General features: G+C 44.3%; 7 protein-coding genes across 9 annotated transcripts; 3 read left to right on the plus strand and 4 right to left on the minus strand.

The window, feature by feature from the left end:
* Positions 1-919: 919 nt before the first annotated feature.
* On the plus strand, positions 920-109,277 carry LOC119449682 (probable phospholipid-transporting ATPase IA). Its single transcript, XM_049665398.1, has 42 exons — positions 920-1,045; positions 19,026-19,119; positions 39,281-39,389; positions 41,810-41,909; positions 42,937-43,035; positions 44,602-44,647; positions 46,731-46,845; positions 47,189-47,251; positions 47,354-47,488; positions 48,130-48,209; positions 50,051-50,091; positions 50,187-50,243; positions 52,184-52,292; positions 54,412-54,542; positions 55,943-56,109; positions 57,974-58,031; positions 59,328-59,439; positions 61,055-61,137; positions 62,697-62,746; positions 62,903-62,972; positions 63,759-63,846; positions 64,050-64,102; positions 66,156-66,242; positions 66,370-66,417; positions 67,277-67,367; positions 68,725-68,789; positions 68,892-68,981; positions 73,474-73,556; positions 73,680-73,785; positions 75,227-75,304; positions 76,704-76,814; positions 76,907-76,981; positions 78,348-78,470; positions 80,337-80,415; positions 82,613-82,674; positions 82,802-82,858; positions 84,753-84,860; positions 85,417-85,505; positions 88,460-88,561; positions 100,920-101,005; positions 104,528-104,571; positions 105,826-109,277. Exons 1-42 carry the CDS (start codon positions 1,007-1,009, stop codon positions 105,877-105,879), a joined length of 3,537 nt encoding a protein of 1,178 aa, XP_049521355.1. The 5' UTR covers positions 920-1,006; the 3' UTR covers positions 105,880-109,277.
* Positions 109,278-113,168: 3,891 nt separating this feature from the next.
* On the minus strand, positions 113,169-121,714 carry LOC119449683 (cyclin-A1). Its single transcript, XM_037712917.2, has 8 exons — positions 121,195-121,714; positions 120,060-120,321; positions 119,788-119,921; positions 118,922-119,145; positions 117,582-117,786; positions 116,733-116,846; positions 114,213-114,346; positions 113,169-113,668 (listed from the first exon to the last, which is right to left on the minus strand). Exons 1-8 carry the CDS (start codon positions 121,675-121,677, stop codon positions 113,620-113,622), a joined length of 1,605 nt encoding a protein of 534 aa, XP_037568845.2. The 5' UTR covers positions 121,678-121,714; the 3' UTR covers positions 113,169-113,619.
* A 1,279-nt stretch (positions 121,715-122,993) lies between these two features.
* On the minus strand, positions 122,994-123,972 carry LOC119449684 (vesicle transport through interaction with t-SNAREs homolog 1B). Its single transcript, XM_037712918.2, has one exon. The coding sequence runs from the start codon at positions 123,836-123,838 to the stop codon at positions 123,155-123,157; it is 684 nt and encodes a 227-aa protein (XP_037568846.1). The 5' UTR covers positions 123,839-123,972; the 3' UTR covers positions 122,994-123,154.
* Positions 123,973-124,277: 305 nt separating this feature from the next.
* Positions 124,278-139,866, plus strand: LOC119449686 (cysteine-rich hydrophobic domain-containing protein 2-like). The gene is made up of 6 exons (XM_037712919.2): positions 124,278-124,698; positions 125,512-125,566; positions 127,228-127,383; positions 130,101-130,157; positions 134,145-134,204; positions 136,204-139,866. The coding sequence occupies exons 1-6, from the start codon at positions 124,556-124,558 to the stop codon at positions 136,252-136,254; spliced, it is 522 nt and encodes a 173-aa protein (XP_037568847.1). The 5' UTR covers positions 124,278-124,555; the 3' UTR covers positions 136,255-139,866.
* Positions 139,867-141,334: 1,468 nt separating this feature from the next.
* LOC119449688 (sister chromatid cohesion protein PDS5 homolog B) lies at positions 141,335-178,452 on the minus strand. 3 transcript variants are annotated; one of them, XM_049665386.1, is made up of 17 exons: positions 178,364-178,452; positions 175,701-175,796; positions 173,742-173,948; positions 171,663-171,749; positions 169,966-170,066; positions 167,391-167,508; positions 166,612-166,692; positions 165,028-165,174; positions 162,858-162,973; positions 160,934-161,025; positions 159,297-159,442; positions 155,560-155,702; positions 154,590-154,816; positions 150,866-150,966; positions 145,603-145,788; positions 144,012-144,156; positions 141,335-142,688 (listed from the first exon to the last, which is right to left on the minus strand). In XM_049665386.1, exons 1-16 carry the CDS (start codon positions 178,367-178,369, stop codon positions 144,055-144,057), a joined length of 1,956 nt encoding a protein of 651 aa, XP_049521343.1. In that variant the 5' UTR covers positions 178,370-178,452; the 3' UTR covers positions 141,335-142,688; positions 144,012-144,054. The 3 variants fall into 3 exon arrangements, with proteins under 3 accessions (XP_049521343.1, XP_037568848.1, XP_049521344.1); XM_037712920.2 differs by lacking the exon at positions 178,364-178,452 and adding an exon at positions 178,069-178,339; XM_049665387.1 differs by lacking the exons at positions 175,701-175,796; positions 178,364-178,452 and adding an exon at positions 178,069-178,338.
* Positions 178,453-190,376: 11,924 nt separating this feature from the next.
* LOC125939662 (serine/threonine-protein phosphatase 2A regulatory subunit B'' subunit beta-like) lies at positions 190,377-209,368 on the minus strand. Its single transcript, XM_037712923.2, has 6 exons — positions 209,253-209,368; positions 205,700-205,790; positions 199,575-199,891; positions 198,079-198,333; positions 191,900-192,127; positions 190,377-191,086 (listed from the first exon to the last, which is right to left on the minus strand). The coding sequence occupies exons 3-6, from the start codon at positions 199,832-199,834 to the stop codon at positions 190,738-190,740; spliced, it is 1,092 nt and encodes a 363-aa protein (XP_037568851.1). The 5' UTR covers positions 199,835-199,891; positions 205,700-205,790; positions 209,253-209,368; the 3' UTR covers positions 190,377-190,737.
* Positions 209,369-238,994: 29,626 nt separating this feature from the next.
* LOC119448453 (uncharacterized) lies at positions 238,995-272,757 on the plus strand. The gene is made up of 14 exons (XM_049665165.1): positions 238,995-239,085; positions 240,665-240,750; positions 241,477-241,723; positions 242,518-242,603; positions 242,891-243,022; positions 243,653-243,749; positions 245,822-246,068; positions 252,675-252,900; positions 254,964-255,150; positions 259,790-260,064; positions 261,000-262,571; positions 263,430-265,811; positions 267,918-268,082; positions 272,565-272,757. The coding sequence occupies exons 1-13, from the start codon at positions 239,003-239,005 to the stop codon at positions 268,070-268,072; spliced, it is 5,775 nt and encodes a 1,924-aa protein (XP_049521122.1). The 5' UTR covers positions 238,995-239,002; the 3' UTR covers positions 268,073-268,082; positions 272,565-272,757.
* Positions 272,758-288,358: the final 15,601 nt, after the last annotated feature.

A 288,358-nucleotide genomic window follows, 5' to 3' on the forward strand; every position in this document is an offset into this window, starting at 1 on the left:
ATTACTATTTTCTTTTATTTCTTTTCACTTGTGATCTTGGTGGATGATGACTCATAGCGGTACCATCAGCTTTGAGCACATTTATACTGATAATTGAGTTTCCGGCCTCGCTTTGCCTATACAGTTAGTTGTTCTTCTCGCGTGCATTCTATTCGCTACAGCAGATGCTGGCACACAGTGTGTGTGTGTGTGTGTGTGTGTGTGTGTGTGTGTGTGTGTGTGTGTGTGTGTGTGTGTGTGTGTGTGTGTGTGTGTGTGTGTGTGTGTGTGTGTGTGTGTGTGTGTGTGTGTGTGTGTGTGTGTGTGTTTTGTTCAGCACAGCTGCGCATTTGCGATTTGCTAAGTCCGCCGCAGGAGACCCCATTTCAAAATGGGCGCATACCTTGTCACCGACGCGACATCTCTTTTTACTTTTTTTTTTCTTCTATGCTTTCGTCGCGAAGCAGTTGGAGCACAGCTGCTGCTCATGCATAGAGGCAGGCATATACGTCGATATTGACTTGCTGAGCGCAGGCAGACATAACAATGAGGCCTTGCATCGCCCTTATTGTTTTCCTTGTTAAGTGAGACTACATGCAGAAACAAAGGTGCTCGCAAAACCAGGCACCGCGTGATCTCACCCCCCCCCGACACTAATATAGCACACCCCGACCAGAACACACGGGGTTTCCTGCCAACACAGCGTAAAGTCTAACGAGATAAGGATACGTCGCGCGTAGACAAACGATAGCTTATCGCTACACGCAAGGCGACGAGGGGGCGGGGTTTGTCAGATTCGCCTCTGCGAAGCCGGGCGACAGGCTGTGTCGCCACTTCGTCAAGACAGGATCCCCGCTGTCGCGAAACCGAACCGCTCGACGCAATACCGCGGTATAGATGTTGCGGGGTGGGGGAGGAGGGTGCGAGCACGCTGTACCCGTTGAGGTAATCACGTGAGCAGCAGCGTTTCTCTTAGCTCAGCGCGCGGCGAGTGTTTGCTTTTCCCGCGGCACACCCGAGCTGCGCGATGGCGCGCGACGTCACAGAGAATGCCGGACTGAATCAGGTGAGAGTTTTATCTGTCGCGATTGAAGGTCAATATGTTTTTTGGCTGTCAGCAGCGCGCTGCATGGCTCGTGGCAATCGTCCACTGGACGACCATTTCGCTTTCGGTCGATGTTGGAAGCGCTGATTAACTCGGAACTACGCTCGAAATTTTTTGGGGAACATTTGGCGAAGTCAACAGCGGCTTCGCGAGCGTCACACCGGGCGCATCTGTGCAACTACCGTATATGACCGCTCTGCCTCGCGCCCTATATTCCTCTGCTTTTGAGACGGAGTACACCGAAAACGAAATTTGTATAGGAAATTGTAACAACCCTCCGCGTATTGGGAGGTTGGCTGCTGCGACGTTATATTTGATGAAGTAGGGCTAACGAAGTGGAGTTTTGGTGGTGATGGCTTTGGTGGTGATACTATCGGAAGTACCCACCGTCGTGGCCTATGGCGTTGTACTGCCTGAGCGTGAGGTTGCGGGTTTGACGACCGCCCGCGGTGGTCGCATTCCGATGTGGGCAGAGCCTTAAAAAAAAAAAAGTACGCTCTTGAGCCGTGCTTTGGGTGCTCGTTAAAAAATACCCAGTTTTTTAATATTAATGTGGAGCACTACACTACGCCGTTCCTTGTAATCCTCTGTGTAGTTTTGGGACGTTAAACTTCAATTTTTGTTTTAAGTGGCAGAAATAGGCGGAGACGAGCATGGATGTCGTCGTTATGTCTTCTTTCATTCGCGTATATATATATATATATATATATATATGCGTTTAGAACGAGGTGACGTCGTAAACAGGCTCTGTGTAACTTACAAGTTATTATGATGGGACATATACGAACGGCAGCAGCAGCGTTAATAAGCGACATCCCGGAGTGCTCTTAAAGGTTGGCAATATAGTGGAGGGCATAGAGTTTCACACTATAAAACCTAGAGGGAAATGTAGCGCTGCTGCTCCGTGGTATGCAAGGGAATGCCGGTATATTGTGGATTCGGATTGGCATCGTTCTTGGAGAGGCAGAACGCCTTGAAGACGCGCCTGGCTAGCACCGTTCCGTCTGTCACAATGATTCTTTTCCTGATAAAACAGGACGTAAAACACTATATACTTTAGCTTTATTATTACACAAAAAAACATGTTTAATTTTGAGGACATACTATTGGATGCACACTTCTATGAAACGTAAAAAGTATCAGCTGGCCGCTAAAGTTGGAGGGCAGACGACAAGATTCTCGCTCGCTTTGGAACAACTTGTCGTCTGTTCTTGCTTTTCTTCGCTTGGTGCTTCATTGTAGGTAAGTAAACTTTATTGAGAGATGTAATATAGGTGAATGAAAGTCTTTTATATAGATTTTATTTTAAGAACGCGTTATTTGTGTAGCCATATCCACGTTTTAGACGAATCCTCGTTCAACACCAGCCAACACAAGCCTCGCAGACACATATCCCGTCATTCCCATGAGGGCACGGCAGCCCTTTAAGAAACTGGCATAGACGGTGGCGCCAGTTTACCCTCTAGGTGTTATAGTGAGAAACTCTATGGTGGAGGGCATAAATGAGGGTGACGGTGGGCAGTAATTTACTTTGCCCTCCGTAATTTTCTCTTGCTTTAGAAGTGACAGTGGATTATTTGATTTTGTGTTTTGCCGTCGAAAAGATGTGTCGTTCCGGCTCCTCTCTCTGTATCAAATCCGAACATGCATCTACCCTCGCAGTTTTGGTACCAAGTCGCAATCTATGAATTTTTCAGATTGCAGAATGACCGCCATGCCGCGCCTTGAGAAGCGCTATCACAAAGCTTCAATTACATCTGGGGATGGAAGCGCCCAAATGAATCGTGAAATTAAAATATTGCTTTCAAGCTTATTTTACAATCACCTTTATTATTTGCTTTTGATGTAGTCAGCCACTCGCTGCTTCTGATAGATTAACTTGGATATTGACTCGTCAGTTGTGAACCTCTTGCGCAGTTATCTTCAGTGGATGGTCAAACGTCTTCTTCTTACATTTTCAAGGGTCGGTATTAGGACCACTCCTTTTTTTAATTATTTGACGTTCTTTTGTGTTTTGCCGTCGAAAGATGTGTCGTTCCGGCTCCTCTCTCTGTATCATTCTGTGCCGTTGTGTAATCCGAACATGCATCTACCCTCGCAGTTTTGGTACCAAGTCGTCTTCCTCAATCTATGCGTCGGTCGTCTGAATGGCTCTTTAGATCCAACAGTCAGATTCCAGAAAAAGCAGCATATATAATCACCGCTTTGCAAACCTGGACATTGCACCCTGTATGCCTGTTGGATTGTTGGCGTTGCCCTCCCTTCGCGACCGAGTAATCGCGCTGACCTCCTGTTTCTCTTCAAACTCATTCACGTAACCTATCACGTGTCCCAACTTCTCAGCTGTGCATGTTCCGCATCCCACGCAAGATCACCAGAGAACATACCTTTCCATGTTCCTCTGTCATCACGAACACTCAACCGTCCACACGATGGTCTTTACAAGCGCTTGATATCCATAACTCCTTGATCGTTCTTTTCCGATCGTGAAATCATAATTGTTCAAGTGCCCTTCTCCTCCTTTTCTTTTGTATTTGCTTTGCGCTTTGTTTCGGTACTCTCTTCTTTTCACAATTTTATTTTTTCATTTATTTTTAAAGAATTCCCCTGCAGTGTTTTGTTTTGTTTTGTAATTTATGTTGCGCCAGCATTTTACAACCTTCGGGTTGTTCCTCACGTTAAATAAACTTTATTATTATTATTATTATTATTATTATTATTATTATTATTATTATTATTATTATTATTATTATTATTATTATTATTATTATTATTATTATTATTATTATTATTATTTCTCGCGTATATTTGTGGGACCAGCGGTCTGGGTATTTTCCTTGCGTGACATATTTTTCTCGACTGCAGCCTTCTCAATTTTGAGGGAAAGGATTTTGCGTTGATATCCCACATTCCAGTTCCGTTGTCCACGCGATTTCGAAAGTTTTCCATGGTTTAAGTTGCAGTATATACGAGTACGCGAACGTTAGCAGCGAGTAGCTCGACTGCTGGCGTGCTATAATGCATCCCATCGCAGCGTCACGTGACGCCTCTTGCGTCATCTGGCGCTCAACGAAACAACAGCGTCTTATTTTTCTGGTGGACTATTCATATTGCAAAGACAATTGAGCATCCGCCAGAGCACAAGTGCGGCAATACGCAACAATTACTTTCTTTTGTAACAAAACGCGAGAGCGCGGATTCTATCGTACAAAACATTTCATTTTTCTTTATTTCACTTTAGTGGCAAAGTATAGGAGGCCCAGAAAAATAGTGGAATGCATCCGAGACACTTAAGATGTATCGACTATTGTTGCAAATCATATGTAGTAAAAATAGAAAAAAAATGGCATCAAATGAACGCGTATACAGCCCTGTGTGATGCACCGGGTCCCTTTCACTACAAGGCGAACTCCAAGCGCATAAGGCACACTGCATGTTTCGAAATTTAAATGTCTTGGCGTGCATTCGTGCTAGGTGTCAACCGCACAAATACCAAATCTAAAATTCACAAAAAAAAGAGAAAAATGAAATACAATCACGGACAGAGATCCGTATCCAAATTGTGCATCATGTACGGACAAGGTTCCTGAGAAGGCATACAGAATGCCTTCGGCTATGCGGACAAACATGAAACTATTCGTAAATATAAAAATAATAAAAAATACAGAATTGCCAGCATTTCACGTTTATCGCTTTAATCAAAAGAATTATCATCAGTGTAGCGAGCATAATGCCGAAGTTGTCATATGTGTGCGTCCTCTATAGTTGTTAAAATAGAAAAGTATGCGCAACATTATTTCAGAACCAGTCCCAACATTTGCCACTTTTTTATCATTTATATAGGCAGTTTAGCAGTTAAGGAACGTGTGACTATTCATTCGATAAGTTATCTGTATTCTTTTTGCGAGTACTAGAGAGACAGAGAAAAACAGAAAAATTCTGCAGACATTTAAGACTGCTTACATGTGGAAATGCGAAAGCATTATACTGTCTGTATATATCTCGGATCGTCATGAAACTCGCTCATTTTATACACTCATGACCTGGCGCCACCCATGTCTGCGCCGTCACGTGCCCAATGCCGCACGCACTAGGCCATACCTTTACTCAGTCAGGTGGCTGCGACGTGACGTGTGCAACCAACCACGCACGCACTAGGCACACCTTTAGTAAGCCATAGAGTAACTGTAGTAAGCCGGAACCGTGGCGCCGCCCTGGCGTCGAGGAAGCGTACTCGTCCCGCACCCCGGAGTTCGATTCCAACCCAGTCCGAATGTACCAAATTTTCTTCTCAAAGCCATTAATTTACTTTGCTTAGAGGAAACTACCTGAGAAATGTGACGTCTTTCCGAGCATCTTTTGACGTGTTTTTACTCTTTGCGGTGTCGGCCATTTTTGCCACCATCTCTCGGTCACGCCGACGCCGACGGAGTTTCGCGTAATGGGGCGTATAATGCTTTCGCAATAATAGATACAGCTTTTTAATTAAATGCACTGAACATTACCGGCGTGTTTAACATGTAGCCGCCATGCTACGCAGCATGGGGAGAGGGATCGGGGACACAAAGGCACTAGGAAGAGGAGGGGGGGAGGGAAAGAAAAAAGAAAGAAGGGCAAGAAAATATATCGTCACGGTATGTACAAGTGAGACAAAGGGGATGGTGTTGATGTAAACAGAATGGAGATTGTCAATTAGGTCAATGTCTTGAAGGAAGGAGTAAAGAAAATTTAAAGCTTGACGTTGCTTTGAAGAAGAAGTCATATGACCTAGTATGCTTCCTAGCTCTAGTGGTTCTTGAAAGCCCGAGCCCATTCTACTGAAATAACGAGTCATAATTCGTCTCCCTAAGCTGGCAATTCCAACAAATTTTTTTTCCAACAAAGTTTCTAACCCACCACAGTTATCATAGTAAGAATTGATTATCAGTCGAAGACGGAACATGTGTCTATGTATTGATGAATGCTGCGTTTAGACGACGTCTCAAGAAGACGAGAAAGCTGGTGTTGTATTCTTGGAAACCTTCCTTAAACGTGCCATAAATTCATTGTTGAATCTAACCGATTTCATTGTTAATCGTATCAATCATTTCATTCTTCCTGATTGCCTCATTTATAAATATGCCTCATTTATACATATATATGTTTTTTCTTTCTTTTTCTGTGTTATATTAGAATGACTGTTTGCTGAATCGTCATGGATTTTACTCGCTTTATTTATTCATCAAAATTATGGATTTCAAAATTGATTCGCTTAGCACATAAGTGATGATGATTATGATTATAAAATGTATTTATTGTAGGATGGCTCGAAGGCATATTATGTGGAATACAAAGGGGAGAGGGGAGGAGAAATTAGAGCCGTCCTAGAAGCTGCGTGTCCATTGCAAAATCCAAGAGCGAGTCCAGAATGGCCCTGTCGGAATCCGCTAATCCAGTTGCCGGCCTAATCCACTCATCGTAGGACGTATGTAAAATTTGCACGACTTTAGCCAATTCCCGTGAGTGGGTATGTTGTTGCCTGACAAAAATGTTAAGGTCTTCATCATCATCATCAGCGCCTGCCCCCCTGTGCCCAATTTGTGGAGAAGATAAGACGACCTATAGCACTTTTTCTTATTCTATCGCAGTTTTACATCCATAAGGGGGAAAAATTTTAGAAGCGTGGTTGAGCCAACTTGGTATAAATTTTTCCATTCCCGACATTCTTTCTCTCGAAGCCTCCTCTCTTGGACACTGTCATAGGAATGCTTGCTCAATTGTGGAGGAAATTTATTTGCTTCAAGACGATTTTCTTGACAAATTCTTCAGTATTTTTCATTCATTTGTTATAGAATATTTCTCTGTTTGTAGTAATAATACAACTTAATAATACGCCATCAGTGAAGGAATGTGAAACGAAACAAAACGGATTTCATACGCTGTCGGTCGAGTGAAGAAAGTCATCCTGACGAAGCGACATGCTGGATTCCTTTTCGCGTGGGCGAATTTCTTCGCCATTTCCGATGGGACAGAGTTCGTGGAGTACATTCACTTACATTTCTTCCTTTCTTTCTTTCTTTCTTTCTTTCTTGCTTTCTTTCTTTCTTTCTTTCTTTCTTTCTTTCTTTCTTTCTTTCTTTCTTTCTTTCTTTCTTTCTTTCTTTCTTTTTATTTATTTATTTATTTAATTTCCTTTGTGCGCGTGTGGGTGTAGACATCTGCGGGCAGCTAGATCTGCTTTCAAAGCGAAGCTTTCTTCGTAAACCCTCCCAGACAAACTTTGCTGACCATGGCTGCTGATGGCTGCTGTCTCTCCTAATGGCTAACTCGCACAAAAATAAAACAACTGCGTGCACGATGGCGGGATCGAACCTCCGTCACACAACACAACAGCCGAATGATTTAACCATTACGCTACAGTCTCCATTTTTCTTTTTTTTTTTTTTTACTGACGCAGCATAACAACATTAAAGAAGCCTTAATGTGTCGTCAGCCGAGGCAAGGCTGGCGAACTTCCGCGATCAAGATAAAACTTTTCTCATACATTCGCATAGTTTTGTTATTCTGTGCAAATCTTTAAGTATGTGTTGTTGGTGCACGTAAACTCCATGCGAGTTCTCTAGTGTTACACTGTACGATCAGGCCGCAATTGTCCAATAGTTGTCTCGTGCCATCGCCATAGTTGTTTGCCGATGAGTGGCGTGTACGCCGTCGCGCAGCACGTGCCAGAGCGCGTGCACGCGAGAGCACGTGAGCGCGCGGCCAGCTGCCATTATACAACAGACGCAGGAGAAATTGACGAATGATAGTCAACCTTCCGCATAGTCTTCCGCATCGTACTTGTCTGTGGTTACACCTATCCTCGCCATCCTTCCCTTTGACAAACACGTACCAAACATCGCCGTATTCCTTGAGGCATCACTCCTATATACGACGTCTCACAGTGTGCATTCGTATGAACTGCATTCCGGCATAGCTTAAGTTATGAACGGTGTAGTACATAAACATGACATTAAAGTTGTGACCTTTGCGGTGCATAAACATATAAATTGCACGAGATTGCACGTTGCATAGAATGACAATAAACACAATCGTGCGCATCGTGTCAGTTAGTTTTGTAGCATTTAATTGACCGCCACAGGATAGCCTCGCCTCATATAGATTCCAACCTGTGCTTTGGATCTGCATAATTTCTCATATTCTCCAGGAATCCACTAGAACATGACAGTGTGTACTGTGACAGTGTCTATATATCATGAATGCAACCAATATGTCGCATCACTGGATGTCGGTTACGAGCCCTGTTCATATCCCCTTCAGGGATGGTGCACATGTTTGTGTACACGAATTGTTTTTGTTATTTCTGTCAGTTTGGTAACAAGGAAGAAATCATCGACGTTGAACTTCGGGTAAACTTAGCCGTCTGTGTACCCACCGTGGCTACATTTCGCTTCGGTATGCTGGGAATTGTATGAAACGACCGCTTTGCTGAAGGCTCTGTTTGACGCGCCTCGTTCCGTCAGCAATGACACACGGATAGCTTTACTGCGGCAGCAGTTAGGTGCTCGAAACTTGGTTCGCCTTGTCCGTCCATTCCGTTACGCTGACCGTTGTCGTCATCGACGTTATGTGCTCGTCGTCAGGCTACCTCGTCACCTCTAGCTTCACCATCGTCATAAGGTGAAGAAAAATAAAACTTCACCCACACTGCCACCACTGAGATTCGAACTCAATTCATAGCATCAATGAACATTTGTGAATCGGGCGCCCGAACCACAGCGCCATCGTGCGGCTTTTTCATCTTTATTGCATGGAAGTGACAGCAACTCTGCTCGATTAGTGCAAAGTGTTTGCGTTCCACAAGTACTCTGAGAGCGGTGGCGTCTGTGCATGTGTTTCGGAGGCCAGAACAAGCAGTACTGTAGGATGATATTATGTGCATAACATAAAAGTTGTTCTTGACAAGATGACGGTGTGCTGGAGGGCAATTATTCGTCGTCGTGCTCGTGAAAACAGCGTCGGCGGCACAAAAGAGGTGTACATGACAATGATAATCATCAACCTCAGACATGGCGCATACGCATAATAGAGGATACGCCAATAATCAGGTGGTTGGTGAAAAAACGACGTCGAAAATATAGACAGCGTCAAGGCAAACAGCCACGTCGCAAAGACAACGCCACATAGCTTTTTACATAGTATAGTAAGACTCATAAGATTCGCAGCCACCACGTGTCCGATTTAACAGTGCTGCCAATGTACAGGGCAAAAAAAAAAAAAAGAGTATGCCGAATCAACGCACACGTCGAAATCTATGTGAAGCGAAGATTTAGTAAAGCGGGTAATTCAATGCTTTAGAAGTAACGGTGATGCGTACAATTTTGTTCACTTCCATCCTATGCAACTTGTAATCTCATGGAATGTTTATCTTTATCCATGACAAAGGTCACAACCTTATTGTCATGGAATTTTCATGTTTATGCACTGCATCGTTCGCAAGCTATGCGAAATGCAAGCTACAAATCAAGTGGATTCACAGTGTGAGACGTATACGCAGTCACAGTGATGTCAGAAGGACGAAGACAATGTATGAAGCTCGTCGAGAGAATGGTGATGACAGGTGTGTGTGCACAGACAAGTACAACACCTATATCAAGCAACAGTTGGGGATTCTGTACCTCTTGTGTCACAGTGAGACATACCCATTCTGAAGGATTGGCCAAGATTGGGCACACCCCCAGTGGCACATACCGAATGGCTAAATCATAGACAGCAAAGTAAATCAAAGATTGTGTGAAATATATTGCACCATTCGATTAACAGATCGGTGTGCTTTAGAGATGCCTATGAGTCGACATTATATGTCTAGGTTTTATGTAGGAAGTTATCTGTTAGCTCTTCGGCGCCCGTTCCTGCGTTGAGCGTCGGCGTGCCTCGGCGTAACCGAGCGAGCGAGCACAGCGAAGGATGAAAGAGGGAACGTGGAGACCAGCGGGGGAGGAGGGGGGGGGAGTGAAAGACGACTACATCAAAGAGCACGAAGAGGAACGCATCATTGGACTTCAACGGCGAAGCGGTGGCGGCGGCTGCGCTGACTCGAACCGGAAACAGCTAACAGACGGCGCATCCCAGAATCCCTCGCTATTTTACGGGTCACTTATTCTATAGGATTCCGCGAGCGGCCAAAATGCATCCGACTCTTATCTCCCTTCAGTGGATTTTTACATTAGAGTTTGGATTTAACTAAATCGCCGCCCGCCACATCCGGACTTCAGTAGTCTTCGCGTAACACACTATCGCGACAGCGACGTTGAATACTGGTCGTTGTGCCATGTGCCCGCAAACCGATCGCTATACGCTAATAACCCTAAACGCCTGCAGGCCCGCGGGCCCAGGGGCTGCTAGGGTTAGCGTATAGCGATCGGTATATCGATGACCATTCCACAGCGCTAATGACGTGCGACACTTGTGCGTGAAAACAAAATAACTAAATGCACTTTTGTGCGTCCCACACTTTGTTTCGCTCAGGACTCTGTTTTTGGCGCGCGGTTACATGCATGGTATTGTATGTATTGCCGGCGCGCGCTGCATCACGGATGCGGAAAAAAAGAATTTATGTGTTTATGTACTATCACGAGTTAGTCGGTCAAGGACGATGGTCTTAGAGATTAAGGATAACACACTGAACTGTAAACATCGGAGACTCCAAGCTCACGTGGCAGCGGCGTTGCTTTGTTTGTTCTTGTCTCGCTCCCGTGGCACTGTGTCTAGATAGCTTGTTCCTGTTAACTGACGCCTCAGTTTCAGTTGGACTGATTTAAACATGATCATACACGATATGGTAGCCAGCGAGATGGTTACGAGAGCATGTAGGATTATTTTCATTTTTCTTTCATTTTACAAAAATACAACTTCATGCACTTTCCAAGTTGCAGGTGTACGATGACTGCACAGCAAGCAACCTCAGGCTGAAGAGGCACTGAGCGACACATTGATTATATTGTTTAAATGCTTCAGTAATTTGTGCGCTTCTTTTGTTCTCATTTCTCAGCCGTTCAGTTCCGTCGCAACATTCATCGGACGGCCGTGAATAAGCTCATCAATGTGTAAAAAGGAAAGAAAAAAGTGTGTGTGTGTGTGTGTGTGTGTGTGTGTGTGTGTGTGTGTGTGTGTGTGTGTGTGTGTGTGTGTGTGTGTGTGTGTGTGTGTGTGTGTGTGTGTGTGTGTGTGTGTGTGTGTGTGTGTGTGTGTGTGTGTGTTTGTGTGCGTGTGCGTGCGTGCGTGCGTGCGTGCGTGCGTGCGTGTGTGCGTGTGTGTGTGTGTGTGTGTGTGTGTGTGTGTGTGTGTGTGTGTGTGTGTGTGTGTGTGTGTGTGTGTGTGTGTGTGTGTGTGTGTAAAAGGGGGGGGGGGTGAACAGCAACACTATGAGAAAGCATGTGGGGTCCCCCAGGGCCAGAAATGTTGTGAATCCCTGCCATATAGTTATAGAATATTGTATCCGTGACTGTCTTCTTTGTTGGTTGTCGTTGAAACTTCTGCTTGTACACGTGGTTATTTTCTTTCTTGACTGTCACTCAAAAGTCCGTTTGTGTGCAGTATGGACGTTTTGTGGCATGTTCATTTCTGTTTGTAGCTTTTGAGGACTGTGTTTTCGCGTATCCTTTAACTTCATTGTCAAGACTTGTTGATATCTGTTATTTTGATATGTTCTCTTAACGGTTTATTGAACTTCTCTTTATCCCCGAACACATTACGAGAAAATTACCAACACCAAACCCAGTGGAAGGGGCAAAGAAAGCTTCGCTTTAAATTTAAAGCAGCTTGTTGTCAAATCTCGCAGGCATCACTACGTCATCTCGTTCGTTGTGTTTTTTGCCTCAAAGTTAATTAATTCCTGCCCCGGGACCTTTCAAGCCACTCACGGAGACTGAAAGGCAAGAAGTTTTTAGCGCAACAACTGCCTCATCACCGACGACTTCAACATTGATTTGCACTAACGCCGAACTTTTAAAATGGCATAAGTAAACTTTATGCTTAAAGGTCATCTCAAATGTCACGTTTCCAACACGTCGAGCATTCATACTGAATTATGGAAACCTAAAGTATGACCGTCTTACAGAACTTCTCGAAGCTTATTACACTGACCACAAGGCAACCTCACCATGATAACACACAAAAGAAACGAAAATAAACATGATGCAGCAAGAGTGTCTGAATCAAATACTGCCTCAAAAAAAAAAAAAAATGCGTAAGCTTCTGGGCAAACAGCAGCGAACATTAAGTTCCATTATAAGCTATACAGAGCATTATACCGAATAAGGAAGCTATACAAAACATGAACGTGATGTACCCAAAGGTATCTTAATCAAATACTTTGAAATGATACAAAGTTGCACCGCCTTGAACAACAAAAAATATATATAGAAAAGCCTTCGGACAGACAGCGGGGAAACATACGTTTTTATTTGAATTGAGTAAATGTAGTCAACATGGAAATCAAGACTCTGAGAGTAATAAATAGTCTGTCCATGTATTTCGAATTTTACAACATGCATTGTTTAACTATACAGAAAGGAAATTGCGCACATCACGGATGATATAAAGTCGCAACGTATTATATTTATCTAAATAACACTATTCATTCTCTAACATCGCATAATTTATAATTATCATTTAGATATATAACATTTTTTTTCAAATTCTTACGTTAAGTTAGCACGTTATTCTTCCACGGCACACCTCCTCCTTCTCCTCCTCCTTCCCACCAACAACCCTTTAAGCGCTGGCTTGTCGGCCATTCCCAAGCGCAGTTATTTGAGGAAAAAGTAAACAAGTGAAAAGGAAGACAGTGAAGCAACCGCTGAACTCTTCTGTCTATCTTTCTCGTAATGCCTGCAACTAGCATTTAAACTAGTGCATGTACCTCGAGCGGGTAATAGATTTTTTATATTATATTTTTTTTAACTCTACGTGTCTGACTGTACCATAAACATATATCTAATTATTCTGTAATTGTGAAGACTCATTAGAATTAATGCACAAACCTATTGTCACCTTTGCGAATCAGCCAAAATATCGTTGTGAATTCGCCCACGTGTCTTCAAGACGTGATGTATATACGTGGCCTCTCGCACTGCAGTTGTGCATCAGGGGGTTGACAATTCAGGAAGTTCTTCGTTCGTAAGTTCTCTTTTCCATGGGCCGGCCTCCTTGGCTAATGATGCGGCCAAACAACATCAGGATTGGCTGAAACTTTCTTTTACGAACAAGTGTGACGGAAGAGATTTTTGTGAAGACCGGACTTCACATGCATTTACGAGGAAAAAAAAGAAGAAAAGCTTCGCATAGTGTGTGTTGAAGCGCTTTACCTGAGGACAGACTCGCGTGATCCATTGCTAAAGCCCAAATGTTTGTTTGTTTGTTTGTTTGTTTGTTTGTTTGTTTGTTTGTTTGTTTGTTTGTTTGTTTGTTTGTTTGTTTGTTTGTTTGTTGTTTGTTTGTTTGTTCCTTCTTTTTTGAATATGGGCCCAAAATGTCACGCCAGACATACGCCGCACCCTGACTTTCCATTATTTTTATTACTTGTTCATTTTTATGACGAGGCCAGGCGACGCATATCACGACACCACTGTCAGCCGCAGAACTGCTACAATATTTCAATATTTCCTTTCCTTTCTCTGACATCCGTCGAACGTTCAGTGCTTGCAAACGTGTTCGTCGACAAAGGGCCAAACGACCGATTTCACCACAAAAGCTCTGAAACGCGTCCCCTGACGCTTCGTCGATGCAGAGCTGCTTTGGGTTTTGGCGCTCAGACGAAAAGCCACTGCAGTAATGTTTGAAAGCGCAGATGGCGCGGAGTTTCTCGCACTTTCAATTTTCTCTTTGCGTGCTTCACTGGCTTGAAAGAAGAACCGACGCTAGCGGTTGTTCGCCCCCAATCAGCGCCCGCAGCTGCCGCAATTGTGTCGAAATGCGGTTCTGTCCAAAAAAAGAAAAGCGAAAAGAAACTTGGTCTTTGATTCGAGCGCTGTCTGCGCAGCTATGCTATTAGGCTTTTTTTTTTAATTTTCATGAGAGAGGCATTCCAACATTCAGAGTTCTCGAAACGGCTGGCGCTGTATAAAACACAAGAGTACTCCGCTTACACATCGAAACGTAGCGTCTCCACAACGGCGTCGCTGTTGTGGGATATTTCATGAATGCAAATGCATTCTCTTCGTTGTATATTTCATGAATTCCAATGTATTCTTCTTCTGATATATATACTTCATGAATGCCGACGCATGATATATAATGCTGTAACTATGACCAATTATTATTTTTTATTTATTTATTTTTCTACGAATGACATTGGAGTCGAGAAGCGCATTTGTCACCATCTGCCAAGTCGTGAACGGCAACTTTGCGATACCCTTGAAAAAATAAAGTATATATATATATATATATATATATATATATATATTTCCCCATCACGTTGTACACATTTGTGTGCGAGACTTGGTTTCGCCAATCCTCTGCACAGGTGGTTAAGAAAAAAAGTCAAACAGGCACATTTAGCTCCTGTAAAACCGAACCCCTTGCATACTCAGTAAGTCTCCATTTCACTTCAAACGTGCTTCGTATTGTTACAGACGACGACTTTGTTGGAGGCGTCGTCTGACGCGACGTTGATGACCGAGTTCCGCCAATGGTAGCGAAAGAACAATTTTTTTTTCTTTCTCCTAATCCTTGCAGTCAATAATTCGCTTGTTGGTATGCTTCGAGCTGGTGATTCATTTTTTAATGAAAAAGAAAAAAAAATTCATGAATGCACATTAAATAGGTATTTCGTTAATCTGCGATTATGATGACCCATTAGAATGCGCACATGGCATCATCCTATACCGCCTTGACTTCCTTGCGATTGAGTCTCCAATTTCGTGAAGTAAACTTAAGTAACTTGGACACATTTATCTACAGTTCGTCATAATTCGTGACTGAACGGATATACGAGTATTAGCTGTATTTTGCCGGTATTAATCAATGAAGCCTAAAGTTGGAGGACAGTAAGCTTGAAGCAAGGAGGTCACGGTTTCGATTCCCGGCCACGGCGGAAGCATTCCGATGCGAGTGGGAAGCAAAAAAAAAAAAAAAGAATGCTTGTGCACCGCGCTCGTGTAACGTACCGCACGTTAAAAAACCCCGGGCTGTCGAAATTAATCTGAAACCCTTCGCTATGAAAGTTAAACCCAATAATTTAATTTAATGTATAGAGTAAGCAGGAGTGGTGGGGAGGGGTGTTCTGTAAGTCTCCACCTAATGGATTGTCCATTTCTACTGCTGCTGAAGTGTTGTTTGGTTGGGCTGGAGTACCAGCGAGAAAGAGACAGACACCCGCAGCCAGTATTCTCCTCTCTGGTACAGCTCCAACCAATCAGCGGCGGCCGAAATGGACAGTCCACTATAGGTGAACACTCACAAAAAAACGTGACTCGGTCATTACTCGAAATTTTTACTGATACAGTCGACACCCGATGTCACGAACCGGACGGATGGCACATCTTGCCAAAGTTTATACCCGATCATTTTACGTCACGTGCTTCGTACCTAAACTGACGACGTCCATATATACTGCATTGGGAACAAGGATCCCGTATGAGTTCAGAAACGCCAATTAACTTTTGACTTGGTCAGTGACTTGGCCTCTATGTTTCTTTTCTAATACGGTTCCCGCCATATTACCGTCCTTAGCATGAGACGTAGCTTAGAACCCAGAGAAATACGGCGTGCGCCCTGACGTGAGCTAAAAAGAGGAACGCGACGTCACCATCCTCCTCAAGCCATTTTTGTAGCTATTGCTTATCTATAATTCACCGTTCATTTTTTTTTTCTATCTCCTGTAATAACTGTTCCTTCTCTGAGCACTAAACGACGCGACGCATTTGATAGATTGGAAAGCCTTAGCCGCAGTCAAGTGCCGCGCCTTCCTTTACACGTACGGTCCTGTCTTGGACGAGTGGCGAGACCCCTTAAGCGATGCAATGTTAATGCATGCCACGCCCCTCGGTTTGTTGTAGACCTTGAACCCTTCCGAGCCGGAAAGGTGAAGGGCGTCGTGCCGACGCCGGGCGCGGGCGAATGGTGACAGCTAAGTTCGCCCCACCTAGCTCGGAGTCGAAGCCAAGCTGGCCAGACAAAGGCGGCGGCGGCGGCGGCGGCGGCGGCGGCGGCGGCGGCGGCAGCAGCAGCAGCAGCAGCAGCAGCAGCAGCATCAGCAACAACAACAACAACAACAACAACAACAACAACAACAACAACAACAAGAGCGCAAATTTCGCCCTTTCGTGCGACTCACCACTTCGTGATATCTTGTGACTAAGGCAGCGAGAGTATGTCGTAGATAGCTTACACGCACGAGGAAACGCAGGCCGTGAGGTCGGTTTGCTATCGTTACAGTGGCTAGAACTGTACTATCGTCTTTCCTTATCATGATTGCTCAGTACGTGCGCAGGCCAATCACGATGCTGTCACGTGATCTTGACGTCACCGCTCCGCGCGAAGCGCGACTATAGGGTGTCCGGGTGCATGACGCAATAAGACAGGTGCCTCTTTTGTTTTGGTATTCCGCGCTGTCTGTTCTGTGACCAGCTCCTCTGTCGAGTGGTTCATGGTATACAAGGTCAGGCTAGACGTCTCTCTACCCTGGCTTTGAGAGGCCGGTGGGGCCTAAAGTCTACCGACCCGTCCGCTCTGTCGTCTGCTACTGGGTGAATGCATGGATGAAAGCTGGAATGCAGCACTGACTAACTAGCTTTGCTACACTGAGCCGGCAATTGCTCCCAGTGACCGAGCAGTCACTTAAAGACAGACTAATTACACTTCCTACAGACCAAATGTCTGCCGCTGCTGCTACTGTGCGCCCCACCGGATCGCTCAGGCTTCGATCGGGAATTGTGCGCACGTTATTATCACGTGAGATTTCTTTCCCTTGCGGATGCATGCGCCACGCGTTCGTGCTTCTACTCGTCCCGTATAAGCTTTAACGTATGTACGAACAGCTCTGCGGATTCGGTACGCGCGGCTCAAACGCCTCGCTCTATATTTTCCGCAGTTCTGCACAGTATACATTAGCGAGGAAGAGCATGTAGCTGCAGGGGCAGCTGCCTCGTCGCGTGCCGCCTAATAATTCGTCGAGTGACCCTTTTCTTTACCGGCGACGCTCGTTCGCCATATATACGCGAGCACTGACACGCCTCATCGCGCCCGGCTGTGTCGTCTCGGCCGGCGCCACTTCCTCCTTCCTGCCTTCAGAACTTGAAGGCGCTGGCTCTGCCCCTCGAACCGAGCCAACCGCGTTGCAATGTGTATAGGACCTCCGCCCTTGGAGGGATATCAAGCGACAAAACGTGTCCTCGGCGCCTGTGCAGTTTCCTGTTTTTGGTTTATTCTGCATTCGCGGAACGGTCACGCGTGTTGCAGATGTGCTCTACAGTCGCGTTTTCTGCATGCCGTAATTCAGTGAGGTCAGTTACACACGTTGGTTATGTAAGTGTGTGCGCGGTTGTTCTCTGTTAATGTGCTCTTTATAATGCTAACTGCGTCGGAACGCTGGAAGTTCACCTATCAATTCACCATCCATATAGAGAGTAATTAGCCTGACAAGTGCAGTTCTCAGATTACCGTGATACCGCGGGACGTAGCTTGTGCCACCATGCAGCACTGCAGGTGGCTGCAACTTGGCACTGTCTGTGTTCAGTCAGAATCTCATCAAAATTTTCTTGTGTTGCATTGCTTTTCTCGGCGGAAAAAAAAAAAGCAAGGAAATGTCTCACGAATATGATGATGATTTCGTAAATCTTCAAGCAAGCACAATAGCAGAGCGCGCTTTTAAATTGTATTAGGAGTTCTATGTAGTTTGGTTCAACATGACGTAACGAGGCGCAGTGACGTAGCCAGGAATTTTTTCTGGAGAGGGGGGGGGGGGGGGGGGGGCTTTCCCTCCTGCTGCGCCGTCCCAATTTGTCCAAAATAAGCAAATCACGGTATTCAACAAAGTAAACGCACATGTCAAAATTAAAATAAATATATCAGTCGGAGCTTTTTCTTTGAATGGAAGAAGAGCGTAAATCCGCTTTCTGGTGGTACTGCGAGTTTCATAGTACAAAGCTTACTTGCTGTCCATTAAAAAAAGCGCTTAACTTCCAGGTCGGTAAGTCGGTTCAAAATTCTGAAGTCAAAGGAAATATTCGTGCCCCAGTGTGCCGTGCCACGAAAGCAAGAATAATTACTGGTGAATCACTTCGTAGGTTTAACAAAAGTAAGGCAAGTACGATTACTGATTTATCTTAATTACATTTAGAACGCTTTCACACCGGGAACAAGTTGGCCAACGATGCCCTCAAGCAACCGGTTATCGACGCCTGTGTAATGATGAGAACATGCATTCCAACAAATGTTGTTAATTATGTCTTGAATTGAATTGAATTTTGTTGTTTTACGTGCCAAAACCACGATTTGATTATGAGGTACGCCGTAGTTGGGGACTCCGGATTAATTTTGACCACCAGGGAATCTTTAACGTGCCTCCAATGCACGGGACACGGGCGTTTTTGAATTTCGCCCCCATCGAAATGAGGCCGCGCCGCGGCCTGGATTTGAACCCCCGACCTCGTGCTCAGCAACGCAACACCATATAGCCGCTAGCCACTGCGGCGGTTGATTCAGTGTGATAATGTCGCCGAAAAACGCGTTGCTCGTGAGCAATGTTGCCCAATTTGTTGCCCAGGGTGATAGCGCTTTTGTAATGATGTCCGCCTTTGTTCGCTATCTCATATAGTTTGTGCTAAAATCTTATTCGGAGTAGTTAACCACTCTAACGTTAATTAGTGCCGTAGCATTGTGGTTCCGTAGATGCATTGCGCCCCCTGGTGTATACAGTGTGCCATATTGTTATCCATGCACGTGACGCACTTCATCCCAGCGCGGCGCGTTCCGGCCTTTGTTCTACGGTGCGGCGGATCGCGAGCCCCTGTGCAAAAGCCGCAATGATCGCCTGTCTTACGATTCCAAAGCAGGTGAGTGATATGCGTGCACGTCAGACCTGCGAAGCGTGGAAGAAGCCATTTCTTATCTCGTCGCACAACGTGTTCTGTATAGACTAAACGGATAACTCCTGAACCCATGCTGCAACCTATACCGGATCGCCAATAGTTCATGAGTCTATTCCACGTTGCGCTATGCCACTAACACGCTGCCTATCCAGCTCGTTGACACTACATTAAGATATTCATCAACGGCATGGTCCCTCGTGTCGCAGGCTTACGAAGCGACGCGGGAATTACTACAGTTTTATATTTTAAATCGACTGGCCTCAGTGACCGACTGTAGGCGGCATGGACAGCCACGCGTGTTCCCACTGCTAATGCCTCCCTCCCTTTCTCTTCTTATTTCTTTCCCTCCCTAGGGGGTGTAGGGTAGCAAACCGGGCACGCATCTGGTTGGCGTATAGATCCCAACCTTTCCTTAATCCCCTTCTCCTTCATGAACGCCTTGCCTTACCGCCTCAATACTCTCGCCGTGTATACTCTCGCCTCCCCGCTGCATTAGGTTAGGCATGCCTTCACAAATTAATTTAACGTCTCGTCAAAATAGTGTCTAAGATAACATTAGGAACCCGCGTGAGACCTTTATGACAGGCGCGGTTGGGTCGCGTAAGAACGAAATAATTTTGGACACCTCCTCGATTAGCAACACATTATATAACACACATCCCCCTAGCACCCACTCTGTGCTCTGATTCTCCACAAAGAGACACGTGGCAGCCAAAGTAAGATTTTCCTATAGAGCGCGCATGCAAACTCCGGTGAGCCAGAGTACGTCGTAACCACGCTTACACAGATTTGTCTGAAATCTTGCTAAAGTTTTTAGAGTAGTTCGAAAGAACGCACGAATAGCATTTGAAATCGTCTCTTTAGCCAGCTAGTAATGCATTTTGACAATTGTGCGTACGTGCGTGCGTGCGTGCGTGCGTGTGTGTGTGTGTGTGTGTGTGTGTGTGTGTGTGTGTGTGTGTGTGTGTGTGTGTGTGTGTGTGTGTGTGTGTGTGTGTGCGTGCGTGCGTGCGTGCGTGCGTGCGTGCGCGTGCGTGCGTGCGTGCGTGCGTGCGTGCGTGCGTGTGTGTGTGTGTGTGTGTGTGTGTGTGTGTGTGTGTGTGTGTGTGTGTGTGTGTGTGTGTGTGTGTGTGTGTGTGTGTGTGTGTGTGTGTGTGTGTGTGTGTGTGTGTTATTTCTTTTTTTCGGAGGCACAAATGCACTGTTGCCAAGTCAGTGCACACAGCGTCACCACATCGCACACACAAGGCACACACACACCACTGTAAACATTGGAGCTTCGTGAAGGCGCAATGGGACGAAATCAATTTCTAAGGTACTACACAGCTGCATGGTGCAGATACCTGTGGCCAGAAGCTCCCCAGAAGTAAATTTCTGCTGTTAAAGTTGGCGATGAGCAGCAGGTATCATTTTGTCACACTTTGCGAAACAAAACAAAAACTACCCTCCCCCCCCCCTCCTAGTTGGTATAATGTACCAACTAGCCCATGAACGAATTCTTTCGATAACCCCCCCCCCCCCCTCCCTAGATATCCTAAAGGTAAAAGAAATAGAAATGGCCAAACGACTACCAAACGAGGCAAGCGGATGGCCCTCTATGAACAGGCCAAAATAAGTGGCGCGAATATGTTGCAGACAAAGCGAATGTTTAATACAGATAATTTATTTTAGGCTATATATGGTTCGTCTGAATTGAATGTACCGTCAACCCAAAAAGTTTACGGACCACGGCATCAGAAAACGTCAAATTTCCGAGCAGCCTGCAATAGTAGTCAGTAAAACCGAACATCACAATGTTGTTCACATATATACTGGTAGAAGCTGTAAATGCGAATACTAGGCTGTGTTGTGAGGCTGCTCGGAAATTGGACGTTTTCTGAGATCCCGTGGTCCGTAAACTTTTTTTGGTTGACTGTACACCTGCTACATTATATTTTCATGCATGCTCTAGGGCACGCCATTGCTCCAAATACTGTTGCTCCAAATACGCCTGAACGCTCGTATATAGATAACCTATGCCGCGCGCCGGAGCGGCCGGAGTGTCAAGCACTCATGTCACTTGAGCACTCGAATCTTTGCCGTCCTCCGTAAACAGTAAAGGAAGACGAAAATTGCCCCTGGCTCTTCACCTTTTATGTACAAGGAACTAATGGCGGTATGACGCTTGGGTGATTCGGCGGCACTATTTGGTCGGTGCCGCTATTGTGACGTCAACTGCAGTGATAGCATACTGTGAGTCGTAAAACCTATTCGCTAAAGTTTGCGGAGATATTCTGGCCCCTATAGAGTTTCTCTCGGCTGTTAAACCCTTGTTGTCATATATATATATAGCGAATTAAGTTACAAAAATGCAATCAAACGATTGGTATTTAATTGTTTCCACAACAATTTACGGAAGAAAAATAGGAGATGCAAATGTGACGGGGAAGATATCCGTTCTTACATTACTCACCTGCACGATCACGTAGCCTGCATACAGGACTTTTAGCGTGATTCACCGCAACCTTTTGAAGCTTGTAGACTGCTATCTTATCTATAGTACAATAGTGTACTTCTTGCTATTTTACAATGGAGGTTTGAAAACATTGGGCTACTAGAGCTGCCGTGTGCACCAACTATTAAGTGTCGTTTGTGGCCTAACCGACAGATAAAATTTTATTATTTTGACGTCTTGTCACACGTATAACTAACGGGGCCAGTATAGGGACAGTAGCAAACGGAGGGCGTCAGAACGCACGACTTATACACTTCATTGTTTTCAGAAGTCGCTGTTAACAAACGGAGCCATTTGAAAACTCTCTCGGAGGTCTTCCTTGCGCTCACTTGACAACTCGCAACGTCAAAGAGCCCGCCAAGTGTCCTCTGACGGACCCTCCATGATCTAGTCTATATACGGTCCCTAAAAAGCAACGACAGAAGCACCTGTGAGACACTGTATACCTCCGAACCACCAACCACTGCCTCTTAATTGGTACCACGCGCCGGCCAAGTGCATCCGCTTCGACTTCGGTCTACAATGCCAGGCGTGCTAGAAAAGTGGTGCACCAACGCGAGACGTCGCGCCGACGGCAAGTCAGCAAGATGTACTATCGCGCTCAGTGTGAGCTACAACGCGCGACCCCTTTCCCGCGTGGTTTCACGTTGTAGCTTATGCAAAAGCGCCATATTGCACTGACGGTGACACGACCACGCCTGCCTCGACCGCAAGAAACCGAAAAGATCCACGGCCAAACGCCGGATGTGGAACTGTCGAGCGCACGGAGCGGCGCGCGGAACGACATTCGCCAGGAAGTTGTACGTGGCATATATGCTACGAGGAATGGATCAGGTGGGCGGCCTAGAGGACCGTTGCGTGGCCCTGGCCCTGGCTTTGCCAGGAAATCCGGGCTCTTATATATATACGGATCCTGCTCCTCGCAGCGCATCTCTCCCGCTTCGAAGACACTATCTTTTTTTTTTTTTTTCCTCTTTATCCTTCCTCGTACAAGGCCCGAAAAGCCATCCCTTGCAAAATAAAAACACCTCTTTGATCGATCAGTTTACAAAGTGCTCTCTGTCCTTGTTATCGCGGAGAAAATCTACCATAAAGTTCTCCTTCGTTGGCTTGGCCTGGAGCTGTCAGTAACTTCCTGTTCTCCTTTCTTTCGCGGAGCCTCGACTGTGCGAATCAAGCACAGGGATGTTTACTCCACCCTCCATAATTTTTTTCATCGATTACAGCGTTTACCTTATCGTTATTATTACTTTTTTATTACCTTTCATTTCACACTCTCCGACTGATTTTCTTTTCGTCGTTGTTGTTTGTCAGTGCTTTTTCATTTAGCCTAGCTTTCTCATAAACGCTTACTTTTCATCAGTGCTGGAATATTTTGTTTTCTTTTTTATTTCATTTCTACTGTCATTTTGCATTCTACATTGGGTTCTTGGCCAATCGCCCAGAGTGGGTACATGAGCCATTGGTCGCAAGGATAACAACGCAGTAACAACAACGACTACAACAATCCAGACGTCGCTGCGCGCGCTTTCTCGCCGAGAACACCGAAAGACATAAACACAGCGAGGCATCTGTGCGTTGTTCACAGTTCGTGCGCAGATATACATCTGGGAAATCAAGAAAGTTGTTGAGAATGTCGTGCAACATTAATGCGCACAGTTTCGAAGAATGTGCGCTGCTCCGCGCGGGGCGAACGGCCACGCGTTTTCCAATGATGAGTTGGAAAAGACGAAGTTGACGAAGTGGTGAATGATGGAAGAGGGACGCCAAGAGGGTCAGAAGCGTGAGTAACGATATTGTGTTCGGTTCTCGTGGGACGTGATCGTTGTATGTGTCCTTCTTAGCGTACATGGGTGCGCGTACTTTCAACACAAACGCTAGACACCTACCTATCTGATATACTCTCAATTGTCGGCGCGTAACTGGTGGACCCACAACGGTAGCCCATTGAATATATGGCGTTGCGCTTCTGAGCTCGTGCTCGCGGCTTCGATTACGGCCGCCATGCACGGTAGCATTTCGATGGGGACGAAATGAAAAAAAAAAAAAAAAAAAAAAATAAAAAAAACCTTGCTCGTGTACTTAGATTTAGGTGCACATTCAAGGACCCTAAGTGGTCAAAATTAATCCGGAGTCCCCCGCTGTATGACGTGCCTCATAATCAGCTAGAACGTGATTTTGGCACCTAATACCCCAGAATTTAATTAATTTTATTGCCACATGACTCGAACGTCTAATTGTCATCGCGCGTATACGGGTTTAGGTGTAAGTTCAGACTTGGGCTTAAGAACTTTGTGCGTTTCTTTGTAGATACAGTTGCATTTTTTAATGAGCTACAAACATCACTAGTATTACACAGAATGCACGCTTCCGCATGTTATGAGGAGTTTAAAGAAAGGCAGGGAGTGGGGGAATGAGATATTTCTTTAATGTTCGTAACGTTTCCGCTAATAAGCATCCTTTGCCCCTGCGATAAAGTATGTTCGAGCTGCAGTACGTGGGTAGTGCTGTGATAAAGGCTTGAATAAGAGTCATCCGCTTTCTTTCCAGTTACCCGTGCTCAGCTACTTCTGCTTTTATCGGGTCGCCTGTTTCCCTTATCTGTAGTCAGTCATATTATCTCGCATATCTTTCTTTTGATACATGTTTCAGTGCGCAACTGCTGAGCTTTGAGTGCTGAATATTTTCCTTCAACTGAGCATTGGCTGCTTCGGCCGCGTGAATTAACAGCGAAAGACGGAAGAAGCAAGTACAGGAACGGCAATGTTACTGCATATATACACGTGGTATTCGATGGCTGAAATAGCCAGTCGGTGTTGGGCGTACTTATTTAAGAACGTGGCCGGTGTTATGGCATGATCGGTCGCTCTATTTGGTCACGCAATTGTGTCGCTATTTAGAAGGAGAAAAAAAAATACACAAAGAAAGAAGAATGAACGTGTATAGAATTCGTCCCGTAGAAAACAATTATTTTTTAAAAAATGGCCGCGGCAGAACACGCTCGGAAATACGCCAGATGTTTAATTTTGCTGCCGGGGAAATTAATTATCTATGACACTGAAAAGGCGGCGAAAGCAGAAAAATATGTTGTTATTTATATTAGGAAGTGTATGCAAGAAGTATGCAGATACTTGGTTTAAAGCATTCCAGATGTTCTCTATATTTGTGTAGAATATACTCTGTATAACGAGAATCGGTTGGCAGTGCACAAATGAGCTCCTCCATTAAATGCTTCGGATCCCTTTAGCCGAGTGCTTTTACTGCTGTTGGCATTTTAGTTTGAACTGGTTGATTTGGTTCATCATGATAATGTAGAGATGGCTGCACGATGAACGCGGACTAACAACGTGCTACAGACTTTCTAAACACTCGTACGTATGCCATACGTTCTCACCCAGTGTTTATCATGTAGCCCTGTATTTGTCGTGCGTATATGTCACGCGTATATCGTGAATTATCTCTGTACATACTGTCTTGAGACTGTCTGGTGAGGCGGCAAATTAACGCTGTCTGAAAAAAGCATACAGATGGATTGCAGCTGTATATGTTAACAGCGGTGGAGCGCATTCGCAATGATGGAACCCTTTCTCTCTGTTCCATTTTCTCCCGTGGGTGCAATTTTTATGTATAGTATAAGATCAGCGAAAGATCAGCGTCCTTCCTGTCCTGCCTTTCTTTTCTTTTTTTTTTTTTTCCCCTCAAGGACTTCCTTTTTGTATACGAGCGCTGGAAATGACACGAATTAATTAAGTTCTGGGGTGCTGCGTGCCAAGACCACGATATGATTACGAGGCACGCCGTAGTGGGGGACACCGGATTAATTTTTACCGGCCGATATTCTTTAACGTACACCCAATGCACGGTACACGCGCGTTTTTGCGTTTCGCCCCCATCGAAATTCGGCCGCCGCGTCCGGGATTTGTTTCCACGCCCTTGGGCTTAGCAATGCAACGCCGTGTCCACCATGCCACCACGGCGGGTGGAAATGACACGAATGTCTAGCTTCCAAGTAGCCCAGCTTTCAGCTTTAAAACGCTTGCCGGCACTGAAGTTGCTGCGCCCGCCGTATATTGGAGCACCAGATTAAACCGGTGGAAAACGGCGCCCCTCAAGGGGAAACACATGAAGCGTATTTCCGACGTATTTTCTGCGTACTTTCTGCGTCGCTTGTGTCGCTCGGCGTCGTCAAAATCTATTCTACGCGACACGTTGACTGCGCGTTGACCAGTCATAATGTGCTTCGTGCAGCGACTATCCTTAAAGAAACACCGAAGAGCAGCACTAGATAAATTTATTCTGGGAAAGTATTCTTTCCAAACCATATATTCATTAGCTTGGGCGGAAAAAAGGCTGATTTACTAAAGAAAATTAGGTGCAAACTTTCCTTCTTAAATTTCTTGCCGTAACACACACACACACACACACACACACACACACACACACACACACACACACACACACACACACACACACACACACACACACACACACACACACACACACACACACACACACACACACACACACACACACACACACACACACACACACACACACACACACACACACACACCACACACACACACACACACACACACACACACACACACACACACACACACACACACCACACACACACACACACACACACCACACACACACACACACACACACACACACACACACACACACACACACACACACACACACACACACACACACACACACACACACACACACACACACACACACACACACACACACACACACACACACACACACACACACACACACACACACACACACACACACACACACACACACACACACACACACACACACACACACACACACACACACACACACACACACACACACACACACACACACACACACACACACACACACACACACACACACACACACACACACACACACACACACACACACACACACACACACACACACACACACACACACACACACACACACACACACACACACACACACACACACACACACACACACACACATACACACACACATTGGAGTCTCATAAATAGCAACTGATATATAGTTGCTTTGCTGGAAATTTTTCAACAACTATTCAAAATTTTGGAAATTTACCTGATAACTTTCCTTGTGCGCGTTTTTCAATTGTATTGCAATTGTTTTTTCTTGTAATTTCATAGTCAATATAAGTGAACTGTCTTCCACCTATTTTGTTGCGGACCTAAATAACTTGATCTTAAACTTTAAAAGAGGGACACGTACTACAAACACGCCATGTTTGTTGCACATGTATTATTTGCTTGATAGTGTGCATTTCGATAGTTTACGCGATGCTTCAACTTCTTCGACATATTTTTTTATTTTGTCAATATTTGTATGTGTGAGGGCTTAAGTAAATAATCATAATATACAATTGCTAGGGTCCATATTCGCAATCCTTCCGTATTGCAAGAGCAGTTAGAACAGGTTCCGGCCGATCACGGCAGCGTCTCTTGCATTTGAAATCCGAAGAAGACCCGAGCTACAGCTTCGACTTGATCGCATCTCCAATATCTGGACGTTCTATTACTCTTTCAACTTTGTTGGAGCAGTAATTTGTTTCCGATCTGCTTCTCACTTGCGCTCTATGGAGCCCATATGGCATGGCGGTGTCACTTCTACAGAGCTCCGTCGCATGCGTACCGCTGACTTATGACGGATTATATGTCCATTGGGCACACTAAAGCAATAAGATATCTCACTCCTACATTGCGCTATAATATGCGAAAACAATATTTTAATTACAGCTTGTGAACATGTTACACCCTTTTTAGTATGGCCTCAAACCAGATGCACTAGTACGGACAAACAAAAAGAAAGAAAAAAAAAATACGGAAATGTACATGTGAAGACTGTTAGGCCACATTCAAAAGTCAGTTCTTTTTTTTTTTTTTTTTGCACGAGACTAGTTTTTTTTTTTTTTTTTCATTTTATGTGTGCCCAAACATTTAGCAACATGTTGCAAAAGAAATTCCTATAGTAAGTTTTCCAACCCATGCCCTCGTATTGCGAAACGGAAGATCAGTACTAGTATTTCTTTTCTATAAATATTATTCCAGACACGTTTTTTTTTATTTTATGTTGTTCCTGAGCAGCCACACGAATAAAAGGAGACTATAGTGCATCTCGTGAGGGCTCCAGCTATTAATCTGGTGTAGTTTAGGCCTCTGCGTTTTTGAAATCTTTCACATGGTTTGAAGATTTGTTTACGTTTTTCTCAAAACAAGATTTTGCTCCACCGTGTTATGCAAACTTTGAGAACTTTCTTTTAATGAATATTTTGATATAAAATTTTGCACACTCATTCCTCACATAGAGATGTGTGCAGCGAACTAAAACAAAAGAAATTGATGCATTAGTTTTGCATTTATAGCTCATTGTGCAAATACATTTGGTCCAAATTGGCAATTTTCTCACTTCGCTTAGTTTTTCGAACATTGCATCCTTAATATTTATCACATTGCACGTATTCTAGTTCATTGCATTGGTCCCACACTTAGCAACATAAACGCAAAAGCTTTACTTAATTCAGCAATTCATTAGTTGCTTATAACTGCTGGCGCAACTAGCACTTTTACCACATTTTAAGACAAAGATTACCTGCGAAAAACTAATGAGCCATTTTCCGTACTTTAAATAGTTGAATAAGTTAAATAAGACATGCTTATTCAGGAAAAAAAAGTAAATCCTGGCTTCCGAATTAAATAATTTGTGTGTGTGTGTGTGTGGCCTACCACCTTAAGAGGTCTCTTTTTATGTTTCCTAAATTTTTTAGACAGTCACAGCTGTTACTTTTGGTCGGCCTTGTTCGCGAAATCGCTGTTTCCTGACACGTCCCGTTCATTTCTATGCGTGGTCCGCGCGGTTCGGCTTTGCCGCAGAGCCAAGCAACGCCGTCGTCATGACGACCAAGGCGAGACAACCAGGCGGCGTTCACATCGTTTTTTCTACTCTCGGCGCAGGCGTTGAGCTAGAGGGAGGCGGAAAAAAGGGAACACAAAAGAAGGCGCATCGCGCATTCTCGACTGCAGGCGCCACGCGTCGCCTGTTGCCGGCAGTGCGCTCCCCTGCGTGTGTTTTGTTTTTGGCGGACAGAGCCGGCGGGGGGTTATCGCGCTCCAGCCTTTTCCCGCAAGCTCAAGGCGGCCGCCTTTTTGGCACTGCATAAGAGGAGCGAAGTCGGGACGCGATCCAGAAACAAGAAGCAAAAAAACACGGGCAAACTGCTCGAAGCGAAACGACATCCACGACCAACTACTTGTGCGGCTGGGGAGCAGCAACCGCGATCGAAGATGGTTGTCGCTGCTTCGATGTCGCGGCACGCCGACGTGCAGCAGCGAATCCAGATGCGCGTCGGACTTCCTTGAAAGCAGCCGCCGTTCGGGCGTCGTTTGTGAAGGGCTCGAAGGGCTCGCAGTGAGCGACCGCAGTCATTGGGCTTGCGCGACCCGGCAATGCGTCCGGCTTACGACGACTTGGGTCGTGCTCAAGGTAGGCGGTGGTTCTGTTTAAACACAACCTCCCCTCGATTCTTCCCCTTGCTTCGCTTTTGCATGTAGCCCGACGTCCGTATTAGTTGCTTCGCCTCGGAGAGAAAGCTTGAACGCCCTAAAAATACGCTGAACGTTGCAAAATCGGATCGCTCCCTTTCCAATCTGCAGAGCAGCTGTTAGCGCGTTGGGAGCGATTCAAATTTTCGCAATGATACCATAGTGGGCGGACGCGTACCTGTGGATTGTTTCTTCCGACATTAAAATTTTATGCAAGAACTACATTAAATTTTAGTGTATCTCTGTATCGAGGCGATGTGTTTCAACATAGTGCTAATTGCTCGGTGCGGCTCGATCGATTTTTCGTTTCGCGCCGTATGACATACGGTTGACAGAGAAGGCACTTCACTGCGGAATAGTTTACACCTCAATTAAATGTACGTCATTCACGCTTCGTAACTCCTTCATTCCGAGCTCTAAACGTGCTACTCGAACGTTGAACATGCACACCATACCTCAACAAATGCACGGATGCTTCCGCTGACATGAAGAAAAGAAAGCAAAACTGAAGAATCAAAGGCTCCTCGTTCATTTTACAGCCTTCGTTGCTTCTTAAAAGGAGTATATATACCCAAGAAGCGGTCGGTGACGCACATATATGTCAGCTTTTTCAAACGTGAAACGTTTTGAGCTCGTCTTCACGGAGGAGCGGCGCGGCTCTATCGACGTGCCTGTTAAAACAAACACTCTTGTTTTAAAGATATATAACAAAATGAAAGACCTCTTTCTTGCACAACCCTTGTTTGCTAAAGGGCGGCCGCTTTCGCTTAGAGCTGCAGATGTCTGCTAAGTTTAGTATGTTTATGTTCTCCTAGCAATCAGCTCTAGCTTGCATCGCCTTTCGTTCGCAGTTTGCTCGCGACCTGTTTAGGAAACATCGCTTTTACTTGGAAGATGTAGGCAATGCCAATCTAGTGAAGCCCTTTCTGTGCAGACTACTAAATCAGTCTTGCTGTTTTATGACGTGATCCTGACTCGTTATTCATGTCGAATTCCGGTGAGTGAGAGTAATGCCTTATCGTGTGCTCATGCGTGTATAATTTAGCACAATGCAATCAATTTTGCACACAATATTGAACTCGGAGAAACCGGTCATCATTCATCGTACCATGAATCGAGGGTTACAGGTCCATTGATCAGTTTCTCGGTTCCTTATCACCTCTGATAGCCAGTTGCCACCAACGTTCGAGTGTAATCAAGCTACTTGTGAGATAAGTGCAACAGTGATAAGGTGCAAGAGCTTGCCATGCACTTAAGGGAAGACCTCTTCATCCTGTGTAGGGCATTCAGCTTGTTTGTTCCTTACCTCGACGTGGAAAGTGCAGTTGCATGCTGTGTTCTTGTGCCATGACTTCAGTTGAACTGTTAAAGAACAGTGGGCTTTGCTTGCCGCCGGTCATCTTCAGTGACATAACCCAGTCTGCATAATTCCACTGACTCATCATTCTTTTCTTGTCTCTCCCGGTGTTTGTCTGTGTGTGTGTAAAAAAAAAGACCGTCCATCATGCAAGCCCCCGAGCATGTTCCGATGCTAGGCTTTGCCTCCGGTTCTGCTGGTAAGACAGCACTCTCTTACGCTGTGGGCTGCAGTTCGTGTTCTGTCTGCCTGCTCGTGATTCCTTTTGTGTGCGTGTTGCTTGCTGTCTGCTGTTTCCTGAAGGATGCTTCTGTGTTAGATCAACTACTACTTGCACTTTCGTTCTTGAAACGTCTGTTTGAAAGCACGCCAAGTGGCCTCTCCCATAAGCCCCGTCTTCATGTGATTCTCTCACGTTTTTCTGTCGGCAGTGATTTCACATGTGTTGCAACAGGCTCGGCAGCACTCTGTTGTGATGTGAACTGCCACTGTCAGTGTCTTGTCTGCCATCTCTTCACTATTTTTTGTTCAACGCTCATTGTTAGCCGTTTCCTAATAGTTGTGCAGTTGGCTAAGATCTAGAGATGAGTTCCTGCATTCACCTGTTGAAACTCTGATTTGAAAGCATGCGAATTTGCCTCTTTATGAAAAATTGGTTTTGTGTGGCTGTGTCACACATTTTTATTGGAGTTTATTTTATGCATACCATGGCGCTTTCCAGTGAGTCAGAAGAGCTCCTCTCCTCTGCTGCTTGCCTCCACCCAAAATTCTCATTTTGTGAGGCATGATGCATCAGAGACCCTTGCTCACATAAGACAGGCCAACATGTTAATGACTAATGCATCTCTGGCTTGGCAGGCCAAGTTGTGTTTGGTGTTTTAGCATTTCACTGTTTGCCTTTAAACCATCTGTGGCTATTAGCATATCGTGGCGAATGTCTTCTGTGTATCCATTGTACCTGTCTGCTTGCTTCCCATACGTGCTCCTATATGCATTATCTGAGGCTTCCTACTCGTGTGTTCTCTTGCACTCTTGTGTTACCGTTACGCCACCTTCTGCATATGCTGTGCCTTGTATGTGACTAGTCCGGGCTGTATAGTGCTACTATTACAGTGCTTTGCTGAAGACTAATTGCTTTTTGTGAACTAGCGTACATTGCTTGCAGAGCCGCTGCACTTGTAGCCATATCTGTTTGACAAATGAGAATTATCATTTTAAATGTCACTTTCCTTGACATTTGATAAGTATATGTATTCTAGCATCTGGCGCTTAAGGAAGTATAAATGCAATGACCTCATTTTTAAATGTGTAAGACCTTGTTTACGTCCAAGGATATGGTGCGACCTGTTCAAACGTTCGTGGAGTGAAGAATGTTGTGGGATTTTCTGTCCATTTGCTTACACTGAAGTTGGGGTACTTCACCTAGTATGGAGGGAGGGGGCACTGCAGTTTTTGTGTAACTATAATTATCTGTTAGTGAACACTTAATTTGATAATTATATACAGTTTCTCAACCTAAATGTTTTGCATCATAAAACATTAGTTTCACTAATGAAAAGCTGAGGTTAGGGCATTGTAACTTAAATTACTAGCTTCCAGATTTGGTTAATGTGACTATATTCAAAGCAATCATTCATTTAAATCAAAATTGTATTGTTGCTGCATTTGTTGCGTCCCTGTTGTTTCATGAGTCAAACTTGCACATTTCATCTAGTATGGAATACATTACAATGTTTTGTGTAGCGTGCATCAATGAGCATTGGGACATAAATGAATGAACATTCCATCAGCAATGTCATAATAACCATGATTACAACTTCACAATATGTGATGCAGTGAACATCGGCCTCTTGGCTAATGGGAACAATGGCCTTGAAAGCACAGAGAACATTATATCTGTTGGATAAAGGGGACCCCATTGAGTGGTCCTTATCGGAAAGCACGGTATTTTAACGACTACGCTGTGGCATTTGACAAACATGACGACCCCAGCCATTCTGCATAGCTTATGCCTGCAAGCCGAAAGCCATTCTCTATGCAGGAAGGGCGCCAATGCTCTTAAAGTACACCCCATTCAAAGGAAGCGTGCCCATGTCCAGTGTCAGCAGCAGGATTTATGTTGCGCGACGTACGTTATGTATGTCGTAGACAGCTGTTAGTGCCTTTGTGTGATTCCTTCATGCCCCGCAGCTGTAAGTGCGACGTTCGTGAGGCACTTGCTGCTCATCACACAGCTGTGCCTTGCGCCTGTGGCTTGCTTAAACGGTGTTCTTATCTCGGAGATTTAACTGATGAAAGTTAATAGCCTCTAGCTCAAACCTCTTTTTATTTTCGGTGCACCCGTGAGCAAAGAATTATGTTGACATTTTACTGTTGCTCTGAGACAAAGCATGGTTTCCTGAGTGATGGTTTTGTGTATAACAGGCATATCTATGTTGTGCATGCATATGAATTGAAATATCAGTGGTATGGCCCTAAAATCATAACATTCATGGAAAGGCCTCATCGCATAGTTGGGTTGATCTTTAGTTGTCATTATATGCTACCAAAGAAAATGCGAATCTATTCACTACCCCTTCATTTACCTGCTTACAAGGAACTAGAGTGGTTTGAATATTCGTGATTTCGAATACGAATAAAATAGTATTCTTGCTTTAAGTTTAAGTGTTCAATTGCATATTCAAATATTTAACCCTGTTAATGCCCAAACACATTTCCATATAGAGAAAAATTAGAACTTAATTATCTCTATTTCTGGTCTTGGAGAAGAGTACAACCGTAAAAAAAAAGAAATATTAGTAGAGTAATTTAAATTACTGTAATTAATTAATTAGTAATTAGATTACTGAACTATCCACAACTGAAAACTCGTTCCAGCATGTCAAAAGTGCTACAATAGGCTATGAATGAAGTTTCCAAAACGTTTTCCTGGAAACTAAGAAACAAAATTTTTGTTTACTTCTAAGAGGGTTTGTATGTGGTGTGCTCATTGAAAAAATCTTAAATATATGCCCATTGCTTGCACTTAATGAAGACATTGAATAACAAACTGTGTTTTGAGAAAGACTGTTTTTCTCACAATACATAAAAGTCATCAATAATAATCCCTCTGTGCTTGACAGCAGAACAAAGGTCCACTACACAATAATATACATGAAGCCGCAAACTCTGCAGTAGGCTGTGGGATGAGCAGACGCATGTGACTTGTTCACAGCAATTAATGCATTGGAAATGGCAGTGTGGACAAGTAGGACTTGTCCTTAGCGATTTTGGTACAAATTGATAGGACAAGTCCAGCTTGAGCTTGGGGTTAAAGGTTTAAAAGAAATTTCTGAGATATCAAACTCAGCACAGTGTAAATGATACGCTGGGCATTACAGGGTTAGTTATCACCGAATATAAGGCCTTACTATAGTTATTATAGCATCATATTCAATTCAATATTTATATATTTGGTTATGGCTTAATATATGGTCTTGCTATGGTTATTGGAGTTTTCCTAGATAAAACAAAGGCCATGCATGTGGTGTCTGTCTACTGACTGCTTCAGGTGTGCTGCAGAAAGTAGCCGTACCTAGCCAAATGTAATTCACTGTCCTGACAACCTCTTTCCTGAGTAAGGCCTCATTCACACAGCCGTCAAACGCTCCGTCACATCACCGTCACGGCATCCGTTTTCGTCAGGGGAGAGGGTTTCCGAGTCGTTTTCCCCTCAAAAACGGCTCGCCGGCGACGCAGAGCGGTGCTCTACGTTTCCGTCGCCAGCACGGTGACGGAAACCCTCTCGGAAACCCTCTCCCCTGACGAAAACGGATGCCGTGACGGTGACGTGACGGAGCATTTGACGGCTGTGTGAATGAGGCCTAAAGAGTGATGTATCACAGGAGAAAGAAGATTGTTTGTTTCAAGAGCTTGTGAAGCAATCAATTCATTTTTGATTGTCACCGAGTTTCTTGCCTTTAATTATGCAAAGCTTTGTTCTCTCAGTGGAGCTCACAACATTTAGTACATCATTTATGTGAGGTATTATGTTGGTCAATTCCTTATACCTTTAAAACTACTTAAAGCACGAGCTGCACTCATAGCTGTTCATGCCAATATTCACTCCTTCTGGTCACAGCTTCTTCTGCATTGCTTGTCAGAGACAAGCCGCATTCGTTAACTCATGTATCGCCGTACATTTGAGTTTGTGTACTCAAAAATATTTTTGATGCTTTCGATTCATTTTGCTATCATCTGTTCAGATAATTACACTCAAGCCTTACACGTGTGCTGAGGGAAAGTATCTTTTCCTGAGCAGATGCCTTTTGTTTATATTTTAGGTGAATATAAGAGGTAAACCTTACATGTAACATACTTTGGTAATCTGGGTATAATGTGCAAGAATTTGTTGGAACAAAAAAAAGCTAATGTATTTTTTAATTAAAAACTTGGGAGGTATAGAGCTATTAAGGAAAACTCACTTAGGTCCGCAGAGTGTACGCGGAGTACACTCCGCGGAGTTTCATTTGTGCATGTTTTATATTTTATTTTAGCTTTCTATTTCTTTGTTTACTTTTATATTATTTTTAATATATTTTGCTTTTTATTTTTAATTGTCATGAACCCAAAAATTTTGGCCACCTCTCACTTCCTTATTTACAAGTTAAAGTGTAGAATGAACTTGCAGAAATGTGTGTTGCACACTTCTAAGCCCTTAGGGGCCCTGAAACACGTTTTCGACGTAGTAACAAAATGTTGCCGATCTTTCGACATGTGATCTGAATAATACTGCACTGCATGCAACAGTAAATTTACCATCTAGCGTCAAAAGCAGCAAAAAATTGTTTGCTCTTGCTTTCGCAATGCCGTCATCGAAAGCAGCTAGGCCATCACTGCTATTGGCTGATTTCGTGATTGCGAGAGCATTCTCAGTAACACATAATTGCTAACTTTAAGTTACATAAATGAAAAAATACATGTCTGCGATCTCAAGCAGACAGAAAAATCATGTCATCTTTGCGTATATCTATGTCAGCTATGCGTGGTCTCCGAGATGGCAGTGGCATGCTACATAGTGTAGTCCACCGCAGCTTCCATGGGGTGCCGCGAGGAGCCCTTTTGCCGCCACAGCACTCAGCTTTTAGTCGGGGCTTTGCTCTCTTGGCTTCCTTGCTGTGTAGCTTCCAGGGTGCTAGCGGAAGTGAAAAGAGGGAGAAAACAGGGTATCGATGCGATAACTTCACTTATAGTTGAAGTATTTGAAGAACTTTTATGGCATGGAGGATTCATGAGACGACGTCCCTTAACAGTGAGGCCATTCTATGATTAGTTAAAAAAGTGTTCCAGAGCCCGTTAAAAGTTATTGCTTGTTTTTTTGGAAAGCCATACTAATCTAGCTCAACTGCGCAGCAGGGTGGCGCTGCAACACTTTGCCCAGTGCATGTCACCGTGGCGCGCATTTTAATTTTCAATTCGGAAATTCACATGAAACCCTCTGTTGCCACTATTTACGGTTTTTGCGCACATTACTTGCTATCATTCCATCTATGGCTTTCAAACATGTTTAAAGAAACAAAGCGTAGGCTCTTCTCTGTTACCGACTTACGTAGTGTGCCGTGCCAGTCGCCGTGCGTGCTCGGACTTCTTGTCTATGCGATGATGGATCCCGGTTTGCGACGACGGCTGAGAAGAGCTTCAACACGAATGCCGACACACCACTGCGCAAAGTAACGCGAAGAAGCGATGCTGCTCAGCCACCACCGCCACAGAGCAAGAAGAGGTGGCGACGCTGCTGGAACGCTGGCAGTCCGTTGCACTCAAAGCAGACTTGCCGAACCTGCAGGTCTTGGGGTAATTGATGCAGTGAATTTGTATCGCTGTCATCATCCTTGCAGCCAGCATCTGCTCAGCACTGCTGCAGTTTCCTGTTCATTCAGAGAAACTCGGCTTATGGCGCTCGTTCTGCACAACTTCAAGAACTGCCAACATGACATGCACAGCACTTGCACTGCATATCTTAGAACGACAAAAGTAAAGGAACAAACGTTGACAGTTCTTAGGCTCACGTGATTCTAGAAGTGCACAAATTTTATGCATGAAGGCAAGGATGCAGTGCGGCACGCAAATGCACACTGATGTAGAGTCTAGTCAGCAAAAGATCAGCAATGGCACAGTCTTCTGCTGCAGAGGTTACAGCACAACTCGAGTAGACAATGGCCACCAAATACTGGAAGTGAAAAACATAATTTTTATGTCATGACTATAGATGCAGTGTAATTCTGTTATTTTTACAGATGTGAATATGAGCATTGCTATAATTGTGGATGCTTTTCTGGCTTTCGATAAAGTAATAATTGTGACATTTTCACAAATTCAGCCAACAGTCGTGTGAGGGTGCCATTACGTCTTTTGGCTCACATGCTTACTGCAGCCTCTATGACCGATCAACATTTTTTTTGCTATGCTCAAAAAGTGTTTTAGGGCACCTTTAAGAGGTTAAGAAAAAAAGTCATGTCCTTTTGCCCCCTTTTTTTTTTGTCTTCATCTTCAGCCTCCTAGAAATTGCGCGTAAAATTCTGTTAGACGTTTGAAGTCAATATTTCTTGGGCATTCACATTCAGATTAATCAGCTACTGTCAGGCTCTAAATGTTATTGCTCCATGTTGAAATGAGGTTTTGAACAGAGATATGGTACATACATAGGGCTTGGTGAAATACAATTGAGGGTAGCTTTCACACCACTATTGGAATTGTGGCAGTAGTAGTAGTTATTCAGCACAGGAGAGTCATTGCAGCTATGAAGAAGTGTTACACGCATGCCAGGGGACTGCATTTTCAGTCGCACCACTCGAGAAAAGAATAGCATTTCTTACTGTTCTGATGCTGCGGGGCTTCCAGTGTATGCAACTAACAACTGTAAACAGGGCCGGTATTTTGTAGCGATGCCTTTAAAGTAATAATGCCTTTTCGCGCTTATCGCACTTTGTCAGTGGTCGGAGCGACGGTCCGCTCGCGTTATCAACGGGATCCGCTGGCCGTGAGCGGTGGATGATAAGACTCGAGTAGAATGAGTCATAATGCCTCGCTACAAAATCGCGGCCCAGGCATACTCTGCAGAGCCAACCAGGACGTAAAATAGTATTCAGTCAACAAAGCAAACATGCCGTCTAATCACTTCAGCTTCCTCTCTATCAAAGTTTCCTAAATTTTTTTAAGGACGAAAGAACATTTTACACCAGGATGGTAGACATTGTCTTTATACTAATAAAGCCTGGTTTTAGGAACATGTAATCATCAACCATGCATCCCAGTGACTCCTTCTCCTGCGGTGCGCAGAAGTTTCTCTTACGTAGACTGTGAAAGGCTGTCAACACTTCCTCTGGCTTTATTCTAAACAGTCCATCCTGACATTGTTTCATGGAATATCCATGAAATATGCAGGAATATTAATAGGTGCATTTTCTCTTAGTAGGGGTAAAGAGATGCTGAAGAGAATCATTCAGACAGTTTAAGTTGGTAGATAACTCTTCCAAAACTCTGTTTGCACTTCATCTGCAGAACAAGATTCATTATAATACCAGATAAGATGAATATCAAACTTCTCCTCGAAAGTCGCACTCAGGCCACGGCACTGGCAATGCCTTGGCGACGTCACAGACTTCACTGCATTTTTCTTGTGCTTGAGGCCTCTTTGGTACCATGAAAAGGAACGAACACTATGAGGTTGAAAATACTTCTTGTTTGCAGATACTGTGTAATTATTCATTAATAAGCAGTTGACTAACCCCTAGCAGATAATGCTGAAATCCGTAACGTCGCAGGAACCGGCGCAGGTACTCAAGGTAGCATTACTACTCCATTCATATTTGCATGCCAAGCCTCTGCATACAACATGGTTGATCTATCCAGTGTATAAGAATCATAATCTGTTAATTTACTTTAACTTAATGTTTCTCTCAAGGGCTCATATATATAGAAACTTTATTTGACTGGAAAACATTTTAAGGAGTGGTGGTCGGAGCCCCTCAGTCCAGGGCCCCACTGGCCTCTGCCGCCTGCCTGACCTGGCTTATTTAAGGACTTTTGTCCTGCCAAGTTGGAATGGGCGAGCTGTGCCTCCCAGTGCTCCATTGTGATATTGTTAGTTAGCCTATGAGGTTGCTTAGTGCACTCCCAGGTTACATGTATTAGGGTGGGTATGCCACCTCACCAAGGGCACTTGGTCCTATAGTGAGTGGGATACATGGCGTTTAGCATTTTTAGATGGGGGAATACCCCGGTCTTTATTTTGCGCCAATCGGCGGTTGTGGGTGAGGCGGCGGGTATTTTCTGCAGACTCTGCGCTGATGAGTTTTCATCATGCCTCATCTGTAGTTTTGATTGCTCGTCAAACTATGCAGAATAGGGAAACATGAATTTGGAAGCAGGCAAAAACAGCATAGTGCAATCGAGCATTCCAAAAATATATGTCACCATACATATAATTGGGTAAAATGTACTATAACAGCTTTGGGACCTATGCAGATGGTCATAATCATAACACATTCTGGTATTACTCGAAAAAGAATAGCCTACACATTGCAGTCAGTCAACTGCTTAGCACAGCCAGTAAAACCAATGAACTATGTGGGTAGTTTACGGAATGGTGGCTGTGTGACACGCATTTCTGCACTTTTGCCCTGTGACCAGCAGAAGAGGATGACAAGGCATCAGGAGCGAGTGACCACCACGAGACGGGTGAACATCGCACAATATACATCAACGGACTGCAGAAGCACAAGTTCTGCTCCAACGCCATCTCGTGAGTACTTGTAGCACAGCAGTCATGTTACTGCTCGTACTTTTCTGGATTATTTTTACCTGTGTTACCTGTGTTGCATGAAGTACCGTATAGACACTTTAAACCAGCTATTCTGCTCACTGGAAACAAGATGGCACTTCCGGCGTTCCCAGTCATTTCTTGCCTCAAGACCTGTCATGGTGCTTCAGTGGTGGTTCGAAGCTCGGTCGTGGCACTCATGTTTTAATAGGTGTGGAATGCAAAAGTGCTCCTGCACGTATGTTTTCCATTAGTCGATGTAGAATGGTTTTGGAACATTTATTGCAATAATTTTTTTTTAAGGCAATGTTCCTGGGAAAATGTTCCTGATAGCTCGGCTGAATCAATGGGCACTCATTCACACTCATAATTTTTTTTATGGGGCATTTGTAGTGCATTTTTAGTAGATTTGCAAGAATATTGGGTAGATTCTAGGAAATGTTGAATTTTGTTATAGTGTAATCTTTCACATTAGTGAAATAGCTGAGATTTGCTGTCCCCATTCTTGATAATATGCTATGAAATGACTGTACTTGCAAATATTCAAGTGCATTATGTATTGTAATGCCTGGAGCATCTTTAAAAAGGTATACATTAAGCATTTCACCATCAATGTAAACAAGTATCTTAGGTTTGTACAGTAATTTTGTATTATGGGGGGGTACTGTTAGGCATCATAATTATTGATGCTTTCAGGTCTTGAATTATTGTTTGCTATCATTGATCTTTTTTCTCATTGAACTTTTACACAGTAGACGTTTCTTAAAGGCTTCACAAATCTTTTGCCAGACTTTAAACCTTACTTTAGCAAGAAAAAATGGTGCCACATTGGAATCATGAGAAAAAAAGCGGCAACACTTTAGATCTGGTGCCATGGCAATCACAGCTTCCCAGGGTTTGCTCATTTCTTCACTGGGAGACTGCTACTTTGACCTACAAATATAGTTGGAGGCGTAGATTAAATGCAGATAATATTTATATATATTTTTTTTTCTGAAGATTTTTGTTGGATGTTTAGGGTAGCCTTGTCACATGAGTCTATACCAGCTTTCTTGAAATCGGTAAGTTCATCAATGTCTTTGTCGATACTTAGCAATATCTGCAGCACATAACAAAACAATTCGGTTCAAAATGTTCAGGTGCATATGACTTAAAATTAAAATTAAATTATGTAGTTTTACATGCCAAAACCATAATACGATTATGAGGTGCACCATGGTGAGAGGCTCCGGAATAATTTTGACCACCAGGGGTTTTTTATTGTGTACCAAATTCACGGGACACAGGCGTTTTTACATTTTGCCCCCATCGAAATGTGGCCACCATCTCCGCAATTTGATGCTGTGCCCTCGGGCTTAGCAATGCAACACCAAAGCCACTACGCCACCACGGTGGCTTGCATATGGCTTCTTTGCCATACTGCTTCATTTACTGTCAAGTTCCAGTAAAAGTCTTGCAAATGAGAATGACACTGAATCAGTTTTGGAATCCTACCTTAAGCTAGTTCGTGCAAGGTTCTGACTGGCAGTATTCATGTTTTAGCATGTCAAATTTTGTGTTCTGAGTTGACATTTTGCAGTTTACCATTAATTCATGCATGCCAGTAATATTAGCTGCACCTTACTTACCAGCATTCAAACAAATAAATAGATTCAGTCAGATTAAACATCTCCAGTGCTGATGTTTCTTGATTTCACTTCAGTGGTCTTTGTCTTTGCAACAGCTGAATGGCCACAGCTGAATGGCCAGCCTGGTTATGGTGTGGTGCTGGCTGCTTTTTTTGTTACTACCTTGTGCTGTTTCCTTTTAAATGAAAACCATTCTTTGCCTCTAGCCAGGCACTTACCGCCGTATTCAAGAACTCAACTTAAGTTGAAGCCCATGCTTGACTTGATCTGAGTGACGCCTGGCGTGAAAGTGCCCAGGACGCTCATTGCGTTTCCTCCGGCCCGTTCACCACAGGTGCCATTTCAATCAAGTCAAGCATGGGCTTCAACTGAAGTTGCATTCTTGAATACGAGGGTTAGTGGTAGGCAGCTAGGTACCTGTCTTACATTTGGAGCTGGGAAAGTATCCCCAAAAGTGATCAGCCATGAATCCTGCTCCTGGTTGTGATGGAATAGGTTGTAATGTTTCTTTATCAGAGTACAGTAAATCGGTTATCATTCAGTCATCATCACGCCATCATCGTCAAGCCATTGTCAACATTATTGTTCTTGGCTTGCCATTGTTGTCACTCACAATCGCTCACCTTACATGGAAATGTTATGCCGTCTGGTAACACTTTGCAGCATCTCAAATGAGGCTAAATAGCCAGCTCCCAGCAAAACGCTTTGCGTAACATTGATTTTCATAGTGCGTGGGATCCACACAATTTCTTTTTCTTCTTTTACACTTTTCAGGACTGCAAAATACAACATCCTCTCCTTTCTCCCCAAGTTCCTATTTGAACAGTTTAGGCGATACGCCAACGTGTTCTTTCTTTTCATTGCACTATTACAGGTGAGTCATCTTTTGTGCCTATCGCTGGTGAGATTGGACTAGTATTTCAGTTGTTTTGTGATGAGGTATCACGTTTAAAAATTTATTCTTTAGTGGCAGTGTGAAACCTTTGAAAGCAGTGTAAATGCTTACATTTGATATAGAAAAATGTGATCCTAACAGCTGATGCAAACACTATGCTGGGATAAGTTTCACTAAAAGATCATCCTGAATGCTGTTTGTTTTGCTTATACTGCAAGAGGCAGTGGCATATGTAAACAGTAATATTGCACCCTTTGCACACTATTGCACTCTTAAAGGGAACATCTAGCAGGTAATAAATGCATTATAACTGCAATATTTATTAGACTATATTGACATGCATACATTGTTTATCAATTGTTTATGCTTTTTTTCGGTGACTGCTTTTCACCCGCCAACAACTTCAAGGTTATCGCTCAGTGTAAGACACGCCTGCATAGATAGGAAATTTCTTCAATGTTATCTTTGATTCTTTGTGTTAACTATGTTGCCACTGAACCTTGTATAATCAGATTGCATGAGTGACGTGAATAGTGTTGTACTTTCTGGAAGGCACACAGGCACCAGTCATTACGTTAGAACTTTCGAGGAGACATATAAATAGCCGACGCATTTGACCCACAGATCAGATTTCGATGATCGCCAAGTGTGTGCTCATGTACTTAGTTGTGCTTTGAGTGCCACTTGTTTTTCTGGGCAAAGGTTCACCCAATAAAAAAATCACGCTTTGGCTGTGTCTTATGTTGTGTTATCGCAACAATGTGACATCATGGAAAAGTGACTGACAGGATTCATTAAGCAGACATCCATGCACAAGAAAATAATGTACTGTCATTCATAGCATATCTCGACTGTAATTGATGATAGAATGCTAATTAGGTATTCTCCTTTAAGATTGAACCATACTGCACAAGCCCTGCATTTACTTGTTGCACAGTTATGTGCTTCTTCATATTCTGTTTATTTAATAATTTTTCTTACTTTAATTTCCTGCCTTTCCTTGCAGCAAATCCCCAATGTGTCACCCACAGGCCGCTACACAACGGCTGTTCCCCTCGTCTTTATCCTCGTTGTCTCGGCACTCAAAGAAATTGTGGAGGACTTTGTGAGTTCTCTGCATGTCTCTCTGTTTTCTGTCTAGTGATTGCCAATGTAGTTATAAAGGAGCGTCTGGGGTGGAGATGATGGCCTGATAGTGAAGCCAGAGAATTCATCTTACTATCGGCATCTAAGCATTGATGTCCAGTTGACCACGAGAAGCATTCAGTGCCTACCTTTTTACAGTAACCAAATAAGTTTGTGAAAGTTCACAAGGGGGAGAAACACTCACAGAAGGAAAGATTGCCATCTACGTGATGTAGGATTCAGACTGTAGCAGAAGGCTACGAAGGAATTCATCTTGGTTTCGTAAAAAAGCAAACTTATGGTACATTATACTGGTCCCTGCCAGGCTGTGGCTCGGATTGCAGCGATGCAATGTTTGTTTGAAACCGGATCCAGAAATAGCCTGCCAGAGCTGAATGTTCAGCCGATGACTAAAGCAGTTGAAGATTGTAAGCAGAAATTTGTCAGCATTGCCTATATTGTAAATAAGCAAGCCTGGCAGACAAAATAACATGCGCACATGAAAATCTGCTGCTGTGGCAGATGCGGTGAACCAACAACAATATTGCTGAAACCATGTGACCAGAACTCTGGTGGACCTCAGGCGTGATCCCAGTATGAATTTTCGTAGTGAAGAAGTGCACTATTGAGACACAAGAATGAATGACAAAAAGGACACATAACACATGGAGATTGCTTGCCCGAATGTCATGTGTGTCCTTTCTGTCGTTGGTTCTTGTGGCTCATTCACTTCAACAAACGCAACCAACTAGCCCACCCTTAGCCCTTCTCCCAGGACGAAGGTGAGAATGCCTCCAAGTGCCCTGAGCTGGAGCGCAATGCTCTGAAAAAACCAGGCAAATGTGCCTGAATGTTTTGTTTGGACCAGTTGAATGTAACATTCACCTGAGAGTTCCCAGAAGCGACCAGATGAATGTACCATTAGTATAGTACCTTATTTATTCGAATATAAGGTGAGGTTTTTTTTTCCCAGAATCTTTAGCATCGGAGTCACCCCTTGCCTTATATGCAAGGCTGGTGGATTCAGTTACAATTTCAATATGGCGGCAGCAGCACCACATTTCTGGTGATCCAAATTTTAGACGACAGTGCAAGTTGTAGCTGGTGAGGCAGCACTGTAATTCTGCACGCATAACCCGCATTGAGGATTTAAAAAATTAACAGTATTGCAGGGTGCGGGTCATATGCGAATATTGCCTTGAGGTGTGACTTTACTGCAGCGTGAATTTCACCTTATAGCGCGGCTCCATGGCAGCACAGCACGCGCTGCCGTGCCATGCTGTGTGCCATTGTATATGTTACAACTGTCCTGTTTTCATTTTCCTGTTCTCTCTGTTGCCTGTTAGTCTGGTAAGAAAGGTATTTGCTGGAAAGTGTTCCTAAGATTGTAGCAGATACGTCGTCAGTTGTGTGTGGCTGAAAGCTTGACAGTGCTCGGATATTTTGACAAAGTAACCTTGTTTCAATGTACGTGGTCCTTCCTCTCCCTCATGTCCTTCTTCACACTTGGCGGTCACTGACATTTTTTTTTTTTTTCTGTTTTCAGAAAAGGCACCTAGCAGATGATGCCGTGAACAATAGCATAGTCTTAGGTAAGCTTTAAGTAAAATTTTGTCCCTTGAGTGCAAAGGTTGGTCGTGCGTGAGTGGCAGACAGCAAGGATGTGATGTCAGTTAATATTGCCGTCATCAATCTAACCCCACTGCCGGACTAAGGTCTCTCCCAGTAATCTCGAGCTCTCCTGTCCTGTATCTTAGCCCAAATTTTTTAATATCCACTCCGTCTCATCCTTTGCGGCCCTCGACTGTATTCTCCTTCCCGTTGCGCCTAACCTGTTATCTAACAGACCACTGGGTTTACACATTACATGAGCTGTTGATCTGTGGGTGCTGGGCCAAATTCATGGCATGTGGCTCCCCTCGTGTTATGTTGTGGCATTTTGGGGAAGTGGGAGAGGGTTGCTTAATGCTCCTTCATCTTGTAAGAAGTGGGGAAGGAGGCTTGAAAACTGAAGCAGGCCTTATAGGCTGCATGCAAAGGCACGGCCAGCCACATGCTGCAGGCTGCATGTTTGACACCCCCAGTTTCGATGATAATGAGAGGCATTTATGATAAATTTTATTCTGGTAGCAAAAATTGAGTGCCAGGTGAATACGGTAAGAGAGAGATAAAAGAAAAACAGGGAACTTAGCCAGAGGATATCTTCCGTTGGCTACCCTGCACTGGGGAAGTGAAAGAAGGGCTATGAAAGAATGAAAGAGGTGAGACATGAAAGAAAAAGAAGGAAAGCATGAACAATTTAGAACTGTGTGCAAGCACTGTCACACAGTCTGTGAAAGGCGTCACATAGTCATAAACAATGTCTGCGTCCCACTGAAGCATATAACGCTACACAGTGCAGTCACAATTTGTCACACGATCCGGTGACAAATTGTGCAGCACAGCACAGCAGTGCCTTTATGGCGGCTGATGTGATGTCTGTGTAGACCAATGCACAAGAATTTTGTTTTCTGTGAGTATGCGTTTGTCCAACTGGTCTAGCATTAATGAGAGTGCTGCTCTTTGTTGGTTGAAGCAAGGGCACTTGCAAAGAAGGTGCACAATTGTTTCGCTGCGCCCATAAAGTTTGTGAAGTGGGCTATTGGCCATTCCAATGATAAAGGAGCGTGCATTTGAAAATGCTACTCCAAGCCGTAGATGAGCTAGAAGATTGGAGTCACGTCGTGAGAGGTCGGACGGAGTACGAAGCTGTAAATTAGGTTCCAAGGTATGAACGTGTGCGCTTGTAAATTCAGATGAATTCAACTGATCTAATGTTAGCTGATACGCAAGTGAACAAATAAATATGGTAAAGGACACAATATTGGCATAGGCCGGAATGGTGAAGCTGTTGAGTTTGTTGCACAGAAAGCATCAAACATATATAGTTGGTTGTGCACTGAACTAAGTTCTTTTTTAAAATTTTTTTCTGGCTTTCCACCTTGCTTTATTATGTTGTTGATGGTCATGAGGTTCTGAGTCATTTCAGTACTTTTATATTATTTAACATGGCTGAATGAAAAACTAAATCCTAAATTTGAATTCTGCCAACCAGTGGTGTACCCAGCAATTTTCTTTGGGGAATGGGTGGGGGCAGAACCCCTAAGCCTACAATGACCGTCTTGGAAAGTCATTCAATAGGATTTTTTCATGTTTGAATTAGAAACAACACTGACAAATAATTAATTTATAAGACAGAACATTTACTTGAATCCCCAGAAATGTGCCCAGCAAAGAGCCGTTATGCTAGTGCAGGGAAAATTTTGGGTTACAGGTGGGGGTGTGTCAGGGAGTGCTAAGCCCGAATTGTAGTGACTACCTGCTGAGATAAAAATAAATACTAAGGTTTTCCTTTGAGACTAATTGTCTAGCACGAAATAGTAGAGACCACTCTTGGCTTTGAGCCTGTGACCACCCTAAGGAACCTCTTAATACTATCATGTCTGCATGCGCAGGTTGTTAGATTTCAAACTTTCATGGCCACCAAATAACTTGCCAACTTTTTCAGGCAGTGGTACACGAGGCATGGTTTCAACCAACATGAGCATGTGCTTGGGAACCTTGGAACCTGCATTTACAGTGGCCTCACCTTTTACATCTTCTGTGCATTGTTAATTTCTTCAATTTTCTTTTCAGCCCTGCGGGACGGGGAATGGAAGGGAATCAGGTGGAACCAGGTCATGGTGGGTGACTTTCTGAAGATTACCAGCGGCCAGTTTTTTCCTGCTGACCTGGTCTTGTTGTCTTCAAGGTACGAGCAGCACTGTGCATGTCTTCTTGATCTGCGTTTCTGTGGAAAGATTTGCCTCCATGTTCCAAGTTTCTGTAGCAGGTTGAGCGTAAAAGTGTTTGCAAAATTCAAAAGCTGCATTTTAACTATCAATTCAAAACACAAACTTATTATATATATATATATATATATATATATATAAAATGATGAGCTCACAGCAAAAGAAAACTGGTACTTGTATTAGCGTAAACATTATTTCTGTCTTCATTGTTTAACTGAATTAGCTGCATTGCTCACATGCTCATGTCATTCATGTATATTTACGTATAATGTAAATTAATGAGCGGTCTCTTATTGTATTCAGCGAACCACAAGGAATGTGCTACATCGAAACTGCGAACCTCGATGGTGAAACAAACCTCAAATAAGGCAGGTAAGGGATGCATAGTTAGTTTTGCACATGGTATAATCATACATCAGTCAGCTTGGTGCTGCTGAAATCCAAGGCCGGTGACACTTTTCTCTGCTCTCCCCAGGGTCTGACCCAGACAGCAGGGATGCTGACTACCAAAAGCCTCGCTGAAATGCAGGGTCTTGTGGAATGCGAATTGCCAAATCGCCACCTGTACGAGTTTACAGGCAACATCCATATCAATAATCCCAAGTGAGTTTATTTGCCTGATAAGGTTCAGCCTTTTCAGTATTTACTTTGGGCTGACAGCCTCTTAGCTTTCTGTACGTACTATGTGTATGGCCGATATTGCCGAGTAGATGCAGAAAGCCAAGTATGATGAGCAAAGCTTTTACCTGTGTAGTGAGTCTACATAGCTTGTAGTGTGCGTGCCATTTACGAGCTAGCTAGTTCACTATCTAGATTTAAATATTTGCAGAAACAAGGCCTTTGTGTTGATATTTGTGACTTACGGGGCTTTCTTCACTTACATTCCTCACTTTTTTGCATAGCTAAAAACTTTCTGCACTATGATTGCCAAGTGTTATTGCACCAGGATTGGGCTGCCTCCTTGGCTGCTAGTTCCATATGTTTATTTGATGCCAAACGTATACTATAAAAGCCCAGTTGTCATTGCTTCCTCCCTGTCAAGATGCAAAATGTTGTCCCTTAATAAAGCTTGTGCACTCAGCTTTAAGAGGGCATTTGAGAAAGCCCCACATAGTCAAAGCTAATCCAGAGCCCTACACTATGGCATCTCCAATCTTTCAAAAATCAATCAATCAATCAAAACTCAAAGAAAGTGGGCTGTCAGGCACTGTGCACTTTCAACAGCCTTCTGTAATTTTTCCAAGGCCTGCAAAGACATGCCCCCTGGGTCCTGATCAGATTCTACTTCGTGGTGCCATGTTGAAGAACACAACGTGGGCATTTGGTGAGTTTGTGCATTTTGCCTTTGCTCACAACTTGTCGTAGGTGCAGCAGGCTCCCTTTAAGTGTAACTTCAATGGGTTAGACAGGGCTGTTCTATTTTTGCCGTGAGGAAAATTTGTGCTGAAGCACTACACCTGTTGAGTATGCATACGAGGTGTGTTCAAAAAGAAACCGAACTTTTGCTATAACACCTTTACTGCCTATGGCACAACATTTTAAGTGCTGTCCCCTTCAAAGTAGTCCCCTCTACTGGCAATGCACTCTTCCCATCTTTTCTTCCATTTTTGGAAAGCCTCCTGGAATGCACTTTCTGGAATGGCGCGCAGGTCTCTTCTCGCATTGTCCTTGATCTCCCCTACGGTTTAGAAATGACGTCCTTTCAAGGTGGTTTTCAGCTTGGGGAATAGAAAAAAGTCTGCTGGGGCTAGATCCGGAGAGTATGGTGGGTGGGGCACAACAGGAGTGTGGTGTTTCGCTAAGTAGCTGCGGACAAGGAGCGACGCATGAGCCGAGGAATTGTCATGATGCAACATCCGAGCCTGATTTTCCCACAATTCAGGCCTCTTACTGCGCACAGAAACTCTCAAACGTGCTAGGATCCCTGGTAAACTTCTTTGTTTACTGTCTGACCATGTGGCACAAATTCTTGATGGACAATGCCTTTGCAGTCAAAAAACACAACCAACATCACCTTCATTTTTGACCAATTCATGCATGCTTTTTTTGGATGAGGAGAACCTTTGGCCACCCACTGCGATGACTGCACTTTCGTTTCAACATCATAGCCATAAACCCATGTCTCATCGCCTGTTATGATGTTCTTAAGAAAGTTTTCATCATTGGCAGCGGCGAACAGTTCCTGGCTGATTTCAACACGGGTCTGCTTCTGTTCGTCAGTCAACAAATGCGGCCCAAATTTTGCACTGACACGACGCATCCCAAGTTTGTCATTCAAAATTTCATGACCATGATCCTACGCTGATACCCACTTCGTCAGCGACTTCTCGAACAGTCAAATGACGATTTCTATGAATCACATTTCGAACTCTCTTGATGTGGTCATCATCTGTGGATGTGGAAGGTCGTCCAGGCTTGGGATCGTCACCGGCCGACATTCTTCCATCTTAAAACGTTTGAACCAATCATAGCACTGCATGCGACTTATACAGGCTTCCCCGTATGCTTGGCTAAGCAACTGAAATGTCTCTATGAAAGTTTTCCCAAGTTAGTAGCAGAACTTCACACACACACGCTACTCTTCCAATTCCTTCATTGTCACTTTGGCACCAATCCAAAGAACAGCTTGTTCATGTGCTCACTTCAGCGGCTGTAGCTCGCCAACTAACGGTCGGAGCGAAACGCAGCAAATGGCAGTTTGTTGTCTAAACCTGCCGCTACATGCGCTCAGTAGCCGCAGCGCGTTCCCTCTGCCAGTTGGCGTGCTATTTCAAAAGTTCGGTTTCTTTTTGAACACACCTCGTATTTGTCAAAACTTGTGCTAGGCACAGGATTTCTAGCAAATGCTAGGTGTGCTACGCACACTAACTGGCTTTCAGCTTTGTGATTTTTTACTTGTTCCCTAAAGTTCTTTTAAAATGTTAACTGGTAGATTTTAGCTCACTAATCTATAATTAGTGATTCTCGTACAAATCCAAACTTCCATTGCAGCGAATGATGGGTTGCCAGAAAACTTGTCTTAATATGTTTAATAATTCCCTATTAAAGCTTTAACTGGAACACTCAGTATATAGGAGACCAGCCAGCTCTGAGGGCATTGTATCATTTTATGCAGCAGTTTCACTGAAGCATCACGAATCTTTTTTCTTTCTCTTTTCTTCACAGGTGTTGTCATTTACACGGGCCATGAAACAAAGCTCATGATGGTCAGTGTGCTTGTTAGGACATGAACAACATGTCCGAGGAAAGTCTAGAGCACTGCAGCATGACAAAATGTCTTTCTTGTTGTCTCCTTGTACAGAACTCCACTGCTGCTCCGTTGAAGCGGTCTACTGTTGATAAAGTCACCAACACCCAGGTACCTGCTGGCTGCTGTTTTTGAGTGAAGCAACGCTTTTTGAAGGACATAATTGCGGCTAACAAGATGCACATAAGAACAGAGAGACAAAACTTTGTCTATGACAACACTGGCAGCCTACACTTAAACCTCGATTTAACGAAACCTAATTCAATTAAATTTGTTATTTAATGTAGTGCTTTGGTTCCCCTGCACATATTCACAGAGACTGATTTGTTAAAAACTACCAAAGCAAAGCAAAATTCAGCATCTCGCCTGATTTAACAAATTTTGGGGGGAAAGTGAGCAAAAATATGCAATGGAAGAATGAAATGTGCAGTGCAGACAAGAACAAGAGGTCAAGGAACACTGACTAGTGCTGGTTCATGTACCTTGATATTTCATCCTTATCTGCATTGTGCATTTTATTCTTGCTAAGCATTATCAACCAACTCGCCCAGCAACAAGCTTTATTGTATATGCCAGGTTTTAGTTCAGGTGATGGACGTAATTGACCTGTAATGAAGGCTTGCCATTTCCACGAAGAAACACATGATGTGCCCGATGGGCTCGCTATCTATGAGAAGCAAGATAAGTGCATACGCAAGCGAAGACTAACACATCTTTTGATGCTGTCAAATAAGTATAATGTTAATTGCATAAGTGCTTTAAGCATCTTCAATTCAATTTCGTTGAATCAAGGTTTTTGTCCTTCAGGAATATCATCTGTGTATTTCTGTCTGTTCATTTCTTTGTGTGTTCTTTTAACGGCAGTTACGTCCTTCAGCAAGCGAGTACAAAGTAGGATAACAACATAACCTTTTCAAGAGGCATTTATCGCTGCACTGCGCAAACATGTGAAGCCCTCCTGGATTTCTTTTCACAAGTTACCTGCACTTCTTTTGAAGTTGACTTCCGAATGAAACTCAGAAACACCTAAATTGATTAACTGACTCTGCTTTGAGTGGGTTAGGTGCAGTAATGTACGTTAACTACTCCTTCATGCTCTTAGAGCTTAGCTTCAGGAAGATAAGCATTTTTCTTTATTATTATTATTATTATTGCATATGTGGGGGAGATGTTCTGTGTATTCACGAGTGCTTAGCATACTCCACAAATCGTGCATTCCGTCTCCATGCTGTGTCGCAGACCGTGCCACATGTTATCTGTGTTGATTGCAGCAAACATACCTAGTGGCCTCTCGCATTTCCTCATGTTGGTTTTGTCTTGCTACACTGTACTCGCCGCGGTAATTCAGTGGCTATGGCATTGCACTGCTGAGCTCGAGGCCACACTTTGATGAAAGAGGAATGCAAAAACGCTCGTGTACCATGCGTTGAGTGCACTTTAAAGAACCGCAGGTGTTCAACATTATTCGAGAGTCCCCCATTGCAGCATACCTCATAATCATATTGTGGTTTTGACACGTAAAACCACAGAATTGAATTCTTGGTTGGTTAAAAAGGACGGAGTTGCTTGTGTGGTTCTCGTGTGTCTCTGTGCAAAAATTTTAGTAACATGCCCAGCCCAGTTCCATTGTAGGCTTGTGCAAAGCCAAGCACACCACTATTTGCACTATTCTTAAAGCTCATTCACAAAGTTGAGGGCATAATTCCTTGCCAGTGTATCTGTGTTTCTATACGGGCAGAATGAAAAAATGCTTGATTTAAGGGGCCTAAATTAATCTTGAGCACCCCCCCCCCCCACTCTTTTCTCAGGCATTCTCACAACCCATGAGTTGCTTTTAGGCTTCAAACCCCATAATTTGATTTAAAGTGATTTTGAAGCTCTTGTTAATATTTTTAGTGGAGGCTAGCATTCCACTTAGTTGCTTGAAGTAGATGAGATGCCAGATGTCCAATATGTGTGTGGCGTTGCTTCTCCACTGTGTCAAATCTGGTAATGACCTTTCTTTGTTGTCATTGTATCATAACCACAAAACTATGTGGTTTCTTGTCTAGATCATCATGTTGTTTCTGCTGCTTATCGTCCTGGCACTGATCAGCTCGGTGGCAAGTGAGATTTGGACTGCAAAGCACGCTGCCACCGACTGGTATCTAGGGTTGGATGGTACGTGTCCTCATGACTTCCTTATCACATTTGCTGCTTTATTGTAATTCTACAAATATAATGCTACTGCCGCTATTAAGGCAAGCCGACTTTTTGATGCCTTATAAAGAAATGCAACACAGTAAAAATACTCAAGGGGCTGTAAAAAGGGTTGCAATGTGTAGAGTCAATGTTCAATCGTACAGATGAACGACAAATACTTGTCTTGCCGTACTTGTGCAAATGCTGGTATCACCTGAGAATTCCGTTCGCAAGCACCGCTTGACCATTCAGGTTTGAGCAGTGAAGCTTTGACTTTTACAGGCCTTTCTAAGTATGAGCTCCCTGTCTTGCCTTATTGGTGTACTCTCGCATGCAAAAGTAATAGACACACCCATTCTTATTCAAACCATGATTGGACATCGCTTAATGGAACCATTACCGTTAATGCTTGTTTAAGGTGTAGTTGTAAGCCTGAAGAATATCATTAAGTTAGCTGATGCAAAAAGTGGTCACAACGGAGTGGCAGTCTGTTAATTTTGCTTAGGAGGGTATATTTCAGGCATTTTTACATTCACATTAAAAAGTCTAACAAATGATTGACTTAGTACACTGTTTTTTGAAGCTAATGGACAACAGACTTCATATGGCTGTTGTAAATATTTTTAACTCCTCGGTACCTCCTATTCTTATTGTTATGTATTCTGTGAGGTTTGTTGGAACTTGGTTTTCTTATTATGCCCCTGTTAGGTGTGTTAACATGCTTTTCCTGCTTTTTCCTTGCTAGGAGCATGTAAGTAGATGCAGCACTGTGTTGTTGCAGATAGTTTACTGATTCATGAGTTGAGCTTGCAAACTGTTCACTTGGAACATAGGTTGTGTTTTTTGTGCTTCTTCATAATGCCTTAGGCACCACTTCATCTGGGAGAGAACTAAATTTACCGAAATTTCAGTAAAACAAGGAATCGGCATGGTTTTGGCAACAGAACTGCAATATGAGTTTTCTATGCAGATTTAAATTATGTCGTCAGTTTTTTGTGTAGCTGTTGATAGGTTTTGAGTTATGTGATGCACAATGGCAAAATATAGTCATCTTTCCAGGCACTTTTTTATGTACTAAATTTACACAAAAAGCATTGTGCTGTAGCTTGTTTAATTTTGAGGCGTGTCTCCCCTTAATGTGTTAATTTTCTCTGTTAATTGAGGTCACGTTAGGCTGATAGCCATGCTAAATAAAAATGCTGACAGGATAGTTGAAGAAAAAAGAAAACAAAGTTTCAATTGAGTGAGAACTGATTTAAGGAAGTTTTCTGTAATGACAGCTTACACATACCGCCCCTCAAAGTCATGTGCCCTAAGTTTCTTCACTTTGTTTCCCTAGACGTGAAGGACGTGTCACAACTTCACTCCTCTAAAACATTAATTGCTAGTTGTGTAAATTAGTAATGTGTTGTATAAACATTGCACGAGGCATTTGAGCAAAGCAGCACTGTCACCATCTTAGTTTGCAAGGCTACTTTTAGCTTACCTAACCACTCACCCACCCACAACCTGCCAACACATGTACCTCGTATTAGCTCGCTTACTTGCTTGCTCACCTCTGCATTAGCTTGCTGTCATTCAAATGCACCGCTCAATAAATGCCTCACTGACTGACTAAATAACCAAAGTTATTACTAACTGAATGGCTTACTAACTATCCAACCAACTACAGTTCTGTATTTTATGTGTTAAGCCAAGCACAAAATTTGATAGTGGTCTAGACATTGTATGCATGCCTTCGCTGCTGCAGAATACTGCAGCTACATACTTTTGCGAACAGTGTGAGAATGGGACTAAGATTAAGAGAACACACGACACAGGCACTACAGCTGCTTGTACTACGGCTACTTTTTTGGCAGTAAACATTGATGATGGGTGATTTAGGGTGGATATAGGAACTAATGTCTTTACAGAAATTAAACTATTGCAAGGACATAGCTTAGAATGTATCAAGCTGTTAATTGTGTGTTTTGTCTTTTTGCTCTTGTATATTGCTGTGGCAGTGCTTCACCTGCACCGTTACCCAGCTGGTTTTTTCACGACCTCAGTCTGACCATGCGTCTCTCACTCCCTCTTTGGCCCCCATTCCCCCTTGCAGACCTGAGCAGCAACAGCAACTTTTGCTACAACTTCCTCACCTTCATCATCCTGTACAACAATCTGATTCCCATCAGCTTACAGGTGACTCTGGAAATGGTGCGATTCATACAGGCCAGTTTCATCAACATGGTATGTGCATACCCTCAACTCATTTTCAGAAGGCACTTTGGGCATTGTTGCAGCAAGGGAGCCAATTTTACCACCTTGTCGGGACAGTATCCTGTCAGCTTTTGCCATCCTATCAGTATGCTGCGTTAACTGATAGCATTCTACCCACCTCTACTACATGATACCTGTTGCTGTAATTATGTAGCTATACCATTCTACATACTGCTCAACGGTGTCGATATCCAGTCACGTCAGCGGCACTCCAGTGTTGATAAAATGCACATAAACACCTGCAAATGTAGGTGCATATTAAAAAAATGCTGGCTCAAATTAATCCTGAACAAGCCACTACAGCATCCCTCATATCACCGGGTGCAGCTTTCAAGCATTGAACCTCATCAGTTATTATAAGTATTATTGCAATAATATGATCCTGTTCCGTTAGTTATAGGATTTCTGCCAATTTTTGGTCTTACATCTGCAACTACTTGCTTGCTTGAAAACATAAATGACCTTTGGCTTCTTGCATTTAGGCACTTGTTCCTTTCTGAACGTTAAATTTTAGGGGTACACGATTGTGTAGTGTTTTCATTTGGATATTGACTCAGTTCTTTGACCTTACTGTCTCATCATGAGCAGCAACTTGCTGTGGTAGGTCTGTGGCAATGGCGTTCTGCTGATGAGCACGAGGTCACAGATCTGATTTCTGGGCACGGTAGCCGCATTTCGATGGGTCCGAAATGCAAAAACGCTCGTGTGCTTAGATTTAGGTGTACGTTAAAGAACTTCATAGGCTCAAACTTAATCTACAACACTTCTCGTGGCTCATGAGTTGCTTTTAAATGTTAAGCCCTGTAATACATGTACTGTACATATAATCATCAGTAACGACGCCATCGCTACGTTGTAGGGCTTTGTTCTCTCGGGCTCATTTGAACTTGCCAAATGAGCATTGTGAAATAGTACAAAGCTTTGCTGAAGCTGATAGCAAGTCCGAAATATAAATTTTCAAAATTGATAAGGGTTCATGAATAAGATAGCAAGTCCAAAATATCCAGTCCTCTGAATTGGTGAAGGTTGAATAACAAGCTTTAGTGTTTTTGAAGATTCAAATTCGAGCGTTAGAATAGTGAGCTTTTGCATCTTCAAAAACTCAAGTGTCCTTGGTGCACCAAAACGCTTTTCAGTCAGACTTCCTCAACATTGCTAGTGCTTTGCGTGATTGGTCATTGGTACTCCTGCTGCATAAATTCGCAATCGCGCACCGGCATACGATTCATCAATAGCCTATGCCACATTAATCTGAACAAATTATTGTTTTTGTCAGGCCACTGGCTGGCATGCCAACTCTTCCCACCAAAAACTGCATGTGTCGACAGTTTCTGGGCTCATGTGCCTCCATCTTGTCCCTGTCCTGTCAGGATTCGGAGATGTACCACGAAGATACGGATACACCCGCCATGGCCAGGACTTCCAACCTGAATGAGGAACTCGGCCAGGTCAAGTACATCTTCTCCGACAAGACTGGCACCTTGACCTGCAACATCATGGAATTCAAGCGCTGCAGCATCGCTGGCCGGATGTATGGGTAGGTGACATGCCAGTGTTTGTTCATTTTACAGTGATGAATTCTGTTTTAATTATTGTTTAAAGCAACACCAAAAGCAAACATTGAATACATCCAGAATGTTGCTTACTCTAGATATAAATTTTCTTACAATTGTATTACCTAAAGTCAAATGTGGTGCCACCGTCAATGCGAGTTTCCTAATGAATGCTGTATTGCCACGGGGAATGCCGAGGTATAGGAATGTGAGGCTCGTCTTGAATGAGGCTTGGTTGAAGACATTTCTGCATTAATAACGCTTATTGTTTACTCGCATTTATTATAACTAGTAGTAGCAGTAAGCAAAGAAAACAAAAACAGACAATTGAAACTGTCGCACTTTGAGTGCACACCTTACAGTTTTTCCTGCAGCTTTAATGGCTCGCTGATACTTGTTCATATTTGATATAGTTGTACAACCCAGTTCGAGTTCTCATGGTTTAACAAACAGTATTTTTGCATAATAATAAAAAAAAATGCAGATCCCATGCACTGTGGAAATTCGTGTAAGCGAAGCTTTGATGAGCTGGCAAGACAAAATGGCACATCGCAATAAGAAACACCCAACAGATTTCGGTGACAAACTTGTCCCACAACCTGCCCATAACAGTAATCTGTTGCAGTGGAGTACTGTTGCAGAGCAAAAGGAAGTTTTATTCAGGAGTATATATATATTTCTCAGGCAATCATTTTTAGTGATAGCTTTGCGAAATTTTGTGTGATTCGGCACCGGATATTCTGAAGTAGACAATCGATAGTGTTCATGGCACTGTGCAAAAATACCGAACTTGGCACAACGCCAGAAACACTGTATGCCGTATACACCAACGTGTCTGGTGCTGAGCAATGCGAATCCTCACCAAAGTTATTCTATTGCCAACAATGACAGTAAGGTGGCTAGAGTAGCTACAGCTTCTACTCAACGAGACAGGCGACGACACGCCCAATTGCAGAATGGTAAGCAAAGAAAATGTTGCTTTAAAAGCAGCATATTCAGGACACATCTTCAAGGTGTGTTTGCTTTCCAAGAAAGGTGACAATCCACAGCCACCACTTCCCCGCATTCCCATGCATGCAACAGCACTGCAGCATCAGTTTTCTCTCTAGGTAACTGTAAGAAACTGTGCTTCTAGAATTATTGCAACATTAATTTTATGCTAAGATCACACTTAGTTGCAGTGAAATTTGTGTCACTGAAGGGTGCATGCAGGTCTACCACAACTCAAATTGCCCGGAACAAATGCGGTCGCTTACATAGCTATGCCAGTGATATTGGAGGTTATGCCCTGTTGGGCATTACTGCCTGCTTTCAATCAGGGGCCCACACAGGGAGGGTGCCACGCACTGACAGTGTTGTTAAAAAAAAAATAATAACACCAGTGAGAGAATGGCCTACACTGCCCTACAGTATATTTAAATAATCAAATAAGTAAACTTTCATGTTGAAATGCAGAAGTCATATCATTTTACTATCAGTGGTTGATGTAAACTTACCAATTATAAATGGGATGCTATACATCAAGGGGTTGTGTGACATGTTTACAGCAGTAAAGACTGAACACAGCATGACACAAACAGCCCAGGTGCACTCTGTCTTCTCTATTTTATGTTCGATTTTTGTGTCTAGTGCTCTAGGATGTGTCACTCAATCAATCAGCCAAGTAGCCCTGTTTTTTGTCTAACTACACTGTGGTCCTGATATACTGTATTTTCACAGTGGTGTGGCAGCAGTCTTGCGCTACATTTATGTCATTTATCTCAGCTAATATGCACAACTATATGGTAATCTTTTCTTCCACAATTTACTTTTCTTACAAGAACACTTGTCTTATCGTCTTACTTGCAGCACTATGGAAGAAGGGCTTGACGCCAAGGAGATACATGATATTCTTCGCAAGAACACGGTGAGCCATCAGCTATGGCAACTTTTGATGCGCGCTTCCACTGAAAGCTGTTGGAGTAAATTTTTGTCCACTCTCTTTCTCCTTAAATTAAGCGTCTTTTTGTTCTGTGAAAATTCTGTGAAGCCAGACATTCCCGTTTTGTTCAATTTTCCTCCGAGGGTTTCTTACGGAAACAGCACACAGTTTTTGTCCAACAACAAGTCTATGCATTAGCTAACGATACAGGTTTTATTTTTGTAATCTTGATGCCAGCATACTGCCACGAGTCGTTTTTGTCGCAGAAGTTAGCATGTGACAGGTTTTGCAAACACTTTCTGTAGTAATGCAGCCCGTCTCTTATTCTTGTTTATTGATGTTCTTTCCCCTGTGACTTTTTTTGCCTTTGTCAGTCTACATTGATATTATGGAGTACAGTTGACGTCCAATTTTTCGGACTTTGTAGGGGCCACGAGAACATCCTAAAAATCAGGCAGTTCGAAAAAAATGAATGCATGCCTTTTACTGCTTCCAAGGGCTCAAATCGCCACAGGCATGTCTGAAATAGCTCTGAAAGCCTGCCATTTCATTTATTTGGTGTGTCAGTGCTCGTACTGTGACAGGAGATTGCAGGTGCACGCGTGGATAATTAAAGAATACATATTGTGTCCCGTGACAGTGGCCCCTTTCCTCTCTTGGTAAGCTTCACCGCAGTGCATTCGTATGTTTCACCGCAGTAACATTGCTGCACTGCTGCGAAGCTCACTTTCAGGAACCGGCATTATGCAATGTTTGACCATTGGCAGACTTTCCGCACTTCGAAGTGATCGACGAGGATGACAAAGGCAGTGTCGGTGCCATTGCTGACATCGACAAATTCTTTCATTCAAAAGCAAGGCACCGAACAGCAGGAAGCTTGGTAGCGATCGTTAAAGCATACTGTTGCCACTGTGGCTACGGCTGTGAATGGATCGGCGTGCAAGAGCGCTGCTCCAGTGCTGCGAGATAATCAAAATGGCGGTGGAGGTAGCTTCGGTTATTGCCATTTAGGGCCTGCGGTTACGGCAAAAAGTCCAGAAAATCGGATGGCAAGGGTTTCAGTGTCTGAAATTTCTGATGTCATTATACATTGGCTCTGTAGGGTACGTGGTGGTGCCGCGAAGGCGTCCGAATTATCGGGCTTGTCCCGAAAAGTCGGTCGTTGACTGTATTAGCAGTACACAACAATTTTGTGTAGTATCCCAGAGCTTGGAAGGTGGCTTTGAAATGTGTGGCTGTATTTACATGTATCTCTTTTTCTTTTCTAAATTTTGTCTTCAGGCTGCCACACCCTATGTTCGGGAGTTCTTCACGCTGATGGCTGTTTGCCACACAGTGGTACCAGAGATTGACAATGAAACAAATTACATCAAGTACCAGGCTGCATCACCCGGTAATGAACCGTGCTGGCTAGCATCACTCTTGTTACGTTTTGTTTGCTTTGACTTTATTTAGCTTCTTAATTGTGTTACTGTGTGTGGCATGGATGACTTTAGAACTTGTTGTCCTGAATGCTAATGCATTAAGTATGTGCACACATTCTTGCGCTACCCGTTGCAGTGGCTTTTGCATTATGCTGTGGGAACAGATACAAAATACAGTAAACCCTCGTTACAACGAAGTCTCTTTATTTGAATTAATGCTTTAGTTTAGTTGTCACACGGTCCAGACCCAAGCGCATGCATTTTAGCCTGGAATAATTGAACCCTGCAGGCAGCAGGCTCCGCTTAGTGCAAAGAGCAAATCAACAAAACTTCGGAATCTTGAGGTGCCCAAGCAGCGGCCTTGACCTGCACGCCCTCCCTGCCCCGCCATCTACCCAGTGAGAGTGGTGTGCACCTGCCAGTCGGAGATTTTCTTCTTCCTTTTCCTTAAACGCAACATGGAGAAACGGAGAATCTGCGTTCTGGGCGGCGGTAGAGCTTTGACTCGCAGCTTTGGCTAAAGATGGTGTGTGGTGGCTGCCCCCTACGTAAGCCATAGCCTTTCAGATTGTCAGATAGTGTGCACCCTCAGTCTTGAAATTCATGGGAGTCGTGCCCCGCTTTCATAGTGCTGCGCCCATTTGCCACGGTAGTCACTGTGTCAGCGCGGGTATGCTGCGCTTGGTATCGAGACTTTAGTCTTGTTCAGTTTTGGCAGCTTTGGTGAGTGTTTCTAGTGTTGCGCTTTCATCGTTGCCCATGCACCACACCCATGCGCCACAATACTCATTGCTCCATTGCGGGTGTGCAGCGCAAGATATCGAGACTTTAGGCCTGTTCAGCTTCGGCAGCTCTGGCAAGTGTCTGGTGCATAGCATGTGCGTGCTGTTGTTTCAACTTGTGTGGCTCTTCTGCCAAGAAAGTTTTTTGCCATCCCATTCACTTGGTTATAACAAGGGTTTACTGTACCTTTGAAATAATGACATAGCTGCCAACACATGCGTGCCCACAGATGAGCACAATACAGTTGGTAAATTTCAATATGTGTTCTGCATATTAAGGTTAAATACAGTGGCACAAGGTATGGCCATCAGTGTTTCTGTTAGCACCTTACTTTTTTCGTATTCTGATAGTACTATATGCCAGCACATGTCGAACATGCACTTGCCATTCTAGAACAGAAATAAAAATGCATTCAAATTTCACGATCTTAACGTCCTCATATTCATCTGGAGTCTCACATGTTACATTTTGCATAAGAGTTGTCATTTTTTGTAGCATTGGCACTAATTTTCATCCATGAGTTCTAGTGGAACTGGGGCTCATTAACAATGTTGCTGGATCACCTTGATAACAAAATAAGTGCCCAGGTTGCAGAGGTAGCTGCAGTTCATTGAACATGGTGCACCATCCGGATGCAAATCTGGCATTTTCTTTTCTCTCCCTCTCTCTCTCTCTTTTTGGTGCAGTGTACTTCATTTGTGTTCGAAATGAACAGTGTTTCTTTTGACATGTTCAACATGTGTGATGTGATTGTGTACAGATTTATACAACTATGTGCAAAGCCCTTTGTTTATTTTTCAGATGAAGGCGCTCTTGTAAAAGGGGCACGAGAGGTTGGTTTTGTCTTCACTACCAGGACGCCAACACACGTGACAGTCAACATTGTAAGGCGCCCCCTTTTTTTTTTCTTTTTTTGAAAAAAAGATAGTATGGACCCTTCTTGTTGCTGCTTTAAAAGCACACTAAATAAAATGTAAACCTGAAGCTAGATTGGTAGATAACACTTCTTGCATACAAATAGGCCATTCTTATAGAATGTGTGGTAAGGGTGCTATAGAGAGACTTGTGGCAACACTGCCTTTGAATTCCATCGCTAGCTTTGCCACAGTGTCATAAAAGTTTTGCAGCGTCTGCTGGAGTCTAGTCAATTGTTCGGTCATCTATAAAAATGGTTTCATTGCATTAGGAAATAAGCAATACTTGACCTGACAACTTCTCATGCAGTAAAGGGCTAAGGTGTGCAGAAATACCCAGCAACTTGTGATGATGTGCCAGTGATGCTGTCAGTGTAGTGGTTTGGGCTTGAAATTTCCTGAGGGAATATTTTGGCTTTATTTTATTCATCTTTTCCCACCAAGGAGTGCAGATAATTATGAGAAAGTAATCTACCTGTCTAGACAAAGTGTTTCTGTTCAGTATCTGTTTAAGTATGCAGTCTTTATACGCCTTTATAACAAACTTGTCGGGACCTCCAGAAACTTTTGTTATACAGCTCACTTTGTTTTAAAGGTCCCAGCCCATACCGCTCACAATAGAGCAGGCTAAACACGTTTAACAGAAGAAAGCCTTTATTAACATGAATTCAAGAGAAACTCGGTAAAATAAGTCGCACTTTTTTGTGCACACATTGGGTGATAATGTGCAACTGCGGCCAACCTTATTGCACCTAGGTTAACAGCGTGCTTTGTAGCAAAACGCAGCAACTATGCAAAGTAAAGCTGCAAATCGCCAAGTACTGCTATCACTTCCCTTGCTCTCAGATATCTTGGTTTGTTCACAGAATCGTCATCACTGCATCCTTCCGTGACATTCATGTCCTTTTTGCCCTAGATGGTTTGAAGACGTTGTCGGTCGTCAGTTACAATTACATCATCGTGGCTTCATCAACTGCAACATAATTGTTAGCTGTCACACCCACTGCTGCGTTAAAACAAGCAGCGTAAAGTTTAGCAATTCCTGCAGCAATACGTCAGGACTACCTCTGATATCGGCACGCTGGTCAAGTTTGTCGCTAGCACTGCCGTTGGCACTATCGCAGAGCATACCTTGGTGATGTATGCAGAGGGCAGGACACCGCTATATAGTGTTGGTTGTAAAGCAAGAAATCAGCCATCCAGGATGCTGAAATTCATTAGTTGTACAGGCAGGTTCATTGTAGTGGTCTTTGTTGTAAAGGCGGTCACAATACAATAAAGGTAGGAATTCGGCCAGGACATAATCCTTCATTATACAGGTCATTTCGCTATAGGTGCGTTCATTGTAGAGGCATTGAACTGTTTATTGTTCAAAAGATTTAGTGCCATTACCTGCATTATATGCATTCATTTATTCAACAAAAATATGTTTTGAATTTCCATTTCTTGCCTTTATATAAATGCCGCTTTGGTATTGTTTGAAAGCATAATTGAGAAGCGATCTCAGTACATTTTGTCTCTGTTTTCAGTTTGGCTCAAACGAGAAGTATGAGATCTTGAACGTCATAGAGTTTACGAGGTAAGCCTTTCATTTAAGCATGTTTGCTGTTGCAATAAAACTGTATTCAGACATGCTTTATGAATTTGGCATTTAATGAACGTAGCTTGATTTTCTAGGTAAGCTGAGTTCTTCCTTGCAGTTTATTCATTCATGCATCCTTTCATTTCTGCGCAGTACCCGAAAACGAATGTCTGTCTTGGTCAGGACGCCTCAGGGCAAGATTAAGCTATTCTGCAAAGGAGCGGTATGTACTTCTTCATCACACCACCACGCGTTTTCTTCGTTCGGAAACCATGACCCCTGCAGAGCCTGTTTATGATATAGCAAAATGTCAAGAGTACAGCTAACCCTAACTTAGAAACTTGCCATCCTAACTCCCAACAGTATTTCATTGTGCTAGAATTTCCAGCGTCCTTCACGTCACTGCACATTGCACCAACTGCCTCTCTTACTTCTTGCCACATGCTATGCCCTCGTATTGCCACTAGGGGTGTCCTGCACTCTCTGTGCCTCAACATGGCAGTGGGCGTCACCTCATAAAGCTTATTTGGATATCACAGAGAGGCGAATAATGAGAAATAAGAAATGACTCCAGTGTAGAAAACAAACAGTGAGCATGTAACGTTGTGTGCATAAAACTGGCGCAAGCCTTTTTATGCAAGCAAAGAGTGTAAAGGAATTAAAAAGTGCGGCATGGTGGCTTGTTACTATGCAGGCTGTCACCCTAGCCTCTGCCAAGCCATGGCGCTTATCATGCTGAGAATGACAGCAATGACAATTGTGGCTTGCAATTTTCAGTTTTTCACAGTTTCTTTGGTATGAAACGCATTGTAAAACAGTACTTTCACAACCGAGAGAGCTTGAAGCTTGCCTTAAGACTTGTTGCAAGGCCCCTTTTATTGCAAGTTACTTGTATTCTGCGAAACACTTTGTCAAAATATTAGTGTCACGGAACACTATTCTTTACTGAGCGTACGAGCCTGTTAATGGTGGCGTGTGCTGTTTAAGGCTGACATTTGTTGCGTTTCAGGACACTGTCATATATGAAAGGCTCGGAGCTGAGAGCCAGAGTTTCAAAGACATCAACCTCAAGCATCTTGAAGAATTTGCCTCCCAAGGTTAGTGCATCAAGATCTGTTGGCTGAATTCATTTGCATGACATTTCACTTTCTAGGAGGGCATGCATGCACCAACACTTTTTTGTCAGGTGTTCATATTTTGTACATAGCTGATTTTGCTTGCTTCGGTTGCAAGAAAGTTCAAATCGTGGCTTTTTTTTTTGTGGGGTTACCCTAGACGTGGTTTTCTTGTCTTCTTGCAGGTTTGCGAACTCTGTGTCTTGCTGAAGCAGACATTTCTCCAGAATACTATGAGGTAAGAAAGCTGCCATCTCTCTTTATTTCGCTAATTGACACAAGCCTTTTGTGAAAAGGTTTTCTTGTTTCATTATTCGGGCTTTGTTATTAGCCATACAGTGACCTCTTTATTAACCCTGAAGAAATGATTTCACTCCAACTGCTGCTTTGCCCTATTTGTTTAGTGTAACACTTGATGTTGCTACCTGCCTGTTGGTTTGTTAGACCACCATTGTATGTGCACTTCACCGTTGGAAAACCAAGCTGCTGCAAAGACTTGGACCGGTATTGCCACCTGTTGGCAACTAAAGAAAAGAGCATGAATAATAGAGGCAGGTGAATGCTTTCACAGGCTAAAAACTTTGTAATCGCAGTTGAAGTGGTGAAACCGAATTTTCAAATCAACTGCCAAGTCTAGGAAGCCATGCTTCCACCACATCTGTGTGTTTCTTTTGGGTGGCCAGAAGGCGGCCGCATTTCGATGGAGGCGAAATGCAAAAATGCCTGTGTGCTTGCGTTGTAGTGCACATTAAAGAACCCCAGGTGGTCAAAATTAATTCGGAGCCCTCCACTACGGCTGTGCCTCATAATCAGAACTGGTTTTGGCACTTTAAACCCCAGAAAAAGAAGACATCATGAATGTGAAAACTGACTGTCTAGTATGATTTGGTATTTTTCTTTAATGGCTGCTTTCTTTCTTTTGGTGTATATTATGCTCCCATATTTTAGCAGTGTACAGTGGAACCTTGTTGATACGACCTTCGCGGGAACCAAAAAATAAAATGCATCATCCAAAAATTTTATCAACCAAAGCAAGCCCCAAAACGTAAGAAAACAGGCTTACTTGGTGACAAACTCGCTAGCAAAGCTTCTGTGGCATCTAGTCATACTGCTCCGCTTAACATGCTAGTTAGGCGGAGCAGCATCATTCGACATCATATGAACCGCAGACAACACACTTTTATTGAGCAATTCTAACATAGCTCATCAGTTTTTGCTGAACTTCCTTTTCTTTCTAAGTCCGTAAACAAGTTCTTTTGAAAGATAAAAATACGAAGCCGCCGTTTCCTCACTCAACTGTGCATTTGCGATGAAGCCCTGAAGAGTGTCTAATGCTGCGAATGCATCTCCAGCAGTTGAGCACCGGTCGCCGCAGCTGTCACCACCTCCTTCGGTGCCTATGATATCGAGTTTTTATTTCAAAGTCAGCGCCTTGTGTTTGCTTTACATAGCCACTGAGCTCACGGCACCACGAGGCCAAGAATTCCGAAACAGAGGAACACCGTAGAGCAGCGTGACACAGCGAGCGATACAACTAGCGGACGAGGGCAGGCGCTTCATTCAACCACGTGACCGCATGAAGATCTCGCCTGAAAAGCCAACCAAAACAAGCGTGAGCAAAAGCTGATGCAAGCAGACGATACTACGAGTGCGAAAATAGCACTCGGGCAAATTCACATGACACCAATTCCCAGCGCGTACCTCACAGAAATGGCAGCTCTCATTGGTCTGCTTCGCTCGCAGCTCGTTTGCCGGCGGCGGCAATTTAAATCGGTCCAGGACCGATCCCTCCACGGCACGAAAAACCTGCTTCGCCGCAGCTTTTGTGGCGCGCGTTTTGCCTCCACTGGCACGCAGCGCACGTTTTTCTGCTAGCGTCGCCGGCCCTTAACTCGATGTTCGGGGGTTGTTGGAATGTAATTTAATCTAGTTTACTTGAATATAAAGCTACGAGTTTCATAAAGATCAGTTTGCAGTCGTATCATCCAATTTCAGGTGAAAACGCGATCGTATCAACCGCATCAAAATACATTGATCCTATGGGGCATTAGCCAGGAAAAGAAAACGTATCCCGAAAAATGTATTACGCAGAATCGTATCAGCGAGGTTCCACTGTATAAGCCTCTTCGTAATAAATTTCTGTACTGTGGCCACAGCATACTGGAAAATGTGCAGCTAGCTTTGTTTCTTCTTGTGTCATCTTACTCCCAAAAAACGTCTTCATGGTGGTGTCTCAGTATTGTGTGTTTTGCAGAGGCTCATGTTAGTGCACCACCTTTGAACTCTTTCAGGAGTGGAAGAACACGTACCACAAGGCGACCACATCCCTGCAAATGAGAGAACGCAAGATCGAAGATGCTGCACAGCTCATTGAGACGGTAATAACAGGTTGTGCCGCTAGAGTACAGCAGACTTTGAGTGCAACCAATGTGAAATATGAAGTCTAATGTGTTGCTGTTTTTTTTTTTTCTAATCATTTCATCCCATTGTTTGTCCTGCTTGCAGAATCTGTCTCTCTTGGGCTCTACTGCCATTGAGGACAGGTTACAAGATGTAAGTATGGATGGTATTCAGAGCAGCTTGAATTATGCAGCAGTTGCTGTTATGACCTCCCCCACTTCAGATAATGATGTATTTCACATTACATAACCATTGTCATAAAATGCTCACATACAAAAAAAAAATAAAAGAAAAAGAGGAAACTCGCAGAAACTCTGAAGGTTTCCTTGCGAGTTGATTTGAGGACTCTTGGAGGTATACAAGCCATGAAGCCACGACAGGTGCTTCTAGGTTACCATGTAAATCCCTGTTGTGGTTCATACTGAGCCCCATCAATCTTCAACTGCTCAACACACATGAGTACTCCTTCAGTTACAACCCACAAGTGTGGTGAGTGGGTAAACATTAGCCAAAGACATGAGAGTGGCTCTACTAATGTGAGCGTGGCTTCTACCAATGTGCTACTCTGTGCATTTCGTTTAGCTTGAAGCCACTATTTTTCGACAAAGTGTGCATGGAATTGGAAATCTGTCTGTGTGGATCTCATAACATATAGAACACATGCTACAGATATCGCAAGAAACCACTGCTGCATTGTACAAGATGTGTGGTCTGCACAACTGCGCAGCTTTTTTTTTTTTTTTTTTGTTAAGGCTACCTTTTCAGTGAAGTCATGTAAAGGCCTTTCAGTTTTCTGTAGTACCATTCATGCAACTTCTAAAGTTCATTAGATATTAGTTTAGTGTGGGTTAATGTATGGAAAGACGGAGACATGAAAACGGGGTCAAACAAATGGTTTTCCTGTCCCAGTCTTTTCGTACATAGCGCAAGAAGGAAGTATGAACAGCCACCAACTAGCCCCTTTCATCACCCTTTCAAAATATGAACAGGTTTCCTTTTTTTTTTTTAACAGGGTGTTCCAGAAACAGTGGCTGACTTGCTGAAAGCTGACATCAAAGTATGGGTGTTGACTGGCGACAAGCAAGAAACTGCCATCAACATAGGTATGCCATACAATCTCCTCTAGTGACTGCGGAATTGGTGCAGTAGTGGGTTGAAATGCATCTCAACGTAAGCGATTGAAGCATAAGAGTGCAGATTTAGTGCAGCTGTGACAGTGCTCGAGAAAACAAGAGGATTGTGATGGGCACACCCACTGACCAACCTAAGTTGGAAGAAAGCAAACTGTGTTGAAACAAAATGTAAGCTTTGTGGCATTGACACAGTCATAAACAAGGCTGTTGTATTTCTCATGCATTAGAACTGCAAGAGACGTAATGCATGCATTACTGCTTTTGTCTAATTAAATCTTGTAATATTTCATATGCATCTTTTCGCTTTCCCTCATAGTCAGAGGAATGCTTTTGCAGTGATCTTAGTGAAGCCTGAACATGTTTGCCCCAGCTTTCCAAATTTTGCTGCTAAGAATTGGAAATAAGGAACTGGTTGGAACAATTAATTGTATTAATTGGCACTGCACATTATGAACAATGTAATGATCATTCTCACTGCATGATGTACTACGGATATGGGATTTATTTGACATTGTTGTCAGACCATTTGTCATTTTACCATCTCTTCCTCATACACTTATTATCATGGACTGGAGATAAGGTTGGTTGGTTTTAATAGCACTGAAACATTGCTAACTGCAGTTTTTAATATCATTAGCAGTTTGCAAATGCTCAAAATTTTCAATTAGCAAACCAGATATTCTGCTATTCCGTTCAGTCCTCAGCTCAAATAACTTCTGTTCATTAAGCTATTGAATGAAATAATTGCTGTGTTGACATTTTAAACTTACTTGAATAATGTTCAAGTAATCTGCACCAACAGGGTGATCAAGTTGCAAGCTGATTTGAAACATGGGCACTCTCTCCCTGCTGAATCAAGAATTGGTGGGCAAGAAATAGAAATCCAGCCAGCATAACTTTAAAGCTGTGTGAAATATCCACATTATACTTAAAAACTCACAAAATTTCTTGATTTGTATTTTCCAATGGTATCACTATGTAATTTCTGTTCACCATTTTCAAAAATCACTATTTGAATCACTAAATGTTTATGGTTAAGGGATTCTAAGCATGACACATTGTGATTTTGGGGAAGGAAAACTGTGTTAAAATTTATAACATAGGGGCTTTGAGTGTGCTTTCGATAAATTAACATGATTTTATTTTTTATTTTCGAGTGCATCGGGTTGCTTACCAGCATAAAATAATCTTCTGCTGCTAGGCCATTTCGTTCGGCTGATCACGGCTGTATAGTGCCAACCACACTTTCATGTTGCCTGCATAAATATGTCACTTTTTGAGTATGTCTGTTGGAAAATATGTTATTGTTGTGTCCTTCCTATTTCAGGATACTCAACAAGGCTGATCTCTCAGTCAATGCCACTTCTAGTCATTAATGAAGAAAGCTTGGATGTAAGCCTTTATCTTCTTTTTTTTTTTTTTTCATCATGATATAATTGATTTCTCTGTAGCATAAACAGTGCACATTTTTTCCTTCTCATTTTTCATCTTCAGGGCACACGAGAAGCCGTTCATAAGCATGCCCACGACTTTGGTGACCTCCTGAGGAAAGAAAATGAGCTTGCCCTTGTGGTTGATGGAAAGGTACGAGCTCTTCAGGTTGTCTTCTGTGTTACCATACTTACGTGAACTTCTAACACTCCCCTTGTTTTTATTCTGCTCATGATGACCAATGCGTTAAAGAGGGTGCTTATATTAAAAGCAGGCAGTATTACAATGAACAAGCAAGCAATACAGTAAAAGCTCGTTAATTCGAATTTCGCGGGGACGCCCAATGAGTTCGAATGAAACCGAAGTTCGAACTAACGAAATTCATTGAAAAAACAGCAGGAATTGAGACCCGGTTGTTGGAAAATCACTCAAAATATTTACTTGCGAAAATAATCCGTGATCACTGTCTGTTTCTCTTCTTTGAATGCAATCGCTATAGCCTTGTTTTCCAACGGGCGAACGTGGCAGAAAGCATCCTCTGCGTCTTCCTCGAAGCTGAAGAATAGACGCGCGACACGCATAGCCTCCATTAGTTCCAAAGCTGAGGGCCGCGTGGGTGCATCATCCTCTTCGTCATCCGCACCTACATCGACGATGCGCGCTTCTCCACCAGTCACCTGCGCGATGATATCATCGTCGGTGATTGTGCCGTAGACCGCTGCACAGCGATCTGCATCGACGTAGTCGTCGAAGGTCACGTCCTCCAGCGCATCCCGCAATCCGGCAGGAATGACCACGGCCTCGCGCTCGTCGGGCTCGCAAGCTGTGCCCTCATTGGTCACACAAAAGCCACTGTGGCGGAAGCAATTGGCAACAGTTGTTGCCGTGACCTGATCCCAGGAACGCACCAACATATGCAAGGCCGTGAGCAGCGTCACATCGTAGCGACACGGCACCGAACGACTTCGTAGCTCTGACGTACACGAGGCCTAGCGACTGAATGTGCGGCACACAAAGGACACGGAGACTACGCAGACACGTCCGGCACGAACCGCCACACGATGCGAAGTATAGAATAAAGAACCAACTTTGCGAAGAGCGAAGAGCGAGCGCAATGACGACAGTGACGCCGCTGCGCTCGCGCCATCTATCGTTGAGCCTTGAAAGCTTGCGGCGGCAGTATAAAATACCACCACGCAGCGGCGCGCAGTTCGAATTATCGATAGAAGAGCCGATGCGCGCGTTAACTAACGAGTTGGTTAACCCATAGACGCCTATATATTGTGGCCGGACCATGACCATAAGTTCGAATTAACCCAAAAGTTCAAATTAATGAGGTGCGAATTAACGAGCTTTCACTGTATTAATTTCTTGCAGCAAACTCAATACAGAAACATTTCAGTCATTTCCGACAGGAAAAACCTGGTCAGCCTCGCAAATTATCATACAGTTTATTCACAACAAATATAAACGTATGGATTCCTCTACTAACCTATTGGTTTTCTCTGGCCTTCAGACATTAGAAGCTAGAGCAAGACAGGCCCGATTAATATTTCTTTTTCAAGTTCTCTATAATACTTATAAAATTGACCAGTCCAAATATGTCGCTTATTCACAGTCACGTGAAAGCCGACATAAGCATCTGCATACATTGGTAGAATATTCTCACAAGGTCGGCGCATTTAAACACTAATTTTTTCCATCTGCATTACGGAGATGGAACCAATTAGATCGCAATATAGCAAGCACTAACACTCTGTCTGATTTCCACACGAAAATAGAGGCACTAACTTAAAATTGACAACCAGCAGGTTTATGCAATTTAACAAGCTGACTGTCTCATCGTGAAGGATATACAGTAAAACCCCGGTGATACGATCCCGGCTGGTACGAATTTTGGTGTGATACGAATTCGTAACATTCCCCGGCGAAATACATTGCTCACAATACGAAAAGAATCGGCTGTTCCGAACGCGTTGCCGCGCCGCTGCGGATCATACGAACGCATGAGCAACAGCGGCGGCGGTCGAGCCAGCGGGGCGACCGACACAGACAAGCCGGCACAGCGGGATCTGGGCAATATCCATAGTTGGCCAAGCAACCGGCTACGTCACGCGGCTGCGCAATCTCTCATTGATCCCCACGTCGAGCGGACCGGACCAGATCACAGCCTAGCCGATGCTTAGCGAGAAAGTAGACGAGGACCGCTGCTGCAACAACGACTGCGGCGCAGCCCCGATGGCCAAAACGCTCTCTGCACTCGACGTGCTCAGGCGTTCAGTGGCGTTGTGGGTTCTTGGTGTCTCACAGGACACCAACCACCGCGAGTTTGAGCTTAGCGAGCCACAGGGCCGCGTCAGTCGTCGCCTCCAGCACCGCTCGCGCACGCGCTCAGGCCGCAAGGGGCTACCAAGCGACGCACGCAAAAACACAGTAATGCCCTGAAATAACGGAAACTGTTTATTGAATCAGCACCAGCACTGCACTAACGCCTGCGCGGCGGGGAACCAAAGGGGTCTCGCACCAGGGCGAAAATACAGAAACGGGCGCCTATAGCACGTCACTGTGAGAGCACAGGCTCAAGCTGGGACACGCCGCTAGGAAAAGTCCCGGCGGCTATGCTACTTGCTCTGGCGATAACCAATGTGTCAACTCGCGAGAGCTCGGGCAATCTCCTTTGGCTTGAGCTTTCGGCAAGTGCGGTTCGGCGTGGTATGACCTCGCGCGAGCACTAGGCACCGCTCGTCGGCTTATCATCAGGAAAGGATCAGCACGAAGTATGCGCTCTCCCCGCACGGGCAAAGGCAGCGTGCGCGAGCTCAAGTCCTAGTCACAAAGGTGTCGGCGGACGTGAGGAAAGCATGTATGTACCTTGCGCCGGTCCCGGAGATAAGAGAGCCACGCTCAGTAACTATCAGCCGACGCGGCCGCATAGTGATGTCAGCGCCCCGCCCTCACTGCTAACCACCGCGTGTGGAGCAACACCGCTGGAATCGGTTGGGTGCGGGTGGGGTTGGCGAGGGACGGCAGAACAGGTGAAGCCCACGCAATGGCACGGGCGCCTCCTTCAATCCCCACAGCGTGTGAAAACATTCCCGAGATCATGTGCGCACACTTATATGCCTTTCAGAATGTGATTGTTGACGATTTGGGCAAGAAGAAAATGTACACGGTTAGTAGAACCCCGTTGCTACGTTTTTCAAGGGACCGAGAAAAAAAAAAGTCGCAGTTCCACCCAAAAGGTGAAGCAACGATAGCAATAGCAAATAATAGGCAGCTGTACGAAGTAAGGACAGTAGTTGTACCAGCCGTATAAACTTGTAAACGTTAACACATCTCGCTCAATGACCGCGGACACTCGCTATCGAAATGCTGGCATGGGAAGCGCAGCTGCAGCAGCGAGCGAGTTGGCCTTTGCGCTGGCTCTCTCTTCAACGCGAACTAAACGTCGAAGGCACAGCGCATACGAAGCTACCGGCACTAGGTGCACTTTGTCAACATCGCAGATCGTTTTGACGATGAGGTTTGTGTGGGCGCGCACTTTGCGCACGTCGCAGATCGTTTCAAGATACGACACCCGCGCGGCTGCGTCGTATCTGCAACGTGCCGGTCGCTTGCTGCAATGCATCGGTCGCTTGTTGCAACGTACAAGCTGGCTTCACCGCTAAATTTATGTGACTGCCACATTCAAACGCAACTTAAGATGCAGGAACATTGCAGATTGGCGACGTATCACAGGGAACTTAATAGATCGAAGTCAATGGGATTTAGGTCAGGACCGCGAAAACCCGACGTAGCAGCCGGGAAAATGCAGCAGTGAGGAAGCTATCAATGGGGTTCCACAGTTACAAATCTTTTCCGGTAAAAATAAATTCATTTTTTCTTGATATTGTGTATGTTTTGATGACATGAATTTTGGTTGACACGAATATTTCACTTGACCCCGCGTGATTCGTATCACCGAGATTTTACTGTATATATATATTTTTAATCACTTGATTGCCTTTCTTATCTTGTGTTTTCTTTTGCGTGTTCAATTTTATTGTACGCTTTCTTGTTTTATGTTCAAATTAAGTGTATGTGTACTAATCAGTGAACTTTTTTTCTGTCGTATATGTTACTTTATAAAGTTTTACAAATCACACGCGTAAATATGTGTGGAATATGTATGTTGCAATTGCATATTCCCATACATATATATATATATATATTCTTTCTTCTCATTTTTATTGTACAATGTACCCTCAATATGCCCACCTGTTATGCTCTCGACCGAGAGTGGCAGTATTGTGAATAAATAAAATAAATAAATAAATAAATAAATATGCAATATCTGCAGAAGTTGACCAATCTACTGCCATTGTGCCCTTTTCAGTTTTTTATCATTTTTTAATAGTGCTTTTGTGTATGCTCTAAATCTTTTTTCGAGAAAACCTGCTAGTCATCCCCTTTATCTGCAGATCTACTTTTGTTTGTCATTATGCAATAATTATGATTACAAAGAACTGAAACAGCAGTCATGAACAAAGCTTTTGAAGAGCCCTGTAATACTTTACAAAGCTCCGGTATCCTCTGAAAATGTTTGCCACTCAGTGTTTGCATAACCAAACAAAAGAAGTTGCAAAACCAAGTGCTGTCTGCGCAGACGCTGAAATACGCACTGTCTTCTGATGTTCGGCGAGATTTTGTTGACATCGCACTTTCCTGCAAGGTCTGCATCTGCTGCCGGTAAGTTGTGCTCTTGAATTAATAAGGATGGTACACAAATGCCTGCAAGAGCATTTTGTGCATGTCTTGTGCATGCATTAACCATTTGGGTGAGTACTACGATGGTTTTATTGTTCCCTCCAGGGTGTCCCCAATGCAGAAAGCAGAAATAGTGGACATGGTTAAGAGTGCCACTCACTGCGTGACTTTGGCCATTGGTGATGGTGCCAATGATGTCGCCATGATCCAGGTGAGTTTTTATTTAAAGAACATCTTTTGATTACTGGTAGTTTTTGGTTACTAATGCATCTTGTAGCTCCCGTTTGTTAATCTTTTCATTACTGGCAGTTGTTTGTTGCTAATGCATCTTGTAGCTCCTGTTTGTTAATCTCTGTCCCTGTCTTAAATGCGCACCCCACCACGGCAAACTTTTCTCTTCCCTGTTATTGGCAGTAACTCAGAAAGTAAGCAGTTACGCTGTACATTCGAACCCACTTATATTGTACCGGTTTCACAATATAATAATGAACAGCCAATGCACTGTCAACTTTTGTATGTGTTCTATAGTAAAATAAACCGCTGCTTATAACAATGCTCCCATACCCCACCACGTTATCGGTTATAACAATGCAATCCGGCTACAGGGCGTGCGTGCCAAAAAAGAAAAAGACCGCGACATCCTCGTAAAAAAGAGGAGCGGGGGGGGGGCTTTGTGCCGTGCTCCGTGGCATGCCTTCGTCGCATTGCCTCGGGTAAAAAATTTCACGGTCCTTTTATTTTCACTGCAGACAATCAGTTGCCAGATTTAATTGTTATAGTTAATAATGCAGTATGGGAACATTGTAGTAAGTGATTTACCATAGAACACATAAAAGTTCACAGTGCAGCAGGAAATTGTTACATCCGAGAATTGACAGTAATGCTACAAGTGGGTTCGACTACTTCCTTCTAACTAAATTTTTGAATGTCTGTCCCCTCTGCTTTTGTCGTGCAACCCGGTTATAACAATGGGGTTTTCTTGGCACTTAAATATTGTTCTAAGTGGATTCGACTGTAATGTGTTTGTCAGCACTTGGAGTAAAGTTAGTAGTCATTCATTCATTGTTCATTCATTCATTCATTCATTCATTCATTCATTCATTCACTTAACTTATTTTATGCTCAAACATATGACATTACAGAGGGCAGTGCAGTATGTAAATAACGCAGCCAAACTTTCTTAAAACCGAGTCCACTTATGTTTGGAATTTCCCTTGATTTATTCACTGTGAAAAACCTTTTCCCTGCCCGGTGGCTTGCCATTGAACTCTGAAGTTTACGATATTGAGTGGTATTAGATAAAGAGGCCATTCTGCTAAAAACGGTAATAGGAACTTTGTGATCATAGTCTGTGTGGGATAAGTGATAATGCAAGGTGATCAGTTCAAGTTGTAATTCTGTGCTACTAACTTATTGATGCGGAACAGCCGCCGCCACAGTGTGGCTACACTGAGGAGAAGGACGACGAAGGGTTCCCGTTTGCTATAGCGTCACCATTTTGGCCTCCGTTATCTTCCGTGTAAAAAAAAGTGTAAATAGCCTTGGGCATCAGTTACATGTAATAATATTGTGGTGTCCACCAGAGTTTTGTTTCATTGCAGTGAACTAAATCTCGAAACTCAACAGGATGATTGCTTACTCTTCATTTGCAGGCAGCACATGTAGGAATTGGTATCAGTGGCATGGAAGGCTTGCAAGCTGCCTGTGCCTCCGACTATTCAATCGCACAGGTGAGTGGTACTGTCTTTGCGAAGTTGTGTTCTATTTTGTCGTGCTGTGAAGCATAAATAAACAGCGCAAAGCTAGTCCAAGCAGTGCACATTTAGGGCTTGTGGAAACTGCTTAAACTATTCAGTGCACCTTTTTATCACATACAGTCAACATCTGATTTTTCGGACTCCCTAGGGGCCTTGAAAACGTAAAAAAAAAACAAAAACAAATGCATGCCTTTCTGCCCCCAAGGGCTCAGATTGCCACAGGCACGTCCGGAATAGCTATGAAGGCCTGCCAGTACATTATTAGGTGTAACGTAGCTCGTGCTGTGCTAGGAGGCGGCGGGTGCACGCGCGTATAATTCAGGAATACATACCGTGTATTGCCCCTTCCCACTTATAATATGCTTCACCGCAATACTTTGCATATGCTTCACCACGTAACATTGCTCTATTGAAGCGAAGCTGACTTTCGGGAACTGGCAACGCTCCGTGCTTTCCGAGTTTCCAGGACATTGGAGAGGATTACATAAGCGGAGTCCACGCCCTTTTTAACAGCGGCGAATTGTTTCAAGGTAAAACACAGCACCGAACAGAAAGAAGCTTGGTAGTGAATGTCTTGGTAGCTAGGACTAGCGTTGCCGCGGTAGTGGCTACGGCTGCCAGCAGATACGCGTGCGAGAGCGCCGGTTCGAGGAGGCGAGGTAATCAAAATGGCGGCGGTGGAGGCTTCGATTAATGTTGTTTCGGACCTGCTGTCATGGCAAAATGTCTGGAAAATCAGACGGCGAAGGTTTTTTGCGTACGAAATTTCAGATGTTTTTATACATTGACTCTATGGCGGTGCCGCGAAGGTGTCCAAATTATCGCGCATGTCCGAAACAGCGGGCGTCCGGAAAATCAGTCGTTGACTGTATTCACTGGAGCATGGATCACTGGGTTATGGTGATTATTCCTCTCCTGTGTGGCTGTCAATATACAGACCTTTTCTGTCATGTGGATGTAATGTCTTTTGAAAATTCAACACTGGCAAGAAATGTTTGTTGCCTCTAATTTCAAGCACAGTGGTGCTATCTCTCTGGAGCTCAAGAAAGATGCCAAAGTATGCAAATTGCCAGCAGGTCGCAATGCTTTTGAGGGGTATGACATGCGGCCCATCAATGGGTCCTGAGGCATAGGAACATGGAGCACGAAAAGTTCTGCCGCAGAGAACATGTTTAAGCTCAAGATATGTTACGCTAGCCTGATAAAAGGCTGAGGAAGCGTGCAATGAGTGAGGAAGCATGCAATGGTTGCAAGGCTATCATTGCGTAGTCTGCTAAAGTGGTGGCTAGATTTACTTGACAATTTTCTGAGCTTTGATGTCGGGAAATCTTGAATCAGATTTAATCTCCCATGTGTTCAACGCCTTGTGCAGTTCCGATTTCTGCGTCGTCTGCTCTTCGTGCATGGAGCCTGGAACCACAACCGAATGTGTCGACTCATTCTCTACTCATTTCACAAGAACATATGTCTCTATGTCATTGAGGTGAGACTACTTTGCCTTTACATTCTACTGAAGCCTTGCTCAGTTTTTGACCGCTGTGTATCTAACTGATATGCGTTTGCTCGGATCTGCAGTTGTGGTTCGCGGCTGTGAGTGGATGGTCTGGACAAACTTTGTTCGAGAGATGGTCTATCGGCATGTACAACGTGGTGAGTTAAGTTTGCAATGTAATCCAGTGAAACGCTGGGTACAGGAAATGCTGGGATTCAATGAAATGTGTTCAGAAAATGAAATTAATGCCTGTGTCCTTGAACATCTTAGTTATTAAACTACAGGGTGCGCAAGGTATTTGAGAACATAATGACAACTTCAAGAATGGCAATAAAATTTTAGTCAAGAATTAAGATATTCGTTCTAAATATTTTACATTGTTTCTTTTGGTGCTGTTTGCTAAGGATGTTGATTAAAACCCTCTTCGGGTTTTATTACCTCTTCATTACTTAGTAATGCAACATAATGACATCGGGCGCAGAAAGCTTGGCTGTTGACTCTGCCTCTTTAATCTGCTCGGCAATGGCCTTTCAGGGTTTTCACTCATCATGGCCTCCATATGCTGGAGAAACTCGAAATGCCTGAATGGCATCCGACCTCTGGCAGTGCTTCTTTAGCTTTGTTTCAAATAATTTGGCCATAAACTGTTGTTTCACACCAAAAAGAAAGGATTTAGCGAGATTCAAGAAGGTGGTGGTCTCCAAGCCACTGTGGTCTTCGTGTAAGATGACTAGGACAGCGTGTGGATTCATCTCCTGTGTCATACTGGAAGCTGACACCCTAGAATAAATGTGCTAGACAGGTGATGGAGCCTAGACAGATGGAATGAGAACTTGATGTAGTATATGGTGATTTGAAGCCGTGTTCTCAAATACCTTGTGCAGCCAGTAGTTCTTTTGTTAAAGTGGTTCTGCAGTGCAAATTTATAGTGATATTATGCAGCTACTCTGAAGCCACATGTTGTGGTACACAATGTCATGCAAAGTTGTTACAGCCTTATCGAGCTAGCCCAGGAGGATGTGGGGTGGCCATTGTTATAATCATCATAATCATCATTATCAGTCTATATATGCAAGGACCAAGGCATATTTCAGAGGCCTCCAGTTACCCCTGTCCTGTATTGACTGCTTCCACACTATGCCTAAAAAATTTCTAATCTCATTACTTCACCTATTCCCCTTCCGTCCTCAACCACATTTCCCTTTTTTTGTTGTGTATCGTGTTACCTAAACAGATCTCTGGTTATCAGTTGTATGCATTACATGACCTACCCATCTGTACTGATTCCCTGTAACCACACCTATAATATGTCCTCATACTTGATATTTTATCTGTACTGCTATCTTTCTAACATTACAGCTATCATTTTCCTTTCCACTGCTCAGTCTACAGTCATTAGATTTATTTCAGCTTTTTTGCTAGCCTCCTCTTTTCAGCATCAGAAGCTAGCGCTAGCAATATGCAGTGGAGCACTTTTAAAAGGATATTGGTAAACTACTGTACGGACACATTTTTTTTTTGCAGATGTTCACCGCAGCTCCTCCCCTCGCCATCGGCCTCTTTGATCGCACCTGCAGTGCAGAGGTGATGATGAAGTACCCTGCACTATACAAGTCATCTCAGAATGCTGAAGGCTTCAATGCCAAGGTAAAAAACATGACTGATGGTTATGCTGCATTTTGCCACAAAACAGCAGTGAAACAATTATAGTAATATGTGTGAACCTGTTTGATGCCATGTATGAAGAAGACAATTGTGTGCCTAAATTTGCTTTCAGCTTTGAACTCTGTGCTGCTGGTGTTGTGGCCAGCTGCTGACGAGAAAGAGAAATTCTATTGACAGGAAAGGCGGAGAGGTCAACCTGAGCTTGTGCGCTCTTGTCTGCCACTGTGCACTGGTCTGCCGACAAGCTCTGCAAAACAAGCCTAACGTAATTTTCGTTTCAAGGAGATCTCTGCATCAGATGCCTTTCAGTTCAGGCATACTAGTCACTTAATTCAGTTTGATAACGAAAAAGGAGAAGAAAGATGCATAAATCACAAGTTCTTTGAAATGCCAAGCATTTCTTCGCGAACATTTGTTACTTTGACAGTATTTATTTATCTATCTAGCCGCCTACGACTTTGTGCTCTCATGGTCGTATCGTTAACTTGGTATGTACCAAAATTGTCATACTATGACAAGAGTATATGACGAACATTAATGATATGTCATGACATGCGTGTCATGTAGGTCATGAAACAGCCGCCTATGTCTTGGTGCTCCCATGGTCGTTTCGTTAGCTTGGTAGGTACCAAAATTGGCATAGTATGAGAGGAGGGTATGGCAAACATAAGTGATAGGTCATGACATAAATGTCATGACATGCGTGTCATGTAGGTCATGACAATGACCCAGGAAAAAAGATTAACCCTCAAAAACCACTGAAGTGAGTTCGGATGTGGGTAATAAGTGAAGGAAACACTATAGGATGCTGGTAGAAGTCATAGTCATGAGCATGACTCCGCAAAAATGACAATGACTCAGCAAAAAAAAAAAGATTAACACTCAAAAACCACTGAAGTGGGTTTGGACGTGTGTACTAAGTGAAGGAAACACTAAAGGATGCTGGTAGAAGTCATTGTCATGAGCATGACTTAGCAAAAATGACAATGACTCAGCGAAAAAAACTCAAAAACCACTGAAATTGGTTCGGACGTGGGTACTAAGGGAAGGAAACACTAAAGAATGATGGTTGAAGTCATAGTCACGACCGTGACTGAACAAAAATTACAATAACTCAGCGAAAAAAAGACACTCAAAAACCACTGAAATGGGTTAGGATGTCGCTACTAAGTGAAGGAAACACTAAAGTCATGACATTAAATGTACGACTAATGTCATGACATGCATTTCATGTAGGTCATGAAAGAGCCGCCTACGTCTTGGTGTTCTCTCGTGGTCGTTTCGTTAACTTGGGAGGCTCCCTCCCCACACACTGCTTCGCATAACATCGACTCCCACAGGGTGTGGGATCTGCCGGCTTTTTTCTGTCATTCTTGTTTGGCTGTTTCATACTCCAATTTTTTTTTCTCGTGTTATGACTTGTAGGTTGAAAATAGCAATGTACCATACCGTATCCATTCATGTAGGCCTACCAATTTGTAAGGCTCTCTTTGGAGCTAAGAAAAAAAAAATATTTCATTGTAAGGTACCTGCATCAACACACTTACCAGCGCAGGTTAAATTTAGTGATGGCAGCAGCAAAGGTAGCAAGTAATATTAAATAAAAGCTTTCCTACTGGGTCATCAGATGTTGAATATGTGTTTTGGGAGCCTTGGCACAGTGCACAGCACCTGGAGGCAACCGCAAGGCTAACTCTTATAAAGCCTGTTCCCCGTCATGATTTCTAATAGATCTTACACTTACCAAATAGCAGCAATTGTGAGAAAACACTGTTTCTGTCAGTTTTGGCCTGCCCGCTGTCTTTTAATCATCTGTGCCTTATTTTTTACATGACTGTCAACTTGCAGGTGTTCTGGGTGTGGATCATCGACGCCATCTACCACTCAATAGTCCTCTTTTGGCTGACCATGCTAGGAGTAAAGCAGGGCAAGTCGTGCTTCTAACCATTTTGCATTGATAGCCATGACTAGAGTGCACAGCCTGTAGCTGGTACCGCAGCTCATAGTTGACATCGATTGCTTGAACAGTGCTTCTCAATCTTCGCTACCTTACGATTGTGTCGTGACGCCCCTCGCCTCCTGGCTTTTCACTCCAATGATACAAACTTTTCATTCATTTTAGCTCATATTCATTTAGCTCATTGGATGCTAAAAATTTATTTAGTAGCATAATTCTTACCTGCCAACTTTTATGAATTTATCATAAAATGCCTGTTTTTCAGTTTTTTTACAATTGTCGTATTGACATCAATAACTTTAAGGTTTTTCATTTGTGGTGCCAGTCTAGGGCAAAACTCATTTTAAAACAATACAAATTCGGTCGCCCCCTGATTGTTCAGAGGCTAATTTTCAAGTGTGCTAATTTATTCTGACCTACCAGCAGCACTGCAATTCTTTCAGAACCAGTGCATAACAGCAGCTGAAATTGCAGCCTTCATTCTGTGAATATTTCATGAAAAAGTTCATTGACATCTCCGTTTGTCTAAGGCACGGATCATTCTTCCTTTGATTATATAGCAGTTTGCTTGTTCAGAATGTTCCTAGATAACAAAGTTTGTGATGTGATTTTTATAGTACGTAGTTAATATTTTGACTATTAAAACAAATTTAGTATCTTTCACCAACATTTAGTATTTTTGTGCTTCGACTGCAGTATTTCTCAACTGGTAAGGTTAGCAGGTCTGAGAATTGGACTGACCTTTGCTAACTGATACACACTTATAGCTGGGTACAACTTTAGAAGGCAGCGGCATTTGCTTTTCAAAGGCAGATGCACACGAGCCTCGACCAATGGGCGCACACTCTAGACTGACGTCGTGAGCCGGACGGCCGGTCACCCCATCGACGGAGAGCACACTGCACACGCTTCGAGCTGGGCCGAGTCGCGTTAGCGGGACTATTTCTTTAGTTGCGGAGGTAATCAACTGCCGCGCTTCAGTCATCTGGGCTGGGCCTCTCCTGTCTTTAAGTTGTACCGACTATAGTATCTTAAAGTGTCAATGTGAGTGGCACAATTATTGGAAACATTCTGTACTCCATTTCATACATAGCCGGCAATGCTACGACGGCTTGAGAGATTTCTCTCACCGTTCGTATTCGCAGCCAAAATTTAGTGAGTCATATGAAAGAAAGGTAGTGGTGCACTTCATGTAATTTGATGCAACATTGCCTGATACTTTGTCACTAAATATGATTTAAATATTACATGGAAGTCCTCGTATATTTGAACCTATTTACTACAGAACCAGCAGAGTGGTAAGTATCTACGACTGTACTGTTCGCACAGTGACTACAGCGCATCACCTGCGCTTGCAACAAAACATAGGATGTCGCAAACTGGAAGTACAAAGGTGCACAGATATGTGATTTGACGTAACCCTACGTTCACAAGTTTGTAACATATATAGTAGTTCTTTCATAGAAATTATTGCAGATAAAGAAAAAAAAAGCTGCACAGTGAAACATGCGAAGTGAGATATCTCTGTGAGTGTGCTACATGTGTAGCTTTGCTGCAGCATTGCTTGCTAAGTATAAAACGGAGTATAGGAGTTTCAGATGTGGCTGGCTCAGAAAGCAATGTTTAGCATCCAGCATTGCAACGTCTTGCGCCTGCACTGGGGTCTGATACATTTGCACTTCTTTGAGCAGATTTTGTTTGCTGGCTCTGCTGCATGAACTTAGCTTTTACTTGCAGTCATTTCTATTTGTGCAGAGTACATCAAAGAGCCTGGTATATCACAGAGTGTTATCTGGGACATATGGTGTTTGTGTGTAATGGACAAAACATGCTAATAACACACCCCTCACTTGACTTAAATGTAGGAGAATGGGATCTACCTGAAACCACCGAATAGGTGGTTTCCGGTATATCACATTCAGGTAGGTTTTTTTCGGGTAGTTTGTTCTTTTTTTTTTTTTAAGGGCATAGCTGTATGATGTCATGAGGATTTCTTCATGGGAACATGTTTTCGTCACTGAAGCACTTTATCTGAATGAAGAAAATGAACCATATGTGTTAGTTATCATTGAAATCGTCAAAATGTACTTTTAGGTTGTAATATGCTCGTCATTCAAATATTTAAATGGCTATGCAGTTTTTACTTACGCTGGCATTGATTACGCAGATGTTGCCTGGGCGAATGGAAGAGACGGTGGATACCTCATGTTTGGAAACATGGTGTACACTGTGAGTCTTCTTTATTTTTTCCCCCCGCTTAGCCACTTGAGTAATTCAGCAAAATCTGTATCGGAATAAGAAAGTGCTTACCAATTGTATTTTCTTTTGGTACATTGTGCATGCACTACTCTTCCAGTACGTCGTGGTGACTGTGTGCCTCAAGGCTGGCCTGGAGATGAACTCGTGGACTTGGGTAAGGCTAACCTGGCTGCTTTATGCGCTTTACTAAAGGGGCCCTTGAAATACTTCTTGAACATAGTAAAAGAATGTTGCTGATCTGTTAACGAGACCCCTGTGAACACGTGAGCCAAATATCATAGCACTGCGTGCAGCAGGGAGTCTACAATCTCATGTCAAAAGCAGCGAACAGTCGCTTGCATCATCGAAAGCAGTTGGTCCACCTTTGCTATTGGCTGATTTCGTGATTGCGAGAACGTTCTCAGCAATACATAATTGCTAATTTTGAGTTAAATAAACGAAAAATATATGTCTGCTATCTCAAAAAGACAGAAAAGTCATTCAACTTTGCACTGCGTGTAGCCGCGCCTGCTGCGCTTGGCCTCCGAGATGGCAGCAGCGTGCTGCGTAGCGTAGTCAACTGCGGCTGCCACAGGGTGCTGCGACAAGCCTTTTTGCTGCTACGACGCTCAACTTTTGGCCGGGGCTTTGCTTGCTAAGCATCTGCGCTGTGTAGCTTCCAGTGCGCTCGCAGAAACAAAAAGAGAGAGAAAGCTGGACATCGGTGCTCCTTATAGTTGAAGGATTCTAAAAAAGCTCTGCTGCATGAAATTCATGGGATGACATACTTTAATAGCGAGGCCATCATATGTTTAGTTGGAAAAGTGTCTCGGGGCCCCTTTAAGTCAAGCTAAGCTGATAGATTGGTGTCTCAAAAGGTACAAAGCTTCACATTTACAGGGAACAGAGCCTCCTTACGAGCTTTAGCTCGGGCCCAACTCTGATGCTGCCTATTCATATGCATGTAAAAGGCAGAAATACTTTTATGAGACAACACCTTGGCTAATTTGAATTAAATTCGTTACATTTGAAAGAAAGTGAAATCCTTGCGACTCTACGAAGCACAATTTTGATTTCGAGCCTGAAATGTCTTTACAAATATTGCCGAAAATCGGTAAGTTTCAATAACATAGAAGCACGAAGTTCACAAATCCACAACAAAGACAGATAATGCAGTTCTGTAAACTGCATCTGTTAGAGCATCTATAGTAGGACAAATTATGTATATAACTTTACAGCTTACTTGAATTTGTTACATTGTTTACAAGCGTTTTGCAAAAGTCCTACTCCCCTATTAATGGTATTTTTCAGTGGTGTATAATACATCAATTTTGTCTGCTTTAGGTGTAATATTAGGTACAGTTTATAGAATTGTGATTTCATTTTTTATTGCTGTGTTAGAGTTGTAAACTTAATAGTCTCATTTTTGAAATTTTGCGATTTTCAACAATTCTTATTAAAAAATTTACAGCCCAGATAAAAAATCTGCTTGCTGCAGTCACTAGATCCTAACTTTTTCTTTTTAATGCAAGAAACCTCATCAAATTCGGTGCAGTGGTTGCCCGTTAAAAACATTTGCTCCATTCCCACGTATTTAGATAGGAGCCCCCAAGCTAAAGCTTCCTCTAAGCAAGAAAATTATGCAAATAGGAGAGATAGCACTGATGCCACAAAATGCGGAACTAGCTTGTGATGGTATCTCATGACCCATTTATCAGTGGCAAATAATTGTTAACCACTGGTAATAAAAAAGACAATTACATAGCATTTGAATGTGAAAGGAACTGCACTCTGGCCAATTCTATTTCCCACTAAAGAATTAATGTTAGCTTGCCACGCTGCACTGGAGGCGCTTCAAGAAGGAAAGTTTTACCTTTGTTTTCTCTAATAGTAACTAACCCTCTTATTTTCTTTTTCATCCAAGAACTGCGAATAGAGGGTTTGAAAGTGTGTTACTAGCATAAATTAATGTTGGTGTGTCTAGTGTCTTCCTTCCTTGTCTACTTCATGGTGAATCTGGATGGTTGGCAGGTTTCTTGCAGTAACTATCCTTTATTTCTTTTTGCAAGCCTGTGCACATGGCCATCTGGGGAAGCATTGGCATGTGGATAGTGTTCCTACTCATCTACTGCAACATATGGCCAGTGCTACCCATCGCTCCAGACATGGCTGGCATGGTGCGTATAGATAGCATCGCAGCTTTTAACATCATCTTGACTTAATGGTAGCCTTGGAAGTCACCTGTCCTAGCACGATCACTGCCGGTTCTACTTATATTAGTGTTATTAGACGGAAAAAAATATGTTAGGCTGTATCAATGGGGCACGTGAAATGTCTAGCACTTGCTCCAGATGGTGTCTGCAGTGGCCTAGCCAGGAGGTGGCACATCGGCCACGTGCGCCCCAAAAATTTCTGTTAATATTTGGCCTGCCCAGCGGCTTCTTCCCCCCCTCATTGTCCCCATCCCTGGTCAAGTGTGCGTGCCCCCCGATTGCACGATGCATGGCGCAGCAACGGCACCATCTGTGCATGTGACAAATGTAATGATCGAGTAAACTAAGGCGCATGGAGGCGGTTGCAGAAACTTAAGCGACAATGCTGTAACATGTTTTTATTACAGGCGGTTTTAGCCAAGCTTATGCTTAGAAAGCAGACTTAAATGATAACTGGCCGAGTAACAGTTCACTTTGGAGTTTGATCAGGAGTGTGGACAGTGCTGCCCTTCTCTTGCAGCATGTCATGATCTTCTCGTCTGGGATCTTCTGGATGGGCCTCGTGATAATTCCCTTCATGGCACTGCTGGCAGATGTCATTGTCATTGTGTGAGTGCTGATAACCTTTGTTTATTTGAGGGGTGCTCCCTCTTGCATGCAACATGTGGCACGAACGACCAAAAGCTGAGCAAGTTGGCATATGTGCTACGGAGCACCGGGAGGGCAAAACACAGACACGAGAGGAATGAAAAGGAATATTTGTGTTGGACCTTCCCATTATTTTGTGTTCGTGTTTTGCATGCCTGCCCATCTGTACCATATTGCATGAACCAATTGTTTGGCAGTTTTGGCAGCTACAAAGCGTTTTCTTCTGATGCAATTTACGGTTAGGATGCCTGCCTAAAGCCTGCATTAGACTGGCTTGTAAGGCTGAAATTTGCCTGTCAGAACTGTGTAAATGCTAGCCAGTCATGCTGAGCGATTCTCATGCGAGGTGAATTTAAATCCTTCTAGACACAGTAGGTTGACCTAGCCAAACCAGCTTAGTGACGTGTACAAGGTCGGTTAGAAAAGTATCCGACCTTTGACCGAAGAAAAAAAATTGGCATAACTGTAGCTTTGAAAAACATCACCCTCAAAGTAGTCTTCTTGGGACTCCACAGACTTCTCCCAGCGGTGCTGCCATTGTTGGAAGCATTCCAACAAGGCCTCTTTCGGAATGGAGTTTAGCTCAGCTGTCGTTGCAGCCTTAATGTCCTCTCTTGTCTGAAATCGCGCTCCTTTCAATGGCCTTTTGATTTTGGGAAACAGCCAGAAGTCGCAGGGGGCCATATCAGGAGAGTAAGGAGCCTGTTGAACTACAGGAGTCTGCTTTTTCGCCTAAAAAGTCTGAATCAAGTGCAAGGAATGTGCAGGAGCATTTTCGTGATGGATGCGCCAATTTCCTGGTGACTACAACTCCGGTCTCTTGCGCCGCACAGCATCACCTAGGCGACGCAGGACATCCTTGTAGTACTCTTTGGTGATTGTTTGACCCTGTGGTGTACCACGCCGCAGGAGTCAAAGGAAGCAGTCAGCATAACTTTGACATTGGCAGGCTTTTTTTGGTCTTGGTGACGTGGAATGCTTCCACTGTGATGACTGGGATTTGGTTTCCGGGTCGTACCCGTACACCCAAGACTCATCACCAGTGATTATGGTGTTCATGAAGTCGGGATCACTGTTTGTGGAATCCAGCATGTCCTGTGAGACTTAACACGAAGTTGCTTTTGCTCCACCATGAGCAGCTTCGGCACGAATTACGCTGCAACTCTCTTCAGTGCTGATGCCACCCGCAATTTCTCGGATAGTCACACAACGGTCCCGCATCACCACAGCATTCACTTCGGCAATGACCTGGTCATTTCGGCATGTTGATGGCCGACCGGAGCGTGGCTCGCTCTCCATCGATGTGCGGCCGTCTTTAAACCGGTTGTAACACTCCTTAATCTGTGTGCTGCTCATAGCATCGTCACTGAAAGCCATCTGAATCTTCCGAATGGTTCCGACACTTGGGTGTCGCCCAGTTTCTGGCAAAATTTGATGCAGTAGCGCTGCTCCAGTCGCTCCGTCATTTTCCTTGCAATAAAAAAACCGACGAGAGCACTGCGCACTACTTCACTCAAACGCTGCGTCCCAGCGACTGACGCTGCCGGCAGGCGGGAAAAAATTCGCGCATGCGCATGAAGGTTCAAGGTCGGCTGATGCAAGCACGCGTGTTTCATATCCATCAGGTGTTCGCAAAAAAAATAATAAGGTCGGATACTTTTCTAACAGACCCCGTATGTGAGCTCAATAAGGTTCAGTTGGTGTTTCGCAGCCAGCAGTAAAGAACCTGTTTGCATGCAGTACTATCTTGCCTCTGAGGTCTAGGCATGCCAGGAACCAGTTTAGGCAAATGCTGCCTGGGTTTGGCCGTCTCATGCTAACTTTTGACTTTACATATTATATGGACACTCCAAGCGGATTTCTGTCGTCGCAATCATTGTCATCGTCGTCGTGAGGTTCCGTATAAAGTCCAAGGGCAATAAAATCGCCGCCGCGCGCCGTATGCTGTATGTGCGAGGGAGGCACATACAGCGCGTGAGGGATGCGTGCTCACAGAGAGCGAACGCACAGCGGAGAGCAAATGCGACGTCTTCGTCGCGTAAAAGGCCCTGGGGAGATGGAAGCGAGGGCGCCGTTGTGCTCCGAAACCAACTGCGCATTTAGCGACCCGGCTCAAGGGGATCTGGCGATTCAATCTCGTGCGCGAGAGGAGGAAAGTGGGAAGGCAGTGCAGGAGGGAAGGGGTGCGGCTTCTACTCTGCCAACAACTGTGCACTTGTACTTTGCACTACTGCGAGCAGTCGCGCGCACCGTATCTTGAAAGTGATGTGCACACAGCTCCTACCTTTGTATGCGCTGTGCTTTCGCCGCTCTGTTTCCGTTGAAGCGATAGACCGCGGGAACCTTCGCTCGCTGCTGCTGCCGCGCTTGTGTGAGCCAGCGTTTTGACAGCGGTTGTCTGCGGTCATCGAGTGTGATCTATTCATGTTTGCTTGTGCGCATTGACACCATGCTTGTTAATTCAGTTAGTAAGCGAATGTGTCCAAGTTTATACAGCCGATAAAACTACTATCTTTACTACGTATAGCTCTCTACTAATTTGCTATCGCAATTGATGCTTCGCCTTTCGGGCGGAACTACGTCTTTTTAATGTCAGGTTCTGTTGAAAAACATGATGTGGCTTTGGGCAAGTTGGTTCTGCGTTATTACGACCAGCCTGTAACACAAGACAAAACACACTAAAGAAGATGAGTAGAGGCACTGTCCTCATCTTTTTGTGTGTATTTTCTTGCGTTACGTGCCATTCGTAATACTGATGAAAACAACCCTGTCAAATTATTGGCACTAGAATGAAGCCATTTCCACCCTATTTGCTCTCACATGCTTTATGTTCTTCGTGTGATGCGTGGAGATAAAATTCTTTAAACCTGCCTCACCAACGTGACTTAAGCACTCTAGCCTTTCTTTACTTTCAGGATTAGGCGATCATGTTTCAAGTCTTTAACCGAAGCTGTGAGAGAAAGTGAGATTACGCATGCTGACCCTGGCCCTGTGATCCTTCAAGGAACCAAGCAGAAGTATGTATGCTTGTTTGCTCTCTGCTCGCTTAGTCCCTAGACGTACAGTGCAGTAGAAACCGAGTGAAATGCAATGCGCAGGTGTATGAGTGGATGGAATGATATTGCATATTATTTAACCCAATAATTCAGCATTGAGCAAGCTTAGAAAAATGCAGGCTGTACATTTAGTTTGCTGTTGCTGCTTTCACACGGCCTTGTAGTATTCGTAAAGAATTGCATTAAGTTTAGAAGGGGCTATTGTAACGTAGAGACAGACAGTCAATAAATTTTTTTTTTTTTATGCCACAGGAGGTGTTGGAGTGCTTTAAGATTTAAAGGGAAGTTTTAAATTGGTTTTATTTCCAGATTTTCCTGTTCATATCTATGGAGAGAAATATGATAGCAAGACAGCAGCTGAGCTGTTCTAATCAAACCTGCTGCATTTAAAAGTATTATTGCGGTGGCTGTAACAACAAGAATATTGGTTTAGGCATTTAAGATTTTGTGAAAAACTTGTGAATGACACACAAGTTCAGTAGTTCGAAGAACCGTGTGTACAACTAGAAAAAAACTATGTCAAAATTCTGGAAGTATGCTTGTTGAAGAATTCCAAGTGAACAAATCTGATATCCTTTAATCAGCCACCAAATTTCATGGCTTGACCTTTCGAAAAGCTTGTGCTGTCAAAGTGAAACACATCGGCATTGCTTGCAATAAATGTTCTGTTACAGGCTTCTTTTGATATTTATTTTCATTAATAAGAACCTACAAATTGTTAAGTTGCTGAGTTATAGATTTCAAGATCTTGAAATTCTTGAACTCTTGTAAAATTTTAAGAGCATTTCAGAACTCAATGCAAAATTCTGCTTCCAGCAGTTGTCTGAGTTATCTTCTTATAATGCAGGATATTTTATTCAGATTGCTTCAACATCTTTCTAATAAGAGCACTGCATCCCTTCTCGCTGATTTGATAGGGAAATGCAATTAAGGGGGAAGTTGTGCAGGGAAATAGACTTGGGAATGGGGAATTTTTTCGTGTAGAGTAAGGTGGGGGGAGGAGCCGAACCTTAGCTAGAGATTCTTCTTAAATGCTGTCTGTGTGATCTCGATAAGCTGCTTTACTGCCTCAAAAAGGCCTCTCTGTGTCCTCAGTACCTTCTCTTGCGTGCATGGCAGAAAATATCTGTTGCTTTTTACTCACTAGTACTTCTGCTCATGTACAACTGCTTTTGGCATGCCAAAACGCTTGCACCTAATTAGCAACGTCTCAACATTCCAGCTTGATTCCCTCCTCACAAGAAGGCAACCTTGGCTGAAGCATGTGCAAGTGTGCTGCACATCTTGTGCTGAACTCTCTTCTCTTTTTTTTTTTCTTTTTTGCATGAACTCTCACTGTGAACTTTTGCACCACGCGTGGACCTTGTCAGCTGTAAAACACCCTTAAGCGACGAGTCTTTACACGTGTCGTGGCATTGTTGTCTTTGTACATACACATCATTGGAATGACCATGTAATCATGTAGTTGCATTGCGTGTAATGTTGTCATGTAACTTCCCTCGCCTTTTTTTTTTTCTCTCTCCTAGCATGTACAAGGCAGTTTTGACTTGCTTGGGGTGCACGTGAAATGTCGATTCAATTTAATGCAATAGCATGAAGCAAGCAAGCATGCATTATCTGTGATTTATTGAACAATGTACTCTGTTCTCAAAGTTTGTTGAACCAGCTGCTTTGTGTGTAACCCAAATGCATTTTAAGTGTCTTCATTTGTGCTGTGATGGCTTGGGCGTGGCGGTCTTTTTTGTGCTTAGGTGTTGCATGGTGGCGACTCACATCACATAGCATGTTTTATGCCTTTTTATTTTCATGTTTTCAAATTTTGTTCTTGTGCTCGAGATCACTTGCATGTTTCTTACGTAGTATTCATGTACTTTTGTCTTTTTTGATGTTTGCGTTAGGCATTAGCAGCATGCCATTTTTCATTTTCACTTAGGTATTTCATGTCTACGGATAATATCATAAATACAATGTGTACATTAGATCTTATGAATTAATTTTCATGTGCACAACTGTTCTTGTGATCGCTTAACCTTTTGACCTTTTTGTACTTCACACCTGTTCATGTTGTCATCCATGAACAGCAGCTACCTTGCTTGCCACAGAGTAAGGCACCTGTTTTTTATTCGCACAGGTAACCTGCACCTAATTAAACTTAAGCATGATAATAAGTAGTCGCCGGTTGATTTTTCGGACTGAAAGGGGACCGCGAGGGGCCCCCCAGGATGTAGCAGTCACTTTGCTCAATGCCAAGTCCGACGCACGTTACGATACATCAACATCGGGAGGTTGCAAGAAACCTGTCCGACTGCGCAGCGCCGGTGATTCAAGAAATTGGTTGGGAGCTCGTGGTGATGCTTGAGTTTTGTCCTCATGAGAGGCATGAGGACAAAACTGATTCTCATTCTAGGCACACAGGCTTACCTGCTACTGGATTTTGGCTGCAGATGAGTGTACTACCATCTCAGAAATGGCTGCCGCACCAGTTGAACACGTTTGCAATCTTTTGATATCTGGTACTGCTGGCATGCCAGCTATTGTAAAATTTGTGGCTAGTATAGCTCAAAGGTGACATACACAATTATTTTCAAGAGCACCTTAGTAGTAATTTGAAATTTCCTGCCACAGCATTGGGCCGATTGCCAAAATCACCATGTGGCCATACAGCACCTAAAAGCTCAAAAATTCCCTGCCACGTGAGATTATGCTTCCTGCTCCATCTACAGAAGCTGTATTCGTGACGTGGTACACGTAAATTAGTGCGTAGATTACGACAGAAAAAAATTTATCAGATCGTTACATTGTGAATATTTCACCACAATTACCATACACAAGGTGCCTGCATATGTCATGATATGTGGTGTCTTGTACGTAATGTGAAGGCTCATATATATGTTACGTATGTTGTGGTGTCACGACAGAAGTTCAAATAATTGAGCATTTTGAAAAAAAAAATGAAGCCGGGAAAATCGGTTGTCTGCTGTACCCGTAGATTGTGTACCTGTAGCTCTGTAGTTGTAGTATTCGTAGCACTTGTGCTAACTGCTTGGCCACTAGATGGCTTGCTGATCTGGTGAAATAAAAGTATCCCTGTGACCAGAAATGGTTGTGATATGAAACTGAATTGTAACAGTAATCTTTTTTTCTTGGAACATGCCATTGCTTAGTTGTACGAGTGCTTATAATACTTGCATGCTGTCTTTCTTTTGTTTTTGTCCTCTGCATTACTAATCACAGGAGAGTAGTAATAGCTAATGTCCTGTCTTGTGTCTAATTAAACAGCATTGCTAAATAGCATGATACCCACTGCATGATTTCAACAAGACGGTCATGCCTTCACATCAATGTGCTTTTATACAGCCATATAATAGTGTGAAAGCCAGCCTAAATGCCTACGAAAGCCTCTTGTAAACCTAGTATTCTTGTCATCTGTATGGTTAAAGTCAGTAGCACACTGGAGAGACCGACAGCAGCACTGGCTGTGCCATCTTTTGTGATGCTGACGTCAGCTAGAGCACAAAGAGTATAAGTGCGATGACGCGAGTTCTGCCAATCTGCTGGAGCAAAGACGTTGATAGCAACAATGATTGACGTATAGTGTTTTTTTGTTTTGTTTTTTCCTATTCTGCAAGGAGTACAACTCAACACAAAAATGTTTTTCCAGGCGTTGTATAGTTGAAGAAAGTGTCACAAGATTGCACTACTGCTACTGCTGCTACCATCGACATCTCCAGTGTGCATTGTAAACCATAATAAATTAACAGAAAGGTTAAAACTGTATGATATGTTAAACAACCTTCTGTTAGCTACTGCTGATTAAGAATTGTAAGCAGTTGCATGCAGTTTTCAATATTTTGTGTTTAATAGCAGCAAAAAAAAAAAAAAAAATTCGGCAAAGACCCTTATGACTGCTTACATGTAGGAATGCGAAAGCATTATAGTCCCTTCAGTGAAACCTTTAGTCAGCCTGATGGTTGCGACATGACGTGTGTAATCACACGTGCGCTAGGCACACCTTTAGTCTGCCATGGAGCCACCATGGCTTCGGGGAAACATGCTCGTCTCGCACCCCAGAGACCCGGCTTCGATTCCCACCCAGACTGAAATGTACCAAATTTTATTTTCGAAGCCATTAATTAACTTTGTTTACAGTGACATCAATTCGAGCATTTTATACTTGTTTTTATTCTTTGCGCCGTCGGCCATTTTTGATACCATCGCTCAATCATGCCGCTGCTGCCGGATTGTCACGTAATGGGGCATATAATGCTTTCGCATTAATAAGTAGTATATATATGTAGTCTTGTAGGCTCCAAGCAGCATAATGGCTGCATTCTTGATTGCTAAAATTTGGGATATCAACTTTCTGTGTGGGTTGATTAGCTAAACCACTGGCAGGATGCCTGTCACTCCAGTGAGGCGTGTTGCACAGGGCATCACATTGCACAAAATTGAAAGTATATCTTCTCAGATGATGAAAGTATATCTTCTCAGATGATCAGCCAAAAGTGAGTGCTCTGGCTACCATTGGGTGGTCACCTAAAACATTGAATGTTTGTATGTCAATGCCTAGCATGCAGAATTTCCATGTGCAATGCGTAGGTACTGCAATTCAAACACAGCTGTAGAATAAACAGCAGCCAGTGGTAATTTTTTTGTTTCTTGGCACTTTTCATTCGTGAGGCTGCTGAGCAGGTCAAGAAGCTGGCAACAGTGTTGCATGCAGTATACGAAAGCACCTTGATGTGTGGTGTTGTGCTGTCCGTTCCCTCCCATCACTGTTCTGGTTTTAGTTTTGCATTTGGTTCCCTTCCTTTTTTGTTTTCTTGCCACCACCCTCCCTTCCCCCCAGTGCCTCCCACGTCCCCCAGTGCATCGTGTATGAGAACAGACAAGCGCTGGAAGCTGCAGAAACCCGGCTCTGATATGGTTGTGCTCCCTCCTCCCACCTTGCACGTGCGCTGCTTCGTGACAACACAACAACACCATTCTGTGCCTGAGAACTTTCGAGTCTGTGATATGTGAGGTGGATAGCTCCACTTTGGACCTGTTGTGAACCGCCACAGCGAGAGGCCATGGCTGCTGCATTGGCATCCCAGAGCTCGCGCTTGTTCTGTTCTGTTTTATTTTCAACACTGAGTTTGTATGTTTTCTGAAAGTTTTCCACAATTTTTCTGCAACACAAGAGCTGTTTATTCTCTGTACTGATATTACAGCTATATTGAAACTGCAAGCCCCAAGTAGGGAACGGTGATATATATTTAAATGCAAGTACTATACAGATATCCATTAGTATTCTTTAACACAAACCTGTGAGACACAATGAATGATTCTGACTTAATATAAATATTTAATTGGCCTCTAGAAGTGCAGCTACAAAATATATCCTGCACATTCATGTTGGATGTTCCATGCACTTCATTATAAGGTGTATTGAAAGGTGTTCAATGCCACGAAGGCATGCATGCAACATTATCAATGTCTAAGCGGTAATTGAGGTTTTAAAACCATGTCTTTCATTTTTGATGCAGGGAAGATGCAGCACCACAAATAACGGAATTTCGCTCATTAGCCTGATAACAAACAAGCTACTCTGGTTTCTTGAATACTCCAGATTGTGGGAATATCTTATACAAATGGGAATGGTGGAATCACAGCATCATTTTTTAAGCACGTCGTCTGTGTAAAATAAAATTCATTAGGCAAGGGACGTGTTTGCAAGTGCGTTTTGTAAACTTGTCTTTCCAGCCTGCAAATAATTGACTTAGCTGTTATCGCAAAAGGGTTGTGAATGCGTGAGACAAAGAATGAATAGCATAACATGACCAGCACGACTGTGCCTACCTTGTAAGTATGTTGACCAATAACTGTAAAGATTTCTTGGCCTTTCATACACGACCAGAGGTGAAGTTTATCGAAGATGGGAAATTGCTAGCCATTCCCATAGGGCAGTAACTCATCTGAACTAGTATGCAGCCTGATCGGACAAGTCCTGCTGTGGCATATTGTGTCATTCGTTACTCTGAAAAATACTCGAAAGTAGTGGAGGCGTTACCGTCGCCCAAATTTTGTTTTGGATACGTTTGTATAGTGGGTATAACACATTGAACAGCATGAAAGGCCCTTTCTTCTTCAGATGAGGTTGATTTAATGAACTGAAAGTGCTTGCAAAACATGAAATGTGCCTTTCAAGATGAACGTTGCTCAAGAAGGATGTGATACCTTTCTTAGGCTGTGAGCATGTGTGGCCCTTGTTGCAGCATACTGGATGTTGGAGAGTTTTAAGCCTGGCTGTAAATGTGCGATCGAACCTCGATATAATGAAGTTTCATTCAACATGAAAATACGATTGTTATGTCTGGTATTCGTTATAAGCTGTTACAGGTTGACATCAGTAAGAAACATTATTTATTTATACTTCGTTATATTTGATGATTCATTATACCTATACTCCATCTCACAAGCTGGCTGCAGCACTGTGGAAGCTACACGAATTCTTAACCAATAGGAAGGCCGAATGTCCCTTAAGATGTGCTCCTCTGTGCCGCGTCGTCTGCTCAGCGTCTGCTAGCCATCTTGTTATATGCTCCATGGTTGGTGGATTGACACAAAAAATATTTTGACGCCGTAACCATAAGCTGTGTTTACATGCATGCGACAGCAGGACTTCGCTTTACCTGTACGCTTTCCCTGCAGTTACCTTACAGACTCCTTGGCAAGTAGTACGGGCGAATGCCCTTACAAATGTTCACCTGCGACACAGCGTCTGCTCGCGTCTGCTTGGCGTTTGCTCGCTGCTGTCATTGCATACCACGCTAGAGCGGGGTAGTAAATTAATGATGCAGTGAACGATTAGGCTTTTATAGCGTTCCGCATCGTCAACACATCACCAATGCTAATGCTATGGCGTCATCTGCTAAATAGAAATCAAACCAGTTTTAAGGCTCGGTGCTGTGTCTGTAGTCCTAGCAGCGTGAAAACAAACAGCCGATCTCAATAATTATGACAAAACATACCTAATGTTTTGACCTCAGTTTGAGATGAGCCTTAGCGATGACGAATTTTGCCCTACGTTTCTAGCTGACAGGACAGAGCCAGTAAAAAGTGTCAATTCGGATCAAAGCAGATGGTCGGCGCTGTATGGGTGCTGCCATCTTTCTATAAGTGATCGCGGTTAAGGTGGCTATTACGGCTACCGGAGGTAACTGCCACAGTAATTCTCAGTATACGACACACATGCGCAAAGGTGTACATGTCGCATATCGTTGTACCATATCATGTAGCGAGGAAAAATAAAACTCTTCAGTGCAGCCAATTATCAGCCAGTTACGCCCGGAACTATATATATATATATATATATATATACACCGCTGCGCAAGGATATTACCTGTGTACGCCTCGTAGCTTCGGCAGTGCTGCAACCACCTTGTGAGATGGAGCATATGTTCTTTTATCGAGGTTCGACTATTACCATTTACGAAATGCAGGGTTACTGGAGGCGTAGACATGAGCAGTCATGTTGGTAGCGCCATCTTGTGGCACAGAGTTTGGCTAGAGAAGACACACAGCCATTATTTCAGCAACAAGCCACATTCTACTGAGGTGCTGATGTGAAGCATTGGCCACAACATAACTGTCAACATACGGATTCATTAAACAACTTTTTTTCCTTTTGAAGAAAACACCCATGTGACACAAGGATGTATCTAACACATTGTGGATTGTGGTTTGGACAGGGTATCGCAAGATGTCGCTATCAGCGTTGATACTGTTGTCCATGTCTCTGGTAAACCTATATTTCATCAAGCATAGTTAGTATGTATACGGACAAGGTATAACACTCTGTTATTAGACAGCAGCCAATGCATGTAGCATGTAGCAGCCACAGAGGCTTGGGGAGATTCTGTATTGAAAGCATATTACTCACTATTGAGTGTGACTGCTGATAACATTCCAACCACTTGGTACATCTTTAGTGCTCAGTATTTAACTAGTTCTATGCAGCTACCACTGGAACACATGGACACTCATTTTTACCGAACTGCCTCTTGCACGTGTACAGAGAAAGTGTGCAATTTGCACCCAGTGTGCAAATTGCGCTCCATGTTTCAATTCATGCTTGGCAGCTTGCATGTGCTGTGCGTTTTTTGCATTGGTTAGCTTCTGCATGCTGCACCATTTGTTTTGGCACACCAGCTGTATTTGTGTGCGAAATGCCCTTGTTTCACGTTTACACCAAAGACTTGTCTTGTGTTCATTCCCGTAATTATTTTCTTCATTGAAAATATTCGCAATAAACTGTCACCAACAGCTTTTTGTGGCGATTCTTGCTTATTCATTGGCCAGAAAAAAAACACTGGTATTGCCTTAAGATTCCAAAGATTATATGCACCCACATAATAAAGTTTTACCTGAGATTGTACACATCTAAATATTAAACACAGAAATGTTCTTTTATTTTTTCGCTACTAAATAAATTTGAGCTTCAAAGCATTGAAAGATAATAATAAATTCCTGCGGCAGTGCGCAGATTTTTTTCTTATTTTGATCCTCAAACTTTCTCTCCAGAAATTGCCATATAAAAAAAACAATATTGAAGCATCGTTATATGTCTATAAACTAAGTTGCAACAAAATAAAGTGTGCAATTAAATTTAGAACTACAACCTTGCAACAAGAGCAGATATCAATTTTTTTTAACTACACATTATATTAGCAAGTTGGTGGGCAAATCAGTGTATTAATACATTGCTCTTCAAAATACTAATTTGTTTATAGGATTTTTTTGCAAAACTTGCATAAAGTGGTGGTATTATGTGAACTGTAAACCAATTTAGATTTGGCCACTTTAATTGCTTTAATAGATACTTAGTGCATCTCTCCCTTTCTAAATTTGTTGATTCTTTTTTTACAATTTTAGCAGAAAGATTGTGGGCCTAAAAAATATCTGGCTGAACAACCCTTGGCCGAAGCCTAGGCAGGGTCCAAGCCCACCCCACCAAATCGCAGGGCACTCAATAAAGTTATTTGAATGAATGAATGAACAGTTACTAGAGCTTAATATTTCTATGTGAAAATTTTATTTAGACTGGTTCAGGAATTTCCTGATGAGAGTGTTCGCATTTCTAGGGTTGCATGAATATTCGAAACTTCCAGATAACGAAGTGAATGGTGTCCTATTTGATCCAGTTTTTGAATTGAATAGTCCAGCCGCGCCGGCCGCATTTCGATGGAGGCGAAATGCAAAAAACGCCCGTGTGCTTGCGTTGTAGTGGGTGTTAAGGAACCCCAGGTGGTCAAAATTAATACGGAGCCCTCCACTACGGCGTGCCTCATAATCAGAACTGGTCTTGGCACATAAAACCCGAGAAAGAAGACGAAGAATCGAATAGTCACTATTCGTAAATGCGAATATATTGTTAATACTTTTCTAATAGTTTTATACGTCAAGTGCACCCAAATAAATGTAATATTAGAGCAAAAGTATGGTAAATTTTCACCCCTGCGGGCATAGGATAGCCATAAAACATCGGAACTTGCATAGTGAAGTAGGCTATGCCGCTTAGGTAGCCATACTTTGCAGGCTATGCAGCAGTCATTCACACACTTTGAAGAGTCCTGTGCATGGGAATAAACTACTTGCCTGTTCTTATTGTTCCATTTGTGCTTTTAATAAACAAAGCTTACCATGTAATGACAGAAACTTGCTAACTTTAAGAATACTAGGATGTGAACATCGTTTTATAGTAATTGTGGTAACATCTCTTCATTATTTGAAATCTATTCGAAAACTATTCGATATTTGATTTGATTCTGGTGTTCGATTCGTATTCAATTTGGTCTCGAAAATCACTATCCGCGCACCCCTATGCATTTCCCACGTATTATCTTGAACAGAAAAATGAGTGTTGGCTCTGAGCTATACTTTCCTTTAAGAAGAAAACTTTCATTATGTATGTAACTTTGGTATCTGTATTCTAATTTAAAAGTGCAAATCCTCTTATTTTGATACTACTCTTATTTTGATACTATACTATGCAACTGAGTTGGGTATTGAAATTTTCTTAGGTACACAGCTGATGAGAAGTCTTCGGCAGACAAAACTAATATAACAGTTTAGCTGCACAGCATACCATTAATTAAAGAGATTTTCGCTGGACTTTCTTACCTAACTGATGTAGCAGCTTCGTGGGAGATTAATTTGTTATTGTCTCCCCAACTTTTCTGATAGTAACAAATCGTGGCAACCATAGGCAGGATGGCATCCAAACTTGTTTAGGAGTATGCCAGACTTCGTATGCTTGAAAAATATATAACCTATAAGGCAAGCGAATAACCAGGCTTCACTACAAACCACAGTGTTCTAGTGGGAACCTATCGGGCTGAAACTTGGAGGCTAGTAAAAAAACTTGAAGGATGCCAAGGACCAAGCAATGAGTGATAGAAAGAGAAATAACGCATTCAATGTTAAGAGATAAGAACACTGCTGTATATATCGGGGAATGCAAGTACTAGATATTGTAGTTCACGTTAGAAGAACTGGACTCAAGCAGGTCATGTAATGCATAGAACAGATAAGCGTTTGCCTGTAAGAGTTAACAGTGTGGTTGCTAAGGAAAGATAAATGCAGTTGAAGGTAGCAGAGGATTAGATAAAGCAATAAGACAAAGGAATTTGCTGTCATATGGTGGGCTAGCTTAATGCAAGACTGAGGTAACTGGCATGTCTCTGAGAAAGGCTGTTATGTTGCAGTGGGCTTAAATGGGGTGATGTCGCAAGGAATTTTTCTCAAGTGGCATTTACTTGAATTTAACATGGTCAGGTCAAGTTGATTCAACTGGGTCGAAGGTATGTTTTCTGTGTTAACATAAAGGTTGAATAAGAAGCAGTGCATGTTTGGTCAAAACAGCTCATAGTTCTGCATACTCACTCACAAGTACACGGACTTATATTCATTCCATACTTGTTTCACAGCTCAGAGATAGAGCATTAGTGAATGACAAAGGGTATGATAGGATGCGAGTATGAACAGGAGTGAGTACTGGTTAATGCGAGTACGAATGAGAGTCAGTGACGGTGATATTGAGTGTACGCAAGTACCAATGTTAGTGGCTGTCGTTTAGTGTGAGTGGGCGTAAGTATGCATGCAAGTGAGTGCCAGCGAGTGGGAGTGGGTGCCGGTGAGTATGTGTGGAAATGACTATGAATGCGTGTGAGTGATTAAATAATCTGTGAAAATACTGGTGAGTGAGTATCTGCTTATTATGCTCACCTGTGATACAGCTGCTTGCAAAAAAGAAGAAACTGGTTTTATTATGTGTACTGTGTCCCACGTTTTTTGCGCACATGGTTCAACTCCTGCATAACAGACCTCGGAACTGTTATTGTTCACAGTTTTGAGTACTGCACGCTGCTTTTATCTATTCATTGCGGTTGGATTGCATTCTAAAGGAAGGAATGTTCACTGATGGGTCGCAGATTTCAGAAAGTGGAATATGCAACTCTAGATTGAAGTTTAATTTACTAGATAGACAGTTTACACTTCAGGTGTTTCGCTCAATTTGCATTAAATATTTGCCAGCTTAAGGCTGGAATTCTACTCTTATCAGTCACTGTAGTTCCACTCAGTCTTTAGTGCAATAAATTTCATCCGAACTGTATCCTAACTTGGCTAATGAAACTTTGTCTGTGTATATCAGAATAGAGAAATGGGAGTTAGTGCCATGGAAAAGTAAAAGGTGCAACTTCTAAGGGCTGCAAGTTTGCCTAGAGCTAGCTGGTAACGAGGGCCCAGCAATATCTTGTTCTCACATCATCAGTGTGTGTTTGTATTTGTCCCTATAAATCTGTTTTTTAAGCCTTTGGTAATAATCTTTTAACTACTACATTTACACCCAACGCATATGCAAACACAAATTTGTGCATAGAGACTACCATTTGGGTTTTATCTGTGTTCAAACCAAATAAAGGCTAAAAGTGTCTACTAAATCTTACTGATTAATATTCTGCATTGATTTTTGACATACAGCATTTATAAATTGATTGGAATTAATGATTATTGCACCAAATTTTCAATGTTACACAAATGACTTTTCTTCTCTATGCATTGTAGTCACTATAAATAAAAAGCTATAGAAAAGGACTCTGTTATAGAATAAGTGCAAGGCCGTTGGATGTGATTTTCTTTCTGCAAGCCTTCTTATCTTTCAGACAAAATGCAACAATCTATGGTGCATTTAGTACATTTTGACTTGGGGAGTACTGAAGACAATTCGCAATGTGTCCCACACAAACAGTTTCACGAATTTCCTCTGTTGATACAGGTTGACAGAGACTGCACGTCTGCTGAAGAATGTCTTCATGAAGCCTGTCACCACAGCACATGTACCAATAGAAGTGGAGCTAAAACGTGTGTGTCCTTTCCAAGCTTTACTCACGCTTTCTTAGTGGAGACCTTGCTTTTGTTGTTGTATAACTTTACTCACACAACGTTTAGAGGGATATTAAAGAGAAATGGTAAGGTTGAGTCTGATTGGGGATGTGCACATCTGGAGTAGCCAGGTAGAATAACTTACCATGAGTAAAGGTTTAGTAAGCCTGAAAGAAATTTAACTGCCAATGCCACGTCATTTTTGCTCTGATTCACTCTGGCATCATCAATTTTAGCAGGCCGCATTTGGTCTTTTGTCATAAAAATTGGCTATTTATTGCCTTGTGAATAATCAAAAGCTCAGCCTGAGAGCCTCTGTGAATTTTTTCTTCTCAATAGTAGCCCAGATGTGGGAAAATACTGTGACAACCATAACATCATCCTGACGTCATCGACACCGTGGTTCACCTCAGTTGAAATGTAGATGTGTCAACCCTATTTCTCGTGTTAATTACCAACATCCTTTGGCTAAATAAATGCAAATTGAGAATCAAAAGAATGCTTTGCTGGCATAAAGTGATTCAGTACATCTCTTTAATGTTCCTCTATCGTTACTTGTTCGTCAGTTATTTTTTAAGTGACTGCTGCCTTGCTGTTTTATGCCTGACTAGAGCCTCAACAGTTTAAAGGGGCCCTGAACCACTTTTTATCGAAGTCGAGAAATGCACTTGAAGTTAAATTAGACTATTTCAGAAATACTTTGCCGCAAAAAGTTGTTCACTGCATTCAGCAGAAATGGAGTTATTGGCAATCAAACACACTGCTCGAGGTGCTTCCGCTCCTTCTTCAATGATTTGCACTGCGAAGGCTATGGTGGAGCAGGGTGTGCCCACAGCGCTCCGCCTACTGAACGTCATCGTGGCGTGCAGTTCAAATTTGATTTTGGATGTTCACGTAGATGCCACTATTTCCGATTTTGGCGCCTGTGACGCGCCAAACGTAAAGAGCCAAACGTGGTTGTCCTCAGCGAGCCGCAGTGCACTCAGCTTAGGCTGTCCCGATGTCCTCCTTGCGCATCAGCAAGGAGGACATTGAGGCCAGTGGACTCATCGCAGCACCCCGTGGCGACCGTTGTATCAGCGCTATGTAGCAGACCGCAGCTACATGCACCTGCAGCATTTGCTTTGTGCATGACTTGGTTTGAGTGCGCGCTCGCGCATATATGCTCCTGTCTCACTGTGCTACATGGTGCGGACCGGCTTTGACCTACACCAGCTTGACAGACGCATAGTAGCCACATCCAACTTGCGCATTTTAAAGCGCTTTGAATAACTCATTGCGAAGTACTAAGGCATCTAACCAGGAGTGGCCAGGAGTGAGCGCGTGCTGGCAAGCGTGCGTGGTGTCTGACCTTAAGTTTCATGTGGTTCGAGGCTAGTTGAGTGTTCAAAACCAGTCCAAATTAGCGAGACCCAACGGCTACGACACCGATAAGCCGGGTGGACAAACTTTAATTTCTACACGGGCAGCCGAGCGTGAGCAGACAATAGTCGGCTTCTTCCAGAAGTACATCATGAAATTCAAAAGCTTATTTTCGCTTACTTCAGCCTGTTTATTAAACTGCTTCAATAAAATTACACAGTAACAGTAGGAAGAAGTGCACTGATCCAAACACCCTTCTTGATTGATGTCAGCCATTGGTCAATAGCAGCCCTGCTTATGGGAATCCGCTTTATTACAAAATAAAGCGTCCAGAAAAGAGTGAGGAGCAGGCTTCTGTTCAAAAGAGAGCATTTGAGAGAAGGTGACTTCGTGCTCTGCTTGGGAGCTCCACATGCCGCACATGACTGCAGAATTTGGCTGAGATGTTGACAGCAGCGTATGCTATCCGCGGATTGTTTTTTTTCACCAAGCCCGAGGGGTGGTTCAGGGCTCCTTTAAAGGATACTAATTCATATGCATTGTGTTGTCACTAGTGCTTCATTATAACACATTAGTATGATTGTGGTGATTGGTACTACCTTAGGGGCCATATTCTTGAACTATTGCTTTCAGCAAACAGTTAGGGACTAAAGCTCGTGTGCCATAGGTGCCACAGAAAAGCCAAGTTTCGTTGAAGCGCAGGTGCGGAGCCAGAAATAAATTGGTGCACTCTGCCATTTGCACAAAACTTGAAATTCATGGAATTCGGTTATGTTTGCTACACTGAAAAGAAACGGGGCTTTTTTTTTTTTTTTTTTTTTTTTTTTTTGCAGCTGTGATCCACAAACTTTGTCCTCAACTGAGTATGGAAGATTTTGTGGGCAGACGCACTTCCCACCAATGTTATTCTTGTGCCAAGTTGCCATCTTTGAATGTATTGACGGGATGAGTTTCAGGAATGTCGTAGAATCACAGAAAGCCCTTTGTTGTACTGAGACATCACATCGAATGTGAAGTATCTTCGATGGTGATAATTCCAGAATGTGGCCCCGCCATTATGTACATTGAAGTCTAACTGCCACGACTTGTTGTTTGCATGGGTCATACGTTGCCTTGGCAAAATGACTCTTCTGCATGCACACTTACATCGCATGCATGCTTTTACCCAAAACTCCAGTATAGTTCACATGTCATGGTTACATTACCTAGGCTAAAAGAAGGCAATGTACCTTGCCGGGTTTTTTACATACACTTACTTGACAGCACATTTCTTGTAATTATCTTCTTTGTAGTTATCCATCACCCTAGCTGTATGTAACATTTGCCATTACTGTTCCTTCACACCCCTGTCACATGTGCTTTCAGAGTACCATTAAAAGAAGTGACCATTAAAGGGACACTAAAGAGACAAATAAGTTGAGATTTATTAGTGAATTAACATTCTGCAATACCAAAAAGTCACTGTTAACTGTGAAAAGAGGCTTGGTATAAGCCAGAAAATAAGCAAAAATGAAACATGGGCGATGACAATATTATGGATTGTGATGATGTCTGCTTGCACCTAGCTAATTTTGTGGACCACAAGATGGACTATATTGTATTATGAAGGAGTCAAAGACTAAAATTTGCAAGTGCCAATAACTTAGACTGCATGATAAAGCCCAAATACAAAAGAATACTTTGAAATCTGTGACATTGTACTGATATACTGGTGCTGGGGTTCCAGCAGAAAATTCAAGAAATTAAAGTTTGCCTTTATTTTCTCTACTAGTAGTCGAACTCTTACCACAAAATGCATAAGGTTTGTAAGGAATACTTTAGCAGTCAAAAATTATTTGATGTTTTTTCTTTATAATTTGATTGCTGGCTCAAAAAGCCAGCAATCGTGTTGACTTGACAGGCCCCGCGCCCATTGTGTGAGCTAGTGCAGCTCGCAGATTTTAACTGTTGTTGCTTTTAATGGTCGGGTATGGCACAGGTATAAAACGAAGTCAACCACTGAGGTGAACATCCTTCTCCGATTTATTTTCGAAAATATTGTTGCTAATGTTCTTGAGAAATGAGCATGTCTTCTTTGTTATTTCATAATGCTTGCATAACAGCTCACACCAAATACACATTTGCATTTATCACTTGCAGATGGCTACGCCTTCTCTCAAGAAGAACATGGAGTAGTGCCTCAGGTGACCTTGATTCTCTTCTTCCACTTCACTGCGCTGTTTTCTTCTTCTTTTTTTTTTTTCTGAACTAAGTTTTAGATACAGCAGGCCACAACAGAACACTGTATGTGGCTTGCTGTACTTAGAGCAAAATCCGAGACAAACAGTTAAAAAGACAAGATGATGATTTGAATCTTGGGTGCTTACACATGATGCATGTCTCATTTTCCTTTTAATTTTCCTGTTAATTACTTCTCTCCACCTAGCGGGTTTCCACTGAACTATTACGTCATGATGTATGTCTGCATCGGGTACTTCTCTAAAACTAATGTCCTTGAAGTCATGCACCAAGTAACATGCGAAAATGGGTTGTTAGGTGTATATGAGAGCACACAATTTGCCAGTTGTAGGCCACTATCTTCTGAGTGTCTATCACACTTATGCTTTAGGGCAACCAAGACCAAAAGTTCACTGTAAACATTTTCATCTCGTAACTTTGGAGGAAAGGTCTTGCAGGCACTCACAACTGCAGTCAACATGATATGCTACTATTTGTGGCCGGAGAGCTCAGGCAGCAAGGATGCATACTTTTTTTCTACATTCTTGCAGTCTCTAAACTTTTGTATCTGATAGTACATGTCCATTGAGCAGTGCTACTAAGCTAATATGCATGCTTTGAAGTAAGAAAAGGCACCCAAGAAGTAACTGTTGAGGTCTCATTACCCTAATTTCTTCAAAAAAATACTGACATGACATTTTCAGTTTGCCTTCTAAACGCTAGAAAACATACTGGCAAGTGTCAGAGTTCCCTAAATAATTTACTGTACGTAACGCTTGTTTCTGTGAATTAGTTTCCGTTTCAGTACTCGGAGGTGGATGTGTCGTGGGGTTTTCCTGCAGCTGCTACAAGCAAGCGCAGCCCGAAGAAATGCACGCAGCGCTCAATCATTTTTTTTTTATTTTTTTTTTTATGAGCAACATCATTATATCTAGCCTTGTTACTGCACAATGTCAGCAAATTTTGTGCTGCACTATTACGTCACGATTGTGTTGATGACACCAGGGTCCATATGCCAGGTGCATTTCAAGTCGTAACTCAAGTTAATGTTTTGTATAAGTGTTTCCCAACCTTCCTACTTGCAAAGTGTCATTATTTTACACGTGAGAAGCATATGCTAGAGTTTCTAAAATATTGAAAATATGTCAGTACTTCTTTAAGAAACTACTATAGTAAGATAATATTGCTCAAAAGTGCATGTTTTTCTCATTATTATCCAGGCTGATCTTATTCGTGCATACGACTCAACCAAGACAAAGCCAAAAGGTGTCTGAAGAACAACACTCAAGCCACGAGCACACATTCCACTCTCAGCAAGAGCTTTGGAAGCGTCAGCAATGTCAGCTGCACAGTGTACATACCAAGTGTGACTGCTTCCGAGTCTCTGTATGTCTGTGCATGGATGTACCCAAGTGACTCTCTTCTTTGTGTTAAATACGCCGTGCAAGTGCGTTGGTATACAGGCTGTGCCACAATTCAGTGTTGTCACGTTTTCCAGCCAGTGAAGGCTCACCTGGCAGAATGTATTTTTTTCTCAATTCACTTTACTTATGCATAGAGATTGTTTCACACATGGTGTTGCACTATTTCTTTTCACTCTCATACATCAGCATGTTAGGCATGGGCTGAACTACTGTTTTATTGGTCAACCTTTTGTGACATGACAAGTTGAATCTCGTGCTCTTTTTTCTGGTCTGTTTTGTGCAGTAAACCAAAGCAGAACAAAATTTATATCTTGTTGTACAAACCCATGTAGAAAGCAAAGATGAACAATGTAGGTGAGCAGTTCTTTACCCCTTAGGTCTTTTCTTCTTTTTTTTGTTAAACACTTGACGTGTACAGCTTCAAAGTTTTGTTGTTACTATGTGCTTCCCCTACCTTGGAACATGAGTAACCTCATGCACAAATGCAGATAAGAACACAGCTGTGAAGATTATGCATGTCTGCTGCGAATGGTAACGTTATTACACTAAAAGCAGCGAGTGCTTTTGAGGCAGTTACGTGAACAAAAGTTGACCACATTTTCTAAGAACTGTGCAATGAAAAGTTTGTCCTAGAGTCATACTCAAGGCGCCATCTGATTCCGATCTCCACGAGGAAGGGCACCCAGATGCTGAACGAATGAATGGAGCGTAAAACGATGATGACATCAAAAGTCGGCACTTGTGTGGTGTTGTCTGTCCTTTGTGCTGAGTCACTAGACACCCTAGTCACTATGGTTCTTATGTTTAGTGACTGATGCAACAGAAGCACTAAAGGAGACCTGGTTATGAGAAAAGGTACAAGGCCACTGTCGACACACCCTATTGTCGCTATCTTGACTACGCTGCCTTCCTTATGTTGAAGGCTCTCTAAATGGTTGTCTTACAGTAATGTTACTACGTATAATGTTTCTTAACAGCATAAAATATCATATGAGAATGAGCTTTACAAATTTTATTGCTTACAAGCAGAAGAAAACAGTTTTAGGATTTTCATTATGACTGTAGCTCCCATGCAACTCTGGTGAATGCACTTTGCAATGCCATCATCTGTTGTGGAAGATTGTACAAAAGTTCCAGAAGACTAGTGGCCATGATTGCAGTCTGATTTCAGAGGCCGTGTTATCACACAGATATCTTTGCCTTTCTGCTGCATAAGCATATCAGAGCACACTCATTTGTGGCAATCCCTATGGTGATCGTAATCGGAATACAGCCCTGGTCATGATTGGCGATATCGGGATGCACTGATGTGCAATTTAATCTTTTAACATCATTAGTGTTAGACAAAAAAGGTTTGTACATGTTTGAAAGGTTGCTAATTGCAAAAAGAAAAGAAAGAAAAATCAGCTTTTGGATATTGCTACAAGTTAAATTTCCAGTAATAAATATGCCTTGTTACACAATGTTGCTAAGCTAGTTGCATGTAATCGATTGTTGTAAGGAAACATCCGCAACTTCAGTATCTTCCTTTGTCTTTCTGCTGACCTGTGTCATGACTCAGCTGCTCATGTTAAGGGCTGCAAACAATGTAGCAAATATGCGCCCAGAGTTTTATAAAATGTGTACACCATATGCAGCTGATTCTATTTGAATAATCATTGAAATAGTGAAGAAATTGCTATGCTGCACTCTGGTGAACACTGTTTGTTGTACAGTGCACATTTCTACTTATACCAAAGATTTTCTGATTGAATTCCATTTCCTTCTAGCAAGGGGGAAGTGTTGGCATTATGACGACTTAACAATCTATTACTTTTCAGTTTACGGTAAAGGCAACTAAGACATTGTGTCGGTGTTTGTTAACATGTGATGCACCAGAAATCTGGTTGAACATTCTTAATTCGCTGAGGTTTTAAGAAAGTGGAGAGGAATGGCAGTGCATTCCCGTAACTTTGTCTGGTAACCCCTGTTTTTTATTAGTGTTGCATGGTTAAAAAAGGCGGGGAAAGTATTTTCCATGGTGCTTGCATTGTAGTCTTTCACGCTTCACCGGATAATGTTGCATTCTCAAATGTGCAATCTAGTCATGGCAGTCAGTTTATCACATACGTAATGTGCATGATTATTGGAACGCTAGAGCCAACCAGATAGCCTACTCACAACCTGATGTTACATCAGATTCTTTCATTGCTTTGAAGCAATGGATGCCTTTACCGCATCAATTTTCGTAATGTAAGCATGATGCAAGTCCATACGTTACTTAGGTGTGTATTTATCTGTGTTCAGTGCAAGAAATTATGGAACGGATATATCATTGCCCACTGCCACAATCTATTCATGCTTAGAACATCAGTTTCCTAACATCGCCTAGATGCCTGCACGGCACGCATTATGGTCACTGCTTCTAACTGGTGTGCTTTCGTTCATTCATATAAGGCTGTTTTCTGATTAGTAAAAGGTAAACACCTGCCTTTCGTAGTTGTCAAATAACATTTCATAAAACCAAGAAATACTGTAAACAACTTTTTTTTTTTCTCAAGCTCAATTCTTTACAATTTCATTCCGTGACAAGATTTCAGAACAATTTGTGGTATCTAAATATTGAGAGATGATTTTGCCACTTAATGTATGCATTGATTTTAAAAAATTGGTTCTCCAGCTCGTTTGTCAGACCAATTTTTGTTGAAATGCAGCCTGTTCTCACAAGTTGAGTCATTTGCAGCACATGAACTTCAAGGTTGCCATCATCATTCCTTTCCCATCTGTGGTCCGACTAACCAGCGTAAACCAGGACATCCATGTACTTGACCAAATGCCACTGTTGTCCTTAATCTTGCTTGTGGTGCGATTGGGAAACCATTGCATGGTTTAGGAAAGCTGTACAGTTATCTGCAGCTTGTCTTAGCTGCTTGCAAGCATTGTTTGTGATGGTTTAAAGCAGCACATTTTGGACACCATTGGACCATGTGTGACAACAAATGAGTGATGTACTCAAAACATAGATTAATTCTATCTAAGTGGTGTTGAACTTAAGGAACACATGCCATTTGCTGTTGGAGCTTTATATATATTTTATTGTGCAAGTGTCTCGATTGAGGAATGTTTCCCTCCCATATTCAGTGTGAGAGCGGTGATGTACACAAGAAGGTATGTGATCGGCAAAGGTTTAAAAGGACTTGGATGTTCATGGCATATATGCTTGTATTTATCGATGTCAAATCGCATTAAAGTATGTTCCAAAGCAGGTATTTTGAGCCACCTTGTTTTTCTGTGCAAGGAAAGCTGTTCCCATGCTACGGTTCATTTTGTTCGTCGTAACCAAACTAAGCAGGGCACTGGCTGTTATTATAAGCATATGGTTCTCTCATCGACTCCTTGCAAAACGTTTTGGTTGCTGACAGACTAATTGTAGTAGCCAAAACTTGCTACTAAGTGGGATCACTACATGTGGGCGCGACTGTAAAAAAAAAATTTTAAGCAGTAGACATCTACGTATGTGTTGTTTGTTGCGATACCCGGTGACCCAAGTTGGTGCCAAAGAGGTTCATTGAAGAGGGACATATGCCCAGTAGAAGCTCCGCACGCGCCCCACTGGCACGTCGGCCCACATTTTTAGACTGCACTATCTTCGGGGTCGGCCCATGAAAATAGGCCAGATAGTCGTTACAAGAAAACTGGGTTGAACTCCAAGGATGCATAAAAAATTTGCATAATCGGCTCAAAGCACATTCACAAGTTCATTATTGACTGCAGGCATTATGGGGAAGGCATTCACTATTGGTGTTGGAACGCCACACGTCGAACATCCGTCAAACATGGTTTAGTGCCTTCAGTAAAGTAGTGTGTAGAAATACTCTGCACACTGAAGTGAAATGGAGTCACATTGTGTAAGCAGAGGGTTCAGATGAGCTGCAGTTCCATGTCCGTGGTTTTTTTTACTTGTCACTACTGGACAGAATTGGCAAAAATGGGTCGCATATGCATGTGTACACCAACACTAAAGGTTATATCTGGTGCACTATGTTTTTATTGCGAGTGTAGGCAATGCAAAAATCCACTCCAAATTGACAGCATTGCCTGGTAAATGTTGTAGCAGGGTTCGTACAGGTTTCCAAAGCAAAAATTCAAGGACCTGTCACAGGTTTTTCAAGGGCTCCATCCATCCAAAGTAGGATGTCTTTACTCCAACATTTCCAAAAATGAATAGTTTTATTGCACTTGCAATAAATAAATGTATATCACAATTACAATAAAAATGTCTAGCCTTGATAACTTCCCAAGATCACAACACAAAATGAATGCTTACAACAGCGGCTGAGATTTCTCCAGTAAAGGCTGGGTAAAGTTCACCAAAATGTTCAAAACATTCAGCATAGGGTTATTGCACTAAAATAAAAAATGTATATCCCAATGATGTTAATAATGCCTAGCCTTGATCACTTTGCAAGTTCACAACAATACCAAAAAAAAAAAAGAAAAGTTCATGAAATACAATGAATGCTTCCAACAGCTACTCTGACTTCTCCAGTATTAGCTGGGCACGTTTACCGTACATTTCCGAACCATTCAGTGTAGTCTTGCTACACATCCATTATATTATAACAAACAGATGTATACTGCCATCTTGTAAAACATGTCTTGTAAGTCCGCCACATTAAAAGTTAACACAACGAACACTCAAAACAGCTGCTCAGGCTTCTGCAGTATTAGCTGGGTTGGTTCATAAAACATTCAGCATAGGCAATGTCATTATACTTATTTATCAGCAATAATATAACAAACCGAGCATCAGTGGTAAAGTTGCTCCACTATAGCTCTCTTTAGCTTCACTACACGCGCAAGAGTGGATAGTGGGACAAGACAGACCGACGGGCGAGGAGTGAAACGGACGATAGGTTGAGGAAAGCAACACAAACACTGCCAGCCGAGCCAGCACCGAAGCGCGGCACGAGTCTCTCGCTCCGTTCGCGGCTTGACGCGGTGAAGCCTTTCATTTTTTCCCTGCAGTTCTGTAAAATGGAACCATGTGTGCTTGCACTGGCGTATGGTTTCTGAAATGGGGAGCTTGTCAGATCGACGCCGATCTACCACAGAAAGGAGGTCGCAATGTCGATATCAGAGTGCATTGCTCACGAAATTCAAGGATTTTCAAGGAAGGAAAAAAACTTCAGGACTTTTAAGGGCCTTGAAAACGCACTTTAAATTTCACGGGTTTTCAAGGATTTCAAGGACCTGTGCGCACCCTGTGTAGTTTCCTACTAATGGAAAGCTACTAAGCTGTAGCTTGCTAGAGAGAACCCTGGTGCTGCGGTCATTCAACTAGCATGGGAATGATGGTTTCAAATGTTCTTGCAGATTTGCTGCCCTTCATCTGTCTGCCTTCGAATACTACTGTGCAAACATGCAGATTTATTGCTAATTGTTGCAGTTATAACGCTGCACAGAAGAAAATCTAAGTAAGAAAAAATAAACAGGAGACTGACATTAAAACATTTTAATTAGACAAAGTAGTTCAGTCGAACCCACTTACAACATTACTGGTTTACTCTGATGTAACAATGAGAGGCCGCGGCAGCATGAACTTGTGTATGTTCCATGGTAAAATAAACCTGTTGCTATAATGTTCCCATGCTGCGTTATTTCTTATAACTTAAATCTGGCTACTGGGTGTCTGCACCAAAAGGATCACGAAATCCTGGAACAGATAGGCGTGTTGGAGAGAGAGATAAAAGCTTTAATGACATGTTGAGGATGAAATTTTATCATATTGATTACTTTCAGCTGTCAGGCACCTATTGTGAGTGAAACAACTTTATTCAGACCAGCGGATTGGGGCCTGGGCCTAGGTTGCTCCAGGGGCGGTAGAGAGACCCTATTCTCTATGAAACTTCTATAGTGAACACTTCATAAAATGGTTTGCTGCGAGTGTGCTCAACTACTGTTTCCATAACTGTCCCTTTTCTTGATGGGAAGCCTTTTCCATAGCCAAGTGCTCAAACCCTAGCTTGAAGTAGGACTGTAGTCTGTGGACGAGTGTTTGGAGGCTGCGGGATTTGCAGGGTTGACAGCTTACACAAGTTTTGAAAAGATTACTGTCTGGACAAAGGAAAGCCCTCAAGAAGCTTTAGCTCAGAGCCAACTCGGAGTGCTCTATTCAGATTTGCGCAAAATACAAATGCTCTTATACGAGACCACCGATGGACCAATTTGAAAGGAATTTGAGAGGAAACGTTGAATTCTTGCTAGTCGAATGTTCATTTTGGACCTCAAATTTTTACAATTGCCAAAGACTGCTAAGCTAAAAAAAAAAAAAATAGCACGGTTTAATCTGTAACTAACAAAAACCGAGTTAGAGCTCAAGTGAAAAAATATATGAATTTGCAGCTTGCACAAAATTGTAACAATGTTTACAAGGAGTTCGCAAAAGCCCTACTCACAAATTAGTGGTACATTTCAGAGTGGTGTATAATACACCATTTTTGTTCACTTCAGATGTATTTAGGTTCAGTTTACAGAATTGCGATACTTAAATCTGGCATAGTGGCCATTTGTTGAGCGTGTTGGTAAACCGCCTTGGAAAGCATATTTAGCGCCAGTGGACAAGGGAGACACCACAATGTTAGCGTTAACTTATTTCCAGGAAACAGCCACCTATTTAACCCATGCACAGTGGCACCACATCATCCAAATTTAGTCATCCAAAAAGGCTATCCTTACCTAACAAGTCAACCGCAGGGGCACTAACAAGTTTCACTACTCAGACAGATAGCCGGAGCCTCAATAATCTCTCGCACATCTTTGCAAGAATAAGGCTACTGGGTTTGAGTTTGTCATTTGTCTGCTCATTGTCAAGAATGCAGCTGCACACTGGTCTGTGTAAATCCACACACCAGTACGCAGCTGCATTCCTGACAATGAGCAGACAAATGACAAACTCAAAATCTGTGCAGTGGTTGGAGAAAAAAAAAATCCTTAGCTGCCATGCATAGCAATTTTTGCGAGAGTTTTGGCACATGTTTAGTCAACAGTCCATGCCACCAAATGTAGGCAGTGGCCAGCATTGCAGTTGCTGCAGCCACTCTGGGGGTAACTGAGCGAAGAAACGCTCAACGACGACAAGCAACAAATGAGAGAGTCACTTTGTGGTCAGCGTTTCAGACATTTATTGTCATTCAACGAAACAATTTGGACCACAATCTATGTACAGGAAAAATGACAATGCTTAAAAGGCCATTATGTCCCACGGAATGCAGGAACCATTAAAAATTCAAGATTGGCCTCGACACCACGCACACAAGCCCTGCAACACAAGCAGGTGCACGAGTGTCTAGCAAAATGAGGTGAGCATTTAAAAGGCTAAAACCCTATCAACAAATACTAGAACTGTCATGTGACAGAACAACATGGATGCTGACGTCAGTGCAGTTTACTAAGAGCATGTTTCGCCACTGCAGAATACAAGACACGTCATGACAAATTGCGCGGTGATGAAAATTGCACGCCATATGCAAAAGGCTTCCAGCGATCAAGCAGAAAAATATGTGCAGGCAAATCCTTTGTTCACAAATGGCCCGTTGAGTGCACTAGGACTTAGAAGGGCAGCATCTGTGAAGGCTTTAGGTGGGCGACCGAGTGGAACCTGCACAAGAAACAAGACACCAATTTCATCAGTGGTGCAAGTTCCCCTACCCGAAAGTTTAATTAGAGTAGTACTAATATGCACCAAGATATTTTTTAATGGAAAGTGTTGTGCTATTCAAGGAGTTGACTCGGGCACGTGATATTTTGCAACACTATGCCACCAAGAATGGAGCAGGCCCAAAATCGACCAAACAAGCTGAAACAATGCTAACAGCACGCAAACTAGCAAACGAAGAAAATGCAAACAATTTTGCATTTCCGTGTTCTCCTTTGGGCTACCCAAGTAGGACAACTTGGACAATTAACATAAGCAACAGTGGAACACTGCAATCCGGCAGGACATGCTAAAATGCTTGTATAATGCAGCCACGACCTGTCTATTGCCATAAGTAAACCATGACAGCGCAGAGTTGTAGGAAGTACATTCTCCCTTCATTTGAATGGCAAGTTTGATTGGTTTCCATTAAACTGAAGGAGCTGTCACAGAGTGCAATCGGACTCCGGCGATACAGTACCCAAGAAGAGTCGAAAGCCGTACTCACTTTGGATTCTTGAACTTCTCATGCACAGCCTTTTGTTCGCGGCTGGGTGCATTACAGAAGGTGCTGTACAGAGAATGGATGCACTCCCGGAAAACGTGCACTTCATAGCCCGAGAAGGCAACAAGATCCTGGCCCTGCAGAAATGCACACCCACAGATTTTTATTGCACATGCATATCATTGTGAATGGTGTCAATAAAACTGAGCATAGCAATCAACTTCTGTGCACATGGCTGGGCCTACAAGGGGAGCTGTGCTGTCTGACCAGCAGTATATATTAGTAGTTGGTGTTTGGCCACAACAGAGTAACGGTGCTGCGTCCACTAATCTGCCACAATGTGTATATAAACATTAAAAAAAAAAAAAAAAGGTCACCTAGTCCATGTGTTTGTATTTTTCGCACACGACAGTTATAACAGAATGTGACAATGACAGCACGGACAAAAAAATTTGCCGAACTTTTAATTGTGCTGTGAAAGAAAAGGACAAAGTCACAGTGAAAAGTAAATTGAGCATCGTAATAGCATGAAATCCAAGACTTGTTACAAGAATAGTGAACTATGCTATGTGGTCAAGAAATGGCAAAAATGTTTGGCAGATTACCATTTTCTAGGAGTTGCACATTAAGTGCAATAGTTTAGCAAGAGCAATATGGCTGAGACATAAAGCTTAGTACATATTCACTAAAGTCTTACTTATGCACATATCATCAAAGTGGACCATCCATTTGTGGTGAATGAGCTGCAAAGTATGGTGGTAGTTCTGGTATCACAGTACACAATGCCTGCACCTGAACTTCAAGGTGTACACAGCACATCCTCTTCAGGAACCAACGATTATATATTTTGCCCATACAAAATTTAGTTCTTGCATCTTCAGAATGATGAAAAGCATACAGCTGCATAACAAACTAAAGCTTTTTAAGTCTATAAGTCTAAAATTTAACATCTTAGAATTTGTCGAAGTTATGGCTCTTGAAAAGTTAAAGTGGCTATGGTTGGGTAGAAAACTACCATTCAGAAAGTGACAATTTTAGCACTCTATACAGTTGAGCCCACTTGTAACAATCCCACTTAGAGTGAACATGGCAGCATCTCGACAAGCTGGGGCAGAAGGCTGCATGGGTAATCACCGCAGCAAGAGGCATCTAGAGTTTGCAAAACGATGCCGCTTTCCAAAGCCAAGGCATGTGCAGAATTTCAGGGCCACTTTACAGATGTAAGTGCGCGCACTAGAAATGGTGAATAGACTTCAGGGCAGAATGTGCACAAAAACTGGCAGTCAAAAAAGATTTGAAGGTGTGAAGCCACGTCTCCCATGAAATCAGGTGACTGAGCAAAGCCTCGTATGGCAGTAAACCGTAGTCAAGCGACTCTGTCTGCACTGGTTGTGCTTCGAGTTTTGCCTTCATTGCAGCCATTGCCCAAAATTTGCTTTTGACTTCACTGAACAGCCTTTGCACCCTTGATAACGCTGCTTGAGGTAAAAAAAAAAAGAAAGAAAAGAGTGAGACAGCCTTTACAATGATAGTAGCCATTCCATGCGAAGTTGTTTCCCCGCGCCGCAAATTCACTTGCGAAAGGCAGTCACAGGCGCACTTTTTATTCGAGGTGCCATCTAAAAGTAAAAACACAAGTTGCCGCTTTAATACTGCACAGATGTGGCAGAAATTTTGCTGGGCCATGCCTAACTTGGAAAAGTCTTTTGGCCAGAAATAGCAGATTTCTGCACTGTGTCCTCGCATACCTAAATATGCCTACCTTGATACTAGAAAAGTATTAAGGTGGGCTTTTTTTAATTTTTTTTTTTATCACCAAGTTTGACAATCTATAACTTCGCTTCAAAATGGCCTAAAACGACAGCTTGATGACACTACGAATTCTGTGTTCTGTAGTGTACCGTCCAAGTTGCTGTTAATTAGCTAATTAGGCCCTAAACAAAGAACATCCAGTTTTGGATATAAAAAATATTTATCCTAGGAAAAAAATTGAGTTTTTAAAATCAGCTGGTAGAAATACATCAACTGCAAGTTTCATTCTAATTGTTTCAAAAATGTCATTTTAAGAGACTTGTCCCCCCTTAAACATTACTGTATTTATCCGAATATAAGGAGAGGTTTTTTCCCACAATTTTTAGCCTCGAAGTCACGGCAGCGCGTGCTGCAATGCCGTGAAGCCAATATAAGGCAATTTTTTGTCTTGGGACTCCCAACTGGCACCCTCACCTTATAATCGTGACCTCCTTAGAATAAATACGGTAGTTTAATCAGTGCTGTTTGCTTTTGACGCACCATTTTGCTTTGCACAATAGTGCACAGTGCCTGAAGTGGATACGCAACATGCAGCAGTGAGAAATGCGAAATTGCAACACTGCAACTGAAGATTCTAAACAAGACAAATTTCGTTTGTACACTTGCTCGAGATGTCTTAGGCACCACACCATTTTTTTTTTTTTTTTTAATGCTTGCACATGCGCCAACAGCTTTTAGCAAAGCCTGCACCAAGAAAAGAAGAAAACATACCCATGGATGCCTGTTAAGAGTGTGGTTGGCCAAGCAGAGTGCAGAACCGGCAATGATGCTGGGGAGATACTGAAGGTAAGGTTCGTCCTCCAAGAGTGCAAGTTCACAGAAGTACTGCAGACAATGAAAATGAAGAAATATGAAAAATGAGCTGTTACCTTTTAGAGAGTCTTTAACAGCTCTAAGAAGTTAGCGGGCTGGAGTAAGAAGGCAATCAGGAGAAATTTACACACTTGAGAAAGTGGTACAATCAATTTCAGCTGTTGCAGGTCACCAAAAGCTGTTGTGGCAGTCTATTTGCACCAGATGCCACTGACAAGTACACATGCACATTATGGCTGTGCTGTCTAAAGACGAGCCCCCTCAGCAGCCAAGGGGGACCGTGCCCCCCCACTTCCAAGAGAAGCAAAAGTTGGAAAGGCAGAAATTTGGCAGAAAGACTGCCGCCATTGCAAGGCCTTCAAACACCACACTCGGCTGATCTCCTCTGCTTTCTGCGAGTTGACGAGTCTCCTTTTTTTAAGGTCTGAAGCTACACATGACGCGCGGGTGCAAGACTTTTTTCGGTGCTTTCTAGAAATTGAGGCTTTGTAGTGTAATTATAGTGAATAAGCACAAAAGCAGGACAAAATTTGTCAGTAGTCCTGAAAGAATAAAACATGGGCTACGAGGAATGCCATAATGGATTGATTTCAGCTACCTTGGTGGCTGAAAACGTGCCACCAAAGCAGGTTATTGTTGAGCAACTGCTGCCAAAAACCATTTAGGTACAGCCAGAGCGATGAAGGAATGCATCAACAAGAATGGGCCCTTTACACATCCACTATAGCCATACACAAACGCACATACCTGGGCAAGATAGGTAACCGTGTCTGGGCACTTGTTAACCTCTGCGAAACGTAGCAAGAAGGCATAGGCCGTTGGGGAAGAAACGTCGAAGGAAAGAACCTTGAGGACCACTTGCTCCATTCGTAAGACTTGCTGCTTGGTGTACGTGTCATCAGTGATGTACACAAACTCACTGACTTCTGGAGGGTAAATCTCTTCAAACTTCCTACAATGGAGAAAAAAAAAAAAAAAGCGAGGGATTATGCATTGCATACAAGTGCAAAGAAGAGCAAAACAGAGCACACCAGCTCTAAATGCATTGCACATAACCAAGACCATACATGGAGCATACAATGAAGTCTGCTACTGAAGGAAACACAAAACTAGCATTTTGGGACTTATCCAAGTTCACTTGTGACGTGAAGGCATGAGAGCAAGTAAACTTGCAATTTCCTGGTTATTACGGGTGTGCACATACCAAATAGTAGATTTCAAATTGAATAATGAAAAAATATATATATATTGAATCGAATATCATAATATTTCACAATATTTATTGCTTACAAATTCTGGGCAAGAAAATAGTGTTGCACATGTTCAGGAGTCTTCTAGCTTTGCATAACAAGAATATACCAAGCTATCAGTAACACAGGTACATAGAAATCAAGATATACAGTACTGTCTACTCTTATTAAAGGGAACACAAAATTAGTATGCCAGCACCAATCACAGCTCAGTTCTAGTTTATGAAAGTCCGGAAAATATTATTTATCAATAGAATTTCTGTTAAATAGAATCAAGAACTTTTCTTCCTCTGAAACTAACGAATTAGTGACGTTCTATTGTACTGAATACCAATAAGGGTCTCAGTTTAATAGTGGACCTGTGTTTTGCGGCAATCTTATTTATTGCATAGAAAGTGTCACTTTCCAGTTTTTCTCCAAAATACAGAAGGCCTATCCCAACTTTACAGCAGGTGGGTTATCGTAAGGCCAATCTGCACAACAGACAAAAGGTCCGTGCATCACATGACTTGATCACCACTCCACAAGTAGCTGGCACCGACACTGAAGAGCAGATGTCAACCAATGCATAGTAGTTGAATTTGAGTCCTTCAACTGTTCCAATAAGGTATGTCTGACCAGAAAGGGTACCACTAGAAATACTTCGTATTTGGCTGTGTACTACATTGGGGGGTTGCAAAAGAACAAACAAATTTACCAGGACCCATTTTTTTTTTTAGCTTGCTTTGACCACAGTTCAAGTATATTTCAAGTTACTGTAATGGTTTCTACAGTACAACCAAGAGCACTCAATTGAGGATTGCCTGTTGCATAAGCAACTGTGTGATGCGATCTTACGCGGCAATGAGAAGGGAGGCTGTGCCGACGAGTTGTAGCCTTGTACGCTGCACCGACATGCTTGACAGGAAGCGGTCGACGTAGGAGACTGCAAGGAATAGCGTTTCATTGTGCAGTTGGTATTCCTCTGCCACTTCAACGAGCCAGTCAACGAGGATGGTACGCATCGATGAAGTTATGTCCGGCTGCTTCCGCATGTAGTTTGCTTTGCAGGCCATCTTTACCTGGATGACGAAAATGAAATGGTTGGCAAGATTTAGCGCTCCAAAGCAACACAGGGGCGATGAGAGACTTAGCAAGAGGTTCTAGATTAAGTTCCACCTAGTTTTTTTTTTTTTTTATTTCGCATTTTTTTAAAATCACTGCACATGATTATTTTTATATCCTCACCGCACTGAAATGCAGCTGGGAATCAGACTGGCTGTGCTCAGGGAGAAGTCAGAGTGTTATGCAGAAAAGGGATGAGTGCATTGCAAGAGCTTGCCAGGAGGTATGCTAAAATGGCAGTATGAAAGAGGAATGGAAAAAATCTGGGAGGTCACCATTTGGAAGGGTCGCAGTACACAATCAATAACATAACTGGCAAATTGATTTCACAAGTTCAAAGTATAAAGAAGGGGAAGGAGGAAATGGGACATGTACATTAAAGGTTCACAACCATCACATTTGCCTCCCTGTATATCCTTTCATTTCTTTGAACTTTGAGATGGCACTAGCAAGTTAGAAGCCAGTATGCAAAGTTACTATTCAAACACAACAATGTGCAACCAGAACAGGATGAAACAGGCACTGGAGACAAAAAGCAAGTGCTGTGCTGGTTAAGACAGAACAAAACGAAGAAGGTCACCCTCTCCCAAGAAACTTGCCTCTAGCTCCTTCATGTAAGTGCAAATGTCCTGTGCGTATTCGGCACTGGCTTCTTGATCCCGGATGTCACTATAGCTCAGAGGCTCAAGTGTGTGGAGAGACGTGTCCAGGACCATGGGAGATTCACCAGGCGCTGAAAAAAAAAAAAAAAGAATTCAAGGAAAAGGAGTCGGGCAGGGGGGAGAGAGACAGCTGTCGACACCATGCATTTCTGAGCAGCGTGTTTGAACTCGTAAAAGACATCACACCCCTCAATTCACCCGCGACTTACCAACTGCTTCATCGTCCATGCGACAGTCGGGCGACATTGGCATCGCCGTGGAGGTTTCGGAGGCCGAAGGAACGGCGAGGCAGAGGGGTTGGCTCCCAGAAGGAGCTGCCTCCGCAGCTTGAACTGTGCGCGTTGCGCAACTCTGTTCGGAAGCATCGCAGGAACCGTCTTCGAACACATCGAAACGGCCAGTCGGCCGAGCGTTCTCTGTAGTGGATGCTCCAAGCCGTGCCGACCTTCTGAGGGCAATTGGCTGCTGCGGCTGCGAAACAGGCAAAAAGAGTGGCGTGCGTTAGCAAAGCACTACCCTTCGCGAGCTCGCCTAGAAACAGTGTTGCGGGGTGTCAACAGCAGGTCCGAGAGATGTTGGCTTATGCGTGAACAAGGTTACGATAGATGTAGTGCAAACATAGAATATTTAATTATTCCAAGGCAATGCTGCGTCAACCCAACTAATGAATAGCAGCAACACACTTATGTGAAAACGAGCACAACCAATGCCTCCTTTACTAGTAAAGGAGGCATTGGCACAACGGAGCGTCGTACCTTGGTGCGTAAGAGTCGCACAAATACGAGGGTGGGGAAGCACGTCAAACCGCAACGCAGATCGGTACTCACGTATATTTGAACTAATTGTAGACTAAATCAAGCAAGGCGAAAATTCACCAATGACAATTAAAGCGAAATAAAGTATGCCTACCAGGAAACCGCAGACAGTTTTCGCAACTGAGAAGAATCAATGGACACCGCCAAAGGGTAGCGGGACCCACGCCGCGCGCACATGGAACACGTTAGCGCCGTAGGCAGACAGCAAAACACGATATACATTTGAAGTTAAAGATCCAGGGGAAAAGCGATACCCATAACTAAGCATTGACCCCAAGAGACGAGAGTTTACAAGTTAGCTGAACCTTCCCGAGGATGCTCAATGTTCAGGCAAAAGCAGCGATCCGCGCACTACAATATATCGCGTCGAAAAATGTCACTGCAACCTGCGCTATGATATAAGCAAAAGGCCTAAGAGGCACGAGCTCCGTCACGACAAACGATTTCTCCGTCAACGCATGTGCAACAATAAACAATGGTAGCAGAATTCCAGCCCCCCGCTGCCGCCGCGCCGGTACGTCAGCCATACCTGGTTGCCGCAGTCTCGCTTCGCCAACGGCTTTTTTTCTGCCACGCGGTTAGTCTGGATGCATCCCAGTGCTTGTCTCTTGGGAATGGCTGGCACGGAGGTCCTCTGTGCGTTCACGGCTAGCTTGGAGGGCTGGTTAATAGGCCTCGAGTTTTCATCGGCGTAGCCAACGGTCGTGGTCGCGTTACGCCTCGCCATGTTTGAAGCGTTCCTCCACAGGCAAAGCGCGTCACCTCGTTCACGATGTGGGTACGCTCGCCGCTTCAGAGGCCGTTGTCTTGTCGTTTCATGTGGCAGGCTACTCGTCTGACGGTCACTGGCTGCCGGAATTCCGAGTTCGTCGGCCCCGAGTAACGACCGCTGTGTCAGAGCAGCAGAGCCACATACGAATGGCCGTCCCACAGCTGAGTGCGCGAACGTTAAATTCCCCGCGATACAGGCGAGTCTAAACAAATGGACCAATAGCGTTTGGCGGTTTTGCATCACGTGCACTTACGTCATCATTTCGCGCGTGCGCGCGCTTTGTAGATTGCAGCGCCATTTGCGGGTAGATAAGCAATGTCTCGTATCACAAAAATATAGCGATATGCTAAATCCTGCTGTAAACAACTGAGCGCTAAGTCATCGATCCGTCGTGAGTCGGCACGCTTTTCATAGATAAGGCTTTTGCGTAGGATAAGGTTTTTTTCAGTAGCAAGCGGCGTTTAGAATAAGCTCAAATGGCGTAGAAGTCGAAGTGGTAAAACGATACGAGAAAAATGATGAGGGCAGACAAATCAACAACAGTTACCACTTCAACCTCTACGGCTTCCGATTCCCAAAAACTTTTGTGACCTGTTTACCATAACTTGGCCACAAAAGTTTTCGGAAAGCGGTAAATAAAAGAACGCGCTGCTTTCGCAACTTCCTAGCTGTGGGCGTGTGTTCTGCAATGTTTGAACGGTAGGTTTTCATCACTGCTTCACGGTGCTACAGATTTCGCATGACAGGATGGCCCTCCAGTACGTCGACCAACAATCACCTGTTCCGTGCAACTACAGGCGCTGCTACAGGACTACAGCACCCCCCCCCCCCCCCTCCCTCCTCCTCGTGCAAGTCAGATTCAAAAATGACAAAGCCTACTATATTAAAGCTTCAGAAAATGGTGCTCGAAATCTAGAAAAGCTTAAACCAGCGGTACTTGTTCTCGAGGTTTTCAACAACTTTGGCCCACTTGTTTTTTAAACACCTGAGCTGATTAGACGGCCGGTATACACATTCCACTATTCCACTTATGCACTTTCACTCGGGAGAAGCTACTTGCAATACGTCAATCTTTAGCAATAAAAGCAAGGCTCCCACTCTTATGGCGACAGGCTTGCAAGCGCTCATCCGCGAGGATTCTTACCTCTCTGCTTTGGATAGCACGCCGCTGAGCGCAAACTCGTTCTCGTGCAAATAAATAGCAATATGCTTTGCCTAATGCATGTCGGCGCAAGAACCGTGCAATCACGGTCAGTTGATACAGTGTGGTGCACTACGCAGCTTGGCTTGATAGATGCAATTTTAATAAACGCAATACAACTTGTTATAGAACAACGCGGATGGAAACGTGAACTTGCGCTGAATAGTATGTAACAATTGAGATCAAGACACTTATAAAGCAATAAATCCCCATGCTATAGTGAAAAGGCATGCACGAAAACAAGCCTGTCTGCAACATTTAACATTTTATGAAAGCTGCATGAAGCGCACTGAAAAAAAAAAAAGGAATGTGGCGGATGGGGGTGTGGGGGCAGACACGAATTAAGACCCGCAAAACTAATTTGTTGTCTCACGACAACCGCAGTTTATAGAAATACAACATTTGGTTTCAAGTTTACAGATGGGAGGACAGAAGAAAGTAAAAAGATCAGTTGTCTCGACAGTCAGGCACGGCGAGCAATCTCACACTTCACGCGAATAAAGGCCCTTCAGGCTTTCATTTCATGATAAATTTCCAGTAGATCAGGGCTCCCAGGATACAAATCTCGATAACAATAATCACGATAAGGATCATTTTGTTCGTCATGACACGTCTGTACATGGTGCGCAATATCTTGCGGGCCGTGGTGAGGTTCTGGTCGGTCTCTTCTAGCCGCTCTTTAGTGCGTACTAAAGACTCCCTCTGAGTGCGAAGTTCCTCTGCTACAGCCGTCCCAATTTGGTCAGTTTCAGCGGCCACTTGGAAAGTTCTTGCCAGACTGTCTGTGGTTCTGTCTAACGTTTCGTTCATCTGCAAAAGTCTGCTCCGTTGAGGGTCGCCGGCACCAAAATCGCCGAGAACACTGGACGGGCTTAACAGGTCCTGCCTTACAATGGTGACGTGCGTGACGCCGCCAGCCAGGGACGCCGCGGTCTTGTTCACATCGTCCAATTCTGAGCGATACTTTCGCGTCTTGGAATTCATGTGCACGCGGTAAGGGTTCGGCGCCGCCCTCGCCTCTTGCTCTAGCTCTTGTAAGACGCTGCTGGCTTGGTCCACTTTGCGCTGCACTTCACGGAGCAGAGACTTCTTGCTCTCGGCGACGCCACCCCGTCCCTTTGCATTCTCCAGTTTGCGTCGTATGTCTTCCATAAGTGAAACGAAATCCTCCTCGAGGTCCTCGAACTTTTCTGATGACATCGCGGTCCTTAAAGGCTTGCACCCGACCAAACGCACAAAATGGGTACCTAAAATCACTGTCTACCATGCGATCAGACGACACAACCGACGAAAACACACCCAGCGACCCAGCTGCTGTCATGTGACCAGAAATCCAGAATTGAGTCAACTCATGTCAAGCCAAGCCTATATTTTGGCGTGTTCAAAAATGCTTAAAAATTACGTTTCTTGAAGTCATCTTCTGCAAAAAATAAGGTGACAAGCTGATTTGTTAAGTTAAGATAGTAACTTACAACTTTAAATTGCCATAAGTTTAACCTAATTGTTTTAATAGTCATGGTTCGAAGTTTGTGACATCACAGACGCACTTTGGGTCGCTTGAGTTGTGTAGGAAAAAAAAAAAAACATCTCTAGCGGCTCCAACGTCATCATAGTCACGTGACAAAACGCAGACTTGCTGCTGCTGCCATCTGTCTCCAGCTGGTCGGGTATAATTTCAAGCAAAAACATTAGCTTCGGCACACCGTAGCCTCAGGGTACAGCAAAAGCAGATTGCGATCATTGAGCAAAGTTGTGCTATAGTCAGCTGAACGCCTGGCAGATAACCTGGACCCATCGACGTTCGTACAATGTGACGTGTTAAAGCGTTCTAACTACGTGTTTACTCTTGTGCGCGTAGAATTCACTCGTCGAAGTGGCACAGTGGAGAAAAATCGCGCACGCCGAGAAGAGTGACCGATGGCTGCGTCTCCGGAATCAAACATGGCAGATTTTGATGCGATCTACGAGGAAGATGACGACGAGGACCGAGCGAACGAAGACTCGCTTGTCAGTCTCGTGCCAGAGCCCGTGGTCATCAGAGGTGCGGGCAACATGACAGTGTGAGTAGCAAACGCGCGTGGAGCGCGGCTTCGAGAGAGGCTGCGATAGCTTCGCTCACAAAGAGACCTCCCGCTGGGCGCGCGCGTGGAGAAGTTCCGTCACGATGCGTTGCACTGTTTTGTACTTTGTTGCGTTCATCGTTTGGGAATACGCAGGCAAAATGATTTCAACTCACGCGATTTAACACAAACGTTACACTTGGCATTTCGTAGTCTGCGACAAGGGCCAACTTGCGCTTTGCGTTCCAAATTTTATTATTAAAATTGGCCTTGGATGCTTCTAAACTGAGACATAACTCCGAATTGTGGCTTGAATAAAATAAAGCAATCAAAGGTTCTCTTCTGGATTTGTTTGCCTAAGGCTTCCACATCACTCTGCGCAGTTCAGTACTCTTGCTCAAACTGCGGTATGCTCGCGCAAACTACGGAACCCGCGTTTGCAAAGTGAATCCTGTGGTATTCCCGAGTTCAACTTACTGTGAATCAGTTCGCACGGCGCTTGTCGCCTGCAGACTGACGTCACTAACCAGATCCATTTACCCATTCACGTGTTGTTATTGATCAGCTGATTCAGCGGCTAGACATTTCGTCTCCTGTGAGGCCTTTGTTTTCTGCGAAGCTGCACGCGCGCTAGCCCTCCGTTGTCGGCAGGCCCGTCCGTTTTTCACGAACGAGTAGGCCGCATATATTATGTGCTCTGTGCGCAGCAGTCGCTGCGTAATCTATTAGCGCGAGCGTAACGTTACGACCGAGTGCTTTTTATTGCTGCTGTTCTAACGCCAGCTGTGTGGTGTGCTTACGAACGTTGCGCAGATTTGGACTGAGCAACAAGTTCGACACGGAGTTCCCCCCCACGCTATCAGCCAAGGTAAACAGCGGAAACGACTGCTCTCTTTCTTGCCTCTGCTACTACTAATTTTACTTAGCTTCAGATTTCTTTTTTGTGTGTGCGTGTGTGTGTGTGTGTGCGAGCGAGCGCGTCCGTCTTAGCCGAAGCATCTGCTGCAGTCTACTGTCGCATGCCCCAGCATTTGCTTCATGGATCTTGTTAACAGCGCGGCAAACAGAAAACGGGACTGGCGTTGACTCGCAATTATATATTAACGCCAAAGTGATATATATATATATATATGAATATAAAGTAACATAGGCATGCTTCATACATTTATACACACATGAAATGTCTCCCTTCGCAAGAGCAGACGACACACATTAGTGGCATAGTGGAGACTGCGATACATCGCACGATGCACTAATGGGCAGGGAAAGCGAGTCTAGCGATAACAATGATTTGCATCGCAATGCACATGCACTGTTATCTCTTTCCCTGCTGCTAGATACATTTAGCAATGAAGGCCATTGTGAAGCATGCGGAATCTGCTAATTGTAGCATTGCTGTATTTTTTAAGCAGACTGCATAGTGATTACTGCACCATTAGCATCTTGAGTTTACTATCACCTGTGCATTTCCTTCCTCTGCTGTGCCATCCTGCTTAACCGTGGGGCCAGTGTCCCATGGTATGGCATCCATCTTGACGTTGAATCTTCTTTCTTTCTGGGGTTTTACATGCCAAAACCAGTTCTGATCATGAGGCACGCCGTAGTGGAGGGCTCCGGATGAATTTTGACCACCTGGGGTTCTTTAACGTGCACTGCAATGCAAGCACACGGGCGCTAAAACGAGAGGAACTGCAATCCACTGCCACTGATGGTACAACTTCCAGTGCATAGAACACTACTTTAATGCATCAATGAGCATTACTGCAATAGCCATTTGCTATGCTTAAGTGTCGCGTATGGATATTGCAGACGCAAGTCATTGTTGAATGCTTTGAAAGGGATCTGTGCAATGATTGTGCTAAAAAGAGGATGGATCAGATCACTTGAGCAATGATTAAACTAACAAAACTATTAATTGTTGACAACTTTTCACTTCTGCAGAGAGGAGCTTTCTTTACCTTGCATTGAGATATTCTCCAAGCAAGATCTTGCCTCTGTGAATTGCCTAATGCCACTCAAACAGCAGAACCATGATCCAGCTATTTGTATTAGGCATGGCAGCTGGCCTTTTCTATTTAGAAAGAGTTGGCGCTAACTTTGCTTTGGCTCATCAGCATTCCAGAATTTGACCTGCTGAATACCACTCATGAGAAAGATAATGTTGCAAACCTTCACACCATTGTAAAATGGTGCAAAGGCAGGCTTTGAACCCAACCAACTGCATGTCTTGACATCACGTAACTTGTATCTGTGGGAAACATCTGAAAAATAGCTATTTATGTTTACCCATTTGCTCAAAGCAATAAGCAAAGCGCTTGCACCTTCATACATCAATTAACTTTGTTCTTTTTGCAATGACGGGAGATTTAGATGTGTGTTAAAAAGTCTCAGTTGCTCAAAATTAATCTGGATACGTACTGTACAGTGTCCCTCATAGATTGTTGCAAAGTTTAGATATGTTAAACCTCTTGAATTATTATTAACTGTTATTAACTACTTCTTTCTTGCATTCTTTTCACATGTAAACAGGTGGCACCTGAAGAGTTCAAGGCAACCATTATGCGCATTAACAGTGTGCTGCGCAAGACATTGCCAGTGAACGTGAAGTGGCTCTTTTGTGGGTGCCTGTGTTGCTGCTGCACTCTTGGCTGTTCCCTGTGGCCTGTCGTCTGTCTCAGCAAAAGGGTGAGCAATGTAGTTTCACATCGCAGGCTGTTGTGCAACTGTAAGTTGTATGTCAGAAGCATGAATAACTACTTCTTGCTTCTTGAGTACTTCAGTGCAGTTGGGGAAAAAAGGTGAGAATCAAGGACACACACATCACCAACTTCCTACTAAGCTTCATTGATGCAAGAGTAGCATTGTGTTCATTTGGGTTCACTAATGTTAAAGTACAGAAACTTCTAACCAAAATGGTTATTTATTGTGCCCAGAATGTCATATTTAATTCAACTCTGTGACTCTGTGAAGAATTGCAAGCAGTGCAGCTTTATGTGAAGATGTTGATAATAACAGGAAGTGGAAGAAAGGCCTAATGCTGCAGGTCAACCCCGCAAAGGGCTTTTACTAGTAAATCCAAAAACACTGAACCACATTCATAGTTTGAAGGGCGACGTTCTCACTCTATGTCCAGGGCCTGCATTCCATGATGAAGAGGAAAGAGACGCAATGCATGACAATGGTAGCCTTGACAGAGTTGCCAGTGCTAACCTGTTGAAACCTGCCCTCACTGCTTCTGTCAACTATATAATAAGAAATTATCAACATTTTCATATAACGGTGCAAAGGAGCTGAGTTGGCACTGGAACATTTGGTGTAATAAATTCCAAATTTGGTGGTTGGAGATGTTCACCTCATGTTTCAAAAGTAGTGATGTGTGCTACACTAAACAAATATGATGAAAAAAAAAGAAAAGGCCACTGGGCTTCACTACTCACTGTGAAATGCATTTGTGTTCCACTTATTTGCCCAGAAAATGTTCCTTACACACTACGGTGTGAACTTCTTATGTGGAACGTCAGTGTATTTTGTCAAACAAGACAGAGAATCATAAGGGGACTTGTTTTCATCAGATTAGTCTCCTTGTCGCAATGTTGGCTTCAGTGAGATTTCTCATTTGACAGCTGTTGATGCTAATGTATTTTGTGGCAGATTTTGAGGTGACTTAACTAAAAATTGACATCTTGGAGTTGCACATCTTAAATCGTGCGACTGAAAAAAAAAAGAAAAACTGCACAAATGAAATTAACTATGAGCGTGTTCATTTGGGCTGGTTGGTACATCTTGTCAAATAGCAGAATATTGGACAGCATGACACAGGACGAAGAAAAGAGGCACAGGACAGTGCTCTTACTGTGCCTCTTTTCTTTTCTGTCCTTTGTTGCGCTGTTCTAAATTCTGCTATTTGACAAAATTAACTACACCCAACATTGCACGTTTAATTTGTTTAAGCTTGTGGTGGCATGTGACAGTTGGCTGTAGTGCTGGTGAAGAAGATTGCCGCTTGTGCATTCGCATGCAAAATAGAACACGTTAGCGCACACAGTTTTAGTATCTACATCTGCCTGCTGTTCTCGGAATCATCACTATTGCTGGCTGGTTCAAATAAAACGGGGCCGTGGTGGCTCTCACTTGAGGCCACATCCATATTTCGTAGGCTGTAGCCAATTGTCGCACCAGCAGAAGCTTTTACAGCGAAAGCTGTATATGGCTAGGTGAAACGAAAAACCGTTCGTCCCAAGTTTCGATAAACGTCTCCATTGGCTGTGCCGTCAGTACGTCGTTCTCTACGTCGCACCCAAGCGCGCTCGCCATTGGCAGCGCCGTTAGTGGTGTTGTTCTCTGCGTCGTACCTGCTCTGCCCACAACGCCAGCTCCTTGGCTCGCTGTTGTCGCATGCGTTCAATATCTCGAGTTAGCTCGGCGTCGTGGTTAGCAGCATCTGCCCACCATTGGCGCTTGCGTTCCACTTCCCGATTTCAACGTGGACGTTTCGTCGCAGCCGAAGCCAAAGTGCCAGCTCGAGAAACTCCCGCCATTGCCACGTTGACGCTGCTCTGCCCGCAACGCCGGCTCCTCGGCTCGCCTGTTGTCGCATGCATTTGATATCTTGAGTTAGCTCAGCATCGTGGTTAGAAGCATCCGCCCGCCATTGGCGCTTGCGTTCCACTTCGCGATTTCAACGTGGACGTTTCGTCGCAGCCGAAGCTTAAAGTGCTGCTCGAGAAATTCCTGCCGAAAGCGGGCGTTGGCCCCTGCGAACGCGTTCCTGCCATTGCCACGATGACGCTGCTCTGCCCGCAACGCCGCCTCCTCAGCTCGCCATTGTCACATACGTTCGATATCTCGAGTTAGCTCGGCGTCGTGGTTAGCAGCATCCGCCCGCTATTGGTGCTTGCGTTCCACTAGAAACGCAAACATGTAACCAGTAATTCAGAAATGCTTCAATACAGCATCGGAATTAACCCACTGCTAAACGCCGGGGTCACACGTTTCAGCTTCGCTGGTTAACCATCTGTACAGAGTGCTTGGGCGGTGTTTTTTTGTTTTGTATTTTGACTGCAAGATATGTAGTAGCCAGGAATTGTATTACATGAACACATTAGCAACATCACAATGACTGGGCTTTTGTGTCATAATAACCAAAAAGACACTAGTGAAGAATGTATTTGCATGTCCTATTCTATACATTGCTAAATACATGAGATGAGACGAAAGGCGCAGACACTTCAAAGCACAGTGTCTTCTTCAATTATCATAATTCAGAAGGAAGTTGTCCTAGGGAGTTTAAAACTATGCTATGATTTTGTAGGATTGTGCTATTCACAAGGCCATTGGCGTCTTTGTCCCTTGAACATCTAAGCAAACTGTGCCGCCTGTTTTCACTGCACCTGTTCCCACAGACACGACATTCAATAGAGAAGGTCTTGGATTGGGAGAATAGCCATCTATATCACAAGGTAAGCTCATGAGGATTTGCCAAATGTTTAAATTCCTTTTTCTGTGTCTGTGAAGACTGTCTGGGGGTGTGACATCTTTTGAAGTTTGAATGAATGGGACCTCTTTTAGAAAAGCTAGGTTATCTTTTTAAGGTCCTATATGATTGCTAAGGAAAACTAATTTCTGAATATTCTTATGCAAGGCAGCATACAAAGCATATGGGCTCATTTCTGTTTCTTGGTGTGCTTTCACACCTAAAATGAAGGACTGTGAGACAGACAGCGTGGCCCTAATATTATCCATAGGTATTTTCCTTACTGTAATTTCTTACTTGCATTGGAATGCTTGCTCAGGTTGGGGTGATTGCTGGACGAGTCACTGTGCTCGTCAGGCATTGTGTTTACATCTGCACATGCAAACATTCTGCCCAAGAATTCCAAGTATATATAAAAAAAATTTTAAAAACGCTATTAAAACATATGCATAGCATACTTGTTAAGGCACTTCGAATTTTACATGTACCGCAAAATTAACTAAATCATTTCAAGAGTCTGCCATTTTCCTTGTCGCATCCACATTCAGTGATTTAGTTGGTTAGTCAGTTAAATTGGGTTTGATGGGGCAAAAGCAACTTGGTCTATGCTGCGCCAGCCGCCAGGTGTTATCAACAAAAATGAAGGCAGCAAAAGTTGCATTACCCTAAAGTTTGTTCAAAGAGCCAGTATCATCTAATAGTTGATGTCGATGGGGTGTAACCATATTTGCTATTTGCATAATTCATGAAAGGATCTTTGTCTTTGTTTTATGATATGAGGACGTGTAACCAAATGGACAGTCGCATTCAATATTTTATTTATTTATTCAAAATACCCCTAAAGGGGGCCCTCTGGGAGAGGGTGTTGCATGGGGGGGTGGTGGTACACACGAACATAGTCATAAGAATTTATGATAAAATACGCAGGGCACGACTATGTGTAGTCAAATCAAAGTTCAGATAAAATCAAGTTAGCACAAAATTAGAAGACATTTGAAAATTGTAACACCTAGAATTCTGAATACATAACAGGCACTCAAAAGAGAATAATTGGAAAACAATATTGGACGGATAGCGAAGGTACCAGAGGAACACAAAAAAAGTTGTACACTTTCACATTGCACAAAGACGTCACATTATAATATATGTACACAGAATTTGTTGAAATTTATCGGGGTGAACTTCAGTAGCAATGTCTGATTGTAAGTTATTCCAGTCAAGTATGGTTCTGGGTATAAATGATTTCACATAAAGAGCTGAGTGGACACACTGGGCATTTGAAAGGGTGATCTCGACGAGGAAAAATGACAGAGGGTGACTGAAAGAAGTCATCATGCAAACGCTCATGATGATAAAGTTTATGAGTTTCCATCGTAGTGATAGGGGATCCAATTCGGCACGATTTTTTAAAGATGTAACACTGGGGTACGGGGAATAGTCTGAAAAGATAAAACGAGCAGCACTGCTTTGCAAGGATTCAAGGTTACGTACGATGTAGTCCTGCTTCGGATCCCAGATGGCACATGCATATTCAATTTTCGGTATGATTAATGTGGTGTACATGAATTAAGTGTGAAGGCACTTGCTTTAGTCTGTGTTTGATTAATCCAAAAGTGCGGTTAGCAGATGCAAGAGTAACGTGGATGTGATGATGCCATGTTAGATCCGATTGCAAATCGACTCTAGGTAATTATACGTGGTAGTAAGGTCAACAGTATTATTATCAAGGGAGTATGACATTGCAATGCGAGACAAGGAGCGTGTAAATGACATGCACTTAGTTTTAGTATAACTTAGGGTCATTTGCCAGTCATAACACCATGTATTCAATGCGTTTAGGTCTGATTGCAGTGCTTCATGGTCAGTGTCAGTGGAAATTTTACGGTAAATAACGCAATCATCGGCGAACAGTCTTACCCGGGACGACATGCAGTTAGACAAATCTACAATATAGACAAGAAAAAGCAAAAGATCGGGCACGCTCCCTTGTGGAATGCCAGACGTAACTGGAATAGAGGAGGAGTTGTAGTTATTAATATTTGTAAATTGAATTCGATATGACAAGAAATCTTTTATCTATGCAATGACTTCTGCATGAATGTTAAGATATTTTAGTTTCAGTAGTAGCCCGTGGTGATGAACACGGTCAAAAGCTTTAGAAAAATCTAAGAAGATGGCGTCAGCTTGGGTGCCAGCATCAATCCATGAAAGCAAGTCATCAGTAAATCTAGCTAGCTGCCCATCACATGAATATCCCTTGCGAAAGCCATGCTGATATTTAAAGATCATGTTATGTTCTTCTAGGTATGTTATGATTTGCGAATGCATGACATGTTCTAGTAGTTTGCAGACGGTACTAGTTAACGAAATGGGCCGTTAGTTAAGTGGTGATGAGCGATCGCCAGATTTAAAAATTGGTATGATCTTGTCTGTCCTCCAATCATTAGGAATGTGACCCGATGGCAAAGTTTGCGAGAAAAAAAAAGCGGACAAGATTCCCGAAATGCTTTGTGATGTACTTTTGAGTAACTTGTTGAAATAGGAGCTGCAACACAATGCCAGGGGTCGAAGGGGCCCCAAACGGGACGGTGACACCGATATTTGAAAAAAAAAATGCCAGGCTCGGAAGTTACGTGACATCAAAGTAGCAACACGTCCCGATCCGCACATAACACTGACTCAGTGGCATGCGTTCAATCCCCAATGATAGCAATGGCAAATTTTCATTTCAAAGCAAATTTGGCAGAACCCATCTCACAATGACTGTCGAGGGTAATGTGTTCAGCATTGAATCAATATAGCGACACAATGTATCGCCACCGCCGAAATTAGTTATGTGTGAGGCCTGTACTGCAGCGGGATTCCTCTTTCGCGCTTCCCTAAGAACACTCCGCGCCATCTAGCGCCGCAGCTGCAAAGGCTGCACGTGGCCTCTGAAATGCACGGCACACTGGTGTATGCAAATGCTGAGAAACGTGTCGTGTAGCAACCGGGCTCCTCTGTCGCACTTCTTTCTGGACTTGCTGCGCCGTCTAGTGGCACTGCTGAGAAGTTAGCGTGTGGCCTCTGAGACGAGAAGCGTGGTGCGCCGTTGCCTGCAAACACTAAGAATTGTTCCCTCAGTTGCCGCACACTGAGTGGCACATACTTAGTGACCAAAGTTGGCGAGAGGCTCATTGAAGAGCGGCACATACCCAGTGCATTCGTGGTGCAGCATGCTAAAGCGTTGGCTCGAAAGGTGCTCATTGAAAGTGGCACATAGCCGGTGAATTTGTGGTGCAGCCTGCTAATGCGTCGGGTTGCTGTTCTTGAGGAACCCTTGTGACGTGGGTTCGATTCCGCTCAGCGTCGGAGACATTTAAGGGATCTTTTTTGTTATTGTAGAGCGGCACACACCTACTGGCGCATACACCTAAGTTGGCATCAAAGAGGTTCATTGAAGACCAACTAGAGATGGGTCGCTCAGGAGTGAGCCGGACGTTTCTGAAAGTTATCAACCAAGAATATGGTATTACTAGTTGGCTTCTTGCTAAACTAAGGTGGTTTTACTTGACCTCCGCATCAAAATTTTGTAGTGTAAGCATTTCTGGAACACCTAGTGGTCATGACCACAAGAGTGACTGCTGCTAATCTAGGGTGTAGGGACAGTACTGCATTTTTTATTAAATAAGTAAATAAATAAATAAGGTTATTTAAAACTAAATAAAGATGCATATTACGTTTACCACATTTGGAAGCTGTAAGGTGTTCGTTGGATGTTTGATGATTGTTTCTGGGAGCACAAATGATAATACAGTAGTGTGAAATAGATGTGCAACAACTTTGGAAGGAAGATGAGACAGAAAAGGGTTTTATTGATGCCCTTTTCTGTCTTGTCTTTTTTCTGTGGTTGTTGCGCATCTATTTCACACCAGCAGCAAGTTTTCTACCTTAAACAGTCCGTGAAAAAAAAAGTGATGTGATGTCGTTGCAGCTTGGACTGCACTGGAAGCTTGGAAAACAGAGATGCGACTCCAACAGCATGATGGAATATGTGAGTAAAATTGGTTACCTTGAATATATGTTGTGCGAGTGAAACTTACTACATTGTATGTCGAGAGGGAGGTCTTATACTAGTACCATGCAGGGAATTGCGTAGACCTTCATTCTGACGGTCTGTTTTGTTGACTTAGGGAACAACAGGTGCTGCTACTGCATGGGCAGCTTCGACAGCGATATTTCACTGTTGCTTAGTTCCAGGGTCATGTTCACTAAGCTTTACTAATGTTGCTTGCTCTCAGGCTTATGTTTGGGTGTTGCCACTCATGATGGTGCTAGGCGTGGTGTGGTAGCAGTAAAATCACTTCAGCGGTGGGCACTTGTAGCGCATATTTTAATTCTTTCACAGACAAATTTTTCATATGCAGCACAGGGGTCTACTTCAGTGGCTTTTTCCACAAGATATGGTTGCAAATTTGTCCTGCTGAAATGTCTTTTTTTTTTTTTTTAATTAAGATTTGCGGATGTACTCCAGTGAGGAGTATTCTTCCCACTGCCCAATAGCTGCATGGAAGAAGAAAAATGGGATTTATTTTGGTATGACTGTAAAAACTGCACAAGACTTGAGATGTTCTTTATGGATCAGAAAGCAAGAAAGAAATCTTAAAAAGGAGTTCTTCACTTTTCGTAATACTGCCTCAAGCAGAGTTCTGCACAAAGTGGCCACTAGAAAATGTCCCTCGTCCGCTTCTTTGCTGCTTTCATGCTGCAGTGCTGTCACATATTCACAACAAAATAGACTTGCAGCAAATTCCGAGTAATTGACTCTTCTTGTTGCCAAGAAAATTGTTTGGGAGCGTTTGCACGCTTTCTGAAGCCACAACTCGCACAAAACGATCAAGCAGACAGTATCACAGATCTGTTCAAAGTGCAGGAAATGCTGTAGATCAGTTTTTGCGGCAACAAAGGACACCTCAAAAGATAGATTAACATCATGTTAGTGGCGGTTTTTTTTTTTTAAGGGAAGATTTCATTTTCTTCCCACTTTTTGGGTGCTGGCTGCTGGCTGTCTTGCATGATTGGCCAGTCCTTAGCATAGTGCAAACCAGCACTGGATATAGTGCAGAACTAAGGTGGCCTGTGGTGGCGATGTATGCAAGAATGGATGTGAGCCCTAATTCCAACACGCCGTCATTGTCATTCCTTCGTTGTCATGCCATCATTATCGTTCCACCATCTTCATCGTGTTGTCATTTTGTCATGATCACGCTGTCCTCATTCTATTGTTGTCATTCCAGTGTCATCATCCCATTTTCGTCATACAGTCAATGTCAGGCCGCTGCAGTCGTTCCATCGCAGTAATTTCATCGTGGTCATGCTGTCGTGACACTATCTGCGGGCTTTAGTGCCACAAGTTTATGTTGAGTGAGACGTTTCCTGGTGAAAGTGTGCCCAACTTGGTCGTGTGCTCTATTCTTGCAAATGTTCACTAAACAAGAATATTGTTCTTTGCAAGCACCAATAAAATCTTCCCTCTAACTGAATCACACATTGTGTTGGAGCTGCACACATCATCATGTTAGTAGTGCTTTTTTAAGTTTTTTTAGTTCACTTTGTGGGAGCTTGCGCATGCGACTGGAGTGGTCCACTGGATGTGAAATTTGTGTTTATTTTGCCTTTGTCCCCCTTTCAAACTGAGGCCACAGTGCCATCATTCTAATACGAGGAATCAGTCAGTTTTGAATGTGCTGTTAAATGTAGGTTGGTTGTTTGCTTTGTTGAAATTTCAGATTTTGCTTGTGAATAGGTCAGTGGACCCAACTATGCAGTGTGTGTGATGTAAGTTTATCAAATTTGGATCTTGCGAGCTTTAAGACTACACATTAAAGGTGTTGTCACACGTGTCTACTCTAAAGCACAAGTCTCTAGCAACTGACCCTTGAGGGCTGTTGACCCTTGTGGGAGGGGGAGGGGTGTATAGAGGTAAATGATGAAAGAACAGCGTGAAGCAACATATTCTCTTTTAACATCAATGCTCTGTCTTCATCTTTTAGGTGCTTCTCATCGAGTTTATCCCAAAGCTGGCCATTCATCGGCCGGACTAAAAGCCGTCCACTGTCACCACCATCGCATCCGGACCAAGGTTGGACAAAAAGGGCAGCATCACCGAGGGAGTGCATCTGCAGTGAATCTCAAAAAGACCGGACGCTAGGGAGTGACAGTGTGGCATGCGGCACCTGCAAGGCAGCGAGATGAGGTTCCGGCTGTAGCTGTGGCTATGTACTTGGTCTTGGGCTAGCCACGTGACAGTGCCACTCGCTGTTGGGATTCTACCACTGTGCAGCAGAAAACATGTTCGGGGAAGCACAGAACATGTGTGCACCCTGCCGGTGTTCCAGAGGCCCTAATTTGCTTAGTCATGTGCTTCTGCATTGTAAGCACGTAATGCCCGGTTATATGTATTAAGAACAGTGGCCGAGCTGAAGGAATGCCGACCTGGTCCATCGAGTCAGGCACTCTGCGGCTGTGTACATGTCGTTAATCGCTGCCCATCACAGGAACAAACACTTGTATAATGTGAATGCTGGTTGACAGCTGCTGCTAAACCAGAATGCACAAAGTGCAGATGGGCCATGTCAAGAGGAAGCACAGTCTACCAACAAATGTACACTGGAAATGGGGAATGAACTTTTTCGCAACCGTTCTGCAGTGACACCAACTTCTATTCTCATCACTGCTTGACAAACTGAGTGCAGAAAGAAAGAAAATTACACTGGTGCCTTTTAAGCAAGGTAATTGCAACAACCAGCATTCTACTACTTCACTGGTGCCCTTAGTGTGTTACTGTTCACTGTATTCAGCACTGTTACTTTGCAGCAAAGCGCATGCCTTCATCATAACAGCTCGTACGCTATTTTTCTGTCGCGAGTGTCGATGTAAAGTGTCAGTGTTGTTAACAGGGGCCGCAAAACAGCGTCATTGCATAAGCAAGCGTAAGCTCTGGCATGCTTTCAGAAGTCTGCTTTTGGCTAACACACTCGTTATTGGCAGCAAGTTTTATTGCTGTTTTTAGCAGCCGATTATCTTTTTTTGGTGGGATGAAGTGGCCGCAAAGGGAAGCAGTTTGTTTAGCTTCTGTACGGACAGGCACTTCAGGTGTGAATGGTTTGTATGAGACATAAAAGTGCAATAGATTAGTACACAATTGTTGCATAAGTACCGCAGCAAGAGTGGGTTAGTCTGTTCTCAGTGGTTGCAGTTGACTCGTCTGGCGCTGACATCAATTGATGCAGCCAGTAAAACTGTCAGGACTAGCATGTCAGGCTAGACATTGTGACCCCGGCAAATCCAAATGCAGGGGTACACAGGCACACCTACCTGCTTGTGATGCCTATATTGCTGATTAACTTTTAGAAATTTCTTAACTCAATAGGTAGTCACGTACAGTAGAACCTCGTTGATTACATTCCCGGTTCATGCAGCTTCCCAGTTTGTACTGGAACAGTTTGTACTCGTATGCTGGAACACAGAGAGCACCTGGTCCTGGATATCAAAGGCATTGCTTCTGTTACTGTTAAATTGCTCTTTTTTTTTTTTCTCAGAACGCATCAACGAAGTTCTGTATTTGTGATCGTATGTGCAGTTGAATTGTTTTGCAAGGACCAACAAATAACGAGAATGCTGATGGAAGTTATGGCACAAGTTTTTTTTGGGAGCTGGCAGAATCCAACCTGGACATTGAGCATTGGACTTAAAGAGTATAATTTCAAATTGGCAGACAGCTGCACAAAATAGAAAAAAAACATAGCTTCTCTGTGGCAAGACCACTGAGTAGGTGTGTACAAATTGAGCAGTTATGTGTCATTGCAGATTTCATAGTTGTAGCCATATGCATTGCAGTTAAAAAAATATGTTTTGGTTGCTCCCTGAACTTTCTAACTGCATTTCCTGCTCCTAAAAGGATTTAAATTTGTTGCACTGTCATCGCACCATAGCTGCATCAATTTCGAGATTTGTACCGATTTTGGTGCCTCTTCACATCCGCAGGCAGTATGGCCCATTAATAGCCAGGAGCGTAAGTTTCTGATATATTAGATATTGGAGAGTTTGGCATGTCCGGTATTCCACTAAATGCAGGCAGTTCGGGCAGAGTAGCGGGTGAGCGGGGTCGCAAACGTGAGTGGCCTGCGTGGTGCAGCCACTTGCTGGTGCAGAGCTTGACCAGTGCAAAATTTGCACGATCAGCGAAGTAGAACAAACTTGTTTGCTACAATATAAACTGTGTTTGTCTGGTCGAGCTCTGTGCAACCAGGTGGCTGGCACCGTGCAGGTCACTCATGCTGGGGCCCCTCTTACCCATCATTCTGCCCGATCTGTCTGTGTTTAGCGGAATACCGGAAATGCTAAAACTCTCTATTGGAACACCGAATTGAATACGGGTCTGTTCCTTGTAATCTTACCAACTGACCAGTCGTGCATTGCGAGAGCTTAGTGAATACTTGAAAGAAAATGAACAGCAGTGACTATAGACCCTTTTCATAATTCGCAAATGATCTTCCTTGCACTGCACATTTGCCCAACTAATGGCAGCACCAGTCATCGTTCAAATGAAGATGAAGGGTTAGTTGCAGATCTTGGTGGTTGTCTTGTGCATGCTTTCATAACAAGAGCCCAGTCTATATTTTCCATGTTGTAATGCAAGCAAACTGCGCTTATACACGCTGTTTGCAAAGATGAATATGTTGCCATTAGTTGAGCTAACTGTCTTACAGGAAAGCTAGCTTTACAATTATGAAAAGGGTCCATGGCAGGAATATTTCAAAATTGGGTTGCCTTTGAAAAGCCATAGATGCCTGAAGACCAGGAGGAGTATATAAATGGGGCTTGTAATGCTTGTGTTTCTTATTGCCTTACGTCTCACTGCAGTAGTCATAATAAATGTCATAATTAGAAAGCATTTACAGACTGCTATGGAGCATTAAGAAACATTTTATCAGCATTTTGCAATTATCTTGTAAAAAGCAATGTAATCACATTGTGCTTTGATTGGATTCAAGGCCTGATCAGTATGGTATATCCAGTGATAATAATTATGTGCAATTTAAGTCTCTTATTTTCACATTCCTATTTACTAGGATTGATGTAGATTAAACACAAGGCCACTTATTACGCAAGGAGATACAGGAGTTGATATTATTGCGTCACCATTGTCAACAGTGCAGGTAACTAAAATGCAAGAGCAGTTGGAAGGGATAACAATATTGTAGGTACAAAACTAAGCTCTTAATGTGCATTGCCTTGAGATGAATTGATGACAAACATTGTGAACTCCTCATTTCAAATCTTTTACGATACTTGTACATAAATTACTCACCAGATCAACATGCTGTGTTAACGAGAGGTGAAGAGTGTGACAGTGTTGGGGCACCAGGAGCCTTGTGACGGCTTGAAGTACTTTATGGCCAATGTACCTTACTATATCACATAATTGACTCCACAAATTGTGTGAAGAAACATGCTTTGGTGTCACTGTTCTTTGTGCCACGTATGACGCCCCATCCCAAGTTCTGCTCTCTATTTATTGTTGGCACAATTTACCGCGTGATCTGACAGGGCTGGCAGACCTATGCATATCAAAAAAGTGTTGAGCTGTTGTGTATGTTTACTTCTTTTTTTCGCTTTTGTGTGCTTGGAATAAAATCCCATATAAAGCGAAAGCATGCATTTTGTGTTTAGAATTTACATGCAAGTTGCATTTATAATTAGTGCGGCAGCATTGCAGGCAGAAATGGTAGCAAACGTGTTAAGGCCAATTGCAATGAAATTTCTCTTTGACTAAATTTGTTATGAGTATACCACTGAACCAATCTTAGCAAAGCTGCAGAGCTCGTAATTGTATTTTTTTTTTTTTTGTTAGCAGCCTTTAAAGGGGCCCTGAACCGCTTTTTATCAAAGTGGAGAAAGGCATTTGAAGTGAAAATATGCTACTTCAGAAATACTTTGCCACAGTAAGTACTTCCATGCATTCAGCAGAAGCGGAGTTATTGGGAATCAAACACGGGGCCTCCGCTTTGCTCCCCTTCTTCCTTCAATGCCTTGCACTGCGAAGGCTACGGCGGAGTGGGGCGGAGCCACAGCTCCGCCTTCATAATGTCACCGTGGCGCGCAGTTCAAATTTCATTTTGGATGTTAACGTAGACGCCAGGACTTCTGATTTTGGTGCCGACGACGCACTAAACGTAAGCGAAACACGATTGTCCACAGCGAGTTAATGTAGACGCCACGAATTCCGATTTTGGTGCCTACGACACGCTAAGCGTAAGCCAAACGCGGTCGTCCACAGCGAGCAGCCAGTGGACTCGTGGCGGCACCCCGCGGCGGCTGCGGTCCCGACCAATAGCAGCCGCATATTGGAATGTGCTTTATTACGTAATAAAGCACACAGAAGAGAGTGAAGATCATGGCTTCTGTTGAAATGAAAGCACTTCAGAGTAAGGTGACTTTGCGCTCCGCTTGCGAGCTCCACGCACCACGTATGACAGCAAAACTTGGTTGAGATGTTCACAGCAGCGTATGCTACCCGCGGACTAGTATGTTATTTCACCGAGCCCGAAGGGTGGTTCAGGGCCCCTTTAAACAGAACCACAAAAGGTGGTGTCACTGTGACGAAAGTCCCAGCATGCTGCATCCGAGATTTTTCACCACACCGTGAGCGCTGGGCTCTCGGGCTGGCTCGCGTTGCCATGCCTGAGAACCACTGAGACCAATCGGAGCACGCCCGTCTCGACGGCAAGATAGTACGATGAGAAGGGTTGTTGCGGCAACCCACGGTGGCCTCGGTATCTATGCTAGGTGGCAGCTATTCTATGTGTGGCAGCAGAGTCTCTGAGCTTACAAGGGTGTGCTGTTGTAACTCGGACATCATGCCGAGAAGCTGTGCGTTAAATCATGCTTCACTTCCAGTGAGCGGTAACGTTTTTTTTTTTTTTTTCAGTTTCGGTATAAAAAGTGGCTATTTTTGCAAGTTTTGCGCGACGCTTCTGCTCGTGTTTCAAACATCAAATTTTGCATGGAGGCTCCTCTATATTTGTTACCTTAAACAAGGCTTTTTTATGTGGTCCAAAATATTGTTGTAGTTGAAGAGGAATGGTGTACCCAATAGGCATTATATTTAAAAGAAAGAAATCGTAGCCCAAAAATGTGGGGTCTGCACTTCTCAAAACCATATGCTCATTGATACTGAAATGTGCCTAGAATGCATTGGAGGATTCATTCCTAGAAAATGCACATAAAGTGCACTAGGAAGTAGAGGAAAACTGGACACATGGGACGTGCGAGTGTCCTGTCTTCATGCACATGTCCTGTCTTCCTTTACTACTTTCTCCATTTTATGCATGCTTTCTAGAATGAATCAAAACAAACTTGCCTGGTTTACTGCTTTCCTCAACTCCAAGTCAAAGGATGAAGATCATCTTGATCATGAAGATGCGACATTATTGGCCATTGCTTTTAATTTGAACATGTTAGAAAGCCCTGCCCTTGTTAAACTATTAATTTAATTAAAAGCTATGCATGATTTGAACCAATCTCGCACGTAAACTGCATCAGTCAGCTGTATTGTGCTGAACACAATTGTTCAGCAGCTGCAAAGACAGGGTGATGATGATTTAGGCAGCTTGCTATGCATAGTAACGGAGCCAATGATAGTGGGTAAGTAAAGGATGCTGACAATTGGCATAAAAAAAAAAGACGCTTGCAGCTACTTCCAAATGAACAAATTTCTGTTTCCTTATAACATGAATGACTTTATTGCATGTGTAACAGTTCCTGACAGCATGCTGGTGGTGCTGTAAGTCAGTAAATAAGCAATGTAGTTGGACCATCTAAAACATTTGGTGAAATAGCCTGCAAGCTTACAGCCTTGCACAAAACTAATGCAAATCTCTATGAAAAAGTAAAGTACTCTGAATAACTAGTACACTGGCTTTGGTACTACAGTGGTAACAGATAGCATTAAATATGAAAATAGAAATATGTGGGCAGTATTCACCCTAGATTTAATTAAGGTCATCATTTTGTGCAAAACTAATTCTATACCTTGCATTTGCACAAAAACATACAAGGAGAAAATAAATTGTCCCACTTTCAAGTACTCTTTCTCAGAGTTCAAAACAAGCAGTGTCCATATTTTGGGAACTGGATTTCCTTTTACTAGAGCTTTGTAAATTGCACTGAATCCACTATTTTCATTGACTGTCAATGATACCTTCAACTTATTGCGGCACCCGTTTAGTTCTTGTAGAAGTTGTCCATTCAGCTGCAGTTTTAAGGTAGCATATCATTCAGCTTTTTTGCTGGTTGGTACATGTTTAGAGAAAATTGCAGCTCATTGAAATTATTTTTCATCTTTGGCACTGTCAGCGAACTCAGCACACACAGCATGCAGTCAGAAGCACATTAAGAAGAGCATGTTACTCAAATTAACTTGCACATGCACTTGTACATTCCGCAAGTTGTCTTCAGCATGAAGGTCTCGAAACTGCAAGAAAAAAACATTGCTTTCACACAAAGTACAAAGCAGTGATGGCAATAGCTTATGCAGCTCTGGGGACCTGCCTGTGAACCTTCCACTTTCTTTTCATTGGCTTCATTTGAAACCCACGCTAAGTTTAAACCAGCAAGCTTGTGAACATTGCTATGTAGCATCCTATGACTCAAGTGACTTTGCAGCCACGCAGTGAAATGCACTCTCTATCAGTGCTTTAGCGGTTACTCTGTGAATGCATCGTAAACCACATGTGTGCACCAAAGGACACATTCAGCACACCACACTCGACTCTGGGGCGACTGCTTCGATGTGTTAAGAAAAAGTAAAGGTACATTGCTCAGTAACATTGGTGGTTCTTCAGTAGGCACCAATGTGCTTGCGAATCTATGGGTGGTGAATGTGCTACAACACATGCTCAGAACTTCAGATTCTTCCAAGCAAGTCAAGAGCTAATAAGAGATATCGCTATAAAAAAGACAATAGCTGTTAATAGGGTATTTTGACGGGCCAAAGCATGAAAGTCCATTTTGGCCCCGACCTGCACATTAAGTTCTGTACTAGCCTTCACCTATGCGTCTAAACATTTTATTTGTCAATTTCTTTTTCTACTTCAAGAAGCTCAGTTCATCTGGTTTAGCGGAGTGCCGAGTCGATCGATAGCGCTTAACATCTCAATGCAAGAGATCTTTGAGAGATTCCGTGGTGGAGGGCTCCGGGTTAATTATAACCACTTGGGATTTTTAATAATACACAAGCGATTTTGCCCTCCACCTCCATTGTAAGCAACTTGTGCATCTGGGAATTGAACCCGCGACCTCACACTCGGCAGCAGAACACTAGCCACTGAGCTGCTGCAGCGGGTCGAGGAGCACTAAGTTGCATGCTTTCAGATCCCCGTTGTGATTGGCTAGAAGAATAAAGGGGATTGAGAGGCTCCATCTTTTTCTTTGTTACAACCACATGAAACCAACTGACAATGAAGCAAAGGAAAGCATTGGGGAAATTAAGTGTTATTTAAAATTTAAATGTAGCAATAATAAGAAAAAGGGAAATGAAAGTGGACAAAAAGACAGCTTGCTGCCAATGGGAGCTGAACCCACACCTTGTGCATTGCGTGCGTAATGCTCTAACATTGGGCTACAGTGGCTTGTCCCCCTCCCTGCTCTGCTGATAATTTTACGTCAAACATTCACCTAAAATGTGAAATACAGAGTTGTTCAGAGTGTTTAGGAATGGCAGGGGAGTGCATGCTCTCGGCTAAAGCACTCCAATATGTATAAAACTTGGCAAAATATGTGCAAAAATTGCACTCACACTGGATGTCATAAGTGTTGAACTGTGAAGGCTATTAGCAAATCTATTCATCTTCTGAGCTGACATCACTTTGCCCCACATCACCAGCAGATGCTAAAATGTAGGTGAGCTCACTACAAGACAATGGGAACGCCTTTGACAGAACCTGAAAGAAACAATGTGGTCATGGAGATGTGCTGTTACAAATGAAAGTCTGATATGCACATTAAGTTTTTTTTTACAATGTACTCAACCTTGCTCATGGAAATTCACCATTACACTAAGATTAAGCTTCACCCCTTATGTAAAAGCATTGCTTACAGGCAAAAAAAAAAGTTTCTTGCCGAGTTTCAGGTTTTAGTACGGAGATTTTGGCACGTTAAACCACAACCTGAACCAAACTGGTAATATCCTTTGGTTCGACACCCTGTTTACAATGCAATAGTTTTTTGAAGATGATCAATTTGCAAAGTCACAAAGTCGTTTGAAACCAGAAGGACGAAGTTTAGCCAAATCCATGTGCTACCCATAATTTCAATGCTGCCATGCCTACAGCTCCCTATGACACTAGCACTAGATTTTCCTATAGTAATTTTCGCACGAAACTTTGTTCTGCTCATTCTGGCCATGCAGCCACAGTCGCCGTAATCTACAGTCCCCCCACCCACACATGCACACACAAACACAGTTTTGTTTTTAAATTTAAGGGATAAGGAGAAGACGGCAGAGTATGCTTCCTGATTGTTGCCTCACTGCCACTCATTTAGCTGCTGTTACAGCAATGGGGAGTGATCTAAATTATGTGATAAAATTTTTTCTCGAACACCAGAAACACCTGCTCTGTCAAACAAATGTACATAGGTAACCTTAATAACTTGAATAAATTAACACTAATAATCAACACAGTGACAGTAAGCATATGTGTGGTGTTCGGAATGTTGAATAAAAGTAGCGAAAGAATTTAAGTTGGGGTTACTTGGTTATACACGGTAATTGAAATGCACAACTAGGGCAACAAAAGATGCACAGGAAGAGACCTAAGCAGAAAGTGCGACTTACAACAACTGCATGCAATTACGAGGCTAATATAAATATAGCACATATATGCTCAGAGATCGGCACTTATGGTCGGGATAACGTCGAACTATTCCAGTCTGTCTATTCCAAATCACATATTTTGCTCCGTGATAGATCAAAATGGCTCGAATTCAGCTAACGGGCAGGGCCCAAGCCTTTTGAGCTATCGCGGAGAGCTAACGGCAGATTTAGAATAATAGCAGATTGGAATAGTTTTATGTTATTAGGGCCATGTGCTGATTTCGGGCATATATAGCCTTGTGGTTGATTTCAATAAAGAGTTGCTACACTAGTTGTGCTTTGACGATGATATATGAGGTTTCATGGCACAAGGGCTAATGATGGCTAAAGAGTGCCAAAGAGCCATTGTGCTCGGTGCTCATGTTTTTCCTGTGCTCCACTTGTTGCTCTGGAAGTGCAATGCAGTAATAAAAAAAGAAAAGTAATGCACAAATCTTGCATAAAAAGCTTGCTGTACATTTAGGCAGTTTAACATCACTGCATAAGATTATGACACTTGATCAGAACTCCGAACCTTGAATAGCTGCAGCTCTTTGGTTGTGTAGGAATAATGAAGTGCAGGTTTCTGCTCTGAAACATGAGCCAAAAGCTGATCAACCTCATCTTCACTCAGTGCAGCTGATGTAGCTGTCCAGAAAAGCTTCTCCGCATCGGCCAAAGCTTTACTTCTTCTGTCTCTGAGGCTCTTCAGTATTGCATCCTGAAGCATAACATTAGAAAGCAGCACATCAGCTTTTGAACAAGCACAAATCAGCTTTTGACTAGGTTGTTTCATATTGACTAAGGAAGAAGAGAGAATGCAAAAAAACAGCAATATCCTTAACATCTACTTAAGACATTATTATTTATTTATTCGTGATACATTACAGGCCCATTGAAGGGCATATACAGGGTGTTTCAGCGAACACTTTCAAAATTTATTTAAGGTTGCCTGTGGCAGATAGCCCAATTCTAGTTAATGAGCTGGTCTACTCGAAGATGCGGACATTACTTGCACAAGAAATTGAACTGCATAATCGAATAATTAACAGAAATTCATTAATTAAGTTTTTAACTAATTGCCTGATGGCCCATATTGCAATTTACAAATTGTAGCCATGGAGTTCGCAAAGCGGATCCACTTGGAACGAATTCTCAGGATGACACCAGTTTCGAGATATTAATTCCCGAACTTTGCGAAGAAATGCATTGGCATTCCAGTTAGGTTCTTAACAAAATGTCGCTTTATGCGTTGAAGCACAAGATTAACTGGAACGCCAATGCATTTCTTCGCAAAGTTCGGAAATTAATATCTCGAAACTGGTGTCATCCCGAGAATTCGTTCCAAGTGGATCCGCCTTGCGAACTCCACGGCTACAATTTGTAAATTTCAATATGGGCCATCAGGCAATTAGTTAAAAACTTAATGAATTTCTGTTAATTACTCCATTATGCAGTTCAATTTCTTGTTCAAGTAATGTCTGCCTCTTCAAGTAGACCAGCTCATGAACTAGAATTGTGCTATCTGCCACAGGCAACCTTAAATAAATTTTGAAAGTGTTTGCTGAAACACGCTGTATATATGTACATAGGAAATTCTTTGATCCTGCTCTGCAAGTTGACAGCATGACCAAAGAAAAGACAAATTGTAAAACATCTCTTTATTCAATTTTATGCCTGTATAGTGGCACACATTAGGTTATGGTGACAACATATGAGTTTGAACATTATTTCGGTTATTTTTTGTGCGAGAAAAGCCTGCAAATGTTGCCCGTTGATAGCTAACTGTTTATTGCTAAAAAGGAAAGGTCACTATGGTCTATTAAAAATAAACTAAAAACTTGAAGTTCTCATTTATTCTGTAATGCAGTGTAGCAGCCCCTTATACCAGGCGTTTCAACGAACACTTTCAAAAATTCTTAAAGGTTGCCTGAGGCAGATAGCACAATTCTAGTTCATGAGCTGGCTACTCGAAGAGGCAGAAATTGCTTGCACAAGAAATTGAAATGCATAATTGACTAATTCAAAGTTCGGGAATTAATATCTCAAAACTGGTGTCACCCTGAGAATTCTTCCAAGTGGATCTGCCTCGCGAACTCCATGGCTACAATTTGTAAATTGTAATATGGGCCATCAGGTATTTAGTTCAAAACTTAATTAGTGAATTTTAATTAGTCAATTATCCATTTAAATTTCTTGTGCAAGCAATGTCCGCCTCTTCGAGTAGACTAGCTGAATAACCAGAATTGCGATATCTGCCACAGGCAACCATTAAAAAATTTTGAAAGTGTTCGCTGAAACACCCTGTATATTATAAACAGCCAGCTGGCCTCAGGTAGATGCTGCTGAAATCTGTGATGTCACAGCCAGCTAGTACGGGAACTTTGAGGCTATATCACTGCCCATTGTTCTCTCTTATGTCCTCTCCAATAAACCAAAGCACCACTCGTGGTAAGACTGTCCCATATTAGGTATTCCAGAACCATCATCTACAAATCTACCTTAGCTTTATCTTAATTTTAGCATTATTTAATGTGTTTTCACTTTGAGGGTAACTATAGCTATTTTATTTGTAAGATGACAACAAGCTTGCCTCATCACGACGACATAGTCATTGTCATCAGCCCACTTTTAATCTGTCCATTACAGGACAAAGACCTCTCCTAGTGATCTAGTTACCCCTGCCCTGTGTAAGCTAACTGTATCCTGTGACTAAACTTCCTAATCTCATCACCCTATCTTGTCCTCTCGTTTCCTTTTTCATGGCACCCATTTTGTTGCTCTGATAATAGAGCACTGGTTATCTGTTCTATACAATACTTAAGCTGCCAAATCCCACTACTTCCTCTTAATCTCGGCTAGAATATCAGCTGCCCATGTTTGGTCTCTAAACAATACCACCGTGCCTTCATTATTCCCACGCTAGCCTAACACAGCCATCGACAGTGTTGATGAAAGCACACGAGAAGCAGAAACCATCAAATCAGTAGATTTCGCCGTGTGCACAATGGGCGCTCATCCTATTACCAGGAACATGTTGACAAGGACTCAACATCTACGTCAACACAGGCTGTGGAATTGTTCTGCAAACGGAGATCTCTGGCAGACATACCCAAGACAAGACCAGACCAGTCCAGACCAGACCAGACGCCTTTGAAGACTGGGCCAACTCGAACGACTATCGAGCCCAAGACACGCTGCTCTCCCTCTGGGAGTTTTCACATGAGGCGGGCATTTATCCTTGCATGTGATCCCCTTCCCTGAACCCCACCCTTTTTAGGCTGAAGAGCCATCTCATTTCCAACAAAGATGTTTCACTGAATCATTCATTCCCGCTTCCAATTCTTTAGGGCTTAAAATAACAACCATCAGACGATGCACACAACTGGTTGTTAGCGGATATGATGAAAATCCCAGACCATGGCCTCCTATGTTTTCAGTGGATTGCGGGTGCCACCTAATCTCGGAGATAATGCTGAGGAGCCATGCTGGTTCGCAGAGTTCCAGGTTCTACATCATTTCTGGTGAGTGGAACTGCCACCATTTTTTTCCTACGTTTCAGCATCAAAAATGTCTGTTTTTGCGAGCTTCTCATGATGCATCCACTTGTACTACTTCCAATGTAAAAGTTTGCACGGAGGCTGCTCTATATATTTACACTATGTGAGTTGTGGGGTCTCACATGCGCTTTAGGAACGACAACACAGTAGTGCAAACAATCAAAAGGGCATTTATTGTACCTTTCATACAGTAATGCACGCTAGCCGAATTACTACCCATAGAACATTCACATGGGTGCACGACAAATCGAGGAAGTCCGACTCACCGCGACCGGATAGCGAGCGACCATGTTCGCCCCATGCTATAGACAACATCGTCTAGTAGGTCACATGTATGGCCATGCGAACGGTGACGGATTCGAACGATCCGAGTTCATCCATTCCAGTGTCCTGCTCCTTGCCTCGTGAGATTGTCTCGCGAGACGGTATCACGAAGCGGACCGGCGCACCCTCGAAGCGTCCGTGCGTGCTGCTCGCCGATCCCATGCCAAAGAGGAAGCACCTTCTTCCTTTTTGCACCCAAGTAACCCCCGCCGTTAGGTGGCGCTAGCAGCGCAACACTAGCGTCATCTCTCGTAAGATGCTGCCACCGTAACGCCACGCGGTGAAGCCGGATTACAGGAGACGGGAGCCATGCGGGGAAAACAACATCAGAGGACGCGTGGGAGTCGCGCATCCCCACTGAGTCTAGGCTTTTATATGGTCCAAAACTTTGTTGCAGTTTGCCTTTAAACTATAGTTACTTGCTGTGTGTCGATGTACAATGTGCCAAAAACATACACATAGCGAAAAGAATGTCACACATTTGGCTGTGAACATTTTCTGTTGCAGGTCAACACTGCAGCTCGAAGTGACAGGAAAGCAAATGGTATTGCCATTTTCATGTCTTCCAGCTTGTTTTGCAATCCTATTGCTTGTGGCCAGACTTGAAGAAATTACAGTAATGCCACTGAGTGGCATGGTGACTTGAACATGCACTCAAGAGCGACTTAGTTGGTAGGCTTAATACAGGAAAGATAAAAGGCAACTATATGTTCCATGAGAGGAAAAAAAAAGTTGCAGCTTCACCCGAAAGGCGAAACATTGATTGCGATAGAAATTATTAGACAGCTACACAAAGAAAGGTTAGTAGTTCTATTGGCCATATAAACTTGTAAACATTCGCTTCCTAACTCAATTAACAAGCATGGTGTCATGAGCGCTCAGGAAAACATGAAACATCTCACTTGATGACCGCGAACACTCACTATCAAAACGCTAGCTTGAGGAAGAGTGGCAGCAGTAGTGAACAATCAACCTTTGTGCTTCCTCTCGCTTCAGTGTGAACTAAGCGGCGTGAACACAGTGCACACAAAGCTATCAGCCCTCAGTAAGTCTATCAGCCCTCATCAGTACTCAGTACCAGGCCCGCAGCCAGGAATTTTTTTCAGGGGGGGGGGGCACTTGAAGGCCTTGACTATTTGAGGAACACACCTATTTTTCAGTAATTACTGTCGGTAACCCCCCTCCCCCCCGGCTACGGGCCTGCTCAGTACTCATCGCAGATTGCTTTCAAGATAGGGCCGCACGGCTACGCTCAGTCGTGCCATATGCAGCCACCACCGCCGGAGAAATTGAAAAATAACTGTGTATGTGCATCTCAATTACATCCAAGAAGTGAACTGCTGCAGAGGTGTAGACTGGTTTAGCAACTTGTCAGCAAATGGTAAATGGTCGGTTATTAAACCAGGCAAGCAAAGGTGTGAAGGAATGGGCTGAATAATGTCAACTAAAAGCAACAGCGGTACGTGTGTCTTGTGCCTTCTTCCTTGACATGTCCATATCAATGTTTTCTGCTGGAAACCTTTCTTGAAATGTAAAAAAAAAGGCAATCTTGTTGCAAAATGTGAGTGAAAACAAAGCAGAATGAGGCACTAAGTCTTCTCTTAAAGTTGAATGAAAAATGCAAGTCACTGTATGTGAGTCTAGTAGGCCTAACTGCACTGTCTTTGAGGATTGGCAGATGTGGAGATGAGAAGTAGTTAAGGCTTAAGCAATGTAGGTTATAGAGGCTTTACTATCACGAGGGCGACGTCAGCCATTTCAAGTATTTAAGAATATTCAAACACGATTGAAGTTGTATGGACATTTAGTGACCTTGTACTCTACTGATTTTGTTTTCTATTGTACTTGCACAAGGTTAAGCCCTACTGTTGTCTGCTCTCATATAGAAAGGAACTGATTTCAAGATGCTTTTACCCGACTGGAAGCAATGTCTGATGATTTCTGGTGGCTCAGTGCATCGAGTAAGTTGCCACATGCAACCCTGTCTTTCCTTAGCTCATCTATGAGCTGTGTGCCTGTTGGAGAAAAAGCAGAAGTGACAATGTGTTAATAGTCTTCCCTCCAAACAAATTTTTGTTTAGATTCTGTCTAAGCTAATGCCATGTTCCTGCAGTTAAAGATGAAAGGCTTCACTGTTACAAGCTCTCAGGTGGGAGAAAGAAAGAAAATATGATGGAAAGTTAGCAGGTCAAGAAGCAAAAATATGCATTGGTATTGACATTCACTCGATTACAATGTAGATTCTTAGTCCAGTGAAAATACTGTGAATTGTGCAGAGTCATTGACCTTACTTGATGTTGTGCTTCACAACACTACTCATGTGTTATTGCCCAGTTGGTAGTTAAGATAAAAGAGTTACAACTCAAAGACAATGTGACATCTAAACAGCTAATATACTGTAGTATCCCAGTAGCAGAAAAACTTGAGCTAGTAGGTGAAATTCCATATTTGACAAAACAGTACTAAATCAGATGAGGATTAAGGAAAGTACACAGAAGAATGCTGAACTGCAAGTTTATTGTTGAAGAAACATATATATATATATACACAGAACAACTTGAAAAATAATTTTTTTTGCTAAAGTGAAAACTGTAGAAGCATGACGAGCCTTTCATATAGATTGGTACATAAAAACAAAGCTGAAATTCCTATACCTTGTCACTTATATAGAAAGCTAGCATGTGGTGCCAAAAAATAGCGGTGTGTGAATGTCGACTTTTAAAACTGAATCAAATAGTGATTACACCGAACCGAATACGAATTTAATATTTTTATAATAATATTTACTGTCCTTGAATACTACATTTTATTTTAAAGAAATACTATTTACAAATTTTATACGACAAAACGTGACCAAAATGCTATGTGCTGAAATAAGCTCCTATATAGCAAGCAGTGACTAGAGTACTCGAGGTGTTATTTTGTTGCCAGCTGTTAAATAAAAGCCAGGCATTAAAATTGCACAATATATGTTAAAGGAACTGAGGTTTGAGCTAGTTGGCCGTGATTCATCTTCAAAAAAGCTTTCACCACTAAAAAGACGATAGAGAACCGCACACCAACAGCGCTGTTCGTTTGTGCTTTTATTGTACCTTTTTTTTTTTTTTTTCACTGCAAAATTTTTCGAAGATGAACATATGTTAAACAGAATAGTGGTTTCATGACGGAAATCGAGAGTACCAGAGTACCACCAAGAGCACTGTCAACATAACGCTTCACAAGGATTGATGGCACATGAGCGTCAGACATCTCCACCCCATGATGAATATTGCACCACAATGGTATAAAATCCAGGTAGAGCAAGGATGAAAATAAGCAACATTAAGCCCTTGCTATTTCAATTTTTTCTGTTCGAGTTGGTGCTGAAAAAAAATATTCGGGGTTTTGAATGATAACTATTTTATTCAAGTACTATACCAAATTGAATAGAAAGATATTCAGTTTTTTATTTTCAAATATTTGCACCCCTTTACCAAAAGGACGAAAGATCTATCCAAGAGCAATACATGCTGATGGAAAATGTGGTCTAGTAAGAACTGCAATTCATTCCCACTAAAGGCAACTGATAGCTTACTAACGCACTTGACTCCTTTCCTTTCAAAATATATAAGGCCTCCATATTTTATAACATGTTCTGGTCCTTGTAAGTAAAAAAAAATATATTTTTTTTTCTGTTATTGGATGGCATCGACACCCTCTACAATGTGCACGCAGGTGTAGGCCCCCTCAATTGTTCAAAGACTATAGGTGCTCTTCTAACTGTAAGTTCACACAACAACCGGTTTGGCCTACATACACAAATCTGCAGGACATCGTTGGCCTGTGAACAGCGCAAGTTCTGTAATGAACGTAACAATCGGCTAGCATCTTAGAACACGGAGTGCAACCAGTACTAGAAGGCCATAGCCTTCTTTGCATGGCAGAGCAAATACCAGCAAGTTTACTTGCTTAGACCTGGACTTACTTCGCATTGTTTTGCCAAGTACTAATGTTTCAAGTCATTGCCCAATGTATGCTGAGAGATTGTCCACTATCCCCTACATGAGCCTTACGTCATTTGCCAACCACATGTTTAAATGACATGTGGCAAGCAGATATTACTGTCAAGTGTTTGTAATTAAGCAGGTCAGTTATTGGCCGCTCTCAATAATTCCTCAAGCAGAACTTTGTGTGCTTTTACACTGATACACTACTCAACGCACTTTCTGTCAGATTATGTCCGTAGGTGGTGGTGTCAAAAGAGAAGGATGCCGACAAAAAAGGTGTTGTTAATAAGTATTAAATATACAGAGTGTACAAATATTTTAAACTTTCAAACAATGAATCGAATAGTGTCCTATTTGATTCAGGTCTCGAATCGAATACATAGTCACTATTCATAAATACGAGTATGTTTTGAATAGTTTTGAATACTTGCAAATGCCAACTGTGCGCAATTGAATATAAAATTGCAACAAAAGTAGATAAATTTTATCCCCACGAACATAGTAAAGGCATAAAAAGTGAGAACTTATATGGTGGAGCAAGCCACATCACTCAGCGATCATTTGCACTTTTTGAAGAGTCCTGTGCATGCGAAGGAAACTTCTTAATTATTCCTAATGCTTAATTTGTGTTTTTAATAAATAACACTTCATAATGTGCAACATATTGAGAGAAACTTGTTAACGTTGAGAATACTAGGATGTCAACTAGTTTTATAATAAGTGTGAGAACAGCTGTTCATTATTCAAAAACAATTAGAAAATTATTCTATATTCAATGAGAATCTATTCGCATCTGGGGTTATTCAATTCATATTCGATTCGGTTTCAAATACAGTCGAACCCAGATACATATATCGAATCTGAAGGGGATCACAAAGAAGTTCAATATATAGGTATTTTGATATATAAAATAAAAATTTTATACAAAAATTTTCAACGGGATTTTACTGGTGTTTGTTATGCACAATAATTTGTTATATGTGGGTTCGATATATCCGGGTTCGACTGCATTACGATTCACACACTCCTAATATTAGACATTTTGGCTTTTGTACGGAAGCTCAGAAGAGTTTCAAGATGTATGCCACATGTCCTAAATATGATTTTTTTAATCTGTGCCTTTGCTTTTGATGCACTATCTCAGTGTACACTATCTCTGATGCATTATCTACTATTGTTCCCTGAATGGGACAATAGAAGTCTGACATAAAGACGAGGTCAAGTGTGAGATTACTCTTTAGGAACACCTCTTACACTAGGTATGTCTAAAATCAGTTTACACTTTGTGTAAAACTGATTTAAATATGTTATTACTACGCTGTATACATGTGGAAATAATGTTTTAAATGCATAGAAAAATTTAGCTACCCTTTCAATTACCTGGTCATGAACTTATCCATTCTCTACTTATTACTCGGTCTGATTATAGCCAATTTTTGTCACTCTCATTTTGCGACACTCATTGTGGTGTGTGGCATACAACAAGTGGTTCATATTCAAGGCACGGTTATGAATACATACTCACAAAAGGAGTTAGAAAAGATAAGTGAGGACTGACCCCTTTGTCCATTTAATATGTTGCCACGTACGGGAATAAACTTCGATAAATTTTACCCAATTCCTAGCTTGATACAGTGAAAGGTCTTTCTCACCTCTAGAGCCAATGCTTCTGGGTGTGCTTGTAAGTACTGTTGACACTTGATCTAAAATGCTCCTAAGCTTTAACTGTGCTTGCTGCACATTCTCATGCAGACACATAAATGACCTCAGTGCTTTTGCTTCGAGGTTACAGTAGAGGGTGTATAGAAGCTCCATGCGGTATGAAGTTGACAGCAATAATGGTACAAGATGCTGAGCGTATGTCTGCTCCACAACCATGCTGAAACAAGAAAAACATTTGTGTTTTGATATAAAACAAAAGACGTCATGAAACATGAGCAGGTTTAAGAAATGTGCTGTATACAATGAAATCTATTCACACCAATAGTATTTATGAGGTCAGGGGCACTGCATGTGATCGATGTTTAAAGGGAGAAGGGTCACTTGCCACACCTATGAGATGTGCAACTGCGTACATTACTAATGACATATTCGAGTGGTTAGTGGAAAGTGCTCTGGCTGTGCTACAAAGGCGCTGAAAAACAACTTTAAAGCTGTATATTACCAGAATAACTGTGAATAGAAGTGATGATCTTGCTTCTTTATCATTAATGGAGCCAGCTTACACTAGCGGTATAATGTTTAGTCGCTCTATTATATAACCTTTGTAGTGCTGCTGGAGCACCCTGAAACAACTACCCAAATATGCCATAATGATGAAATGGTGGTGTAGAGGGTTGTGATGTTGTGATGCTCCCCTCCCCCTTGCATTACAGCATGAAACCCTAATAACTGATCATTACAATGGCATGTTGTAACCAGGCAGATTAATCCCAAATCAAATGAAAATCATGCAAACAAACAATTTCTAATACACATAGTGGCTTTAACCTACATTGAATTTAACATTAATTTCAATTGATTCTAACTTCAAAGTTGTTTCTGTGTTTCATCATTTTCTTTGTTCTTGTCATTGAAAGGGTGGTACAATATGTCTTGAAGGCAGTAGAAGCACTCGCTCACCGGTCACAGGTATTCTTAGTCTGATATGCCTCCAGGATGACATTGGCAATTTTACAAATGAGCTTCCGAGGGCACACTCGGTCCATTGCTATGCTCCTGTACAGTTTGCCAAGGCAAGAAATGGCTTCCTGGCGAACTTGGAACTAAAAGACAATAGCAGTTTATATGAGTGCACAACAAGACCACATGTATTGTCTACTAAGTCCTAACACACTTTTCACCGAAAAAATGTACAGTACTGCCCTAGAATATTATTGCTTACTTACAGAACGACATAACTTGCTTTCTTTCACAACTTTAGTGGCTGCTAAAGCTTTGCATTCTATCAATTCTGTCACTGACAGATATACATAACAAGAAATGCACACTTTACCATTATCTTCAATTCATTAAGTTCTCACGTGAAGGCTACACAGATCTCATTCATGTTAGTTGGTTTTAGACAGTACTCCTTCAAATTTAGACATCACAAAACACCCACATACTACCTGCTGACTCACCCAAATTTTTTTATTGTACAAACTTGGGCTTTTTCTATGATTTTACAAATGTTGTGTCAAGTTCAATGAAAAATAAACTGTGTTCGCAAAAATGTTTTAAACCTCTTGAAAGCTAGTGTGGTGCAAGATTGAAAATGATGCATGCAAAGAGGAAACTGTGGTGGTGCCTGTGCCATCTTCTTGTGGCAACTGAAGACATTATTGAAATGCATGTTTCAGATAGTGTCATCTGCTCCACATAGCAGTGTGTGAAGAGAAGAAGGAAGAAGTTGAGAGGAGCGCGCATGCCATGCTGCATGTGCAGGAGATAGGAAATATAGCTGAAGACAAGCTGATGCACTGTCTCTGTTGTTCAAAGTCCTTGTCTGTCCTCTACAACGAAGTCTTTTCTTTCTATTGAAGAGGCCCTCCCTTTACAGGTGCCATATACTAGATAGGTACTTTCTTCGAGCAAGTTTATTCTGACACGTTCCTGAAGCATGTGAAGTCAGCAACAGCAAAGTCACTGAAAAAGTCACTGTATCTAAAAGCAATGTGTTTCTTTTCAGTATCTGCTGCTCCAAGTTTGCTGCTGCTTGTGCGCTGCATCTAAAGGTAAATGATCATGTATCCCACATAAGCTTAATGTCTCAGACGTTAAGTATTTGCCACACTCAGTGGCAAATACTGATTGACCTGAAATACTGAAAAACTGATTCATGATGCAGCTCGGTAATGACATTGGCATGAAAGGCGTTCATTGAAAAGTGCCACATACCCAGTGCATTTGTGGCGCAGCCTGCAAGTGCGCCAGCTGTTGCTGTTCTTGAGGAACCCTTGTGACGTGGGTTCGATTCCACTCGGCATTGGAGAAATTTAAGGGATTTTTTTCGTCACTTTAGGGCGACACATTCCCAGAGGCGCATACCTAGTAGTTAACCAGTTTGGCATCACAGACATTCATTGAAGAGCGGCACACACCTACTGGCACACACTCAGTGACCCAAGTTGGCATCAAAGAGGCTCAGACCTGCACAGACCGAATGACACATGCCTAGTTGTCCTAGTCAGCGTTAAAGAGCTTCTACGAACAGCGGTGCTTACCCAGTCCCGCATCTACAATGACCTACGTAGGCATGAAAGAGCTTCATTGAAGAGAGGCACATATGCACACATTGGCACATACTAAGTGACCCAAGTTGATCCGATGGTTGGTTTCGAACTCTGTTACTTCAGTGCAGCAGCCTGGTGCGTTAACCATTCGACTACTGACTACCCAGTGACCCAGTTAGGCAGAAGAATGGTTACACACACATGCACGCACATGCATGCGTGCACACACACACTCAGAGATAGAGAGAGAGAGAGAGAGATAGATAGATAGATAGATAGATAGATAGATAGATAGATAGATAGATAGATAGATAGATAGATAGCCTCTGAAAAGTGTGTGAAGCACCAAAAGATTGTGAGCGCAGTCCTATTCCTCCCCATGGCCCCCTTGTCATGTTTACAAGGGGCCGTATTCTGAAACGTTCCACTTCGGCGATATTTCGCTTTTTGCTTACAGGCGCGCACTGATTGGCTGGTTGAGAAAAATTGAATGACGTCGGGCTCAACCAGCCAATTAGCTCATTCAATTTTGCTAAAACAGCCAATCAGCACGCACCTGAAAGCGAAAAGCGAAATATCGCCGAAGTGGAACATTTCAGAATACGTCCCAAGCTTTTTGGTAATTTTAAAATGGCACAGGTTGGCAGGTATGAACTCGCAAACAGGGTGCACAAGTCACGAAAAAGCAGGCAATATGTGCGCTTGAAGTGGTTGCATAAAAGTACTTTTTGACTTGTTTCTTAACCTTGCCCTCAACATGAATCTTAGTTCCACTACAGAGGACGTAAGCAAAATCACTGCTGTTGATGTGCATGCAGGAACAGAGCAAGGCTCTCGTAATACTTGGCTTGTAAAGAAGTCTCAAAAGAACTATAAAAGTGGAGATAATTCAAAATGAAGAGAAGAAACACGCTCTCTTATCTCTCACTATTCCATCTGAGCTCATTATGAATGAGACATAATATTATCTGAAGGAAATGCTTATTTTTCACGAAATAGTTTATTTTTCATGAATAAGAATGCTCCGCACAAAGAAAAACTATTTTGTGGAAATAGTTTCAGCAATAAGTTTGTTGCATGTGGTGGGCAACACCAGCCAGAACACTAAATGTGAGCTTTGCCTCATGCCACCTATGGCTTTGTGTGGTAATTGTACACACAGTTCTTGTCAGATGTGAAATGATGGTGTACATTGCATTTCCTCTACATTACCTACGTGATACTACCACAGCAGGAGATTTTGTGTCGGTCTTTTCTCGCTGACCGTGATTTCAAAAGGAAGCAAGTCGCACACCAGACTTCATCCTTGTCCTGTGTTCCTGCTCTGATCCAACAAATCATGCTTGCTGCCTATAATTCAGTGTCAGTCAAAGATGTTAAGCCAAAACTCCATGCTCAAAACTGAAACTGCAAGAAAAAGAATTTTTTTTTGGTTTGCTGTCTGTAGGCAACATTTGTCTATAAAGAGTTAAGTAAAGTAACCACCTATATGAGTGTTAGAAAAAATTATGCTGGTCCCACATACTGTAACAATCAGTTTAAGCGAATCTTTCTTTGGTGTTCGTAAAGAACACTGTTCTTTTTTAGTGACCATTTGCAAGCATGGAACGCATGACCAAGTCGGACACTTTTTCACTGGGAAACACCTCAGTCGATGTATACTTGGGGCCCTTCAACACTGCAGACATGTCAGCACCAATCAGAGCCCCGACTCTTCAAGGCTCAACGTGCAAGACTGCAGCCGGCAGCTGCAAAGTTGGGGTATGAAACATGGAAAGCTTCGCCATAAAATTTATTTACCGCGATGACAGCACAGCTTCTCACGGCTGACTTTGAGACCGACCTGTTTAGCAAGACAGAAGCTGGCAAAGCTCTCTTTTCTGTTTCATGGAAGCAGAGGAAACGGTGTTGCTAATGAAACACACAATGGAGTATAGCGTGGTGCCTAAAACGCTCTTGCAGGAAGGAAAGGTCACAAGTCATGTGACAGAGAAGGCAGTTTGAAGGAGAGAGAATGGGCAAGAAGTGGTCAGGAACATTAACCAGGCCTGCAGTAGCTTTGGCTAACTTACCACTGGAAGTGAGGAGACAGAGAGGACAGTTAGGATAAAAAAACTCTGAAAGGCATTAATAAAGGTTACTTACGGAGGCATAGTGAGTGTTAGCTGTGAGGAGGGCAATCAGTTTGTCTGTGATGATAGCAGAGTCCTTCAGAGCAGCCTTTGTGACTGATGTGATAACGATCTGCCTCACCGTGATCCCACAGCTTGCCTGTATTTGTGTTAAAGCCTCTGAAACACACATGAAATGAAACCAACTGCTATAGTGTGGATATAACAAAGAAAATATCTGCATCTTCCTGGAACCACAAGAAAGAAAAAAAAAAGAAGAAAGAAGATCCTCATTTGTTTCTTGAACTTTGAAACAGTCTGCATTATCGTACAATTGACACATTTTTTTCAATTACACATTTTCTACTGGCAGTGGAAAATATTATGGCCTCCAGTGCATTGCAAACAACAATAAGGGAGGTGGAGCTTGATATTACTTTGTAGATCCCATATTCCAAGATTTTCCGGGAGATACATTTTCTTGCTACCATATATTATTCTGTATGCAAATATATCATTTCATATCTTTGTTCTCACAGACACAATAAGTTATGCAGCTTTATTTTTTGCTTAGGGCTTGAATGAAAAAGAATGATGTCATTCAAGATGTGCCGACACTGTGGCAATGTTTGACAACAATTGGCAATCCTCTCTACTTCAACGGGCGTGCTTATGACTGGTATGTGGGTGCCACACCACTCTCCTCTGTCGATAAGCTGACACAAGTGCAGTCTTGGTTAAGCTATGTATTACATATATAAAACTAATGTGACAATATTAATATTTCATAAAATGTAAGTGCATTTCTATTTGTTTATTTAACGATACATAGCGTTCCTTGATAACTCAAGCCACTGCTGTAGACAGTGCACTGGGACAAGCATTAGGGCAGTAAGAGTGTTTTGTTACTGACAGTCAACTACCAGCAAAAGGACCTATCAGCTTTAGCAGATCATTTGCTGCAACATTTAAATATGGTAGTTTGTTAAAACTGATGGCTAATTTGCATGTACATACACACACCTGCCAACCTTAAAAAACACTACAGTTGAAGCCAAGAAATACTAAAATTTAGGGAAGAATACTAAAATTTGTCTTATTATTCAGGATAGTGAGCACTAATTTTTTAATATTGCAGACTTTTTTGTAGGGATATTGTTAACAGGCACTTGGCTTTGAAGTCACCAGAAATTGAAGTGTTCAAGTTTATTTATTAAATATTCAAGTAGCAGTTGCTGAAATTTTGCTTGTTGTTATACATCAGTTCTATGAGAGCATGCTGCTGCATTGGGTAGTAACGAATAATCGAGTGGGTCCAAAAGACCAGGTGCTGCAAAATATCTGTCGGCAACTGTTTATTCCTTAATTTGCAATCAGTTTTGTTCTAAAATGGGCTCAAATGAAAAATAGCAAGATTATTCATATAAATATGACAACTCTAAATGACCTGTATAAATTGGGAATTTTACGACAAAATTGTAAATGCTTGCACATGATACACAAAGGCACAACAGCATAGTCTTTGAAGTCAAAAACAATTTTTGGACGTCCGATACAAGTTACAAGTAGCAAAAAGAAACTTTTTCTGCATGGCCTGCTCTCACCACCTTGCCAAACATATAATGCCAGAGCTGTGTTTAATCAACGGCATAATGAGTAAACTGTGCATACCAAGCACATCTTCAGCAAATTCAGGACAACACAGGAAGCTTGATGAATGCTTCAAACATGCTTCTTGGATGCGAGGGGAGCTGTCGGTGCACCTGAGAAAAAGAAAAGTTCACCAGGCAAACTTGAAAATACTTCAATATCATACAACGACGATATTACAGTAGTATGGTGTTCAACTACTGTGTCACCAACTGTACAGATTTACGTGGCCTGCACAATGTTCAGATCTCCCAGAAATTGTGTATCCACAAAGCGACTGTTTCAGTTTCTGATCTTGTTTAATTATTTCACTGCAGAAAAATATATTGATGTGTCGTATTGTGAAAACGTATACAATACGATGCAGTAAGGCACAGTCATGTCAAATAATGTGTGGTCATCCCTCTTATTGTGCGATGTGTAATGCAGTTACATGTTGCGGTGCACTAATTTTTTACCAGCTTGCCCAGTTTTTCAGTCACGCCAAGACTTTCAGAATGGCGGACTAAACATTTTAGAAGTACAGTTCTTGACTGAAAAACATTATTTTCACAATTCATGGTTACGTTACTAATACTTTGTAACATGACCAAATGCACTGGCTTAAGGACATTCAAAGAAGTAAAGTTTTTAAATACATGGAGATGATCTTTGTCAGCCTCTGCATCCACCCCTGTGGACCACGTGTTGCTTCCTTTCCAACGTTAAACATGAAATGATAAGCTAATATTTTCTAATGTAACATAAAGCTAGATGCAGCTGAAACTACATCTCAAGCGTATGTGAATTAAATTTTCTGGCACCAGTTTACGAGAAGACTCATACAATTATGCAAAACGTACCACTGCATCATCACTGACAATGAAAAATAAATGTGCAGTACATTTCAAACGCAAGCAAGTGCCAAGTGATGTTAACCCCTTAACGCATGATGTATCATATATGATATGCATAGAACAACTTCTTCTACCATAACAGAATCAAAAAGAAATCCTACATATTCACCCAGAGTGTTGTCCTCTTTAGCAATGAAATACATAGCAAATTCAGCGCTGGAAACAATGTCTGAGTTATTTTTCTTTAAAAATATGTTTGGCGGCAGCTCCTCACACAATGTGCAAAAAGTTTGAGAATAAATAGGTTATTTCCACAGTTTATACACTTGAAAACAGCACACAAAATATATCGGGGTGTTTACTTACTCGTTATTAGCCTACTGTGATGCTTCAATCGAGAAATACATTTGGCTGGTTATTCAAGGCAAGCATTAATTGTTGTATCATGTATAATACAGCATACGGTTATGGGTTGTTTTGTGGAGTACAGTAGATATGTTTCCTCACAAAAGAACAACAAATTTGGCGGCAAAATGTATTGTTTGTACGAGCTATACTTTTGCTTAGAACCATTGTTGATGCAGAATAGGTAAGAAAATGAAAATGCCAGCAATGTTCATGATGAAGATAGCGTGGGGCCTGCCTTGTTTCAGGAGCTAATAGCAATAGAAGCAACAAATAACTCTCAGAAGAAGAGGAAAAAGGTTTTCTTTTGGCTTGCGCCAAAATCATTAAGACAATACAAAGCAAAAATTAGCATAAAACTATGGTCTTTAAATGATTCAGTCTAGATATTGAAGGTATAAACTAGTCAAACAAAGATGACATTATTGAATTTTAATGAAACTTGCACTAGCGGGAGGTGCTGATGTGAGCAGGTGCTTGTGCCATCTGATCAAGGAAGTAGTTTTTAGGTTTGTAACAGACTGGTTGACAATAAGACTGCTTGATTTTGTTGGGTCTGAGAAGGCCATGCAATGCTTATTGGTTTCCCTAGCCTTCCACATTACTAGCACCAAAATTCTCAATTATTCAAAAATGAGTGAGACATGCAGTTGCTAGTGAAACCACTGAAGCCCTTTAATATCAATAAAGGCATGCATTCTCACCTTTTTAAGTATAATTGGCACATGTACCTGCCACCAGGAGCCATGCTGAGCGATTTTCGTGATGCCAAGTAGGACAGTGACTCCACAGCTAAAAGCCGTTCATCAGCGTCCTGAGACTGAATGTAAAAATGCAAACACAGAAAGTTACGAAGCCTTGTGTACTGCGCACGAACCGATGATGCAGGAGCTGAGCACATGCTCCTCAGGAACTGTGTTTACATACAAATTCAGCAAGACATCATTTGCGCTTGCTGTATGGGGCTGGCGTGAGCGCCTCACATGAAACCATCATGGAAGTGATGATAATTAAAGAGCCCAACGACCAGGTAAGACAGCACTGTCCACCAGGAAGTTAAGCTGTTTTATAGGCAATGACACCTGACATAGGTGGTGAACAGAATCTTAAGCTATGCCTGAAGGTGCACTGAGTTTAAAGTTTTTCCATCTTACAGATTTCAAAACAAGGGGCCCTGCTGCTACAAATATGCAAATTTAGTCTGCAGAACAGTCAGCTTAGGAAGACAAGGCTATCTATGAATTGCTGTGCCACATGAGGCAAAAGCTTCCCTTTCAACACTTCACCATTTTTCATGCATCAACATCACCAAAGCTGTACATGAACCCGAGTGCTATCACTGTAAAAATTGAACACTTCTAAGTTCTTTACAACAGACATAAGCAAAGAAGAAGAGGAGCCCCACAGTAACCACACATCACACCACACCACCGACATTTGCAAGGAATTTCATAATCCATAAGCAAGAGTTGAAGTACTGGGAGTGTCTGCAAGCTAGTGTGTGCTCTATGAAGAGTGTTTAGAAGATGCAGACTAAAATTTAGTGGAAGCACCCCCCAACCCCTTCCACAAGCACACAAAACAAAAATTCACTTTTGCCAAAGTGCAAAGCATTGACAGCAATATTTTACAAAAATTAGGAGACCTGTCGCTTATGAAGTTTTCTCTCTTCTTTTCCTTGGTTCCAATTTATGCCTAAACAAGGTTCCATCCTGTTCTTCCTTTTCAGTTTCTTTTTTTCACTCAGCATGAATTAGTGGGCTACTTCAGCAAGCTGCAATACCATGAGGGGGCCTCAGTTCGTGGTGATTGAAGTGCATGGCACCAGGTTAGTATGCAGAACTGTCTTTAAGAAGCCAGCCAATTTCAGTGGAATGAGAGTGGGATACTAGCCAAGTATTCAGAACAAGGCCTGTTGCATGTGGCACATTTAACATCCAAGCTGTGGAATGTCACCATCAAATGACAGCAGTGCCCCACTGGCAGCGGTAATCAAAATCAGAACTAGCATATAAAATAAACCTTCTTTAGAATGCTAAAACCAGATACAACTTAAATAATCTAATCTCTTCTGACACAGTGCACTTGATAGGCAGTGTGCTGGGCCAATCCTGATTGCAGTTATACAGTATATTTGTCACACAAAGACGAAGGCCAGATTAAGTAAATTGAGTGGAGATCTCATAGCAGCTATAAAATACCAAACCTCATGTCTGGTATTTCAAATTTACTGCACATAATTAAATTTACTGCTCACCAGCATCTTGTAACATGCATGAAGACAACATGACCTAATAATACATACTAGGCTTGCCTTTTAGCGTGCTGGTGGAGCTAATGAACTTTATTTCGCATATGACCTTCAAAATTGAAAGAAAGAAACAAGACCTTTCTTATGTAATTCAATACCTTATGCATGAATTAACATTTTCAAATTACATTTCTATCACTTACTTTGATGCAGAAAGGCAGTTAAGTGAGAGGTTTCAGGCAGCACTGATACTTATTTTCACTGTTATAATGGTTAATGCTTCAACACATTTTAAAATTACTATCTGCACTTAAGTCAAGCACAAATAACTAATGCCAACTATGTTAGTCATTAATATACTATGGCTTACAACCTGTATTCAAATGTACGTTATGTACATAACAAACTATGATAATGTACGACTTGCATATATTTAAGGAATTTATTTAATAATGTACTGTAATGTAGTATTTGCACATATCTAAACGGCACATATCTAAACAAAAGATGGGGGTCATGAACGAAAGTCACCCTAGCCCTTGTAGCTGTCTGTCTCAAGGCGAATGTAGTCACAGCAACAACAATAATGATGCAACATGTATATAAAGGAATGGTTCTGTCACCTCAGTCATCCGAGCAAGTTGGCAGAAGGCAAGTGAGGCGGCCATAGGGCAGACACGGATCACTTCATGAAGGAGGCCGACTGATGTATCCATGGATACAGAATCAGAATCCGTATGCACAGGCTTGCACACATAGCCTTGCAGCAGCTGCACAACCATCATGTGCAGTAGTCACAGCTATGCTACAAATTAATTTCCTTTAATTACTTTATCTTGAAAGACATGGATCTCTTATTAATGTCTACTCCAGCAGCATTGACACGTGCACTGAGATATCAATAAAAGGTTCCTTAGCAATCTTTAGTTTGTTTACTGTGCAAGATATATTTGCATGTTGGTTGAAGGATAAAAACCCTATATGCATTTTCATGCATGCAAATGGATGTTTGCTGACATTTGCACAGCCACCGAAAATGATGGAAAGAAATGGTACCACCACTACATAAGGCTGCACACCAATGATGGCATGCAGCCTGGCACAAGGAGAATGGTGGATAACAGTAATGTTCATACATTACTGAACATGTACTTGAGTTGATCACGTACCAACTCGCCCACCTACTTAGCCTTGGGCCTGTTTGGCTCAATGGTGGGGTGCTGCTTGGGTCTGTTGCAGCGCCGGCCGATCGAGACATACAATCAATTTAATTTGCTTAAGTGCTGAAACTGACATGCACAACAAATAGGTGTTTTACATTCCTCTCCCCCACCCCGATACTGTGCATTATGTGCAATCTCAAGCAATACCTACTCAAACCTGTATAATCACGCGGGGAGACAGTGCTCCAGTATACCACGATGTAAAACCAGCGCTGTCGCTCTGCGTTCTTGCGTTCATCAAAATACTTTCTCGATAATTAATTATAAAGCAACTTAAAGTGTTTGAAAGAAGTGCACAGGAAGCACATGCTTGTAAACTGCGGATAGCATGTTATTTTTTTGTGTTTTCTTTTTAAATTTAGGACCTCAATTATTTTACAAAACTTTTTAAACATTAATAAACGTAGGAAAGATTGAAAAAAATTTGCAATTTTGTAACTCCACACCAATAATAGATATCACAGTTTTGTAAACTGCATCTATTATTATTTTATTAGGGTGCCTGGAGTGAACAAATCTAATTAATTTACATTTTAAGCGAAATTGTTACTTTGTGCATGCAAGTTTATCAAAAGTTTTGTTTACAAAACTGTGGTAAATTTAAGAGCAATTCATTGCACAATTACACGTCCCGATATAAATTGTTTATAAACTTTCTTTATATTATTTTACAGCATAATTACGACATTGTAAACTTCGTGCTTTAGCTTCTGAATATGTCCTAGATTAATAAAAATTGTTTTCAGGATAGTGATGGCCTCAATAAAGAGTCTGCTGCCTACAGTTACTAAAATTTACATTTTATTTTAAATGTAGCAAATTTCCAGTCAGGGCAATACAACAATATAGCCAAATGAGAGCATTTTGTGCTCTATGTTTGAACATAACATGTCTCACATTCTCTATATTGAACAGACAAGGTCTGAAGTAAAGCTTCAGTCTAAAACAGGGTAATAAATTTAATACAAACAACTAATTGCTCACCTTGTCCACAGTCGCCTGCAGTGACGGAGATGCATTGCGCACCAGTTCTTTTGAAACAGTGTAGCAGAATGGCTCCTTTTTCTTGGGCACCATCGATCCCATATTCACAGACAAGTGAAAAAAACAAAAAACAAAAAACACACAAATAACAAATTAGCAGCAGTAATCAAAAGCAGTTCACTGAAATTTCTTTGGCCATATAATCATTAAGTGATACATAAACGAATATTCCGGAAAACTGTGAAGATTATTTAGAGATGTTAACTATTTTGACAGCACTGAGTTGTCTTACAGTAACATCATATTACAAATACTTAACTAATGCATGAGAACACAAGCTATAAGCTGCCAATAAATGTTCTAAAGAGCTTTTCAACTTCTGCTGCAAGTGATTTGACAGTGGGGCTAAATGCAGAAACACAAATATATATACATAACTACAAAACACAGAAAGAAACAAAAACAATGCAAGGCAGACTGTCCAAACAATACCATGGCCAGTGTCTTACAAAATTTCAGAGTCAATCATGAAGAGTGAAAAGGGCGAAAAATGAAATGGATAATTCGAAAATACAGCCACATGTGTTTATGTCAACGTCCCCAATCACTAAAACTGTGGGATTTGATAAAAAGTGGAAATGCTTTTGTTGGACAATATTCATTGGCCACAGGTATAACATCTGTGATTGAACTTAACTGCCAACTTCACAGAATGAATTTGCTGTGCACAAGAGAGAAAAAAAAAAGGAAGAAGCAAGAAGACTACCTGCAGCTCCTACCTTTAAAGGTGGAATTAGGTGTGCAAAGATGAAGTCCACTGTCTTTTCTGGTGACTCAAGGTTATTCAGTATTGGCGAGAGAAACTGCCAGACTTCAGAAATGAGGCCAATGTTGCGGCTGCAGAGGGACAGCACACAGTGGATTTGACGAAGTCCCACACAAACCATTTATCATTATTGCATGTATCAGTGCTCTCCAAGTCATCCTGCCCAGCAACCGGCCCAAAAATGTATATAATATTACAGCATGACTTCCTCCATCTCATAAGCTTTTTTTTTTTAATGTCACAGTATCAAAGATAATTAAGAAAATTACCACAGAAATGCTTGTCTCACAGTTGGAGTGAATCAGCTGTGACAAACACCAGTACTAAGAAAACAAGAACATGTACTACTAGTACTAGAAATTACTGAAGTGAGCCTGTATATTAGAGCAGTAACAGAATTTATTAAAATAATGGTAGAGTTCTGATGCTGCAGCTGCAGCTTCCAGCCTAATGTTATGGTAAGGTGTCTAGTTCACCTTTACTAACATTCCATTTACTGACTACTCTCCCCTTCACTCAAAACTCAGCTACTCTGCATAAATCTATAAGTGCTTAATTCACTATCACTTTTTCATTCTCTTCTACATTAGCCAGTCCCCCTTTTCTTTTGACACAGCAATGTAGAGGCTGACTAGAGCAATACTGCTCCATTAACCTCCCTGCCTTTCTTCCTTAATAGCTAGCAGCCATCTTTGCTGCACACTGTGCACTTTCTCTCCACCAGTCAAAACCTCTAACACTTCTTGCAGGTCCCTCAGTCCTTGGCCCCTTGCCTCAGTGTGCATGAATGACCAGTCTGTGCAAAGTGATAATGCCAGACAATACAACAGATTACTACAAAACACTCCTTGAAATCACATACAACACAGGTCTTAGAGCACCAATATAAAAATATAAAACAACATTCTTTCTTAGCAATCCTTCACTGAAATAAAAGAGAGAGAGAGGGACTGTGTGGCTTAGTCATAAACGAGCAACAAGGTAAATGAGGTTAGTTGATATTCATAGCTGCTTGCTGTACATAACCAAAGCCAACTGAACTTCTGAAACCTATGCGAATTTCTCTCCCATTCCCTTCCCTCAGTGCAGATTAGCAGGCTGGAGGTGTCTATTTCAAACTGACCACTCTGTCCTTCTAAACTAAATTTCTCCCCTCTCTTCCCTCTCTTTACATGACTAGCTGGGTGTGAAAGTTGGGCTTATTGTTGCTTCATGACTGTAGGTACAGCATGAGGCAGATAAGACGGCAGATAAATTTTTTGGAAGTCAGTGCTGTGTGCCTACTCTTGTCCGTCTTGTCTGCCACATGCTGTACTTTAGACTCTAGCTGAGGTCGTATCAGACGTACAAGCAGTTGCAGTTGGAAGATAAGCTATTGTTTAAGAAATTAGTATATATACATATAAACATATATACAGGTAAATACACTATATAAATAAGTGATCATTACACAATTATGAACTTTTTGCTGAAATCAACAATGCTTTACTTTTTTTTTTTCTCACAGTGTTGTAGTGAACATCTCTACTAGTCTTTGTTTTTCCCGTGGAGTGCTATTTTGACTTTATTACCACTATTGTAGACAATGAGAACATGTGAAGTACGCTCATGAGCAAAGGTGATGGACTTCCAGGCTCACCAATAGAACGAAATTGGAACCTAAAGTGTTTGTCGCTGATATTTTTCAGTTAGGCAGCTACTCAGGAAAATACTTTAGTAATGTTAACGGCAACATCACAGTAGACTCCCATTAACGTGAAACTCGAAGGGACCGTGACAATCTGTTTCATCAGAAGTTCGTCTTAACAGATGTAAATCACAAAACTCATGATCGACTATTTCTGGTGCACCCAAATACTCCCATCATAAAATAATGATGAAACAGCATTAAAACTATAAGGCAGGCGTCAAAAGAGAAGTTTATTGATTTGCATGATACAAAACGTTGCTTTATATGCTTAAGCTATTAAGTAATTGTTGCTTGTTGACATCATGCAAATCTGTGCACTGTCACAAAAGCTGCCATTTCACATAGCTTACTCAATAATTCTTCAGGGCTCTCACATTGCTAAAAAAAAAATTCACCGATGTGATCAGGGCATCATGTGCGCCTAAATCTATGTACACGAGCGTTTTTGCATTTTTCCCTATCAAAGTGCGGCCAAGGCCGAGATTAAACCTGCGCCCTCAAGCTTGGCAACACAATGCCATAGACACTGAGCTACTACGATGGGTTCTCAGTGAGTTAAGTGCAGGCGCTGGCAACTCCAAAAGTTCAGCTTAACCACATTAGACGTTAGTGTAAAGCGAATTTTTCCAAGAAACCAACCAAATGTTCACAAATAGCTTGCTCCTCATATATGAAAATATGGCTTAACCAGGTTTTTCTTAGCATGAGCCTACTGTACTAACATTCTTAAGAAGCATATTCACATTGGTCATGACATGCACAATGCCCAACCTAGTGGAACTAGACTCATGCTTTCTTCTGTAAATTGCATTGGTCAAAATATATTTAGATGCTTTACCTGACGACATCATAGAGGACAACCAACAGGTTGTAAACAATAGCACCAAACTGCAGCACTTTTGGATGCATACGAATGAACAATCTTCCATGGCCTATTGTCTGAAAATGGAAAAATACAAAATAAAGAACACCTAGTGCATTATTATATAAATAATACAGCATAAGCACTCAGCATACAAGCCATAGTTCCCTATTTTTGCACAGGAGCCACAAAAATATGAAAGGATGCATTAGAACGCAGCATTTTAACGACAAAATGTGCAGATGCTCAGAGAATGTTCAGGTCATGAGAAAGTTGTGAAAAGGTAGTTAATTTCTTTACTGCATAAGTGTGCATAAGGAAGCACAAACTGTAAAGGCAACCTTTCCAGTGCATTTCTTTAAGCCCAACCTTTGCGAACTAATACGACTTCATAGTGCATGTGGCCCATTCAAAAGTAATGCTGGGAACACCTTGGGTACATTACTTTTTTTTTCCTGCCAAAGCATAAAGAGTACAGGCATCAAGCCAGGTCAATAACAACTAAAGATTTGTGATACTCATACTTTCATGCATTTTGTTCACTTCATTAGGAATGGTGAAGCAGCATTATAGATGTGGATGAAAGGAAGACATAGGACACACGCAGGGACTGACTAACAACTTCCCATTATTTGCTAACACGTATGTACATATCAGGTGCTTTTTTTAGACGATACACAATTTTAAAAATCACCTTTGACAGATAGCCCAATTTTAGTTCTTGATTTCTTGAAGAGGTGGGATTACTTGCATGATAAGTTAAAATGCATGTTCATGATTATGTTTCGCTGAGTGTTACACTGGCAAAAAAGATGATGAAGAAGGGAAGAAGGATACGAACGGACGAAGCACTTCGTTCGTCGGCATCTTTCTTCCCTTCTTTGTCATCTTTTTTGCCAGTGTAACACTCAGCGCAACGTAATCATGAACATTCACCAACTAGCCCCTTCCATTGCTTTGCTTAAAATGCATGATCAAATAATTGAAAAAATTTGACTAATTAAGTTATAGCTAATTACTTTACAACATATATTGATTTTTACTAATTGTAGCCACTGCGTTTGTGAGGCACATCCAGTTATAACAAATTCTGAGAGTGGCACCAGTTACAAGATATGCGTCATCGAACTTATGGTAAAAATACACTGTTGTTCCACTACTTCTTTAACAAAGCACCATTTTATGCATTCAAGCACAAAAGTAACTGTATATTGTAAATAACTGTAAATAACTATATTGCAAAACATTGCTCTATCGCAGCTTGTGGTAAAAATACACTGTTGTTCCACTTACTTCTTTAACAAAGCACCATTTTATGCATTCAAGCACAAAAGTAACTGTATATTGTAAATAACTATAAATAACTATATTGCAAAACATTGCTCTATCGCAGCTTGTGCCTCCCCACCTTGAGGAAATTCACTTTGAGCTTTAGTGCACAATGTGTATCTTTGAGTAGATGTGGACACAGCAGAGCATAAAGGAGCTTTTGATGTTTCGTGTGCAGCTCACTGCGAGCCTTACAGCCCGGCTATCTTGCAATCTAGTATTACATGTATTTGGAAATCAAGAGTTACATATTTGTATTGAAATTGCTGATGTACAGAAACCTTGGCATTGAACATTTGTCTTGAACATTTTACCGTGCTCAATTTTCAAGCACTTGAACTTGCCTGGAACATTTCAAGGCGCTCTCCATATACTGAACTTGATGGATTGCGCAGCAAGGCGAGCTGATCCACCAGCGATTGCAGCACATCCTGAAATATCAAATGTTTCATAATCCTAAGAAACATGTGAGCGAAAATTGCTAAAAGCACATTATCACACAACTGTAATCGATAAATTAAACAGTCGGCTGAGTAAAGACCAATAGAAAATATTGTAGTAGAAAATCATAAGGTAAAAAAATTAAGAAATACCCTAAGTAACCACAGAGATGACAAACAGTTTTAAGCATGCAAGCCTTATATGTAAATGACCCCGTTGGCAATTATTTGAATGTGCAGAACCGTACTCTGTCAAGTGCTGCGAATGCTAAGGGTTGCGTCAGCCAGTCAGTAATGACAGCTGGGGCTAATGTGTGCTACTAATGCTTCTGTGAAGCTTCAAGGAATCAGTGAGGTGGAGTATAGGCAGGAAAGTTGACCTGGGGCCACATTTTGTGACACTTCTTTTCCTAATCCATTCCTTTAGCCTTTATTCATCACCTCACAAATTCCGCTGGGCACTGTTTATGCCGGGATCACAGCACAAGTAGTGGTGGCATGTTCACACCACAGCACACTGCTTTCACATGCACTGGCCACTTGGTGCAATAAAGGAAATGAAAATGATTGAAACAATATAAACTTCACATGACATTAAAGAAGCTATAGCATGGTGCCGGTTGCCTCGTGACTAGTAATGCATGACATGTAATGCATGACATGTAATGCATGACATATGTTCGCATTTGTAGAACATGCGCTGCACCAAGTTTAACACTGTAATGCACAACGTAACAATATCATACATGCTACGCTGAGTTTGATGCTTCAAAATGCTGATTGAAGTATGGGAAACCTAATACAAAACCCATAGTTGCATTTTTAATAGGCTGGAGTGAAGTTTCAGCAGTGGACAGTGTAACAAACCATTTGCTAATTAATTAATTAGTACAGTAATCAAGTTATACTTGAAAAACATTTCTTTTTTTTTTTCCTACTTAGTATATGTACTTTTCATGGCCCCCCAAGAAATGAATGTCAATTTATTCCACTTTTCCTTGATGTGGAACTGTGTTTGGGCATTACAGGGTTAAGATGTTATACTTTGATCTGTTTAGACTTATCTACTGGAGTAGTGTGGTTTGAAAGTTAAAGAAAGCAAGCATATGAACTGCTTGCTTTTCTTTGTGTGTGGACAACTGTCAGAAATCAGGTGCACTGAAATGTGAACATGTTTTTGGAAATGACTTAATGTGTGTGATGGACTTCTCTGAAGGTTGTGGTGCTCAGTTTATATGAACAGGAGGAGGTGGAGACTGGCGTCATTGTCTATAGTGCTAGCAGTTACAATTTACTGATGTTCATGTAGTCACTGGAATTGCGTTCTTAAGCAGGCAGCCTATTTTAAATTTATAGATGGACAAATTTTAAGGTGTCTCCCCAAGCAAGTGATCTCATCCTATTTCTGTGAATGTTCTAATGTTCTCAGTAACCCTTAAGTACTTTTACTTCTTTTGGCAACCATTCTGCTGCACGTGATGGACCACTGCTTATTTCTTCCACGCATTACATGACCTGCCCAATTCCACTACATGACCTGCTCTAGTTTGCTTATTTTTACTCTTAACTAGAATAATAATTAATTATGGTTTTTTACATGCCAAAACCACGATCTGATTATGAGGCACGCCGTAGTGGGGGACTCCGAAAATTTGGACCACCTGCGGTTCTTTAACGTGCACCTAAATCTAAGTACACGGGTGTTTTCGCATTTCGCCCCCATCAAAATGCTGGCCGCCGTGGCCAGGATTCGATCCGGCGACCTCGTGCTCAGCAGCCCAACACCATAGCCACTCAGCAACCACGGCGGGTCTCTTAACTAGAATATAATTCACCAACGCTAGTTTTCTAATCCACACTGCTCTGTTTCTATCTCTTGACTTCAGACATCAGTGTGGATTAGCACAACAACCTTATGAAAAATGCAAGTAAGATGAAAAATGGCAAAATGGTTTAGCAGCAGAAGTTGTAGCCGCAACTTACCACGAGGCTGCTGCAACTGTATGGTACATTGTTGATTGTTGACAGCATGATATAGACATGGCAATGTGCCGTCATCAGTCGGACTGAATGGCTTTGGTGTGACAGGAAGCCAGTGTGGCTGAGCAACTGCGCAAGGTCGTTGATCCACAACTGCTGTTCACCAGCATTACTATCCAATTCCAGCTGCTTGCACTGGTACAGGCATGCCTGGAAAGAACAGAGAAGCATTGTTCTTTTCATTGCCATAATTGCAGTGCTTGCAAATGCACATGTGCATATGGATGAGCAGCAAGAGACACCTTATGTGCCTCAAAAGTTTGACAGACCTAACTGGTTTGGCAACAGCACTGCTGAAAAAGCAAAGCCTGTGGGTACGTGCACTTCATATCATCAGCTCTTGGGTGTAATGAAAAAAAATTATCACCTAGGCCAGAACTTGAATCTGGAAAATCTGAGAGACACTACTACGGGACTACTACTTTTACAGCGAAGCTGTTAAGGGCTAGGTTCCCCAGGATCGTGTCTGTGTGTAGAAAGAAAAAAAAAAAACTATCATCAACATTTGCTTTAGCTACATGTGCATGTTGGTTAGGCTCCACGTGTGTGGCGGTTTCCCACCAGTTGTGCTTTAGCACAGGTGTCAAAACGGATGATGGATGGCGAATTGTTATACCCCTCACCACTGCCGATGCCTCTTTCACAAGTGTCGCGATAGTCGGCAGCGGCACGTCCCACCAATCGTTGGGCCCCTTTGTCTCATGACGTAGAGATCGTGCTAGTGCTGTTATCAGCAGTTGCCCGTTGGATTCGCTATGGAGTGGACATTCGTTTAACCGCATCTTCCGGGATCCTCACGTCAGGATCCTGAAGATGTCGTGCAGTGTGCCACGGCTATAAAGGCTGTGGCTCATACGCTAGTCTATGATGATGGGGCGGACTTGGCACAGCAAACGCACTACTTGGCCATCGTGCCGGATGAAACTAAGACGCTGGTGTCCTTGCTTTTTGACGAACATGATGAAGATGATCAATATAGTCAATAATGATTATATAAATTCGCTATAGCAATATTCACTATAGCAGACCCACCACAGTCACAGCTTCGCTGGCTTCCATCTTCACTGTAGTGGAAGGGCTCTGAATTTTTCTTTTTAATAATTAATACCACAAATGAGCTTGTACCTCATTGCACAAATTGATGAAGCTATAGCAGGGGCAGTATGTTTTGCAGCAAACAGGAGACAGTGATGGATCGATATTGGTAAGGAAATGGCAATGTAAGCTAGTTTATACCCAGCTGGCGAGTGCAAATGAAAAAACAGCAAATACAAGCTAATAACATTCTGATAAGTCTTGGTAATGCTGTGAGTTTTGGTCTCCCTGCTGTGTTAGTACTGTGCTTGCATGCTTTGCACTCCTATCTTTATTTATGAATTATACTGAAGATATGTATCACTAAATAAGCCTCAATTAAAGAAATGGATACGATTAAGGCACTGGTATTACAGCATAGCGTGCAATATTTTTGTTCAACAGCTATTGAAAGCATTTCTCCTTTTTATCAATCCAGATTCAGCAGTGGAACATGTACCGATAGCAATAATTAATTACAATAGGTTGAGTGCTTTTTGGTATATTCTGTGCTTTGGTGAAGCACATGTGTCTTATGAAAAGGCTGAAAAAATGCAAATGGCAGATAAGCCATCAATTTTTTTTGCTATAAACTACATTCAATGGCAAGTTTGCTAGTACAGAATTACAAAACCCAGAATCAATTCAAGTATGTGCAATCGGTACATTCAGTGTAGGAACATTGAATCAGTATAAGAATGCTTGATATACTAAAAATTAGAGACATGATTTGAGACAAATAAAGCTAAGTTATTATCTTAAAGTCCATATTTGGCACATGCAGGCAGTGTAAGAAGGCTAGTGTAATGTAAACATAACTTTACAGACCCTCAGCTGTGCTTCAATGAATTCTGTGTCTGAAGTGCTGTCGAAGGCCTCCACATAAGGCGGGAAATTCATTTTCAGGCTGGCCACACATTTGGGCTGAAACAAGAAAGGTTATATATATATATATATATATATAAATGCACATTGTGGCAGGAGATGGGTGTGACATCTAATTCATTATCAAAAGCCGACTATTGACCTAGAAAATGAAGTACGGCTTCTTCGATTTTATATACAGCTTGGCTTGCCAAAATATATCTTACACCCAACGTAAAAAAAAAAAAAAGAGAAAGAAGTAATTTGCAGAAACCATTGATGCAATGATTGTCAATGTAAGCGATAACCGAGCGATTAAAGAAAGGTATTTGCTTTTGAAAGAAATGGTACACCTGACAGTGTCTATTCGTCGCAGTGAGAATATTCAGGTAGCGTTTGTTTCATTGCGTAATTCCATAGAGAACAGAGCTGTTAACCAGCCCATCTGTAGCATGTGTGTCTCAAGCAACCAGACTTGTATGTAACTAATTACAAGTAGGTAATTACTTGTAATCAATTACCTTTATTGGCAATTTTTTAATTTAATGATTACTTTGTTTACTCGGTAATGATAGCTGTAATTCAGCTACTTTTTCAGTAACCAATTACATGTAACCAGTTACATTCTTGATGAAACAAGCTAAAACAGACGATACAGCTTTGAGTACTTAAGTTTGCTGGGAACTACAGCGTCTAAAGGAATGAAAACCTGTACATGGACTATCTCCTTCCCACAATCAGTGTACTGCAGCTATGCCTCGATCACCTGAGCATGGCGGGCTTGCAGATTTGCACACCTCTATCAAAGGTCCAATCTCTGATCTTCTATCATAATAAATCTCTCTCTCCTTGAAGTGTTTAAAAGTGGCCTTTATAGGTGCTAAGAGCCGTTGAAGTCTTCTTAACACATGTGTTTTTATCTGTTTGACATATATATGACTCGATCATACACAGCTATTTTGGCGATTGTAACACATTGACATTTTTATTAGAGATGAATAATATACAGCTTTATATTAAATTACATTACAGATTTGGCCACCTTTTCAAGGAATGTGAACATTTGCTGGCGTCTTTTACAATCAATTGTTTAAGTCTAAATGGCTATAGTGAAGGGCGCCGGGTGGAGGTCCACCACATGTTTGCCAACAAATCGAAATAGCTTTTCTATATATATGGCTCAATAGCGATGGTCACTTCGGACCTCGACACCAGAAAATCAACTATGGACGATTTTTCAGTTTTTCAGTGGTCTTATCGGAAGCTGTGCTTCTGAAGGGCTGTGCTTAGCAGAGGACTCAGACCCGAGGAACGCAACAATTGGTAAACATGCACACTCTGTGGGCAAGATGTTCATACGTTACAACACAGCCCTTCTCTCCAGTTGGCACATCGAGCGAGCTTTCAATGTTGCTGAAGATGTCTTCACAAATTAAGGAAACAAGAAAAGATAGTGGAAGAAAATTTTGAAAAGCAATTCTTACTAAAGATAAACAATTTGTGGCGGGCTGCAGAGGACTCGATATTGAAAGAGCCAAGCCGGCATCGTTACACTAATCTACTTTTATTTGTGCAATGTTAATAAAGCTAGGTACGGAGGAAAGTAACTTTAATGCAATCAATTACTTTTTAGTAATTGCGCAATTAATTTCGTGGGGCAGTAATTAATTGGTTACTGTAATCAATTACAATTGTAATCGCACTCGGTTACTTTTCTTCTGTAACGTGTACAAGTCTGCAAGCAACGAACACGCCCCGCAACTCGATTGCGGGGCATAATTGCGGGCCCTTGCCACCCGGGGCGATTTCCCTCTTTCTCTTTACTCCTCTACCCCCCCCCCTCCCTCTTTTCTCTCTTTTTAAGTGCTAATAATAATTATAAAAAAAAGATTATTAATCGATGACGAACGTCTAACCATGGATATGGCCCAAACACCAACCTTCGACAACGAAAACGGGCAAGCCAAAGAAATGTATCCGCTCTTGAGAGAGAAGATAGCGATGTGGGCGAGTTGGTTTAAGTTCATGGTGTTATTCAGTTGGTGGTCAGCGCTCGTGTTTGTCGTTCTCTTGCTATTCCTTATTCCTTTTTTACCTTTCGTTCCGCACTTCTGTGCTTCGCGCGGCAGCAAGTACACCAAAAGAAAGAGGAAGTGCCAGCGAGGGCGTGCGCGCTCTGTGCGGCTCGACTTTTCTCCCTTCCAACGCTTTCACTTCCACAACGCACGCGCGCTCTCGCACTTGCAGGAGAACGTGCATAGGAAGCTATGAGTGCTTCTGCCGCAAAGCACCGTAACCGCATGCTGTAGTTCTAGGTGTTCCAGTTACTTACGTGCAGCTCCAAGTGTGATACTGGTGATACCACAGAACACTGGTGATACTGCCGGTACAGCGAACTTGTCGGTAAGCGCAAAAGCGAAACTGCTAGCTAGCACCACTGCGCATACACCGTGAAGACACGAGTGCGCTGAATGTAGAGACAGGTAGAGATATGACTGAATGAAGAACATATGCGTCTGTCTGAAGCTATAAACTGCGGCATTGTGGCAGATAACGTGAAATGGCATAAAGTCAGGAAAAGAAATGGCTTTTTACATTCTTAAAAAGTTCATAATGGGCAGCCATACCTTCATGAACGTCCTCTCTCGGTACGTCAGCTGACTACTAAAGCCTTGAACGCATCTTGCTATGGCCTTCGAGATCGCACACACTGTAGCATTAGCGCAATTTTTTTTTTTTTTTTTTAACCTACACTTCGTGTGTAGTGTAGTGTAGTGCCGGGCAGAGGCTATGACGTCGTGTGCTGCACTTGGCTCGCTAGGCTGTAGCCGATCAGAGCAGAATGCGCGTCGTCTTCTGCATCAGCAGACGAAAAGCGTTTTACTGCGCACTTCGCCTGAAGTCGCACTTACTGGCTGCGTATATGTTGTTGCCTGAAACTAAACGCCCATGTAGGAGTTTCCTTTCACCAACAAATCTAGACAAACTGCAGCGAAATATATCGCGAATGCGCAGTGCACGAAGACAACCTGTCGAAGAGTCTGAAACAGCCCGCACCATCCGTGAGTAGGATATTTTTATTTTCTTGGAAGATTAGCGCATCTTTCTCTGTGACACATGGTCACGCCAGCATTTCATTACCGTCTTTGCAGCGAATATTCACTATCGTCGCTATATCAGCGCCGACAGTCGCAGACAAAATGGCGCCATGCGTTTGCAACGCCAGCCTGCTTGTTTGTCGTCTGCTGCAAACCGCAGTGTAGAAAGTGTAGTTTTCATGCTACACTACAGCTATAAAAAATGGTTTCGTGTAGTTAGAGGGAGCTACACTTTTCTACAAGTAATATATATATATATATATAGCGACTTTCTCAGTAAGTAAAAATTCAAATAGCTCTATTATCCAGTGTAGTATTAGCATGAGTATTAGGTTGCTTATCGTGCTGCGCCATATATGTGCGTGCCTTGCTCTTGGTAATCTATGTGAATGCGCTGCGCTTGCGATCTTAGAGGGCACGATGATTACCGAAGCCATGGTACAGTGGGGTCATGTAACTTCGAGCTTGCTTTACGCGTGCTTCTATATGACTGGTATCCACAGTGCATCCCTTGCGACGGTCCCTTCAGAATAATCGAAACCACTATTGAAATTCGTGCTTTTATTAGTATTCTTGAAGCACGTATACAGCAGGAGGTGTCCAAATCCACGTCCCAGAAGGCGTCACGCCTTCTATATAAACAGATGCAGATGTTAAAGTCGGTGCTTTTGCTAGATGCATGCCACGGAAGCGAGTGCATAGCCAGAAACACGTCATAAACGTTGTTTAGGAGGCTACCTACTAGTCGCCATGTTTCGGACATAATACGAAAACTTGCACCCTTTGAGGCTTATCAGGTCCCCAAACTATAATCGTCATTTATCTTTCGTGCCTTTCTTCAACGCTGCGCGGCTGGCAATTCGATCATGAACGGCGTGCGCGTTATCAGCATGACATGCATTTTTGGCAGGTAAATAGCGACCGCAGATCGAGTTTTCATGAAAGGAAACGCAAGCGAGTCAGTTGACGATTACCGTTTGGGGCAAGATACGCTCCAAAGGATTAAAGCTTTTTTTTTTTTTTTTTTTTTTTTTGGGGGGGGGGGGGGGGGGGGACAAGATACGCCCAGCGCAATAATCGTCATTGAGACAAGATACGCCCAATACAATAATTCTTATCTGTCGCGCTTTCGTTTCCTGCGCTTGCTACTTTCCTCTCAAGAATACTATATGTAACGGTGATAACATTACATGTCGTTCGGTTCGCAGCGTTAAAAAAAAAGGAAAGACACGCAAAATAGATAACTATATTGTTTCGGCATGCATGCTCTATCTGTGTGACACTCTACCACAAACTGTTGCTGCAAGACTGAATCTGTCCGCAATCGATGGACTCATTGGCCGCCTTTAAAATGTGCAGAGAGCGCGCTTTTTGGTTTGTTGTAAGCAATTTCAGAGAGTACTTGCCGGATCATTCTTCAGATCGAATGTGCGCTCACAAATGAACACGAGCTGTTGTTGGAAAGGTTCCCTTACCAGAGACAGTGCCGCCTGTTGGACGACTGAATCACGTTCCAATATCCATATGCGCTGACTGTCTTCTTTGTAATATATTTTGCCAAATGAACCGTGAACATCTACTGCAGTTCAATAATCTATAGTTTCTATTCATGGGCCATCTAAGCTATCACTCACCCATTGCCGAGGAATGCATGTAAGGGTAAGGGTAAGGGTAACACTTTAGGGTTTTCTTGTACACCCGCGCGATAGCGTTTCCTGACTTTGAGTCTCTTAATTGTTCTTAACATTCCCCATCATTTCGACGTTCCTTGCGCAGTGAAAGCGCCGGAAACCTATTTTGCTGCCGTAATTAGACACAAACAAAAGGCACGAACGAGATAGAATACGACACAGAGAAGAGGAGGAGGAAGATATACAGAGATGGCAAGGGAAAAAAAAAAAAAAAAACAGCAACTGTCTTAGTGCTGTACACAACATCAGTGTCGAAGGAAGGTAGTCGGAAAAAAATGTCACGGTTTCGTCCGACAGACGAAGCATTGATTGGGATAGCAAATCATTAGACAGCCATACGAAGAAAAGTTAGTCGATTTAGCAGCCGCATCATCACCATCATCATCATCAGCCTATATTTATGTTAAAGTGTTCTAGCTAGAACACTTAAGCTAGAACACTTTATTTATGTATACTGCAGGACGAAGGCCTTTCCTCGCGATCTCCAATTACCCCTGCCTTGTGCTAGCTGATTCCAACTTGCACCTGCAAATTTCCTAACTTCATCACCACACCTAGTTTTCTGCCGTCCTCGACTGCGCTTCCCTTCTCTTGGTATCCATCCTGTCTCTCCGATGGTCCACCGGTTATGCATTCGACGCATTACATGGCCTGCCCAGCTTCATTTTTTTCTCTTAATGTCAATTAGAATATCGACTATCCCCGTTTGCTCTCTGATCCACACCGCTCTCTTCCTGTCTCTTAACGTTAGGCCTAACCTGTTTCCAGTGGCGTAGCCAGAAATTTTGTTCGGGGGGGGGGGGGCTCAGGTTGCAGCGCGGCCTCCTCCTTATAGAATTTGTCGAGGGATCAAATGCATAAATAATAACTTCATTGCCAATTTCATTGTATATTAGATGCTGCAAACGAATTATTGAACGCTATGCACTGTCCATTAAAATATGTATGTTTTCATAACAGAATATATTCGTATGCCCCAAAAATTGTGGCAGAAATAACTGATACCAATGCTTCCGTGTTTTTTGTCTAATTAATAAGTAAAGAAAACATCTCATGAACTTTAGAACTATTGACCCTGTTCGTGGAGCAGTTTGTTTTAGAGAAACGAGATGGCGCTCACGGCGGCGCGCCATACCTCTCCTCAGCGACCGCGCACGAATACGAAACCATTACCGATTCTACCTTGCTTCTGTGCGATCAGCTGTAGGAAATGCAACTGAGTTTTCGCTAACACACTGTGCTCCAATTATGCTAGATTGAATAATGTGGATTGAAGACGCGTGCAGTAGTTGGCTGCAAAAATAGTGACTGTTATGTTAAGGAATAGAATGAATCTGTGTGGCGAAGTTCGCGGACCGCTGCTGCAACTGTCCGAACGTGTTACCGGCACTTCGTGATGTACGGTTTTCCTCGAGGATACAGAAATTTGCTCATCCACCAGCCTCGTACCGCTAAACTTTAAAGAAAGGGCTTCATCCCCAGAACGTCGGCAACAGTGAGTACCACTCGTTAAACAATGACAAAGGGAGTAGCGCCGCTTCCTGTCATAGTAAGTTTCGCACACGTTATCTATATACATATGTCCAAATGGCAGGAAAACTTACGCCCACTCTATCGCCGACGTATCAAGAAGTGAATGGACGCACACTTGAATATATGCGCACTGTATACACACAATAAATGAAGGACTACATCTATGGCGCACCAATGGTCGAAGCTGCATGTTTCGTGACGGTCCACAAGAGTAAGCAAGTTACTAGCTGTAATATATATTTTCTACAAGGTATTACAATGTACAAAATAGCTACGTTTCAAGCCTTGTGTGCAGCAAGAACAAATCTATCGGATTCGGAACTCAGCACACCCGCGAGCGATTAGGCAGAAAATAATCAGATAGTGGCCGCACTGAGGAACTTCACTGAGTCAGAAACTGACAAGCCACTGCTTCAAAATATTTGCCGAATAAAGAACAAAGAGCAAAACACACTAATCCTGACTGAATTCATAATCGCAAAGCTTGGAATGCATATTTAGCCCCGCTTTTAGAAGAAGCACCATATAAACTGCCTGCGCCGTTTGGACATAGCTTAATCAGCTCCGAAAGAGCTTTTGCATGTTCTCTCAAGCTGTGATCAAAGCTTTGTGTCGTCCACCTAGTCACCGTCTACGATATATCCGAAAACAGAGGTTTTCTAAGCCGCGCCGGCGTCATACTCTTCCATTGTAAACAAGGAGGCAACGGAGGCAGTTGAGGCAAGCAATGGACGCGTCACCATGTGATCAAATATGGCAGCGCCCACGGGATCGCCGCGAAAAGGGTCAATATCAGTTCGAAACCAGCCAAGCAGTGCATGCAGCTTATATGAAAAACGTAAAGGCCATGAAATGAATAAGTTGAGGACAAATATTTTGATGAATCTTTGTCATTCAAGAACCTTGTTTACATTTTTCTACATATGCAACGGCCAGGAAGAAACCTCAATGACGGTATCCCTCGTTGCAATCGATTGCGCAGGAGCAGCTGTAATTCGTCGTGTATTGTAATTACACCGAGATAATACTCGCACTAGTGAGTACAAATAAAAAGTGGGAGTTCTGCAAAGTATATATTAGAAATGCGAAGATAGAATGGAATATACAACTCGCTAAAGGGCAAAAAAAGAGGCGCTGGAAACAAAGTTCACTGCTTGTATACACAAAACCTCGCAGAAAGATATTTAAAAATACGTATGAGTCTCCAATAAATCTACGTATTTAAGCAAACGTCAGTGTATATAATGCGTCAAATACGACAAATAAACATGTTGCTCAGTCACAGATAGTAAACTTTGAGCACAAAAAGACAGATGATCCTGGCAACAACATAACTATGATCGCAGAAATCGTGATATGTACCTGGGCCATGCAGCGGTCGCGACAGCGCCATGTGGGTAGAATAATAGAGGAATAATGCATAAATCAGTACGAAAATGTGTAATTTAGCTGCGTGCACAACGCCAACAATTATTCTGCACCCAAAATTAAAGGAGGGTATTCCTTCGTTTCAAAAAAGAAATAAAAGCAGGTAGCTGAAAAGGAAAGAAAAGGACAAACGAAGGCCACAGATGATGCGGTACGTTGAACTGCCCAATATCCGAGTGTTTTTGGCGAACGCCGCGTGGGCCGGGCTTTCAATGAGCAAGGTCGGTCAAAATTGGTTATTGGTATCCTCGTAATTTTTGTATTCGCGTGATAATTGTGATCATGATGCTAACTGCTAGAATAAACGGCGAAAATTTCTGCGGTTTTAAAAGTTAATTAAGAACTTATGGACCTGAAGGAACAGTGCTTTTTACTTGCATTGATTTTTGCTGCTTCGCTATCTAAAGGACAAACTTCTCTCGGCGGGAAAGTTGAGCTAAACGGACACGTTGATGCCGACGTCTCTGTGGGTGTATAGAAGCGCCAGCCTAACCATGCGTTCCACAGACATTGTAGAGCGCAAGTAGTTTTTCAGTAAACTCTTGGTAAAAAAAATATTCTCTCTGCGCTGGCAGTGGTCACTGGAAGGGTGACTAGAAGCTGCAGCAGTATTTACACATTTACATAGAACCTGCTGTCGCAGTGAGAGATGGGCATCTATTCCGGTGCTAAAACCTAAAACACTCCCTTGATGTCGTTGGCATACTTGTTTAGGTACCTTGCAGGAACAGTAGGCTGTTCGATTCCAGCGATGTCCGTCGTTTCGTCAGGAAGTATGGAGAAGCAGCCTGCTTTTGAATCTAAGCTGTCTTTGATAATGTCACCACAAATTTCTATAATTTGGTTTTGTGCGTCTGGGCTTAAATACGAGGCAATACTGGGGCAACTTTCCAAATGGTTCTTCAGATATGTATCTCCACAATCAGCTCGCATGCGAAGCACTCTGAAAATGCGTGTATTTTCAGCAGGGGCATTGCTTAAATCCATAGGGCCCCTGTCCCTGTGGCCACGGAGAGCCAGACCTTGTCGCCCGCAAAAAAAAAAAAAAAAAAAAAAAAAATCCTCAATAATAGGCCGTTCACTTTCTTCTGTTTTCTCATATTTTACTTTGCCTGCCCTGGTCCAGCTGATCAATCACATTGGGCACGCTTCCTGAAAATGTTTGGAGAAAATTATCAGCTGCTAGCTGACAGTCACGGTGATATTTAGTATTTTCGTGTGTGTGGGAGATTGCGAGCGCGCGCTTCCATTTATGGAACGGCTTGGACACGAGCGTTGCAGTGCGCGCATGTTGGCCCAAGTTTATAAGAACATTAACCTCATAAGTTCTAGAATTGAAAATCTTTTAAAGCATGCCTTTAATTGGAAATGTCAGCGCACCTTTCGCGTCAAAAGTTTATGAGAACTTTATACCCATAAAGTTTGGTAATTGAAATCCATGCGCTCCGTATATTCCGCGGCCGCTGCGAGATGCCGCAACGCGCGCGCTCGCTATCGAAAAGCCGTTGAAAGTTTGTGCTCGGATGGGGCTCCTTGCGTTACGTGACTCCAGGTGCAAGGGCGTTGTCACGAAATCCAGCCCGAGTTCGCAATGTTCGTGCCGAAATGTCTTTTCGAGCGTGAAAAGGACATTGTAGACAAAATCTAGAATGATTGCCGGCGTCGGTGGTAGTTTTGGTCGGCGGTGCATGCCAGCACGAAAAAATTTCGAGGGGGGGGGGGGGGGGGGGGGCTGAAGCCCCATCAGCCCACCCCCTGGCTACGCGCCTGCCTGTTTCGTTCCATCGCTCTTTGTGTGGTCATTAACTTGTTCTCGAGCTTCTTTGCTAACCTCCAAGTTTCTGCCCCATATGTATTAGCACCGGTAGAATGCAATGATTGTACACTTTTCTTTTCAACGACAGTTGTAAGCTCCCAGTCAGGATTTGGCGATGCCTGCCGTATGTACTCCAACCCAATTTTATTCTGTAAATTTCCTTCTCATGATCAGGGTCCCCTGTGAGTAATTGACCTAGATAAATGTACTCCTTTGCAGACTCTATAGAGGCTGACTGGCGATCCTGAATTCTTGTTCCGTTGCCAGGCTATTGAACATGATCTTGGTCTTTTGCATAATAATCTTAAACCCCACTCCTACACTTTCTCGGCTGAATCATTTGTTGTAATTCGTCCACATTGTTGCTGAATAGGACAATGTCATCTGCAAACGGAAGGTTACTGAGATATTCGCCGTTGATCCTCACTCCTAAGCCTTCCCAGTCTAAGAGCTTGAATACTTCTAAGCATGCACTATGCTTAGAAGCACTGGAGAGATTGTGTCTCCTTGCCTGACCCCTTTCTTGATAGGTAACTTTCTACTTTTCTTGTGGAGAACCAATGTAGCTGTGGAAACTTTATAGATATTTCCCAAGATATTCACGTATGCCTCCTGTACTCGTTGATTACGCAATGCCTTTATGACTGCTGGTATCTCTACTGAATCAAATGCATTTTCATAATCTTTGAAAGAGAGGTTGATTGTAGTCCGCAACCATATAGAGAGGTTGATTGTACTCCGCAGATCACCTGATTTATGACATGGATATGATCCATCGTAGACTATCCCTTCCTGAAGCCAGCCTGTTCTCTTGGTTGGCTGAAGTCAAGTGTTGCCCTGAATCTATTGGGAATGGTCTTGGCGAATATTTTATACAATGCTGAAAGCAAAATGATGGGCCCATAATTTTTCAATTCTTCAACGTCTCCGTTCTTATGAATGAGTATAATGTTGGCGTCCTTCTTGTTCTCTGGTACACTTGAAGTCGTGAGGCATTGCCTATAAAGGGAATCAAGCTTTTCAAGCATAATATCTTCTCCGTCTTTTATTAAATCGACTGTTATTCTCTTTTCTCCAGCAGCTTTTCCCCGTGTCATGTCTTGCAATGTCCTTCTAACTTCATCGCCGCTAGTTATAGAAGGAGCCTCTGTATCCTGGTCATCACTACTTCTAATGTAAGTAGCTTGGCTGCTCTGGTACCCTGTGCAGGTCAGTATAAATTCTTCCGCTGCTTTTACTATGTCGTCGAAATTGCTGGCGCTATTGCCCTCCTTATCTTTTAGTGCATACATCTTGCCTTGTCATATGCCAAGATTCTTCTGATTTCATGCTGCGCCCATATCTTACGGCTTCTCAATCTTTACCACGTTATAATTTCTAATATCCCTTACTTATCTGATCTCTTGAGTTTGACACTTTCATGCTTTGTCGTTTCTTTATTAGGTCCTTTGTTACTTGGGAGAGCTTACCTACTTGTTGTCTTGGTGCCTTACCTCCCACATCAGTTGCTGCTTCTGAGATCAGCCTAGTTTCTAAGCTGCGTGTGCGAGTACCAGCCTGAATTGGTCTGCCTTTGCCCTTACTGCGTCTAGGTTAGCATGTTTCTTTTTGATTAATTTTACTCTTCTCTCTCTAAATTGCGACTAGTTTTAGACCTCACTAACCTATGGTCCCTGACCCTACCAAACACTTTTACATCCTGCACTATGCTGGGATCGGAGAGAGTATGAAATCTATTTCGTGTCTTGTTTCTCTATTAGGGCTTTTCCAGGTCCACTTCCTGTTGCTACGCTTCCTGTAGAAGGTATCGATTATTCGGAGCCGATTCCTTTCCGCGAATTCTACCAGCATCTCTCCTGTACAGTGCTCCTAGAATCGATGCCGTAGTTGCCGATTGCCATGTTCACCAGCATGGGTTAACTGCAGGGGTCATGAGGAAGGTAGTGGCCGAATACTGCACCAGGGAGGCCAATTCCTGTTCTTGTGAAGGAGTGCATTTGTTGAAGCTTAGTGGGCCTTCCTAATTTGGTTGCCCCATGGACTAGCGTAACCCCACTGACTCTCGGAAATTTTTTTTTGCCGGTGTCAGGCGCCACTCCAAGCCGGAAAATGTAGTGGAATGGTGGATGATTCGAACCTACGACCTTCGGATTAGAGGCCCGTTGTTCTACCTCTACTCCACGTCCCCACTTCATAAACTGCATCATAAACTTCATCAGCTGCACTAAGTGCTGTAAACATTCGCTTACGAGCTAAATTAACGAGGACGTTGGCATGCGCGCACAGGCAAAGACGAACACATCTCATTCCATGACCGCGTACACTCGCTGTCAGAACGCTAGCACGATGAAGAGCAGCGGCGAGCGAATCCCCCTTAGTGCTGTCTCTCGCTTCAACGAAAACTAAGCGCGCCAGAACACAGCGCAGATTTTCCCCAAGATAGAATGCGCTCAGCCGCCGCAGCTGGAGTACTAGAGGAGATGCACACTATCCTGCCCCCCCCCCCCCCCCCCTCCCACCTCCTTGCACGCTTGAGAAGATCGCGCAAACCCTCCCCGCCTACCTCCCTTGCGAGCACGAGAAGACACCGCCGCATCAAGCCACCACACTTCTCGAATCACCCCCACAAGCTTTCGCTTATACAGGGTATTTCAATTTAGCTGCACCAAAGTTTTAAAAATTACCTGTGGCAGATAGCACAATTATAATCCTTGATCTAAACTACTCGATGAGGCGGCCATTACTTCCACGAAAAATCAAAACGCCTAATTGAATAATTAACGTAATTACGCTAATTACCCTTTTAATTAATTATTTTACGGCACATCTTTCAACCTACGAATTATAGCCGCTGAGTTCGCAAGGCGTATCCACTTGGAGTGAATTCTCAGGACTGAACCACTTTCGAGATAATAATTTTCAGTGCCCGATGCATGGGCGTTCCGGTTAACTTCGTGCTTCAATGCATAAAACAGCGTTTTCCTCAAAAAGTTGCGAACTCAGTGGCTATAATTCGTAGAATAAAATATGTGCCGTAAAATAATTAATTAGAAAGTTAATTAGCGTGATTAGGTTAATTATTCAATTAAACGTTTTGATTTCTCATGGAAGTAATGGCGGCCTTATCTAGTAGTTCAGATCAAAGATTATAATTTAGCTATCTGCCACAGGTAATTTTTAAAAAATTGGTGCAGCTAAATTGAAACACTCTGTATATCTATATACGTATATAACTGGGAGAAAGTTTTTCTCTCCTGCTCTTGACTGGTCATACATTAGTATTCTTAATTCTCAAGTTCACATCCGTATTTCTGCCTGAACTTTTTGGCGGTCGGATAACGCAAACTAAATACATCGCTGAATATAAATAGTAGTCATTGCCTCTTAGGATAGGATAGGAATAAACTTTATTCCTATCCGAAACGAAATGCCTCTTAGAGACATTCCGTTTTCTAGTGCCTGCTCTCAACTTAGATTAGTCTGGGTGCCTAGCCATATGGGCTTATTTGTGAACGAAATGGCCGATAGCTTGGCGAGAGCGGCCCTTAGTCGTCCTGTTATGTCGATCTTCTCGCCTCAACTTATACCTAACTGCTGCTAGGTTCAGGAGGCGTGCAACTATGCTATACTTTGTGCAGCCTGCTATACCTAATTATCGTCACAGGGCTGGTCTGCGCTATCTGCGATGGCAAAAGTGCTTGTGTCGTCTTGGGCTTGCGCCGTCTAAAGTATGGATGGAACCTATATAACCAATTAGCCTAGGCCAGCACTTTACTGGACTAATCACTTTTTTCTGTCAAAGTTCTGAAGCGCTGCAGATACACGTCAAGTATATGAGAAGACTGGCACGTGAGTGGAGAAACATGGCCGAAGCATTATGGCGATGTAGAAGCTTTTAGGCGAGGTAGAAGCTTTATGGCGAGGTAGTTTTTTCTCCGCACAAGGGAAACGAAAAATAGCCAAAGCTCGATTGAATCGTGTCTACTTCAGAAGTGCTCTCAAAGCGCTTCTGAAGCAAAGTGCATTTGCAGAAAATGTTATCTAGCAAGTAGGTTAGTGGGCACATGTCAGCACCGGTAGACGCACAATGAGAATGAAAAAAAAGAAGAAAAAAGAAAAAGAAAGAAACACGCAGAATTTCCTGTAGGAGTTATCTAAATGATGCGTAAGCATTTAATACTAATCACCTGCTGTTTCGTCGTCGTATGCTGCTGTGTTTAGTATAATTGCGAGAAACACCGCGAAAGAATCGTGAAACGGAGAAGCGCGGTTGCAACACCGAAATAGAAACTTAGACCAGCACGGAGACGATGACGAAGAGGCGAGTAGTAGCTAGCAATGTTCACTCATGCTATATGATGGCATGTTTGGATGATGCCGCTGCTTCGTGGAAGATGAGCACTGGCCGATGCGTGCCGTATGCGTGACGTAGTACGTGACGTAATTGAACAGTTGGTAGACCTCGTACGTAGACGAGGTCGATGACGCTGCCTCCTCTCGATGCGAACCATTATCAACAGAGATCAACCGTACCCCGGCGGCGGCGGCCTTTGGCGCGGCCCGCGCGGGCCCTCTATCTTGAAACCGATCTGCGATGGGAAGCGAGTGCGGCCGAGCTCTGATAGCTTCGTGAGCGCTGTGTTATTGCCGCTTAGTTCGCGTTGAAGCGAGAGGCAGCACGAAGGTAAATCGTTCTCTAAGGGTGAATTCTCTCGCTGCTGCGGACCCTATCTTGAAAGCGATCGTGTCACGGACGGACGGACGGACGGACGGACGGACGGACGGGTTTTCTCGTTGGGTAGACATAGAAATGCTTACGCATTTAAAAATCGGCACCTGGTTGGAAAAAGCCGATGGGAAACATGGGAACAAGCTAAGTTTACCACTACAGGATTAGCCATGCCAAGTCGTCAGGGCTATACGACAGTAGCTGCTGTCATCGAAAAGTTTACGTTCCAAAGTTTGTCGTTGCGCGTGTTTTTTTTTTTTTTTGCCTCGTTTTACGAGTGGGCACACTGCGCGGATGCTTCTGCATCCTCGGCACAATGCTTCACAGACACAGGCACGAGTTTACTAACGGCTAGATAATTTTTTTCACGACGAAGCAATTGCCGTTGTTCCAACTATACATCCATCACAGAGGAGAAGAAGAAAAACCCAAATTTTGGCTCCGTTATTTTTCAACTGCCAGATTCGCGCGAAACACGGCACAAAGTGGTCACGTCCGCACACAGCGCACCGCTTGCTTATGTTTAGGACTTCTAATCGTGTCCGATGTTCTGGTCTCTCTCGCACTTCACAGCAGCGGTGAACACTTGGGCAGCGCTTGTCGTTCACTCCTGGAAAACAACCAATGTCGCTTCGATTCTTGAACCAGGTCTCAAATGACACTGATGAAGAAAAGGAAAAAAAGACAGAACGCCTGGTTGGCCGAGTTACCTAACAGTCATCGGTACGAGCATGAACGTGTTGACAATCATGCACACCACACTGGGTTCACAGCGCTTGAGGTCCGACAGCGCGATGAACTCGGGCTTGCGTGGCTTGACGCGCTCGAAGATCTCGTGCGCCACTTCGGCGAAGTCGCAGCAGGGAAAGTGCACCTCGACGATGCGCCGCTTGTCCTCGTAGAGGTACTGCATGTCGTACACGGTGATGAAGCCGTCGCCGTCGAAGTCCAAGCAGTGGAACCAGAACTCGACGCTCTTGGGAAGCCCCTTGTTGGACTCGACAGCGTGGAAGACGACGAAGTCTTGTAGGGCCATCATCTGCCGGCCATTGTACCTGGAGAAAAAAAAATGAAGAGGGTGAAAGCGCGTTTGTAACGAAATCAGCGGATCTGTGACGTATCTGGCCGCCTGACGTTCTTTAGGCGCACCTGAACTGTAAGTACACGAGTGCTTTTGCATTTCGCCCCCGGCGAGCTACATAGAGCTTGTCCAATTTTATGCCCCTGATAGTGCTGGCGAAATACGTGTATGTGAAAATACGTGTATCCGAAATTGCGCCAGTATTATACGAACTGCATCGCTCTCTTAGGCCGAGGAGTGGTTGGATGCTTGCAAGCTCATTCGACGGGTCGGTACGTCGTTTCAACTGGCGCGCGCCATCGCAATTAAACGATGGAAAAAACAATGGAAGAACCAAACATAAAATGACAGAAGAAGAAAGAATAAAAAAAGAACGACCATCAACAACGTTGCAAACGTAACGCGATCAGCGAAAGGAAGCTTTTAATGTGATGAATGGGCCATTTGTTCACGAGTCATCGTTGCTACAGGCGTCGCTGCGTAACATGCGTTTTGAGACGCGTGTTTCCTCGCATAGGGCATTGCACGACTATTGACATTCGTGGCGAGAGTTTGAGAGAAGAATGAAAAGAAAAAAAGAAAGAAACGTGCCAAGGTCACTTCATGTCGTCACTATAGTTGTAATGCAACAAGGAGAGAGAGAAAACAAAACAAAACAATAAAGACGAGGAAACGGGATGTCACGTGTTATGGCAGGCAGGTTGGTAATGTTACTTGTCATCATTATGCAATCGTGAATTTTGTTGCTCGCGCATGCAGGAAATGACAGCCATCGTAGTGCGCCTGCCTTTTGATGACCGCCGAGCAGAGTATCCTGTCCAGACCGCGATTGGTAAAGGCGCCTCCCTGGAAGTTCCGCAGTTCGTCCGGACTGAGCATGCCGTCCCGGTCGCGGTCGAGGCCCTCGAACATGGCGTACGTCATGTAGAAGGAGCCGAAGTTGAAGGCGTCCATGCTCTGGTCTAGCTCCGACGACTCTTCCATCCAGCGGAGGGAGCTCAACAGGTGGCTCTCCCTGGAACGCGCAAGGGTAAAAGATGGCAGGCCCGTGCAACTGATCGACCTTAATGTGATCGTATTATGGCGTCCTATAATTCGACGGTTGTCCATCGACGTCCACGTGAACTTCCTTCTATATTCATTGCCATATGCGCGCTATTACACCTGTAGAATTACTGCAACCAATGATTTCATTGTGACTAATGCGCAAAGGGGCCGAGGACACAATCGGAGAAATAACGGCAAGGACGCAGCGACTGCTATGACTTTATGGTCTACTGATGCTGACTATCAACTCCTTACAACCTTGGTCTACTGACGCTGCCTACTTGCTCTTTGCGACTCTGTGACATACCGATTACGTCTACTCATGACACATCATCTACATATACCTACGTATATACCACGTGGTTACTACGCACCATGCACTGTCAGTAGCATAACAGCACAACTTCAGTTCAGTTAGCTAAGGCGTTGCGCTGCTGGGCACGATGTCGTGGGATCGAATCCCGGCCGCTGCGGTCGCATTTCGATGGAGGCGAAATGCAAAAACGACGGTGTGCTTGCGTTGTAGTGCACGTTAAAGGACCCCAGGTGGTCAAAATTAACCCGGAGCCCTCCACTATGGCGTGCCTCATAATCAGAACTGCTTTTGGCACGTAAAACCCCAGAAGGAAGATAAAATATATAAGATAATGCATAGGGGAAATTATTTATGTCTAATTGAAACGTATACAGGAGGGACCTCAACAGGTGGTTCTCCCCTATATATATATATATATATATATATATATATATATATATATATATATATATATATATATATGGAGATCAAGGTAGTCCCAGGTACGGCAGCCATGACAAGGGAAGCGTTGACGGCGTTCCCTCGCCGGAAGGACCCAGGACGGTGAAATGCAGGAGGACGCAAGACCTACGCAGTACGGTGCTTAAGACTAGAGCGCCGTAAGACTGGGCTTTCGTCGGCTGCGCCATTGTAATGGAATAAAAGAGACAGAGACAGCACCCGTTCCTGTGGCCAGCTGTTCTATTATCTGCCTCGTCACCTTTTCTTCCAGCGCCCCCTTTGCGAGCGCCCGCGGCCACGTTCACTTCGTCTTTACAATATATAAGATAATACATAGGGGAAATTATTTGTTATGTCTAATTGAAACGTATACGTAATGAGGAAAATGGAAGTGAAAATGCAGGTAATGACAACTTGCCGGCGGCGGGAGCAGAACCCACATCTTCCGCATTACGCGCGTGCATGGTGCTTCAGCAGCCTCGGCCATCCTCCTGTACTCTCGTGGGTATTTGTGTACGCGTGTACAACATTAGGCCTGGCACTGTTAGGCCGCGTCGCTCACGACCATGCATGGATGGTGTTGCGCTGCTAAGCACGAGGTCGCGGGGTCAAATCCCGGCCGCGGCGGCCGCAGTTCGATGGGAGCGTAATGTACAAACGCCTGTGTCCCGTGCGTTGGGGGCACGTTAAAGATCGCCAGGTGGTCAAAATTAATCGGGAGTCCCCCGCTACGGCGTGCCTCAATCAATATCGTGGTTTTGGCACCTCGAACTCCATAATTTAATTCAATAGACCATCACGAACTTTCTGCGCCTATGTGTTAGGACCCGAATTACATTTGTCGGACTAGATGGTTGATGCGAAAGCGCTTTGTTCACCGTTCGCAAAGTGTCTGGCAGTGCGAACCGAACGCCACCATATTGTAAAAAAAAAAAATAAATAAAACTACCAGTTTGCAATAGTTGCTGGACGCTATGTTACTCGTATCGGAAGGAACGTCGTCGAGGTATAACATCTCTGAGAAAAACCGTCGGCTAACCTTGATGCCAGAGGAATGCGGTTAACAACGAAAACAGCAACAAGTAGAAAAATAATGCTGCGTACCGCTTAATAGCATAGTTTATCTCGCAACTTGTAAAATGCGGCAACGAGAACGGACGCCCACGTCGGCGCAGTGCCGTGGGGCAATTAAGCTAATGTCCACGTTTCCGCGCTTGCCTAGGCACTAATGCTATCTCACCTGCATTCCAGACATAACGGATTCGCAATTACCTTGCACATCGATTTTCAGAATGCGCGTGCGGGGTGCGATGGACCGACCAGAAGCACGAATGCGATGAAGGCTGACTGCACGCATTTCGTCGTTACTCATTCGTGGCCGAAATAATCCGAGACTGCATCGCTTGCACGTTGCCCCATTTATCGCATAAGTTTGGTGCTTTTTTGAGTTTTTGAATTCACAACTGCCGGTCAGACCTCCGCAAAGGTAACCTCAGGCAACCTACCGGCAACCTACCGGCCAGCTTTCAATTCCGCGGTGTAGTGAGTGAGGCTTCTAGTGGTATAGTGCATTTCCAGTGTCCAATTGTATATTGGTCACTACAATGCGCACGGCTTACCAAGATGCAGCCTTCATATTCGTTCCTGTTTATTCTTCAGATTCGTTGGGAATCTTGCTACTTCCTATGGGTCTATCACCGACATGCCACGAGCTGCCGTCATCGTTCTGGGCCCACTACTATATCTGCGAAAGGGACCTGCTGATGTATCGAGCCTCGATTGACGAATGCTACCGGTTTTTCCAATGCTAGTATCACGGAAGGCCAAGAAAATTCAAGAAAGTTGGCAACCGAGGTCAGGGTAATTGAAAGTGTAAATAGACATAAGGAGTCACCAGAAAGAAAACGTGAGAGACAGAGACAGCAAATTGGATGCAAAGAATGGAAACAAAAATGGCCATGGACATATACAAGAATGGTAAGAAATAGATTAGAAGGGAAATTGTGTACGATAACACAAAGGGCAGTGCTTTGCTATTTGTGGCTCGAGCTATTTGCCTAAGGACAAGAACATACCGGAGCAATTATTCGCAACAAGACGAGGCATGCGTATGCTGCAGGGAAAAGTCCGGATACCACTCAGCACATCCTAATGGAATGCGAAGAGATTCACCCAGTGAGACTCGGAGGCAACGTACGCATTCCAGAAGCGCTTGGATTTAAAGCAGACGGAAGCATCAACCGGTTAGGGGTCCAGATAAGCAAGAGAAGTTTAGCGTATTGGTGAAAAAAAAGCAGGAAAGAAATTGGTACGACCGATCCGTTACAGACATATGCTTAAAGGGAGAAAATATGGAGATGTATACAAAAATGCTAGAATGAAAAACATGTACAGTGTACGTGATTAATTCAAGCAGGCTAGGGGACTATTTATCACTGCCCCGTTTCAAAGGAGATTCCAATAAATCATCATCATCATCATCATCATCATCATCATCATCATCATCGCTAGAGTTACTGTATATGGCTCTCATTTTGGCAGCATATATACAGTAGCTCTAGGAAGCGCTAGGAGCATCGGTGGCGGCAACGGGCAGCAACTGTATAAAACCCAGCGCATACGTCGCACTCTGATGCGGCAGCATTGCCTAGATGGAGCCTTCAAATATGTTCCTGTTTATTTTTCAGCTGATCAGACGCTATGATGAGTAATTTCGTAGTAATGACAAGGTAATGATGTCTGCTTAATTCTGCTCCCACGCTCACGGTCGCTTCGCGAAGCTTTTTTCAAGCTGATTGTTTTCTTGCGCTTATTACTTCTGGGCGTTCTGAGACGTTGAAATAAGCTCAGAACCTACCGAAGAGGTGAAAGCAGAACAGTTAAAGCTAATTTCAGGGCATATTCAAGTAATTAATAAAGAAAAATGATTAACAAATGCTAGACCTATTGCAATCGACAAGAAGCTCGAAAAAATCGCCGGCCTTGAAGAACAGGTTTCGGATTGCAATAAACGAATATCTAATTTGGAAAAAAAAAAAAAAAAAGGTGGAGTATCTAGAAAGCCTGTACCGTTGGTCCAACCTTGTTATCTACGGCGGTAAAGAACCGCAATACGAATCAACAGAAATTCTTCTTGAGTTGGTTGTAAAAAAGATCTTCGAGGGTATACTTGAGGTAAAAACCAAGGGCATCAATCGCCTTGGTAGACAAAGGCAATCTGATGCCTTCTGGGGCCAGACCCATAATCCTTAAACTGCTCGACTATCGTGACAAAGTTACCATCCTATGCTTAAAGGCCCAGGTTTCCGGGTTGGTGAAGACTTTTCTCGCAATATTCGTGAGATTACAAAAAAAAGGCTGTTGGACAGAACAAAAGGACATCATGATTAACAAGAAAGGGTGACACTAACCTACGATAAAGTGCATATAAATGGGCGCCTTTTTGTCTGGTACAGTAACCATAAAGATATAGTTGAAGTCAAAAAAAGAAAAAGAAAAAGAAAGAAAATGAAGAGCAAGGAAGCTTAGGAAAATGAGTCACTCGGAAGTCAACAGAAGTAACCCTGCCGAATGTCAACGCGCGAAGTGGTGTAAATAAAACAGATCACTTGGATGTTTTGAATTTGAAACCAGACATTGTTGGCATCACGGAAACATGGCTTTACCCGACCACGAAATCTTGCCACCGGGTTATGTGATCGTGTGTAGAGGTAGGGGCGGGGGTGTCGCACTGCTTTTCAAGAGAGAACTGCAGCTGCTCTGTTATGTCGGATAACCCAGAAATCGCGGCAGTTTAGTGCAAGCTACATCTAAATAAAGACTGTGTATATGTTGGAGCTGTCTACGGACCGCCTAATGATGAAACAAGGTATCTGGAACTACTTTTGGTTTATATGCATGAGCACATGACTGGTGGCATGATTATCATGGCTGATGATATTAAGCTGCCTGAAAGGGAACGGTCGTTCATGAAAGTGAGAGGCTTGTGCGAATGATGTCATTTTAGATATGTTGTTTAGCTTTAATCTCACATCTGGTACGCGTCCTCACCTGTGTTCAGGGCGCACCCAGTTCTATTTCGGACATAAGTGTTTGTTAGGGACCGTTTCCCGGATGATCAGATACGCACAAAAATATTAATCGTCACACGCATGATTTCACACTTTAAGAATATTCGTGCAGCAACAACACATTTTATTGTTCTTTTTTCCCTAGATTCTTACGAGAATGGAATTGCCTCGACTGGTTACAAAAGCGTACAATAGACTTTCTAGAACTGGCACAAAGAACAGTTTAGATTATACCTACTGATGAGCTTGTAAGCGTATCTTATTGATGTTTTCCCCATCCTTGTAAATGTATTTTTCTTCTGAATGCGCGCTGCTCATTATTGTATTTGTGCTCACTGTTGTATTTATTCTCTAATTCAGAAAGTTGTCTATGTGTGTATTGTGTGAACTACTAAGCCTAAACTAGCACTAGGCATTGTACCTGCCTTCTCTTCCTTTGTTGTTTTTGCATTTTAGCCAACTGTATTCTTGCTCGTGCCAATTATCCTTGTTTTATGTATATCATATGTTCAAAACCCCACTGCTGTAATAATCCTGCCAAAGGGTTGACAGTATAAATGAATGAATGAATGAATGAATGAATGAATGAATGAATGAATGAATGAATGAATGAATGAATGAATGAGTAAATAAATAAACGAATGTTGAGTTGTAAGGCGTACGTAAACATGCGCTGCCAACCGTGATTGTTCTGCGTGAGGTACTGATATCTTTATCAGCAGCACAATGTGTGTCCGTTGTAGAGCGAATGAATCTCCGAGCGATCTCCAATTACGCCTGTCTTGCGTGCAAACTGGTCAAAATCTAAATACTTTCTTTCTGCATGAACCTGCCATATAAGCTTACATATACATTATACGTACCAAATTTTGGAAATCCCCCTACGGGGTTTCGTTTTTAACAAATCATCATCATCATCATCATCATCATCATCATCATCATCATCATCATCATCATCATCATCATCATCACCACCTGCCGAAGTGGTCTGGTGTATGCAAAATCTTTTGTGCGGCTGACATCGTACGCATTCAATGTCACTATTCATTGTAAAAACATCATTGCCTTCCAGGGGCACAAGCGCGCGTGTACCTGAAGTCCCGGATGCTGAGCATGTTCTTCCAGGAGCGGGACGAATGGAAGAAGTACTTGGTGAGCGCGGTGGCAATGAACGGCTCCCGGAACTGTGGAGTCTTCTCCAGAAAGCGCATGTCCGGGTGCATGGCGAAGAAGTCTTCGAACAAAGGCCGCAGGTCCTCCTGCGTCAGGTAGTCGCGGTCGCGTGCCAGCACGTGCACGGCACGGGAGCTCTCCTCCGGGAAGTTGGCCACCAGGTGGCTGTAGTACCTGCGGAAGGGGCAGCGCAGTTGTCAACATGTCAAGCCTTGCCTCGGCCTCCCCACAAATAATTACCTGTATGTAATACGCAGCGCAGCGCGAACCGGCCGCACCCGGGGTCAGGTCTTGTACACATACGTATGTACTGTACATATCCAAGAATGTGGACGTGGGAACAGCCGTCGCCGTAGCTCAATTGGTATAGAGCGTCGCACGCGTAAAATTTTACTTCCGATAGCAGGTTATACTTGTGTTTCCATTGGTTTGTTTCATCTTGTCCGTAGCACCTGATTTGTTTTTTGTTCCATTTTTTCATTTTCCTTTACCTCACGATTTCCGCATTTCAGTTGAAACAACGAATGATTTCCCCTGTGCTATCCATGGCTTCATTATCTGTTGGCTACATATGGTTGCGACTAACAGAAATCAGGCCCCTCAGTTCCCCTCCTTCTCGTTCAAGACAACTGAAAGATGACATTGTGCTGCTAAAAGCGGAATCTCGTACTTGTCGGTATGTATTCGCCTTTCTGGTCTCGCGTGCTTTTTATTTTCTTTCACGACACACTACATATGTCGCACCAACACACACTCGCCCGCACACACGCACGTACACGCACCCTCTCCATTTTGATGTGGAGACATGGCATCATACCGCGCGAAGCATACACTGAACTCGGCACGAATATGACTCGAAACCATCTGCATCCGACCACCACTCGGAACTCGCTTAAACATGTACAGCCTGAATATATTTACACCCTAAAGGGTATTTGCTTGTCCCACGGGTAACACTCCTATCGTTAGGGCCTTAAAAATTTATAGAGGACGACAACGGAGCTCCAACTAGACGTACGTGCGATGACAAAAATCCGTAGTTGAAAACTATGCAATCATTCTGACAGTCTTTGGCGCACAGAAATATCCGACAGGAGAATTTGACAGCTGATAGATTTCAAACTTTACTTATTGCACTTTTTATGCTCACCTGTCACAGCTGTCATGTTTTTTACTTGCAAGAAAAAGTCGGCAAACAAGATGCTATCATTTGGTTCCCACTAACAACTTGATCTTACCCCTCTAACGTGAAGGTGTTAGCCACGGGACAGCAGGTGTGAAAATGTTTCGAGTGATAGCGCATCGAGAATCAAGCGGAAGGGAGTTGGGGGGGGGGGGGGGGGGAGGTGCGGCCTTCCGCCTAGAGTCTGCAGTGTTTTCTTGTTTCCCCCTTTCGTGTACGTCCTTTACTGCACCTGCAGAAGCGCTCCTTGGTGACGGGCCTGTCCTTGTCGCCACCGGCGGCACGGTACAGCGCCGTCTTGAAGTATCCCGGCAGGGAGCAGGCCCGCGCGAGGGGCGCGAAGTCCTCGGGCCCCAGGACATCGCCGGCGATGTCGTTGAGCGCGAGCTTGAGCTCGCGGCAGGCCATCTCCACTTCGAGCGGCGACAGCGGCCGGCCGTAGGGAAAGTAGAAGAGCGGAATCACGGGCGCTTCCTCAGCGGCCGACGACATCGCCAGCGCTCATGGCAGCCGCTGCACACGGGGGCTCGCGCCGGTGCCGCACCTCTCCTGCGCATGCGCGCGACACGGCCGAGTCACGTGTACAATATTGCAAACATACCTGGATTGAGTCACTCTCGGAACCATGTTAATTGACTGGCTTTAACGTCCTAAAGAAACTCTGGAACTATACGAGGAACCTTATAGTGGAGTGCTCCGTGTTCGTCTCGACCACCTGGGGTTCGTTAACGTGCACCTCGATATCTAAGCACGCGAGTGTTTTCGCATTTCGTCTCCATCAAAATGACGCCACCAGGGACAAGATCACCGACCCTTGATCTTGGCCTCAGGTACGTCATCACCATCATGTGCATCATCATCATTATGTTTGCAGCCCCTAAAAACCTTGTTAGTGACTACAATGAGCACAAAGTAATTGATGTTTCGCTGTCCGTAAGACATTGAAACGTCTATTTCTTCGTTCTATTCATTGTAACAAAGTTCACAACGCTACATTGACTTCACCAGGCATGCTGCTTTTTCGGGGAATGTTTCACGTCATCGTCATCACCCTCATCGTCGTCGTCGTCATCATCATCATCTATACCAAATTGCATCGCATTACGATATCGTCTCCTAACATCTGCTAACAGCGTTTAATCAAACCTTTCTTGCTAGGTATCGAACTGGAACTGCACCGAAAACCTAACCCCCCCTCCTTTATTCTTGCTCGAACCGAAACTGACCTTCAACTGAACAGACTGGTGGGTTAGTTGGCACTGCAGAACGTTACGATTTTTTTTTTCTTTTTACTCTGGAGCGAAACCGAAAGGAAAACAGTTTTCGCTTCAGGTTGGCCTCCTTTTCTGGAGCTTTTCGGTATGCATTGCCTGCACTTGTGGCTCAACTATGTTATACCAAATCTGTAAATACACACCACCTTCTCTTGATTTTAAAAGCAGCAGCACCGTTAGTACAATTTTTAGCGTATTGCGTCAGGGGGCAGACTAGGTGTTGTGGGTTAACCCGACAACATTTGCATTGCATTCGACGCGCAGACTCTCCAGAGTGTGATGCCTGCAAAGTACCCGAGACCGTGGAGCACATACACTTGTTGCTCGTCCCCAGTACGACTGTGAACGGCAGGGTACTGATCTCTTCGTTAGCGCCAATTAACTAGAGGCTAATCAGTGAAGATTTGTTACCAGGCCATTGACCGGACATATTAATGAAGGCTCTCTAATCGAGGCTCTCTTAAAATATTTAGTAAACACAGGCCTACATTCAAGGCTGCGAACGGGCCTTCGAACACGAACGTGTATACAATCGCATCCTACTGCCGATCGTCATCGTTACTCCTCAGCCCCTATTTATCTCCTATTTCCTTTCCCCCTGAGCAGACTAGCAGGCTCGAGGACCTCTCTGCGTTTCCACAATATATTCTCCTCTGTCTCTCTCTCCCTCAAAAAGCTTCGCTTCACATTTCAAATTTTGATCTGCATAATTCTTTCGTAACTACGTAAGGCCTGAACAAACAGGCGTAATCTTTCAGTGCAGCTTAGCAGCAGCGTCGAGTTTTTTGTGCAAAATAAATTTGTGCTGTTTCTGTAATTATTCTCCGCGCGGAGACGTGACAAATAGGCAAATGCGGAAAAGGAGTGGTTGAGAAGTTGAGATTAAGGCATGAAAACAGCGCGTCGAATCGAAACTTTTTACGTTCCGGTTTTAGTTTCGGTTCGCCGACAACGGTTCAGTTCCGGTTCACCTTTGGAGCGAAAGAATAACGGTTCAAACCGGTTCATGTTCATTTGCATAACCGACTGGTCGTGTATAGTATAAAGTATATAAAAATGTAGCGACAGATCATCGTCGTTATTGCTGGCTAATGAACTACTGCGATAGCGTGTTTGACAACGTGACTAACATAAATAGCGATATAAGAACTACTACCATAAATTACGAGTGAATTAAAGCGGCTGCAAAACAAATCACTGAAACAACTACTACTGACGACCTGAAATAGCGACAGCAGCCTAAAACGGCTAAACGGCTAATGAACGTATATCGCGGATGAAGTATACGGATTGAAAGACATGGCGGCATAAAAATGATTATGCTCATATTCCGGCACAGTTAATGAGATGTATAGAGTAGGGATAGGCTAGGAAATGAAGGAACCAACAAAATATTGTCGGAACAACAGCTGCACCCAACACCATTATGTATCGTTGAAGAAGGCATCGCTTAACATATCGGGGGTTGGTCGCAAAGCTAGGTGGATATATCAAAGACCAATTCCGTTAGACATTTAGAACAGACAGTCGTCGTGCTGATTATGTATAACAGATAATTAAATTTAGGTCGTACTGCGATCAACGTATATACGCAAAACCATTGTTGACCTCCTGCGAGACATACGCACCCAGAAGTGCGACGCCCCTCAAGGTGCAGCTGGAGACTGAAACCTTCGGCGCGGCCCACTTTTCAAGCAGCAGGAGTCGCCGTCGTCCTCAAAACGCGAGGCGACGCGTCCGACGACGATATACAGCTAAAATATTCGCCTCGCGGTTTCACGTAACCAGTCATCTTCTGCCGCGCTGGTTCCGACTAAAGCGACAGCTCAAACGCTCGAACCACAGCGTCCACCGCAGCCCACTGTGCGATTTTCTTGCAGCATCGGCGACGCGCGATGAAAGAAGGGTTGACGACGAGCGCGTATGTACAAGTGACCCGCCGTCGTAACGCAGGAAGCGCGCAAAAACAACGTTGATGCTGCAAGATGTGACCGGCCACATATGGGGTACGGCTCGGATTTCAGTTTGGAGGCGTTTAGGGAAAAACCGCGCAACATAGCGCGGCGAACGTTTCACAATCGCGCCAAGGTCGACGTCGACGGCGCGAAATAAGCGGGCGACGAAGACCACTCCCCCTCTCCCCCCTCCTATCGAGCCCAGTTTCTCGGTGCCAGCATTCCTATAGATTCCGCGATCTGGCCATGTCTGTCTCCTCTTACGGAACGTTGGTCGTGGACGACAGACGTTTCCTTCGGGTCGTTAACTATTGTTTGCTTTGCTGCCGATAGGTGTGGGGCGTGGTGCATATGGGAGGGTGGGGAGAGAGTGACGGGCAGTCGTGTTGGCCCCCGTGGTTTGTTACGTCATTGGCACTCCAAGTGGGAACGCGTCGAGATGCAGTGTCTCCACGCGCGTGGCTAATGTTGGCGGGTTTCGAGAAACCTGCGACGTTACGTGTTCGGGAAGTCACGGCTGGCGTAATGCGTTCTTCTTAAAACACGTGCTTTTACTAATAATAAAAACAATCAAGCTTTGCGCGCACTTGGGAGGAGGTTTGTCACATGCATATGTAACCGCGGTGAAACTTCTTTATTACCAATGCGAAGCTTAGGAACGATACTATACAGGTCGTTTTAGAAAATGCATCCGGAATTTCTTAAGAATATGGAGATTACGATAATTCAGCAATTCCCTCGTTATAGCTTCTATACCCTGCAAAGAAGCATGCTTTTTAACTTGACTCGTGTTATTATTTAGACATGTAATCATGAAAATCACACGCTGATAATTTCTTCAGCATAATGAATTCTGGCCAATTTAACCCAGAATCCCAGATAACCGAGAAGAGCGCAACTATCACTTAGCAAATGCAAAAAAAAAATTATTATGGGGTTTTACGTGCCAAAACCACGATCTGATTATGAGGCACGCCGTAGTGGGGGGCTCCGGAAAATTTCGGCCACCTGGGGTTCTTTAACGTGCACCTAAATCGAAGTACACGGGTGTTTTCGCATTTCGCCCTCGTAGAAATGCAGCAAGTGCTCATGAGTGACGTAACAGCTTACGCCTCACCGCCAGGCAAGCATGAAACGAGCAACATCCGCGGCTATATGGAGCCTGTCATGAACTCCTCGGATGACGGGCTTCATGTCTAACGTCGGGATCAATCGTCTGACTCTTTGGGTGAAAAAGTTTCATTTTTATTATAATTACTTGCTTAAACAATACCACGACCCATTTTAAGATGTTTGCATCAGTGGTAAAAGTAATCCCGAGGAAATCGCTTAATTGCCACATGCCTTCCCTATTTTAAGGAATACCGAACGTATTTTCTGAGACACCCTGTATACTGTAAGACTGCTGCTGCAATAATACTTGAACAGGAAGAAAGAAATTAGTCGTAGCAAGCAAAGTTGCGCTCAAATTATTTGAGTTTTCAGCTCGCGCACCAGCTAGCCATTTCGTCATAGTACAACACGTCATAGTACGACACGCACAACATGCCGCTTGGCGTCAGTTTACTCCGCACAATGTTACTTTTAGACTCGTTGAAAAGGTAGCCAAAAAAATCAAAACCAAAAACGGATCTTATTGTTACATAAAGCCACAGCCCGGCTGTTCACACTGAATGTGAAAATGTGAACATTTACAAAAGTATAGCGTGATAACTTTATACATGGCGAGGGACGAAAACGAAGGCCAACACACACAAGCATGCCATAATGTACAAATGAGCGTTTAGCTCTTTGTTGTATACAACGCAGCACATGCAGGAAAGAGCTGTAATTATGTGGCGTTCATGGTCTTAAATTCCTCTGATGCGAAGTGGACTTCCTAAATTCCACTTCGGCGTGCACGATTTAGGTACACATTAAAGAGTATCAGGTGGTTAAAAAGTAATCCAGAGGTCCCTAGTACGGCGTGCCTCATAATCAGATCGTGGTTCTGCCACGTACAAAAATATTTAGCGATCGGTGAACGCACATTCCTAGCGTGTGTCATAGCTGGTCTATTGATCCGAAACCAGAATTATCGGTGCGAGCTTCGTTCAGTAACGCAGCGAATGATCAGCAACGCAGAGAAATCATTTTATATCACGTTTAAACGTGCTACGAGATACGCTGCAAGGACTTGTACTACGGGAAGAGGATTATCACTGAAATCAATAAGCAATGGATGGTAAAATCGAAACAACGGGATGATCGTAGGGATCTCGGAAGGGCGTTCGGTACATAAAGTGAGGCTTATAGCGCGTGAAAAGACAAGGACGAAGGGAGAGGTGACACACACAGGCGCTAACTTGCAACAATATTTATTTCGAGAAAAGGACCCACACATATATACAACTTTTTAGCATCATCATCATCATCATGTGTGGGTCCTTTTCTCGAAATAAATATTGTTGCAAGTTAGCGCCTGTGTGTGTCATCTCTCCCTTCGTCCTTGTCTTTTCACGCGCTATAAGCCTCACTATGTCATACCAACAAGCCCAAATCACTGCATTACAGTACATAGAGTGCTATTGGAAATGAACATATAGGATGCAGTATAAAATTGCTCTTACTTTGCTCGGCGATTTATATTAGACTGCGATATTGTAGCCAAAACAACGAATGCTAATGTACGTTGACACGACTTGCCTGTTGGGGCGCACGAAGCAATTGATCTTTGTCCTTAAGAACTATCTTAGTAACGTCCTGTAGAGATATAAGCGCGATATTTCAAATTCACTGTCACAGGAAATAAACTTAAGGCTTGAGAACATTGCGCGAGTGGCTGATGGCTTGCCCTATCAAGAATTGAGTCTGCCAGTTCGCCTTGTGATTGAGTATAAAAAAATATTAGGTCTCACAGCTAACTTTTGAATTCGCTCAACTGAGGTCCTTACGCAAAGGTTCCTATGTTAACGGCCAATTTTATTCATTCAAATTTGTTTACGAGTCTTACAACGGCAATTGAAACAAGTTTCTCTTCGCGACACTGGAGTATGCATTTGCGTGAGTGGTATTTTTATAGTGTCGCTTCTCCGAACAAGCCTGCGAATAAATATGATCAACGAACGCATTTCGATAAAAGCACTCGCCTGGATTTAACGTATCGGTGCAGCAGACACCAGAAGAAGGGCTCATGTGGAGGCTCAGGCGACGAGGATGCGTTGTGAGAGGCGTCGCCTACTTTTGGCCGCAGTCAACATGCGAGAACAAAAGAACGTATACAGCACGCGCACAAACACGTGTTGATTGCTGCAAAATAAGGTATGACGTATTTTTTTGTCTGCGTTTCTCTTCTGCCATGCATCTAAAATCAAGTTGTCTACAGACCGACAGAGGGGGCCTTATTCTGCGACGATCACTTTCGGTGATAATATCGCCGTCAGGCGCGTGCTGATTGGCTGGTTGATCAAAATCGGATGAGCTGATTGGCTGGTTGAACACTACGTCACGCGAAGGCGATCGTCTTAGAATACGTCCCATGTATAGTGATCAGCGCCGACACAACCACGCAATTCGCGCTATACCCACGGTGGCCCTAGAATAATGAAATTCGCGCCATGAAACACGGTCAGCTCGGAGACGCGTAAACTGGTGGTCCGAGCTCGCAGAACGTGCACCGCTAATTCGAACACTGAGGGAGCCGGAAGTGGTTAACGTTACACAGAGCTCTGCCAACGCATGTAAAACGCACTGTAAATAAAAAAAAAAAAAAAGGAAAAAGAAGAAGAGGCGCGAATGATAACAAATTACTGCCACCATCAGCGACACCACAAGGCGACACTTCTCCTAACACGCACAAAACGAACAAACCAATTATGATAAAGCAAGGCCAGCCTGTCTGAGCTAGTTTGCCCTTACTCATCCCTTTGCGTATTCAGTTACACGTCGAGGCAAGTCGCACAAAAGCAAGTTTTGAACATACGGTAGCTGGTGGAACGTTCCTTCAGCGGTCCGAATATCATCACGGCTCTGAGAGTAGGGCGTGAGTGGTCCGCGAGTGGTCATCCAGCGCGAACGTTGAAACAAATAAGACAAACATACAGCGAGCGCGCGCAGGGATGTTTGACGCGGAAAGCATGCATGGTGACGACGGCTAGGAATTTTGAAACACGTAAGTACCTGTTCGACTGTACCTGTGCACTTCCGACAGGGACGTGTAGACCTGATTTGTTTTGTGAAATAGGAAACAATCGAGCACCCCCCCCCCCCCCCAAAAAAAAAAAAAAAAAAAAAAAGAAAACTACAGGACGGGGGTATATCGTTGCAACCGTATCGGCGTTTCATTCGGCAGACGTGCAATTTTTTTCTCATTTTTTTTAAAGTTAATGATGTTTTAACTTTTTTTTTTCGCTGGAGTACGAATGCCATCGCCGTTATAGCTTACACCACATGGCATAGCCATAGGTACGTACGATTGTATAACACGTAGTTGTTGATGACGTCACAATCCTTGTTTCTCTCGCTTACGCTCACCCTCTACCAATGTAGATTGTAGAACCCAACAATCGTTATGTCACAAGCTCGTGTGGAACGGCTAGCGTAGATACGTTGCCTTTGCTGCCATACGTTCGTCTTCGACGTGGTTGTCGTCGTGTTGCTGTCATTACCCACACGCAAGCTCGCGACACACACACGCACAACTACTTAATTTACACAAACACGTTGGTTCACCCGGTGATGGTTTGCGGAACCTCAAACAATGCAGCATAGCCAGGTACCTGCAAAATGCTTTGCATAATCTCCTGAGACCCGAACACAACTATGGGATATAATCGCTCTTCAAGGTGGTTTTTATTGTCTACTGTTGCGTTATCAACTTGAAAAACAATTAAAAAAATTTAAGTCCCACGGTTAGATGCCAAAAGCTGCGTCTCCGTGTACGTGAAAAAAATAATTATCTCCATCATCTCCTCATGTTCGCAATGGTAAAAACTGAATTTCATTGCTTAAAGGCAGAGATTAATATGTAACTTCGGGTAGTAGATTGCCATGTGGCTGCCGCGTCCAGTATTTTCACACAATCTCAGTGATTTATAAGCACACAGCAAGGTTGCCTTCGGCCGTCTGGGACGACGCAGAGGTCTAGATCAACTGGTCATATTTCTCGAAAGCAGATGACAAGAATATGAGTAAACTACTTCTTCACAGTAACGCATGAACCGTACTTTATACCCTGATTGAATATTTGCAGTAATCACTTCCGAGTGACACAATGTTGAAGGCAATGTGCAATGTATTGTAAAAGGATTCCTCGGAGGATAACATCAATTTCCATAGTACGTGGGATCTGCATATATATATATATATATATATATATATATATATATATATATCGTTTCTTTCAACAACTTGGCAAACGTTAGCTGGGACACCTTATATAAACGCATTATTCTCTGTCGAACTGCAGCGAGGATTTCGCAGCTTAACACCCAACTGTGTACAGTGATGTTGCATCTCGTTACGTTGCTCGTTAATTGCTACAGTTTTTATTAGGTTGCCAGCGAGACCGGGGTCCTACCGACGCATCCGTGTGTCCATGTCAAGCAACGCTGTAAACGGCGGGTGCCAATTCACACTCGAGTTCATCACAAACGTTCATCGTAATACTGATTTAAATTAAATTAAATTAAATTAATTATGGGGTTTTACGTGCCAAAACCACGATCTGGTTTAAGGCACGCCGTAGTGGGGGACTCCGGATTAATTTGGACCACATGAGGTGCTTTAACGTGCACTTAAATCTAAGTACTCGGGTGTTTTCGCATTTTGCCCCAATCGAAATGCGGTCGCCGTGGCCGGGGTTTGATCCCGCGACCTCGTGCTTAGCAGACCAACACTATGGCCACTAAGCAACCACGACGGGTGTAATACTGATTTGTGTTCCTATCAACGCAAGCCTATTTAACAAAAGAAAAGAAAAACGAGAAACAGAAAACGTGGCTTGACGAGCTCTCGTGTATCACAAAGCTGGGCAACAGTGGCAGTATCAGAACAAAAGCGCACAATTTGAACATGTGTGCAAACATGAAAAATACCAAGAAAAGGGAAGGGAAACGAAATAGAGGAAATGACAATTCAAACGTCAATAATCTCTAATAGAGGGCAAGCGCAGGGTCATCATTAATATAAAAATGTACTTTTATAAGCAAGGAGATTCCCATTAAAATCACCAAAATAACCACCACCTCTCAATACCATTAACGTCCATCCCTCGCCACTGCCTGCTGCCCGACGGTCAAATTTAGGCAAGCAGCGTTGGCCATTATTACGTTAAACGTCCCACGAGAGGAATTTCTTTACTTTCGCCGCACATCGGCCCGCCGTCTCGTAATCGGATGGTGTCCGTCGAAGCGTGCTTCTCAATCGGCGTTATATATACTCCTCCCCTTTTTTTTTCGCGCATCTCCGGTTCACTTTTTCGCTTCTTCGGAAGAGGCCGTAGGCGTTTGGCTACCAGCAACCCGGGCCCGCGGGCGGGATTACGGGTGCTGTCTCCTTTTGGGGGTAACAGTGGCCCGGCCACCCGGTCGGCCAGCTGCGGTGTCCGCTACGTCCGATGGAACACCGGCCAGCGGCGGGGCCTCGTCGACTGCTTCCCCTACGGGGTAGTTACCCTAACTCGAACGGTAAACGGGGGCTTACCAGTGTAGCTGAGAGCCGCTCTGGTTAGCTGCAGCAGACGGGGCTGTTTTTTCCCAAAGGCCGGGCATGGCAGGGGCACGTCGGCGCGAGGCCCAAGCGGGAACGCGCAGTGCGCGTTTCGTCTTTTCCGCGCCGGGCAGTTTCGGTGGTGGCGCCGCACCGATGATGACAATGATGCTGATTATGACGAGTGTTATGATGATGATTAGGATGATGATTATGATGATAATTATGATGATCCTCAACTATGCCGCGTATCCACTACTGGTCAAAATGTGGGTAGCTGGAGGGAACACGATGGTGTTGAAGCGTTTATATTTAGGGCGAAACTTAAGCAAAATATCGTGTGCGTGCGAGAAAGAAATAAAGAATGAATGAACGAACGTTTATTAAAATATAGCGTATGAAAGGATGACAGCTGTGACGTGCGTCCTGCCCCTGCCGACTACGTTAACTTCCCGCCCGATCGGTGACAGAGAGAATAAATTTAAGCAAATGGTATGTCTGCTTGGTCTGCGTAAGGATAGCTCCATATCCAATAGTACTTGGTACATGTGGTAAGTAGAAGGAAGCAGAAGAAACAGAAGAAAGAAACTTCGAGTGTGCGAGAAAAAAAAAAAAAAAAAAACGGATGCAGAACCTGGCAGCGAGTAATAACTTAATAAAAGTGATAATCCAATGAAAAACGGCTGACAGGATCCCAAATTTGGAAGATTGCGTGAGGGGGGTTTACAGAGATAACAAAGTGAGTATATGGTACATAGCACAAAATAATGCTAAATTTGCGGAAAGGTGGCCAAATGTAGTACCATAAACAATGGAAAAGACGTAATAGACAAGTTTTCAAAGAGCACATCTGTTGAGAATGTAAATTACCCAAAAAAAGAACGAAAACAGAAAACAAGCAAGCTTTATACGATGAACTAGCGACATCAATAAACGCGTCCAAGAGGAAATACTTTATATAGTACTCAATGTAAAAAAAAATTGAATTGGATTACGAGATGAATACAATTAGGTCATTTCTGAAAACTATTGGGTCACCTATGTTAACGATACTATCTGGAAGCCCGTTCCAAATTTTCATCACACGAGGCATTGCTTAATTGTTGAAAGTTTGTGTTCGGACAGACGGACGTTGAAAACACGTGTTCTTATTTAAGCGACTGGAAGTGCGATATGGTCGGACAAGCGGCATTGTGGCTGGATGGTGACTATGTTATTTTGTGCAGTAAGCAGGTAAGTGCGACATCTCTACGAGACTGTAAGCATGGAAGCGACAATGAAAAATTAATTTTTGTTGTTCTAGAATGTCTATTGTAATCATGAGCAATGAAGCGTGTAGTGTGATTCTGAGCATGCAGCTTCGAGAGATTTGACAAGGTAATCTTGACAAGGTGGCCAGATGGCAGATGCGTTTCGAGCTGTGGGCGCACGAATGTTTGATGTTGATGATGTGTAGTGTTTAGTGGCGCAAGGGCCACGAAAGTTTGATAAATGAGTTTGCGGGTAGATGTGGCGCTGTGAATATTTCGTTTGAGATAGCCTTATGTTTGCGATGATATTACGCTAATTTTTTTCTATGTGTATCGACCACGAAAACTTCGGTGTCAAATGAGTGCCTAAGTACTTGTAGCAGACCGTAGCTGAGAGCGCAGTGTTGTTAAGGAAACTAGGCGGCATCCGTCCAAAGTTAAGGCATAGAAACACTAATTGAATACGACGAGTTTCCTCAGCTGTGAAAGAAGAAAAATAATAAGTCTAATACCTTTATAACGAACTGTTTGAGGCCTCCCAAATAACTCGTTATACAGGTAACTTCGCTGTTAAGGTCGGTCACCGCACAGCTAACAATAGAACTGGGACAAAATTATTGCGTCGTTATGCAGATCATTTCGTTGTAGAGACGTTCGTTGTAGAGACGTTCGTTGTAGAGGCGCTCGACTGAAGGGAAGCCCGCACCACCAGTAACAGGCTTGCATTTTTAAAAATAAAGAATAAAAGGTTTGGTAAAAACTCAGAAGTGTACTTTCCTAATAAAAGCCAATTCAAGAAAAGAAGATAAAGGTATGTGCAATAACAATTGAAGCAGGGGCGGGTGTCAACTTTTTGGCCCAACAACGAGATGTTTATGGGGTGGCAGAAACGTACTTGGTTCTGTCTATTCGTAAGTTTACGTTTGTTTTACAAATAAAGGAAAAGGGAAAGGAGAATGCGATTAAGCAGTCGCAGTTAATTTTCCAGGAAGATTTGTTTTCGGTGCCATTCGAAAATTTCATTATTCGACTACCCCTAATTAAACAAAGTATCTATGCAAGTGTTCATATATAATAGCGATAATTTTCTTGCCGTACTCGGTGAACATTTTCCTGTGAACCATCTCCACCGTGCCTTAATTCATCCTGAGAGCACGAGAAAACGAGCTATAGTGAGTCAGCATGACACTTAGCTTCCTCTAGAAGCGGGCACCTATAGTCAGAGAATCAAGAGAAGAAGCAGACGTGGTACAGGACATTATGGGGCACGAGTGAGCGACAGTTGAACGCGTTGTCCAGGTGTAAACACATTTATCGGAGTAAACCTAGGTTCCCGTCGGCTATCGCAATTGTGTCTTGTTCGCAGCCAAAAGCGAAAAATGTTTACCACAGGGTAAACAAAAGATGCATACTCAACATACATTTTGGAACCTATGTGAAGCGAAGCTTTGACCCGCCGGGGTGGCTCAGTCAGCTAAGGCGTTGCGCTGCTGAGCACGAGGTCGCGGGATCGAATCCCGGCCGCGGCGGCCGCATTTCGATGGAGGCGAAATGCAAAAACGCCCGTGTGCTTGCGTTGTAGTCCACGTTAAAGAACCCCAGGTGGTCAAAATTAATCCGGAGCCCTCCACTACGGCGTGCCTCATAATCAGAACTGGTTTTGGCACGTAAAACACCAGAAAGAAGAAAAAAAAAAGAAGAAGCGAAGCTTTCTTGGAGCGGTGAATTAAATACAATGAAACTAGGTGCAAAGCCCGTACACTTGTCTTCCTTTCATGCTATGCGACGTGTAGTATTACGCAATGCTGATGTTTATGCACCACAGAAGTCACAACTTGAGTGTCCTGCAGTGCTTATGGACTAAACGTTCACAAGCTATACCGAAAAGCACACAGCAATTCATGCGAATGCACACTGTAATATCTCGACGCAGCGGTGTCACAAGTCGAAGGCGATGTCTGATGTTTGTCGAGGGAAGGATGGTGCGGAGAGGTGCACTTTCAAAGAGAAGTACGATGATGCGAAAGACGTTTGTAAGGTTGCCACAGGGTGCATATTATGCATATTGTGTGACAAAAGATGCGTATTATTCATCCGTTTCATTGTTGCGTCTAAGGCCTAATGGATACTGGCGCGCACGAGCGTGCTCTAGCGCGTGCTGTGCGACGTTACGCACGCGGTTATTCGGCAAGACAGCAGCAGCCCCGGTCACTAGAGGTTGGGAGGGTTCGCAAAAAAGTTTGGCCTTAACATAGTTAAGTACCGTATTTTCCCGCTTATACCATGCCACCGCGTAGCTAACCCGCACCCCAATTTACAACAGTCCAGAAAAAAAAAAGTACCCCCGCGTATAATCCGCAGGCATAACTGCATACAACAACGCTTAAAACTGAAGAAAAAAAATCTGAAAAAAAGAACAGTCTCCATTCGCGGATGCACGACTTGTCCACGTCGTATCTGGGGGCCAGCGGCTCTGTTGCCCCATTCTTCGGCGATGCTGATAAAGCTGGATTCACACGCCGTACGTTATCACGGACGAATCAGTCAAGTGGTATGTGCCGTTCATTTTTTGAATTCTTGATGCGAGTTGTATGGGCAGAAATACGGTAGGTGCACGAACGCCTGCGTCTTGCAGAAACAGTAGAATTGCCTTGTGAAACTGATTATGACTTCGTGATAGTACGTATAGTTTTCTGTCTGGTCTCTCCTTATCCCGGCACCTCTAATCAATGTATCTCCCGTGTGCCCCTGGGCACAGTCTAGGCAGATGGTGGGAATCGATGCAGACATGGAGGCGGAAAGCTTCGGGCAGTTTACAGAGTCTTCATATGCTTGGGCCACTGCCCAGGCGACGGAAGTGTATCACAATTGTTGGGCGGCAAACCATGTATGCGTGCTTTTCCACGTGATTTTATAAAGAAATGTTCCGAATATTACGAAGAATTGTTTATACGCGACATTTACGTTCCCGCTCACGAACTGCAGTCAACCTCTCAACTGCTACGCAGAGAGCACTGGCGATCTGCTTGCTTAATTTCTTGTACAAGATTTATGACCGTTGTTCAGAGTACAACGAAGTCAGGAGTAACCGGCGCCACTTATTTCCACCACCTATAAAAGAAAGGCGTTTGAACATCAATTACCTATACGAACGCAGCTGCAGACGAGAGAGGCTGCGATGTGACGCTTACCGATTCAGGTTCAAACAGACGCACTTCGTTTCGTTATTACTCGCTTTCCTCAGAGCATTTATTCACATCGAGCGCTACTAAAGAAAAATCGCAAGAGAACTGTCGAAGCGATAGGTCAGCGGCTCCCATAAGGGGCCAGTCGTTACGCGGGTGAGCCGCGGTTTTGGTCGCGTGGTCCGGCCCCTTCGCTTCTCTGCGACGCCGGAAAAGAGCCGGACGAGTTCGCGTCCGGTAGAGACGAAAGCTCGGACATGGTGTCCTCGAAGGAGTAGAATGGCGACGTCAGCGGCGAGTGCTGCTCTTGATTCGGCGCAGCAGCGCCACCGCTGAGCGTGGTTACCGGACCTGCTGCGTCTTTGGCTGAGGACGCAGCGTCATCGCGCGTGGAGCGCGGCTCTACCAGAAACGGCGGGAGCTGGCAAGAAGGTCGCCTGGTTCCGAGGAGCGCTAACAGATCGGCGGTCTCGGTCACCTCTTGGAGCAGGGAGCCCGACGACGAGCGGCAGAGGCTCGAGCGGCGTCGTGGTCGGTGGAACGGCGGAGGGGTCGCCGCTGGCTCGGCGTCAACAGCCGTCTTCGAGACTTCGCGCTCGGCGAACGGCTCCGGCGGCGGCTCGAGGGGAACCACGGTCGGCGAGTTGTCGAACGAAACGGCGCGAGACGGCGACGAAGCCCTGCGTGCTGGTCGGCAAGGCACGTCCCCGGGCCCGCTAGCCTCCAGGGCGTTCTCCGTCGGTGGGGCCGCCTGAAGGATGGCGTTATAGATGGACTCGAAGCTGGGGTCTTCGAGCGCACTTGCCAGCAGGAGGTGCCGGTTCCTGACCACGAGCCCGGTCGCTGCGCTGCCTTGTCGCAGAGACGTGCCGCTGGCTGGAGCCCACAGATCGGCGCTTCTGGCCCCTTCCGGAAGGCGGATGGCAACGGAGGAATCTGGCAGAACGACAATGTTCTGCGAGGCCGGTGGACCGATGAATCGGATGGGTCCCTTTGCAGTTCTGGTCGCTGCCGCTGCCTTTGTCTTCTTGGAAGGGCTGGGTCCTTGGTCCGACCACTCGTGGGACACGCCGGTTATCACCACAGACTGACTGCGCCCTCGACGGCGCAGCTGCAGCTGAGTCTCCGACAAAGCTTCTTCCTCCTCTAAAGCAGCAGTCGCCATCCTCTCTGATAGCGCATCCAAGGAGAGCCGCGCCTTTGGGCCTCTCTTCTTAGAGCGTGGCTCATTCGGAGAGGCAGTGGCGGTCGCAGATGCTTCTAAACGGGCGCACGATGAACACGATGGTGTCTTGCCATTACGCTCGGCCGGAGCTGCGTACTTCTCCGCAGGTGCTTCAGCTTGCGGAAGCACTTGCGAGCACAGCGTGCGCAGTGTAGGCACGTTAGACGCCTTGGACAAGCGGATCGTCAAGACGCGCTTTAAGTCAACGTCCGGGACTTTGCGCGCGGTCAAGTCTTTCAGTTTGAGAGGCTGAAAGCAGGCGGCTTGAGGCTCGTGCCTCTCGATATCTCTGCTCGTGGACGCAGCGCCGCGATGGTTGCGCGCTCCCTGAATGAATTCGTGGCTGCCCTGTGTGAGCTCACCACTTAAGGGGTTGAGGCTGCCGAGTGTAGGCTGCTGTGACCTAACTGGCATGGCCAGCTGTTTGGGGTCCTCGATGTGAAACAGCAGCCACTGCGTTTCGTCGAGCCTGGTCGCCGACTTGGCTGCGCACTGCAGCGCCGCACGCTGCTGGATGTAGTGCTCGTTTCCAAGCGTCACCACTTTCTCGACGTCCTCGGTCCACGGTCGATCCGTGGCCATGCGGGACTGGTGGTTGCTCAAGTGGGGCCGTAGAGAAGTGCCCGGAACTGGTAGCTGCGTTTGGGCACCGATATCGCTTTTCAGTGATGTTGGCCGATGCAGGTTTTCCGTCCGGGTCGCAGACGAAGCCGTGACCTGCAGCTCCGTAATGGGATCGACGCCGTTACCTGTCTTGCACGTTGCCGCTTCCGCCACCGCCGTCATGGACTGCTCTGAACGGCGAAGCTCATCCGGATTGGACGGGTGGTTTGAGGTATTGCAGCTTGTGTTGGAGGAGCCGAACGTAAGTGACAGAGATTTGGACGGTGGCATAGAGTCCTTATCTGACGCGCTGTGGTCCAGCAGGACCCTCGGCTTGGACGCTCCTTCGCTCTCCAGCGTCGTAGCTGTCGCCGCCCTTTTCTCTGCAGTGTCTGAAAGAAGGACAGTGTCTGCTCGGCAACTTTGCGGAGCCAGCGCTGGTGCACGTCTCGACAGCTTCGTCGCTTGCAGCGTCAGCCTCGAAATCATTTTCTTGGTCATCTGCCGAAAAGATTCGCAAGGCTGTTTCGTCGAGATTTTCATCGTCCGTGTCGGATCGGCGTGAGCCTGGCTGGCCGCCTGTATCCGGTAGTTTGGGTTCACTGGGCATTTTTTCTTTCTCGCCCGGCACATCAACTGCGAAGGAAGTGGGTAAAATCACTATACCAATGTCTAGAGGGAAGGCGCGCATCTTTTAATTCTCGCTTAAGGGTCTCTGAAACATCTGTTGCTAACCCAACTGCTGATAATGCTAGTGTGGGCAGATATTTTTCCCATGGAAGTTTTTAAATGTACCTCTTCAAAGCCGACTGCCGATAAAAGTAAAGTTGCCAGCATTATCATAAAGTTTCATCGGGAATCAAGTAAATATTTTCACATGAATAGTTTCGAATTCGCTAAGCGCTCACATCGTGGTTCCCTTATCTACTGAGATTGAATAAACCCTAAATAAACTCATGGTGACATGGCCGCGCCTCCTCACTTAGATTCAGGATCGGGGATTCCGATGAGTGTTTTAGTATTTCAAATAAAGAAGATAGCTCCATCGCCACACGGGAAACATCAGATAAGCCTAATTCCTGCGTCACCTTCCCAACATCTATATAAAAAAGGTACCCAGCACTGACTGACACCCCACTTCCCAACCTTATCCGGAGGAGCATGATGCAGACATTTTGAAAATAAGTTAAGTCCCCATTTGCGGTAGTTGTTAGTCTAAATAGCACAACTAAGGAAAACTCCGAAATCTTCAGCTGCTTGGACATTCCTTTGTACTGACGTACCTCTTTGTTCGTCCTTGACGATGCTGGTAATCTCGCTCTCTAAGCTGGCAAGGACGTCGACAAACGGTCTCTCCGTGAAGTGAACCGGATGCTGAGAGATTGTTGCCATGAGCTCCTGGTATCGCTTCTGAAATGATAGTGATGGCGTCGTCTCTGAAAAGACAGAAGATGCAGATGCCCGTCTGCGCCACGCGCGTCGAAGGCCACCCGCCTCAGCGAAGCTCGGCGAATTGTTCCTCATTTCAACGGTGCTCTCACCAGGTTTACTGGCGGCACCGAACTTAAGCTCTTTCTCGGTGGTGTGAGCACCTCCATTGAAAACCGATGCTTGACGTTCTTCCAGGACGCTGTGGGTGGCCTGCTGTGACCTCTTTTCAGTGGTCCTGCTGCTGCTTAAGTTTACATAGTCGGCAACTTTTTCGTTCAGCCCACACGCATGTGGTGAAAGAAGGGCAGGTGCAAGCTTCCCTTGCGGCCACATTTCACTTGACGTGTCGATTATCTCGACCCCAGACGGCCAGGCTATTTCTCGAGGGTTGAATTGGCCAGCAGCGCCCCTTGCAGTGCGCGAGTTTGCTTTTGACGACTTCAATACGTCAATGGGAGCCGCGGATTTCGCATTCGAAGCATGTGCTTTTTCGGAAACGCAGTCTTCACTGGCGTAATCTCTGGGTTCATCGCTTGAACTGTAATTGAACTTGGTTGGAGGATGGTGCTTCCCCAACTTGGCATCATTCTTGACATTGCTTGTGATGACGTCAACACGTTCCTCAACCGTAGGTTCGGTTCGTTCCTCGTTGGAACACACAATCATGGGAGATGGCCTCTCTGCACTGTAGGGCCGGTCGGGATTGTCTGCATCTAGCCTCGGCACACAGTGTAAACTTCTGTTCACGTTGCCATCTAGGGAAGAAGCTCTTGCCTCTTCGCCATGTAGCTCCACTATCCCTAGAAGCAGCTGACTGGCTATTTCTCCAACTTGTGCGATGTTGATTTGTTCCGACTGAACAGTGTCTGATTTCTCGGAGCAAAGGAACCGGCCTGCCGGCGAGGTCTTCGCTGTAGTGCAACTGGTGCGAGATCCGCTAACATTTGTTGAGGTGACAGGCGTCCTTCGATCTATGTGGCTCTCATCACTTTTCTCGATAACATTTTTCGCCTCACTGGTGTGTACCTCTGCTACAGCGTCAGTTTTTGGACAGGCGGTTGGCGGAGACCCTGTAACGCCTGCAGACGTTGGACCTGTTTGAGCCTCAGTCTTCTGTTTGGCCGTGTGGGTTTTTTCAGCGCTCTTGGCACACGCTGCGAGGATATCTAGGTCATCGAGGACACATACTTGCTTTTGTCCTTCATCCTTGGTCGAATTGTGAAGGACTGTAGCACCAAGAACGGTTTTCATGGAGACATTTCCTAGCTCAGCACCCTTTCCTTTGGAGTTTTGCTCGCTTCTTTCAGCGCTTTGCAATCGTATTTCAGGTGACGTAAGCGGGTTTGTTACAGGAACTGTAGAGGGCCTCGAATTTATTGTGTAGTATGTTCCTTTCATTGTCCGGTCCTCGCTTTCATCATTACCAGGACATCTGTCGCGAGTACCCGGCGCTGTGGATGTCTCCGCTGGGACATTAGCTTTCTCCACCACGTTCGAGCTCGGGACGTTCACGGCCATTTTACTTGTAGGCTTTGGAGCAGGCTCAATGGTGAAATTACGCTGCTTCGCGGGCTCTATTGACGTGGGGCAAGCCATGGTCAGGCGCCGATAGCCCAAACACTCCGCCTGCAAGACACACAAGTCACACGAAAGATTCAAGGCTCTCGTTTACAGTTAAGTTGTATGATGAATCGAAATTGCCGTATACTCACTTAATGCTCGGACAACAAGCCAACGCAGGCGTGCATACACAATATGATATTTTAAAGAAATACTACATGCGTTTCGAAACATACAACATTTGTCAGTGTTTACTTCTCAAGCTACACAAGTTTGGTGAGAACAGATCACTGTTCTGTGCTCTTGAACAAGTATGCTAAGGCGCCTGTTTTCCCGTTCCAAAACTTGTACTGAAGCTGCGTCCACAAAAGACCAATGTAGCTTTGTTGTTGTCTGTCGCGGGCTCCCGTACGTGGGTGAGGCATATTGTAATACGTGGGTAATTTAATCATCGCCAATTTGCTGCACAATGTCCAAACCAATACTATTCACGTCACGGCTACGCGAGCGTCCACGTCGCGCCACCCGAATAGATAACCCTGAATAATTGTACAATATACAGTGACGTCCGCTACATAAATAAGCTGCTACTGATGATGATGGTGTTGATGAGCGTTTGAATACTATAGATGTTTTTTTTTTTCTCTTAGAGTAGACTATCCATTCTGTATAAGGCGCGTATAATAATGGACGTACGCATCGTAGGCAATCCATCGACTTGCTGCGCCTTGTGAACAGCGGCCAGCATGCCGGCGTCCGACGGGTGTGTGGTGGTGACGCCCGCGGAGGTTGACCTACGCGTGGACGTGGTGACCACCGTGGACAAGTCGGCGCTGTGGCGTCCCCTGAGACAACCGCGCCGCTGCTTCAAGTCCTTCATGAACGAGTCGTCCGTCGTTGTTGACTCGGACGGTGGCGGCTCGCGCCTCGGGAGGGAAAACACCGGTGGCAGGCTGGGCGTCGTCAAGAGGTGGTGCCTGCACGAGTCGCAAGCGGGCAGCATGGCGGCACATCCTATATCGACTTGCTTTTCATTTATAGCAACAAAAGAAAACGAAGCTTGTTGACTAGTGTTGGCAAGGCTATTGACCAGCAGCCGCGTTCTTCGCATTACACTGGGGGAAGGTGAAGGAGGGGCAGAACACTGACGGTTAAAAAGACACCAGAGAAAAAACTGTCATTTTAACATGTTAGGCTAAGCCTCCCAGAGCCTCGCCTCCACTTATTCCCAAATGGTTGACTCTAGCTGAGAAAATGAGTGCCAAATTCTGTCGCATCGAATCCCGCGCCAATACCATGGAAGCGAGGACGTTAGTTAGACGACGCTGGATTGAAAGTCATGTTTGCGTTGCTGAACTACTAATGTGCAAAAATAGTCACAAAAGGTTTACAGGTAGAGTATTTACTTATTGGAGAGTGGAAGTGCTCTCAGTACGCTATAACTATTACATCTGTGTTGGTAAGCGGGGAGCACACAGCCTTGCTGACTTTTTGTTAGTTCTGAAGGCTGCATCGATGTTGAACTTGCACAGTAATTTACACTTAACTTCATCGTCAGGCGTCATGTTTTACATGCCGTAACACGACATCGTGCACAGCTGGCTCCAGTAACTCCAAGCGATGTAAACGTTAGGCCTTACATAGCTTTACATTTGCATTATTTAGTATATATATTCTCGATCTTTACGCGCCAGCATTATTTGGTGAAAAAAGGTGTCGGGTAAATGCGAAAACAAGTACCTTTATAAAGGTTACCGTGGTTTGACAGCACCACATTGTGAGGAGTTGGTGCTGTAATGTCAAGTTGGTGTCGACACGCATATTTCGTTTTTTACATCAAGGCAGGGTAAACCTACAGGCAGTTTCTTCACGGCCGCATGTAGCCACCTTACAGCGCTTGCGGTGCGTTCCTAAAGACGTAAGGTCAGAACCACGCACGCACCTGCCTTTGCCTGTTTCGATGGTGACCACAATATCTTGATCGTCGCTGAGTATCTTCCGCATCTGGTCGTCCTTGGGCAGCAGCATGTGAATGGGTGACGAGCTGCTGTACACGCTGCGTTCCGGCTGCACCCTGGAAGGCATCGAAACGCCAGGCCAACGTTATAGTGGTAATGTAAGAAACAAAATTATAAAACAGCGCCAGGGACGCAGACATAGAAAAGAAACAACAGGACGATGTGCCGACTCTCAACTGCAGCTTATTGAAGAAACGAGGAATATAAACCTTTCAAAAACACCACTTGGCAACAGATAACGTAAGCGGCATAGCATAAAAAAGAACAGTAAAAGAAAAAAAAGAAAAAAAAAGAAGCATGACTAGAGGCAATATAAACAGGAATTCATACGGTCACATACACAACAAGATTAGAGGGCGCGAGAACGTAGCAGATCTTCGACTTCTACATGTGTTAGAAGAGATATCGATGGTTGGCTTATACAATCATTTTGAAGTTGACACATATGAAAAGCCTCTATGATCTCTCGGTTAAGCGATTATGGCTGCGGGCGATAATGGTGGTGTTAGTGTAACGAGGCAAACAACCGCACTTCTTGCAATGGTCTGCTAAGTGGGAATAAGGTGAACTGGTCAGGGCGTGCTTGTTTTTTAATATTTTTTTTAGTATCTCACATTGACGCATCTGCGTCATCCGCGCACGGATATATCCTGCCGGCGGCGGAAGCCGAATCCGCATGGCCATGTCGGACGACGTCGAACGTCCTTTCGAGGCTCTCGAGGTTACACCGACGCTCGTTTCGAGCAAAGGTACGCCCTTGTGAACCTGGAGACCACTATTCTCCCAACCGCAGCCGCCTCCTCAAGTCAGTTGATGGAGCACCGCACTTGTAAAATGGAATATGTGGGTTTGATTCTTAACGGGGCAAGTTGTCGCTTCATCCACTTTCATTTTACTTTTCCTTATTATTTCTCTATTTTAGCTAAAACTCCAACTATGCTTCCTTATGATTTCTTTGATTCATTGTCTCTTGACTTCATATGCTTGCACGTATAAAAAGTAACAGTGTCGCCCGAAAGGCGATAGCAAATTAGTGGACAGCTATGCGAAGTAAGGATAGTAGTTTTATCGGCCGGATAAAATTTTAAACATAGGCATTCTAACTAAATTAACAAGCACGGCGTGACGCGCGCACAGGCAAACATGAACACATCTCACTCGATGACCGCGGAAACTTGCTGTCAAAACGCTGGAGTGAGGAAGCGCGGCGGCAGCAGTGAGCGAATTGACCGTGCTGAGTCTCGCATCATTGCGACCTCATGCACGGAAACACAGCGCATGGCGGATTGTGTCCCCGTCGCAGATAGCTGAGCGCGCGGGCGCCCGGGCCGCCCGCAGCAGGCATATACAGAACATAGGTAGGCATATACAGAACGTTATAGACGGTCGCATTGAAGGGTGGAAGCTGTTCGATCGACGACTGTGGCAAGAGAGCTCACCGATTTCGCGCTTCTGCTGAGAGACAAGATCTCGCTTTTCGGGTGTCCGGTGCAGCAGCATTAGCGTGTCCCTATTGTCTGGCCCCTCATTCGAGGCGCACTCGCTCTCGGACGGCGACGAGGACCGTTCGGCCTTCGAGCAGCACTCGTACACCGTCGGCAGCCCTGTCACCTGAGAGCAGTGGACAGCACGCTCTTTACATTACTGTGACAGGCAAGGTATAGCGAGCGAGCGTTTGGCTTACATCACTCGATAGCCGCATGTAACAGTCAAGATTCTCTCGCACCACTTCCAGTTTGATGCGCCAGCTATAGTTTAGGTGAAATATGCCGAAGGCGACTCAGCCTTTTCCGCGGATGCAAGGAGCACGGTGCAGTAGCTTGAAGGTGCTGTCGCCAACGGTCGTTCCTTGTTTATTCCTTTCTAGCTTATCGAGCTTTTGTGCAAGGCAAAATAGTGCGGTTCTAGCCGTGTGTTATATGAATTTCAGTATAGCTTAATTTATATATGTTCGTGCGCTCCGAGTTGATAGTTGATTAACTCAGCCTAGAGTAACCACCACGGAAAGGTGTTGGTCCCTGGTTGAATCCCAGGACCAGGGATAATTTTTTTTCTTCAATTGCGAAGTTTTCTGAGAATCTCGTATGGTTTATCGCTCTTCTGGCTTCGTGCAACTCTTTGGTGAGTGACAATTGTCCATTTTAATAAAATTTCCTCTACCTTGCAGATTAGCCGCAGAACTGGTTTGATACACCTATCCCTTGAATTGATCTTGAACGCCGTGTTGGGCGCTATACTGTCGTTGAGCGCGTAAACACTATAGTTTGGGCCCGCAGAGTGTTTTCCTCCTGTAAACGAGTGTCGCTAAATAGTTAATGCGGCCGCTTGCCTTGCGTGGGCTACTTCTATTTGGAACCACGTGCTCGGTGTCTACGTACCCTGCGAATTGAGGCCTTGCGGCTGATGTAGCGGGGCGGGTGCCGAGGCAGGCTTATCTCGCTCTGCGTTCGCAGTCGCCTGGGCTCGTCGGTTTCCTCCAGCGTGTCGCACTCGCCTTCGCGGTACTCGCGCCTGCGTCCCCAGGCCCAGCCTCCGCCCAACATGCGAGCCGTCGATGACGCGGAAGACGTGTCAGCCTGCAGGCTTAGGCCTGTCTTGGCGCTGAGGCTGCTGGAGCGCTCACGCTCTCGCAGCATCCTGCGTCGAGCAAGAAGACCTCGCTGCCGTTATTTGGTAGAGTGCTTTCGAGCTTGCGTGGAGTCGTTACATTTACACGAGTTTTGAAACAGTATTCGTCAAAAGTCAGTAGCGTATTCGAGAAAAGTGTACAATCTCTCTTCTCGAGCGCACATACGCAACCTGGGATGCATGCATGTATTTTGTAGTGTGAACATTATCCGCAAGACAACCCGTATGTATAGGTTCCTAAAGTATATGCCCAATAAGTATGCGCCTCTCCGCGTATGGCATTCAGACCCAGACACAGATGCAATTACACACCTACTGATATGTTCTAAATAGATGCTATAACCCTTTCATATCGTTCAAAGCTTGACTTTGCTTACTTTCCTAAGAATAGCTGAAGCACAGCGTTACTTGGCACAAAATTGCATTTAAGAGACGTTTTATGCCATTTCAAAATTTGATATACATCTGAATTGCTGCGAGTGTGGACTTACTTTTGGTAGGCGTAGCCTCCAGCAGAAACGAGTAACGCCAGAACTAGCATAACGGTGATGGCGGTGGGGAAAATGTTTCCGTCCGGGCCGGACGCTGGAAAAAGGGAAACGGCCGAATACGGCGGGTGTTATCTCACAACAGTTTTCATGCATTCTTAAGGCATTGACTATTCTTTATGCCTGATAAACCGCTGTCCCATTCCTGGTTCAAACAAACAAACAAACAAACAAACAAACAAACAAACAAACAACAAACAAACAACAAACAAACAAACAAACAAACAAACGAACAAACGAACGAACGAACGAACGAACGAACGAACGAACGAACGAACGAACGAGCGAGCGAGCGAGCGACGAACGAACGAACGAACGAACGAACGAACGAACGAACGAACGAACGAACGAACGAACGAACGAACGGACGAACGAACGAACGAACGAACGAACGAACGAACGACGACGAACGAACGGACGAACGAACGACGAACGAACGAACGAACGAACGAACGAACGAACGAACGAACGAACGAACGAACGAACGAACGAACGAACGAACGAACGAACGAACGAACGAACGAACGAACGAACGAACGAGCGAGCGAGCGAGCGGACGGACGGACAGATACAGACAGACAGACTAACGAACGAACATAAACTAGCTAACGCACAAAATAACGAACAAACTTAAAGAAGAAAAATGAAATCAGCTCAGATCTTTACAGCATTCACACGGGGTCCCATGAAAGAAGGACTGTCACTGAATTTTCTCGCTTCGAGCAAGTAGGCGGTATATTTATTCATTTACATTAAGCTACCGTCTCACAGCCCGGAAAGAAAAAAAAATCCTTGCGTATAATCCGCCGAAGTAACTGAATACAACAACGCTCAAATCTTTGCAAAACAGTCTCTACTCGCGGATGCGTGACTAGTCCACGTCGTATCTTCGGCCAGCGGCTCGGTTCCCCCGATTCTTCGGCGATGCTGACAAAGCTGGATTCACACGCCGGACGTTATCACGGACGCATCAGTCACGTGATATGTGACATGATTCGGAGCACTTCGTTATAGGTGTTCTGCAACTTCGCAGCTAGCACTCACACGACAGCGGATGACAGCGCGGATGGAGATGCCCTTGCATGGGCAACGACGACGGAGAAAACGCGACAGAGCAGGAAATTCGAACAGTGATTTGGCTCACCGTCGTATCGCGCGTCGCGCGGATCGAGGGAGTGCCGTAGGAGCGGGTGACTGAGGAGTTTGCCGGTGCCGCGTGCGCTATTCACTAATTACTAAACGCAAAGTGGCGACCCGTAAAGAGGAGGAGAATGGGCAACCATGAAAGAGGGGAGGAGGGAGCTTCAACTCGCCGGGGTTCCCAAGGAGATAACGAAACTTTGAATGGCCGTGCCTTGAGGTGTGGCTTCACGCAGCACCCGGCGCCTTGCCGTGAAGCCACACTTCAAGGCGAAATTTGCATATAACCAGCACCCTAACAATTAACTAATTCGAAATTTTGGTGCGGGTTATATGCGCAAAAATACAGTATATTCCTAAAAGAGGAGCTACGTAATGTGAAGGAAACAAAGAGTACAGATATGTGTTTTATTTGTCGAATACTTCATAAAGAGATGGCAACATGCACAATGGGACACTCTCTTGGCACATGCATGTCTTTACTGTGGTGTCGTATTTACAGCTTGAAAGGCTACGAATAGATAAACTCATGCAATTTTTCCAGCCTGAATCACGCCTTCGACGTGCCAACTTGATAGATACATTGTGACTGCGCAATGTAGTAAATCATATCTTTAGTTCACAATGCATTAACTCGGTTAAGAACGTCTCCAAGCTATCTTTTTTCTCTTAGAACCATTTCAGGTGCACTTCGACTTCATACTCTAGAGCTAGGGATACGTAGTCGAGCGAGAAATTGAAAAACAACTCGAATGCACTCACGCAGCTGACAGAGCCTCCCCGGTGACAGTTGAAAGGGTTGCGAGCAGTTGCACAGAAAGTTGAGGCACTGCACGTTCGGGTTCTTGAAGCTGCATTCTTGATTGCTGACGCACGCCTCGTAAAGCTCTTTCGCTAAAGAAACACAGAAAGACAGAAAGAGAACTAATGAAAAGCTGAACGCTCTCTCGCAAAGAATTGTGACTGAACGGAGTTACGATAGCAAGTTCAGGCCTCTTTCACGCAGTGTTGCTGATGCACAGTACGTGCTCTTAATCACCAATCGCAGCTTCGGGTGCACGTTGATAAACCTGCGCCTTGTCTGAAGCCTCTGTATGCTGCAGCGCTGTATTGTGGCGGAATCTACACTTCGCCATCTAGCATGCAAATGACACATGGCTGTTCCCTCATTATTGCGGCTCTATCGCCTTCTCCGCTTCCCATTTTTTTTTTGGGGTGATTATATGTATAGCAAACCGAGCTTCAGACAATCCGACCCAAAACCGTGCGATGACTAAGTATAAATTGCTATTGCAAGTCAGATTTTGCATGTTTCGCAAGTTTTGCCTATATCTCTGAGGGGCATATGACACACAAAAGGCCTCTGCCAAGAGGTTTCAAAAAACAGTGGAAACACTAATAACTTCCATCGCAATTAAAACAGAAACTAGCTCAGCAACGCGACACGAAATACCCAAACCGTACAGACTCTGCGATATTAGGGAGTTCAAGAAATAGCGCACCCAAGCGTCTTTGCTTACCCAAAGCCCTGCTTGCGTTTTGTACTCATTTTGCTTTCTTTCTAACGCCCGATGGCTTGCGTCCCCCAGCTTTACGTGCGGAAAACCTAAAACTCCCTAATAATGCTGTCTTTCCCACACAATCATTCACAAAGTTGTGTTTCTTATATCGTATTTACTTACGTCGCACACACTTTTGGACTCCACCTTCGTTGACGTAGACGGGCGTCGAGGGAGCGCAGGCGCAGCGAGACACGCGGGTTCCGTAACTGAAAAAAGCGCGACGCATGGATGCGAGCCAAGCATGCAAATGCTGTCATGATAAGATTCGGCCTCGACGCGAAACACATTGAAGTTCTGCATGTGTCTGTAACAACTTAACCAGCTCTCACTTAATGCGCCTTCGCTTGAGAATAGACGTCATCATCATCATCATCATCATCAGCCTATATTTTATGTCCACTGCAGGACGAAGGCCTCTCCCTGCGATCTCCAATTACCCCTGTCTTGCGCTAGCGTATTCCAACTTGCGCCTGCAAATTTCTTAACTTCATCCTCCCATCTGGTTTTCTGCCGACCTCGACTGCGCTTCCCTTCTCTTGGTATCCATTCGGTAACCCTAATGGTCCACAGGTTATCCATCCTACGCATTACATGGCCTGCCCAGCTCCATTTCTTCCGCTTAAGATCAACTAGAATATCGGCTATCCCCGTTTGTTCTTTGATCCACACCGCTCTCTTCCTGTCTCTTAACGTTAGTCCTAAGATTTTTCGTTCCATCGCTCTTTGTGCGGTCCTTAACTTGTTCTCGAGCTTCTTTGTTAACCTCCAAGTTTCTGCCCCATATGTTAGCACCGGTAGAATGCAATGATTGTACACTTTTCTTTTCAACGACAGAGGTAAGCTCCCAGTCAGGATTTGGTAATGCCTGCCGTATGCACTCCTGCCTTCCGTAATGCCTGCCGTATGCAATTTTATTTTTCTGTAAATTTCTTTCTCGTGATCAGGGTCCCCTGTGAGTAATTGACCTAGATAAACGTACTCCTTTACAGACTCTAGAGGCTGACTGGCGATCCTGAATTCTCGTTCCCTTGCCAGGCTATTGAACATTATCTTTGTTTTCTGCATATTCATCTTCAACCAAATTCTTACACTTTCTCGATTAAGGTCCTCAATCATTTGTTGTAATTCGTCTCCATTGTTGCTGAATAGGACAATGTCATCTGCAAACCGAAGGTTGCTGAGATATTCGCCGTTGATCCTCACTCCTAAGCCTTCCCAGTCTAAGAGCTTGAATACTTCTTCTAAGCATGCAGTGAATAGCATTGGAGAGATTGTGTCTCCTTGGCTGACCCCTTTCTTGATAGGTAACTTTCTACTTTTCTTGTGGAGAACCAAGGTAGCTGTGGAATCCTTGTAGATATTTCCCAAGATATTCACGTATGCCTCCTGTACTCCTTGATAATAGACGTGTACTAGACGTGATAATAGAGAATAGACGTGTACGCTAACAAAAATCAAAGCCCCCTTCTTAAAGAAAGATGGTTGACCGCGAAGCTTTCTCCCATGCAACCTGAATCAAAGTCCAAAGTCAACGACCACGCAACGAACCCAAGAAATGCGGAGCGACCCGATACGATGCGTATCTGATTTGATTGCTTATTTAGGATTGTATTTTTTGACAGCGTAGCTGTTTAAGCTCGAGGTTCGGCTACAAATCGTTCGCAGAAACTCCGCCGAGCTATGATGTCACTGCGTTGCCTAGCAACTACTTGGCACAGCTCCGCCTGGCTCGCGCTGCGCCTAGCTCTGACGCCACTATGCGTCGCGTAGCAACCACCTGGCATGTCTGCGCCCAGCCGCGCCACGCTGCACCGCCGCTTCCCGTACATCGCCAAGCTTCCACAGCCGTGTAGGCGCTCACGTTCGCGTATGGCAGCCTCTCCTTCTGCCGTGCTCTGCACCCGCGGCCTACCCATGGTTATGGCCGGGAACGCATTGCGTGACGCGCGTAATGCAATGCAGATACATAAGTTCGTCTGGGTAGCGTGGCGTTGCAGTTCCCATTGTTCTTATCGGTACAACTGCGAATGCAAACTGTAGTGTTCTACGATACGTATGCCATGCGCTGTTGTTCGATTGTGTTAGCAAAGGCGTAGATTCTTCGTTTGTGTGCGCAGACGCACAGATAGGTCCATTGTGTAAGTTGGCTTTCCTGCAGTGCGTTTTCGGCACTCGCGGACGAATCAGTGAGACATGGAAAGCTTCGCTTTAAAGCGAGGTCACTGACCTTTCTTTTAGGCGCAACGTTTGCCACATGTACAACTTACAAAGTAAATGTTCTTTCCGTCGCCCTGCTTCTTACATAACCTGTTCATCGGAAACACGTTGTATGAAAACATCTTACATAGCAGTCGGCCTGGGCGCTTTCGTCAGTGACGTCACGCGCGTAGGCCGACATCTCATACACTCCTATGGGAGTAATGGACGACGTTTAGCGCGACTATATTTCGATAACATGGTTTGTAGTGAGCGCCAGCCAACCTAGGTGACGTCACACACAAATATCGCAGAACTTCTCGTATATAGTGGGCGTCGGTTGGCCGTATCAGTCCCTATGCGAAGCGTGCAACGTCCGTGACGCTCATCCAGGTTTGCGAAACCACGCTTCTTTTCTCGCACATATTTATGTTTATGAAAACATTCCGCATATTGGGCGTCGTGTTATGCGACGAAACGTCGCGCATGTGTCTGCGAAAGATTTTAAAGAACTGGACGTTGTTTTGCTTTGTTAAGTTTGTTTTTGCATAAAACATTTATGCGCAGCAGCAAAGCACGCTTTACAGGCAGCACAGAAAAAGGAAAGTAGTAAAGATGAAGTTGTTTAGTCAGGAACTAGGCCATCACGCTACGGGCCCGGGCTGACGCCTTTATTATTATGAAACTAATAAGCGTTTTCGTTATTCTCCCTGACATTTAAGCTGGACGAAATTAAAAGAAATTGCGCCTGAATGAGCAGTTGGCAATGAGAGCAAACGTTTTTTGTTGCTGTGCCATATTTCGCATCGCAGGATGGCCAAAAGAAAAGGAGCAGGCGTAACTTTGAGCGAAGCGCACGTACCTTGTGCACGCGAGTCCAAGGAGCACGTTGCACTGGTGTTCAAGCGAGCACTTTGAGCCGAAGCCCGGAACCACGCTTGTGCCGCCGAAGACACCTTTGCCGCCCTTTAATGTGGGCGCTGACCGGTTTGTCCGGGCATCTACTGGCCCACGGAAAAGGCACGACGTCTACTGAGCATGAGTTCTTCCACAATCTTTTCATGACACGAGCAGCGCGACGGGACCAGGACAAGGAAAAGCCGGCGACGACACACAACACTGACTAAATGCAGTTTTTTTTTAGGTAGAAAAACGGTCAGTATATAAGTAAAGCAAATTGTAATGTTATTGAAAACAATAGTTGTCTGTTAATGAAAGGCTGTGAAATTATGCATTCAAAGCTACTAATACTCATCTGTCTCAAATATGAATCGACGTAAAAACCCAAAAGCCAAAGCTCATGGCAATGCAAGGACAACGGGACGTAACACATGCACCAGGTGTGCATGTGTAGAGCTGTGTAGATCTTTTTTTTTTTTTGCTCGAGATGTAGCAGAATTTTGTATCTTTTCTTCTATTTTTTTCCACTCCTGTAAAGGCCCTTAATTGGGTTGACAATATAAATAAACAAACAACAAACAACAACAACAACAACAACAACAACAACAACAACAACAACAACAACAACAACAACAACAACAACAACAACAACAACAACAACAACAACAACAACAACAACAACAACAACAACAACAACAACAACAACAACAAACGAAATCTAGCGCAGCCACGGCAAATTCCTGCAGTAAGGTAGAAGGCTGACTGACACAGCTCTCGTCTTTCTTTTTGTTTTGTTTTATGAAGTATCTTTACATATAAACATTTCATCAGATATATTTCGATTATATATTATTTGCTCCTTCCAATCAATCAATAATAATAATAAAATCGTCTGTCAGCGCTGTGTGTCGTCGCCACCTTCGTCGTAGTCCCGTCACGCTGTTCTTGTGATGAACGTAAATAAAGTTGCGCAGTTCTCTGTACTTTAGAATGTTTGTAACTAAGCTCGTCAGTTAATTTTTAAGGTAGCGTAGTGTTCCTATAGAGTACGTGAAACTACCCTCGTTGCCGGGTTTACACATGGACACATTGTTAGAGTATCGTGGGAGCTGTTATTGTTCTGCTGACACGTTTTGAGGTACTGTTGCAGGTTACGCCGTAAACGAGGTTCCTAGAATACATGGACGTAAAAATGAAATATAAAGATTGTTATATGTTCTCGAAATTTTGATGTTGGAATTGTACGTCACGAGTATAAGAGCCCTCGAAAGCAACGAGTAGTTGAAAATACGTGTGTTGGACAGAATGGAGCTGGGGCATCGCCTTAGAAGTTAATATCGATGCAAAACCAAAATAAAAGAGGTAATTTGGTGAAACGTATTGATAGAAAGAACTTCACGTACCTGTATCAGAGCTGCTATGGCTGCGGGTCGCGCCATGGAAAGAATCCTGGAAGGAATCGAACGGATCCCCGACACTAGAAAAAAAAAAAAAAAAGACCCCTCGTTTCTACAATGTACAGTACACCACAAAACCAAGTGGCGGGGCTCTACAGAAACGTGTTTCTCGATCATGATTTAGAAAATATTAGTTCAGGGTAAGTAAGGCATTTCATCGATCGATTTCCTAAATTTGCACGCCGAAATTACGAGTGCGTAAACATACACAATTGCCTTTCCAGTATAACCATAGACACGCGCCTCGTCGGTACACAACAGGGGAATAATAATAATAAAAAAAATGTGGCAGATCCAACGCATCTTGTTCGAATCCACATACAGCGCAGCGTTGTTTAAGTGCGCAAATAGGGCTGTCACCTTTGTTAGTTTCTGTGTTATTGAAATGTCAGTGCAAGGTAATACCGTAGGCCTTCGCCCAAACCACATCACCTACGTCGCAAGTTGTCCAAGCGCAGCCCCTTCACATCTGCCAAGGTTTCGCGAGCACGGGCTCTCGTGCACTACGCAATGTGACGCAAGCGGCGATCATCTCAAAGAGCTAGTTGGCGTTGGAGCGATCGAAGTATACGTGCGGTTGTGGCCTAATGGTTAGAACATCGGGCTGCTGTACTGGGGTACCGACGTTCGATTCCACAATAGGGCACGTGACTCAGTCTTTTTAAGTGCGTGATATTTTAACAGCAGAGCTGTTTAAGCCGAGCGTTAGTCCGTAACGTGCGAACATAAAATGTGGCCCGATCCTGGCGGCAGTGCAGAAATGGTCCAAGTGCAAAACTATCGAAGCTGAGCCTGGCTAAGTCTAGCTAAGCATTGTTGGGACTACTTAAGCCTAGTCAGTCATCGATAGCTAATTGATAATCGATCAATAATACATAAATTCCGGGAAAAATGCTGGGGATGACTTGGTAGTGCTTAGCCTAGTCCAAATGCGTGGCCAATATCTTGCGATAGCCAATCAATAGATAATCGATTATCGATCAATAATCAGTAAATTTCGGAAAAAAATGCTGGGGATGACTTGGTAGTGCTTATCCTAGCCCAAAAGCCAGGGCTAGCTAGGTGCCCATCAGCTCCGCTGTCTCTTCAGCATTGCGCCTCGAATGCAAGCTACGCTAATTTTTCGGCAAGACAGCAGCAGCAGCCAACGTCAGGAAAGTCCGGGGGGGTTCACAATGAATGCTTCTCTTTAAAACTGACCTTAAGAGGAAGCTTTAGCTCGGAGGCTCCAGTCTAAATACATGGGAAAGGATTAATCGGGGAATCGAAAGAAGGATAATTTGATTTAGGTCGTCAATTTTTTAATAAAAATGGGCGAAAATCGCAGATTTTAAGAAAACGCAGCTATCATGTTTATAACTGCGTACCTCAACAACTAAAAAAGATATCACAATTTTGTAAACTGCACCTAATAGTACATCCAAAGCGGACAAAATTGATATATCATACATTGCTCCCAAACAAACCACCATTATGTAAGTAAAACAATCTAACAAATTGCGTAAGATATAAATTAACATATCAAACTTGTCCGCTTTGGATGCCCTAACGGATGCAGTTCACAGAACTGCGATCCGTTAGGGCATCCAAAGCATCCGTTAGATCTGTTTTTGGTGCAGAGCTACAAATGTGTAAACTTCCTGCTTCTATTTTTTCAAGCTTACCAATTTTTGAAAGTTTATAAGAAAAACTGAAGCCCTAATTCAAAATTCCGCTTCCTACAGCCACTAGAATTTAACTTTCTCTCTCAAATACAACACATGTCATTAAATTCGACCAATTGGTTATCTCAGAAAAGCGTTTCTGTGTTATCACATGTATTTGACCTGGTGGCATCGGAGTTGGTCCCGAGCTAAAGCTTCCTCTTAAGCAGCGCTGGAAATAGGAACTGCATGCAGGAAGAGAGCATGAAGTATCAAACGGATGAAGTTACGGCAGACCAAGGGCCTAGGGACCCAATTCACAAATCTTTTCTTTCGTAAATGTTATTTGTCATTGGTCAGCCGCCTTTGCTAATAGGTCCACGATCAGGATTGGCTGAAATTTCCCCCTGAGAACAATTTTAGGGTAGCACGTTTTTGTGCATACGGGCCTCGATGTTTAGTGAAGTGACTGTGGAAGACGCCATTACGGGAGGCTTACTCGCATCCACGGATAGCTGGCTTCTTCAGAATTTAGAACCGAAGCGTCCACAAGTAATAAGACATTGTGAGCTTTACTTCTAGTCTCTGAAGTAACCGAATGCATTAACTCGTTTACAGTGACTGTCGACTTCTTTCAGCAGGTACCTAATGCAAAAGAGCCCAGGCCTTAAGTCACCCTTGCTTATTTGTAGATTATTTTTTTGCATTCCAAAGAAGATAGCAGAAGACTTACGAGAATAGCTAGAGCAGTTCCGATGGAACATCTCGTTATTATAAATGAAGTTCACTCGCTAGCGAAGCAGTTAACTCCTGCGAAATGTAACTCGCAGTTGAGCTACTGGATAATAATGTTCTTTCGTGTAAGTGCGCATGCGGATACAATACGACGCTGCATATGTTCGCATATGTGTGCCAGTTCTACCAACCCATACATGAAAATAGCGAAGCTGCATAAGCGAGTTCTCACATCCTTCGGCAGTCCTGGGGGTGTGTGTGCAACTGTACGAAATCTACCCAAGGTTTTGCAAACGCCTTCAATTATATCCTGTGAAATTCCTTCGCTATATTCGAGCTTAGTGCTTCCATATTCTTCGTTATATCCGATATACGTTACTGCACGTTGGGGTGGCTCAACCTACGCCGGCGTCTGGCTGTCCGTTCCGACGGCTTCGCCGGGCTTCATTGCTAGCTTTTCTCACTGTTGGCTCATCACCGACGCCCGCTGCGCGTTCTCACCGATGTCATACGGCCGATTCCGACTTAGTCTGCATCGATGGCTGTTCTTCGAATGACATTTGCTACAAACCCCGCTATCGCCGGCCTTGGGCGCTGCTGCACGATATCCGTTGTTGAACTCCCCTTAAGCACTTCGCCGTAAAAGCTATAGCGAAACATTAGGTGGGAATGGAAGCGCGACTTACTCTATGACCGCATGTTGACAGGTGACCATTAGAACGAACATGGTCGAGATCAGGCTGGTGAGGGCGTGACCAGCCATGCTCCTTCCGGAAGAGAGCTTTCCGCGCTTTGTCGAGTTTTCGAAGCAGTATTGAGAGCACCGCAGGCAAGGCCGGGCAATGACCGTCTTGATCGTTCTTCTCCTTGAAGCACCCGAGCCCCTCGTGGCGTATTCACGGGCGCCGGTGCGTGCTAGCTTGCTCCTTAAATCATGGCGCTTACCCACTACGGGGAATTGGCCTAAAAGCTAGGGGGTTACCTTTAAAAGCGCAAGTAAAACAAGGTAAGGTGGAGATTATGCAGATAATATTTACACATGATAATTTTAAAGGGACTGAGTTTAGCGAAGACAATGTGGGATTTACAAGAAGGCAGCAATTTATAAGTAAATAATGATCTCGAATAACATCCAAAATTTTCTGAAGGATCCAACTATCAATTCAGAAAATTATCGTGGTATTCTACATATGTCATACAAGTATATCCGCAAATGGCCATGCAGACGGCTAAATCCGAATACATAGGCCCGAAGAAGAGGACTGGACTGGACTGGACAAACTTTATTTGGGTCCTGCAGGACGCGCTGAGGGCGTAGCGGGCCTCTCCCACGTAGGGACCGACAGGGAATACCTGGCGGCCTCCTCGTGGGCCTGCTGGACGGCCCATTGCTGGTAATAAAGGATACACGCCATGGTATAGGAAGCAAGCAAGCAAGTAACCACTTAGGTCAACAACAACAACAACATCCTCTTTGTCTTCAGCGCTCGCCATTGATTTATGCGTCTCATTCACTTATGCGAACGTCAGGCGCCGAAATGGCACAAACATAACCAAGAGCACTGACAATACGAACGCTGGGCCCGAACAAAGGCCATAAAGGTTTGTTTTTAAAGGAAACTGCTTATTCCGTGGCAAAGATGTCGCTTTGCAGCCCAGTCCTTGCTGTTTTGCAACTGACAGCCCACATCCCGGCGGCCAGATTTCGCGTGCGTACAGTTATGCAAGCATTATCAGATTCGGAACTGACATCTTCTCCAAAGTACTAACACCTGCTATTTCTAAGGCGTACCGAATTCTTAAGCACTAGCAAGCTTGAATACTTCCTCACGAAATTACGTTGCCGCATTACGGACCGCGCCAATAACTCGTTTTCGAGATTAGAGAACGCATTCATATATTACCAAGAAAGGGCACCATGTCGCATTTCAGTGGATGCCAAGTCACAGCTGCGTCGTAGGTGACGAGCACAGCGTTGACGCTGCTTAGTTAGACCAATTGAAGACGGCACAAATGAATCGACACAGTTGTCCAGGTCAGATGCCGCTAGAGAAATTCGCCTGCTTAAACGAGACATCACGTTCACCGCGTAGAACACCGCACGTTTTTCAATACAACCGACTGCACCACCCTGACTCCTAGTTCCGCATTCGCATCCCAATCGGACTTTGCCGACGCGAGGCTACCCCTTTTCGCCCTGGAATGGTCGATAGCGCGACGTGTGATGACTGTGGTCGCGAGGAGGAGGACAGTCACACAGAAGTGTGGCTGTCATCGCTATAGGCGATGACGGTATTAATAAAATTTTTAAGGACAACAAACTTGCACCAATCGCTTTAGCGGTAATTGGCGTTCACTGTGGAGCCCGTAATCCTGTGCTGTGCAAGTGTGCGGTAATCGTGGATCGGCTGTAATCGTGTATCCGCGCTTTCTATCCCTATGTGTCTGTTTTATTTTTTAATCGCGGAGGCTGTTTAAGCCGGTCGTAATGTGTCTGCTGCATCCAAAAATGTGGGCTGATCCTGGTGGTAGTGCAGAAAGGGTCCAATCGCAATGGCACCCCTGTGAACTAGCGAAGGTGTTAACAGCGGAGCTGTTTAAGACGACCGCCAGTCCGGAACGCGCGAACAAAAATCCTCGCTGAGCGCTGTATGCCGGCTATGTATGTCAGGCTAACCCTGCCTGCTTCAAAATCACCACCACCACCGATGACGTCACCTGCGTTGCCCAGCAACAGCTGGCATAGTTGTGCATGGCTTCGCAAGACTCCGCGCCGCTTCGCTAGGCCTCCGCCAAGTTCCGCCCACCTGCCTAGACACTGCGCGCAGCGCATAGCTGAGTTTAATCATGACGTTCCGTGGGGTGGGTGGGACGGTGGGGATTCACTGTGACGTCAGCGGTGATATAAACGGCTCGTGTGCAGCGGCAGTTTGCCATAGGTAGCGATGGGGAGGCCGAAGAAGATCCGCACTCCCGAGGGTGAGGCCGCTTACCGGGAATCGCGTTGCGCAGCCAGGCGAGAATGCGATCGACGACGCCGAGCATTGCATAGCAGAACCCCGATAAAAAAACTTGTAATACGATTAAACGCTTGATATAACTTGTCAAAACTTTGGAAAGACTAGTGAAAAATGAGCAAAATCTTAGCAAAGGCCAGGACTACCTATATGCCCATCAGCTCCGTGGTCTCTTAAGCATTGCGCGCCCAGTGCAAGATTCTCCGATTTTTTTCCCTTCTACTTCCGCATTTCCCTACAATCCCAATTACCCCTGTCTTGCGCTAGCTGATTCCAACTTGCGCCTGCAAATTCTTAACTTCATCATCCCACCTAGTTTTCTGCCGTTCTCGACTGCGCTTCCCTTCTCTTGGTATCCATTCTGTAACTTCCTTAGTGTAAAGCATTAAACCGAATTTTCCGTTGTTGATGTGGCCTCAAATCTCGTTAACCTATTTTCAGTATTCTTTCTTATCTGTCTTTCTACAATAAATAAATAAATAAATAAATAAATAAATAAATCAATCAATCAATAAATCAATCAATCAATCAATCAATCAATAATAATCAATCAATCAATCAATCAATTTACTTAACGTGCCCAGGAACAACACTGATGTTATCCGCAAGAAAAAAATTAAGGAAAGTAGAAATGTAAAACGACTACAACAAAAGTTGTGGGATAAAAGAAATTGACGAAAGACAAACGCAAAGGACAACTGCATAAACTGCTACATAATAGCAACAGTACAGCACTAACAGACCATTGCGGGACGGAGTACCCATACGGAAGGCGAGAGAAACTATGCCAAGACACCGAGAGGTTTGCCGCTTGAAAGAAGGCTCAAGGGAAAGTCCGAAGCTCTGAACAGAAAGAACGCAACACGTTTTGAAATATATCAAGATGGATAAAATGACACTTATACAGACTTCGCATTTTGTGGAGAGGCAAGTAAGTGCTGAAAGAGGCAGGAACGTGGAAGAGCTAATGTTCTCTGGCAGTCTTCTGCGGAACCCGCAATAAAACAGAAGCTAGTAGATCTGAATATGTAACAATTACATGGACGATTTTGCATAAAAAGAGGACGTCGGTGCGACTACATCTGCAGCTATGTGACGGAAGTATAGGATATTTATTTGCACTTGAAAAGTTGTTGGTGCGTGAGGTCCGAAAACGATGTTTATATATGCTTGCTTGCTTGCTTGCTTGCTTGCTTGCCTTCAAAAGGGGCTCGCAAGCAAGCAAGCAAGCTCTTTATGTATACTCATGAACTTTTTCTTCACTTGCCCAATTAGTACGCTATTTGAATTCCTCGTGCAATTCCGCGCCACTCAGGCGTATTCAAGTAATGGGAGGCGTATGGATGTGAACAACTTGAGGAAGGGGTGTGCGCTACGGAAATCTCCTGAGTCTGCAGACGGAACTGAGCATGCGCAGGCGTTCTGTCCTCCATGATCGACGCTCAACCAGTATCCGCCTTTACTTCAGAAAATCAAAGGCAAAAAAAAAAAAATGCGGACAAAGAACACATACGACTGGATGGACGCCAACGTCCAACTGAGTTTATTCAGAACAAGAACTCGCTTTCAGCTACAGGCAACCGTTACGCGATCGCCGTGAAGAAAATCACCAAGTAAAAACAAGAATAAAAAAGAAATATCTTATTTCGTCCACGTCTTTTTTGCACTGCTGATTTCCTGAAGTATGACTTAAACGTTCGTGCACTTAAATTTATGTGCACGTTAAAGAACTGCAGGTGAACAAAGTCAATCCGGAGTCCTCCACTATGGCGTGCCTCATAATCATATCGTGGATTTGGCACGTAAAACCTCCGAATTTAATTGAAAATTTTATCAGCCTTTTCATTTAGTAAGCTAAGGATGAAGAGGTGGTGAACTGGCACTTGTCGCGTGTCACGTGGCAGTGAAAAGAAGCCAAAGAAGGCTGAACGGCCACTGCCGTCGCGTGCGACCGGTTCGATGCCCTTCGATTGCGGCTCTGCAAAGGTGAGCTCCTTGGTGCCTCGTGTTACCAGCAGTTAGCGGTGTGCGATCTCCGTTAAGACGTAGCAAGAACAGCGCTTGACGCTGGGGACGGGACGGAGCTTATTTTTGGTGGCACGCGGTGGGACCGTCGTGGTGGCGGAACGGGTTACGGTGATTGGCTGCTGCCGCACAGCAGGCACGATTGCCGGTTCGATACCTGGCTGCGGCTCTGGGGATTCTTGAGGCGAAAATGCACAAAACATTGTACATTTCGATATACGACAGTGTGGTATCGATGGCCTATCATTACGTTTGAGACATCAAATTTTTTTTCGATAATGTTGAAGAGCCTTGCTATCTTGTTTTCTTTATTTGACATTTACGTATGCGTCCCTTTTAAGAGCGACTCGTAGGCAGCTCTAATTTCCTGGAGTCATATGTAGTGACGTACTGCTCAGCCAAAATGTTTTCAAATGCAAAAAAAAAGTAGACTATTTGCTCATCTCAGAGCAGTATATATACGACGAATAATCATCCCATCGCCACATGGAAGCTCGATATACAAGGGATTATGCTTTCTTTAATGAGCAAGAACAAGTGTCGATGTCATTTACAGTTGTACCTTACTACTCGTGTCTCAGTGATGCTCACTAAAGAACTAAGGACGTGTATTTTCGGCAGATGGCGCCTGTTGCCGAACTAGCCGTTTGCTGTCTTCTCATGGTTTCGAGCCAGTCTGCAGCGATGCAGTTCGACGTGCTCCAGTAAGTTTTGTGTGCGACTGACATCTCCGAAATGGAAACGCCGAACTTTTTGAACCGAATTTTGACTCCGCTGGCTCTGTATTGAATACATGAACGACTTTTCACAGCACGTTTGAATTTGTAGATTTGTACATATTCACTATCTTTCTGCTTGGATTGACACTGCCGCCAGTGCAGGTTAATCTAACTGAATTCACGGAAAAGTACAAAACAAGATAGGTTCACAGGAAGGTTGAGGCTTGAAGTGATTAACAGTGGTAGAGCAACTAATATCACTAAATCCAGCGTTTCGACAAAGGGACTTCGTCCTGCACGATGACAAGTCCCTTTGTCGGAACGTTGTCTTCAGCGACATTACTTGTTATACGTATGTTAAAGGGGCTCTGAATCACTTTTTATCGAAGTGGAGAAAGAAATTTGAAGTGAAAATAGTCTATTTCAGAATCACTTTGCCGCAAAAAGTACTTCAATGCGCTCAGTAGAAGCGGAGTTATTGGCAATCAAACTCGGCCTCCCTTGTGCTCCCCTTCCTCCTTCAATGCCTTGCACTGCGAAGGCTACGACGAAGTGGGGTGGGGCCACAACGCTCCGCCTCGGAAACTTCACCGTGGCGCGCAGTTCAAATTTCATTTTGGACTTCCGATTTTGGTGCCTACGAAGCGCTAAACGTAAGCCAAACGCGGTTGTCCTCAGTGAGCCGCAGTGGGCTTAGTCACTGGACTCGTGGCGGCACCTCGCGACGGCCGCGGTGTAGCCGACCGCAGCGACCAATAGCAGCCGTGTATTGGAGTGTGCTTTATTACGATATAAAGCACACAGAAAAGAGCGAGGATCATGGGGTCTTTTGAAACGAGAGCGTTTGAGAGAAAGGTGACTTAGCGCTCCGCTTGCGAGCTCCACGGACCGCGTACGTACGACAGCAGAACTTGGCTGAGATGTTCACAACAGCGTATGCTATCTGCGGACTATGTTATTTCACCAAGCCAGAGGGGTGGTACAGGGCCCCTATAATAAATTTACATAACGCTACACAATGGAGGGGTCTTCCAAATAGGATTACGTGGATTGAAGAAAAGAACATTTTAACGCGATAGCGTTAACTCTTTCCCTACCATGGGAAAATAGGTGTTTTTTGTATGTTACGGCAGATGTTTTTTTCTGAAGAACTACTGTTCTCAATATTAAGTGTGATACATAAACAGAAAGCACAATGAATGCACTTCTCATGAATAAAAGTTTTATTAACGAGATATATGTCATACAAAAGATAGAAATTGTTAAGATCGAGATTGTGTGATAAAATTGAACAAAGTTTGTAAGGACACGCTAGGTATCTACTAAGAAAAAAATGTAACGAAAATTACGAGATATACAAAATGTATTGCCACACATTTATTATTGTAGCCATATAATCTCATTATAAGGAAAAATTTCGTGGAGTGAAAACTTTTTTCTGTACCATATATCACATTGCTACGCCGGTGTCTCGCCAATAAACACAATTCGTGTGAATCTGTGCAGCCTGTGTGCTTGTGACGCACTCCCCCTCTCTTCATAATTGTGGCGGTATGTTTTGCAGACCGCTGCCGATGGATGACGAAGAGCCGAACGATGTCGCGCAGCTTCCGCGCGACGCCACCAGGTCTGAGTGGGACGAAGAAAACGGTTGGTATCCGGTCTTTACTGGAAGTTCGTAGCTGAGACGATGGCGCTTAATTTTTTCAAAAGGAGTATGTGCAAGCTAACCTAACTTTAATGTAGTATGAAGAGATCCGTAAGTGCAAGTGTCGGTGGTGATGGTGGTGTCACGCTGAAAAGTGGGCCGATCCTGGTGGCAGGGCAGAAAGGGTCCACACCATAATACCCAACTTTAATGTAGTTTGAAGAGATCCGTAAGTTTGACGAATGCGCAGCCTTGTGTTGTATATGTTAGATAATAACTTGCCCACGGAAACTAACTTCATTTTGGCCTATCTACGTAAGGGTGTCTAAAGTTGAGTTTGTTGTTTGAAGCCCGAGCTCACGGCAGCATTCAATTTTATAACTGGTAAAAATGAGTTGGCACGCAGTACTTCCTGCATCTGCAGTCAGCTGCTGGTATTTGGAAAGCACCGCTCCATTAAGTAATTGGCAACGTTCATTCGCAAAGTGTAGTTATTAGTGTGTTCTTGGTGCTTATCGAACAAACTTCGATGCCCACTACTGCTAAGAATCTCAGACATCGAAAATTAGTATCTTATCTCCTATTTCTTATAAACGGGAAACCTCATTGCTGAAACACCCGGTATATAGTCACATACTATTCTTCGTTGTCAATATCGAGCGCCTTGTTTCGTATGCTAATCGCGACTCCTTAACGTTCATCGTCTTCGATGCTGTGCGGGGCCGCAGTGCATGGACAAGTGCCCTCCGGGAGGCCGTGGCCAGGCTTGCACGCGCAGGTGACCCCGAGCCACGAATCACTGTCATCGCCGCCGTCCTTCTTCGAGCCGACGCCGGCATTGCCCCACGACCCTAGCACCGAGGCTGGACCCGACGATCCCGAGCACAAGGATACCGGCACGGCGGGTGCTGGCTTCGGGGCGGCCTGCGGACCACGTGAACGCTGTAGTAGTTCTCTCGGGCTCGCCTGCCTTCAGTGAGTAACGTTTGTGATGCAACCTTTGTAAAGAGCGTGACATATACATCGACAGATTCTATATTAAACAGCAAACAGTGCGAAAAGACAACGAGGACGGAAGAGAAGCCCGTTTGCTACGTGACGCGTGTCTCAGGCGCCGTGCATTTCGGAGGCCACGCTCAGGCTTCGCGATGGCGGCACAAGATGGCGTCAAGTGTTGTTAGGGAAGCGCGAAAGAGGAGTCCCCGCTGCAGTACATGCCACATACATACCTCGTTTCGATGTTGGCCGTACGTTGTGTCGCTATATGGATTAATTGCTAACGCATTACCGTCTACAGTCATCACGAGATGGGTTATGCCGCAATTTGTTTTGTATGTTTTTTTCACTGCGATGGTGGAGCAGAAACATGGCGAGCGTTTTTTGCTTAGTCCACTGTACGTTCTTCATAGCCCAACTTTGGGACGTTAAACCCCAGAATTTAATTTGAGTTATAGGGATTGGGACCTAAGCTTCCTGTCCTCTTTGCTGTCAGCCGAAGCACGATAGAATTATAGAAATGAAAACTGCACCGTTCATATAATGAACCGTGCCTGTAGACTTTTGGATCGAGTGCGATCTTAAGAACGCAATAAAAAGAACTATATAGAAGTTGCCACAGTTTGATTGAATATTTTGTTCTTGAATTGTTATTACTCCTGAACTAATGCGATAGCAGGATGAAGTGGCAGTGCTTCGTACATGGGGATTGCTATGTATTTCTCGAACCCTGACCTAATTTCATGGTTAATTTGTCCTTCTCTCCAACAAAGGGCCGAGCACGAAGAATATCGCTGTGGGTGCGGCCAGGAGACGCCAGTGTTCATCAACGAAGGTGGCGTCAAGAAATGCGTTCGAGGTAATCAGTTGCGGTTGCACGTTTCTCAGGTTAGGCTCTCAGAATATGCCATTATTGAAGATAACATAATTAATTTCATTGTTCATTGCCCATATGACATTGGCTCGCATGAAGTCGTGCCCCCGCCATCACCGTGATCGGCCATTAGGCCACTCGGCTGGACGGATGATACGAAATGAATGCAATCTGAAGTAAATACAATCTTTGCAAAACAGAAACGCTGGCTTTTCTTGTCTTTTTTTTTTGAAACTCGGAGATGTGCGCCGCATTCGCGGTCTTCCTCGCAGCTAAGTCGATGTACGAGTCGTGCGTGAGCCACCGGGAGTGCAGCTTCCAGAACCCAAACCTGCAGTGCGTCGACTTCCTGTGCTACTGCCCGCTGCCTTACGTGCTGACGGAGTTGCACCAGTGTCTCGCACGTGAGTGAGAAACGCTGCTCGCGATTACGCTCCATAGCGTCACTTTCTCGGCTCGGCGCACTTAACGACGGGAGTTCCTGAGACGCATTTGTTCGTCACCAGTTCCTGTGCGAAGCATGTCTCGCTGGTCGCGATGTGTCTATTAGTATTATCGCTACTTAGTTTATCTGCACGGGAGGATGAGATATGTTTAGCAGCGCATTGAAAAATAAATAAAGGATATCAAGAAAAAGAAGGCTGAAAGAATAGAACACTATAAGCATGATGACACGTGACTTTCCGAATGTCACATTCATTGCGCGTGCTGCGCTGTCTCCGTTATCCTAATATCAAGATTATTTGCAGTGAAGGTGCGGGGGCGCCAGATACGAAATGTATATGTAGACCAGAGGGACTTCAGAGATTTTTAAATTAAAAGCGTAGCTATGCTTCCAGGGCGGCAGCGTGGCTCTGCGTTGCTCGTTAAGCTTGAAAGTCGTGTATTAATTGGTTAATTGCACTATTATTCTTAACGCGTGTGTTTAGGTGCCCAGGATCCGCTGAAGGACAGCAACAAAGGTCGAGCCAATCCACTCTTGTGTGAATCCATACGCGAGTTCGCTGAACTTTGAATTTTTATTTATTTTGCAGCATCCGATCCGCACAACAACATGATGTTCGCAATCGCTCCCACGGCGGTTCTGGTCGCCGTGCTGCTTCTGATTGGCGGCGCTTACACCTACAGAAAGTGAGTACGCCGAGCGACTGTGTTCGACGGCCCGCGTTAGCCGAGGCTCATTCTGTCGTAAGAAACGCAGCTTTGTAATCTCCCGTGACACGAGAGCAGCTTAGGGGCATACTAATCGCTTTTTAAGACTGTTTTTATAACTTCCTTTTATGTTAGGAACACACACGAAAAAAACTGTTTATTATTCACATGCTATGGTTAAGTGATAAAAGCAGCCTCTAATTCTACGTAGACGAAGTAACCGTCTCGTTGTGTCAGGATAAAAACAGCTCCTTTTTGCCTTAACACATAGACAAATACGTAACATGGTGTGGTAGGTTGCAATGAATGTGCTGCACCCTAGATTTCCATGCCGTCTTGAGGTATTCGAAAGGCACTTCACGGCAATTGCTTGGCGATATCCTGGTATTCGAAACGTGCTTCACAGTTGTCTTGCGTAGTCTGTGGCGATACAATGGCTTAGGTCAAATTAGTGTCGTATTTCTCCGAAGCTGATGGGCATGGATACAATCAAAGCATTTATATACAGTTTCACATGCATCTGACTCCAAATTCAGGGTGAATATTTTACGTAATTGCTTCTGAAGTTACATTTTAGAAAGAACTGAAGGTAATGTGTGCTATAATGTGCGAGGGGCCCCAGGAGGTTATAGATGGGAATGATAGGAGCCCAGTTTCGAACGTCGCTTCGAGTGTAATTATAAAATTGTGTTCAGGTTTTATTACACATTACAAACTCGATTAAATGTTATGCTTGATACTAATGGTAATTGACTTTCAGAATAGAAGGCACGTGGGGAGATAACCGAAACCAAATAGGGTTGTCTGTAAACACTGTCTAACCGCTTTTTGAACAAATTTTCGCAACATGTACTTTTGCATTTGATTCTCACAGTCTAGGATAATTCTGTGGCTAAAGGCAATGCTTTACCTGGCATGGCCCGGCCGCCTGTACGCATATTTATGTGACATCAAAACATTTTCTTCAAATCAATTCGTGTGGAACACTCGACACTATACTCGTCAAGTGCAAGGGCTGAATAAACGCAACACATTATTACTGTCGTCAAGATAAAAAAGGCGCACTGCTCGTGCAGCATCAACGTAAGGAAGAAATTAAATGAATATACAAAAAAGTATTGTTATCATTACACAAAGTAAAAGTGTATGCGCCAAACACACTGCATAACGAAATGAATTACTGACGACGTCTTTTCCAACGCAACAGCAGCTGGACACAGTGAGTAATTACGATTTAAGCCGCCGTGATTGGTCAGTGGCTATGGTGTTGGGCTGCTGATCACGAGGTCGCGGGATTGAATCCCGGCCACGGCGGCCGCATTTCGATGGGGGCGAAATGCGAAAACACCCGTGTACTTAGATTTAGGTGCACGTTAAAGAACCTCAGGTGGTCTAATTTAATCCGGAGTCCCCCACTACGGCGTGCCTCATAATCAGATCGTGGTTTTGGCACGTAAAACCCAAAATTTAATTATTTACGATTTAGGAAACATTGCGATGTAAAAGAGCGCATTTTTTCTTGAAATAAGTTAGAGTGTCAATAGAACCATTGAGCACTATTAATAAAATATTACTAGCGTATAACAAGTCTGCCCTAATTTTAATGCACTTGCCATCAACTGCGTATGATAGATATAGCAGTCTATTAAACTGCTAGCAGGCTATTCAGGCGGTTTGATGCCGTTGCGATCTTAACGTGCTCGTAGAGTACGCTAAGACCACGTAGAGTATGTGCCAATTGGGATAAAAACAATTCTGTTGCGATTTAGCGGTAAACACGAAAGAAATGCATTAGCATTACGTCGCACCCCTTTGAGGTACCGGAAAGTGTAGTTCAGGAGCTCACTCAACACACCTCCTGCCTCTTCATGGAGCGAAGTGCAACTGGCGGCACATATATGTACATATGTATATATATAGTGGAGGTAGATTGGGGACGGGAGAGCCTAAAAGAGCCAGGTGAACGGCTTCTCACACTTCACACGCGTATACTTTTTGTTTGCACTTTGACCCTCCTATTGCTAACGCAGTAATAGACGATTTATCCGCAGGGTATCCGGCGGCAGCAGTGCCTGGTCGACCAACAGCAGCGTTCTCGGCCTGCGCAGCGCCGACGAGCGTCGCCGGTCGGAGTCTACGCGTCGCGTCTCGTCGGCCATACGGCTGGGCCGGAAGACTGAGGCGAGCAGGCGGCTGCGGCTCTCGCTCGACGAGCACGGCGCCGCGCTCAGGAACGCCAAAGCGCCCCGGCACCCGCCGCGATTCATCAAGAGCAAGCCACGCCAGCAGAGCATACAGGTGCGCGTCGGCATGCAGAGGCCACCGCTCTGATTGGTTGGTGCTGCACACGTGTCACTATAGCAGCGGTGGAGCAGTGGCTACGGTATTCTGCTGCCGAGCACGTGGTCGGGGGTTCGATTCCCGGCGTCGGCAGTCGCATTTAGATGGGGGCATGGGGGGAAATCCTTCGTGTATCCGGATTAAGGCGAACGTAAAAAAAAAAAAAAACACTTTTTGTTTTTTTACGTTCACCCTAATCCGACCCTGCGAAAGTGGATGTCCACCGATGTTGTGGAAAACCACCACTACAACTACTGAGGGGGGTATTCTTTATAAATACGAAATAATTATATGGCGATGAAGCGAAAAATCCGGCTGTTAACATCCAATGGTACCAAAACCCATGTTATCAATTGCTGACGTCACGTTTGACATGATGATGGAACATGATTACGTCATCGCCTCAACGTCGCGTGATGACATCACATCAAACGTTACGTTAAGTGATAACGGCATCGTCACATCACGATATCGCCTGATGACGTCATCGCGTCAAACGTGACTTCACGCGATGACGTATTCGTCAAGTGACGATGTCACCTGATGACTTCATGTGGTGCCTCTTAGACACTGTGCGCTTCCCGCTTTTCTGCAGTGTCTCCGGGAGCGGCTCACATTTTTGTGTGGGCAAAAGTCGCAGACGTGGATACGAAAAATCCCGACCAACCTGAGGCTAACAGCTTCGCTTTAAGTGTCACAGGCCTGCGTGGCAGACGCAGCACAATCACAGCGTAAGCTTGAGGAGCAGCTCCATAGGAGACCGTCGTAAACGCACTTGAGGGTCCTGGCGGCGAAGCTGTCGGGCCGCATTTTCGGCAGCACGCCCTAGAAGGTCTTCACGGCGAAGTCTCTTTGCGTCGCTTTCACGAGAACGAACTGAATTTTCCTCCCGGCGTCGACGGCAAGCTGCGTCTTTTGCCGCTATCTGCACAGCGGCCTGCTGAGACCGACGTTGCCTAGTTGCAGCCGAGCGCTTAGCTCTACGGTTCGCTTCTTCAGCAGCGGTTCGCACCTTACGAGGAGGCTCCATAACTTGTATGAACGAGTAAACACAGGTATCGAGACTATGCGGTGCACATGTCACATTCCTTGAGACGTGGCACGATATGATTCAACTGCTACGTGTTCTGACATCTGGCGGAATACAACGCAACTGCAATGCAAAATGTGCATGTATCGACGCTACGCGGCGAGCATCTCGCATCGCGCGACTCCTCGCTCTTTAGGACGCCTTTATAGGGCATGTTCCCGCAGCAGCTAGCAAGCGCTAGCGTGGCGCAATGGTAGAGTACCTGACTCGCCTCCTCGCCTCCTCTCCGTACCGTGCACATGTTGCCTTTAAAGTCCCTAGATTTTCTGCTCTTTTTTAAGTAGCGACGTCTACCTCCGTCGGCCGCCATGTTCTTCCTAACCTCCTGAAATGGTGTATCTGCGTAGATAGCATCCGACCGTCAACTGCCGCTGTTGCACCACACAAGTGAAATATACGCTTCAGGCATGGGGCCACAGAACCAAATACGAACCCAAAAGCGGCTTAGTACTGCGCTGTTGAGGCGGAACGCGAAATTTGTCTTTATGGTGACGCCTGCCGCGTTATATCGCGGTCGTGCAATACGACGTCTGCCGCGTTTCTAGCTGCGGTCTCGCCGACCGCAGGAAATCTTTCGCACCAGAAAAAGACAAAAAGATAAACACGCACAGAAGCGTCTTTAGCCTGTCCTCAAGTTTGCTCGCAGCAGTGTGCAAGTGACAGCGGGGAACAGCGTTAGGAAGAACATGGCCGCCAAAATGAGCGCCGACCAATGAGATTCGTCGGCGGTGCTTCAAAGCTTGTCGCTACTTAAAGAAAGCAAAAAAAAAAAATATCTAGGGACTTTAGTTGCCTTGACATGGGACGTTAAGGAGAAGGAAGGAGAGCATGCGCGCGGCGCGCGCAATGCTCGGGAGAGGGAAAGGCAAAATGAGAGCGAGATAGAGATAGAGAAAGAAATTGTAGCAGCACCAACGAGGCAACGCGCAGGGCTGCTGCCGACGCCGCCCGCGTTCCCCGTTTCCCGCGTTCGCGCCGGGGAAACGGGGAAACGTGGGCGGCGTCGGCAGCAGCTCGGCAGGTTTCCACCAGCCACGCACCGGCAAGTGTGGAGGCGCAGCTTGGCCGTGACATCACAGGGGAGGTAAAGCTCGGAGCCGCCTCGATGGCGGCACAACTCTCGTTGACTCTGTGGTGAGTACATCTATAGCGTTGACATGGGATGACCAAAGAAGATTCGGACACCCGAAGAAGCCGCTCATCTTGAAGCGCGCCGCCGCCAAGCGAGATTCTGCGCGTCGGCGGCGAGCCGATTCGGAATACCGTGCCTAGCAGCGCTTAGCGTTTCCTAGGAAAACTTAGCCAAACCTAGTAAAACCTGGAAGAAGCTAGGTCGATCACCAGCTTCGCTGTTTACTCCAGCCTTGCGCCACTAGTGCAAGCTGTCCACTTTGTTTTGTCACATTCCTGGTGACAGCTGCGACGGACACCGGCGGCGGCGGACATCATCAACAGAATCGGCTATTAGATTGAGCTCATAACAGCTTACACTGTAAAACAAAGTCGCAGTTTCGCCTGAAAGGCGAAGCATCGATTGCGATAGCAAATTTGTAGAGAGCTATACGAAGCAAAGATAGTAGTTTAATTAGCCGTATAAGGTTGTAAACATTCACTTACTAACTAAATAGACAAGCATGGTGTCACGCATGCACAGGTAAACATGAACACATCTCGCTCGATGACCTCGGAAACTCGCTGTGAAAACGCCGGAGTGAGAAAGCGCGCCAGCAGCAGCGGGCAAATTGACCTTCGCGCTTTATCTCGTCTCGCTTGATCGCGGACTAAACGTCGAAAGCACTGCGCATACGAAGCTACTGGAACTCGCCGCATGCACTTTGTCCCCATTACAGATCGCTTTGAAGCTGAGGCCCGCGCGGGCGCGCACTTCGCCCACATCGCAGATCGCTTTCAAGATACGGCGCCCTCGCGGCCGCGCTGTGAGCAGCAGCCGACGTAGCAGAACGCAGTCCCAACCCCCTCCTTCTCCCTCTCCGTCGCCTCGCCCCCGTGCCTTGTGCGCGAAAGCAGAACGAGTGCTTCCGGCCTGCCTTTTTCCCTTGCGTGCGCTATATTGAGCCGCGACTGCCGGCTCCCCCTCGTGCGCTTTTACTCACACACACAGCGTACGGCGTGCGGCGACGATTTTATCGCCGTTTGACCTTATACGGAACCTCACGGCGACGGCAGAAATGCGCTTGGAGTGTCCATATAATTGCTATCGCAATAATAAACAAAACGAAAACCCAGGTGGTAAAAATTAATCCAGCGCCCTCCACAACGTCGTCTCACAGCCCCAGCTTTGCTTTGCAACGTTAAAATAAATAAATAAATAAATAAATAAATAAATAAATAAATAAATAAATAAATAAATAAATAAATAAATAAATAAATAAATAAATAAATAAATAAATAAATAAATAAATGTGTCAACAGGTATCCATATGACTGTCTACGCATGTGAGGACCCCTACTTCTGAACTAGAAAAGCTGCAGTCATCGTAACAACAAAGAAATACACTGTATTAAACTCTAACATGTAATTGATATTTAATAATTCATTAAAACGCAGTAGAATATAACGAGCCCGCGATCTTAGCATGTTGCTCGTTGGACTGTATACACAGTCGCTTTAGTGGTGGGTCTCTTTCTTTAAACTTTCTGAACGGCTGTTGTGTGCCAGTTTTGTGACCTAGCACTAACATATATATTAAACGGTGGATCTACTTTCAACTTGTCCCGGCCGTAAACAGCCTACAGCCGTCATAAATTTATGCAGACCTTATGCATACGGGCACACTAACACTCCTAAGCAATGGCTGGTCAAGCGGGGTCGAATTTCAGGCATCACAGTTCCGGCGTACGTCGAGACTGTAAAATTGCATTCCGGCTTATGGGATTCTGCTTTATTTCGTATATTTGCCAAACAGGTCCTCAATTCTCCTGATACTTCTCGTATAATTCTCTTCTCTGTGTACATATGGCAGATGTAGTTGCGAAGTAAGATATTCATAACTGCGTGCGGAAATACTGTACGGACAATGATACGACGTTGTCACTCTTTCGATATCAATTATTATTTCTTTCGAAAGTCTGCACTTTAAAGTTAATTTAATTTCCAAGCGGGGTATTGTGCGCGAATCATTTCACTCCCGTTTTCTGCGGAAGGTCCTTCTCGCCACATTATTAATCCGTAGCACGAATAACACGAACAACACGCGCAGAGAACGAAACTGGAGCAAATTGCTAGCTACAGGCGACAAGCCGACGCAATCTACTTCGGACATATCGCCCGACGTCGGCCGCGTATATCTAACGTCGCACTGACAACCAACGGTATAATTACGGTAGAACTGCGTTCCTTGCTTGGAGCGTGGTTTAGGCGACGAGGGTTTCCCATCATGCGTTATTAGGCGTACTTACTACGCCAGGGGATGTCATCGACCAAATTAGGGCAGAAATGCGTTCCGCATATGGTTGCCGCCTTGTGGGCAATAGCGCAGAATTATTGCGGCCCTGTTCTTGAAGAGTGCGTAACAAGAAAGCATAGAGCTTCCTACAAAAATTTCTAGGGGGAGTTGTGGCGCTAGTGTCTACGAAAGCTTCCAGAATGGCGGTTTAACCAACTTTGGAATGAGGATTACTACAAGTATTGGACTGAACGTCGTCCCTTCTGGCTTCAAACGGCTTCATTGTTTTGCAAATTTCTGATTTTCAACAGCATATTGCGTTATGAGCGTTGCAGTTAGCAATGATTACGCATGTACGCAGAGACTAATTACTTTGCTGTGTTTAGAAAAACTATCAGTGCTGGGAAATTTAGAAGAATGAAGCGTTATAAATACCGTCCCAAGAAAGTTTGAAGCCTGCCCAAGTACCGAGATTAGACAAATTTGCGTGCTAACTTATCACTATACTTGTTGCAGGGCTTGTTGGTTCATAATTATTACGATGTGTTAAGACGACAATCAATCAATCAATCAATCAACCAGTCAATCAATCAATCAATCAATCAATCAATCAATCTGCTAAATCTACTTCGGATACTTCGGAGGGCGCCGAATTCATTTTGGCTACCTAGGTTTTTGTTTTGTTTATTGTTTCACAGCGTAAGCTGGTATGAGCTCATTCCAATAGCCGTTCCTGTTGGCAATGTTGTGCGCCGCCGCCGCAGTCCGTCGCAGCTATCGCCAGGAATGAGAAAAACGATACCCGGTTCCCGCCGGGATCAAGCCCGGGCCCTATGCACTGTAAAGGCGCCCCAGCGCTCGCGGAGTCACGCGGTGCCAGATGCCCGCCGCGTAGCGTTGATACGTGTACACTTTGCACTGCAGTTGCATAATACTGCACCAGGTGGCACGCCAGGCAGCAGTTACATCGTATCGTGCCACTTGTAACACGATGTGAGATGCGCGCCGTGCAGCGTCGATTGATCGATTGATTGGATAAATAAATAAATAAATAAATAAATAAATAAATAAATAAATAAATAAATAAATAAATAAATTGGAGGATGCTTAAGCTTCGCCTGAGTGGAACGCGATAGCGTTATTGGGCCCCGTTCGCATCGCATTTTTGTTTCAGTGGGCTTCAACGCAACACAGAACGTGAGAAAGCCAGCTTACACAGACCAAGCTTACACCGATCCCCTTAACGTCGGCTTCACTTTTTAACAGAAGTGCAGTGCTGGGAAGACGTCTTTCCAGGGGCAATATAAGTCGTCTTATATTAAAATGTGAAGGCACTCGCACCTTTTATTTTATTAATTGTTTGCTATGGCGCCGACGCGCGCGCGTGTCCAAAACGCATTAGGCAGGCGAAGTCCCAATTTGACCTGCCGAGAATGCGAGCGCCATATGGATAGCATTTTCATAAGTAAATTACCCGAGCGCGTCGTGTTGGTATGGTAGAAATGCTGAAGAAGGGGTTTGTGTTTGAGTTTCCTCGTAACAGAATTGCATTTTCTCGTACATTCAAATTACAATCGGACACCATCATGTCTGTAGGTTGTGGTTAAGTCGTACTTTACCATTTTTATAACGGATTTAAATGTTAGAAATTCAATTTTTGTTCACCAAAACCCTGCACCACGTGGAGGGCCTGCGCGGTCGGAGTGGTACGGGATGATTTTCTCCTTCACTAACACCTTGCGCCACGCGGAGGGCCTGCGCGGTCGGCGTGGTTGGGGATGATTTTTTCCGCCACGGACACCGACGCCGGCGCCAACGCCGGATTTTCTGCGACACGGGGCCCGTAACGCTATCGCGTTAATAAATAAATGACTCAATTTGTCAACAGGCATGGCCATGACTTATTTCACTTGGTTGGCATTCTTAACACATCGTAGTAACCACGTACTAACCGTCATACCCACGGTTGCCGAACAATTGCAACGCCGTAGTTCCTTCTAACAAGTTTAGTATAAAACATTATGCAAGAAAACACAAGCCTCACCGAACGTGTTTCCCATTCGCCAGCGAACACAGAGGTCGCGTTCGCCAGACGTCCGGACCAACGTGATTAAGGAGGAGTCGGCGATCTTCTCCGAGTCGGCCGGCACTTCGTCGTACCATACCTCGCCTCGCCTAGCAGGGCTGGCATCGTCCAAGCCAACCAACGTGCATAGAATCCTGCCCGTGCACGAGGAGGTGGCCGTGCACATCATTCACCAGAGCCCGACCTCGGCCTCCCAGGAGCTGTCCAGTTGAGTCCGAGAGTTAATCCCGCTTGTGTCGTTCTGAGTAGCTGTGGCAGCAATGCTTTTTAATGGGAAAGGACTCTATGCAATCCGTAGGGTGACCCGCAAATAGCAAGGGCAGGAAGGAGGCCATAGTTTTCTATAAAGGCTGTTAGAGGGAACTCGGGCGGTTGTGTCTACGAAAGCTGCGATCATGACCGTCCAGCCGCCATAGCGATGGCGGACAGTGCATGGATTTACTTAAACACTTCCTTCTGCTTCAAATGACTTTGTGACTTTGCAAATTCATAATTTTCGTCGAAATATTGCGTTAGTACAGAAGCAGCCAATACTGTCTACGAACGCGATCGAGTATAGTGAGACGTGCTCCTCTTGAAGGAAATGCTTGTTTGTTTGCTTGTGGTGTGTGATGATTGCTTGGCATGGAAAGCACCGTGGACGTCCTCAGAAGTGACGCCTTTTTGGGGATGTTTCAGAATTGACAAAGCCCGGCCATAAGCAATGCAGGTCTCCTTATTAAAGCGAGAAGCGTGGAAAGGGTGGAATATGTGGCGTTATAAGATTTCTTTGTTTCCTTTGGCGAATTTTGGGCGTAGAGTTACGCCGTTCATGTCTTGCTCAGTTTTCCAATGACCAGCGCAGAACATTAAAGTGGTCAAAGGGAACGCATTAGTACAAGGGAGCACGGAATATCATAATCTGAAAGCCAGCTTTATTTGTTTTTTGCATTACATTAAAATGAGTGTGGTTGTAGTCCGCTGTTTAAAAAAATTACTAGGGGTCCCTTATGCTACAACTAAGACGACTTGAAGACGAAAGCCCGAGCGCTGCAAAACTCACTGACACGACGACCACTTTTTACGCTTTGTAAAATTACTTTTGACGTTTTCTTTGTTTTTCTTTATTCACATTTTTACACATTTTGCAAAGTCATTTTTGCAAGTCATCCTTATTTCACCAAACTCGGACCGTGACTCGGCACTTTTTCTTGCTGAGTCAACATCACTCTGAAGCCACAATTTAGTCATTTTGTCAAGTCATCATGCTTTTTACAAGTCACCCTATGATTCACCAAACTCGAACCGTGACTCAGCACTTCTTTTTGAATAGTCGCTCTCACTTGGACCCTCAAATTTCACATATATTTTTTGCAAGTCACTCCCTCACTTCATATCCCTTGGATTCACTCTTAATTCACACTTGATTCACCCTATTACTGCTTGGTTCACCTTCATTCACTCTATCATCTTGGTTTTACTTCCATCACACTTGGTTCGCTCTATTACTCAAAATTTGCAATTTTCATTATACTCTTGATTCACCCTATCCCCACTTGATTCACCTTCGTTCACTCTTAATTCACTCTCATTTACTCTTCATTATCTAAGCTCACTCTATTTCATCATTACCTTTCGTTTGACTCCTATTACCCAAATAAACCCCTTCACCATCAATTCACTCTTAATTCACCTCATTCACCTCTCTGTATACCCATTATCACTTTAGTTCACTTGCTTAATCATTCTTCCACCCTTAATCGCGGTTTTGTGTGCATTATCGCCTCTTATCTTAAGAGGACCATTTCGTGTCGACGACGCGGTTTTGAAACGACCTCGAAACGGAGACCTCACCATGAGACATATAAGGCTTTTGCCCTAAAAAATATTCTCACAGAAGTCGAAGCTCAGTTCCTCGCTGAAGCATATCGCATCAGAAATATTTGAAGAATGTGCCTATCGATAACGCAACCAATGTCTTGCATGTTTTCTTGTTTTTGATTAAATTTAAGTGCACCCAGATCAGTGTATAACAGCGCTAGTTCAGTCTTTCTTCGACCGTTCTGGTTTGACTCAGTTTTGCGTTAGGATTTGTCAACTCATCCAGTTAGCGCTTTTACGCGCAGAAACACAGATGCCACGTTTCACCGAGTTCGTAGTATACTTTAATGCTTCTGTGTTTCCGTCCCGCATTGCGTCCCCAGCCAGTCGAACATAGAAGGCCATTATTTCGAATGTCCCTGCTTCAAGCTTTGCGGGGCCACATTGATCTTTTCGCAATGCGCACGCAGCCGAGGTTCCGTGGCTGAGGAAGGCGCAGGAGGAGGCAGGAAGGCGGGAATCCCCGACGCGGCTGCTGCTTCCACGTAACGACCCGCTGTGCAGGATGCTCAACGAGGCTGAAGTCAAGGTCAGCGTCGAGAGGCACAGCTCGACCGTCAGTGACGACGTCACGAAGGCCGCACGTCCGCCTCCAAGGTGCGCCTTCCGGTTTGCCATCGTGTCTTGTTCTCTTACCGGTTATGGAATTTACGTGCGTACAGTGGTTATATTGTTTTTCTCTGTGACCGCATCCCCAGGGTTTGAGTTATTACATCAAGGAGAGATGAACGCAGTCGGCGATACTGCCGTAGTTCCTTACAATGCAACAAGCAAGTAAAAAAAAAAAAAAAAAAGACAGACGATTGAAACTCGCGTGCGTTAAGCGATGACCACCTTCCAGCCTTACAGCGGCCCACCGCTACTACTCACGTTTGGCATGATTGCACAACTTAGCATGATTTCTTGTGGTTTAAAATTAAAAAAAATGTTTCACATAATAGCAAAGAAAAAAAATGACACGCACACGCTGCTTTAGTAAAGAATAAAACATTGTGGCAGGCGGAACCCTGCTAGTCAAATGTGGCTTCATGGTGTCTTGGCTCTTCGAGAAAGGTTCCAATTCGAAGCCGCCACTGACCGGCATTCTCACGCATACAACAACACGACAGCGCTAGTTTTTCATCTAGGTAATTATGCGTACCTCTGGGCACATCATATGATTGGATGGAGGGATGAGATTAACAAATGTGCAGGCATGTGACGGAGTCGGTCGACGTGTAGGACAGCGGCAAACTTGAGATGACTGGAAGAGGCTTGGGCCTTGCAGTGGAGAGTTAAATAGGCTAAATATCAAGAAGAGACAGGAGGAGGAGAAGGGAGCGCACAGCGGCTTTCACTAACGCCTCTGTTATTAGCGTTTAGCTTATTGAGATATCCGACTCGTTATCGCGACCTGCGTCATCTTGGTGCGGTGTGCATGAGCAGCTGCGCTCTGCGTGTACGCGCTCCTGCTGCATATCGCAATCTCCGTAAATGTTCTATTGCTTATACAGGCTGACTAATCTGATATACTGTATAGAAATGCATACCAGTGGGCTCCAGAAAAAATGCCCCGGTAAAAATGGCTCCGTATGAAAGGCCCCCGGTAGAAATGGCCCCACGTGTAAAGCAGGAAAAAGTGGCCCCATAGCCCTGATGACAACAATGAAAATGGTCGCAGTCAAACGTCACATGACAATATTACAATTATTTGCTCCCCTAAGAAGGAGGAGCAAGTCGTCGCTCGTCGCTATATATATATATATATATATATATATATATATATGTGTGTGTGTGTGACGTACCGCACAAGGACGGTGCGGTGCAATAGTGGGGAAGGAGGACGACGAAAAAAAAATTGTCGCAGTTTCACCCGAAAGGCGAAGCACCAATTGCGATGGCAAATTAGTAGAGAGCTATACAGAGTAAGGATAGTAGTTTTATCAGCTGTATAAACTTGGACATGCAGCAGCACCAGCAACGCGCAGAACTGTTGTCGACGCCGTCGGCGTTTTGCCCGCGTTCGCACCGAACGCGCGCGGCGTATTTGTATAAATACGTATTTGGTGCCGCAGCTAAACGTCGCCTCCCCTCCCTCCCTCCCGTCTTCCACAGCCTTTCGCGCGACGGAAAAATTTGCGTTTGCTCTCTATGTATGGAAAGGAGGAAAGAGACGCTTAATTCTGCAGCCCTTCAGGGAGCATCTCGGCCTGATACGTGCCGCCTATGCCTGCCGGTTTTGCTTCGCCCAGCCATGGCGACTCCACTCTATCCCTTCTTTCGCTCCCACTTACCCCTCCCCGTTGGCGCTGAGCCGTGCTTCCTCAAGGGCTGCAGAAGATAGCGCCAACCTTTCCCTTTCCCTCAAGAACCACTTATCATCATCATCATCGGCGCAGAACGCGCGTTTGCTCTCCGACGTGCGTTCGCTCCCCGTGAAAGCGCGCGTCCCTCGCGCCCTTTCACTCGCACATACAGCGTCCGGAGCGCGGCGACGATTTCACCGCCGTTGACGTCATACGGAACCTCACGGCGACGGCGACGCCGACGGCAGAAATCTGCTTTGGAGTGTCCATATAATTGCTATCGCAATAAAAAGGTAGTTTTCGGGCGACCATGTTTGTCTCCGTCCGCAACCTCCTGCTCGCGTCACACATATATATAGAATAATGTGCACCTAAATCGAAGTACACGGGTGTTTTCGCATTTCGCCCCCATCCATATGCGGCCGCCGTGCCCTGGATTTGATCCCGAGACCTCGTGCTTTAGTAGCCCAACACCATAGCCACTAAGCAACCACGGCGGGTACGCGCCCTTTGCGTCGGGGCCTTTGTATCGGCGGTGAAAGTCCGAGCACCACGAAAACGCGCGGGAGAGCTTAAGAAAGTTACCAGCTTTGAAAGTGCGTTGCTATCTTTGAAGATGATTTACGATGGCACCTGCCGTTTTTAGCATTCGTTTTGCACAGTCTGAGAGATGTGGATGCGTCATCGCGTTCTCGTAGTCGAGTGCACTTAGTTTCATCGTGCCCGCGCGTCTCGGCTTTTATACGCGCTCTTCTTGGGAGTGAAACGCTGCGACGAAATGCTGCGAGGATTCTCGCAGCTTATCGGGCGAAACGCGTCGACACATTCGAAACGCCGCTACCTGAGCACGTCGTGCCGTGGAAAGTTTCGAAACGCGAGATGTCGCTTAGGTGCGGCTTTTAGCCTCGAGTGCAGTGAGCTCGAGTTTCGCGATTAGTCTGAAGATCTAAAGCATGCTCGCTTCGTCATAACTGCTTCCACTTTACTTGCGTAGTCGGGTTTGAGAAAACTCCTGAAGCACCCTGTTGGTGGCCCTGGTGACCTTTTGCCGTTGCCACCGGCTATGGGAAATTCGATCTCTTGCAAGTGTAACCTCCATGATGACTTCCTCTTTATTTATTGCTTTTGTGTGCGTTCGCTTCTTACAAATACCTACGAAATGAGGTGAGTTTAACGGGGAGGTTGAAGCAGCGTCAACCCTCTCAAACTTGCCCTTTTCTGCACAGCCATGCAGCGCACGCGGCGGTGTACATAAAAAGAATGCTGCATGTAGTATGACATGCATATGTAAAACAGCTCACACACTAAGCTGGCAAATTCAGGCGCCTGGTAGTGAATACGGCGAACATAGTACAGTATTAGCGAAGGAGGCCGGTCATTGTAACGCTTCTTACAAACGAACAGTTTTTTTTTAAAATTTGGTCTCACCTCTGCGCGAAGTCTTGTCACTTCTCTTGCATCAACGAGCTGTCTAATACGTCACTAAATATCAAACTTATCAATCGTTTATCGTCAGAAAACACGTTCGAAATTGTATCGGGGGTCACAGATGGATTTCGCATGATTGCCAGATAAGAGCGCCCATGGCACACACTACATCAAGTTCACCATTGTACCATTCAGAGCAGTGTTATACACTGCAGAAACGTCTAAATTTGAGCTTGTTGGTACAGTTTCATCGCGGCAAAAAACAGTGCGAGAAAAGGAACAAGAAAGCAGACAGCATAATTCACTTTCTACTCCTGCTTGCTCTTTCTTGTTTCGTTTGTCGCACTTTTTTTTTTGAATGACCAGCTGTGATGTTCGAAACTGAAATATAGAGGCCTCCAAGCTTGACGCCATAGCGGACAATGATTGGGCATTGCCTCGTCTACACGCCATTTCACAATAATGAGTCACTGTAGCGCAAGCTGCAGTTGGCATTAGTAGCTAGTGAGGAGCGTAATCATGCGAATGTGAGTGTCTTTACCCAACATGTACCTTCATCAGCGCCAGCGCGTCATCTGATCAGTCTGTTGTTCAGTTCCCAGCATCAGGAAATGCCTCGTTGCTTTCGTTCGAGTTCAGTATTACCGTAAAATTATGCAGATGGTGTAGGGCATAGTCACAACAAAATTGATCCGTCGACAAGAGTACTTTGAGGTCATATTACTGGCTGACGTACTAGCCGCAGCTCTTAAGGCAGCAGCCGACAGGTGTTCTGGACACCTTATAGATTCGTTGTGACAGCGGGAGCGCCGGATCGAAGCGTACCATGTTCACGCGCGCCGCCTTAGCACGAAACGGGATCGAACGAAACTGGTCAGAAATAGCAGCCGCTGGGAAGGAGTTCGGGACAAATGCACAAGTGCCTCAGTGCAGGCCTGCGAGGCAGTCTTGGGAAATGTCAGACAGACTCTGGTCAAATATGGACACCAGAACCCGAGGCAGAGTCACGTGAATAAAGAGCTGGGCGCTAAAACTGGGCTTAAACCGGCAAGAAAATTATATCAATCAATCAATCAATCAATCAATCAATCAATCAATCAATCAATCAATCAATCAATCAATCAATCAATCAATCAATCAATCGCTGAGTATATTATGGGTCATATACTATACTCGGACATGGAGTGGTGCCTGACACCGGCAAGAAAAATATATTGCCGACAGCCAGTGGGGCTATACTAGTTCAGGTGCAACCAAACTAGGAAGGCCCACTAAGCTTCATCAAATCACTCCCTCACCAGAACAGGAATTGGCCTCCCTGGTGCTCTTCGGCCATACCTCCCTCATGACTCCGAAAAAGACAGGGTTATTTGGAGATCGCAGGGAGAGGCCTTCGTCCCTGCAGTGGACATAAAATATATGCTGATGATGATGACTATACTCGGATACTTCTATAGACATACACATACACATACTTACAGACAATTCTACAAAGGTATGCTATACTTTCTTTAATCTCGCAGGTTTATCGGTGACCGTCGAAATTCCGGTTCGCAACCGTCGGGTCCCCCACCGGGCAAGTCGCGGGAGGTGAGCAAGGCAGAGTCCACCACCGAGGACTCGTTCATGAGAGAGATTCGCTTCAAGATGAGAGCCTCCTCCGTGCCGATGGTCAGCGTTCAGGAGCGCGCCATGTCCACCGAAGCCGTGCGCACCACGGACACCGCCGTGCAGCTCGATAAGACCGGCCCGGAGATGATTGACCAATCGCAGCAGATGTCCGAGCAGCCCAGCCTAGGTAAGGCTGCTAACCATTAAAGGCTTATAGTCCCCTTCTTCTGCAGGGTAGAATGAAAGTGAATACATATACGCCAGCTGACCTGGCTGTTTTTCGTTAAAGAACTGTCTATTGATCCGATACTGCCGACCGAAAAATTGTAAGCATTCGATTAGAACGTTGACCCTGTGAAAACAGCGACAATAACATGATCGTATCAAACTGCCGCTACGTCGCAGCTGCTGCTAGATATTTACCTTGCCAGAGATGACGGGGGGATGAGAGGGGGCACGCGGCAGAAATGATGCCTTTTGCACACAAGTGCGTGAATCGAAATTTCGTAATACTCCTAATAGCCATGGATTGGTGACGCTAAAATCTGAGCATCATCTGAAAGGTGTAAGAGAGACAGAGAGGGCTGTCAACCTGGCAAGAAAATATTTATTATTTTCCGACATGATCTTGTCTGATAAGAAGGCTTGTATTCGTTCAATATCCCTCCCCTTTGCCGATTTTTGAGCTAATGTGAAAAATTACATATTCTATAGTATTTGATAATGGGCTTTTCAGTTGTAGTTGTGCTGTAAGCAAGTTAACCAATTCCCATTGTCTCACAAAAACAGTACCACTGGGGTCAGTTTTCAGTGCCTTTAAATATACTTGTACTGCGGTATTTTTAACGTTACACGTGCGTATACAACTAAAAATATGCCTAGTTTTGGGGTCCTAGAAGTGCGCCAGCCAGTTCCGCCTGCGTTTCCCCCAGTTTCCGCCCGGAATTTATTACAACGCCATATAGGGCGTAACACCTAAAATTAATAGGTGAGGGGTCTTTCCATTTTGATTCGCGGGGCAAAACGAGATTGCTTGGTTTCTCAGTAGGGCCGTAACGTCCAAATAGCCTCAGTATTGACGGTGGTATAGAGTTGGCTGTTCATGTATTACTACATTTGCAGCTCCAGAGCTCAGAGCCGCCGCTCCTGTGCACAAGTTGGTCCAGGAGGCGAAGTCGCAGCAAAAACCAGCGAATGTGAGCAAACAGCGAGCTGAAGAAATCGTGGAACATCCGTGTGAATCTCGGCAAGGTCCCGTGAAAGACGTCAATGTAGAAAAATCCCAGAAGCCCGGTGTGTCTTCATCGAGGGAAACGCAACATGAAAGACCAAACAAGATCCCCGGAAAACGTCTGAGCTTCCTCAAGCGCATCTTTTCCGATTCGCCGTCAAGCAAGACCCACGTGAGCGTTGCTCAGGAACCACCGCCTATGCCAGGGCCTGCAAAGAAAATATTCCAACACCCTCCGAAGGTGGCGGACGTTTCAAAGGTGATGAAAACCGTGAAGCCTGCAGAAGATTCGAAGACAGACACTGGCAATGTTAATGTTAAGGAGCCAATTTTACGTAAAACAGGAGCTACCGACAACATTTGTAAAGAGCCGACGACGAGAAACCCGGTTTTTACAGACGTTCTCCAGGAACTCGTCAAGCGTTACGCTGAGAGGATGGCCTCGAGGGCATCAGCGAAAGACGTTTCCTGCAACGAGGTCGCAGAAAAAACGTCGTCCCGGTTTTCTGGACCCGGCTTGACGGTACCCGACATCACCGCGCCTCTTTCTTCCAAGTCAAAGACAGATGTCCCTCCGAAAGGAGTCGTAAAGCAGAGCCCGTTTTTTCTCAAGGAACTGGAGACCATCAAAAACACGTCGCCGCCAATGTCTCCGCGGTTTTACACGACGACCGTGGAGGAGTCCGACATGCTCTGCCCAACAGTTCAGGGTATAGTCGAGGCACGGGAGAGTCGAAGAGCTGCGAGCAGAACGTGCATCGACGACTTTCGGAGGCAAATCGCACTCGCGGACCGAACCCCGGCTGGCTCACCCAACTTCACGACGACGACGATTGACGAGGGGGCCAAAGTTCGAACCATCAAGGGCTTCCTGCATCCACACACGGTCAGGCAAGACGGACAGCGAGCTGGTCCGAACCTTGCTGCCAGACCACAGAGTTCGAGTCAGCTGATCACCACCGTGGGCAACAAGCCGTTCAAGGTTTGTGCGTGGGGCGACAGCTTCAGTATGACCGATGAGACTCCGTCTATTGAGAGCAGGATAGACGGCTATCTCCCCCCGAACACTCCACCACCGCAGGTCCTCTCGCTGAGGCAGGAACTGGAGGCCGCCAACGCTGCAGCTGGTGTAAGCCTGGAGCAAACGTTCAGGGGCCCGAGAATGGACGCCAACTGGAGTCTCGTGACTCCGGAGGCCGTACTCGGAAGCATGGACGTGGAATCGAGCGAAACCTCCATGGGAGGCCTTCGCGCCACCTTTAAGCAGTCTGTAGATGTTGCATCCAGAATGATTGTGCCCTACGAAGATGATACGCGCGTGGTTCCTGCATCAAAGGACAAGAAAGTCAAAGGGAATGAGCGCAAGAAGAAAGTCAATTTTCAGGAAAAGCCCTTCGCTGACGTGCTTGCAGAAATCGAGGAAGATTATGAAGAGTTTGTAAACGAAGCAAAGTTCAGGCAAGGTAAGCCAGGTCGATGCACGGACCTGTTGCGATTTACGTGCGAACGGATGGACGCGTCGCTTAATTTGAAGGCCTTCCTTACTTAGGCTTTCTCAATGGCCAGACTTATTCTAAAGCTGAAGTTCTTAAATATCGTCTTTAGTTTGTTCTGCTGCAAGTGTCACCTGGAATGATAATAGCTCGGCCGCTTTTGAAGGAGTCCTTTCATTTACGGTATTTCTTCAGTACGTTATCATGAAAAGAAATTTTGAAAATTCAGAGGGGCACTAAGCGAAAAATAATTGATGTGCTCTTTTAGAAATTTTGTCAAAACAGTCATTTTTACGGGAGAAGAGGCTTGGTGAGTGATAAAAAAATTAATGAAGAACGGGTGGCAACGCCGCTTTGAAGTTCCTGCACTAGCGCACCGTGACGTCACAGATTTTGTCGGCGTTTGCTCAGACCCAGGCAATACGTTATTGGTAAAATTTACTGCATTGTGTTCTAAGAAATAGAAAGACTGAACCTAGCAGGCTTCGAGAAGCTTTGACAAAATTCGTGATGTCACATTAACGTACCGGCGCAGAGGTTTCGGCGCAAAATTCAGAAATATGACTATGGTCTTCATTTCTCACGAAATTATTACTATTACCACGAAATTAACGCAAATAGAGGTTTGAAGAAAAAAAGAACCTGACCTGTCTAAACAGATTGAATGTTTTTCAGCAGCGTGCGTAGTGTAATATGCACCGTATTAAATACTACGGTGTTGTCAGGAAGTTATGGTGCGTATCGACATGTTCAGGTTCATAGCAATGGTCGGCCCCGAAAGCTACGGCCTAGCTTTTCGTATCAAATTGGTTTATTTGTTTCTTACAGATGACCTCGCTGTCTGCGTGGACAATGACAGCGTTGCCGAAGGATCCGTTGGAAGCGGTGCAAGTGAAGACGATGAAGAAGTCACTGATCACGCATTCATCGAGGCTCGTGCCGAGGCCGCAGATGAGAGAGGAGTCGAACATAAAGGACACGCCGAGCTAGGGAAGGAAGAAATTGAAGTAGAGACCCGCCTCCCCTTGACGCAAGTAGTAGCTAGTCAAAACACCACTCGGTTAACGATTCAACAAATTGGCGGTCAAACCAACCAAATGCTCTCGGAGCGAGATCTGGTCGAGCTGGCAGCATCTACAAGACAGTTGTCAGTGACGCCGTCACAAACGGTGAGTTCTAGGAACACCGTCATCAGCCACCCGTTCTGCCGCTCCGACGAAGGGCCTCTGCTACCGTCAGCGTCGACGACGCTGTCTTTCCTGTCCTCCGACTCAAACGTCAGCGTTGGGCACCGGGCGACAGATCTGACGTGCTTGCACGCCCTCGCAGAGCTGGCCGCTCCTTTTCAAGAGACGGGAGATGGGAAGTCGCAGACCGGGGTCGCAAACCTTCCGGTTACGCTAAAGACGGAGTCACCCGCTCCTCAGGAGCTTCACCATCGCCAGCTAGAACCGCAGCAACACCCGCCGCAACAGTACCAGGCCGGGGAGCAGCCGCAGAAGCAGCAACACCAGGGGAAACCAACACCATTACCATCGCAGTCGCCTTCGGGTGAAGACAGGTCCGTGCGATCGTCTCGCCGCTGCCGCATGCTGCAGCAGGCGAGGCGCCAGGACAGCGTGGAAAACCGGAGCGCGCGTTTGCCCAAGAGGCCGAACACGGGCGAACGCCAACGCTTGAGCCGCTTCGCCGCCAAGGAGTGCCGTTGGGGCGACGACATCATCCGGGTCATTATGATGGGCAACAAGCACTACATTCGCGAGCGGTCGCAATCGTCGCCACGCCCTCGGTCGGCCTCGATCACCGGCGGAGCGGCGTTGCTCGACGAGACGCAGTACATCACCCAGCAGATCGAACTAGCGCACGCCTCCATCAATGACGCTGGCCATACCTGCCCTTCACCCGTGTTGCGTCAAGCCGCCGTAGGTGCCCAGACGGTAGCGACGCTTGAGGCGGCAGCGGCTACACCGACGCGCTCCCGTGACTCGTCTGCAAGTGTGGTCAAGGGGGCGTTACTGCCCTGGTCGGAGCAGCGTGCGTCGTCGCCGTCATCGCTGCCTTGTCGGGTGTCGCAGCGGTCGTCACAGAGGACCTGTTCAAGGCCTCCGTCCTCTCTGTCGTCGCCAGATCCGCTTGGCGCTAGACAACGCGTCACGTGGGGTCCCGGCGGCGAGCAGCGTAAAATGGACACGATTGCAGAGGCAGTTTGCGAAATCGAGCTGAAGGATCCGCAGGCAGTCGCGGGCGCTCTGGCGTCTAAGGCATCGGAGCTGAAGACTGGCGGCGACGTGTTTAGCGGTGACACTCTCGCCAAGAGCCCGGTCCAGGTGGTCGTGGTCGAGGACAACATGGACCACCTGGCTCCCAGCCTGACGTCCGAGTTGGGCGCCGAGAGCAGGCTAACGCCCAGCTGGCCCCAGTGGGAGGTGTGCGAGCGCGACCTGATGGCGTCCGTCAAGATGCTCTCGGCGGTCGTCGGCACGCCGGAGTCGTTCGCGAAGACCATCGAGCTGCCTTCACCCGAGGGCCTGCTGATGTCGGAGACCTCGACACTGGCGAGCCGTGTGGACACCGTGGCTCCGAGCTCCATCGGCTGCAGCGTCGTCTTGGAGCCGAGCGCTAGTGCGCTTTCGTACACCACCGGAAGCTCTAAGAACGTGCGCAGCAGGCGGCTCTCGGCCAAGATACTGGAGGGCCCCTGCTTCGAATCCATATACAATTCCATCCTGCAGCCAGGTTCCTCGCCGGCCCTCTCGCTGAGTATCCCGGTACTCGGTTCTCGAGATTTCCCGGGCTTTCTCGGGACCCGGGGCAGGCCGACCGGACCGACGTCTGAGCAGCCGGTGGTTCCGTGTCGCGCCGATGACTCCACGATCGGCGGCAGCTCGGCAGACGCTGCGACGACGTCGGGACCCGTGAGCCTCGCCTCGTCTCTGGGAACGCAGGAGCACAGCGGCTCCTATGAAGTCCAGGCGAGGCGGCGCGCAGAGACAGCCGCTGCCCGCGGGCAAGAACGGACGAGCGGTGTGGCTCCACCGAATGGTCGGCCGAGGCTTAGGAGCGGCAGCCGGCGCAGCGGTAGCCGGTGCAGCGGTAGCCGACGCAGAGCGAGCCGGACACCGAGCTCTGGCACCCTGCCACAGCAGGATGCTCCGGCCGCATGGCCGGAAGACAGTGTGGCCGATGTGGTGGTCCCCGACTCAGAGGGCGGTAAGCGGCATCCCTCTGACCCAGGGGTCGCATTCACGAAGCTTTTCGGTCGTAAGAGATGTTTGTCATAGGTTGACCACAATAGATAACGCCGTTTTCGCTATCATGATTGGTCGTTACCTGTTCTTACGAGCAGATATCACGTACAAGAAGTGCTTTGTGAAAAAGGGCACAGCGTGCGTATTCGCAATTCACTTCCCAGTATCCGTATTTGCAACGCGGTTCGTGATCCATAGCGGCTCGTAAGGACATAAGATTAGCCAGAGTGGCCGACCAGTGATCAATATGAATTCAACCTCTGATGAATTGCAGTGAAGGAGCAGAAGTCGTATCGAAAACGAGCCCAAATATGCGGCACGGGTTTGTTGGCACAAAGAACAAGAGCATCCTTTGATCCAGAAACAAGAACAGCTTCTTTAAATTACATAAACAGTGTGCATCGAATTTAAATGCAGGTTTCGAGAGATGACGGAATTTCTCGTAAATCGCGAGCAAAGCCGAAGAAAATAGGTCGCCATTTCGGATTGCAAAACTATACCTCGAGCCAATCTGTGATGGGCATAGCTTTTGTGTTCCTGTTGTGTCCGATGCTACGGATCTAATGAAATACAAAGCCGCATCGAAACGACGCCTTGCGAAGGGACTCGTGAAGGCAGTTATGTACCCCGAATTAACATGCTAATCAAATTGAGCAATTCGGCGAGCTTTAAGACCAGATGTGCCTAGAAAAAAAAAGTCGTAGTTACACCCGAAAGGCGAAGCATCAGTTGCGATAGCAAACTAGTAGAGAGCTATACGGAGTAAGGATAGTAGTTTTATCAGCTGTATAAACTTCGACATGCAGCAGCACCAGCAACTCGCAGAACTGTTGTCGACGCCGTCGGCGTTATGCCCGCGTAATGCGCGCGGCGTTGGTGACTGTGGCCGGTGCCTCTGGGGGCGGCTTGGAGGTTTTCGACGAGATCAGAACGGGACACTCGTCGAGCAGCGTCGGAAGTCTTTACCATCTTCTCGCCTCGCAACGTTTCTATATAATTGCGCATTTGGTGCCGCAGCTAAACGTCGCCTCCCCTCCCTCCCTCCCGTCCCCCCCCCCCCCCCCTCACGGCCTCTCGCGCGACGGAAGAAGTCGCGTTTGCTCTCTCTCTCTCTCTCTCTCTCTCTATATATATATATATATATATATATATATATATATATATATATATATATGGTGATTGTAAAGGAGGAAAGAGGCGCTTATTAATTCTGCAGCCCCTCAGGGAGCACGGCGCAATACGCGCGTTTGCTCTCCGCCGTGCGTTCGCTCCTCGTGAAACGCGCGTCCCTCGCGCACTTTCACTCGCACATACACCATACGGCGTGCGGCGACGATTTCATCGCCGTTGACGTCATACGGAACCTCACGGCGACGGCGATGGCAGAAATTCGCTTTGAGTGTCCATATAGTTACTATAAGTACTATCACAATAAGGGGTACTGGTCACCCTACTATGCATAGGCACCGTGCTGTCAATTATTCGCCAACTGTTTCCTCTGTAAAAAGCGCTGGTAGATTTTCGCAACAGTAAGTGGACGTGCAGTGAATCCGATACTGAGTTAGGTTATTGATACTGGTAGTAAGGGGGAAGACTATAATCAGATTTTGCAACCTCACCTGCGAATTAATTTGCCAATGCAGTTAACAATCGGACAAGTGATCATCTATTGGTTTACATCTGAAGACGGCACGCATTTGATTTCGCATTTCTGAGGATGCACGTGCAGCTTTTAATAACGTAAGTGCAAGGTGACCTAACGCGACAATAAATTCCAGAAACCTCTCTAATGCTTTATGTCCATAAAGGATGATGATAGTTCACGGTTGTTCATAGAATGAGTACAAATGCGTCATTGCGTGTTGTTAAAAGGAACGTGAAAGATTTTAAGCGCACTGAAGAGAAGGCGTAAGAGAAAAGTTCTACGTAATAAGTCGCTGATCGCGCAACTATACACTTCAACTTTTCTCCCGTAGAGCTTTCTTTCGCAAAATTTAACCAGTCAACAGCGGCAGTGTGATTATTTTACACCTCAGTGTAACATTTTTGGTTCTCATTGCGGCCCAAGGACCAACTGGCGCCGATGTCGACAGCGAGGAGGACCGCTCGTCGTTCTTCTCCTTCGAAGAGTCGGCGTCCGAGACGTCCCTGCTGCCGGACGCCGCGAACCTGGACTGGTGGGCCTCGTCGCACGCCTCGCGCAGCCGTACCGACCTCGCCTGAGGCGCTGGCAGTGAGTCACGCCTCTCACTCGGGGGTTTTGTGTGCTTGTTTTACATCTTTGCACTTAGATCTGGTGCATCCCCCCCCCCCCTCCCCCTCTTCTCTAGGGCGTCCCGTACAGACAGTGGCGTAGCCAGAAATTTTGTTCGGGGGGGGGGGCTCAGGTTCCAGCGCGGCCTACTCCTTATAGAATTTGTCGAGGGATCAAATGCACGAATAATAACTGCATTGCCAATTTCATTGTATATTAGATGCTGCAAACGAATTATTGAACGCTATGCACTGTCCATTAAAATATGTATGTTTTCATAACAGAATATATTCGTATGCCCCAACAATTGTGGCAGAAATAACTGATATCAATGCTTCCGTGTTTTTTTGTCTAATTAATAAGTAAAGAAAACATCTCATGAACTTTAGAACTATTGACCCTGTTCGCGGAGCAGTTTGTTTTAGAGAAACGAGATGGCGCTCATGGCGGCGCGCCATACCTCTCCTCAGCGACCGCGCACGAATACGAAACCATTACCGATTCTACCTTGCTTCTGTGCGATCAGCTGTAGGAAATGCAACTGAGTTTTCGCTAACACACTGTGCTCCAATTATGCTAGATTGAATAATGTGGATTGAAGACGCGTGCAGTAGTTGGCTGCAAAAATAGTGACTGTTATGTTAAGGAATAGAATGAATCTGTGGCGAAGTTCGCGGACCGCTGCTGCAACTGTCCGAACGTGTTACCGGCACTTCGTGATGTACGGCTTTCCTCGAGGATACAGAAATTTGCTCATCCACCAGCCTTGTATCGCTAAACTTTAAAGAAAGGGCTTCCTCCCCAGAACGTCGGCAACAGTGAGTACCACTCGTTAAACAATGACAAAGGGAGTAGCGCCGCTTCCTGTCATAGTAAGTTTCGCGCACGTTATCTATACACATCTGTCCAAATGGCAGGAAAACTTACGCCCACTCTATCGCCGACGTATCAAGAATAAGTGAATGGACGCACACTTGAATATATGCGCACTGTATACACACAATAAATGACGGGCTACACCTATGGCGCACCAATGGTCGAAGCTGAATGTTTCGTGACGGTCCACAAGAGTAAGCAAGTTACTAGCTGTAATATATATTTGCTACAAGGTATTACGATGTACAAAATAGCTACGTTTCAAGCCTTGTGCGCAGCAAGAACAAATCTATCGGATTCGGAACTGAGCACACCCGCGAGCGATTAGGCACAAAATAATCAGATAGTGGCTGCACCGAGGAACTTCACTGAGTCAGAAACTGACAAGCCACTGCTTCAAAATATTTGCCGAATAAAAACAAAGAGCAAAACACACTAATCCTGACTGAATTCATAATCGCAAAGTTTGGAATGCATATTTAGCCCCGCTTTTAGAAGAAGCACTATATAAACTGCCTGCGCCGTTTGGACATAGCTCAATCAGCTCCGAAAGAGCTTTTGCATGTTCTCTCAAGCTGTGATCAAAGCTTTGTGTCGTCCACCTAGTCACCGTCTACGATATCTCCGAAAACAGAGGTTTTCTAAGCCGCGCCGGCGTCATACACTTCCATTGTAAACAAGGAGGCAACGGAGGCAGTTGAGGCAAGCAATGGACGCGTCACCATGTGATCAAATATGGCAGCGCCCACGCGATCGCCGCGAAAAGGGTCAATATCAGTTCGAAACCAGCCAAGCAGTGCATGCAGCTTATATGAGAAACGTAAAGGCCATGAAATGAATAAGTTGAGGACAAATATTTTGATGAATCTTTGTCATTCGAGAACCTTGTTTACATTTTTATACATGTGCAACGGCCAGGAAGAAACCTCAATGACGCTATCCCTCGTTGCAATCGATTGCGCAGGAGCAGCTGTAATTCGTCGTGTATTGTAATTACACCGAGATAATACTCGCAGCAGTGAGTACAAATAAAAAGTGGGAGTTCTGCAAAGTATATATTAGAAATGCGAAGATAGAATGGAATATACAAATGCGAAGATACAACTCGCTAAAGGGCAAAAAAAGAGTCGCCGGAAACAAAGTTCACTGCTTGTAATGTATACACAAAACCTCGCAGAAAGATATTTAAAAATACGTATGAGTCTCCAATAAATCTACATATTTAAGCAAACGTCAGTGTATATAATGCGTCAAATACGACAAATAAACATGTTGCTCAGTCACAGATAGTAAACTTTGAGCACAAAAAGACAGATGATCCTGGCAAAAACATAACTATGATCGCAGAAATCGTGATATGTACTTGGGCCATGCAGCGGTTGCGACAGTGCCATGTGGGTAGAATAATAGAGGAATAATGCATAAATCAGTACGAAAATGTGTAATTTAACTGCGTGCACAACGCCAAAATTATTCTGCACCCAAAATTAAAGGAGGGTATTCCTTCGTTTCAAAAAAGAAATAAAAGCAGGTAGCTGAAAAGGAAAGAAAAGGACAAACGAAGGCCACAGATGATGCGGTAAGTTGAACTACCTAATATCCGAGTGTTTTTGGCGAACGCCGCGTGGGCCGGGCTTTCAATGAGCAAGGTCGGTCAAAATTGGTTATTGGTATCCTCATAATTTTTGTATTCGCGTGATAATTGTGATCATGATGCTAACTGCTAGAATAAACGGCGAAAATTTCTGCGGTTTTAAAAGTTAATTAAGAACTTATGGACCTGAAGGAACAGTGCTTTTTACTTGCATTGATTTTTGCTGCTTCGCTATCTAAAGGACAAACTTCTCTCGGCGGGAAAGTTGAGCTAAACGGTCACGTTGATGCCGACGTCTCTGTGGGTGTATAGAAGCGCCAGCCTAACCATGCGTTCCACAGACATTGTAGAGCGCAAGTAGTTTTTTAGTAAACTCTTGTTAAAAAAAATATTCTCTCTGCGCTGGCAGTGGTCACTGGAAGGGTGACTAGAAGCTCCAGCAGTATTTACACATTTACATACAACCTGCTGTCGCAGTGAGAGATGGGCATCTATTCCGGTGATAAAACCTAAAACACTCCCTTGATGTCGTTGGCATACTTGTTTAGGTACCTTGCAGGAACAGTAGGCTGTTTGATTCCAGCGATGTCCGTCGTTTCGTCAGGAAGTATGGAGAAGCAGCCTGATTTTGAATCTAAGCTTTCTTTGATAATGTCACCACAAATTTCTATAATTTGGTTTTGTGGGTCTGGGCTTAAATACGAGGCAATACTGGGGCAACTTTCCAAATGGTTCTTCAGATATGTATCTCCACAATCAGCTCGCATGCGAAGAAGCACTCTGAAAGTGCCTGTATTTTCAGCAGGGGCATTGCTTAAATCCATAGGGCCCCTGTCCCTGTGGCCCCGGGAAGACAGACCTTGTCGCCCGCAAAAAAAAAAAAAAAAAAAAAAAAAACCTCAATAATAGGCCGGTCACTTTCTTCTGTTTTCTCATATTTTACTTTGCCTGACCTGGTCCAGCTGATCAATCACATTGGGCACGCTTCCTGAAAATGTTTGGAGAAAATTATCAGCTGCTAGCTGACAGTCACGGTGATATTTAGTATTTTCGTGTGTGTGGGAGATTGCGAGCGCGCGCTTCCATTTATGGAACGGCATGGACACGAGCGTTCCAGTGCGCGCATGTTTGCCCAAGTTTATAAGAACATTAACTCCATAAAGTTCTAGAATTGAAAATCCTTTAAAGCATCCCTTTGGAAATGTCAGCGCACCTTTCGCGTCAAAAGTTTATGAGAACTTTATACCCATAAAGTTTCGTAATTGAAATCCATGCGCTCCGTATATTCCGCGGCCGCTGCGAGATGCCGCAACGCGCGCGCTCGCTATCGAAAAGCCGTTGAAAGTTTGTGCTCGGATGGGGCTCCTTGCGTTACGTGACTCCAGGTGCAAGGGCGTTGTCACGAAATCCAGCCCGAGTTCGCAATGTTCGTGCCGAAATGTCTTTTCGAGCGTGAAAAGGACATTGTAGACAAAATCCAGAATGATTGCCGGCGTCGGTGGTAGTTTTGGTCGGCGGTGCATGCGAGCACGAAAAAATTTCGGGGGGGGGGGGGGGGGCTGAAGCCCCATCAGCCCCCCCCCCCCCCCCCTGGCTACGCGCCTGCGTACAGATGTTTTGTTTTGGGAAGACTTACACCACTAATCTATCTATCTATCTATCTATCTATCTATCTATCTATCTATCTATCTATCTATCTATCTATCTATCTATCTATCTATCTATCTATCTATCTATCTATCTATCTATCTATCTATCTATCTATCTATCTATCTATCTATCTATCTATCTATCTATCTATCTATCTATCTATCTATCTATCTATCTATCTATCTATCTATCTATCTATCTATCTATCTATCTATCTATCTATCTATCTATCTATCTATCTATCTATCTAATCTCAGTCTGTCAGGGTAATCTGACCGTTAGTGGTCATACACGTTCGTACATGGCGCAATGTGTGGCTTTCACGGGCTTCTTTTCTGCAGCAGCCGAGCCGGTCCTTGCGCCGGCAACGCCTGTGCTGCGCGCGACCACTGCGCGTGCTTGCCCGGAAGCCTGTCGCATCGCGGGCGCCGCAACGGCCAGGCCCGAGCCACTGAAGGTTCGCTCGCCAGAAGGGCTGCTGCGGGCGCAACTATTGAGCTGCGGTATTGCGGTGAACAACGCAACCTTCTTCAATAAATGAGCCTATAAATTACGTTCCGAAAGCCCTCACTACACGTTCCGCTACTGCATCCGCGACATGCTTCCGCAGTATACCCACCACGCGAAACTCCGGCAGCGTCGTAACTCGTCGCTGGCAGCGCCAGCGACGTGAAAAACATGATGGAGGATTTTGAACAAGAAATATATCTCACGGTAACATCCGTAAGCGTTTCACCCGTAACACCAGACTATGAATGGATAAATATCGATGAAAACGATGTTGATAAAAAGGTTAACTGTATACGTATGCAAATGTCAGCCACAATGCGCCGATCCTTCGGATTGCAAAGAGCTGCTAGAAACGTGCACATTTTTAGGGCTGTGGTCGTGGGAAAGAATGAGTTGAAGTTTCACTCACAATGCGGAGCAGTGACCAGATAACTTGCTTGATATTATGCGCAGCAAGTGTTGCACCGTTTCATGCGGTATCTGCTGGTAAATATATTTGCAGATGCGCACGAGTAATTTTCTTTCTATGGAAGAAGAACACTGCAGTCAGTGATGCCTTTAGAACCAGTCTTATTTGTTGGTGTAGGTGCATGGCGCTCCAAGCTCGCGGTAGTGTTACTCTACCGCGAGTGATTCATTAGGGAACCTTAAGGTTCCCTAATGAATCTCTAAGTGTACAGTAATTCTATAGTGGTAGAGAAGCGGGGAGACACGAGTCTTTATTCCTCCTTTTTTGTTATTTTGCCTTTCGCCTTTGCCACTGGCTTCGTTTACTTACTTTTTAAAAGAAAACGCATTGAAGCAAAAAGTAACTGGAACACGAATGCATTTCGTGGGAAGCTTTGAAAGTTAACATCCAAAAACTGGCGGAGTCCTGAGAATTCGTTCCAAGTGGATATACCTTGCGAACTCGCCGGCTACAATTCGTATATTGAAATATGTGCCGTAACGTAATTGATTAAAAAGTTAAATAGCGTAATTATGGTCACTGAGTTTGTGTTGTCTGGTTCTCCTCTCTTGTGTCCGTATCTGCAATTCTTACCTTTTTTCACGATTAATACTTACCAACTTGCTCAACATTCTGTAGTTCGAATTATGCTAATTATTCAATTAAGCATTTTGATTTCACGTATTTTGATTTCACGAAGTATTGGCCACCTCACCGAGTAATTTATATTAAGGGTTAGATTTGTGCGAACCGGCACAAACAAAATTAAAAAAAAATTGATCATATAGGAACGGGCTGGATGTCACGTTTCTTATTTCTTTCCAGTCGTTCTCGACAATCGAATACTTTGGTGATGAATAGGTGTTATGTTACTTTTTTAATTTTTTGCTGATGAGTGGCCTTAGAAACCAAAACATACTGGGTCACTCTAAGGGAAGCCACTCGTGTAACGCGAAACAGCAGTAGCCGACTCGATGAGCACAATAGCGGCGGCAATGACGCGACGGCACATTAGTGAAAATAATGACGGCGACGATGTTGACGACAATGACGTCATGGCGACAACGTCATGGTGAATAACTGCTGTATTGTCAACACCCGCCGTGGTTGCTCAGTGGCTATGATTTTGAGCTGCTGAGCACGAGATCGCGGGATCGAAGCCCGGCCACGGCGGCCGCATTTCGATGGGGGCGAAATGCGAAAACACCCGTGTACTTAGATTTAGGTGCACGTTATAGAATCCCAGGTGGTCCTAATTCCCGGAGTCCCCCACTACGGCATGCCTCATAATCAGATCGTGGTTTTGGCACGTAAAACCACATAACTTATGAGCTGTCAACTCAAAACTACGTGATTCTAGGCCCATCCCCCTTCTGGCCATGTGCCATGTTTTGAAGGCACAATAATAACGACATGACGGTGACATTGACAACAAGGACGACGCTCGAACAACGATGGCCTGACGACATTTACGGTGACAGGGTGATTACAGAACGAACAACATGGCGGTGACAGCAACGCCGACAGAACGACCATGGCATGACGACATGATGGTGCAGTGACCTGACGACATGGCAGTGACAATGACGACGATAGAAAGACGACGGCATGACGACGTGATGGTGACAATGAAAACAATCAACTACGTGACAGTGACAATGGCGAAAACAGCAAGACGACAACTGAATGGAGAGAAAGACGGCACCGTGACGGCGATACCACGATGGCGTCGGCATGAAGATAACCTCGAGTACGACACGATGACTCCCACTTGTCTGATCTATGATGGAACCCTCAGTGTAGATGAATAACTTTCTCGTTACATAATCTGCCATGGAAACATGATAAATCTGATCATAACTGCGACAAACGCCACGACACTGGGTGAAATTTACTTAGCAGCTATCGCTTCAAGTGACGTCGCGTCGCTTTTTCTTCGCGACGCCATTCTTTCCGTTTGCAAGACACCAGATTTTCGGTAATCGTGTGCTACACCGACAAAAAAGACGGAGGCCCAGTACCGCTTTCTGGCGTTCGCTCTTCTTTCGAGCATAACAAGGCGGCTGGAATAGTCGGCCTCGTTTCCATTTCAGACGCGGCCGGGCGCTGGCGCGTAATTGTGGGCGACTACAGAAGATCCGGCTAAGCCCGAATCGGCCAGATTCTCGTCTGCACAACGACGCGCTCCGCTGAACGCGCGCGTCTCCGCTCAGCGCCCGGCTCTCGGAGAAAGGGCGCAAATGTTTATTCAACTCCTCGCCAGCCTCGGATGGCCGTACCGGCGACGAGAGCGCCTTCTAGACGTCTTAGGACCATGGTTCGTGCTATGGCGCAGCATTTTGCGTTCGTTACCTTCTCTTTACTTACTTTGTCCCCAGGCGGGAAAGACAGAGATAGACCGCGAGCCTGAGATAAGAAAACTGGGAGGCTCTGAGTATGCGACCCCATTGTCTAGCCAGCGCCGAATGGAAATAATGAAGGAAGAGATAGAGATGGCGTTCGAAAAAGAGGAATGGGTATAAGGGCGATACACGTAAGCTTGCGCCACAGTCGGCCACAGAGGCCTGCGGAAGCACAATCGGGACTGTTTGCGCCTGTGAGCACAGAGAGCGTGGCTAGAGAGTGCGGCTGGCATGTCTGTATACTTTGGTGGAGTGTCGCTGCTGTTTGCGCGCTGCATTTAGTTGCTTCAGTGAGAACAAAAGGAAAGATGATGATCGGCTACCCAAACGGCCCAATTCTTGGCTGATCCCCCATGGTGGGTATGTGCCATTTGTACAGAGGATCATCATCATCATCATCATCATCATCATCATCATCATCATCATCATCATCATCATCATCATCATCATCATCATCATCATCATCATCGCAGGCCCACAGACGTCCCCCAGACGAGTGTGTCGGCGATTTCGATGAGAGGAGAAAGTATATCGACGAGGCGATTATGATCGGGCGGCAGGGAGTGAAAGTGTCAGGTTGAAAACTGCAATAAATGCACTCCCTACGTAAGTTGCGCCATTTTCAATGTTTGATGGATCCTGACCACCTCATCTGCACACGCTGCGGTAGCTTTGTGGCTACGGCGCTGAGATGCTATAAGCTGGAGGTCGTGAGTTCGATCCCGTCCGCGGCAGCCGCATTACCACGGGGCCGAAGTGCAAAAGCTCTCGTGTACTTAGATTTAGGTGCACAGTAAAGAGCTGCAGCTGGTCAAAATTAATTCGGTGTTCCCCACTAGGGTGTGTCTGAAAATAAGATCGTGGTCTTGGCTCGCAAAAACTTAATAAATTATTAACCTCATCTGCACATCTCAATTTACTTTTAACGCATGAAGAGAGGCAAATTTTGGATGCATAGGTAAAGTGTGGAACTGATCACGCATGGTTTCTATTTACGTACAAAATCTCAACCTGTCCTGCAGTTTCGCGGTTGAATTATGTTTATTATAATAACGGCGTCAAACTGCAGACTACGTGATCTGGGGGAATAAGTTCAACGTCTGCGTAGCCTTGGCTCACAGCCTATATAGAATTCTGGCTTTCATCCTGCACTTGTATTTTCGAACACAGTATGGTGTTGCATGGTTTTACTGGCTGTGATTGCACTGCTCGGAAGCTTAACGCCTTGCTCAAATACCGAGGCCCGCAAATTTTTGGCGTTTATGGTGCGTGACAGTTGTTTAAGCTCGTAAACACTCTAAATCTGCTATGTTTCAACCGGTGCGTGTGCCATCGGTACCGAATACTTAGCGCGTTACGGACACGGACACCAGGAAAATAATGTTTCATTTGTTTCTTTCTGGCGCCTCTGTCCATAACGCGCTACGTAATCTGTCTCCATCGCATGCACTAGGTCACAGTTACGTAGCGGGCAAATGAAATGACACTGTGTGAACGAACAAAGAAAGGATGAGACGCCCAAAGGGCAAAGGCGCAGACAACATTTACAAAGGCCTGCAATACGGTTGAAGCACGTATACCGCGACTGAAAAGTTGTGGTCGTTGCGAAACAAAGACTATAGGGTACGCGCTTGCACTTGGCGAATGCAAGCGTTAAGAGTCCAAAGTCGTGTGCCCCCCGTCTTCATTTGCGAACAAAGTAAGCCTTATAGGCTTTTCATCGGCGCTGACCTGTAGCAATGAGAGGCCGTCAGTGGTCAAAATTTTCTCTAAAATGAAGGTTACGAGCGTCACATGGAAAATGAACGCAGGTAAGGACGCACGGAAGCTCGTCATCAGAAAGAAGGCTCGTCATGACTCTTGGCGGCGTGCGAGAACCATACAAGCCTAATGATTGCGGCGAGCTGGTATGGAACGAATAATACGAAAAAAAAAGCTTTCGCAGATTTATGCTAATCCGAGCAGTTAATTGCGCCCGGTCCTCATCAAAGCCAGCGAAGACCTGCCGGGTTAGCCCCATGTGGCTATTTGTTGCGCTGCTGATCGAACTCGAGCCCGGGGTCCGATCCCGGCCACGGCGGCCGCATTTGGATGGGGGCGATTTCCAAAAGGACGCTCTTGTACTTAGATTTAATTGAGCGTTAAAAAACCCCAGGTCGTCAAAAGTATTCCGGAGTCCCCCACTAGAGGGTGTCTCATAATGAGATCGTGGTTTTGACGCGTAAAACCCCTTAATTTAATTGATATAAAGGTCGGCTAAACTGAATAAGGAAGTCGCTGCACTCTTCTAAAGTTTAAGGGATCTGTTTTATCACTGCCCGGTATATTTTCTATATCCTAGACTTTTCATATGCTGCACTATATTCAAGCTTTATGCAGAAACATTTCTTTTTCTCAAAAATAATGAAAAGAAAAAAAAAAACCATGACATGAACCTACTCGTGAGAATACTGCAAAATTAGTTTATTGGTGTACTAATAGCAATAAAAGCACAGGTGATCGATCGCAACTTAGAAAACTGCGTACGCTAATACTCATAGGATCAAACAAACAAATGTGTTATAGCTATTTTCCAAAAGGCCCAGATGTGATAACCACAACATGTTTGTCGATTTCGGCCTTTCATATAGCTCACCTCCAACGTGGAGCTGATGAAACGTGACGCGTGACACAAAAAAATACGAATTGCTGGCTAAGATAAACTACGCAAGGAAGTGATTGTATATACGACGTGAGGTTTACGCAAGGTAACATATATTTTATAACGCTTAAAGTTACAAAGCAAATTCGGAGTACCGACGCAGGCTGCGTTGCTGGCTATTCTTTGATTGGCATTAGATACCAAACACGCCGCCGCAAGCCGGCGTCGGCTTTATCGTCGCTGCACGCATGTTAGCGGATTCATGAAAAGTTGAGATAACTGCGACGTGTCCTGAACTCTACTGTTTTCATCATACCCTCATACACGGTCCAATGTATCGACGGGCCTAGATTGGCCACCGACGAATAGGCACCAGAAAACTTCTTTGGTACCCGCTCGTGATATCCCACTGATCTAAACAATATCTATTTTCCCGAGATGATGACGTAACATCACCTAAGCGGGAGAGTTCGAACACTCTGCAATTCTCAACAATGCACTATGCATATCGTCGGCTAATCGGACTACAGTCAGAGAAACATTAGCCTAGACCAGCGTGGCAGCTGTCACTATTATGCAAGCTGAAAGAGTGCCCGTAACCTTCAAACCTGGAAGTGAGTTCATTTATGAATGCAACCGCGCTTAAATGTGTAAAGGAACGATGACACTAGCTCGCTTTAGTTACTTTCTACATATGCTTGCGTGAGTAGTTCTTCCAGCAGAGCGACCAGCGCGATAAGTCTGTCTGTGTCTTCGCAATCCTTCACAAATAGAAAATGGACAGAGAGAGAGAGAGAGAGAAAGAGAGAAAAGGAGGCCCCTTTATGCTTCTATCGTATAGCAAACATGAAACCCACGGCTTCGCGTAACCACGATCTCCTCTTCCAAATCGCATTCCTCTTTTGAATCCGGAGAATTCGCTCTCAAGCACGATCACTTTCCACCGGCGCGCAGTTCCGGGCGCTCGCCGCCAGGGCCCAGAGGGGCGCTGCGGCCGCGCTAGTTCCCCTTCCTTCCTTTCTTCTTCTTTTCTTTCCCTTCCGTCCCGCTGGCGCACTTTTTGCCCTCTCCTCCGGGCGCTCGGGATAGTTTCTCGCACCCGGTCCTCATCTGACGAGGGGATCAGTCGGCGAGCCGTGCGGCTGGCATGAGGTCGTTCTAGCTCCATCCCCAGGCGGATTACCCCCGGAGACCGTTTCCGACTGCCTATTGGTTTCCGACGGATGACGGATTATCGCCAAAGGTAAAAATTCGCACTTTTCATTCATCCCGTTGTCCTCGGAACGGTGTTTTTTTTTTCTGAAATAACAACTCGAGGGCCCCTACCGGAGCCATTAGCTTTTGCGAAAAAACAAAGCAAGAAACAGTAACGTTTCTCGTGACTTTGCTTTCCATAATTTGTAGCTCGCGAACGATGAACGAGCTCCGAAGAAAGCTTTTCGTCAATGTTTGCGAATAGGTGTCCGTCGTCTTTATAAACTTGTTTTGTGACTCAAAACTAATCTTCATTCTTCTATTAGGTTAGCTTATACAGTGGGCTACGTTTCTGCCAGGAACATCAAATATCACCCACGCGACATGGCGTAACACAGAAGCTTACAGAAAAATATCGAAAAGACAGATTTTCAGTGTATTATTCACGCATGGCTGTGATCGTCGTATCAACTTTATTGACAGCGAAGAATAACATGACCCGCCGTTCTGTTGCCTATAACGTGTGGGGATAGTGCAAGGGCGTATTTGTCTTGTACAATGTTGTGAAACATCCTCGTCGCTTCCTATGCCATAGAATGTTGTCCTTATTGAATTGACAGTGCCGACATCAGTATCTGTGACACTTTGCTGGTATCGTTGCATTTATTTATACTTTATATTTCCTATGCTGTGCCAACAAAGAGGGAAATATCAGGAAGCCGCAAAAGTTGTTCCGTAGTGGGATAGTGAAGCTTTATCGATAGTAAGTGAGATATAGACGATAAAAAGAATCCCCACTCTTTATGTGCGCGAATCTGCTCGTCTTTATGCTGTCACCGTCGCGATGGTCCCACAGAAAGTGTGTTTGCTGAATTGTGTTCTCTTCTGTTATCGATGTGTTGTCGCTTTGAAAACGTTTTCCAAATTAGCGACATGGTTAAAAGTGCCATGTTCAGCCAGTTGACGAACACGTGCGCTCACCAGCATCTCGGAAAGGGGTCACTTTACTTAAGCGGCGGCAGACACATGACCTTGCCGGAATGCGGTTCACGCTTCTTCAAGAGTAAGAAGCACTTCTTCGTACGACATAATTGGACAGAAAGGAAGCCTTTTATTTTGTAAAGTTTTCTTTGCCGTTCCTTATTGGTTCGCGCGAAGCCGCGCTGTCTCTATCGCGAGGTCAAGTTTATCGTCCAAGCGAGACAGAAAATAAATGGATTAATCGAATCGGACGAAAATAATTCTTACATAACTCGGCCGCTGTCTTCAGCCGTGAGCTGCCTGCACACCTTCACTTTACTGGCTTTGTTCAGTACTTCAAGGAAGTTAAGAAGGGTAGACATTCAGCCTCGTTACCGAATGGTAATTAATCATCATCATCAATCATCATGCATTAACCTATCTGAGGCCCAGTGTAGGACACATGCGTCTTTCTAGAGAGCTCCGTAAACTGATAACACCCTAACCGGAAGTTTCCCGAGCTCGACGCACCGTTTAATTCTCTTTCGCCATCGACCGCAATTTCCTTTGCTTGGCAACAATTGGGTCACTTTAATAGATCAAGCGATTATCGGTCCTGCTCCAACTTTAGTTAGTTCCTCACTGGAATATAATCTGCCCGGGTTCGATATCTAATTCGTAATGTCGAATCTCTATCAGTTAATACTACGTTCTATTGCTCGTTGCGCCGTCCTTTGCCTCCACCCACCTTGAAGGAATATTACCGCGACATAAGTTAAAAGCTCGAAAGCGGGTGTGCTGCGTCCGTCCTATCCATTAACGCCTACGACCATCGTCGTCATCTCCAAGTCATCTCCGTTATCGTCGCGTTGCTGTTGTCGTCAGGCCCCCTCGTCATCCTCGGCTTCAGTAACTTTAATAACTCATTCTTCTTGAACTTCTCGTTCGTAAGAACTGTTTGTCTATTACGTTACCATAACCACATGGTGTAAATTATTTCTTATCCTGTTCTCGTATGGGAGACCCCGTGAGCAGTTCGATAACTTTGCGTCTTCCTGTGTATTAACAATTGTGAATGCACTTCTATGTACAAGTGACGTCGTTGCTGAACGAACTTGAAACTTGATAACAAAGCTTTGACCAGTGCCGTCACTGAGATTTGTACTCATGTCCCTGCCGCAATGGGCACTTGGAAACGAGAAAGAGAGAGAAAACCTCGATTCTTGTGATGACGCTTGGTCCGCATCATTATTGTATATACAACCGCTGATCATAAAGATGCCTATGGTGAGGTACGTTGCGTGGCGCTCCTTCAAGGCAGAGTATGTGGGAAACCGGCTTGACGCGTGCTCAGAATTGCGCTGTCGCGAAGTTTTGGCGATAGGTAATTTGTGCGTTTTTTTTTTTCAGCCGCACATATGCCCAGAGTGGTGGTGTCTGTGCGTGTGTTTCTGAGGTCACATCAGACACTGCTTCGTAGAGCACGACAAGAATGTTGTGTGCATCACAAAGAAGTTGTTTTTGTGAAGATGGCGGTGTAGCTTTGAGGTACTGCTGCTGTCGCAGTAACCGAGTTCAGAGTCGGAGAAGTGTGCCGACTTTTTGCTTTTCTTTTTCTTTTTAGCGTACGCCACAAAGGACAGTGTCGGCAATGAAAGGCAAACATGGCACCCGCTTGAAATTCCCAAGCCTGATCTCCGAGGGATCCCCTTTATAGCATCGTGCAACTCCCAGGCGCATTCCAAGTTTCCCTTTCACGAACATGTACCCCACGTTACAATTTCCCGCGGAACTATTTTTGTTTAGGGTCGAGTATATTATATTTCAAATCTCGGCCGGCGGACTGTCCGCAAACTTCGTTTAAACGAATGAAATATGCCGTCTCTGTCTCGCTACATGGCACTCAGGAATCTCGTGTCGCTCGTTTTTCACAGAACACACTTACAGTGCCGTTGAGCACGAGGTCGCATATTTTCGCTGGGGTGGAATAGAAGAAGTAGACTGTGAGTCCGTGCTGAGAATGTCTGCGAGCCAATATTTCTGGTCAAGTTTTCTGGTGGTAAGAAACGCTTGTGGCCACTATGAAGTGTCTCACGACCAAGCTGTAGATTTATTGATTTATTTTGATACTCTCAGCCCGCGAAAGCATCGCAGAGAGGAGTGGAGTTGTAGAACATCAGTGACAACATATTTGAAGGCGGTGGCGTCAGTGGTGCTAGCTATGAATGAGTGAGTGAGTACGAACTTTATTTAGGTCCTGAGGAAAAAGAATTAAAGTAGGGCCGGAGACACCGCCAATCAATCCGGCGGCTTCACCCAGGTCGGGGCCGGTAGACAGAGTCCTTCATTCCCTGCTGGTCGGCGGGATGAAAAAAAGAAAAAAAAAGATCAAAGTAGGCATTAGTGCGGGGCACGTGGCAACACTCACTTTGAAGTGATGATCATTGTGAGACGAAATCTGGTTCGGTTCAAGAAGGAGTATGATAACGCTTGTGGAACAAACATTTAGGGCGGGACCATTTACGGCGAGATGACAGGACAGATAGGTTAAGATTCGCCTTCATTGAAGAAGCACTGGCAGCATGGCCCAGTGCGGGCCCAGAACAGAATCAATCAATCAATCAATCAATCAATCAATCAATCAATCAATCAATCAATCAATCAATCAATCAATCAATCGATCAATCAATCAATCAATCAATTTCAGAGCAGGAACCATCGTTGCAAAGTTGATGGATAGCCTCGTAGATCCGCAACTCTTAAGCAGTAGATCGTTGCCGCTCACTTGGTGGCGTGTATCTATTAATGTAGGACGAAATTGACCAGTATGGCCCGTATCTACAAACCTTGTTCGCAAGAGCTGTTCGTCATTGGCCGGCCGCCTTTGCGAATGTCTCCGTCATCACGATTAGCAGGCATGCGCTCTTACGAAGAATTCTGTCCTGCGTACTTCTTCTTGAATACGGACCCTGATCTATCCGTATTTTCTGAAATTAATAACCCTGCCGCGGTGCTGCAATGTCAGTGGTGTTATGCTGCTGATCACAGGTTCTCGAGATCAATTTACGGCAATAGTGGCTGGCATTTTTACGGGATAGAATGCAAAAACACTCATGTGTTATGGTTTGGACGCGCATAAAGTTTCCCAGATGGCCAAAGTTTACCCGGAGGCCCTCATTACTTCGTATCTCATACAAACTTAATTAAATTTTGAGTATTTACCTGCCAAAACGATGATGTGATTATGAGGCACACCGTAGTGGGGGACTCCGGATTAATTTTGACCGCCTGGGGTTCTTCAACGTGCACCCGATGCATGGTACACGGGAGTTTTTTTCATTTCGCCCCCATCGAAATGCAGCCGCCGCGTCCGGGATTTGTAATCCCGCGATCTCATGCTTAGCAGCGCAACGCCCTAGCCACTAAGCAACCACGGCGGGTTTATCTCAAATACCGCGAATTTCTTTGTGACGTTAAGCCTCATAAACTATTTTAATGTTAAAATAACATATTGTTTGCATAATGACAGCGTGGATGAGTTTAATTACTCTTCTACGGCTTGCTAAGAGGATTTGTAATTCGTCGTTAATTTAGTTCACAGAAGAGGGCGCTAGTTTGGGCAGGCGGTTTCGGCGGCATGGTGGCTGAGACGCTTTGGTCGAGCAGCGCTTATCAGTGCTCCTCTTTTTGCTTCATAATTCTTGACTGGCGTTGCCATACTGGAGGTTTCGCGACGCCCGTGTTCCCTAGAACGACTGATGTTATTCTGTGTAGGGTGTTCTCGACGTTTCTTTTTTTTCCTACCATGAGCCGTACGATTTATATCCGATGGCCAAAATTATAACCGAATGGCCCAAATCCGAATGGCCCAAAAAGACCGGCGCTGAGTGTTTTCATTTATATACGCCGTCAGGTTCAAGGCACAGAAGAAATAACGCGGGGACGGTGGTGGGCGGGCTTTGTTGTGTTTATTTGTGCTCTGTGCTCTACGATGGTGCTAGATTAAGTGGGGAAATGGAAGGGAGGGCAGGCTGCAACTCCGATTTCAGACCCCTTAGATTAGCGGAAGGGGTGGTCCATTTTTCATGCGGTGGGAGAAGGAGGCCCTAGTTTTCGCCATTAGCCCAGGACCCCCAATTTTTAAGATCTTCCCCTGCCTTACGACTGGCTGAGGCAGAAAATCGCAGAAAAATGGTGCGAACTGCGTGGGAGACCTGGAGGCTGCGAGGAGCTGCTTCGCCTGCTGCTATAAGAGGGGCGTAAGCTGTTTTGTGGTTCAGTAGCAAGATATGTTTGTTGAAGCACAAGAGGGTATTGAGGTCACGCTGCTCAGAACATGCTTCAGCAAACCCATCTATTTCATGGAATGGTATTTGGATAGCGCGGAAAAACACGGACACGCGAAGAAACGAAGACAAGCGCTAACTATCTGTTGTTGATAGTTAGTTGTGTCCGTGTTTTTCTGCGCTATCCAAATACCATTCCATGATGATCGACCAACAAGCCCACTTCGCCACCCTCGTTGCCATCTATGTCGTTGCTAAAGGCATACGAACACGCCAATGCGCTGTTGGGATGCTGATGACTCACCGATGTCTGTATTTGTGCACGAAACAATAAAGCAAACTACACTGGAAAAAGCAGTCATTCGCAGACATTTTTAATTTCGTCACTTACGTGTCAGGAGGCAAGAGCACTAGCGTATCAAACGTGCGCAGTGGTTAATTTTGAAGTTTTGCACATTGTAGAACTCGAATGAAAAATTAGACATCGATACAAGCGTTGACAGAGATTGCATGCAAAAGCGCACTTTTAACTTGTTTGTTTAAAAATGGCGATTGACATATAGAACACCTCTGAACTTCTTACTGGGCTGGTTGATGCACGATTGTCAAGAAGAATGCTGGCGCCAAACAGACATTGAACGCTTGGCAGCTCATCCAGCCTGTTTCACGCCTGTTCTTCTCTTTGTATGTTTTGCTTTATCTGTTCTTTTCTATGGCATTTCCTGTTTCTGTTGTTTATCTTTTGTACTTATCCCCCCCCCCCCCCCCCCCTCTTCCCTTAGTAGAAGGTCGCCACTAGACATTTGGTTGGGGAGCCTTCCTGTCTATATTTTATACTTCTTTACCTATCTCTCTCTATCTGAGCTATAGATGTTCCATGTGCCGGGTTGTGAGTTTTTCAAGGCAGCCCCAAGACAAACAATGGGTCAGCTGCAATTCACTCGCTCACTCGCAATTCACTCGCTATAGAAGTCGGCCGCTGAGCTCGAGGTCGCGGTTTCCATTCCCGGCCGCGGCAACCGCGTTCTGATGGGTAAGGAATGCAATAACACTCGTGTGTTTCCATATACATGCACATCAACGAAAACCCGTGGGTGGTCGCGGCAAATCAGTTCTGCGGATGCCCGCAAGGTGGCGGAAGATTCATGAAAGGAAAAATTGTCATCCGCCCAACCGTAGCTCGAAGCTGCAAATGAAGCTCATGTGGTTTACTTTGGATGAAAGTGTCTCAGTTGAAGAAACATTCGTCCTCGTCCAGGGCATTGGTCCAGAAATCGGTCCTGAGACCAACGCATATCCAGGGCGGTCCCACTACCATCTGAGCTAACCAGGAGGCTAGCAGATTGCAGCGCGAGTGTGAACTAATCGAGAAGTGGAAGCACGGGAGCGCAGAATATGGCGGAAGTCGGCGGAAGAATGTTCACGAAAGGCAACCTCTTGATCCACCCGACCGTAACACCAAGATAGAAAGGAAACTCATGCGGGTTTCTTGCCCAGCTGGTCAGACCCATACAAAGGTGGTCGTAATTTATTCGAGGCGTTTCACTACGGCGTCGCAAACATACTAAACGTGCAGCTTCTGGAAATTCGCTATCGTTATCAGTCTGCAACCGTTATCGCATGAAGTCCGAATCAAGCTTTAATCACATGTGCAGAAGGAGGCAGCGAATGTTGCTTGACTTTGTGATCGATAAAGCAGCACTGGGACCATGTGTTCTCCTCCGTTATGTACGTAAGGTAACGAACTCTTATGAAATATTATTGTAAGGCATAAATTTACTTCTACAGTCCCGTGACCCCGGCATATCCGGATCAGTAATCAGTACACGCGAGGCTCTTGAAGGTATCGTTATCCCGTCCAGCGCGTCACATAAAATGTACAATGTGATGCAGAAAACTACAATTAAAATGTATGTCGGTAGGAGCGATCCCACGCCTCCGATAGAAAGGCTGACGTCTACGTTTGGCGTGACCATCGCTCTGTGACGTATCGCGCATCAATTTCGTTCGAGCCTGCTGGAGTGGTGCTTCGGACTAACGCGAGTTTGATGACAGAGGCAGAAACTACTGTCGTTTGGAGCAGCATGCTTAGAGCATTTGCAGGCGTTTTGTTTTGAGAGATCGCAAAGGTCGTGCTTATTTGAAAACGAACGAAAAGACGTAGGAGACAGAACGATGGCGCCAAGAAAGAAACGGCGAAGTACGGCACAAGAAAAAAAAAAAGAAACAACGAAAAATAAAAGAAAACATCGATGGTGGAAAGGAACAGAATGACCGCTAGATCCGGGCAAAGAAAAAAAAAAAAAGGGGAAGGGGGGGGGGTGAGAAAGACCGGTTCTGGAAGTTTAGTTTCTCCATGCGCAATGGACAAGCACAACATGCAGAATATGTCTATGATCCGCGCGGTAGTTCCATGCAGTGAAGCAAAAGCTACAGATCGCGTCGGCTAACCAGAAACCAGAACCACCTGCGTTTCGTAGTGAAAGATGAGCGGTCCCATTGAGCGTCGCTAATCTTTCCGTGATTCTTCTAGTCATCGCTATTTTCACACCTACAATTGACAGAAGACTATGAATGAACTGTCCGCTCAATCTGGCTAGTTAGGTTATCATGTATAGTGCTCAGGCGATTGAAAACGCGATACTCGGAGTGCATGGCTCCCGGCATTTTGTGCGCCACCGGTGGGCGCTGGGGACATGAAAGCGAGGCCTTTGTGGTGCATTTTGACGGGATTCGGCCCTTGAGCAATGATTACCCAGCACTCATCCACGGCGCAAGAAGCGCCAGCTGTCATGCGGTCCGAGTATCGCGTTCCGATCGCTGAGCACTGTACATTGGTAAAGAGCACATTTAACAACGCGATGCAGCTAGGACACATTAAGAAACATAAACTGCGGGATTTTACGTCATGAAACTGCTCAGTGGGTTAAGAGAGGCACCGTAATGGAGCGCTGTGGGTTAATCTTGAACATCTGGGGTTCTTAAACATGTACTATCGCGCTCAATATGAGCTGCAACACATGAGCCGTGGCCGCACTGACGCTCTCAAGAAAAAAGTGGAGAAGGTGTTGCCCTTTGAGCAATGCGCATACCCTCTGCTTTTCCGTTGTCTGCTTTCTTCGCGGAGCGATAATACACTGGCCCACCGAGCAGCTACTTCTCCATCACGGATAAAAAACAAAACTAAAAAAAAAAAAAAAGGGCAGCGTGTGCCATTACGAAGCGCGCTGCGTTAAGGGCCAAGGAATTACGGGCTGCTCTGCGGGCCACTGTATTATCGCACCGCGAAGAAATCAAACAGCATAAAGCACGGGGGTATGCGCATTTCTGGAATGATGAAGCCCTCTCAAATCTTTTTTATCGAGAGCGTAGCTGCGGCCACTGCTCACGTGTTGCAGCTAATACTGAGCGCGATAGTACAGTAGACCGAATCTTTAACAGTACCGCACGAGCGTCAGCTGGTAGACCGGTGAACACCTTCTAACGGCGCGAAGCGAGGAGATCAGCAACAGCAAGAGTGATCAGAAAAAAAAAAACATCAATAAGTTCTTGCTGATCTCGTCCCTTCGCGCAGTTAGAAGGCGCTGGCTGGCCAGCTATAGTCGACGCTCGCGCGGTACTGTTAAAGAATCGGTCGACTGTACGTATATCTAAGTACACCAGTGATCTTGCATTTTGCCTCCGTCGAATTGCG

The sequence above is a fragment of the Dermacentor silvarum genome, chromosome 4 (genome assembly GCF_013339745.2).
Source record: "Dermacentor silvarum isolate Dsil-2018 chromosome 4, BIME_Dsil_1.4, whole genome shotgun sequence".
Classification (NCBI taxonomy): domain Eukaryota; kingdom Metazoa; phylum Arthropoda; class Arachnida; order Ixodida; family Ixodidae; genus Dermacentor; species Dermacentor silvarum.

Coding starts and splice junctions, on each gene's coding strand:
- LOC119449682 (XM_049665398.1), top strand. CDS start 1,007: ATGGCGCGCGACGTCACAGAGAATGCCGGACTGAATCAG. Junction 59,440..61,054: donor GTACCAGGCTGCATCACCCG/GTAATGAACCGT, acceptor TTTATTTTTCAG/ATGAAGGCGCTCTTGTAAAA. Junction 62,973..63,758: donor AGCTATTCTGCAAAGGAGCG/GTATGTACTTCT, acceptor GTTGCGTTTCAG/GACACTGTCATATATGAAAG.
- LOC119449683 (XM_037712917.2), bottom strand. CDS start 121,677: ATGCAAAACCGCCAAACGCTATTGGTCCATTTGTTTAGACTCGCCTGT. Junction 120,322..121,194: donor AGCGAGACTGCGGCAACCAG/GTATGGCTGACG, acceptor CCTGTTTCGCAG/CCGCAGCAGCCAATTGCCCT. Junction 117,787..118,921: donor GCCTCCCTTCTCATTGCCGC/GTAAGATCGCAT, acceptor TCTCCATTGTAG/GAAGTTTGAAGAGATTTACC.
- LOC119449684 (XM_037712918.2), bottom strand. CDS start 123,838: ATGTCATCAGAAAAGTTCGAGGACCTCGAGGAGGATTTCGTTTCACTT.
- LOC119449686 (XM_037712919.2), top strand. CDS start 124,556: ATGGCTGCGTCTCCGGAATCAAACATGGCAGATTTTGATGCGATCTAC. Junction 124,699..125,511: donor GGTGCGGGCAACATGACAGT/GTGAGTAGCAAA, acceptor AACGTTGCGCAG/ATTTGGACTGAGCAACAAGT. Junction 130,158..134,144: donor ATAGCCATCTATATCACAAG/GTAAGCTCATGA, acceptor ATGTCGTTGCAG/CTTGGACTGCACTGGAAGCT.
- LOC119449688 (XM_049665386.1), bottom strand. Junction 161,026..162,857: donor TGCCAATTATACTTAAAAAG/GTGAGAATGCAT, acceptor TCTTTTTCTCAG/GTGCACCGACAGCTCCCCTC. Junction 144,157..145,602: donor AAGAGCTGCAGCTATTCAAG/GTTCGGAGTTCT, acceptor TGTTTCTTTCAG/GTTCTGTCAAAGGCGTTCCC.
- LOC125939662 (XM_037712923.2), bottom strand. CDS start 199,834: ATGTCGTCGGCCGCTGAGGAAGCGCCCGTGATTCCGCTCTTCTACTTT. Junction 192,128..198,078: donor CTCAGCATCCGGGACTTCAG/GTACACGCGCGC, acceptor TGCGCGTTCCAG/GGAGAGCCACCTGTTGAGCT. Junction 191,087..191,899: donor TGCTCGGCGGTCATCAAAAG/GCAGGCGCACTA, acceptor TTTTTTCTCCAG/GTACAATGGCCGGCAGATGA.
- LOC119448453 (XM_049665165.1), top strand. CDS start 239,003: ATGGCGCCTGTTGCCGAACTAGCCGTTTGCTGTCTTCTCATGGTTTCG. Junction 255,151..259,789: donor GCCGCACGTCCGCCTCCAAG/GTGCGCCTTCCG, acceptor TTAATCTCGCAG/GTTTATCGGTGACCGTCGAA. Junction 262,572..263,429: donor CGAAGCAAAGTTCAGGCAAG/GTAAGCCAGGTC, acceptor TGTTTCTTACAG/ATGACCTCGCTGTCTGCGTG.